Genomic DNA, 214089 nt, shown 5'->3' with positions numbered 1-214089 from the left:
CCAACATACCCAATCTCAAAGGCAAAGCCTTCTTAAATTACCCACATACCCAATCACCAAGGCAAAGCCTTCCTCAATACCCATGAACCCAACCACAAAACCTCAAAACACAGGAAGCAAAAACTAACGGAGTTAATGCCAAAGGCTCACCTCCGTGCTGGTAAGTGGAGATCAGGCATTTCTCTGTCAGCAACAAATAGAACAAGTAAACAAAAACAATCAGTAATCATTGGTAATAATAGAACTCTGGCACGCTGCTAGAGGGAAGAAAAAAATGGTATATCCACTGCAGAAGATGCTTGGCGTGTAACCTAACAATTCTGATTCTAAATACTTGTGAAAAGCTAGAACAGACCAATGGGGGGGGTTGCCTTCATGTATGTATGCGTACCATGTTGATGCCTGGTATCCAAGGAGGCTAGGAGAGGGCATCTGATTCCCTGTAATTGAAGTTACTGATGGCTCTGAGATTCTATGTGGATTCTGGGAACTGAAGCCAGGTCCTCTGGAAGAGCAGCTCTTAACTACTGAGCCATCTCTCCAGCATTCCTCTTTTTTTTTTTAATTATGAAAGATTTTAAAGCAGTTGCTTTTGGGCCAGTGAGATAGTCCAGCAGGTAAGATGTTTGTTGCCAAACCTGACAACCTGAGTTTAATCCCAGACCCCACAGGGCTGAAGGGGGAAATCAATATCTATAAGTTGTGGCATGTGCGAATGCGTGTACACACAACACACAAAATCAGGAAACGTGGGAAAAGGTTTTATTAATTTCTTCTTAAATTATAATCATAACAGAGTGGAAATAGCCCAGATGTCTTCAACAGGTGACTGGATAAACTGTAGTGGAGTACAATGCAGAAATAAAAATCTGTGAACTAATTATTTTCATAGCCGGGTTATTGGATCAACCTGAGCAAAAAAAAAAAAAAAGAAAAAAGAAAAATGTTAACCGAAACCATGCACTTGCAATTAATGACAAAAAAGGCCATGTGGTTTGAGGAAGAGGGACATGTATATAGGGGTGTCTGGAGGGAGGAAAGGAACTAGAGAAACATGTTAATTACATTACAATCTCAAAACTAAAAAGAAATTTAAACGAAGAAATGGCAGATGCCTGTAAACCACAGCGTGAAGCATTCTGGGAGTCATGAAATACGGAGAAGAGACTGGCTGTGTGATTGCCCAGTTGCTATTAAATGAAGTAAGCTGTTCTACACCGTGGGTCTGAGAGAAAGGCTCCCCAGAGGCTGCGTAACGAATCACTCTAAGACCATGAACGATGAAGCTGCACCAGCTTCCCTGTGAATGCGGCTGACTTGTTCCGTGGCATACATGTGTCAGTGCATGTGGCATTGTGTGTGTGCTAAATTCTATAACATACATCTCGAGGTCCGTTTTCCCTTTCCCCCCCTATGATAGTACATCCTTCCATAATTCCTGTAATCCCAGGACACCCTGGACTGCTCTGTCTCCCAAGAAACCCTACGGAAACCCAGCCTTCTGCTGAGTCCTCAGCTCCTTCTCAGGAAGCAGAAGCAGCCGCCCTCTTGTCTCTTTCCCAATAAATCTCTTGTGTGAGGTTTGTCGTATTTGTGTGAGGTGTGATTTTGTGGTATTCCTTGGCACCCGACTTCCAGGACACCTTTCTCTTCAAAGCTGTAACACTTGGAGGAAGAAAGGTTGTGTGTGTGTGTGTGTGTGTGTGTGTGTGTGTGTTTGTGTGTGTGTGTGTGTGTGTGTCACAACCTTGAAAGGACTTTAGTGAGTAGAGGTAAAAATACAGGGGATAAAATGGAACAACTAAAAATTCAGCAAATACCCGTGTCACAAAAAAAATTCCTTTGCAACATGAGGGATAGAGAAAAAAAAATCACTTCAGAGCCTCACAACCTAGTTTAAGTCATCCCCCAACTACTATAATTAAGAAAAACTGAGCTAACAGAAAGAGTATCTTCTGTTGTCTTCTCACAGACAATTTTCCAAGGAGACAAGTGTCAGCAAAGAATGACGTTAAATGAAAACACACCCTTAATTTCTCCTGGCCTGCCTAGCAGCCCAGGTACAGGCAGGCACCAGGCCCTGCCCACCTCCGAGTGGCCATCCCTCTGAAGGCAATTTATAAGTGGCCTTTCTGACCCAGCTGCCTGGGGAAGGGGGGAGAGAACACCCAAACTCTTTGGGACTTTAGTCCCTATGCAAGAGGTTGAAGCTTCTAACGACACCGGGGGGGGGGCAATGGGACATTTTAGAATTGGTCAGAAGTGCTCAGAGAGTTAGTTCAGAATCTTCACAAGAAAAAGGACTGGGGTGGCAGGGGGATGAAGGGATGGCAGGGGCGGGGTGGGGGGTGATAGGAGGACATGAAGAAACATAAGTGAGCAACTTCATGTTATCCTTACCATCAGACAATGACTTTCATCTATTTGTCTAGACATACAATCCAATCAGGCAAGGGCCTAAGGTTTGACAAAAGAGAATTTGAGTTTAGTGCTAGTCCTGTTTGCAAAAGTCAGTCAACAAGGAAGGGAACAAGAGATCTGCAAGGAACACTAGGGCGTGTAGGGACCTGTACCTAGAAAAACGTGCTGGAAACAAAGTAGCATGCACTCTGTTGCTGGTGACCCTGGTAAACGTGGGGGTGTTGGCCCATTTCGGACAGCACACCCTGTTGGGAAGGGGCTCCCAAGAGTTCCTTATCATCCATCCTCCAAGGGCATAGAGCTAGCACCCCTTCGCTTCTGGAACAAACTCTTTGGTGCATTTTGCTCATCTCAAGTCTTGCTCTCTGGGAGCCCTCTCAGGGATGGTACACACGGTGCCCCCTCGTGGTCCAGTGTGGAAAACTGGAGAGGCCTCTCAGGGATGCTGCACACAGTGCCCCCTTGTGGTCTGATGAGAAAATAGAGAAGCCGAGGTGGGGTGGGTTATAACCAATTCTTCAACCAACCAGCCTGTGAAATAGGGATGCTCATGAAGGCTTGGCTCAATGCTAGAAAAACAAGATTTTAGAATAATTTTAAAATTCTTCTGAAACACATAAAACGCTATTATTTTTCTGGCAGAAACATCGATATATATATATCTGTATCTAAGGCATCTTGGACCATGAATTCATCTCTGCCTTAGATGTTCACACAGGAGTTCCTTCCATGTCTGTTGACTGGCTAATCAAATGAATGATCCCACCTCCTTATGTGTCTTCCCCCTACCATATGTGCGCACATAAACACACACACACACACACACACACACACACACACACACACACACACACACCAATCCCACATTGGAAGAGACTTTTTAAAAAGCAAATAGGACTTCGCAGAATCTTTAAATATATTTAATATATATCTTTAAATACATTTATTTTCTTTCATATTATGTGTGTGTGTGAGAGAGAGAGACAGAGAGAGAGAGAGACAGAGAGAGACAGAGAGAGACAGAGAGAGAGAGAAGCCAGAATGGGGAGTCTGATCCCCTGGAATTAGAATTACAGGTGTTTGTGAGTCACCCCGTGTGAGTGCCAGGAAGATCCTTAAACGTAATAAATAAAAGCAAAAATCCCTTCAGAGGACAGGATGCCCGTAAGCTATTGCTGTATCTTTTCCCTCTGTGGGAGTGTATTGCCATGACGTGTTGGTTATTTTTACATCGCTGTGAGCAATACCGAACAGAAACAACTTAAGTGAGGAATGCTTAGTTGAAGACCATGGTTTCAGAGAGTCGCAACCCATCACGGAAAGCAAGACCTGGAGAAGTCCAAGGCAGAAGACCAGGAAATAGAAGAAGTTAGAATAGACCCAAGGCACAAGGTCAAAGGCTCACTGGGACAGTCAGGCTCCCTACCCTTCCAAACAGCGCCCACGCTGCCACTGAGCTTCCAAAAGATGGGTCTACAGAGGGCTTTCAGGTTGACAGCCGACAGTGGGGTGCCTCTCCTGTAGCTGGGTAACTGTAGTCTCCATGTGGGGTGTGTGAGAGCTAAAGTTAACCTGGAAGCCCCACCTGCACAAGGACAGATAACTTCATGAACAAGGTGTTTGCCTCAACCGCACAGGATGTGCTTGGTCACATATATGTGGGAGGTACATACTTTGTATTGTGTCACGATGTATGCTTGCTCCTGACTGAACGATGACAGGAAGTCCCTACCTTGTGGGTTCTGCCTTTATGAGCACCCAACCAATCCAGTTCAGTGCAATTTTCTGGGACTCCTGGGTATGAACCTGGCCACTGTCCATTGTCCTGGCCAGTATTGAATAAACAGTCGTGGATTTGGTCTTTCTTCTCACAATTTTCAGGTTTAACTGTATCCGCGGCTCCTGGTGGACTCTATGTATTGCTTGGCAAAGAGCGCATACGCAGAGGAAGCTACCTCTGGATTTTTAGTTTTCATGCGAGTCTGATGTTAACCACCCCAGGCGCCGTCTCAGCACGGCCAGTCCATTTGTTACCCACTTGATTTCAGGGCGTCTCTGCACCGCACACTTTGACCCAGGATACCCACAGGTAAAGTGATTAGACAGAGAACCAACGGAAGGCTAGCCAGAGGAACAGATCTGTTACCCACAAGCAAACTATAAGCACATATATGTATATTCATGTTTTGTTTCTCCTAAGAAATTGATATGCCTTTTCTCATTTTTAAACTATTTTTTTCCTATAGAAATTAAATGTCTGTAGCTAACGGGTCATGTTTTCCATTTTTTTCTAATTTGTTATCTAGGTCAAAGGCAGTGACGCTCAGTGTGATGGCTATTCCCATAGTTCGCACATCTCATTTCTAACTTTTCTCTTTATTTCTACCTGAATTATTCTTTGTACTTTCTCTTTAGGTAATGCCCTCCCCTTGAGTCACACATGATTACACACATGGGCGTGGCTTCTACCTACACAGAAGCAAAATGTTCAGTGCTAGCCTGGACAGGACTGGGTTGGGCTGGGCTTGCAACTCATAGCCAATTCTCCTCAATATATATCCACCCCAAGAGTACTGGGCGGAATACCTCCTTCTCTCTCAGCTTCCTTTTTTTCTTTCTTCCCCGACTCCACACTTTGGCTGATACCTGGGATTGAACCTGTGACCTCCTGCATGATGCTCAAACACTGAGGTACCCTGCACTACAATGCACTTATCTTGTTGTTTGCACACACCCCATCAGCTGCCCTGTAGCTTCCTCCAGACTCTAATGTAAGCCCAGCCAGACTTCATTCTTTCTTACTATGTTAGCCTTCAGTGAGGTACTGCCCTTTCCTTAAGTCTGACCACCGATATCTTTTGGTAGAGTTTGCCCTCAAAGATGGCCACAGAGGTGGGCTCCACTCCTTTTTTCCCTTCAGGACATGCCTTGGCCACCTTATAATTTCACAAATGGAAGCTTGAGTCACCAGAACCTGCAAACATCTGGGTGCAAACGCTCTGGCTGGATCTAAGGGTTAACTAAATGCTTGTGGCATGGGTCAGCCTGAGTCCCTGCAGCAGACTCTTTGGCTGAAGGTTGAGAGAGAGTGTGGTGGGCCTTGTCACCTTAAGAGCAAGTGCTTTCAGCCCTCACAGGTACCAAACAGAAAACGTGCAGGCTATGGCCCAAGTTCAGCGAGGGTGTGAAACAGTACAGGAAATGACAGCTGGATCATTTTATAAGACACATCTGGGGATGGGTACCCCAAGTCGTTTACCTGGAACTTACATTGGATGGAATAGAATAAGTGGAGAAAGCTTTGGGGTGGGAGAGCAGCTCATCTAGATTAGTACATGACACTTCTACACCGATGAGGGGAAGAGCCTAAAAGTTCACAGGTAAATGTGGTTCTCAATACGTGGGTCATGACCTCTTTAGGCTCGAATGGTAGATATCCCACATAGCAGATATTTACAGTTCTAAGCAGCAGCAAAATTACAGTCATGAAGTAACAATGAAATCATTTTATGATTGGGGGTGACTACTACATGAGAAACTGTAAAAGAGGGTCGCAGCATTGAGAAGGTTGAGAACCACTGAGATAGGGTATAACAGCCCTAGTGGACATGATGCCATGTGATTTAAGTCACTCCACACATCCAACTTTTTTTATTTCTTTCCCCTTCCATCTTCCAGCCTTTCCAATTAGGCTGAAGACATATCAGAAGCCATTATTATCGTTGTTGTTGTTGTTGTTGTTGTTGTTTTGTTGTTGATCACCCCATGTATCTCACCTCTCCATGACTAGAAAGAAACACAAACACACTCCTAGCTCCTATAGGCTATTGTTTGGTTGGTCCTCAGCCCACTGAGGCTGTCACCATTAGCCTCATGAATATGGAGCAAAAACACCATGGCCTCAGAAAGGAGGCCCTGAGATGGTCGCAAGTCATCTTGAACAGACAAAGACAACAACATGAAATGTGTGTTCTAGTTTTCAAAGGCAGAGGAAACATGTTGTGCAAAGGGGGCATGGTTACAAAAGATGACGAGAGGTCACGGAGATGTTTCCAATTACAGCAGGCAGAGAGATGAGGCAGCTGGGCACAAAAGCCCGGCCCTAAGCTGCATCCGATCTCAGAGGATATAATCAAGGGCATTGTTGGGTCAGCTGTCAACATGGAAATACAGATGGTAAATTAGGCAAATTGAATCAGCATTCAATGTATTCAAGTCGATAAATACTCTGATGTTCTCTGAGGAAAAACCAAGATGTAGTCCAGTGTCGCCCAGTGTTCTAAGACAAAGCAACATGTTACACATGTTACAAACACGTTTCAGTAAGACAACATGTTACAAGCATGTGTCTCAGCAAGGCGATTTTATACATGTTAACAGTAAGGGGACCTCTGTAAACTGTACATGCTACTGTTATCCCCTACAGCTTTCCTGAAATGTAGGATAGTTTATTTTGATTTTTGCAGTATGCAAGACTGAACCCAAGGTCCTGTGCATGCAAACCAAGCAGTCTCCTACTGAGCCATGTCTCCACCTCCTGGGAATTATTTATAAATGAAAAGGAAAAACAACGCTTTATTAGTCTTAGCTCAAGGGTTCAGTTTTCAGTCTCGCCTCTATTAGCTCTGTGACCTGGAGTTCCTTATCTCCCTACAAGCTGTAATACGTCACAGTAACAAGACTAAGGTAACAGTGACTAAATCAAAGGCTGGAGAGATGGTGTGCAGGCACATAATACTGATAATAAAAATTAAAAGTATCTAAATCAGAAGCATGTTAAAAGACTGCAAACTATAAACTAATATTGGTAAGGCATTTACCAATGTCACCATGCAAACATTTTAGTATTTAGGGTTTCCTGATTCTTGTAAGTTGACTCAATTGTACAACTTGTACATGTTGTCATTGTCTATCCAAGATGACTTGCGACCATCTCAGGGTCTCCCTTCTGAGGGAGGCCCATGGTGTCTTTGCTCCATATTCATGAGGCTAAAGTTAATAGCCTCAGTTGGCCGAGGGCTTGGCTGATTTCTCCACCGTGTGATTGAGTTTTGGCTTCTTTTTTCTTTATTTCTTGCAACCAAATGGTAGCCTATAGGAGATAGGAGTGTGTTTATACAATTTGTATGGTGTACAGAGATGTAGTTTATGAAAACAATGTGTAATAATTAAATCAAACTCAATAGCACCCATCACCCCAGAGAATATTTGTAATTCATCTTTAGCTATTTTGAAACGTTCGACTCTCTATCATCAATTATATTGTTATATTATTATTACATTGTATAATGTAATAAAAAATTCTTCCTTCCTAATAGAGACTTCTAGACCTTTGATCATCATCTCTCAATGTCCCCAGCCCCCTTATATACATATTTGATAACTATATCGCTCCAATTCTGAAATTACACACAAAGCAGGCACATGAAATGTTTGCTGAATCTAAAAATCCCCCATTGGGATTCCCCGGGCTGATGACAATATTACCGGTCAACGTTTCACAGACTTAACATGAACTGATTAGATTGTTGTGGTGCCTATTGAAGTCACACAGGGTTAGAAATGTGGGCAAACCTACCACTTCAAAAGCAAGGAGATAAATTGCTGGCCAGACACTGAGCTTCTGGGAAATAAGAAGCAGGGAATGTGACACAACCCTCCAGGGCTCACCTCTGGACACAAGGCTACTGAAAACTCAGACAGCATCTTCTTACAGTCATGATCCCTGCTCCAAACCCTACAGGACAGTGTCGTAGGACATACCAGACACCTTATAAAGAGCCAGTTAAGAGTTGCTCTCTTCAGCCCCTATACTTTAATTTTCCCTGGAAAAGAGCAGAGCTGGACCAACCAAGAATCAGTTTTATGAAAATCTCTTGCTTGAAAAACCCTTACCTCAGCATGGTCCTAGGGTCCTGTAGCCCACCACCGAGTTGACTCTGCCTCCCATCCCACCCTAACTACTTTGGGTCACTGTACCAGGAAGGTAGTGATGAAAAATGCTTTAAAGTTTCCCTGAGGATGTAGAGACCACCCATCCCTCTAGCTACTCGAAACTCGACACTGATCTGTCCAACCATCAAGGAAGCCTAGAACGGACCACCTTGATCTCCGGATCTCAGAATTGTTCTTACTGATTGGATACCCTAGCCCAGTCCTTGACAGATGTACAAGGAACACCCTTCACCTCTGTTCACATTTCTGCTACATTACAATTTTCAGAAAGAAGTTCATTTAAGTAAGAACAGTAAGAACAGAACTGAGATCCGGAGGTCAAGGTGGTCTGTTCCAGGCATAGCTGACGGCTGGATAGATACTGAGGTGTTTAGAATACGAAGCTGGAGGAATGGGTGGTCTCTACATCCTCGGGGAAACTTTAAAGCGTATTCTGTCATCACTGTCTTCATGGTGCATTGACCCAAGGTGAGGGGTGGGGGCGTCAACCTGGTTCTGGAAGTTTGCTGACCACCTAGTCTGCATAAGCAGCTATGAAAGAGCAACACTGAAACCCTGTCTCAAGCGAGGTGAAGGGCAGGAGTACTGACTGATACCTGATATGCTCCTCTGACCTACACAGTGGCACCGCTGCGCACGCGCATACCTGCATTCCCTTACACGCATGCCCCCAAATAAATTAATGAATGGATTTCATAAACAAACAGTAGCACAGTAGGTCTGGCCAAACATGCCAGTTTTTATGTGTAGGAGGAAGGAAGGGGATAAAGAAGTCACGAGTGCCAGTCAGACGGTGTTAGCGACACAGATACTCAGCATCACACCCAAGGATGCACCCTCCGGGTTCCGGTAAAATGCAACACGTCATTTGCTTCGCTCGCCCGTCTTCAGTACCGCCTCTCATTGATTATCTGCCCATGAAATTGGAATTTTCTCCGCCTCGGTGGAGAGCTCTGGCCCTCCCCACGACGCTTCATTCACTTCCTGTGCGCTCTGCTTCGAAAACAGGAAAATCCTGCCCTATATCTTCCTTCCTGGTCCTGACTCTTTTCTGAATCTTTTTTTTTTTTTATGGAGTTATAATAGGACAAATCAAAAATGTTGTGTTTTGTGGAGTGGCGCATGATGTTTTGATACACATCTGCGTCGTGGAATGATTATAGGGCTGAGTGTCTGCTTGGTTTGTTGGGGTGCTCTAACACCAGGGATAAGCCGCTCGGGGGAGGCAGAACATAGTCCATAATTGGGGGGTCCTCAGTCTGTGTTTTCCCAGGTGGAAAACAGCAGAGTCAGGGCCAATTGCTATGGTCCCCAGTCTCCTGTGTACCCAGACTTTGCCTGCATAGGACTGGGAGTTGGGAACAGGGGGCGGGAGGAGTCTGAGAAGTGTGCCTCCCATTAGGGTGTTTACAAGTTAGGCAGGAATGGGAAGGCAGAGGCCAGGACCACGGAAGAACCCAGTTTGGTTCCACGTGAGTGCTGAGAGTACGGAGGGGCTGGAAGAGAGGAGGCCTTCTCCTGGAGATTTAGGTACGATTCTTTACAACGAACCCCCCTCCCCTTTTCCTCCCCACCGACTCTCCTTGATGGAAGAAGACAGCCCTTGCTTGTCCAAACTGTTTTATGTAATGGTGGATGTGAATGAATACACCTTACTCAGGGTGAACCAGGATTCCTTTTTATTTATACCCTGGGAAGGGGTGCCCAGGAAGGGAAACTTGTTCTCCCCATTAGCATGGAGAACTCCAGGTTTTTATGATATGTGACCGATTGTCATGGTCCTCTAAGTGGGATGTCTTGGTTACATGTTCCAAACCAGGGAATTAGGCAGGGAACTAGATCCACTCCTGCCATCCTCAATTCTGAGATTCCCTGAATCTGAGCCTGCTCAACCTTACCAGTTCTTCAGTCTGGTGGCATAGTCCACTTGCCCCAACTTAATGAAGGTATAATTTGGCAGATCAATATCAAGTGATGGGGGGGGGAACCATGTGGTTGTGAAACATATGATCATGTTTGGATGCACACATGCACTGTGAAATGATTATGTCGTAGTCTAAAAATTAACATATGCATCATCTCATTTAGTTAGTGCTTGTGTCTGCACATAGAGGATATCCAAGGGCTATTTTCTTAGCAAAATTCAAGCACAGTCTGTGGTTTTATTAATGGTCATCTTTAAGCTACATCGCAGGAGAACTCACTCACCCGGCATCACAGGCATCCACAGAAGGAACCTCAGTGTTTGTGACCAACATCTCCCTTCTACCTTACTCTCCATTTTCATTGGATATTGCACCAAATTAAGTGAGACCTGGAAACTCTCCATTCACACATAATAGGTAGTGACAGGGAGGGCTAGGAGGGACCAAGAAAGGGGGGCCATGTTGGACAATGGAGCAGGCATGACATTTCTATACAAGTGTTCTGCTATATGTGAATGTCCCTGTATAAGGACCCCTGAGACATTTCTCTACAACCTGGAAAAGCTACTCTTCACAAAATATGGATGTCCATCGGTGGATAAATGAATAAAGAAAGGGTGGTGTCTACACAAAATGGAAGGCAGAAATGGTGGATTGACACTGTAATTTCACCACTCAGGAGGCCAGAGAAGAATAATTGTGAGTCTCAGGTCACCCTGGGCTACGTGGTAAGACTTTGGGTCAGGAAACTTCCACCGAATAAATAAAAACTGGAAAATACTCAGTACAATACAGTCACTAAAAAGAATGAAGTCTTGTCATTTACTGAAACGTGGATGAAACTGAAGGACACAGTGAATAAAGGAGGCATAACAGCCAAATACAAATATGCATGTTCTTACTTCCTGGTCGAAACTGACGAAGGTTAATCTCACAGAGAAAAGGTTAGTGATACCCACCTTAACAGCGATCTGCATCCAAGCTAACATCCTTTTAAGTATCAGGTAAATCCTCTGGGATGTGTTAACTTAGCAGGCCACCAACCTTCACCAACCTACAGTCTAAGAATGTCACCTGGGTAGCATTGGAAACCTACAGCACAGAGTCACTGGCTGCTATAGCCTACCTACCTGGTGTCCCCACCAGTGTTTTTGGTGACTTCCTTTTGACCTATCGCTTTAGCTGCTTCCATGGTGGAACACGGCGATCAGTACCAACTCACTCAGAGTTCCCAGGCCAAGGTCACTCATATTTGGCTTCTTCCACGGGGCACAAGCTGCCACTTCCGGCTCTAACCTTCTCCTTCATCAGGGCTCATGAATCACCTCACACTTCCGTCTGGCTCTCGGACCCGAGGGTCTTGGACTTTGTGCGTGCTCTCCCTGGCATGGGAGCACCTAATTCCCACTTCCTCGCCAGCTATGGAAGAAGTCGTTTCTCCCCTCCCCGGGTTCCCACAGCCACTGAGTTCTTTGCTCAATTGTCTTCAGGGTGGAAGGTCATCTTCCCATCCCCATCCCCCACCACCTCCTTTTCTATGGAAATATTAAAAGGCACAGAACTTCTCCAAACCCGAAAGTAAAACCCGAGTAACATAAACAGATACCACAACATAAGTTATGGGTGCCAGGCACAAAAGGACGTATAAATAATCTAAACTAGTACAGAAGCGCCCTGCTGGGTCGCTCTGTTCTACAAGTATCCACACACCAGGGCCGAGTCACAGAAGAACAATGGAGAATGGTCCTTCAGTTGCCCAGTAGGAGCTGTGAACGCTAAGGTCACAGACCGAAGTTCATGGCCTCCGTTTTCAGTAGCTTTTGAAGAATTAACCTTTCTATCCAAAGTGTTCTTTGTCTAAGCTTAAATTTCCTTCTGGAAACTCCGGGGCCAGCTCTCTCCAATTAAAATGAATCATGTTTCCACATTATGAAAAAAAAAAAAAAACTTAACTGCTTCTCTGAGCGGAGTTGGTGGAACTCGGGAAAGCAGCTGGTCAAAGGGGAATAGGGGCTGTCGTGTCGGTTTTAGTAAGAAAGATTAGGGGACGTACAATGAGGCTTGTGAAAAACGCTCCAAGGGGGCCACGTGCTTCTTTGGAATGAGAAGTTTTAGAAAATGGAATCTGAATGATCCTACACTCAAGTGGGAATAACAGAAATGCAGTCCTCTGCATTCCCAGCCTCCATGGAAAGTCACCTAGTTTCTACAAGCAGCTACAGTTTTTCTTCCCCTGAGATTTTGATGTGAATTCTCTCAGACTCGTTCCTTAAACAGAATAACACGATTAGCCCCTGCAATGATGCTTTCGGGTCTCTTCAAAGGGCATCTATCTTCATAATCATATTTAAATAAATGTAGGAAACATCTCCCGGAAGGCAAATGGATAGTAAGGAAGTAAACTAAATAATTTTCACTCAAAAAGAATCAAAGATAAAGCAAAGAATTCATTAATAGAAACGGAAGCAGAAAATGAATTCAAGATTTTTTTTTAATCTAATTTATGGGCCAGGTAAAATGGCTCAGCAGGGTGTGGCTCCTGCTGCTGAGAATGGTGACTGTGTGAGAGCTGGGACGCATGGTGGACAAAGAGAACTGACTCTGGAAAAGTCAGTTTCTGACCTCCATAGGTACACGGTAGCGTATGTCTTCCCCTCCCCCCAAAAGATATAGAAGTAAATGACTGTCTAAAGTAAATGACTTTCTGAAGTGGAACTCTGCCTGATGCCGAGGCTTTTGTGTCTAAACGTGTTGCAAAATGAAAATGCCTAACAGGTATGTGCAGGGAAAAGATTAAAACTTGAGTCCCTGGCATTAGGATGAGATCTACGTACAGGCAGAGAGCGATGGCTGCACGCGACTGTAGATCAACGTGTTTCAGACTCTGGCTAAAGAAGACCCGTTCCCAACAACAGTAACTGTCAGGGAAAATAAAAAAGTAATAGGAGGGGTTGGGGATTTAGCTCAGTGGTAGAGCGCTTGCCTAGGAAGCGCAAGGCCCTGGGTTCGGTCCCCAGCTCCGGAAAAAAAAAAAAAAAAAAGAACCAAAAAAAAAAAAAAAAAATAATAGGAACTTACAGTGAAAATAATCCCTAGAAGGGAAAAATGAACATTTTCAAAGAATTACCCTCAAGCAAGATTCAGATGAATTTTAGAGTTCATGAAACCAAAGACCTAGTCAGGATATAAATATGTCCTAATATTCCAGAATAAAGAAAAACATGAAGAGCTTCTATTTAAAATCTGAAAGGATTGCAGGATTTTGATACCGCAATAAGACCAAAAAAAAAAAATTTAATCCAATGAGACAGATGCAAAAGTTCTGAACATGCCTATGAATTAAAAGAATAATATATATTCTGTGCCTTAAAAGAATTAAATACCCTAGCAGCGTAATGTTTATCCCTGTTAGGATGGCTAATAACAAAAGGGACTCTGTTAGCATGAATTACCACAAAAATAAGTTGAAGCAAAATAAATCCATATGACGATCTCACGTTTTACTCAAAAGATTTTCCAAATAATTCCACGTCCAACCATAACATACAGATGTTTTTCCTATACTATGATAGAGAGGCAATTCCATAATCTGGAACTTAAAGCAACCATCATGAATACTGATGAAGTAATGACGTCACTTCCACGAAGCTGAAACGCAATTGTTCTAAGTCAGCCCACCATAATCATGAAAGAAAGCATTGATTTGGGTTTAAAACAAAATATTTAAAACAATAAGAAAAGGAAGTGAGAGTGAATTTCTTACGAAGATTAAAAAAAGAAGAATAGGAAACAGGTGGGCCTTATAAGGAACTAAAACCAGAAATTACCAGGGAACGGGGCATCGTACGCGTACTACGATCTCAAAGTCTCTGCTTCTGTCCTTTTGTGAGCAGCAAGATCCCGAATTTGATTCATTCTCCTCTAGGAATCTGTGAACTCATGCTTGTCCATGTCATAACGTAAACTAATCCGAAATCACACTCAGCCCTCAAGGATAGACATAGCCTTTTGGGCCTGTTGACTGACACTCTCTTGGAATACCTCTATGGCCCATTTTAACTCCTGTCTGTTCTTTCTGTGTACCCAGTTAATTTGTATCAGAAGACTTTCATGTGATATGTATCTCTTTCTTCCTCAGGTACCCCGGTATCTTTTTGTCTATTTGCACTTCTCCTAACTTACTGTTCAGTTTGCTGATTGTTTCTTCAGCTGTGTCTAATCTGCTATGGTAAATTATTCTTTGCCCTTATTTTATTTTCCAACTCCATAGTTTTAAGTTAGATCTTTGTGGATTTGAAAAATACAGCTTTATTAGTCTCTAACTGAAATTATTTCGGGTTTTTAATGTGTGATGGCTAATTCCACTTTTCAGTTTACTTTAATTAGCCATAATTATTCCACAATCAATAGCTTTCCCCCATCAGTCATTCTGTTGCCAGAATTGCCATGGGGAAGAAAAATTCGTTCCAGAGTAATAGCTGATGCTCCCAAAACAAATCATGAGAGGAATCTAAAATGCTTTTCTTTGTAGCATTCTAAAATTTAAAGACAATTTTATTGAGACATACTACATGTACCTTAATGTTCACCACTTAAACTGCAACATTCCAAAATTATTCATGCGTTATCAGAATTATGCAACCACTTTCTGGCTGTGGTAGCTCATGCTTATAACCCTAGTATTTGGAAGGCTGAAGCAAGAGGAACATCGCAAGTTCAAGGCCAGCCTGGACTGAAGAATGAGTCTCTATGCAGTAAATAAGTGAATAAGAGAAAGAAAGAAGGAAAGGAAGGAAGGAAGGAAGGAAGGAAGGAAGGAAGGAAGGAAGGAAGGAAGAGAGAGAGAGAAAGAAAGAGAGAGAGAGAGAGAAAGAAAGAAAGAAAGAAAGAGAGAGAGAAATCAAAGCACAAAAGAATTATGTCATTATCATCATGAACAGTACTGTGGAAGTGTAAGCCAAATGAACCCTTCCCTCCTCCGCTTGCTTTTAGTCACGGTGTGACCTTAACTAGGATACCCTCCATGACGGGTTGTATTCTGGAGCTATATGTCAAGGCAAAGCCTTCCTTCCTTCCTTAAGCTGCTACAGTCATGGTATGTTACCACAGCAACTGGAAAAGGAACTGATGGGTGACTGTACCTTATTGTCATACTAAGAAAGTGTTGCACAATACAAGAGTATAAAGACACTTGTGACTGTGTATTCCTTTGTGGGTTTACAGATTTGTCTTTTCCATATAAGTCTATGATCCATTCTAGGACCGTTACTATGTATCGTGTGTTTAGGGGATTAAAAACTAAGAGTTTTTGCACATAGTATTCATTTCTTCTGGTTCTATTTGTTGGGGGAGAACTATCATTTTTTTTGCACTGAAATTCTTTGGTTACTTTGTTAAGAATAAGTTGTTCATAACTGTACAGATTGATTTCTTGAGTCTCAATTCCAGTTCATGTTTCTCTTGTGCGAGTGCCCCCACTGTCTTAGTCACTAGTTTTGCAGCATGTGTAGAAGTCCGGGAGCTGAATGCACCCACCTTGCCTTTTCAGCAATGGGTTATCCTGGGGTCCTTGAATATTCACGAGTGCTGAGAGGGATTGGGTAGAATCATAGATGAGCTGGAACCATTTCTATCGAGATAACAATCTTCTGGTGCATTATCAAGGAATACACTCACATTATTTAAAGTTCTCCCTATTCTTTCCGATACTGCTTTTGTAGTTTCTAATGTATAAGACATCTTTTATTTAGTCTCGACTTCTTAAATCGGAGTGAGAAATCTGCACTAGGGTTAGAGATGGAGATGCGCCTGTGTTTTCTCCTCTCTGTGCAGCAAGTGCATACTCGTGTGCACGTTCACATGTGCATGAGTGTGTGTGTGCGTGTGTGTGTGTGTGTGTGTGTGTGTGTGTGTGCGCGCATGCGCGCGCGTGCGTGCAGTTGTACATGCACATATATGCAAGGGCATATGGAGACCGGTCTGTTATAGAAGTTTTTAATCCCAGTCCAGGGTTTCTACCTGGTCTTGGTCATTCAGTTCCCAGATAAAAGACACACACACACACCTCTCTCTGTTTACAATAAATCTTAAATGTGATGAGAGCTGGGCAGATCTCTACCCTCTATGCTATTAAAATCTATTTTCCTATAGATAGCCCTGAGTTATTACTTACTATTTACCATGTTTCATCTGGCCAGCCCTCAGGGCTACGTTTTCATGAACTCACCTAATCCATGGTGGCATTCGTTCCTCTACACCTTCTGTTCTCCTCATGGTTCTGCTCTGCCCCTAAGCTAGGGAACCCTAAATCCTACCTCTGTCTCTTCTGCCAAGCTATTGGCTGTTGGCATCTTTATTTACCAATCAGAAATAACTTGGGGGCAGGGTCACATAACATCCCAAGGGTCTACATGCAGACTCCAGGTCTTGGGGACCCACCCTTAGCATTGCAATAGATAGAAGACGAAACCTCAACGTATGTCATTCCTTGGGTACCATTCATCCTGTTTTTTGAGACAGGGCATCTCACTGATCTAGGACACATCAATTAAACTAGGCCAGCTTGCACCGGAAGGGGGTCTGGCACTTCCTCTTCCAACAAGTACACTTCCTGTGTCTATCACTTTACTGAGTTAGCTAACATTCTAAAGCAACCTGACAGGACTGGAGAAACGGTAGCCATACTTGTTTCGATCCTCCTTTGGGAGCAAGACCCTGCATAGCATGTCTGACATGTGAAGGTTAAGAATGAGACTGGCGGGTTGGGGATTTGGCTCAGTGGTAGAGCGCTTGCCTAGCAAGCGCAAGGCCCTGGGTTCGGTCCCCAGCTCGAAAAAAAAAAAAAAGAAAAAAGAAAAAAAAAAAAGAAGAATGAGACTGGCTACACACACACACACACACACACACACACACACACACTTCATTAGGTTTAAGAAAAACTGGTGTGCCATTTTCCAATTGCATGCAATACTACATATTGGCCTTTGAAAATTATTTATAGAAATAACGTGAGACCTAGGATCTCAGGTCTTGCTCCAAGTAAGTTTTCGTGCTGTTCGTGCCACAATTATTACGATCCTTTCAGCAATCCAGACTCCCCATACTGTTTTTCGAATTTGGCATTCCAGACCTGATGAATCAATCGAAGAGAGGCTGTGATCCATATGTATTCCATTCAGTTCTCATCCGTCATTTTTTCTGCAGGCAGCTCCTTGGAATTCCAATCCCAAATTGTAAATACAGGTAGGACCTGTTGGACCACAGCTTTTGCACCCAAGCCTCAAGGCACTTTTAGAAGCACAGCTCTAACTTCTAGTCCCTTGTTTAAGACCTGAAAATGTTTATTAAGGAGTAAGTTTGCTCTCTGGATCTTGTGACTTCCAAGATTGCAACCTGTAAACTCTCATTACATTCCTAGTTTTGCACGAGCTCTCACCCCTACTCCTTCCGACCAGTGACTCTGAGTCTCTCATGCTAACAACCTCTAGTTGACCTCTGAATGCCCCTGAACACAGACGACACTATGGAGCCTTCCCACAGTCCTATAGCCCCTTTGCTAAATGATTGGCACCCCTATTGGACACAAAGCAGTGTTTTTTATTGTCCTAATCACATTTCCCTTCCTTCCAGCCTGAATTCCTCATTGGCCGAGTTCTTCAGGGACAATCTTCCCAGTGTCTAGAACTGTGCCCTTCCCAGATCCCCCATCCTGTTGTTTGTGGATTCAAAGCTTTATCTAATTTATATCCTGGGGCTTGAGAGTTCCTTCTTTTCTGGCCCTGGGTTCAGCCACATATTGTACTATCTGTAGCTTTTCAACTGTAGGGTGAAGAGAGAGTCCCTAAAAGCAGGAGCAGGCTGCCTGACAGAGAGGACAAAGACCTAATAACTCCTACCTCTCTGTGATCCTCTGACCTCTTCTGACTCTCTTTCAAATTCATGATATCTTTTTAAATTAATTCCTGTTACATGCATATATGTATATGCCTATACATTCCTAAATAGTCTGCTTGGTCTGTATAATGTTACTTGTATATGTCTGTTCAGAGCTGAGCGTTTGGAATTGGATAGTCAGTTGGTGCGCTCTTCCCTGAGGAAGATCATTTCTCCCACCCTCAGCATCTCTTAGTTGCCTATAGTTCTTTCTGCAGAGTTTGAGTCCTCATTCCCTGTCTGCTTTGGTTTGTCTATTGTTGTCGTCCTTGTTTAGCTTACATTTTGTCAGTCGTGATGGTGAGACATTATGGGCGTAGCTTCGGATGTTTCTAGGAGACATAGTCTCACAGTAAACTCCCAGATCCTCTGGCTCTTAGAATCTTTCTGCACTTCTTCTACAGTGTTCCCTAAGCCATATTCAGGAGTCGATTTGTGGAGGTATCCACTGGGACTGGCTCTCCAACTCTACATTTTATTGATTGTATTTTCCTGTAATGGTCTCTGTCTGTCACAAGAAGTTTCCTTAGTGAGAGGTGAACATTACACTTAGCTATGGGAATAAAAATAAATATGTTGAATGTGGTTAAGGATTCTGCTGACATAATAAAGTGGTGATCATAGGTGCTCCTCCAAGATCTATGACTTCACTAGCCCTGGGAAGCGAGGTAGATTTCCAGTGCCTCTTACTGAGCAGGTCTTAGTCAAACTAGAGGGCTGTTGGTTACCACCAATGTATGTGAACCACTACTGTACCCTTGGGGTTATCATGCCATTCTGGTCATTACTGGGATTCATAAGCCTAGAGCTGGGTAGAACTGTTGGTTTCCTCCCTCCTTTGCAAGCTTGCATGGTGCCTTCTGGTACCATAAGCGCTAGTCCTCAGGGAGGAGGCTTCCATGTCAGCTCCAGATCAGGAGCCTCTGGGCCCTGCGTCTGACGTATATACGTGGTGTCTTCAGCAAAGTGGACTTAACTTCATCTCTAGGAGCAACCAAGAACAATAGTGATGGTCTGTACTGTTTTGGGAGTCTCTCGAAAAACTCTGAACGACAACTCAAAGGGGGGCTTCTCGTGCCTGGTATTAGTTTTGTTTGGTTGTCTTTGGCTCCTGGAGAAAGCACTGCCAGACAAGATGAGCAAATTTCTGTATATTTATATGAAGATTTACTCTATGATTAATGAACTCTAGAGGTACCACATACTGAAAATGACCATAGTGACTTATTTCTAACAAGAGTAACCAGTGTAGAGAGCAGAGGGTGCAGACACAAGTAAAGGGGGTCTGAAAATACTGACCAGGCCCAGTAGACATGGATGATGAGGATCAGTCACATTCCTGGACTCCAAAGTCTCATGATCTGGTTAATTTAACCTTTAATCCCTTCAACTTAGGTCCTAATGGGCACCAGTAGAGGAGTGCACAACTTGGAAGATGCTTCTGTTTGCTGCAATCATTTTTATTTTTTTAATTGTGTGTCGTCTGTCTGTATCTAGGGGCACACATTCGTCAGAGTATACGGTGGAGTTCAGAGGACAGCTTACGGGAATTCTGTCTGTCCTTCTATCATGTGGGTACCAGAGCTCCAACTCAGGTTTGACAGGTTTGGAGGCAAATTCCTTTGTTCACTAAAATATCTGCCTGGTATTGGTCGTGATTCTGACTTGGAGTGTGTAACAAAGTGGATGGCAGAGAGTCAATAATGAATGGCAAGCATCTTGTCTGCCCACTCAGTTGTAGCAACCAGTGTGCTATAATATGATTAATCCTCTCCTCCTCCTCCTCCTCCTCCTCCTCCTCCTCCTCCTCCATCTCCTCCTCTTTCCTCTTCCTCTTCTTCCTTCTCCTCCTCCTCCCTCCCTTCCTCCTCCTCCTCTCCTCTTCCTCCTCCTCTCCTCCTCCCCTCCTCCTCCTCCTCCTCCTCCTCCTCCTCCTCCTCCCCTCCTCTTTTCTCAAACCAGACCCACCTCTACACCATTCAGCAGCACCTTTTCTGATCACCTGGAACTCTTGTTAGCCCAAGTAGTCACCCTCAGCATGGTTGGATCGAACCCTCCGTTGACACACTCTGTGTGCCTCAACTTGCCTTTAGGAAGGCAAAGAAAGGAAAGCCTGCTTTCTAAAGGAAGACAACTTGTACCTTTCAAACGTTCTCATTGCCAACCACAGGAGCCAGAAGACAATGGAAGACTAACTACAGGAAATGGCTATTATCTAAGATTCTACATCTGTAGGGGAAGGCAAGGTAAGACGGGCTTAACTAAAGAATAAAAGTGGGCCAAGCCAGTCCACCTGCCATGTTGGCTGAAGGACATGGTCTCTCCTAGTGTTGGTATCGGGTTATGTTTTCCTTTATGCGGGATGACACAAAGTGACCTGGAAGCTTCTAAAACAGAAAATATTTACCTAAGCAACAAGACAGGAGCCCAGGGGTTTGGTGCTTAACCGTGACATCTTCCGTCAAGCTATTTCACCTCCTGGGACCTCGTGAGGATAATATCTTCCCTGCCTTCTATGCTTACTGCAAAGCTATGAGGTTCCATGAAAACAACCTAGGGAAAAGAATCTTTTTCCAATTGAAGGCCAACAGGAAGCATTGCTCCCACACTCCCAGAAGGGCCTATCGGTCAATCAACCTTTCTTGCTCATCTTCTGGAATCCTCTACTTTCACCGGAAGAAGAATCTTAAATCTTTGACTCGTCTTTTCCTCATATTTCAGCCCTTCACCAATGGGAACCTCAGGGACTAGAACTACAGCTTCCTGACTCACCTTTGCTCTAGATGGGGAGGGCAGCTGACCTGCTGTCCGGGCCCAAAGAGCTGTGCCCCTCTCCCCTTGACTCTGTTCTACTTTAAGCAATGACTTACACATTCATCCTCACTGCTGTATGCCTGATCAAACCCTACAGCCATGGCTCCGAACAGGATGCTATAGACTACTGGACTTCCATCCACGACACTTTTACAGCTTACTCTCCTAACACCCCTGAAAAGAAGCAATACTCGAGCCAAAGTCTTAAAGACTGTCGCCACCTTGTGGTCAGATGCTGCTATTGGACAGGATCTTTTGACCTTTTCCTAAGGGAGTAAAATGGACAAGTGGAACCAGGGGCTGGCGAAATGAACATCTCGTTAACATACTCCGATGGTTGTTGGCGACAGAAAGCAGCAAGGTTATAGTTGCTGAGGCAGGATCGAGCGGCATGAAATTTAGGCTCGGATTCCAACGAGACTGGATACAGCAGTGGGCAAGCTGAAGTGTTATTTGGATATAAGCCCTAAAATGATTAAAATATTATTAGTTCATCATAGGATGGTGGTATTTAGCTAAATAAACCCACCAACAGACGTTGACTCCTCACCTGCAATCAGACCACAAAAGGAAAGGAAGTCGGTTCTCTGAGAATAAATAACAGACGAATGGTCTAGAAAGGGTGATGGACGCTCAGAAGATCCTTCCCTAGAGTGTGAGTTACGAGTTAAAACAGGGAGAGCCACCCAAAGGTGGGGAGTGGGGAGGCAAGTGTCTACTGCCTGTGGGAGGAGGACCATGCATTGGTGTAACCGAGGTGTCTCCCACGACTGTAGAAATAGAAACAAGGGTAGAATCTAATTCTAGAAGGGCTCATCCATGCAATCAGGTTAAAAAGCACAGAGCACATTCGGGATTTCAATCTTTCTTTTCTTCTCCTCCCATAAGCCAAGAGGAACCCATTCGCATGTTACAAGCAAGGGGGCAGCAAGGTTTCAGAAAAGTCCTTCTTGTGGCAGTGAGGAGAAACTACCAGAGACAGACCATAAGGACCCAATACACTATTAACATAGTCTCCGTGAGCAGGGCAATGGTAGGAAAATGCAGGGCGCGATAAACACATCATCTGCGTCGTGTAATCCCTGCAAAACCACATGAAACATACTGATCCTTACAAAATCCGTCTTACAGATGAAAGATGAAGGCTACAGGAAGCTAATTCCAGAGACGACACCTGTAACCACCATTCTACAAGCACTTGCTATAGGGCGGTAGGTGACCGTGACACGGGGAGAAGTGTATGGAACTGTTTTGGAAGGAAACTCAACCACGCCCACAGAAGTTGGATGTACGACATGAGGGAAGGAAAGTGGGACCACACTGTGGCTGCTGCTGAGCAATTATTTAGGGGCCCTGAAAGAACCCCAGGTTAGAGGCGATCATACATGGATTTGTTGTCGAGTTAGACCTGTGTGTGTGTGTGTGTGTGTGAGTGTCTGTGTGTGTGTATGTGTGTGTGTGTGTATGTGAGTGTCTGTGTCTGAGTGTGTGTGTATGTGTGTGTGTATGAGTGTGTGTGCGTGAGAGTGTGTGTGTGTATGTGTGTGTGTGTGTATGTGTGTGTGTATGTTATGTGTGCTTGGGGTATACATGTGTTTGTGTGGATGTGTGCACATACATATGTGTGGAGGTATGTGCATGTACATGTATGGAGGTCAGAGGTCAGAGCTGAGTGTCTCTGTCACTTTACTCTTTTTTTTTTTTCTTTTCTTTTTTTTTCGGAGCTGGGGACCGAACCCAGGGCCTTGCGCTTGCTAGGCAATCGCTCTACCACTGAGCTAAATCCCCAACCCTGTCACTTTACTTTTAATTAACACAAAGCCACACCTTTCTTCCTTCCTTTCTTTCTTTCTTTCTTTCTTTCTTTCTTCCTTTTCTTCTTTCTTTCTTTTTTTAAACAATGTCTCTCCCTGAACCTGAGGTTCACTGATTTGGCTAACACCAATGAGGTCAAGGAATCCCCTGGTCTCTGTCCCCAGGACATTAGGGCTATGCATACTTGTCCATTTGTACACCTCCCCCACCATTCAGACTTCCCAAGACCCCAGCCTGGGTACTAGAAATCTGAACCCAGGTTCTCGTGCTTTTGCAGCATTCGCACAAACCAACCACCTTGCTAGCCCCTTCATCAGTATCTAAGACAGCCAAATAGAGACACTAAGATTGCTGGCTCAGTCCCAATGCTGCAGGGACATTTGAGGCCACAAGTACAATGGCCCAGAGAAAGAGCACAGGGTAAGAACAGAGCTAGAACTAAGGCTTGTGAGCTGTGTGTTTCAGCTTCAAGCTATGCGTGGGATAGGGGTGGGGCCAAATGAGCAGACACACAATCCAGGATTTATGCCATACAAGCCAAGAAAAAGTATATTGGAAGAAAGGAAGGAGCAAGTGTCCAAGTCAACCTGAGGACTGAAAACTGTCCCTTGGATTGTGCCAGTGATGTCACAGAGGCAGCTACTGAGTAGGGTCTAGCACAAAGAGGTGTTGGACCCCCGCTGTCTATTATGTCTGGACTGAGCTCAGTGCAAAATGGAGGATACCATTTTCTTAGCTGGGCTTCCTCTTCTCCGCCTGATCTTGGGAGCCTGACCCCCACATCTTCTACAAGAGGAATGTCACATAGTCTTCCGCAAAATTACAGGCTCAACTTCCTCTCTCCAGATAAGAACCTGATGATCATGGAGCACCTGGGATTCCTGGAATGCCTCTTCATGCAAATGAAGCATTCTTGGTAATTAAGCTCCAGCCAATGATATATATTCACCTTGAAAAAGCCTTCCCACTCTCCAAGGTTCATATATAGCCCCTGTTCGCCCTGAATAAAGTGTATGTGCACAAGCTGTTTCATCAGAGACGTCTGAGAGCTGTGTGTAAAACTAAAATCCTCTGAGAAAGCCTTCTCCCTGCCAGCACTCACAGATGCACCAAGATCCTGCACACACTGGTCCTGGGCTGTGGTTCATCCTCCCAATCTGGTGGGCGCCTGAACAGTGCAAGAGAGGAAACGGAAGCCGGAACCGTAGCTGGCATCCATGCCGAGCCAACAGGGCTTTCAGGTGCTGGGGGTGAGTGTCCCTGGCCCTGAGCACACACCTCCACCCCCAACCCCCAACCTTGGGCATCACCCCAAAGGCCCAAGCCTCCACACTCTGAGGGATGGCACCCACAAAGAAGTCTTTCCGTCATTCTTTCAAGGCAGAAAATGCTTGGTGAATATTTGTATTGAAGGGACTGATTCACTTGATAGGGTTCGAGAAGTCACTGGTAGTGTCAATTGGCAGGAAATGAGGGAGGGAGAGAGGGAAGGAGGGACACACATCTGGACAGGCAGGGGGTCTATCCTGCATCAGGAAGGAAGACAAGGCAGGGGTAGACACAAAATGTGACAGACCCCAGGCGAAGGTTCCCACTGGCTTCTAAACAAGACGCCCAAGTCCCTCCTAAGTAGGACAGAGGCTCAGTCTATGCTCACAGATCTGTTCTCACTAACGAGTTTCATGTTTAATGAAACTGGTTCCCAAACATGAATGTGTATACTCCCCTTACCTCTTATAGTGGCTATTCCTGGTTGTCAGTTTGACTGTATCTGGAATGAACTGCAATCCAGAATTAGAAGGCTCACCTTTGATCCTGATCTTGAGGCTGGGAGATACAAGTTTCTGACCTGGATCTTGGTATGGAGATCTTGAGGCAAAGTGGCTATGAATCCCAGGAGCTTAAGGCGAGGAGATCTCTGAGTTCAAGATCACCTGAGATAAAGTAAATCCCAGATCTAGGCAAGGTGGTACACACCTTTAATCTGAGACACGCCTTTAATCTGGGACACGACTTTAATCTGGGACAGGACTTTAATCTGGGACACAACTTTAATCTGAGCCACATCTTCTGCTGGCGATTTACATAAGGACATTGGCTTCTTCCTTCTAGAAGAGTCTCTTTTTTCTTTTCTTTCTTTCCTTCTTTTTGCCTGCCTGTCTGCCTGCCTCGTGGGACTGAGCCACTGCTAGATCCTTGGACTTCCATTCACAGCTGCTGCTGATCATTCTTGGGAGTTGGACTACAGACTGCAAGTCATCAACCGATTCTCTTACTATATAGAGACGACCCATAAGTTCTGCGACTCTAGAGAACCCTGACTAAGACACCTCTGATATTGTAATCATACGCTTTTAACTAGCAACCACAGCCAATGTGAAGAGAGAGGCGATGTTCCTATGGAAACTTGTTTGAATGTGCTGGGAAAATTTCAGAACAGCAAGATGCTAAAACTCCTGTCCGTCTAAGCAGTTAAATTTCAAACATACAAGCTGAGCCTCCCATTTCTAACCCAGCTCTAGGGAGGCAGAGGCTAGCCTGATTATACACTGAGTCCCGGAGCATTACAGGACAGAGTGAGTGCAAAACCTCTCTGCGAAGCTCTGTTCCTATTTGAGAAAACAAGACTGAATCACAGAATTATATTTGACCTTGCGAAGGCAAGATGAAACTCAAATAGATCTGCAATACGTCAGGTTTAACAGAGAAGGAGGGGAATTGGTTTAGTCTCAGACATAATGAATGTATGTTCTGTGACTTCCTCTTAACTGACTTTTTAAATGAATTGAGCAACTCCTGGACCAAGCTGTCCTTAAGATTTCTACAGTTGCAAAGTTAAGTGAATAGCCAGGCAGTCGCTGGTTGTTTACACATTAATATACTTAGTGAAGTCTTTTAAAATAGCAATCATATCTCCCCCATTTAATAAACCCAGAAACAGGCTAGACAAACTGTCAAGGAAAAAGTTAAAGAATTTGGATCAGATCCCAGTTCTCCTAACTTTTAACCTAGGATCCAGATTGGCCATTTTTAATTATTGTCACATGGTCTGGTCTCACTCTCAATCTGTCCCTTCCAACATGTTCCATCCAAGCATCCTCCAGCAGCAAACCACCGTCTCATCTGTGTTCTTCACCTGTCATATCCTGTCATGGACCCTGTCATCAACTCTCACAGAAAGCTCTTCTGACTGTTCCTCTCCAGGCTACATCTTAGGCATGGACACTGCACTAGCTTCCCGCTACCAATTCCTGATAATCTGACTAAACGCCATCCTCACACCAACCCACGTTCCTCCTGCCCTTTGTTTTGCTTCCAGCACATCTTCTCTAAACTCTCCTGTAGGTGTGCTCCTGTTCTGTCTGCCCTCAGCATCCTAATGGACTTTTTGAAAATGTCTGACATAGTGATGTTCTTCAGGGACCTGCTTCTGTTGCTGTCACCACAGAACCCACTCAACTGGATGATTTATAAAGAATGGATTTCTCACAGTTCTGAAACTGAAAACCCACGATCAAGACGCTGGTGGAGCCATGTCTAATTCCAAGGTGATGACCCTTTGCTATGTCCTCACTCGGTCTAAGAGAAGAAAAGAGAACAAGCCCGCCCCTTCGAGCTGTCTTTCCAGGGGCATTAATCCTTCATGAAGGCAGAATCAGCTGGATCCAAACCCCATTCCCCACAGGCCTCATCATCCAACACTCTGGAAGGCTTGACACAAACTGTCAAAGAGGCAAAACCAGCCAAACCATTGAAGTGCCATGTTGTTGTTTCGTCCAGTTCTTTCCTGCATGGGGTGGTAAGGGTGCCCTATCTTTTTGCTTATTGCTCCAACTGTATCCACGTACTCCAAGCCACTGGGTGACAACTCTCCTGCTTCCTGATAGTATTACACCTGGTTCATTATCTATCCCAAAATGCCAAAACGCACCTCCCAAATCCAGTTAGAAGCTTTAACTTCCACCTTCTGATACTCAAGCTCCAATCTATCCCTACATGAATTGCTCAGTGTTATCTACTACAAATCTAAAATGTTGACATTCTCATCCAACCCCCTCCTTGCCTTCAGAAGCCAATCTCATTCTTTAACCTCAAAGGTCATAGTGATTACTCCTGTCCAGCTGGCCAGTGTCTCTGTACAAACCGGTGAAAGCGGTGAATCTGTCCTCACATGTAACATGATCTAAGCCACCTGCACCCACTCCAGGCACCTAGGAGAATGGCCATTCAGTATCTTAAGAAAATCTGTACTCTCGTCTTTAAAACAATCCAAGCCTGGTGTGGTTGTGCAGGACTTAAATACCTGGGACTCAGTGCCTTGAGGTCAGCCTAGGCTATATGCAAGGAGCAGCTATGTCAAAAATATTTCAATGTTATCACATGTGGCTTGAATGTCAGAGCCTGTGTTGTTACATACAAGGTCCTTTGTGGTCTAGTTCTTTCAAATATCCCTACCCTCGAACCATTTGCATTCTTGATTCCAGAAACATTTATACATGGCTCTATAAGCAAGAACTCACCTGTTCTTATGTATGCTTTTCATGTGTAAGAGATACTTAATATTTGTATATATTAACTAATGCGGGAAATTAGTACAAGGTTAGTTACTCCTTGACCAGTTAGTTCCCCAAATAATCAGAGAGCTTTTATTTTAAAGCTTGGGCTTTAGCTGGGCAGACTTTCATTAGCTCATCCAAGTTAACCTGACCACCTAGCTCCATCCAGCAACGGGGCAAGCTGTATCTCCCAGGCACTTAATCAGGTCCATCTCCTCTGATATCCCTGGTGAAAGGATTTACCTACTTCTTTCCAGAGTTCCTTTTCCCCTCCCAGCAAGTCCTGCCTTCCTCTCTCTACTGCCCAATCACAGGTGCTAGCCTTCTATTGACCAACTAACTTGGGGAACAAGGTTGGCATAACCAAAGCTGGTGTGGTGAGAATTTGCTCTCCTTGGGGCAACCAGATCTTGGGGTACAGAATTTAGCATTTGGAGACGAAGCAGCACCAGGCCAACCCCAGCATTCATGTGAGATCCTCTTCTTGTATACAACCTGGAAAACTCCTACTGAAGCTTTTACTGGTGCCCCTCTTCAAGTTCTCCATAAAGAACACCATCTTTATATCAGCATGGTGGACCACAGCAGGTGGGGGCATTCTCATAGCTCCTTCATTCTGTAAACGCCTTTCTCTTTTTTAAGTGCTACCCACCATCCTTGGCACCAGAAGTGAATCTCCTAACCAGCCCAGATCCCAGCCCAACCCCCAGCAATCCCTACCTTCAGAGCCAAGGCCTGGCAAAGTCTATTTTTCTACTCTATGTTCCTGGCATCTGAGCACTGAAGAAAACCCCTGGCTCCAGACTGGAATCCATGGTTCTCCAACAGATTCTCACAGCCCCATGCATCTTCTCACTTGGTAGTGTTCAGTCCCCTTGGACTTCCTGGCAGTCAGTGTTAACAAAGGTGAAACGAGGTCTAGGCTAAGTAAATTAGCAAGCTCTTGAGGTGGGGATGGCAGGAGATTAGGTGTGATTAAGCCCACCAGAGGGGCTGTGCTATTGTCTTTTAGGTTCTGTGTTGATTAACTTCTTAGCATGACGGACGTTACAGTTGTCCTCCCAATCCTTAGACTTTTAGAGCTGGTGAAGTGGAGTGCTGAAGGCTGGTTTTAAAATCCCATCACGCCCAAAGCAGCGATCACAGCCAGTATCCTTAATCACTGAGACACACATGTGCTTGTTTTCATTTTCATTTATTCTGTGCAGTTTAAAGAGGAAGTTAAAACATACACATCATGGAAGCTGTAGCTATTCTAAGACAGGAACACCATTCATTTGCACACCCCTCATCCATATTTTACATCTTGTTATGCACAGGTACTATTAACACACACAATTCTGATTCCTCACAAAGCATCTGTCGAGCGGCAAGATGAGAATGCACCACAGCACAGGACGGAGAGGCTCCTGTCAGAAACCAGAGCAGCGGTATCTGGCGAGCGGTTATGCATAGAACTGGCGAAGAGGTCAATGCTAGACATAGAACTGGGGAAGAAGTCAATGCCAGACAGTCCGCAACAGATACCGTGTGCGCTAACACACAAATGAAGATGCAGCTTCTACTGAGACAGGATAATATGGAACCTGTTAGACGTTTCAAACTCTGGGACACTTGGACAGAAGACAGTACAAGGTTCCTTAATTCTATATTCTATAACCCAACACCATTCCACAGTCACCTGAGCACCTCTATGCTCTCAAGACGGTTTAGTGGCTTTATGAAGTCAACTTCAAATATAAAAGCACTTAGTTTACCAGCGGAGATCTGCCTTACACTGGTTACCAGTCACAGTCAGACACCTTCTGAGAAAACTGACTGTAAAAAAGACTACACTGTGGACTCACAAATTATTCCTCTGAACAGGAAACGTGGGCTACTTTGCATTGTGTTTTAGGTGTCAGTACATACTTATCCTAAACTTTTAGCAAAACACCACTTTGAAATGGTTTTTAAGCCTAATCCAAAGAAAGGGGTCAAGATGTCAACGAAATGGCCAACCAGTATCTACTCCCACTCTGGGAATCCATTCAGTTCAAATGTTTTCCTCAGGCATGTGCTAAATGCCTCAGCTGTCATACAAATCTTTAGCATATTTGGCATTTAAATCTGAGCCATGCTACCACATGGGCAATTTGAAAACACGCGCACACACACGCGCATGCACGCACACGCACACACCCTTAGGAAGGAGGGTTGGCAGAGGAACTACAGCAATCGACCTGAGTCCTCACGTATCTGATCGCTCCTCGGAGATGATAGCATTATTTTTGGAAGGGTGCAGGCATGACTCTCGTATCTGTATATTATATCTTTAAACTTTCAAGTTTAAGTACACCCTTGCACCAAGAGCCTGAGAATACAGGTATGACCGTTATAACAGCTATAAACGTCCTAAAACAAAACAGGAAACAGGGCAGAAATCTACTGCACATGAGGAACCCTGAAGGGACAACGCTTTCTCTTCCCTCTCTTGGTCGGGTAAGGGAGGTCCAAGAAACCAATCTTACACAAAGGACTATGCCTTAGACTCTTCATACTGGCATCTAAACCGTTTTTACTTAAGTTAAAACATACCAAGTATGGACTATTACACCATAAGGTATTACTTCCTGGGCCAAGCACAGTATTACAGTTTTATAAGATATGCTGGAACATAAATACCAATAAATAATGCCCTTTATGTAGTTTACAGGAATTAGTTTGGGCCTTGTTATAGATTGGAGGGGGGCAGTTACATCAGCCATCATTCTTTAATACTGATACAACAGAGAGCTCACCTGCCACTTAAAGTTTTTCCTATTGGCATCTAACCCTTAGATATCCACCACAAAACATTAGCAACAATGAAAATTTGAAGCTCAAAACATTAGATTATGAAACAATCTAATGTAAACATCCTCCCAGTACCAAGATGATTTGGGGCATCTTGACTGGCTTAAAAATATTTAATTAGTATAAGAAATACTAAATGCTAAAAGATCAATGCTAGGAACAATCATCACTGCTTTGTGCCTTCTCGTCATGCCCCATAAAGAAGACAGAATGAATGCACCCCACTCAAGCTACTGGGGAATCTTCCCCAGAAAATGTATAGCTGTCTCCTGTAACTTCCCTGCCAGTGTACTCACAGGGCTGCGAGGCCTACACTTAGGAACTCACCGTGGGCAGTGCCAGCAGACAATACATAGCATCTGCCAGAGCGCAGGGTGAGGTAACACGTGAGACTGAGCACGGCTGTGAACAACAAGAAGGAGGAAGGAACTTGGCCTTGCAGCTCATTTCCCTACGGAGCGGACAACACTAGAAGGCTCATCAATCCATCACTCTTTTCTAGTAAACAGTCCGAAGTTCAGTTAGAACAAACATGGACTCCCGGCAAGAGGCACTGTACAGTCAGACAGGTACTTTCTCAAGCCCTAGTGCTCTTGAGGTCTTGTGGCTGAACTGCTGTCGTGAAGCACTTTCTCTAGGACACGAGCCCAGAACTTAAGTCCCCATATAAAGGAGGGACTGGTCTCATTCTCCATAAAGGAGAAGACAGCTCTGAGATTCCTAACACTAAAATCCCCAATAGGTTTACCCTAAAAGCATTTCATAAAAAATAACTGTTAACACTGTAAGATTTAAACTTAAATTCTCCAATAAATAACTGCTGTCTTGAAAAGTAAATTTACATGTTGTCATTCTACTTAATCTAAGTGGCCACCTATTAGCACGCACAGGATCTATCTCTAAGAAGAAAGCTTTGCCCATTAAGCTATGGCATGTACCTGGTATCACAGACACATGTTTTATTTTGCATTTATCCCAGGTTCTAAAATATTTTATCACATAAATCTTGTGTCTATGTAACAAACTGTGAAATAAACTGGGTAAGCTGTAACTGTAACTTCCTATTCCGCGTACCCACTTCCAAATCATTTCTCAGATTACTTGTAGGAATCTGTACTTTCCCACCCACGGCAAGAGCACTGGCCACGCAGCATTCCCAGGGCTGCTCACCACTGCCTCTGTCTAACACCAGCAGGCAGCTTTGGATAAAACTTGGATGTCTCAATGGCGGTCCTCTCCGTGAATTCTCCCTCTGCTTTAAATTTTGTCAGATCAATTCTGAGGAGTCTGGCGATTTCTCCTGCCTCTGACTGATCGCTTGGCATGAAGAAAGGCAATTGTTTTCTAAGTGCCTTGCTGACAAAAGACAGCACAGTTTCGTCAACTTGTGGGTCTCTTCCTTTCTTAAGTCCTGTAAAGCACTTTGCTGTTTCTTTGCGAGAAAATATAGAATTGTGATCATTTCTCCAGCCACAGACGTTGGCATCATTAATATAAAAAAATGTTCCAATGCCGTTTCCATGGTTTTCCACACACAATAACCTTTCATTTCAGTGCTGAGTCACAGTGCTGTCTTAAAAACACTTTTAAAATGCCAATTAAACCTGAAATGTTTGATAACAACAATATACACATCAGCTGAGGTAATGACACTGTAACAAGCTGCAAAGTCACATATGCATGAGTTAGGATAGTGACAAGATATTACCTGGTTGACAGTAATGAGATATGTCCCAATTTCTGACAAGTTAAAATGTCAAGAAAAGGGTACATTTTAATGACTAGTAACATGTTTTTTTAAAGCCTGAAATGTTTACAGATTTATACCAGTGCAATTAAAAAAAAGAAGAAGAAAGAAAGAAAGGAAGGAAGGAAGGAAGGAAGAAGGGTGGGTGGGTGAGTCCAGGAGCCAGCGAGTAAGTGTATTAAGGAGACCTAGTGAAGCAAAACATCCAAGACGAAATCTGCGATGGCCCAATTTGGTTTAAATTCCCTTTTATTTCTATATGGCTTACGTGTAAATCTTTTGTTTAACTGGATATAAATCCAATTGCAAATGTTCCTTGGTCACTTAGTAACTTTCGAAGCTAGGTCACTAAGGACGGAGCTCATAACTGCCTCAGACCACGCTCGGAAGCTGCGGCTCACTCTCCACTCAGTGGCCATCGTCAACCGGCGGCCTTCGCTGACGAGCAGATCTCAACTTGAGTGGAGAAGCCGAAGGGTCTTCTTCTGCTTCAGACCCCGAAGGCTGCTCATTATCTCCTTCCTGGGATCCTGTGTCTCCCACCAGCTCCCGCAGAAACTTGAATTTAGATAAAAACAGATGCCATACAAAATACCAACCTGGAGAAACACAAAACATTAAGACAAATTACCAGTGTTTTCAACTCAGAGCCCTGCAGTCTTTTGAACCGTCTACTATAACCACACAGTATACAGTAGGCATTCACACATCGAACATAAGGACTTAGGATGTGAAAGGCATGAGGAGAATCTCTAGAGTATACAGGAGAACAACTTCCTGCGTTCATGGAATTTAGAATCCAGCATTAACATTATAATGGTGTGGGGGATGGCGCCACATACTCTTGGGGGGCTGAGGCAGGTAGATGCCAAGTTCAAGGCTGGCCTGAGCTACATGGTAAGATTCCATCTCCAATGCCAGCCCTCTGAGTAGTAAGTAAGACTACTCACTGTACTAAGAGCAGTCGTGAGGAGACTGCTTCTGTAGAAGAGAGGCATGTGACTAACGAGCTCTGCTCAAGGTAGGGCAGACTGGAAGGACGTCAGACAGCACGAGGCAACTGTGCCACAGTGAAAAGGGCACAGCTGACACCACATTTGCAGCGGTGCTTCTCAGCCTTCCCAGCGCTGCGACCCTGCAATGCAGTTCCTCATGTTGTGGTGACATTCTCCTTACTACTTTTCAACTGTAATTTTGCTACTGTAAATTGTAATGTAACTGTTTTTGGAGACTGAGGTTTGCCAAAGGTGACTGCTGGGAGCATAAAGCAGAGCAGCTAAAAAATCACCACTTCATGCCCCAAGCTTAGAACACATGCAAAATCAGGCCAGTCAGCCTCGGCACCAGTGTTCCCTTCCCACCACTGATTCAAAGAGGCCAGCAGGCCATAGCATTTTCTGATGACACAGACTTCATGAAACAGAAGTGTTAACTACCAGCATGCTAAGCTAGGCTGCCATACACACGTAGTGTCCACTTTGTCTTATCTCTTGCAGCCATTTATGAAAGAGAGCTCAACATTCATTCGCTCTTTACTACCAAAAGGCCAACCAATGAGACTTAGCCCATTTCTTGGGTTTTGCCTTCTTTTAAGCCTGAATTCTGCATGTTAACCAGAGAAGACCCTCAGTATTTTGGGTCAACTATATGCATAAATGCCCCAGCTTTGTAAAATAATATTTTGATATTTCCAATTAACATGCTCTGTTTTCACCCAAAATTCCCTGCGGCATCAGCGGAGCGATTAGAGGAAAGACATCAGACTGGGGGAACCCTGCTTCCGACCCAAGACACATGAAGCTGCACTCTGGGGACTGGAGGAAGAAACATCCAAAGAGTTTAGGTGCCTGTCGCTGACAAGGGTCCTACAAACCCCTCACCTGACATGAATTCAAAGGCTAACAGGACAGGAAAATCTGTTTCTTCAAATTCTATTTTTTTAGATGATTCACATATCAAATTTATCCTTTTGAAGCATACAATTTAATGGCTTCTGAAATATTCATAAGGTTGTATGATCAACACTCCTGAATTCCAGGGCAAGCACACCAACCTTAAAAGAATCCCCAAGCCATCCATGGCTGAGGAAGGACCTCTGCTGACAGAGAGCTTGTGTAGCTATAAAGCCCTGGGTTCAATCCCCAGAACCACATAAAACCAGGTGTGCACGCCTAAAATCTCAACATGTGCGGGTGGAAGCAGAGAGATCAGAGGTTGACAATGTAGTGAGTCTGAGGTAGCCTGGGCTCTACACCAGTGTACATAAAATAAAAATAAGTAAATGAAAAAATAAAGAATGAGGGAAGAGATAGATAACACAAAGTCCCTGACAGAAAAGCACTAACAATCCCTAAGACAGTGGCAGTCCCCTGTGGGACAGTCAAGAGAAGGCAGTGCCTGGGACAGAAACCTACAAAAGGACGGCAGCAGTCCAGAAGTTTGGGACATGAAAACGCACTCTTGAATCAGACTCGCTTCCTCTCAACTTGAACAAAACTGAGATTCGATCCCGGTGGTTAGGGGTGGGCTGAGATTTAGTAGAAGGTAGAATCCCAAAGGCTATGGTTGCTATGGTTACCATGGTTACCATGGCTGCTGCATCTATACTCTCCATTTCCCAAAGTGTCCTGCTAACCCACCCAACCACTGACACTCCTGCCCCACATCTAGACAAACTCACAAAACATGCCTCTGTCTCCCTCCGAGTGGTAGAGGGTGAGCATGGGATGGCAGGAAGGACTCAGAGAGTGACAGTGCTTCCCACGGAACGACTGAGAGGAAAATCCTGTACCGTGAACACAAAGCTCTCACGCCGGCAGCCAGAGAGGATGGACACTCACTGTGCAGTGGCTGTGACGGGGTAGGAAGTGCAAGTGAAAAGCAAACAGACGACTGGAAGAGAATGGAGTTGTCTGTAAATCTGTAAAACAGTTTGTCGAAAAATTTCAACAGTCTAAGCTAAGACACCACTACAGAGCTGTTAGTTAAACAGGAAAAGAAACCACTAAAAAAAAAAAAAAAAAAAAAAAAAAAAAAAGGGGGCTGGAGAGATGGCTCAGCGGTTAAGAGCTAGCTCTGACTGCTCTTCCAGAGGTCCTGAGTTCAATTCTCAGCAACCACATGGTGGCTCACAACCATCTGTAATGAGATCCAATGCCCTCTTCTGGTGTACTTATATATAATAAATGAATAAATCTTTAAAAAAAAAAAAAAGAAAGAAACCACTAATTTTTCTTTTTAACTTTGGGGACAAGTACTCTAAGGAAAAGCTTCGTACATATCAGCTACCAGCCAAAGTGTCACTTGATTTAAACTGTCCTGTCACACTGTCAGAAGCAACAGGGCTCTGACTGAGGAACCCTAGCATCTCGTCTGTCCTGACCTTACAACAAAAAATCCCTAAGCAGAGCACTGTGTAGCTCGCCTAGTTCAGTAAGGCCAGTGGTTTCAGTAACAGAGGCTCTAAGACCAAAGCGGGGTGTTTCTTAAAGCTTACAAGGGTATCTGAGAGCCCCCCTGGTGGTTAGCTGGTTGTTAGTTAACTTGGTTATTCCTCATGAACTAGTCATTCTCTTGGTTTGGTCTGTTTTTCCCTGTGTGTTTACCACAGCACTCCTGAGAAGGAACAGATAGATTTAGAAATCTGAGGAGAATTGGTAGATTAGCTTAGAGAGAGCCTTGGCAAATGCCTCTTTATTGGGCAAGACTCCCAGGGCAGTCTCCACTACAGAAGCTGCTCAGTCCACCCAGGCAGGTTTTGTTGGCTTGCTTTTTGAGATAAGGTCTCCCTTTGTAGCCTAGGCTGGCCTGGAATTTGAGGTGTAGTCTAGGCTGCCCTTACACTGATGTACAAGCCTCCCACGTCAGGCACACACCATCACACCCATCCAGCTCACAGACAAATCTACTAGCTGAAGTTGATCTAAAAAGCTGGACTTAGTGGTTATCCCTGGGAAGTGAGCTGGAGGAAGGAAGATAATGAGTTCCAGGCTAGCCTGGGCTATAGCAAGGCCCTGCATCAAAAAACAAAGTAACAAAACCTTTCCAGATTCCTTTAAAAGGTTACCTATTAGTGATTGTCTACACTGCATGAGTCTCCAACCTACAGAGCACAACAATTACTTGGTGTAGGGGCCAAAGTCAGCCCCCAGAGGAGGATGAAGGAAGGGCATAGTTTTCCTGAGGTATAAGGTTCACTGTAAACATGAAACATAGTCAAAAAGGGCCCAGTGTAATGACCCTACTTAAAGACTCCCAATTGCAGCAGTTCCTAGATGGTAAGACTCAAACTGAGCACTTTCCCCATCCTTGACTAGGGGCTCTGAGAAACTAGCCTTGAGGGATCATCCCACAGACCTTCCATCCCATAATGCCACAGCAAGGGCTCACTGGGTATTAGGACCATGATCCTCCACAACTACACACCAAATAACAACTGTCCTTCATGATTTACCTAGTGTGCGGGATTCTACTGTAACAGCAGAAAATAGAGTAGCAGATTGTCAGTTAGACACAAAGCTTGATTACGCTCTAGTTGAAGTTGTGTTGTGAGAATATGTTGAGAGCTCACTCTCCTGCACACTTTGAATGTAGAAAAAGACAAGTGCGAAGTTACACAATATAAAGTGAAGCTTCAGGGGTTGGGGATTTGGCTCAGTGGTAGAGCACTTGCCTAGCAAGCACAAGGCCCTGGGTTCGGTCCCCAGTTCTGAAAAAAAGAAAAAAAAAAAATAAAGTGAAGCTTCACCTTACAGATATTGTTACATATGCAAACACACCAAATGGGACGGAGGTGTGTGGGCTGCAAAGCAGGAGCCACCACAGACACAAAGGACAGCATTGCCAGATCAGATTCACAGCGTCAACTTCACCTCAGAGTAGAATGGATCAGTCTGGACTCCAGGCTCTAGGATAAGGTGTGTTGTGTGCATTGGGAACGGGAGGATGGAAGAAGAAAGCACACTGAGACCCAGATGACCTTTACCCCCTTAGAGCCTGCAGCATGGGCTAGTTTTCAGAAGCACAGCTCGCTCACCAGATCCTTCACAGATGACGAACTTCTTGCTTACTCTTGTTCTACGGACATGGGTATTGTACCATGTCCTGGGATTTAGAAAGAAAAACAGGAAGGAGAGAAAGGGGAGGAGAGAGAGAAATTCTATTCACCTCCTATTTACACCAAGGCTGACTGCTAAGATGAGTTCTTCACAGCTTTTTAAAAGGTAGGTTTGGATCCTGCTCCAGCCTTAGACTGATAACCAGTGTAAGGCTGAAAAACTGGCTGCCAGAGGCCCTGGGTTCTGGGATAATGAAAGATGACTCACTCGTGTACTGTAAATCTCAGCAGCTGCTGGGAGGAAGGACACAGAAAAAGGGGAAGAAAGTCATGCCCAAGGAAGAGAGTTCGGCAGTGGAGGTCAGCAGGAAACTGCACTAGGAGGAAGGGGAGCAGGAGGAGCAGGAGGAGGAGCAGGGGGAGCAGGAGCAGGAGGAGGAGCAGGGGAGCAGGGGGAGCAGGAGGAATGTCCAGAGTTATGAGCACGTATGCCTAAGATCTCGGCCTATTAATAGCTAAAGAGTGGAGAGGGGGCAAGAGGACGTTACCTTTTGAGTAAGAACTCAGAAAAGCAGCCTTACACGTAAAGATCTGTAAGTCACTGGGGTTGGTTGCTACCTCCCATCCCCTTTGAAGACAGGATCTTGCTACAGTAGCCCAGACTGGCCTTAAACTTTAAGCTCCTCCTGCCTCAACCTCCCAAATTCTGGGATTGTATGTACAAGTTCCAGCTATTAAAGAAAGCCAGCAAGCTAACTGCAGAGAGAACCTCTTGTGTACTGTACGGATGCAGCACCTATCAATAAAATGTTGACTGACTTATAAGCTTAAGCAGGAAATAGAAGGTGGGACATCCAGTAGGGAGACTGGATATTGGCATGGGGATGGACAGAACATGGGAGGTGGACAGAAGCATGATGGGAACTGAGTAGAAGCAATCAACCACCTGGCAGAACTAAGATTAGAATAAATGGGACATTAAGTTATAGTCTAACTGGGGAACCTGGCCAAGTGTTTGTAAACATATTTTAAGTCTCAGAGTCATTATTCTGGGAACTTGGGGCCAGAAGGAAAGACACACATTTTACAGCTAACTTAGGACACAACAATGAACTTAAGTGCATCAAGTTCTTGGGTTTTTGTGGCAGAAGTATGACAAGGCACTGTTTCCGGGACAAAGCATGATCAAATTCACTGCACACACTACAACACAGTCCAACCTCCTAGGACCTATGTAGCCATGAATTCTGAATCAGCCCTAAAGCTTCAAACTGCACGTGCTTGTCACTGCCACAAAGCAGAGAGAAGCATCAAGTGATGGTTTGTCTATGCTCAGCCCAGGGAGTGGCACTATTAGAAGGTGTGGCCATGCTGGAGTGGGTGCATCACTGTGGGAGTGGGCTTTAAGACCCTCACCCTAGCTGCCTGGAAGTCAGTATTCTCCTAGCAGCCTTCAGATGATGACGTAGGACTCTCAGCTCCTCCTTCACCATGCCTGACTGGATGCTGCCATGCTCCCACCTTGACGATAATGAACTGGACTTCTGAACCTGTAAGCCAGCCCCAATTAAATCTTGTCCTTATAAGAGTTGCCTTGGTCATGGTGTATGGTCACAGCAGGAAACCCTAACTGAGACAGGCCACCACTGTTGCCGAGCCAACTGCAACCTCAAAGCTCCGGTCGTCCAACTCTATGATTGTCTCCTCAGCCCAACATACACCATCCAACTGGTTTCCTGTCTCTTCAAGCTACTGCTCTACAAGCCTGGAGAATCTTGACATTCCCATGAAACCCCTTGGTGCCTGTATCTGTGCAGGTATCTTGATGCCCCCTGCATCATCCACCCATCACCTCACCCCAGCTAAGGGGCTGAAAACTGATTCATTGATTTGCTCTTTTAAACATCTGTCAGGGCCCACTGTGATCCAAGCACAGTCGGTACTGCAGGATGTTCGTCCAATGACAATGAGATCTGTGGTGAAGAGCAGAGGACTGGGAGGGCCCTCCCAGTGCATAACAGAGAGGGTCCTGTCTCCAGACAGGCTAGAGAGCCTCGCTGGCAACTGAGAGGAGAAAGATGTCAAGGAGCTGGAGAAACAAAGCCTGGAGTGTGGTCTCAGATGTGCTACATTTGAAAATGCTAGTCGTACTCACGGATTAGCAGTGTGGATGACTCAGGCTCTGTGTCTCCCTGCACCCTCTGGAAGTCAGGCAGAGGGGCTCAAACTCCCCGCTTTACATGCTTGATGTTTTTGGTGACCAGTGCTCATCCTAAAGTAACCTAGGGACCCGAAGGACACTTCCTGGGCATAAACCCTGTGAGAGGCTTTGAGAGGGTCCTGATAGCATACAGCTCTATCACATAGGCTAGTCTAAGGGTCTCAAGGGCTTTGTGCCAAATCTATTTTTCATGACAGTGCAGAGATAAACTCAGAGAGGGGGATCTGTTTGAAAGGAGAATGATAAAAGCAAAAACATTCATGCCATCTGTGAGCAGACCATACCCACATTAAAGGACCTCTTCAGATACCTGAAGTGTCTTTAAATGACTAAGCTGGATCCCTGTCTGTGTTGTGGCTTAAAGACAGAACCAGATTGTGGTTATCTTTGTACCTCAGAAATCACGTCAGATATTTAGGTGAATAGGTATGACCTAGCCCAGTGGGCAGGAAATAAGGAAGATAAACCCATCCTGCAGGGTCTGTGGGAAAAGAGAAGTGTGATTTAGGTGAAGACTCAGAGGTGGTGAGGCGGTCAGGGAACCAGTGTTTGACATAATTAAGATTCTGCCATGCATGGTGGTCTGAGCCTTTCATCCAAACATACTGAGGGCAGAGGCAGGTGGGTACCTGAGAACTCCAGGGCAGCCAGGGCTACACAGTGAGAGCCTGTCTTAATCAATAACAATAAAATTGGTCCAGGTAGATAAGACAGCAAGACATCTCTGGTTTAGTAGGGATAGCTACTGAGAGAGAGAAGCTGAGCTAGGAGCTCCAACAGTCACTCAGAGAACAAAGGAAATCCTTGCTTTTTACAGACATTTAAAGGAGAGGGATCTGAGTCTGCAACCTAGTGAAGGTATAAGATAAAACAAGGCAACCTCTCTGTTCAGAGGCCGTGTCTATAACCCATGACCTATGACCTAAAGCCTTGGTGTTACTAGTGACCTGCAGTTTGTCTTCCCAGCTGAAGGATGGCATCCGTGGGGACACAGATGGTGCTCTGTTAATTTGGATACCCATGACCACCCTCTCCTAAGAATCTAATTAAGTATATTTCACTGAACAAGAGTTAGCAGTTTGACGCAATCCTGGTTTATACCACACTTAGCAATTATAACTGGGATTCAATGGTTAGAGAGGGATTTTCCTTCATCCTTCAAATGAGGACCTGCTATACTATGTGTCAGCCATTACCCTAGGTTCTGCACAGTGAGCAAAGCAACTTAAGCCTCCGACATCACAGTGCTTACACTCTAACTGCAAGTGTTAAATAGTAACCAGACTGCCATTGTCCCTCTGAACAAAGCAGACCGAGTCAGACACTGTTGCCTAAGCTGCATGTCCTGAGGATGAAGGTAAACTATTTACCTGACCTTTCTCAAGAAGTCAGGAGTGAAGAGATGGCAAGAAATCAGAATTAGAGAGCAGCCCAGTCTCCAACAGGCCGGTTTCATTTTGACAACATAATCAAGTACTTTCTGCCTTAATCCTTAGACAGACACACATACACACAGAGAGAGACACACGTGCACACGCACTCCTGCCCACCACTTGAGTAAGCTGCGATTAACCAGTTGTTTCCCAAGTGTTCCTTTCAAGGTAATTACAATCTGCTGTTTGTACTTCCTGTCTAGAAAAAAAAAATCAACATCTGCTAAAGTCATTGTAACACATACTTTGTGGAATAAATACCTGATTCTAGAACAAAAAGTAACGTTTACAACAGAACACACACACACACCGCATTGCTTGCTAGGAACAGAACTGAACTCCATTCTTCCAGCCCCCTGCTAAGTCTTTCTAAGGGAGCCACACTGTTTCTGTGGACAAGTCAGTCAGGAAGCTACCCCATAGCCATGCTTTAGAAACTGAAACATACCAGAAAAATCACAATTGTCACTTCACTGTATCACAATTCCCCTAGTCTCCAGGTGGAGTCTCTGGAGGTGAGGGACTTAGCCAGAGATGCAAACAGGGGAAAGAATCACGTGGGGCCACCTTGGTGAAGCTTCCGGGTGAAAATGCACGAGTGACTGTCATGGGCTCCTGAGACTAAGCATACGGTTCCCAACATCTCAGGCAAGGCTGTTCTCCTAAATCCACCCTTAATAAACTATCAGTTGTTTTTTAAAATCTAATAAAAAAAAAAACCTTCTATGGATAGAGAGAGATAAGGAAGCTTCCTAAGCCAGCAGATGTGGACTGGAGCCAACAAAGACTATCCCCTGTGCAGGAAGCGGGTCAGACCCTAGGCTAAAGCCCTGCAGCCAGCTGTTCATATGCACACTGACTGAACGTCTAGCTTCAGACAACCCAGGATACTTCTTATGGACGACCCTCCTAGTCGGAAACGTAGGTTCTTTGTGATTCCCAACCTCATGGCTCTGACCACCTTCAGAGCTGCTGTTCCGGAACTGATCTTGGCTCTCAGATCCAACTGCCATGGGACCTGTGGTAGCTGCAGAGCTGTCCCAGGACTCGGTGTTCTCAGGATGGACTGTCTAATTGGCCATGAAGCCTTCCTACTTCAGAGAATCTCCACTCAACATTGGTCTAATCTCACTAGAAACTTAACAGCAGAGAGGGATACCAGTTAGACACAAAACACATTCAAGAACCAGAAAAGGGCGGGGAGGAGAAAAAGCAACCGACTAAAGTCTATTCATACAGGCAGATACATTTATAATATCCAAATAGGAAATAATAGAATTCTTCTCCGGGAAAAAACAAACAAACGAATGCTGATACTCTCAGAAGAATTGATCTCTACATTAACAGCAGAGGGTGTGTGTCAAATACACACTAAGTTATCACCAAATCACCGTGTGTGGATAAGCCTACAGCCAACAGAGAACCCATGGGTCTGGTATGTCTTGTTGCTTTCTTGAGTTGTTTGTTTGCTTGAGACAAGGTCTCTCTGTGTGTAGTTCTATCTATCCTGAAACTCACTTTGTAGATCAGGCTGGCCTCGAACTCAGAGATCCACCTGCCTCTTCCTCCAAAGTGCTGGGATTAACGTGTGCACCTCCACATAGCCAGGTAAGAACCTATTGTTTTGTTTTAATTACCTCGCCCTTAAATATGAACATAGCAAAGACATCTAGAGCAGAACTCTCTCTAGATGTCCAAGAAAAGAGTCCAGGTACAGGTAAGAATAGGAAATTAGGAAATGATCATTTATCTAAAAGAAAATATTCCTGAAGTGAAGGGGGTTCTCAGTTGCGTGTGTCCAGAAAAAAAATGAATGAACGAAGAGTGAAGCAAGGCCTGCCTTGACATTTCAGTACACCAGGGCAAGGAGGCGATGGAAAAAGGCATCTGTGAGCAAGAAACCAAAAGAAGAGGGAAACCAAGTCACCAAGGGGGGAGCACTGAATTTCTAAAATCAGCCCTAGAAGCTAGGGGGGAAAAAAGAAATAATTTTAAAACTCTAGCTTAAAGTAATTTGCAACCTCAGATCAGCATTGATCAGGGCTGAAAATCAACACTTTTTAAGCTTGCAGCCCAAAACACTGTTTCTCATGCACCTTTTCTTAGAAAGCTTTCACCTACAAAGGAAGAAAGTGTGAGAAAGACAAGGGGAAGAGACCGTGGACAGGCCGGCAGGGAAAGCACAGCTTAGTGTGTGAGACCCACAGCTGCTAAGAAGGAAACAGGGCTTTGGAAGGGGTGGGACAAGCAACGGACTGAACATATGGGGACTATTTCTGGACTGTGTAGATTGGGAGGTACACACAGGGAAGGTGATACTAGGGGCTTGGGGATGCAGCTCACGGTTAGGTCACTTGCCTGTGCAAGAACCTGGGTTACAGACCCAACTAATCAAGTGTCACAATTACAGACTCAGTTGTAGTAATGAAAGTTATCAAGACATGCACAAGTAAATAAGTGTAGAGTAAAAATAAAACATAGGTCAAAGGAACTATGGTGTTTAAAATGGTTTCTTTGGTTAAAAAGCGGAACAAAATAAAATATCCAGGTTTTATTAAAATAATCTGACTAGCTGGAGGTAGAGGTACACTCCTTTAATCCCAGCACTTGGAAGGCAGAATCCAGTGGATCTCTGTGAGTCTGAGGCCAACTTGGCCTACAGTTCTAGGACAGCCTGGGCTACAGTGAGACCTTGACTTGGGGGTGGGGCTGGGGCTAGGGGTGGGGTGGAAAAGATGTCAGCCACTGTAGAAGGAAAATACCACAGTGTATGTAAGCCCAGAGTGCTTCTCGGTCAGAAACCTCAATAAGAAAAAAATATCAAGTGAGTGAACATTCATTCAGTAACATGGAAGCCATTCATGACCCACCTCAACAAAAGGCAGCTTCAGTGAATGGTACAGGCAGAAAACACTTTAAAATGAAGTTAAAAGAAAAAATGAAAAAGAAGCCAATATATACAGAAGGAAAACCTCCCTAGGAAGTTTGAAATTTAGAATTCACTGTGTGAAATAGCTTATCAGCATTCTCCAGCAAACTCAACTTTGATTCCTTGGGGCCAACTTGGTGATGGATTACGATCCAGTGTCCAGTGGGCACTAACCAGAAGGGTGACAGAATCGGATGAGCTCAGAAAACAGGAGACCTGGCCCAATGGGCAGAGGCTGCTAAGCCGAATTCTCTCCATTGGTTTAACAAAATCTGATAAATAAGACCAAAAGAAAAAGGTGTTGGTAAGAAAGAAAAATGTGTTCATAGAGTTTTTTTTTTCCTTGAAATTTTTTCAAAGCATTAAGTAGGCTCTCGAACGGGTTGATGATCACAAGAAAGCTAAGAATTCTTTTAAGGGCATATGCCTAAACCACTGAGCTACACCCTGCCCTCCAACATGTGTTACATGTCCTAATTCCCAATGTGACTGTCTGGAAAGGAAACAAGGTCACAGCCAGGGCCCCAACCCAGAGACTGGCATCAGGTACTGCAGTGGGGAGACCCTATGAAAAGACCAGGAGATGTCAGCCATCTACACGCCAAGGGGAGATGCCCTCAAGCATTCCCGCCTCCAGCACCGTGAGAGTAATGAGGCAGTCTGTGGTATTCTGCAACGTAGCCCCAGCAAACTAACACTGCACCCCCAGGTCGCAAGTCTGGTCTGCCCCTTCCCTCTTCTCTTCAACCTCCAACCACCTTCTACTCAGAACAAAAGGCTGCACTACCCTGCCATTAGGTTCCCAGAAAGGAACAGTATTTGGACTACGTGATAAATTGTTAGTTCCTGAAACTAATGGCAGGAGGCATGCTTGGAAAACCTAGTCAAACTATGCAGCCAGGGGCCAGTGAAAGGTAAGAAAGCGATCGGGATTAGAATGCCTCAGAGCAAGTTTGACAGGCGTTCTGTCCACGGTGTAGCATGGCTTATGTCACATTCCCACTCCAAGTAGAAAGGGTGGGACACACCTTCATCCTTCCATGTGTCCAACTAATGCTCAAGGATCTGTTTATGCTTATTTCAAGAACCTTGAGCTTGGGGGCAGATTGCCTAGCCTGCCAGGAGCTTGCAAATCAATCTTAGCATTGACTAAACTGGGTGAAGCATTCTAGGGATCATCCTCCACCACATAGCAAGTTCAAAGCCAACCCTGTCTACCTGTACCCACCACCTCCCCTCAAAAAACAAACAAACAAACAAACAAACAAACAAAAAACCCAGAAAAACAATCTTAAACAACAATTAATGAAATCATCTCGTTCACACATTAGAAAATTGGGAGGTGTTATTTAATTTTTTTTATGTCATTAAAAAAAGAAAAACTGGCAACTTTAATCCTAGCACTTGGGAGGTGAGGCAGTTGGACCTTTGAGTTCAAGACCAGCCTGGTCCCTATGAACTCCAGGCCAGCCAAGGCTACACTACATAGTGAGACACTGTTTAAAAGGAATTTTTTTTAGATCTAGAGTCATTAGAAGTAGCCAAAAATTTTAGGGTTGGGGATTAGCTCAGTAAGTCAACATGTGCTTAGCATATGTGAGGCCCTTGACTCCATCAGCATTACTGACAAAAATTAAAAACACGTATAGGTATCTTAATATGTATGTACATATCTTTCCCAAGCACAGCCACTGGACTGAGCACTAACTATATTAATAAGCTCTACGGTATTTATAAAAAATTTTAACCCAATGCTCCATCACTTCAAACCCATACTTTGGTCTTGTAAACGCTCATTGCCATTTATTTGAAATACTTTCCAAATTCTCTCAATTGTTCATCCTCCTCACTGAGACCTGTGGTTATCAGCTATGTGCATAACGAATTAAGAGGGGATCGAAAACACCCCTTGAGAACAGTTTAACGTCCCCTCGTTCCGAGAAGGGAAATACACACAGCAAATCAAACAGCATCATTACAGCAGAAACCAAGAATTAGGTTACCTGACCCTGGAAGTTTATTACAGCCGGCGTGTTGTAGGCTCTGCCTATTATCACGTAAGCTCGGAATTTGGTTAAAGCCTGAACTTGAAGTAAACAAACAACTTCACGTGCGCTGGAAACCCAAAAGGTGATGAAATCTCTCACTAGGTTCAGAACATCCAAATAAAATAAAAAGATGAAACCGATCACTTCTCCTTCGAATACAGGCCACGGTGAAATATCTTGGTAGACTGTGGAATTATGGCAACCAAGGACAAACCTCCGGGGGAAGTAGAAACGTGCTTCTACCTGGAGTCAGGATGCCAGCCCTAAAGGTTCGCTGAGCTTTCCTCGGTGATGCCGGGGCGACCTGCCCTGAGCAGGAGGCATGACTCCTTTGAACTCGATCTTGGGAGGCCACCGAGACCACCGAGGTAACCACCGTGGACACTTGTCCACGCAAGCTTTCCCGACCACCCACCCCCAACGCCGTGGCGTTGCCCCCACTCACCGCACACCATCAGCAACAGGACGATCAGCAGCGTGGCCACGAACACCAGCAGAGTCAGCCCCACGTTGTGCCACATTTTGAGTGCTTGGGGGTGGGCGCAGGCTCAGCGGCGGGAGGCAGAGTGGCTCGGCAGCATGGGCTGCGGGTGCCCGAGGGCAGCGCCCCCAGGGGGCGGGACTGGGCGGTGCGGGGGCGGGCCGCGGCGTGTCCGGCCCGCAGACCTGCCCCCGGCCGGGGCGACCGAGTCGCTGGACGAGCGGGCCGCGGGGTGCCACTACCGCCTCATCGCTCCGGGGAGCCGGAGCCACGGCGAGCGGAGAAGCCGGCGACGGACGGACGCGCTGCCATGGCGGACGTCGAGGGGGAAAGCGTCAGCTGGAGGTGGCGCGGCGAACGCCAGGCCCTGGCCGCGACTCACGCGAGGTCCCTACGGCCCTCCGAGACGCCAGAAGTCAACCACTCCCCAAGGCCACCGCAGCTGCTCCTCTGCTCCCGCCCCCTCCCCCCGCAGCAGCTCATCACCAAGCACCCACTCCGCAGCGACTCAGCCGCTGCGCCGGGCCTGCTGGGAAATGTAGTTCAAAGTTCGGCCCGAGCTGCAGGTCTCTGCCTAACAACGAACTACCACTCCCAGTAGTCAACGCTGCTCAGGGCTTCTCCTCGCTCTCCGTTCCCGTCCCTTGTGCCTTTGGTGTTCTTGAGCCGCCACCTCCGACTTATACACTGCTGACTCTTGTTCTCCAAGTCTGTGCGTTGGACTGTCTCCCTTACTAGACTTTATTGAGGCGCCAGTTACATTTCAGCCGTTGATTCAAATAGAAAATTGTTTTTAGTGAGCAAGAGGGAAAAGGGGACGGCTGTTTCCTGAAAAACAGGTTGTACTTGAACCCAACCTATTGCCGCCGGCGAAGGTTAGATACTTGTGAAGAAATAAGTCCCCTGACCGAAAGACATCAGAATCTGGAAAGCCTTTTCCCCTTCATCCAGAAGCAGATGTTGTGTTATGTTTTCACAGATAATATACTTCAGAAGTAACTCGTGAGTGACGTAGGGACATCTGTGCCCTTAATTCACCTATCTGTTTAGCAAGTTTTGTTCAGTTGTTTGCTTTAATTCAAGCAACATATGAGCAATAGCTGAAGGTTTTGCCACATTTGCTTGAACTAACTTCTGAAAAACAAGGTATTTATCTCAAGTCCTTTTTTTCTATTTGAAATTAAAACTCCCCAGTTCTGCCATATCTGTTAATGCAAGAGGTGCTCCAACAGAAAAAGGGGATCAGCGCTTTCCTCCATGAGAATTCAAGGCTTTCACTGCAAATCTGTGATAGCCTTTCCCAGATGCCCTACTGTGTAAACTGCTTTCCAACTAAGAAACAGCATTTTGGATAAATGCTGCATATAAAAATACAACAAGGCATTACTTTCTTTGCACAAGATTTAATATACAGCTCCTGTGGAGAGAGTTGAGCTCAATGCAATAAATTTAGAAATCAACTTATTCATTTTTAGTGGATGAACCAATTCACTTGCATAACAGAGCACATTTGATTACAGTCTGATCGAAAGGAACACACTTGAATAGATCTAGTTCAAAAGGAATCAGGAAAAATCCTAAGTTTCCAACCTTCTCTTTCATTTGCATATAACAAACACCTCTGTGTGCCATGGACTTCTTTGAGGTGCCAAAGATAGAGCCATGTGATTAAAATGGTGCCTGAGCCCAAGACACTCACAATGTCCATAGAAGATACAGACAATAACATAAATGGGGTGTATACGAATTGCAAATCTCTAATGAAAATAAGTAACAGAGGGGTGTTGAGATTGGGGACATCAAGGAAGAACTAACTACCTGAGGAAGTGACATATAATCCGATTCCTGAGTAAAATTCCAGCTATGGAAAGACCTACAGGAAGAGCTTCTTCGTAGGGAGAACAGTGTGTGCAAAACCCCCAAGAACCAGGCAAGCTTGACCTTCCTTCCAACCCCTGACGGTGTTTCTCAAGTCTGATTCACATTTGGACTTACCAAAAGAGACTTAAACTATAAATGCCCATCTGTTATCCCCACACTAAATGAATTCCAGTCTCTTGGGCAAGGAGCAGACAAAATGTTTTTTGTTTGTTTGTTTGTTTGTTTGTTTGTTTTAAGCTCCCAAGTGATTGTAATGTATCCTCTGTTGCTCTCAAAGAATAATTTCAGATGTGCGGGATGTTCTGGACACGTGTCAGAACTACCCTGGAACTATTGAATGAAAATCACTGTGGAAATCTAAGTAAAAGGTTCGAATGAGGACAGTGATCTCTGGCTTGGTGAAAAGTGGTCAAGTCTAGGACACATTAAATCATTAGGATTAGTGGATGAATTAGACGTAAAGATGAAGAAAACAGAAATCTAAATTGACTTGAAAGGCCTGGATCCGTGGCATATGCCATTATTAGTAGCACTTGGAAGTTGGGCACAGGAAGATCAGAAATTCAGGGCAAGCCCTGGCTACATAGTGAAGTCAAGACTAGCTTGGACTATATAAGACCATATCTCATATAAAAAAAGGAAACGAAGACAAAGAGAGAAAGAAAGAAAGAAAGAAAGAAAGAAAGAAGGAAAGAAAGAAAGAAAGAAAGGAAAGAAGGCTAGTGGAAAAGGAACCCTTGCCCACTAATGAAAATGTAAATTTATACAGTGATTATGGAAAACCACATGTAGGCTCCTCAAAATACTAAAATTAGATATACAACATGATCCAGTAATTTTATTGCTGGGTATATATCCAAAGGAAATGAAATCAATATTCCAAAGGGACATCTGTGCCACCGTCTTCATTAAAGCAATAGTTGACAGTAGCCAAGATGGAGGGCCAAACTAATGTCCCACTAAGAGAGTGAATGAAGAAACTGTGGCTGAGTAGAGCATGGAGCATCCTACTTGGCAATAAAGAACAAAATCCAATAATTTGCAAAATAGAGGTGAACTTAGAGGATATTATATTTAGTGAAATAAATCAGTCAGCCAGATACAGCATGATTTCATTCTAAAAATGTTGATCTCGTAGGAGAGAATTGAACCCACCCTCTTCCTCTTTCAAAGAAGCTGGGGGGATACAGGGAACAGGGAGATGAGGGGTATTGGTCAAAAGTGAGATATTACAGTTAGGTAAGTTTAAGATATGTTATTGTGGATGGTGCACACCATAACAATGCATTATTTTTTTAAAAATGGGGAAGATAGTGGATTTTAACTAGGATAACTCTGGGCCTAGAGAGACAAAAACATGCTTAAAAACAAATTCACAGAGGAACCTTTTGCAGAGGACCCAAATTCAGTTCCCAGCACCGACGTCTAATGTCAGCTCCAGAGCATCTGTGCCCTCTTCCGGTCCCCATGGACCCTGCACTCATGTTCACAAATCCACACACAGACACAAATGTCTACACCTATTTTTTTTGCATCTTTAAAAACTATTGTGAAGCAAAGCATATTTTTATTACACACACATAAAACAAGTAAGTCAAAACCTCAAGTTGTACACATTAAATGACACAGTATCACCTGTCATTTAAAACCCCCAAGTTTCTAACCCAGGACCCCGCGTGAATGACAGCACAGTTTCCTGCCATAGAATGCTCTAAGAACCCTATCTTCACAGCTGTGATGCTCCCAACTGTAATCCCAGACCATGGAAAGTGAAGTAGGAGGGACCAAGAATTCAAGGACAGGCTTGGACAACAAAACCTGAAGAAACCCTCCACCCTAAAACCAGAGCCATAGGCTTCTATAAACTCGTAGAATTCGAGAAACAAGCCTGCGGCCTCGAAGAGGTGTAGAAGTTTCTAGGATGGGCTAGGAAAGATGAGGGAGAGAAGCGGGCTCTGTCTGTGCATCCGGGTGAGAGTCAGAATCCACGCTAGATTAGACTTTCTGCTGTGGCTGTTTTAAGGCCACCCGCATTCCTGCCCTTAACGTCTCCTCTCATTGTTCTGTAAGCAAGCCTAATAAACTCACTGATTCCCCAGAGTAGACTCCATGGACCGGTTCCTCAGTTTGCTGGTTTGGTGGCGGAGGAAGAGATGTTATTTATGTCTCTCTCAGGGAAGAAAGCTTAGCAGCAGGCGCGATCACACTTGATCTCACTTGTACTTAGAACCTAAAATGGTCAATCGCATAGAAATTAGGAGTAGAAGAGATGTTACCAGAGACTGGGGATTGATCCTATTTACAAGTTGACAGCCTTGTTTCTTCACCTGCATATACCGCATCTCCAAACAATGCAGGTAACAACCTCAGACCTTCCTCATACGCCTACCTGCATCAAACTATACACACCCCTCTGTGTAAGCTTTTACACCCTTAAAAAACAATCAGATTTGGATCATTTCTATTTGCGGATATTCCCAATGTATCGGGGGAGAAATAGTAAAAAGGCTGATCCGGTTTGAACTGTTTTGGGGTGCATGTCCAGTAAGGCAAAACTGTTTCAACAAGTGAACTTTTAGGGAGTTTCTCCTATTTGCTATTTTGTGCTTATGTATAATTAATTAGGTGTGCATATAATTAAAATCAGATACATTATGGGAAAGGACATGCTCGGGAGGAAAAGAAATGTTACCTGTCAATCAAACCAGAAGCACCCTCACCACCCTCTTTAATAACTAAATATCTCTTGAACCCTATAAAAAGAAAGCCCCAGACAGTAATTAAAGCCTTATGTGTCCTCAATCATGTGGCCTTCTGTCAAACAAGATAGGGTGTCCCTCTTTAACATGTATTATTATACAGCTTCAGAAAAAGTTATCTTACTACTTTGCAATTGGAGTGGGTCCTTCTTTTCAGTTCTCTGCACAAAAGGCCAGGAACCCGGAAACAAGTTCCCTCTAAGTGTACTGTGACTGGGCTTTTGATAAAGGTAAGCAATTCAAATAAAGGCCATCCTCTAGGTGGATACAATTTAAAAATAAAAGTAAATCTCCCTGCCAACATCAAACAAACAATAAGATAAGGAGGAACGGCTGGGCCATGACTGGGAAGAAGATAGAAATAGAAAAGGAAGAACTGCTCTGGGCGGGGGAGGGGGGACCTGTGCATGCTGACCCGTGCTGTGCACAGCTCCTCCGTGTGGAGACAAAGTAGACATCTGGGCTAGGGCATTGGAGACTGGCAGGCACACGGGGCTGAGACAGCAGAGGGCAGTGGTACAGGAAGAAAGAAACCAAAAATAACCCTGCAACCTGGGTCAGCTTTGTCTGATCCTGTGACCTAGAAACATTCACACTCTGAAACTGGATTAAGGAAATCCTGGATTAGTAGAACCCTGAGGCCTGGGAGACATAAACCAAGAAGCAGTTGTCCTAGACCTCAGATTCCTTCTGTAAATAACTTCCAACATGATTTCCTGCACACTCAAACTTGGGCTGTGTGCATGTGCTTGGGTGTGTGAGTGTGCGTTTATTTAAAGACAGGGTGTTATGTAGCACACTGAAACAACACTTTAAACGCAAGATTCTACTACTCTGCTCCTGAGGAACCAATCCAAAGTGGGTCCCCCCCCCCAAAATGGCAATACTGGTGACAATGTCCTGAACAGAAGAACTCTGGCCCAGTAAACAGGATTGTTACTGGGTAAGCAGATGCCTAAATTTAGCATTTGTCAGGAATCTCATAAGGTGGGTTTCTGTTTCCCAGTACCCCTTATAATCGACTACCTCAGGCAGGGCATCTAATTCCCATATTTAGCCAAACAGCCTATATCAGCTCAAAGACCCCTACGCCAATGACTTATGTCTGCTTACTTTCCAGTCATTTTGCTTCTCTCTGCCCCACCCCCACCTGAGAGATAGCTTTGGCAGTTTCATCCCCAATAACTCTTTCTTTCTACCCAAGGAGTGGTCTAGTTTGGTGGTTTCATTGCACTCTTGCTTACAATGACTGCTGGGATTGTAGGCACATATCACTAGGTGCAGCTTCATATATTTTTTTTTTTTTTTTTGTTCTTTTTTTCGGAGCTGGGGACCGAACCCAGGGCCTTGCGCTTCCTAGGTAAGCGCTCTACCGCTGAGCTAAATCCCCAGCCCCATATATTTTTTAAAAATGAAATGTAAACAGTACATAAATGTGTTGGTTTGAATATGCCTGGCCCTGGGAGAGGCACTGTTTGGAGGTGTGGCCATGTTGAGGTAGGTGTGGCTTTTGGAGAAAATGTGTCACTGTGGGGGGTGGGCTTTAAGACCCTTATCCTAACTGCCTGGAAGCCTGTCTTCTGCTGTTTGCCTTCAGAACAAGCTCCTTCAGTGTCATGCCTGCCTGGATGCTGCCATGCTCCCACCTTTATGATACTGGACTGAATCTCTGCACCTGTAAGCCAGCCCCAATTAAATGTTGTTCTTTATAAGAGTTGCCTTGGTCATGGTGTCTGTTCACAGCAGTGGGAACCCTAACCTTAGGGTTTCTATGTCTTCTCTCCATAAAATTCCAGTGTAGTGGCTATTTATTCCTGGTTGTCAACCTGACTGTATCTGGAATGAACTGCAATCCAGAATTGGAAGGCTCACCTGTGATCCTGGTCTTGAGGCTGGGAGATACAAGTTTCTGAACTGGATCTTGATGTGGAGATCTTGAGGCATAGTGGCTATGAATCCCAGGAGACTAAGGCAAGGAGATCTCTGAGTTCAAGGTCCTCTGGGATAAAGCAAATCCCAGATCTAGGCAAGGTGGTACACACCTTTAATCTTTAATTCTCTCTGCTCTGCCTGCTTGCCTTGTGGGATTGAACAACTGTTAGGTCCTTGGACTTCCATTCACAGCTGCTGCTGACCATTGTTGGAGAATTGGACTACAGACTGTAAGTCATCAACAAATCCCCTTACTGTACAGAGACTACCCATGAGTTCTGTGACTCTAGAGAACCCTGACTAATATAACCAATCATACAAGATTCAACAAGCCCACTTTCCTAAGACCTCACCTCGACTGAACTAGTAATGTCTGCAATATCCCTAATTCAAAATCAGATCACTCTATGATACTAAGAATGGTCTTTGATCTTAGAAAATTAAAAATAAACTTTATAATAATTATCGATCATGCCTATGTTATAAAACCTGTATAAACATCCCTGAGATATTGGTTGCTGAAGATACCTGGATGGCAGGAGTGTGGCATTCACAACCCCATGTCGACAGGAGCTTATTTGAGTGGGACTCCTGTGGACCATGTTCTATGTGGCCCTTCACTTGTGTGGCTCTTTGTAACCTTCCTCCCAGTGTGGTGGCTGATCTTGTCACTGAATGAACTGAGAAACACCTCCATCAGTAAAGCTTACCTTCGGGGCAGCAGTTGTGGGGTCAGGGGAATGGGGGTACACGTCTTCAAGGATGTTCCCAGAGAAATCTCCAGAAAGGCCTTGTGAATGCTTGATGCTTTCACAGATTCAGGCTATGGCAGGTGGGAAACTGTCAGGTGGGTTCTGGTTGGAGGAAGTAGATCCCTTGGAATGTGTCTCAGAAGAACCCTGGCCCTGCCTCTTCCTGTCTTTGCTCTGCTTCCTGGCTGTTGTGAGGCGAAGAGTTCTGACTCCTCTGAAATAGGGAGCGGAAATAAACCCTCCTCCTTTAAATTGGTCCTGTCAGGTGTTTTGCAATTTATTTATTTATTTATTTATTTCTTCCTTTTCTCTTTCTATCTTCCTATCATTTATCTATCTATATTCTATCAGCTTTCCTTTTTTCTTTCTATCATCTTTATAGCTTTGTTTCTTTCTACCATCTATCTTTCTATCGATCTTTCTATTTATCTATCTTTTCATCATCTATCTTTCTATCTACCTATCTATCTTTCTGTCATCTATCTGTCTTTCTACCTAACTTTCTATCTTTCTATCATCTATCATCTATTTTTCTGTATGTCTGTGTCTGTCTGTCTATCTACATCTTTTGTAATAACCAATAGATGAAAGTAGAAAGCATCCCCATGTTCCATGAAATGATCTAACAAATCAGCGCTTCCCAATGTTCCTAATACTGAAGCCATTTAATACAATTCCTCATGTTGTGGTGACCCCCAAACCATAAAACCATTTTCATTACTACTTCTGTAATTTTGTTACTGTTATGAATCATAAGGTAAATATCTGATATGCAGGATATCTCACATATGACCCAAAGAGGTTATTACCTACAGGTTACAAATTGCCACATGATAATCATGGGACTGAATAGGAGATTATGGGAACCTCCAGTTTACAGCCAATTGTTTACAAGAGGTTCAGACTAGCCACTGAAGTGGAAACAATTTCATGGAAGGGGGACTTTAATAGGTGTAGTCTGCACCCACTGGTGTCTAAATACTAACACACACATATATGGACATGCGCGCACACACACACACACACACACATATGCACTAACACAAAAAACACATAGGGTCTGGGAGCAATATTGTCAATAAATGAGAAAGTTGTTTCAGAAAGAAATTTGGAGAGAAGGCTGGGTATGGTAGTGTGGGGGTTTAATCGCAACATTCAGTAGGCAAAGGCAGGTCTCTGTGCGTTAAAGCCCAGCCTGATTTACACGGTACGTTCCAAGTTAGCCAGGACTATGCACATATATTTACAGTGTTTTCAAAAACTACAAAGTCGTGTCACCTCCGAGACAAACTGGTGTCAAGCAGGGACACAGAATTGCTTTCCCTGTTTAAGGTTCCCCAACAGTTTCTGTGGGCTTTTACGCTATTTATAAAACAATAAAAATACACCATTTCCCAATCAGTGCTGAAGAAGAACCAATTAACACCAGACAGATGGAAATTTACTAGCTGAATTTTAACAACAACAACAACAACAACAACAACAACAACAACAGAATCTTTATATAATTAAGTATACCACATAGGAAATTTTTTTTTCTTTTTTAAAAACAATCTCATTCTCCAGCCCAGACTGACATCACACCCACAGTGCCTCTTCACCTTGGTCCCCCCAGTGCTGGGTTCCTGGCATGAACCAGCACACTCAGCTCACAATGTAGAAGGCTGAGGGTTTGGCTTGGTGGTACAGCACTAGCCTAGTGATGTGGTCCTGGGTCCTATGCTGCTTTCACTTGCACCTGTTTGAGCTGGAGAAAGAAACTCTCCTCACCACACCATTGCCAGGTACCGCCTTCTCCTGCTCAGAGACGGCAACCAGTAAAAATGTTAACATGGAGATCATAGCTATCTATATATCTTCCTATGAACCCGTGAGCCAAATTAAGCCCCTTCATTTTTTTTAAATACTTATTTATTATATATATATGAGTACACTGTCGCTGTCTTCAGACACACCAGAAGAGGGCATCAGATTTCATTACAGATGGTTGTGAGCCACCATGTGGTTGCTGGGAATTGAACTCAGGACCTCTGGAAGAGCAGTCAGTGCTCTTAACCGCTGAGCCATCTCTCCAGCCCCATAAGCCCCTTTAAAAAGATGATATCTTTTGTACTTTGTCATGGCGATGGAAGGCTAATACAGACCTTGCCTGGACACATACCATGATGTCAAATAATCTGTCCCCTTACTTCCTTTCTGACCCCATGGAAACCCATGGGAAGTTCCCGGGGTTCCGTTATTAGAAGTGTTTTGACCAAGTTGTTAGTAGGCTGTGATCACATCAGCTTCTCTGTGGCAATAAACAGCTTACAGATTGGGTATCCCCTAGCTAAAGTGCCCAGGTTTGGGGTTGTTTGGACTTGGGGAGATTTGTAGTCACACAGGAATACATGTTAGAGGTGCATGGGACCCAAGTCAAAACACAAATCAAATTTACATTTCATACCTACCTTATACTCACAGCCTGAAGATAATTTTATACAGCCTTTTAGCAAACTTGGGTTTGTATTAATCAGTAGATTCTCAGGTATGGTCAGATATGGAGTTTTCTCTTTGTAGTGTCACGACAATGCTTGAACGTTTAGATTTCGGAGCAGCGGGACTTTGTGTTTTCCAGGGGCACTCAGCCTCCAATAGATGTTTACCTATTTTTTCAGTTACCTTTGCTATTGTTGGGACCAATTAACTGACAACAATCAACTGAAGAGACGAAGAAGGATTTGAAGAAGGATTTATTCTGGCTCTCAGTGTGAAAGCTGTCATTCGTGGCAGGGAAGGCGTGGCGGCAGGAAAGGCGTGGTGTAGGGAAGGTGTGGCCGTAGGGAAGGCGTGGCCGTAGGGAAGGCGTGGCCGTAGGGAAGGCGTGGCGGTAGGAGCAGCTTGCAGCTTCAGCAGCAGGAAGGAGGCCGATTGCTTGGTAGAGAAGGCAGAGAGGGGCAGGCAGCGGGATTGGCCTGTAAACCTCAGCGTCTATTGTCCCAACAGCCCAGGTTCTCCATTTAGGCTCTACCTTCTAAAGATGCCACAGCCTCTCACAAATGTCCGTGCCTGGTTGCCGGACGGGGAGGGGACAGAGAAAGTGTTAGATTTTCTGCAACTGGAGTTACAAGAGCACAGGACAGACAAAACTCTGAAACGCATAAAATAATAACAGTAAATTTTTAAACGGTTGAAAGGAAAGTTGCAATACTCCATCATCACTGGGGACCCATGAACAATGGTAAAAAGTCCTTCCACAGGCTCATCTGGTGTGAGCACGTTGGTTCCCGGTTGGTGACACTGTTCTGAGAGCTTATGGGATGTTTGGGGCTTTTCTTGTCCCCATTTCTCTTCCCACTTCCTTTCTTTCTCCTCTCTTTCCTCCACTTCCCTTCTCCTTGCTTCTTTGCTTGCTGATCCAGAATCTTTTTGTGTAACCCAGCAACTCACTATATATCCTAAGAGGACATTGCACTTGGTGTCTTCCTTCCCCAGTGTCCCAAGTTCTGGTGTCTGAACCACCAAGCTTGCTGGTCCTGGTCACATCTTCACACGGAGGCCTTCCTTACACACCTCATGGTCAGACACTTCTTGATTTCTCTCCTGCCTCCCTGGAAGTTTGTGGGCTTCCTGAAGATAGGCAGGATACCTCTGCTGATAAAAATGGATTTCCCATCACTCACAGTGTGTCTGAAACCTGGCTTTCTGAGTGAATAAAGAGGGCCGACTGGCAGAATCTAGACCGAGTGAGATTTGGCCAATAAGTTGGAAGGCATTGCAGCCTGGTGGTTGTGTATATTTCTTTGCCTCAGGTGTTCGTGAGGGAGAAAGACATCATATTATGCTGTTCTCACTCCCACTGTGTTTTAGGTTTTTAAATGTGTCAACTAGGTATCTGTTTGTGACGATGTATGTACCTAAATTTCATTTCCTTCCAGATCTGCAAAAGCCAAATACCGTTTGTACATGGATAGACACACCATAGAGCCTTTGTTTAAATGATGGGTTTTTTAAAATGTAGATTCTAGATAAAATCTTCTTCAGAGCTTGCATTTAAGAGGTACAAGACCAAAACAAAAAAACAAGCAAACAAAAACAAACAAAAAACCCCTGTATTTATCTGAGCTATACCTCATTCTTCCAGCAGAGGGCGCTCAAACATAACTTCAGCACAATGACGTTCCACCTATCTTTGCTGAATACTAGAGATGGCAATTCAGCCTCGTCGGGTTCCTAAAGCAAACATATGAGCCAACCTTGAAAAATATAAGGCATAGGAGGTCATTGATTCAAAGTTGTTTTTTTTTAATTTATCTGTCTCTTTTACATGAGTGCTGGAGATCAACTCAGACACTCAACTTTATCCACTGAGCCTTCTCCCACTTTCCTGACAGCCCCTACATTACACTCTGTTTGAGACAGGATCTCATTTACCCAAGGCTAGCCCAGAATTTGCTATGTAGCAGAGGATGGTCTTGAACTCTGAATTCACCTCTCCTGTGCTGGGATTACAGCATGCCTGGTTTATGTGGTACTGGAGGTCAAACCCGGGGCCTCAGCTATGCTAGTTAAGCACTCTACCAACAGAGCTGTACCCCACTCCCGGGTGTCCTAAGCAAATTACACAACCACCCGTGCTTCAGAGCTTCAGAATTGCAATGGTACTGTGCTTCTGGGAGGAGACCCAGGGGCACCTGAAGAATCATACTGGAAACCACCACATACTCTGCACTAATCATGAGAAACAGTGCTGACTGAGCTCAGGTGAGTTGAGCCTGGTGGCAGGGGCTCGAGGAAGCTGGCCTGAGGGTGAGAGCATGGGAGAGCTACCCTGCCACTTGTCTGCTGTGTGGGCAAGGAAGAGATGACACCCCCTGCCCCCAGCCCCTTGCCACCTACAGCAGGCAGAAGACCTCCCCCACACCTCCACCCCGGGTCATCACAAAGGGAAAGCCGGTCTCCCCACCTCACCTGGGCAGCCACTAGAACTGACTCTGGTAGAGGGGGGCTTGCTGGTAAGCCAGGGGGAAGGCCATGAGAATGGAAAGATGATGATAGGCTGACCAGCTCAGACACCTTTCAGGCCCAGATTCAGGGCTTTGAGTTAGCCCACGCCATGTCTATCCCATCAATGAACTGCTGAAGAGGCCAGTCCTGTCAATCCAAACTGCAGGATCTCCATGCCACGGGGCAACAACAGCATATCTGAGAGGCGTCTCGGTAAGGTTCCAGTATCGGTAGAGTAGCAGAAGCCAGAGGCCTCGTACCAGACTAAGTCATTGCAATGCATGAACTCTTGCAAGCAAAGAAGTGTAGACAAAATGGTCCAGTGTGACACTCTACGGCTTCCACAGTGAGGATTTTTTTTTTCTCTGTTGGGGGAGAGTGGAGAGTGGATATAAGGGAACGAGAGATGAGAGGGATTGGGGTGCATGATGTGAAATTCACAAAGAACCAATTTAAAAGAAAAACAGTGCTGAAATTTTTAAAGTGTCTCCAGAGGCAGAAGGGCACACCTGGCTTTGAAGTCATCCTAGAACCTTCCAAATGAGCGCCTGTGGGCTCTACTTACTAAATCCACATTGCTGCCGGACAGTGAGATCTGGTAACGTGGATGGTGAGTAGATCTGGGTTTTGGCTTTTGAATCTGTTGCTGGTTATAATCCATGGGCTGGGATAGGTGTTAGATTATTTTTCAGTTTAGGAGGGTCTCTAGTTCAGTGCTTCTCAACCTGTGGGTCTCAACCCCTTAGAAGTCTAATGCCCCTTTCACAGCGATCGCATATCAGATGTCCTGCAGGACATCAAATGTTTTCATTACAATTCATAACACTAGCAGCAAGAATAACGTTATGGTGCTGGAGAGATGGCTCAGTGGTTAGGAGCACTGACTGCTCTTCCAGAGGTCCTGAGTTCAAATCCCAGCAACCACATGGTGGCTCACAGAGATCTGATGCCCTTTTCAGGTGTGTCTAATGACAGCTACACTGTCCTTTTATATAGTAAATAAATAAATCTCTTTTTTAAAAAAAAGAATAATGTTATGGCTGGAGGCAGTTCACCATGACTTAAGGAAATATATTAAAGGATTGCAGCATTGGGAAGGTTGGAAACCCACTGCTCTAATTCATGTTCAAAGCTCTTTGAGTAAGAATACTAAGAATACTGCCATTGCTAAGTGTGGGAGAAAGCAAAGAACACTGGACTTGGAGCCAATAACCCTGGGGATGAGCTTCTGATGCAGACCGGGGCCAAGAAGGGATGAAAATGTCAGGGTTCCGCAGACACTTCTTGCTTAGTGTCATGAGTCCAGAGTAGTGAGTGTCTCTGGTGAAGAGGTGAAAGACAGTAGTGCTTTCTCCCAAGGTCTGGAAAAGAGAATATGATCTCTACCACAGCAGACATGAGAGGACTCTCGGATGGGTCTGTTGCTAAGCATGGGCTATGGCCTCCTGTTATGTACTTCCTGCCAGCCCAGGGCAACTCTAACCACTGTAGTCAGAGAGGCTCCCTCCAGACTGGTCCTCTCAGGAACCTAGAATCTTCTGCCAAGACAGAACAGGCAAGTGTCTGACCAGAACAAAGCTGAAAGATGTGTTCTATCAGCATGTTAGGGACACAGACAGCAACAGGAGTCAAAGGGACCATAGCTACTACCAACTCAAAGACAAGCCTGGGGTTTCAGCAAAAGCCTTAGCAAAGAGACCGGCAGTCCCCGTGAATGGGCAATGTGCCGGGGTTCTCACAGGAAAGGACTGGGCTCCCATCTGCGTACATAGCGTGTCATTGGGTTGCAGTGAGTGTGCAGTGCCTTTCCACACAAGCACTGGGAGGACCAGAGCTTCATCAGCGGTTGGTCCTCATCGCCTCATCTTTGTTTGCTTATATCCCTCTCACCTTGTCTGAGCAGAAGAGCCTGCTGCCTGCCATAACCAGAGATACCTTCTCTCAGCTCCGCTCTCCTTCACAGAATCCCTGAGGCCCTCCTACTTCCTCCTCTTTCTCTGAATGAACGTGTCTGTCTGTCTTCAGTCTCTGGGTGGTGAGCGGAAGGGAAACAGCCCTCACCCAGCTTACCTGCTGACCTTTCCCCAGCGCCCACCTAGTTCCATCGACCTGTTGATCTTCTCTGTTGGCTCGGCTTGGCTAGGTGGCTGTTTTAAGATAACATCCGGTTTCCTTTGTTAACGTAAAAAAACACTTCTGAAATACCCATGAAATACCAAAAATAACATAGCACCACATTAAATTTTCAGGCTACGTTTACTCAGGTGTTGAAGCTCCAGGTTAAGGACATGGACTTTGGAACAGGGATGACGTGGTCTCCCTGCTCGGTTTCTTATTAACGTTCCCAGGAAAATCACGTCCCCTCTTTAACCCTTGGCTTTCTGTCCGTAAGATGACACTGGCAATCAGCTCAGTGGGTCATGCTCAGGAGTGAGTGAGACGGGAGAAGGTGAGTGTGAGCTCAATGGTAAAGCGCATGTTTAGTAAGCAGGAAGCCCCGGGTTCAAATCCCCAGCCTTGGAAGAAAAATTAGGTAAGGTGAGATAATAGGCAGAGTGCTTCCAAAAGTGCCTGGCTTGCACAAATACCTCAAAACAGTCACGATTGTAACATATTTAAATTCATAAGACTGAGACCTAAAGTGCAATATTAATTAAAGTGAAAGGCATATTGCATAAAAACCATCTAATTGGGGAGAAAGGGACAGAAACTATACAGCAAAAGAAGATGAAAAGACATTCCAGTCCCTTGAGTTGAATGGAATTTTATTAGATCCTGATTTAAACTAATTAAGGTTCAGTGGATGGTATAAGAAATTATGGCCAACTTATATTGAATCATACAGAGATTTTTTTTTTTTAAAGAAATTTGTGGGGTCTGAGGATGAGCTCTTACCTAGCATGTATAGGACCCCAGGTTCCATACCTAGCACTACTAAATAATTAATTGATTGCTCAATTGATTAATTAAAATCACCCTGGGGGCTAGAGAGACGGATCAGTGGTTAAGAACACTTGCTGCTCTCGCAGAGAATCAAAGCTCAATTCCCTGCACCTGTCGCTCACAACCCCTGCAACTCCATTTCCAGAGGTTTTGACACCTTCTTCTGTTCTCCATGGGTACCTTCATGCATGTACCCTTAAGCAGGCATGCACATGTGCGAGCACACACAAACAAAAAGAAAAGAGTTTTTTGTTGTTTTGTTTTGTTTTGTTTTGTTTCTAAAAAGCAAGCAGGGATCAAACTCGGGCTGTCAATCTTGTGCATCGAGGGCCCTTCCTACTACACAGATTCTATATGAACCCTGACCATGTGTTTCCTCAAAGAGTTGGTAAGTATTGATGAGGGGAGAAACCAGCTGATATGTCCACAGATTAAAAATTGTAACACGTGGGATTTGCTCTAAACTAATACAGGACAGAGAAGGGAACCTGCCGGGTTGTTTCAGTAACTCAAGACTGGCCAGCAAGTTGGTATTCAGCCCCTTTGTGCTCCTATAATAAAACACGACAGGAGAGACTTATGAACAACAGAAGTATCTGCCTAGATTCCGGAAGCTAAGAAGTCTTAAACTTGAAGTACTCGTGAGTTGTTATGTCATGGGGTCTCCCTTTCCAATCCAGAGACCTCATTGCCTTTTATCTTTTAAAAATGTATTTATTATTACTGTATATATGTAGTGTGTGTACAGTATATGTATAGAGTATGTTGTATGTAGTGTGTGTATATGTATATATATAAATGTAAGGGGTTGGGGATTTAGCTCAGTGGTAGAGCGCTTGCCTAGCAAGCGCAAGGCCCTGGGTTCGGTCCCCAGCTCCGAAAAAAAAAAGAAAAGAATAAATGTATATGCGCAGTATCTATATAGTGTGTTGTGTGTAAACAGTGTGTATATATATTGTGTGTATATATATTTATATATTGTATGTATATGTATGTGTGTAATACAGTGTGTGTATAGTGTGTTGTGTGTAAATAGTGTGTGTGTGTATATATATAGTGTGGTGTGTGTGTGTGTGTGTGTGTGTGTGTGTGTGTCCCTACACCATGGAACTTGTGGGAAGGTAAGGAAACGACCTTTGGGATTCAGCTCTCTCCTTCCCACATGGGTCCTAGGGATTGGACTCAGGTTGTCCTGCATGTATGACGCGCCGTTTTCTCTGAGGAATCACCTCACTGGCGCAGTAGCCACATCGCTTTGCTGTATCTTCTCAGGCAGAAGGATCAGGGGAATCTCTGGGCTCTGGTTGTACAAACGCTGACCTCGGAGGTAATGCAGAGTTCTTGTGGTGGTTTCTCTTCACCGTCAGCTGGGTTGGCTTTGGAATCACTGAGGAGATACACGCTGGACATGTCTGTACGGCTGTGTCCAAGACATCTCCAAGAGGGGAGACCCATCCTAATGTCCATGGCTCCACCGCGTAGCTTGGGGTCCAGGTCTGGATGAGGAGGGGAAGGAGGAGGCCAACATCCATCTCCCTGCTTCCTGGCTGCAGATGCAGTGTCATCAGCTGTCACATGGCTGTCATGGCTGTTCTACCTTTCAACTTGTTGGCCAAACTAAACTCGGCCTTCATCGTGAGCTTTCGTTGAGCATTCTGTCACCTCAGAGTGGAATCTAAGCGAGCTCGACTTAGCACCCCTTCAGCTCCCAAAGAGACCACTTAATCCCACCACCTTGTAAGATTAATTTAAACACATGGGCTTGGGAGGGGCACACCCAATCAGATATATTTAATGTGGGTTGGTTTTCTTTGGGCAGCAAATGAAAAATAAGTGCTGTAAGGGACAAAATATCTCTCTCTCTCTCTCTCTCTCTCTCTCTCTCTCTCTCTTTCCTCCCTCCCTCCTCCTTTTCTCTATATTTGTGTATGGGAGAGAAAGGGGGAAGAAAAGAGAGAGAAGGAGAGGAGAGAGGGGGAGGGGGAGGAAAAGAGAGAGAGAGAGAGAGAGAGAGAGTATAGGGAGAATCTAGGAAGAGAGAGGGGAGGAGAGAGAGAGAGAGAGAGAGAGAGAGAGAGAGAGAAGAGAATTGAGAGAGAGAGAGAGAAATTAAGAGAGAGAGAGAGAGAGAGAGAGAGAGAGAGAGAGAGAGAGAGGTTGAGAGACACACTGGACATTGGAACTGGAACCAGTCCACTTCCTGGAGAGCCATCAGAACTAGGGCAAGGGAGCTGGCTGACACTTTTCACTTTCCCCGGAGCATGTGGGGACAATGTCAGCCAAGGAGCAGTGAGGTCTAGATGGAGGCTTTGCTTCCTCCAGGTCAAACACACCTGGTGCTCTGAAGTCGAGACTTACAGAAATGGGGGCGTGTGGTGATGATAAATAGTGCTGAATATTGTTGAGTGGCAAGAACCCAGATGTTTAGATCCCTTTAACAAGGATGGGCTGAAGCAGGACTTTTTGCTGTCTTTGTGTGCATGTGTTTGTGCCGGTATGCATGTGGGCACGAAGGCTAGAGATCAACATCGGTGGTGTCTACTTTGCTCTTATAAAGCAAAGTCTCTCTCGGCCTGGAGCTCACCAATTGGGCTCAGATGGCTAGCCAGGGAGCTCTGGGGATCTTCATCTCCATCTCACCAGCGCTGGAATCACAGGCATGCACCGCCGTGTAATTCTGGGAGTTTTCTACACAACCCCCTTGTTCCAAAATAAATGTCACAGAGACCTTATAGTTCTTAACACGCTGCAAGACCAAGCAGGACAGGGTCTGAGCTCTTCTAACCCGGCTATGCTGGCCTGGCCTCCTTTCTAGCCACGTGGCATTACCCGCCACTTTGGTTTCCCTCTGGTACCTCCTTTTTCATCTGTATCCTCGTGGCTGCTCTCTCATTGCTACCTCACGGTTCACGTGGGTTCAAGGGACGGAACGCGGTCTTCATGCCCGTACAGCAAGCACTTTACTGACTGAGTCATTGCCTCAGCCCCAGCAGGCACTTGGGTTTTTTGCATATTTAAGGAAGTCACCTTTTTTTTTTTTGCTAGTCAATCTACCGGTTATTACTGGTATCACAACAAGAATGGGTTTCTGAGATTCTACAAATGGCTATCAGTGAGGGGCGTGTGTGCTCAAGGGCTTCCTCAGGTTGTGCTGGGATTTGGATCGCGAGTGTCCCTCAAAGGCTCATGTATCAGGGACTTTATCTTCAGTTTTCTGGGGAAGTGGTGGGGCCTTTAAAAGGTGGGGCCTAACAGGAGGTTTCAGGTCATTGGAGGCGGACCCCATCTCTTCTCACTTCCTGGCTGGAGGTGATAGCTGGACTCCATCATGGTCGACTGGTAGGATGTCCCTCCCAACAAATCCAAAAGCAACAGAGCCAACCCGCCACGGACTGAACCACGATGGGCTTTGTTTGTTGTTTGTTTGTTTTTTGTTTTTTCACAGCAACGGAAAACTGATTAGCAGAACTTGTTAATGAGTAATTTGCTCTTTAAACCATCTTTGAGAGGAAGCACGGAGAAGTAAATAAAAGATTCCTTGATATCCACATTAATTAACACATCCAGTTTTGCTTCCTCTTATCTCTCACTGGCAGGCTGCCCATTCCATCACACAAGAAAGTCTTGGCTTGCCGAGCCCAGAGCCGTCTGTGTGCATCTCCAGAGGGAGGCGTACAGCCAAAAGGCGGTGATTCAGTTTCAGCCCAGGCTATGGTATTCGTTCCCGTCTGCCACAGCGCACCGTGACTTTAACATTTTGAATGGGGGGAAAAGTAAATTTTGTTTATTCAATAAAAATGTGTGTAGATTCTGAGTATCTGAAGTCTTGGCAGGAGTACCCAAGGCAAAGATATTTCATGAAACTCTGTCAATCAAATGCACATTGAAAAATTACTATTTTTAGTAATTTTTGACTTCTAGATATGGAATAACCCTGGATTGATGTTAAACAGTAAAACTAATCTCATATCGTTTTAAACTTTTAAATCTTTGTTAGTTATTTTTTTCATAGTTATGATGAAAATGCCCTGCCAAAGAACTTTATTTTAGCTCTCAGCTTTAGAGTGTTCAGTTCTGTTATCTGAAGCGTTACCATGGAGGTCAGGAAACAGAGTGTGGGAATGCCTGCCTTCTGCTGTTTGTCTCCTTTTCCCTCTACTCTCTAGGACTCTGGCCCATGGGATGGTACCCCTCAGGGTGAATCTTCATCTGTTACTTAGCCCTCCTAGGAAGTGACCTTATAAATGGCCAGACATATGCCCTACTGATCTCCTAAACCCAGCCAAGCTGACAATGGAAATTAAGCACCACTTGCTCCCACTTCCACCCACCTACGCCCACCTCAACGCCCTGGCATTCTTCTACATTGGCGAAATGAGCCTTCACAGGACCAAGGGCCTCTCCTCCCACTGATGTCTGACAAGGCCATCCTCTGCTACATATAAGACAGGAGCCATGCCCTGCCCCCAAACCCGTGTGTACTCTTCAGTTGGTGGTTTAGTCCCTGGGAGCTCTAAGGGGTCTGGTTGGTTGGCTGTTGTTCTTCCTATGAGGTTGCAAACCCCTTTAGCTCCTTCAGTGCTTTCTCTAACTCTCCATTGGGGTCCCTGTGTTCAGTTCGATGGTTGGCTGCAAGCATCCTCATCTATATCAGGAAGGCTCTGGTAGAGCCTCTCAGGAGATAGCCATATCAGGCTCCTGTCAGCAAGCACTTCTTGGCATCAGCAATAGTGACTGGGTTTGGTGGCTGCATTTGGGATGGATCTCCAAGTGGGACCATCTCTGGGTGTCCTTCAGTCTCTGCTTCGTTCTTTGTCCCTGTATTTCCTCCTGTGATTATTTTGTTCTCCCTTCTAAGAAGGACTGAAGCATCCACATTTTGGTCTTCCTTCTTCTTGAGCTTCATGTGGTCTGTGAATTGTATCTTGGGTATTCTGAGCTTTTGGGCTAACCCACTGGCATATCACTGGAGGGGAACTCAGCTGTATTGACTCTAGAGCAAGGGGCAATTGTCTGGAAGATATCTTATAATGCATTAGATATTTTAACTGATTTTTTTTCACTGTGACAAGAGCAAGAATTTTGGCAGGGGGTTCACTGGGCCATACTTCCGCTCTTCAGGGAACCAGCTAAGGTCACTGTTACAACTGAATTAGTAGGTTCATGGGCTGGAATGCAAAGTCCAAGAAGGTCTTGCTCAAATGTCTTCCATTTGCTCCTCCTTCTCACTGGCTTTTCTCTTCCCACACTATGTTTCGTAATTCAACTTGACTTGAACGCAAGGTGTCTGACTTCCTCAAGCGAAAGCAGAAGCTTCTGGAACCCTGAAGCCTAGACACAGCGCTGATGAGTGTATGGGGACCTCTGCCCCATTTGTTGATCGTATCGAACCACGAGATCAGAGCAGGCTTAAGGAGAAGAAAAGTAGATGCTACTTCCTGGTGTGCTTAAGAAAGAAATTGACACCATGCATCTTCAGAGACGTATCTGCCTCAAGTAATTTTTTCAAAATCTTCACACACATGTGGGACAAACAAGTTACAGAATTCACCACCGGAAGACTTGTGCCAAAAGAAATCATCAAGGAAATTTTTCTCACCAGAAAATATGGCAGTAGGTGGAGAGTTAGATCTTCACAAATAAATAAAGCTAACTAGTTAACCTGTAAGGACAAAATCAGAGGCATTTTCATCTACCAGTTCTAAAAGTTCATTGATTTTCTAAGGCAAAAATAAGATCAGTGACTTATAGAATGGCAGAATATGCCACAGTAAATAAAATACACACCAACAATAACAATGAGGAAAAAGGAAACCCTGCAGTGGGATATACTGTTATACAGGGTTTTGTTTGCTTCTTGAATTGGCTGTTTGCTTTGTTTTGAAACAGGGTCTCATGTGATCCAGGCTGGCTTTGAACCCTTTTCTCCTCTGACTTCTACTTCCAAATCACTAGCATGTTAGGCATGTACTATGTGGCCATTTTGTTTTTCGGTGACATGGTTTCCTATACAGTCCAAATTGTTCCCTCCTTCACACTCATCCTGCCTCACTTTCCTAAGTGCCAGAATAGTAATTAGCCCCACTCCCTCACAACTGGCTTTTAGTGTTCTCTTACTAATTAAGAAGTAGTTTCATATTATTTGAGGGTCGATTGCAATTAATAATAGGTTAGGGCAATACAAGTAGGTAGAAGACCTACCACTATAAACAAAGTGACTTGAGGTAAAGTGGATAAAATAAATACCTAACTCAAAGGGAACAATATGTATTCTTTTTACACAGACATAGATTGATCACCGTAAAGGTGTGCACTTGGCGAGCAGTAAGTGTGGAGGTCAGAGAGCAAACTTGGGCTCTGACACTTGCTTTCTCCCTTGTTTTGGATAAGGTCTGTGCTTCCCTGGTCATACTCCAGGTTAATTGGCCTGAGAGCTTACAAGGGCTCTCTCTCTTCTCAGCCCACCCCTCCTTGAGAGTGCTTACATTATAGATGCTCACTACTGCGTCTGACTCTTCATGGGTTCTGGCATCGAACTTGAATCCCCACACATGTGCCGCGAGTGTTTACCCACTGAGCGCCATCTCGCCAGCCTCCTCTCCCACTTCTTTAGAGACTCGGCATCATATATATCCCAGGGTGTCTTTATCTTGTTATGTAGGCAAGGTTAGCCTTGAGTTCCTGGTCTAACCTCCTCTGTCTCTCCGGTGCTGAGATTATTAGCACGCACCACCACACCTGGCTGGTTTTTCTTCATGTTTAACTTTTAATTTGCAACTTACTTTCTGGAAAAAAAATAAAGCTATAAACTACTCTCATTAAAATGCACGTGGATACCAGACTGGTGGCTCCCACCTATAATTCTGATTTGGGAGGCTGAGGTAGGAGGATTGCTACAAGCTTAAGGCCAAGCTGGGCTACACAGGAAGTGCCAGGTCATCTCTCAGTGCACAGCAAGACTGGTTCAAAACAAAGCAAAGCCTGAGCAATAATTAATAATAACAATAACAATAATAATAATAATAATAATAATAATAATAATAATAATAATAACAACCACCACCACCACCACCACCATCATCATCATCATCAGTGGTTTGCTTAAAAAAAAACTTGGCTTTTTACTTGAATAAGAACTGTTGTCCTATTGCTTGGAGGATTTAAGTTAGTGTCTAACTGTATACAGAATCCAGAATATGGCTAGACATTTGCATTTATGAGTATGTTGTCTCTTCTGAGAAATGTTGTAGGAGGTCGTGTCAGGCTACCGAGTACAGCTTAAGGTGGGAGATAAAATTGTGTACAGCATCAGGCGTTCACTTAGCAAAGTCCAAAACTAAGCAATGTTTGCTAGGGAGATAGTAGGTGGGAGGAGGATTAGGTGAACTGGGTGAGTTCAAAGTTGCATAACAAGAGACAACGTTCTAAATGCTGGGCTGGTAAAGACCTCTGTAAATCAAAGGTCAGTGTTTACTGACTTCGGATCCTTAGGAATGATGGACTACAGGTTCCGTTAACTTTGAAGCGGCAAGCATCAATCTAAAAAAAAGTGGATGAGCACAAATTCAACTGGAAACATCCCCAGGCTTCACCCAGTTTTACCTCAGGGAAAATGATTGAGACAGAAACCTAGGATGTGTGTCTCCATTGAAAGGCAAGCAACAGAGTAGTAGCCCCACCATTGCTAGCGAACCTTAATGTGTGAGCTTCCTAGAAATGAGACCCCAGCTCAGTGAATTACTTATTTATTAATTATTGTTAGACCTGGACAGATCCTCTAGGCACCAGGGGGCACTGTGGTTTCCTCACTGCTGCTGCTACATTTGGGAAAAAGCTCAACCCTAGAAAACAGAAACTTCAAACGTGCTTCGTGACTGGGATGGTCATTTTTGCCTTTTTGGTTTTGTGTGACTTGACTGTAGTTTTTTTTTTTTTCCCCATGCCCTATGTCTTATCTCTGATAAATGGAGCCGGGCATCCATTTTTTTCCCTGCAAATGTGTTGTGCAGACCTTGAAGGAATTACTCCTTCATTTCATTACTCCACATTTATCTTATATCATCTGTGTAAACAGCATCGTGAAGTTAGCTTTTATTTGGGGATTATAGTTCATATATTTGGAATAAATAAAACTAGTATACTTTTGGAAGATCTCTGAGCCCAATTTTCAGACTGCCACAGAAACCTTGGGTGGCATGGAAGGAAAAGAAACGAAAAAGACCAGTCTGCCTCCAATCTGAACTGAACGTCTGAGACAGTTGGAAGTTTACATTTTCAGGGCTGTATTTTATTCCAGGAATTCTATCGTCTGCCTACCTTCGAAAGGCAGCTGCACACGATTTTATTAAAAACTAAAATAAATAAAACCGTCTTCACGACTCACCCCCCGCCCCCCGCCGTGCCTTCTGATCGCTGTTTTTAAAAGTCACCAATCACAGCAAAATCTGGGTTCTTACTCCAATGAAGCTTTCTTTGAGAGAGTCACTCTGTTTCCAGAATGGACAGAAACGAAGCACAAACAAGTTGAGCAACGGCAGCTGACGTGGCAGTGTGGGCACAGGCAGACGTTTCCAAACACTATTTATTCTTTCTAGTGTTTTTTTTTTTTTTGAGACACAGTCTTGCCGTGCAGCCACCAGCTGGCCCCACACCCCTCGGCTGGTGGGATAACAGGCATGTGTCCCCATCCTAAGCTAGGATAAATACTCTTTATCCTTGACCTGTCTTCGTGGCTCAGGTTTGGGCTTGCTGTGAGTGTTTTTGGCACTGTGGGTGAATCTGCTTTTCAGCTTACCTCGTTTTCCTACATAAATTGTATCCCTAGGGTAACTGAAGAGTCAATGAGAGGGTGTTTTCTTTTCCTGCAGGAAAAAAAAGTGTAAGGCTTCTAGAATACTTCAACCATAGCACTAACGAAGTCACTGGGTGTAAGCATTTACTGTCACTTAAACATCATAAGAAGAGTGACCATCTGTTTTTTGTTTGGTTTTTGCGGGTTTCCCCCCTGATTTGAGGGGGGGGACAGCATCCCATTAAGTATTCCTGTCAAGAAATTCTAAGCTAAATCCAATCAAACTTTAGTTATAGACATCAGAGCACAAGTGCACAGAGCTCAGAAGCTCATGTGAGTGGGATGCTGGCCATGGAATCCACACAGCTGGAAATCCTCCAGTCCGTATGAATAAATAAACAATTTATTCACTTAGAAGAAAATGAAACGATGGATGAGGAGAAAGGAGATTTAAAGAGACTCGGAGACATAAGAATGAAACACTGTTAGAAAGGGGACATAAAATAATTGGGAAGTTGTGCGTCCCTTGTCTATGTTTAGACGGTAAGACAGTATGGCCAGTTGTCAAGGTGTCCCATTGTATTATGTAAAAAAATAATTCTGTCTTCTGGGACACAGTAAAATACTTACGGTAAGATATTATATCCAGGTTTTGCTTCAAGATCATAGAAGGTAAGTAGATGATCGAAATGCAGATGAAAACAGATTGGTCCCACATTGCCAGTCCTTGAAGACGGAGGTAGATGAAGCCCTGGGATTCATGATGACTCTGTCTGAGTGTCCCACCTTGGGATTTTGTTTTGCTCTCATTGTGTTTTGAGACACGGTCTCATGGTACAGCTTGGGCTCGCCCGGAAATATCCTCCCACCTCCACTTCCGAGTGCGAGATCACAAGAAAGCGCCACCAGGCTAGGGGTTTCTGTCTGTTCTTAAAGAGTTCTGTAATGAGGGGAAAGAAAATCACCTGAAGTCACACACTCCGGGGTTTCTTCTAGCAATGCTCACAGCTGGAGTGGGACAGTGACATGAGCTGAAGTTTAACAGTCCCCCTCTATCGACCAAGTCAGCGAAGAGCATAGGAGCTTATATTTTGGACCTTGGGCAATCATGTGGAATTTCCACTTTGATATGACTACAGAATTAATCTGGAGCTCTGTCACTGTCGTCTCTAAGCTATGTAGGTAGAGTTGTCCATTTTACTTCAACCCAACCCTTGGAGCAATGCTGGGAGACCCTAGAGTCACTGGGGCTGAGCATCGTAGAAGCAATTGCCAATGAGTAGATGAGCAAATGATCTTTGGAAAAGGATTTGATCTGCCAAATTGGTAAGGTGTGGTGTGTGTGTGTGTGTGTGTGTGTGTGTGTGTGTGTTGTGTATGTGTGTGTGTGGTGATATGTGGTGTGTGTGTGTGTGTGTGTGTGTGTGTGTGGTGTGTTTGTGTTGGTGGGGGTGGTGTGGGGGTGTGTGGTGTGGTGTGTGTGTGTGGGGGGTGTGAGTGTGTGTGTGTGTGTGTGTGTGTGTGTGTATGTGTGTGTGTGTGTGGGTGTGTGTGTGGGTGGTGTGTGTGTGTGTATGTGTGTATGTGTGGGGTGTGTGTGTGGTGTGGTGTGTGTGGTGTGTGGTGGTCTGTGGTGTGTGTGTGGTGTGTGGTGTGTGTGGTATGTGGTGTGTGTGTGTGTGTGTGTGTGTGTGTGTGTGTGTGTGTGTGTGTGTGTGTGTGTGTGTGGTGTGTGTGTGTGTGTGTGTGTGTGTGTGTGTGTGTGTGTGTGAGACAGTGGTGGGTGTTGAGTAGCCCCCTCAATCCCCTCTTTACCTTATTTAAAGACAAGGTTGCTCACTGAACCCAAAGTATGCTCTTTCAGTTAGACTGACTGACCAGTGAGTCCTCAGTAACATCCTATGTCTATGTCCACCCCTGAGTGTAGGGTTAGAGAAACACATGGCCACACTTGACTTTTACTTGGGTCATAGAGATATCGAGCACATTAATCACTAAGCCATCTTCGCAACCCCTATTCTTAGAGATAAGATCACTCAGGATAGCATGGCATTGTGAAAAGGACCCAACATGCCTATGGGTGAATCCTGGGTTCCCCAATATTTAACAGTCTGTGTGACCCAAACCTCAGTTTGACCTTCCCAAACCTCAGTTTCCTTATCTGTACCATGGGGCTGTGGGATCATCATGGTCCAGGACTACAGAAGAAGGGTTGAGGAAACCTTCAACCCTGGATATTTCAAATGAGGACAACAGGAGTTGGCTCCTTCCCCCATCCCAACTTGGTGCCATACATCGGCTGCCCCACCATCAACCCCGGTAAAATTTATTACCCTGACATTTATCGGGCTTCATTTCTTGTATAACCTTATAAGGTTCCCCACCAGTCACCCTATAGCCCCTGAGTATGCAGATGAAGCGTCTTCCAACACCCCTGTCCTGGCCAATTGTACACAGCCACACAAACCTTGCCCCAGAGACCCTAGCTACCTCCCCAGGGTCATAAACACCCCCTCTCCCATTAAACTGAACCAGCTCTCTGAAGCTGTTTCCAGGTGTGTATTCTTAACCAACAGACTCACCACCAACCAAGATCCTGCCTGCATCCTCCTTACCCCCAGCTGCTAAGGTTCCCTCAGACCAGTTTAGCAATGGGTCTGGCTACCCAACGGGACAAGTGGACCCAGACCAGCATGGGAGTAGTGCTACTAAACTGCTGAAAGTCACTAGCATGGTTGGGACTTACACACCTCTGATAACTCAATAGTTACCAGAAAACATCACATTTAACCTGAAAAAAATGAGGGTGGGGCTCTCCGCTATGACTTTGTGTTAACTTTTGGATCCCTGTGTGTCCCGTTTCTCTGGCATTGACTCTGAGGTCTCTCAGGTTGTAGTCATGTACGGTTGAACCCTGTGCTGAGGAAAAGGCCCTTTACACTTTTTTAAAAAAAATGTTTTTGATAATTTAACTCATGCATACAATGTACGTTGATTCTAGTCTTCTCTTCCCACTAACCTCCATCACCCACCCCCCACTCTCCTGACTGTTTTCCAACATGGCAACTCCTACTTGCGTGTCTTTATTTTAGTGACCCACTGAGGGTCAGTGGTTCAATGGGTACAAGTGTAGGATTTTCTACTAAAACCTGATCTTATCCATAACTGTACCTTTAAAGAGAAAAATGTCTCCCATCACCCCAGCAGCCTTAAACTACCAGCAACTTTTCAGCCAGGGATGGGGCCTCAGGAGCCCCTCCCCAGTGTGTGTGTAGAAGGGCTCGATATTGTGCTTTTGTTCATGTCTTGTGCAGGTAACAGTAGCTGTTGTAGTTCATGAGTCTAACAGTTGTGGCATATCTAGAAGATGCCATTTCATGGGTCTCCTCTCAATTCTCCAGTGCTCACTTTCTTGCTGACCCCATTTCTGTGATGTTCCCTGGGCGTTGGGTGGATTGTGGGTAGGAGTGATACCGATGTCACTTTTAGGGCCGGGTACTCAGTAGTCACCTTTCTCAACCTCTTTTGAGCCTCGATGAATCTCTGCGCTAACCGTTGACCCCGCCAAAAGAAGTTTCCCCAATGCTCTGGTTACTTCTTATAGCGTCGCTTGGGAAGACGGAACCTCGGCTGAAGAATTGCCTGTGGCCACATCTGTGAAAATTGTCTTGATTGGCGATCGATGTTAGAGGGAGAAGCTCACATTGGGTGGCTGGGTCTGGGATGCTTAAGAAAGCTGAGCGAGCTGGAGAGCCGGCCAGCCAGCAGCCACCCCTCCACAGTTTCACCTCAGTTCCTAGTCTGATTCTCCTCGGTGATGGCCTGTGGCCTGGAAATGTAGGTCCAATAGACTCTTCCCCAAGTTGATTTCAGTCGGAGTATTATATCACAGAAACAGAAAGCAAACTAGAACACCGGCCAAGGCTGAATGTAGCTCCGATACGTGGATGCAAATACGTGAAATACATTCAGAAAAACAATACCAGCATATTCTCCCCTAGGGCCTATAACCTCCCGTCATATTGGCTTTTGACAAGATTTACGATGAATTCATATAACAGTATGGATTTGTTCCCACAGAAGAAGCCTTAAATCAAATCAGGAAGTCATTAGTTATGCCTCATGACAGTCATGGTCACTTGTCTTAGTTTGGGTTCTATTGCCGTGAAGAGACACCATGGCCAAGGCAACTCTTAACAAAAGAAAACATTTCTTTGGGGCTGCCTTACAGGTTCAGAGGTTTAGTCTATTATGATCATGGCAGGAGACATGGCAGTGTGCCCGCAGACATGGTGCTGGAGGGGCTGAGAGTTCTACCTCTTGATCTTCAGGCAGCAGGAGACTGCCATTCTAGGCCTAACTTGAGCATCTATGAGACCTCAAAGTCTGCTTCCACAGTGACACACTTTCTCCAACAAGGCCACACCCCCTAAGAATGCCACTCCCTATGGGACAAGCATTTGGACATGTGAGTCTACGGACACTACTATTGCACCAGTGGTCACCTTTAGCCTGGAAGTTCAGTACTGTCGTACCCAGGTCCACTTCTGGGTAAGATCATAAAGGCATGTCCCAGCCTTTGCAGCACATTCTAGACCCGTGAAAGCTAGCCATCAAGGCGGAAGCTTCCAGTTCACTTCCAGCTTGATTTCTTCCTGTCCTGCAACCCAAGCTTGTGACGTCTTCAGCAATGGGGTCTTACGATCTAGGTCTAATAGGCAACCAACAAGGCTCGTCACATCGTTGAAGGCCACTAGGTTTTGCATCTCTCGTTGGACGATAAAAACATTTACATACTCTGAGACAAATCTTGTTTACCTCTGGGCTGGCTACTTTTATATCAACGTCGCTTAGCGTCGTTTGGGAAGAAAACCCCTCAACGGGGAACATGTCCCCAGCAGGTTATACTGTGGGCTAGCCTGTGGGGACACGTTCTTGGTTGATGATTGTTGTGAGGACACCCAGATCACGTGGGGTAGATTCCCTGGGCTGGTGGTCCTGAGTACTCTACAGAAGCAGGCTAAGGGAGCCTGAGAGGAGCAAGACAGACTTTGACATGGAAGTAGAAGGGAAATAAACTTTTCCTCCCCAAGTTGGTAATGATCGTGGCAATTTATCCAAGCAGTAGAAATCCTAAGACAGGAACCAGAGGATTATTTTGGCTTGCATTTCCAAGGTCTGGTCCTGGTGGTAAAATCATGGTAGCAAGATTGTGAGGCAGTCAATCTCACCGTGTCCACAGTTAAGATGGCTTTGCCGACATTTAGAGTTTGTTTTTTCCACCTCGTCTGAAACTCTCTGGAAACCTCTTCACAGACGTGTCCAGGGGTGTGTCTCCTAGGTGATTCTAAAACCTATTGACAGGAAAGACAAAATCCATCACAGAAGGAGTCAAAGGAAGTGATGCTTCAGATGAAAACCATGCAAAAAAGGCCATCAGCTAGTGCCTTTACTTCCAGGGTAGCCGTTTTGATGATGGTGGGTAGCCATGGAGATAAAGTGAATCCTGGTTCTGGATTGCAGGAGTTTGTGGCTTAGGACGGTCTCCTATTAGCTCTTGGTCCTCTCTAAGTTCTATCAGACACACTGTCCGGGTGTGAAATACAAGCTATGCAAAGAAAGAGAGAAGGTCTTTATTTCCATGCTTTTTTTTTTTTAAATCATTCTTATCTCTTTGTCCATAGAAGGTACCTAACACCTGTGTGTGTTGCAAAAACCACGTTAGCCATTTAAGAAAAATAGGCGCTCATTCTGAAGGCAATATGAAAAGCAGTCATTTGACACACAAAGGCCTGGGATCTAGTGCTGTACACTGTTAATGACGCATTGAATAAGCCATCGGATCCCATGACACTCTCTGGAAGTAAGCCCTGAAAAAGTCTAGACTGAATATTAGTGCTCACATGCTTCCGGTGGCACCCAGAATAAATACAACTAATCGTTTGCTTACTTATTTACTTATTTGAAGCAGGCTCTCACAAAGCTCAGGTTGGCGCTGAACTCCCTAAGAAGCCAAGGCTGACCTTGAACTCCCCTATTCCTCCTGGCTCTGATCACCCAAGTGCTGGGATTTCAGGTGTGCACCCTCGCAAACCCAGCCTAACCCTTGGACATCCCCGCAAACCGGCGTGCCCAATTTAAATAAATCATCTGGTGCTGGCCCAGCCACTCCCCAGGACTAGCGGAGGAGCCACAGGTGACTTCTCCAGGAGCCTGGTGTGACAGACGCGTACAAACGGCGCCTGCTGAACTTGCAAATCCCAGCGCGGCCGGCAGGGGGCGCCGCGCGGGCGCCAGCGGGGGCGCGCGCGGAGCGGGGACGCGCAGGCCTCTGGGGCCACGGTCTCGCGGCCGGCGTCGGAGCTCCTCCCCTCCGTGGTCTCCCCCGCCCCCCTGAGGGCCAGGGGCGCGGGCGGGGAAACGGCCCGGAGCGGGCAGGGGCGGCGCGCGCCCGAGGGGGCGGGAGGCGGGCGGCGCGCGAGGGCGGGGGGCGGGGCGAGTGACTAGCGCGGGCAGCGCGGGCGCGGCGCAGAGGAAGGCGGCTACCCTGGACAGCGCATCGCGGCCGCGCGGCCATGGTGAGTGAGTGGGGCCGCGCGCCTCGTCCCGGAGGGCGGCGGACGTTGGGGCCGGGACGTGCGGGCGCAGGGCCGGGGTGCCGGCGGGTAACCGGGCGCGGGGGCGTGTCGGCGCTGCAGCCGGGGCCCAACGCTCTCCCCCGAGCGGCTCGCCGAGGGACCCCCGCGAAGCCAGGCGTCTGGGGACAAAGGCGGAGACTGTGTGCTGCTGAGCTCGCAGGGAGCCTGCCGGTCCTGGGCGGGCAGCGGTCCCAGCCCTAAGGGAGCTGAGGCAGGAGGATTGCCGAGAGTTCGAGGCCAGCCTGGGCCACGGTGAGACACCCTGTCTCAAAAAACCACCTCCCCGTTAAAGAAATCCGCAAATCCTGCGTTCGTCTTCAGGTCCGCATTTGTCTTCATTGGTCTTTGTCCTTTTGCCTCCTCTTCAGGGCTTGCTAAATATGTGAAGGGCATGACCCTTTCCTTGTCCCACCTGACACCAGGCAGCCCTAGATTGTCACTCTTCTTCCCACACTGTTTTCAGATCACCGCCTCTTCTTGGTTGGATATTGTTTTAGCACTAAAATTCCAGCCCACCCCCTTCTTATTCTCCCTCCCTCCCTCCCTCATTTTGTTTTCTCTATTTAAGCATGCTTTAATATGGTTTTTTAGTGTATTGAATGGCTCCCTCACCAAAATGCAAGTTTTGGCGAACAGTCTTTGTCAACAGTGCTGGCACACGTCATTTATTTAAAAAAAAAAAAAAAAAAAGAAAGGAAAGTACTTTTATGCTATGCTAAGCAGGAGACAGAAGTCTCTTTGAAGTGAACCACTACAAGAATTGTCCACTTAATAGGAGCGATGAGAATCTAGATTGCAGCGTGGGAGGAGAGACACACTCTTCTCCTGGAGAGGAAGGACACGCTGATCAGAATGTTGGCGGCAGCTTTATGTTTTCTCAGCCACTTGAGTCTCCTGGCACCTTCTGAGTGGACAGAGCATTTTCAGCGCTAACTGGCTCTCTAGGTTCTGAATCTTGGGTCCACCGTAGACAGAGATTGTAGTTAGGGAAAACTTCCAAGAATGCTTCAACTCAATGAGAGTCGGTGGGCATTAACCTGAAACAGCCAAGGGCAAGCCTTAGAATCTTTATCTTATATCACGGTGAGCTCAGTAAGCATTTTCAAATCTGGGTCCAAATCAAGTGATACCACTTTTGAGAAATGGGGCAGAGAGGGAGAAAGGGGTGTGTGTGTGTTGAGCTGGAAAGTGGGTCAGGTGGTACACACTTCTACACCCATGCTAACTAGTCTTATTGCAAAAAAAAAAAAATACTATTTAAGCTTCCCTTTTCCTCCACTTGCATGTGTAAACGTGTGTTTGTGGTTTGTGATTGGTGAAGGGAAGTGTGTATGCTCAGAGACGAAGTGCCTGAAGGGCATTTACATGAGAAATTTTGAAGATGATAGAGTTAGGACTGTACATCCTGATGGTCCTCAGCTAGTCTCGTCCAGATAGGTAGTAGAAATGAAAGCTTTGTTTTTGAAATTAAGACCAATGAACTAAACACAAGTTAGTGGTGCTTAATATTGTATTTGAGTTCATATTTGCAGAAGATTTTACTGTTAGGATTCTAGCAAAAAGAAAGAAGTTTGTTTATTTATTTATTTATTGATTGATTGATTGATTGATTGATTGAGACAGACTCATAGTTCAGGCTGGCTTCAAACTCTCAATCCTTCTAGCTCCACGCTGGGATTACAGGAGCGACCCACAGTACAGGCACAGTGTATTCTTAAATTATCCAACTAGGTGAGCTCAACATTTTGGTTCTTCAGTGAAGGGTTGAGGGAAATGCATTTTACCTGGAGAAGTTTAGATGCTGTGGTGTGAAAACCTGCTGGAAATGTGTTAAGTGTGCCTGTGTGGTATATCCAGTCACATTCAGAAATCAGGGCCCTTCTCTTCAGGGTTGTGTCAATGATGTTTTTTTTTTTTTTTTTCTGCTGGACAGTTAGATAGGGGCATTTGACTTGGGGAGAGGTGGAGTTCCCAGGGCAATGGAGACTTGGCTAGCCCACGAGAGTGAAACCGTGTGAACATCATCAGTAGTTCTTCATACCTCAGGAGTCACATGTAACATCTACCTGTTTTGGTTTTCAATTCCGAATAATAAGATTAGGCTGTCACAAACTCTGACAAAGAACCATTCTAATGAATTGATACTTCCACCATTTAAATGGTAACCGCCTAGTAACTTGAGAGGGTGGCTTGTTTCAAAGTTGATGTGATCTAGTGTCATTCCTGGGTTTGAATCTCAGCCCCATATTTAACTATGTGATTTATAGACCTGGGTATTTTCTCCCATAAAAGGTGATACTAAAGCGGAAATTGAAGTGCATGGAAATCTTGTCTGTGGGAAGCTGATGTAGGAGGGTCTAGGGATTGAGATCAGCCTGGGTTTTTCATATGAGTTCAAGACCAGACAGAGTAGCAGTGACTATCTCAGGAGACAATAGTATAAGGTTTAGAGGTTGAATGATTAAGACCATGTGTTCTATGAGTCCACTATACCTAATAGAAATAGAACAGAAAGCATGTATGTGACTTTCAATTTCTGGTAGGTACATTTGAAAGAGTAGAGACTCAAAATACATTTTAACGTATAACTCTCTCTGGACAAGTGTCACTCCCACATGCAACAATACAAAAAGTTAAGAAATTTTACACAACTGTTTTTTTTCATACAAAATCTTCAAAACCATGCCCTGGGCATGGTGGTTCATGCTTGTAATCCCAGCACTAAGGAGACTGAGGAATTGTGAGTTCAGGGCTTCCCTAGGCTAGAAAGGTGGATGCTATCTAAAACAAAGACCCCCCCTCCCAATTTTTTTTTCAAAATTCTGGTGTGTTTATACTCATAGCACATCCCGGGTCAGAGTGGCTGCCTTTTGATTACTCATAGGCAAGTGCTCTGGAGGTCACTATATTGGACAGATAGATCTTAGTAGCATACACATCCAAATTTATCTCTTATCTCTGAGACCCTTTCCACTCATGAGAACCTGGCTGCCACCTTAGACCTAGCACTAGGCAAACGAAGTTGATCACCTTTCAGCCTCCACCCCCCCCACCCCCCACCCCCCGCTGCTGGTAATTCCACCGGCTGTCTAGGTTACTGTGTCAGAAATCCGATTCTTGGTCCACTTTTTTCCTTTCTTTTTTTTTTTTTTTTTTGTGTGTGTGGGGGTTCAGTATTCTCAGTATTCTCTGGTTTTGTTAGAAAATGGGTTTTTTTGTTTGTTTTGTTTTTTGTTTTGCTCTTTGCCTTTCTCACCTCTACTCCAGCTCTCTTTCTTCCACACTTTCCCTTCCTGCAGGTTTCTACGTTTTTGATCTCTTTGACTTTTAACTTCTTTCCTCTGCTGAGAAATGCTGTTCTCCGAATCACTGAGCCCCATGTCTCCCTCTTGTTCCCTCTATCCTTTCTCTGTTAATTCATAATGGCTTTCTGTTTTATAGCTCACTTCTAATATTCAGAGAATAATCATTGCTTTAAATGACAGCCTTGTATTAAGATGATCCACCCAAGAAAAGAAAAAAAAAATAAGATACAGAAAAAAAAATGAAATTGACCTCAGAACTTTAAAGACATTAATGAATGTGAGCTTTATCTCATCTTTGAAGAGACATCAGTGGCATCAACTAATGATAATTACAAGGACAGTTGTGACCTCTCACTGATACCTTGTGAGAAATAAAATGCTCTCCTCTGTGCTGGTGACCAAAGCGTACAAAGAAGCAAGATACTCGACAGGTGGTGAAAGCCCAGCTTTCGGTGCTGGCTGGATTACCCACAAGTTCCGTGCCCCCAGTCAGGTCACTCTGACACACTGTTCACCCACTTTCTAAGTGGGGTTAATCTTTTGCCTAAGATTATTTTGTAAGCATCAGATGGGACTCAGTCCTGTAGTTGTGGATCCCCCAGCAGGGCTCTGGCCTAGAGATTCATGTATCTATTGTCTTACGGTGTCTGTGGTTAGGCCTCCTGTAACCATGCTAATGAAAACTGGAGCCGTACCTTCTCCACACACACCAGACCCTCTCTCATCTCAGCACGGCTACCTAATCATCCGCTCAAGCACTCTTGGCCCCTTCTAATCCTGTACTTGTTAGTGGTGTCTTTTGTCTTTGCACATCTTACTGAGTAGAGACTTGGTGAGGACAGGCTTTGTCTGTGTCATTCAGTAATGTATCTCAATATCAGGTGATCATCATAAGAACAAGGCTGGCACATCATAAGCACTAAACACTATTGCATGTCGGGAGTCTGAAGGTCCTGATTCCCATACACCGTTCTCTCTCTCCTTATCTGTGAGGGTGTATTAAGGGATACTCGTTCTTTTTGCAAAAACACAGAATACTCCTCCAGCCGGTGGCATGCCTTAGCACTCAGAAACATTTGATTTAGCACAGTGCAGCCAGGCCTGCACCCGTGTTATATTTAATAAGTAACCTGTGTTTTTATCAGGAACCTGTGTTTTATCACGAAGCTGCATTCACATTTCACATTTGTGGTTATATTATTACTTTAAAAAAACCAAAATCTATAATTTAATCATAAGTTCTTACAGAAAGCAAAGCATGTATTTCTGTAAATGTGTCTAATAATGTAATTTGCAGAAGAGACCAGGTTACATTCTTGTTTCTACATAATCAAATTTATAGTGCTACTCTCTAACTGAGATTAAAAATGAGTGTTTCTTGTAATATAGGCAAAGCCATGATCCATGGCTTTCCTGGGTAGCTTTTCACTTTATATTATTTTATGGTAGTTGGCCATTTAATTAACTTTAATACGCTGTAGGCTGGGGAGATGGCTAGTCAGTAAAGGCTGTGCAAACCTGAGGACCTGAATTTAGACTGACACCACATAAAAGCAAACAAATGAAAAGCTAGTTCAACGGGGCTGAGCACTGCAACCCCAGTACTGTGCGGGCAGAGAGAAGAACAACCCGGGGCTGGCCAGCCAACCTGACTGTGTTAGAAAGATTCAGATTCAGTGAGAGACCCTGTTTCTAAACATGGGGGTGAGGGACAATTTCGGAAGAGCACTGACATGGGCCCCCGTCCCTTCTGCAAGTATGGCAATACTATTTTGTATTAGTGAATATTTTATATTTGAACGCATATAAACATAATTAGGCATTAATATCATTAAAACATCAGCTGTCTTTCATCGCATAACTATTTTGAAGTTTCGAAGTGTACAGATAACTGTTTTAAGGGAAGGTAAATTCTACAGCACTAAGCCTATGTCATAGGTTGAGTTGAAAGAAGAGAAATGCTTTGTTCAAGGTCACTAGAGAGATCTGAACTTTTCAATCCCAGTGCACCTTTCTCACTCCTCCACTGCCTTATCCACCAGCCGGCTTGCATGTGCTTTCTGACATGATTATGAAAGGTCAACATTTATGGCAAAACAAGCAAGTTTCCTATGTAGTTTCTGTCCCATGAGTTACATGTGTGAATAGATATGGACGCACACACGGATACAGATGCAGGTTGAACAATCATTCTCCAAAACGCTTCATAGTACAAGTTCCTTGGATTTAGGAGTCTTTCTTTTTGTTTTCAGAAGTTTTTGAAGTATCTGCAAACACATATCCTAGCAGGATGATATATCTCAAGGGTGGTAATTCCAAACACAGAATTTGTCTATTTTTTATAGCAAACCTTGTACACAGCCTGAGGGTCATTTTACACATATTTTTGCAAATAGGTTTCAACTATTACATGGGGTCAAGTGTGGAATATTCTATTGTGGCATTTTGTAGCACTCAAAATGTTTTAGATAGTCAACCCGATTATTTATATATTGATATGTTATTATTTATAGATTATTTACATATATACACACATTTAAATAATAAGTAAGCATTCAAGTTTCATTCTGTATACACAGAACTGGAACACACAAGTGTTATTGTGTAGCAGGAGCAGCCATAGAGTAGACAAATAGCTTTCAAGTGAAATCAGGCAGTCACCGGTTTGATTAGAGTGGCTGTAATATTAAGACTTCCAGAAAGGACAACGGTAGTTTGCATGTGTTTCATGTCTTAAGAGTTTATCACTTGGTTTTAATTCCAGTACTTTAAAGATGTAAATATGTTGAGTTTTTCATGTGATTAAGCAGAACTTAGTGAGGTATTAGGACTACTTATTTACTTGACAGGATCAGAACATTACTAGCCACTACACTAAGGCGTTAGATTTAAATTAACCCATGCCTTAAAGAGATGAATGTCTGTAATGCAGACACATTGTTTATTTGACTTTGCCCTGTTTGTTTTTGAGGTGGTCTCAGTTTACAAGTCTGGCTGGCCTGGAACTTGCCTCTCTACCTCAGCCTCCAGAGTGCTGGGATGACGGGTGTGCACACCGATAGCTGACGAGTGGTTTCCCTGTTCACTTGAGCTGACTTTCCTCTCTGTGTCTGGAGGAAGAAGCAGCTTGTGCTGGAACCCCTTTGCCCCCGTTTTTTAGGGCCTTCCTTAGACTGCCTCAGGGAAGCTGTCCCTACACCCACAGTTTCCCTTAGCCCTTGGTAGGTCAGTGGCAATGCTGAGGGCACTTTCGGCACTGGAGAAACGTCTCTAGGGCGGCCCATCCAGATCTTCCCTGGCCTTTCACAGCCTACTCTGGAAGCAGAGCAGTTGTCATTCCTTTTATTGGCAGGACGTTCAGGTTCCTTTCTGGCCTTATTGGGTTCTGACTCCTAAAAAGAAATGGCATTCATCACAAGTCACTTTGCGATTCACAAGCTGCAGTCAGTTTCAAATGCAGGAGCACAGCAGCAGTGGCAGCACGCTTTGGACACCAGCCCCTGAAAGCCCCGCCCCTACTGCTAGCACCAAGTCTACAGCTCCTAAGTGTCTCTTTCCTCTCACAGTCAACAGTGGACACGTCCCTCTGTCAGGACTTTCTGCAGAGAACTCTAATCTTTTCAGCATTTGCCTCCCACAGGCTGGAATGGTCCCCTGTCCTCAATGCAGACTTTGGAGTGAATGGTTTGCTTTTGCTCTTCTTTTGAAGGAATGAAGTACACTCTCTGTAACTGAGTGACTGATTTTTTCAAGCTGCTTTCAGCGAAACATACACATATCTTGTCTCCTGAGGAAAGAGCCTAGGGTCTGCCTGCCAGGAATTCAGGCACTAAAATTTGGCGCTCTGGAGCTCAAACACTAAGGGGTACTTTTTGTAACCATGTTCACGGTGTGTTTCAAGGGGTGGGGATCCATCCTGGATCATGACTGGGTCAGTTTGGATGTGTGGGAAAAGGCATTAATGTAGCTGTGATAGGAACCTCATAGGTAGAAGAAATAACCAGCTAAGACTGAAAGAGTTTGTGAGACATTGTCGTGGGAACCCTTTGTGGACAAGGCTGTGTCTGTCTACACAGAGCCTAGCTCATGCTAGTTCAGCGAGGTCTTTAATGTGGACCTTGTGGGCTTCATGACAGGGACAGGTGAATCAGGCCAGACATAGACAAGTGCTAGCCTTTTAAGAGTAAGGTGCTCTGTTGGATTTTGAAGGAGGTGGCGAATGGGCATGCGCTGAGGAGGGTATTTAGAGAGGTTAACCTCATTACCACACTGTGTGAGTGAGCATCAGGAGGGGTCGTGTAGAGGCTGAGCTAATAGGTTGGTTCTTTTCACTTCTTTTCATGATTCAGTTTTTTGGAATTCTCTGTTCAGTTGTACACTCTTCGGTTCACTTCCTTGGTCTCCATGTCTCCCAAGTTGTTTAGCCACATGAAACTCGGCATTCTCCTTTCTAAAATGTCACACAGAGGAAGAGTGGACCAGATAAGGCGGTGAATGTACAGCCCTTCTGAGTAGGAAGTCGGCAGTCGTCCACTGCAGCTAAGGCATGTCCATCTTTAGAGCTGAGACATCAGGTATGCATGAGCCAGACATGTTTTCAACTGTCTTGATTATCTAAAGACATGTACATGTTTAAAATGCTCTATCCCTATGAAGGTGATGTTACATTTAATATTCAGGAATTCCCCCCCAACAAGAATGAATATGTGGAAAGGTTTCATTGTCTCCTCTTCAGATCCCCCAGGCTCCAAGAACTCTTTTAAAGTAACTGGTGCAGAAGGAAAACCTGGAACACAGTTCGCTCACATGTGCGGCTTCAAAACCATCTCCTTCCGGAGTGGTTCTCCCAGCGAGGCACTCATGCCATAGCCTCCTGTAATCAGACTAAGCCTCAGCTCTTTGCTCACCCACCCACATCACATTGCCTGACTTGAGCCGCTTAATGGTGCTTAGCCTGAGGCCTTAGCCCTAAAAACAGCCTTCTAGAAAATGTTTTTCCTGTTCTCTGCCTTTCCCACTGCACTCTCGCTCTCTCGGTTGCTAAATCTAAGCAGAGCAGATCACTGGATTTGTGTGTTAGGGAGAGAGAGCGTGTTGCTTCTCTTGTCAGTCGGTATAGAGGTAATGCCCTTAGGGGAGACACTTAAGGTGTGAGGGAGCAAAAGAAGTCGAGAGGAGAGACTTTTATCTTGGAGGGATTGTAGGGAATGTATTCTCAGAGCCTAGCTGAGCAGCCTGCCTGGAGTGAAACTACTGTATAAGGACTGGTGGAAGACAAGGTTGGGAGGACTTTGAACCACGTAGCATGGAGTCTCTGGGTCTCTGGACAAAGTCCGTGCTGCCCTCCAGGATAACGAGTCACTGCTTACGTGTCCAATATTCTAATGGACTTGCAAAAAGAAAAATAAACGTTTTCATAGAAGGATTTTATTGGTACTTTTTATTCTTTCCAGAAGTTAATCTGAGTACTTTTCCTGCATGCTGTAAAACTCTTCCTAAACAAAATGCTAAACTAGGCCAGCTTGCTAGCAGCGGGGGTATCTTGAAAACTTTGTACCTTGTAATCACGTGTAGGATTTTTATGTCTTGTGAATATATATGGTATTTGAAGATCCTGAGACTTGATGTATGCAGAAAAATACAGGTTAGCACCGGATTTTTGTGCCACTGTACAAACCCAATGCAGTCTCTTCATTTTTCAATACTTTGGAAATAACTTTATCCAGGTTGTGTAGAGGTATGAAAATTAGTTTGTATAGACATTTGTGATTTTAATGGGTTGGTAGGGAACTTTTCTTTGGACCTTCAGGTGCCTTCATGGCTCAGACCTCTTTTTAGGAACAGGTGGGCAAATGTATACATCTGCCCATGGGCGAGCCAAAGCCCAGGAACGGGGCATGTCTAGCCCATTGACAAATAGGACTCAACTTGAGGTCATGATTGGTTTTGCTGTAGCAGCATGGACAAGTCTCAATAGACAATCAGATGAGGCGGGCAGAGGGGAAAGGGTGGTCAGGTGTCTATTCCAGTGAGAGAAGTGTGGTGTCACAGAGGAACATGGAACTGCACGGAGGCAATCAGCTCTCCACTGACAGTATGTAAACTCCAGACCATTAAATAGGCTAAAGAGAAAAAGGAATGTTATAACCGTTAGAAATAGAGGGTGTGGAATGGGTAATTGCTTGACACAAACTATAACATGCGATGTTTAGGCTGGGACTGTAGCTCAGGGGGAGTGTGCTGGGCATGGTGAGAAGATGCCAAGCTTCTAGACAATGAGGATGATGGGAAGGAATTGCAGTGACATAACAAAGAGGTAGCAGCAGACTGAGACGCACGGGAGACCGTCATGGGAATGACAGCTCACTGAAGCTTTTGTAGTATGCTAATAAATATGTAAGGACATGCACGAGTCCCACAGGAAGGTGGAAATGCAAACATCACACCCATGAACTTAAGATTAAGACTTGACAGTAGCAAATTGCATAAATATTTTAGAGCAATATGGTCATTTTCACAGAAAAAAAGTTAAATGCATTTCCTAAACAGACTAGCAACACACATCTAGATTTTCCCCCAGGGAAACCTTTACTTAGGAATATTGGAGATTTTACATAAAGCAGGAATTTTGGTAATAACAGAAAGTTGGAAACAACCTAGAATACCCATCAGGAAATATGTGCTTGATTCCTGTGGTAAAATGCAGCCCGAGAATAAATGGACTGCATGGCAAGTTTCACCATGAGCGGATCCCATCAGATACTGAGTGACAGAACATGCTGTAGAGACACGGATGGTGAGCTGCGACAGAGCGTGTGGAGCCTCCACACAGCTGCTCGCTTTGACTGTCACATCGGGTCTGTCACAGGCTGAGGAGTGGAGCAAAGGAACGAACGGCAACTTTACTGCTTGTGCTATTCATCCTTAGCTGATCAGAGACTCAAACAGTTGCTGAATTAATTTTAAAAGATTTGAAGTAAATGTGACAGAATTTAAGCACGTGTATGAGATATATGTGTGAGTATTCATGTGTGAAGGCCAGAGGACAACCTCTGGTTGTTCCTCAGGAGCTGTCTATCTTGGTCTCTGAGACAAGGTCTCTTACCGGCCTGGAATACACCAAGCAGGTCATCCTGGCTGGCCAGCAAGCAGCAAGTTCCAGGGATCTGGCTGGCCCACCTCCCCAGTGCTGGCATTTCAAGTGGGCACTGCCACCGCCGGCCACCTTAGTGTCTGAACTAGCTCCCTAACCATTTGCATCTTTCTGCAAAGTTGAACATAGGTTTACATTTTGGCTACATGTATGTCTGAGGTCCAAGGTCTGTCCTGGGTGAGCATATCTGAGAAGGAGGAGCCACGACCATGAGGCTGCCTTTCGTCTCCGTGGACTCTATTCTGGCCTCTTGGCTGAATCAGTGCCTAAAGGGAAGTTTTAGGAAACTGAACAACATGGCTGACATGCTGATTGTCCCCTACATGGAAAGAGAGTGACCAGATACACAAGCAACTAATCTCATCTTAGCCATAAGAACTGACTGTGGGCACTCACTCCCACAACATCTGGAAGTTGGTTACCAAGAGGGAAGCCAAGGTAAGCTGCAGAAAGGACGTCACGGAACAAGGAGGACGTTTGCGCTCAAATTGCAGGCGCTTTACAACTTCGAACTCATATTTTGTGTCTTGAGCTGTCATAGCTGGTTTTAAAACTCTAGCTGTTCTTTGAGGATGGGTGGTGAGCAGAATCGACATTCCCGCAGACCGCCGCTGCTCACGGCTGTGAAGGAGCAGGGTAGGCTCCCTCACTTGTCAAGGAGGAGCAGTGATGCCTGTCTGACAGAGAGCGGAACTGACCACAGTGGTGGCCTGTGCTGGCGTCAGTGCTTCACGTGAATACACCATGGACTCTTTCATGTTTGATATCAGTCATATATGTGTCTTATAACTCTGAAACCTCATCTCAAACTGAGCAAAGTATAGGAAGTGGGCTCGTGACGGCTGTAAGTAGCTAATATAGGAGAATTAATCGCTCTTTATTCACCAGTGAGAATGTGAAAAGGAAGGAAAGGAAATTCTACAGCCGTCAGCGCATGGCAGAGCAGCCCAACCCATCCAACGGAGATGGCGGCTATGGCTGGAGATGTTCAGTCATGGACCCATGCCTGCTTCTAGCCAACAGTAAGCAGAAGGGTCAGAGAAAGGGGGTGTGGCTGTCTTGGCTGCCATGGCAGATGTGGGTATATTTTTCTAGGGTAGCATCTACTATGGAGGTAAAACGCTGCATCTAGTTACAAATCTAGGACCAGATACCCAGGAACAAACATCCTCTAGGAGAAGCAACAGCTACCGAGGAACTCCGCAGTCACCATTGGCTTGGTAGATATGAGCAAAATCCGTTTATAACCCAACCCTGCACCTAATCCTAATTAGGCCCATTTGAAGGAAGAATGTTAGGGGACCAGTTTTAGGTTCAGGCAAAGGAATTGGTTCTATCCGTAAAAATGTGGTACTTAGAAAAAGGAAGTTGACAGTTCTACCCTGCTCTGAAAGCGTTTGCTTAGCCTGGTGACAAGTAGAATGTATCCAGAAGAGAACGCGGTAACACTTGTCCATAGTCCCAGAACTCTGGAGGTAGAGGCAGGAGGATCTCCTCGAGTTTGAGGCCAGCCTGGACTACATAGTGAGACCCTGTCTCAAAAATCAAAACAAATAAACAAAAAACCAGAAGGGAATGCTCTAGACCAGTGGCTCTCAACCTTCCTACTGCCGCAACCCTTTAACACAGTTCCTAGTGTTATTGTGAGCCCGACCATAAAGTTATTTCATTGCTATTTCATAACTGTGATTTTACTACTTTTGTGGATTGTAATGTAAATATATATATTTTTTTCTTTTTTTCGGAGCTGGGGACCGAACCCAGGGCCTTGCACTTGCTAGGCAAGCGCTCTACCACTGAGCTAAATCCCCAACCCTGTAATGTAAATATATGATATGCAGGACATCTACTGTGCAACCCCATAAAGGGGTCGTGACCCGCAGGTTGAGAACCACTGGGGTAGAAGTTGAGGCAGTCTAGAGAGCACTACGTAGGTAGGCATGTGCCTGAAATTTTATACTCAATATATCTCTACCTCTGTGGAAGAAGGAAGAAAAGAAGGAAGGAAGGAAGGAAGGAAGGAAGGAAGGAAGGAAGGAAGGAAGGAAGGAAGGAGGAGGGAAGGTAGGAAGGAAGGGAAGGAAGGAAGGAAGGAAGGAAGGGGAGGAAGGAAGGAAGGAAGGATCAGACCACTGACAAGGTAGAGGGTGGGGAAAGGACTTCCTGAGCTGATTGGCTGGGAAGGCAGGGGCCAAGCCAAAGGCCTCCTCTTCAAATAGCCCAAGAGCCTCCACGGGCTGGCTGTGTGTGACTCCAGGCCGGGAGCCGTGGGTTGGACAAGTGATGGCTGGAAGGGGAGGAGAAGAGAATAAGGCTCTCAGTGAACCAGGAGCCCTGCAATCAGAATGTGTGCCTGGGGTTTCCTCCCAAGTTAGGGCATCGCCATCAGATGTGTAGATTGTTACTGTCCGTATGCAGCTTCCATTTTCATCTAGAGATTTTCACAAGGTCACTTCAGGCCAGTGAGGTGGCTCTGCAGGTACTGGCACTTGTTGCCATGACAACCTGAGTTGGACCCTGCAAGGTGTCCTCTGACCCTCACATGCATACGACCTGAGTCAATGTACAAAATTACTGGTAAGTCACTCCTTCATGAATTCATTTCTCCTCACAACCAAACTATATGTTTCACAGTTACTTCTTAGGCTGTTATAGACTTGTGTAAGAAAGGAAAGTCTAACCATCAAAATTGACATTTTCATATTTTTTAAAGCTACATTTTTTTGAAAGGCAAATTTAAGAAATGATAAATATTAGTACCCAAACTTTCTCAATACTGGCTTATCACAGACAAATGTTTTTTTGTTGGTTAAAAGGTGAGAAAATTAATTTAAACTGTAGAAACTTAAGAGATTACCATATAGCACGTTTATTGTAGTTAATGATTATCTACTTGGAAATTGCTAAAATATTGATTTCTTTAGGTGTTTTGAGCACAAAAAAGTGGTAATGGAATGTATAAGTTGTTTTGACTTGACCATTTCAAAAATGTATATATATTTCAAAACATGTTGTATACTATTAACATGCAATTTTTATTTATCAATTATAAGTTATTTCAAAATATAAATCTGAATATAAGGATGGTTTAATCTTTAGCTAGAGTGGTAATACTATATGTAAAGTTCACATGTAATCGGACTACTGTCTGCAGACTAGCGATAATCGCATCCTCTGTTTCCATTGCTGGACACTGGTTAAGATAGAGGTCATCTTCTGACTCCAGCGGCCATGTTAGAAGCACGTGTGAAGGATAGCACAGAAGTGCACTGTCTTAGTGACTCCAGGGTAGAGCTAGAAGTTCCAGGAACTCTTAATAAAAAGCCCTGTTCCATGTGAGAAATGCTTTAGCAGCACCCACTTCCACTGTGGTGGGGAGGAGGCAGAGAAGAGATAACTGAAGTCCAAGGCCACACAGCTTTCTCCCTGAGTCCAGAGGAGAACCTGGATCTGTTGATCCCTACACCGGTCCCTTGTCACAGGGAGGCTCGTCAGTGTCACAGTGAAACGTTCGTTTCTAAGGTTCCTGTGGAATTATGAGAAGTGATGTGATTACGTAGGATTTTATTTAATATGTGAGACGTTGCACCCCTCTGTATCCTGGCTTCCCATTAAATGTGTGCAGGCTGAGAGTCTTAGGGGCTTAACAGAAATAGCCTCACTCCAATGGGGTTCTCTAGGTACAAGTAGGCGCTGTGGCGTGGGCAAGTGGCTTTCTTTAAAGTTATTAGGAGTCTGAAGACCGGAGAAGAGCAGACTAAAATGAACAATTTGGTGAGGAGCAACTGTGTGGTGAGCTCCATGAAGCCCTTTTCTCCCTAGGTCTTTTAGAGGCCCTGTACCAGTGAGACTGTGGGCACGGGAACAGTGTGGTGGCCAGCTGCATCCTCCCCACACGGCCTGCTTGTCAGGAGCAGCAAAGGAGACTACTTAAAGTCAGTTTCCAGATATGTGTGGTGGGCATGCAGCCCTGACCAAGCTTCCCTTGTAGGTGGGATTGCTCCTGCACTTCCTGTGCGTCACAGAGGGCGCCTGCCCTGGCAGCTCACCCGCCCAGCCTGACCTCTCTCAGGCTTTCTGCTGGCTGCCACAGCCAGCTACGTTGCAACCCGGGGCTGTTTCATTAAAGCTACGCCAACGAGTTGGACTTTCTCTCTCTACACCAGCAACAGTTTGAGAAAACATTCAGTCTCGCATTGTTTTCTTTGACTTTTCTAATATATCTAACCCCAACACGTTTTCTTTACCCACTCAGATGGAAACTTCAAGTCCCTGCTTCTCCAGAGACGAATTTTGACCCCATTTGAGAAACAACTAGAACACTGATTGGGCCAAGATAGCATTAAAAAAGCACCCTGTCCTGAAAACATTTCTGCTGAAGGGAGAGCCAGGCAGGGTTCTCCATCCTCCCTCTCCTGTCCCTGCCACTGTTGATGCTCTGGATTGATGCCTTCTCTTTTCCAAGGTAGAAGAAAAACACTACAGAGCTCTTAGAGCTGCCTTGACTACAACGGTGACATGCTCTAAATGACACAAAAGTATATCTTTAAAGAGAGTTGAAAACCGAGTTGAAGAATTCAGTGTAGACAATATCTTAAAACCATAAAGTCATGACGTGCCAATTAGTGTACTTGTGTGTTTGTTTTGAGCAATCAGGTAGATTCCAGTGGTTGCTCTAGGGAACAGATTGAGGCTAAAGGAGGGGGTTTGGTTATGCTCTCCTATACATATGGCTTTGAACAGCTGGGCTTTTTCCTTTTTTAATTTTTATGTTGCATTTATAACTTTGAGATAGGGTGGGGTGGGCTTGAAGCTGTTTTTACTTAACACTTTAATTAGAGCGTACACACTCCCTTCTGAACAGTGGTGGGATTCGTGCAGGCCACTAAAGGCCCTGTGAGGCCGTCCATTGTTGCTGCTGTGGTACACATCACTGCTGATAAGACTGCAGAAGCATTCTCTTGCTGAGGGGGAAGGCCCTCTCTTCTCTCTGCATCTTCTAAAACATAGAGAGCAGAAACAGAGAGAGACTGTACATTGATTTCTCTGGAATATCTAGGGGGGAAATGGAAACATTGCCTGCGGGATTTGGGAACAAACTTATCAGGCATTTCGTGTGAACAGACCTCTTCTCCACATACCCTGTTCATTAGATCAAGGTTCCTTTTGTGAGTTGTGTGTGTTTGTTTCAAAGTCTGTGATAATTTTGCGTTTGCTGATTCTTGGTCAGCAATATCTCAGGGTCAGTTCTTTTTGGAGGAATCTGGCGCTCCTCCCACCAGCTTTGAGATTGGGGGAGAAGGAAGAACGAGAGGATGGGAGAACAAACACTTGTTAGTTTGTCTCTAAAACTGTGGGCCGGAAAGGGCCTCAGAGATCACATAATCACCCTGAATAACTTCTGTACTGTAATTTTAAAAAGTAGCCTCCAGAGGCTGAATAAAAGACAGACGATGATTATGTTTAATTAGGATCATTTCGTACTACACGGTGCTTCCTAGTACCTAATGAATAGAATATTTATGGTAAGAGGAGGGTAGTCATAGTCATTAGCATGCTTATTTAGAAGGCGTCTGACAGTAGCCAAGAGAAAGCCTAAGACAGGATGTCTGATGTTGCTCATTTCTGAAAACGGGCATCAAAGTCTTGCATTTATATTATTTTGACAATATTTCGGCAAAGACATTGGCTTTGTCCTGTGTGTGTAGCTCATAGTAATTTCATCTTCTGTTCCCGACATCTACAGACAGACACTTGCCACCGCCTTCTTCTCGCCCATAGAGGCCCCATCTGTTGTCCACTGCCTTATGAGCCCTTAGTGATGGACAATGAGACATGGCCTGTTAGTGTCCTTATGATGCTGAGGTGCCAGTACCTACAGTTGGCTTGCAGTGCCCTGTCTCAGAGGCCAAGAGAATGAGCTTCCCGGTCTCATACCCACAGCCCATCTTCATCCCGCCTTTTGGCAATGACCACTAACGATGATCACTTGACATTGTCTCCACAGAAAAGCCAAGGGGAAGTCTTCTAGGGAAGACTAAAAAAGGGGAGGGGGTGGAGAGATGGCTCAGTGGTTAAGAGCACTGACTGCTCTTCCAGAGGTCCTGAGTTCAATTCCCAGCACCCACATGGTGGCTCACAACCATCTGTAATGAGATCTGATGCCCTCTTCCGGTGTGTCTGAAGACAGCCACAGTGTACTCATATACAATAAATAAATAAATTAAAAAATAAAAACGACTTCATTTAAAAAATCATCTTTTTTACTTCATCAAAAATATATTGGAATGCTGTAGATATCTTTGTAATATATAGCTCTGCCTAGAAATAACGCAGAGATGCCCTTTGCTTGGAAAACTAGGAATAAAATCTGACCCACACTTTCCCATGAAATCATGAGAAACCTTGCTTTGTTTCCTATTCAAAGGGATAGCACTTGTCCCTGAGAAGCGCCGGCTGCTTCTCTCTGCTCAGCACTTGACAACCAGAGCACATGCGGACACAATTTCCTTTCATCGCTGCTGCTGCTGGTGAAAGAGCCTCATTCTTCCCGCGTCCCTATGTTCTGAACCTGGCTCTGTTCTGGCTTTTCTGAGTATGGAAATCTGGCTTTGGCTTAATCTCCAAGGAGTGTTCTATTAGCTGCCCACTTCCTGTGGAAGCAGAGGTTGTAATGGTTATGGCAAAGATCTTGACCTAGTAGAATTGCTTGTTGTGAAGCTGGACTCCTTGTTCAATGTGTAGTGGGTTTTGTTTTACTCAGTTAATATTAACTGTTTGGTATCTATTAATAAGACCAAAATGTTATAAGAAAAAAGTTTGCATTTTATTTCCATTCTTAAAAAAATTATTTAAATTAATTTCATCATTTGTATTTAGTGCATACAGTACTATGTTACATGAGGGCGCACACATCATACGCTGAGCATGTCCCGTTCATCCTCCCCACTTCTCTTCTCATCCATCTCCTCCTCCTCTTGATTGACTTTCTTCTAGAATTCCCCGTTTGCTCATCATAGATGTACAGACAGTTTTGCATATCTGTGTAAGATCTACCAACCACAATGAGTTTGCTTAATATGATTATCTCCAGTTATATCCCTTTTCTTGCAAACAACTTAGTTTTCCATTATTGCTGGGAAAAAATTCATCCTGTACATATCTGATGTGTTTTTTTCACTCTTCCGTTGTTGGGCAGCAAGGCAGTTCTGTTACTTAGCTATGTAAGTAGTGCTTCTGTAAACATGGATGAGCCTGGGTCTCTGGGATTGTTGACTGAGAGTCCAGGAAGTCGCCCAGTTCCAGAAGCTGGGATCTATGACGGATCTAGTTCTTTGATTGAGGAATGCCCATGCTGACTCCCATGGTGTCTGGGCGAGATCTCACTCCATCATTAGTGTCCTCACTAATATTTGCTGTTTTCTTAAAGACCAGTCTGGCTTGGGTGAGGTGGAGTCACAGTATACTTTTCATTTGCATTTCTTTGATATTCAGTGAAGAACCGTGACTTCTAAATTGACTAGAAAGAAATTAATTTAGTATACTAATTTTTATGAAATATACTTAATGAAATATATTTAATAAAATACCTTTAACCACTGAGTTAATACATAGATCATTTAAGCTTTGTGAATATATTTTCAAGTCTGCTTTTGGCTAGGGCAATTGCTCAGTTGTACAGTGCTTACCCACTATGTCACCAGTGTGGCAGTAAATGAGTTAGTAAGCTCTACTTTTGAGATGTGTCTCTGATATCCACGCACCATGCTGTGCTCCGTGGATGCCCGCTGACGTGACCTTGTGACATCGTTGTGTGCATGTGTAATTCATGTCTCACCTGTTCTTAGCACCAGCTTTAAAAATCCCCTTAAGTACCCAGTGCCGAGAGGCACATGTACCAGATCAGGTCTTTTCAGGGAGCCACCAGGGTTAGTCCTGACTGACTTTGGCCTGCTGCTTTGAGACATCTGTGGGGGTTGTCTTCACTTGCTCCGACACCCTTTGTTGGGCAAGCGCTCCATCTGTGGCTGCTGATGGGTTGTTGCACTCTGCTGTGTGGCCATACCGTTGCCCTGCGTTTCCTTCTACGTTCTCTGGAAAGTCGAGGAGAAAGCCTGCCTCTTTTTTTGTTCTTAGATTATGAAACACGCTTATCTTGCAAACTCAGAGTCTTCGCAAATAAAAGTAAATCATTTCTTTTCTTTTCCTTCTTTGAGTGGGGTCTCGGTACTCAACACAGGCTGGCCTTAAACTCCATCCTCCTTCCCTGGTCTCTCGAGCATGGGACAGGGAGGGAGGGGAGGTGGGAGTCTGGGGCAGGGGTCTGGGGGCGGGGCCTGGGGGCGGGGGCGGGGGCGGTGTTGCAGGCTTGCTCCACTGCATCAGTTCTTTCTGAGCACAGTTGTCTTTCTGCCTGTGTTCCCTGAGGAACAGCCATGGGGAATCCTGGGAAACAGACCTTTGCTATCTTTGACATCACCCCTTTTGTGTCCTGTATTCTGCACTCAGAGGGCAGTGTCTGGCCACTCCGCCACTCCCCCTCTTTGGGCTGAATTGATTTCAGAACATTGGGTTCTTGTGCAGGGTGGATTGTGCAGCAGTTCGCAGAGGATGCTGAGAGGCGAGGGAGAGCCAGTCCTCCCACTGTAGCACATGCAGATAGAGCAGATAGACACTCATGCCTGTCACACTCCAGAAAATTAACTGTTCTTTAAAGCCCATTACTGAAATTACACTGGGCATTCCTGGCTATAAAACCTAGAATAGGAAAGACTGGGAGCTGCGACACCGTTGAGCAGCAGAGGGCTTGCCAAGAATCGAGAAACCTTGGGTTCCGTTCCTAGTTTGTTTAGAGCTTGCCTAGTTAGGGTTTCATTAGACATGGTGCCTACGATTTCAGCATCACTATAATGCTTGCTGGAGGTTTCCCGGCATCCCTCTCCTCTCTGATTCATTCTTCACTCGCCAAAGACAAATTCCTAGTGCCCAGTCCTTATCCTGTCAAACCTGCCAAGAAGCGTGTTGTCACCAGGGAGAGAGGTCAGGAGTAGAGCCCCACAGTGTGCTAGCCCCAGCCCTAGGGTGACTGGGGAATTCATTCATTCAGAGAGCCATTGTACAAGTGCTGTGGAACCCCTAATGAGTGTCACACAAAGAGGCTTTTGCACAGCTTGGGAGGAGGGAAATACCGAGAAAAGAAAATTCACTTAAGAGCATCCAGGCATCAGCAAGCTGATTCCACGCGGTGGCTCGGAAGCATGTGATGCCATCGGATCACTAATAATCAGACATACCTGGGGCAGAGTGCACAGAGGGACATGGATACAGGGGAGCAGGGAAACAGACAGAGGCCACTGGACTCTAGTCCAGCCAGCCAAAGGAGGTAATAACAATTGATTTTCCCAAATTTCCAGATTTTATGCCAAGTAAGAATGCCAGTTCCCAGGCCAAGTGTGGCAGTCCATGCCTTTAATTCCAAATCTCAGGGCACTGAGGCGAGGGATCTACAGGTTCCAGGTCAGCCTGGGCTGCATAGCAGGGTACCAACAAAGCAAGTTCCTCGTGAAGTGGCCAGTTAGATGCCAAGGAGTTGGGCATTTGCATAGGCTATCCCTTGGTTTGCCCTACTGCAGTTCACTGACTGAATAATCCCAGGAGTTGGCCAGCAGGCTCAGCGCTCAGTCATCTGAGCACAAGGTAAAGATCTCATTTTCTATAGTTCCTCGTCCCTGAGGGGACACATTTCCTCCTGAGTCCCCTACGACTCAGCTCTGGCCTGAGGCTCCTGGGATGTTTCTGGCACTGGAGTCACGCCCTATTTCCTGACTTACGGTCACCCAACTCTAAAGCATCGCTGTACTTGGAAATGGATAAAAGGAGAAGTAAAGATTTTTACATTTTTACACTCAAATGTAATCCTCTGTTTTGTGGTCTTGATGCGCTTGTTTTGAAAAGCAGTGAACTTCTGGTGAAATTGCCTATTCTGTCTTTAAACTGTTCTCCAAAACCAGCTGATAAGACGGAAGAGACACCAAGATCCTGAGTCACTTTTTAAAGTAAAATATAAAGCTCCCATAAACAGACTCAAGTCTGCGAAGCAGGACCAGTGAGACGGCTCAGCAGTAAGGGTGCTTGCTACCAAGCCTGACAGCCTGAGTGTGAGCATGTTCACAGCTGTAAAATGCTGGGGGGCGGGGCTGGTTTGACTTGACCTCCAATTGGGGCAGTTAGGGGTGGGTGGGCATCCAGTCAGCACTGTGGTGACAGAAAGCTGAGTTCACTCTTTCTGGTCTCAGGTTCCTCAAGCGCTTGCAGAAGCCAGCGGTTAGGGTGAGGGTATATCTCGAGCAAGCTGCTGAGGTCTCTGTAGTCTGCCGTGGAGCTGCAGAGTGGGACACCAGTCCTCCTGATGGGCTTCATACCTAGGGGAGGAGTAGGAGCAAGCGGGTCTTAGCCAGTGCTGCCTCTAGCTGGTTAAGGTGGAAGGAAGAGTTAGCACAGGGAGTACCATGTTAATAGTGGACACAATTAGGTGGGGAGCCCAGCTTGCTTAGAGTGTGCAGAACTATGGCTTCTCAGTGCTTATGATGCTCGTGGCTTTCTTTAACCGCCGCCCTCCATATGGCATCATTTTCCTTTTGCTTGAAGACATCTTCAGCATACTCTGAAGTGCAGTCCCGCTGGCTACAGACGCTCCCTTATGTGTATGTGCAAGTGTCCTTATTTAACCCATCGTTTTGAAGTATATTCTCCCCACCCCCACCCCCCCCCCCCCCCCCCCCCCCCCCCCCCCCCCCCCCACCCCCACCCCCTTTTACACGCCCATGGTCCTCAGGCAAACACTGCTCTGCTCTCTGCTGCCACACTTGTCTTTCCTAGTGTTGTCTGCATTCCGACCGTCTGAGCCACTGTAGACCCTGGTCATCAGAGGTTCCCTGACGAACTGTACCTCCATGTGTTTGCATCTGTGGCTTCTGAATGCCTCTCCCTTTGACACAATACCCAGAGGTTCAGAAATCAGCAGGAGCCTCACCTCTTCCTAGTGTGTCTCAAGGATATTTAAGTTAAAAATGCTGCCCTGTTCTAGTACAGTTCTGAGGAGCCTCATAATACTGTTTTTGCCCTGGAGTTCTGAATTACTCTCTAGACCAAGAAGTCCAGGAAGATGAGGACCATGTACCCTGACTTTGCACTTGGCGTCTAACCTGGCACTGGCATCAGTGTTCGGTAACTTGTCAGTGGATAACAAAGAATGAAAGACAAGGCCCCTTTTATCCTTTTCCCTCTCAGCTCTCTCTTCCTGTCTTCTTCTGTTTCTTTCCACATTGTAAGTAAATTTCTGCAAATTTACAGCAGCAACGAGTTCGTATCCTACTAATTCCAGCTTTCTTAGCTCCGTAAATTTTGGAAAATGGACTTTGAACCCTAGCAAACAAACTGAAAAGGTTTAAACATTTGTGAATGGTGTGGCAACTGCCAGGAGTTATCTGTGAGGTTAATACCCTGATCTGTTGAAGAACGAGAGGTCCAACCAGACCTGCACATCGCTAGCTGCACAACTGGGATTCGCCCCCCAAGATGCAACGTCACTGCCCTTTCTCAGACCTGTAGTTATCCTAAGATGCTCCACGTAGAAGCCGAAGATGAAAAAAGGTGTCTACAAAGTTCAGGGATGTTTTGACCGAAACACTTTCTATAGAGAGATTATGAAGTAAGAAAGACTCTAACTCACTGACTCCATGGCAATCAGTGTTGTCCACTTCACAGCCTCCCTCCCACGCTTCCTCATGTCCTGAAGACCTTTTATTTTTTTCTTGAAATTTTAGGATCAAAAAGCAAATAGAACTAGGTCCCAAACACACAGTCATAAACACACAGGTCCTGTCCTCAGATGACGGTGCTTCAGCCCTCTTCTCTCAGCCTGGCCTGTGAGTGTCCGGGCGGGAGGTGCTTGGGGTCATGGCTGCATTCCACTTTGAATCCAGAGCTCATTCCATACAAGACAGTTCTGAGGCTGTCACACCCAACTGCTACCAAAGTCCACCCGAAATTCCTTCTCAGAACCCTGGATCTCAGTCTTCATCTCCATTGCTTGAAGGGAAGTTCCAGGCCTTTATGATAGGGGAGGGAGATTTGAGCATCCATTGCTGACTTGAGCAGACAGCAACAGTAGACCAGGGTGGTGGTAGCCAAGTGTCACCTTTAGATGCTTAGCAACTGCATAGCCCAGTCTGAATCTGAATGACAAGAATTAATCCAACACCGCAGGTGACATTCTTTACTGAAATGTTAATTAGTGCTGATGTGCAAACACAGTGATAGAAAACTAGCTCTAATGCTCAGTTTCTTTCTGGACTGGAAAAGCACACATCCTTTAAGGGGTTGGCTCTGTGAAGCCTGGAGTTGCTGAATCCCTGGTGGAAACTATGACACCCCATTCCCTACAGCAGCTTTCAGTGTAGCCATAAAAGCTGCTTATGGAAGAGCTTTGCCTGTAAGCATTTTAGAGGTAAATGAAATTGAGGGAGTGGCCCCAAGTGTCCAAGTCCACCCTCTGTTTTGGGACTCTTGTTACTGAGAAAATACAAGAGGGTCGTTCTCTCTTCAGTCTTTGCAAGTTGGCTACAGCAAGGCTGTGCTTCCTGTCCACTCTCAAGTCTGCAGCCCCAGACCTTGAAGCTGAAGCACTCACAGAGTCGGGAGCTACAGGTTGGTCATGTCGAGCGGTTACAAAAGAGAAGGCTACTTACTTTCCCCTCTCTTTCAGGAGCAGCTGAAGGCCTTTGATAATGAAGTCAATGCTTTCTTGGACAACATGTTTGGACCACGAGGTGAGTAAGCAGCTTGGGAACGCGCCGGAAGAATGCTATTTGCATGTGGGAAAGCACCATAATCGGGTTCTGAGAAGACTGCAACAGCTTTCCTTTTCTTTATTGGATATTTTATGCATTTATGTTTCAAATGTTATTTCCCTTTCCCCCCCTCCCATACCCCTCCCCCTGCTCCTATGAGGATGCTCCCCGTCCCACCCACCCACTCCCACCTCAACACCCTGACATTCCCCTACACTTGGGAAATGAGCCTTCACAGGACCAAGGGCTTCTCCTATTGATGCCAAACAATGCCATCCTCTGCTACATATACAGCTGGAGCCATGGGTCTGTCCATGTGTACTCTTGGGATGGTGTACCCTGGGAGCTCTTGGGGATCTGGTTGGTTGATATTGTTGTTCTTCCTATGGGGTTGCAAACCCCTTCAGCTCCTTCAGTCCTTTCTCTAACTCCCCGTGCTCAGTCCGATGATTAGCTGCAAGCATCCTTATCTGTATCAGTAAGGCTCTGGCAGAGGCAGAGCCTCTCAGGAGACATCCATATCAGGCTCCTGTCAGCAAACACTTCTTGGCATCCTTAGTACCAGCAATAGTGCCTGGGTTGGTGGCTGCATATGGGGAGGCGAGCTTTCCTTCTTCTCACAGCTTGGAGATCATTTGGACCATTCCCCAGTTTCCGATGAGGTTCTGCAACTATTCTAAGTGAATGGTGATTTTACCGAAACTGTGCAGTTTGAAGGGATGTTCCATTCTTTCTCCTTGAGGGCCCTTTGTGCTGGGCCAACCGGCTGCAACCTCTGCTCTCTCTGCTTACAGTTATAGCTCCCTGGGGGAGGAACCGTCCAGAGTAGAGGGCATAGCCTCTTGCTTAGGCCGGAGGCTACAGGAACTATGCATTCTTAGGGACCACAGCTTTCTGTTTGATTCTCTGAATAGAGAGTTAAACATTGATCTCTCTGAGCTAAGTTCACACTGAACTTTGCTGTCAGTAGATTGGTGGGAGCTGGCGTTAATACAGACTTGGGGTCAGTTGAAAAAAGAGTCGCAGGGCCTTACTCTGCTTCATTGCAGGGAGATTGTAAGATTTGCAACTTGATCACTGAATTGGGTTACTACAGTCACATCAAGAATCCCTGTCCCTTCCTAAAGATGACTGCCCCTCCCAGCCACTTCGAAGGCACCCTCAGCTTTTTCTGATCTTGTGCACACCACATCCGTGGTACTGCGGGATATGCCAGACACAAAGAGTAGCACTACTCAAATCCCCGCCCCCCAAAGCCACAACGGACACTTGCTGCCATGTTTTAGCTGCACAGGTGTGATCACCATTCACTGTGCACATGGATAGCAGCATGGCAGACGCAGGAAAGACTTTCAGCTGCCAGACAGTGTACTTTACACAACTCTCCTCCTGACACTACGCATGTAAGTCCAGGTGAGACGAGAGGGAGATAGTTCTCTGCAGAGCACAGGTGAAGCTTGAGGAGGAAAACCTAGCACAGGGAACAGTCAGGATGCAGCCTACACACTAGGCCACAAGTATGCACTCCCTAGGACTGGGGGCTTTGAAGGTGACAGAAACACATTCCTGCAGTTCTGAAGTCAAGGCAGGGCTCACGTTGTCCCCATGACATCTGGTGCTGTTCTCCCAGTGTCGGGTTGATGGCAGGCTGGTGTCCTCAGCCTCTAGATGCATCACTGTCTTCAAATAGTATTCCTTATTTCTTCTGTCCCTGTCTTGTAAGACATTGCTGACTGGGTTAGGGCCTACCCTCATCAGTATGATGCACCACGATTACAGCTGCAGGGACCCTGGTTCTGAGGGAAGCCACGTGTGTAGCAGCAGGAGTTGAGCATGTCTCGGAGGGACACAGTTCAGAGGCAGCACCATAGCTTGGGTAGGGGAGCTGACTGTGAGCTTTTTGCCCTCTGTGGCTCTATGCTGGGGTTCTCGAGGGACCCCAGGAATGGCCATGTCGTTTACCTGAAAGGACTGCTTTGAGAACGCTGTCAGTTCACAGGAGGCTTTAGATGGTGCCTGGCATGGAGAAAGTCTTCACAGTAGCTATGGCAGGATAGCCGAATAAGAAATCAAAGTTGCCGCCATCTTGTTAAGCAGAAGAAGCTGTGGTTGTGAAAGGGAGTGAGAAATGGCTCCCTTTAGAACGTAGGGCTGCACGTAGGCATGAGAGGATGAGCAGGAAGGCACTTAGCACACGTGCTTCCAGAGGAGCGTGAGCTGTCAGAAAGGCCGTGGTGGACCTGACCTCGGAGCTCCCATCTTTATCCTTCTCACCAAGGGAGCTGTCTGTCCAATTCTCCCTGGCACAGCAGCGGTGCTCACAATGGCACTCTCCACGTTAGTGTAGTATGTGAGGGTGACAGGAAATGGTCAGAGTAGAAAAGGTCAGAACAGACAGTGTAGGGCATTCCAGCAAGAACCAGCAAGGTCAAGAAAGGCTCACAGCTGTGGAACTACGCTATCTGTGTAGGACACAAACGGCACACACACGTGATTCCAGCCAACCTTTAAACAAAGGAGGCTAATGAGCAAACCCCACTCATGCCTACAGGCCACGCCCAGGGGTTACCTTGTGACAGAGCTTGAGCTCTTTATTCTCTGGAGGAAGGGCTCTTGGCGAATCTTCGCTCTTGTCCCTGCTTATAGACACTTCTAGTCCTGACACAACTCTGTATCTGCAGCTTTGTAGGAGGCTGTCCTCAGCCAGCCACTCCAGGGCTGTGCCATTTTGTCCTCAGTGCCACCAGAGCCACGTGCTCCCCACTGTGGATGCCACCGCCCAGTGAACTCAGCCGGGTTTGCTGCAGTGAACCTGCATGGATCGTGGGCATTACGGATTAAGAGTCAGTGTCAGTGTGCCCTCTTCCCCTGATCCTTCCCATGGGAGGTGCCAGGAAGGCACCTGGGTGGCGGTGGTGGCTGTAACTCAGGACAGACACTGCTGCCACCCACCCTATTGCCTTCTGTCTGTCTGTTTTCATCTGTAGGAAGTGTCAGCACGAACAAAGGCAGTGATGGAAGTGAACCACCCAGGAGTTTCCTCTCAGCTTTCTCTCAGTGTCCAACTGGAGCTATTTGTTCCATGAAAGCTTTGTAAATTTAAAGATGTGTGTGTGTGTGTGTGTGTGTGTGTGTGTGTGTGTGTGTTGTCTGTTTGTCTGTCTGTCTTTCTCTGTATGTGTGTCTATCTGTGTGTGTTTGTGTGTCTGTCTGTCTGTCTCTGTATGTGTGTCTGTATCTGTGTGTGTGTGTGTGTGTGTGTGTGTGTGTGTTACCCTTATCTGAAGCTTTGTTCTGTACTTCGTTACACACAATTTACTACCATAAAATTTAATGGAAAATTTCAGAAGAAACAATCTGTATGTTGAAAACCACCTGTTTTAAGTAGCATGTCCTTTCTGGAAACTGAATTATCCTATTTGTCCAGTATATCCTGGTTGAGACTGCAGTAACCCAGGGCTGGTATTAGCATCTGTTTTGGCGAAGCTAGCCATTTGGCTGACACAGAGAAAAACATAAACTGCATTCTTTAAGTGAAAAGATGCAAGGTCCCAACTTATTAAGAAGAATTCCAAAGCCGAGGTTGCGGAGAAAGAATCAGGGTGTCTGTGAGTCTGTCCAGGGGAAAGCAACTTGACCTGGTTACGTGAGTTCCACTCAAACACTGAGTGCTCAGTGAGGATGGGACTTGTGCTCACTGGACACCGTGGGACGAGCCCCATCCATGGGGGCGCCGGTTGCACAGATGAATACGTGTGTCAGGCTTGCTAACCACGGGCAAGTCGCACCTCGGGTTCCTTACCATAAACATTTCTTTGCAGATTCTCGAGTTCGAGGGTGGTTCCTGCTGGACTCTTACCTCCCCACCTTCACCCTCACCATCATGTATCTGCTCTCAATATGGCTGGGTAACAAGTACATGAAGAACAGGCCTGCTCTTTCTCTCAGGGGAATCCTCACCTTGTATAACCTCGGAATCACACTTCTTTCTGCATATATGCTGGTGGAGGTAAGTGTGTGTGGCCCGCACTCTGGCCTGCTTAACTCAGCAAGTATCTGCGTTTGAGAGCCAGTTAGTGTACCTTCCAGAGCAGTGCCGTCAGTGTTTTACCACCATGTCAGAACGCGAGAAAGTTGAAGTTGTTCTTGCACTGAGACTCTGCCTATCCAAAGAGTCAGAAGCCCTCGCTTCTAACTTGAGTTGAGGCCTGCTTTTGTGTTCCTTAGCCAAATTAAAACTAGAATCATGGCCTGGCTTGAAAGGGCTTTGGAAAGTCACATCTTTTACTTTTCTTCCCTTATATATTCTATGACTCGAAGGCTTAGCAGAGTTACTCTGTATGTAAAAGTCAAGTTTCACATGCAGTCAGTGTTCAGGTCCGGGTACAGAGATGCTGGTGTTCCTGTGGAGAGTCCTACCCAGTCTTCGGAATGTGCTGGCAGGCCTAGCTTGATGCTAGTGGGCTCTAACTGCCTACCAAGCCTCCGCCCTTTAGCTCCTTCTCACCTGCAAAGCATCAAGCCAAAGGCAGAAGTAATGGTCTCTTTGCCTAATGCCAGGAGAAATCTAAGCTATTCAACTTGTTCTAGCAAAAATTAAAAGGAGAAAGGGGACAAAAATAGTAGTTTTTAAGGAAAAATTAGGATAAAGCTATCCATAAAGGTTATAAATGCCCAGAAATGATGCAAGTCAGACTTTTCCATCAGCCATGAATTTTAAAAGGTGGTAATGCTTGTCTTAAAATGCAGGTCTGTCACCGTGACTTTATTTTGCGCACTAGCTAACGTGCACCATTTTAATAGTAGCCATTAGCTGTTGCCATAGTGACCAAAATGAAGCACTGGTGGGTGGAATTTGGGAGAGGAAAGCTGTGTAAACAGTCTCCGTATCTCATCGCAGGAGGACCATGAAGTCTGCTGACACAGAGACAGTTTTATGTTCTTTATTAAAGTGTATTAAGCATGGTAGATGTAAGTCGGTCAGATAAAGCGATGGATTTAGTTTGGTTTTCTTGACACGGACTTTTTCTTTTTTTTTTTTTTTTTGGTTTTTTTTTTGGATCTGGGGACCGAACCCAGGGCGTTTCCCTTCCTAGGTAAGCGCCCTACCACTGTGCTAAATCCCCACCCCGACACGGACTTTTTCTATGTAGCTCTGGCTGTCCTGGATCTCACTATGTAAACCAGGTTGGCCTTGAACTCAGAGATTCATCTTCCTCTGCCTCCTGAGTGCTGGGAATAAAAGTGTGTGTCACCATGCCGACTCAGTTTCTTTACATGGCTGAAGGGAGAGAGACCCTCCCTTGGTCAGGAGCCGGAAGCACACAGCATGGCAGGCTGCAGCCGCACGTGTTTGGATTAAGGTGGAAAGGAAGGGCTGGGGCCAAGAGACTGACTTAGGTGAGGTCTGGAGTTACTGAGTCCACACCGGCTAAGCTTACTCTTCTTTGACAAGCTTGTTTAGTTCCTTCAGTACAAAGGTTAGATTAGATAGCTCTGGTACACAACCCAGCTAGAGGATTGTGAATAGCCCAGGAGGCAGCTTCCTAAGTGGTTAGAAAGGCAGAACAGGCTTGGCGAAAGCCTGACAAACAGAATACCCCTGTCCACACTAAGGGTCACGCCCACCGCACTGGTAGTATAGAAAACGTACACTTAACCCTTCAGCTGCAGCTTTCATCCTGGGGGTTTCAAACATCCGTGTTCGATGTAGCTTGCCCAGTCTGAAAACTGCAGCGGCACTCGCAGAGAAAGCACTAACCCTTACTTATTCTTCCTGGCATCCTGGGTGTCCAGCCTGCTGCAGGTAGGCATCGGGGACATGAGCATAAAGCCCAGGAGGGACCTGATTCATACTAGAGCGCCTTGGGAAACCTGGCGTTTCTGGCCTTACCTGTCCTCAGAACCACATTACCCAAAGGTGCTGCTGTTAGAAGAGAGATAGGCCAACTTCCTCACTGCAGTGAAGAGACCAAGGCTCCAAACATCCATCACTTAGACATCAGTAGCGTTAAGGCAGAAGGAAATTCTAGGCCTCGTCCTGGAAAGTTTCATACTCTAGAATTTAAAATTGTTGCAGGGGGAATGCTGCTTTTGTAGAATTTTCAATGAGGAATTTAATGTCTGTTTTCTCATGTCATAGAAAGAACAGAAGGGAGTGAGTTAGGATGTCTGAGTCGCAATGATGTGCCCGCCACTCTGTGGCTGTGCCCTGAGCTCATCGATCATCACTGCCTCACTGTCTCCAGGAATGGGGCAAGGAAGGCTAGATGGCAGGCTTTTTCTTTTAAAGATGTATTTATTATATATGAGTACTGTCTTCAGACACAGCAGAAGAGGGCATCAGATCCCATTACAGATGGTTGTGAGCCACCATGTGGTTGCTGGGATTTGAACTCAGGACCTCTGGAAGAGCAGTCAGTGCTCTCAACCACTGAGCCATCTCTCCAGCCCCATGGCAGACTTTCTTAAAAGGCAACTTTTTATTAGAGAATAGTGGGATGGGCTAGGTGTCAGTCACACAAATTATTTGATTATCAAGTAGCACAGACACAGTGAAGAAATGCTTCTGTAAAATTAATGCACATCTTATAGAATTATTGAAACAAACCTGAGGAAACTACACTGGGTTGTAGAGACAACTAAATGATTCTTACCAAAGCGATGGGTCCTCTCACTTCTGAGTGGCCTGAACGGGTACATTAAGGAGAAGCAGCACATGCTGGGATCCGTTCACCAGTGAGCGGTGATCCCTTGCTTCACATACTGGGATCTGTTCACCAGTGAGCAGTAATCGCTTGCTTGAGGACAAAACTGGGTCTGATTCTGGACCGCTTCTGCCCGGATTACGAGGTGACGTTAGTTGGGATGTGTCACTCGGGATGGCCGCATCGTTGCCTTGACGGCTTTCCCTTTCTTGACGCCTTGGCAGCTCGTTCTCTCCAGCTGGGAAGGAGGCTACAACTTGCAGTGTCAGAATCTGGACAGCGCAGGAGAAGGCGATATCCGGGTGAGTCCCGAGATGATGTCCTGTCCACAGTAGGAAGCTGGGATGGTATCGAGAGGTTCTAGCTCTGATGGAAAGACTTAGAGACGCATGCCTGAGAAATGACCAGGCGAGGGGCTGACCGAGCCATCACTGTAATGGCTGCTGTCCCAGACGCAGTGAGGATAGATAGCCCCAGAACCGCCACTGCTGCCTCAGGAAATACTTAAGTGAAAACTGGCCCGGTGCAGGCTCTGCTCATCAGGAATGCCTTCTGTGAGAAAGCGTTTGTGTCTACTCTCATTTTAAAAGGAGAAATGGAGGCAGAAGAAACCAGAAGCTAGTTAATGGCCTTCTCTATGGAAGCAGCAGACAAGGGGATAAGATGGGAACCACACTGCCTCAGCGCACCTGGTGCTGTGTCTGATTTTAGAATCATTCTCTTGGGCAAAACAAGATTAAGTTTTAAAAGGAAACAAGGCAAGTCTCTTCCCCCAAATGTTAGACTCAGTAGGGTAAATAAACTCACACGCACAGTAAGGTACCTGACAGAAATTCCTACATGGAGAGGATAGCCCATGGGCAGTGTCTTCACAAAATCCGAAGTCCTTGTGGATATGATTAAGAACAATGCATTGCGGGGTTGGGGATTTAGCTCAGCGGTAGAGCGCTTGCCTAGCAAGCGCAAGGCCCTGGGTTCAGTCCCCAGCTCCGAAAAAAAGAAAAGAAAAGAAAAAAAAAAAAGAACAATGCATTGCTGCCTTCGGATGCCGAGTGACCCTGAAGGATAAATATATAATAAACTAACAAGTGCTGGCTGGTACCTGACAAGAGAGGCTATTTTTTTAAAGTAGTGAAAATTAAACACAGCAATCAAAGATGCAAACTGGAAATTCATAGTTGACCTCACAGAAGAGAATAGATTTCATAGTTTTATCTGCAGAAAAGGCCTCTGTAGTCTGTGACAGTCCGAAGCACTCAGCTTGACATTACAAAGTTGCTACCTAGCACACGGGATAAGGGTCAGGAACTGTAAGATGACTCTAGGACATCCTGTGACCTCAGCAAAGGACTACACATGGCTATCGGGGCCATGTGTGGTTACAGGAACATTTTGAAAGACCTCTCTCCCGCCATTGGCTATCAAGGACAGTCGAAGTATCAGGAAAAACACTGCCTGTAATGAGCTGAAACACACTGGGTGCAGGCTTTAAATGAAGACAGGACTGTCACTGTCACCTCTTAAAGTTGGTATGACACCACATCATTGCAGGAAAATGTTAAGGTAAAGAATTAAACAAACCTCTCATCGTTATATGTGATTTTCCAAATACACAAAGGGAGAAATGTTAGCAAGGAAATGCCTAAGTCACAGTGGAATCAGAACATCACTTTGTAAGAACGTTTATCATCTGAAGGAGAGGGCGTCCCCTCGGGTGACGTGAAGCCCACTGGTGGACTCAGCACAGCACTGCACTTTCTGAGCTGACGACAGAGTACAGTTAAGGCAGCCTGGGACCGAGAAGGACTCAGCACAGCACTGCACTTTCTGAGCTGACTACAGAGTACAGTTAAGGCAGCCTGGGACCGAGAAGGACTCAGCACAGCACTGCACTTTCTGAGCTGACGACAGAGTACAGTTAAGGCAGCCTGGGACCGAGAAGGACTCAGCACAGCACTGCACTTTCTGAGCTGACTACAGAGTACAGTTAAAGCAGCCTGGGACTGAAAAGGACTCAGCACAGCACTGCACTTTCTGAGCTGACGACAGAGTACAGTTAAGGCAGCCTGGGACCGAGAAGGACTCAGCACAGCACTGCACTTTCTGAGCTGACGACAGAGTACAGTTAAGGCAGCCTGGGACTGAAAAGGTTCTGAGGAAAAGGACAGAGGTAGCTAGCTGGGGAAGGCTTCTGAGAGAAGGTGTCTGCTAAGGGGAAGGTTAGTGAAGAGTGGCTAAGAGTGGCTAAAATGTATGAGATGAGTGGGGAACAGCGATTCAGGCGATGAGACCACGTGCAGGGTCCACAGAAGCCTTGCAGGAGGCTGGTGGAGGGCCCTTCCTTAGGTGGGAACCACGAATGAGCAGCTTGTGGGTGTGGAGGAGTGGCTTGACTAGATGAATGTTTGGGAAAGACCCCTTCCTTTGTAGAGAGAGCAGGAGTGCACGGAGGAGGAGGAAACTGAGGGAAAGACAGCAGATGAGTGGTGTTCTCCGAGGGCTGGGGAAACCCGGGCAGAGCGCTGGCAATGGGCAGGGCTTCGGCACACGGTCGGTCACCTGTCTCTCCCCTTGAACTTGCTATAGGTAGCCAAGGTCTTGTGGTGGTACTACTTCTCCAAACTGGTGGAGTTCCTGGACACGATCTTCTTTGTCCTTCGGAAAAAGACCAGTCAGATCACCTTCCTTCACGTCTATCACCATGCGTCCATGTTTAACATCTGGTGGTGTGTTTTGAACTGGATACCTTGTGGTCAAAGTAAGTTGTGGTGGTAACTCTTGGTTCTGTGGAATGAGCCTCACACGGCCACTAGCTCACCTTCATGTGCTGACTCGGAGAGATGGGAGCCCTGAGTCGTTCACCACGGGTAGCTGCCTGGTGTCTGGATTTCCATGTTGGCAAGAGCTCAGCAAGACCTTAAGTTTACGAAGTTGTTTCTGCACCAGGCACCCATTGTGAGGTGGGCGTGGAGACGAAGGCCTCAGCCAGAGCCACCCAACTCCACAGAAAACACCCTGTGCCAGTTCAGGCAACCCCTGCCACAGCACCCCCTCACTGGGACACGCATTAATCATTTGAGCTCTTACGGATTCTTGGCCTCACAGCCTGAAAAACTAAGACATCTCTGTGTGGCCCACTAAAGCACTAGCTTCCAATTTAAAACAAATGGGAACCACAATAGGAAATGGGTGTTAAGCCGGATGTGGTGATGCCTACAACCCTGGCCCTGGGGAAGGGGGAGCTGCAACCTCTCAAGACCCTGTCTGAGAACACACGTCCATGCCTACCTACACACACACACACACACACACACACACACACACACACACACACACACACACACACACACACACACATATATGGGTCATCTGATAAATCAGTGTGCTCACTCACATCACAAACCTGGCGTGAAGCAAGGGCTTCATGAGGTAGCACTGACCCTGGCCCTACACGGCACACTATGTCTCTGGCTTTAACCCTGTTCTGCATTCACTGTAACCACTTGATGACGTCTCCCTATGTAGGCTTCTTCATGGCTCCCAGAGAGAGGGGTGGGGTGCTCACTTAAGACCCAACTAAAGACAACGGTACTTTTTCATTCAAATCATTACGTTCCCATGAGTTTGAAAATATTCGATGAAAAATTAGATGGGACAAAACGTAATAAAAAAGTTAATTTAGAGGGCTGAGTATCAATAGAGCTCTTGCTTAGAATGAACAAGGACACTCTATCACCAGGACCACACACACACAAATCAAATTATGAGTGATGGCTTTGAATCTGTATTAGATAGCTATGGTAGGACACACCTGTGTTCTTCCTTAGGCGTCAGGGTCTTGCCTCGATGATAGAAACTGCCAAGGACAGGTGGGACGCAGATACCCTGCGACCTGTCAGGGTCAAACCTGACCAACCCACTGTGAACTGACGGCACCATATGTTAGCACCGCAAGCCCACTGAGCGCCCCCAGCACCGCCACAGCACAGAGCCCACCTCCGTGCTCTCCTCTCCTGCTTGCAGCGTGGAATGAGCTACAGGCATTTCCTTCACTCGGCACCCAGAAAGAGCATGAGACCACCATCGCTAACATGCGGGTCAACGGGCAAAGCTCACATTGTGCTTTCTGCCGAATCTGCATCCTTTTGATCCTGGCATTAAGTTGAAAGATCATTAACAGTGCCACCATGAAGTTGCATGATATCCTGGCTGTCATGGTGCAAATGAAAACTCCAGTGCAGGCATTGAAAGTGCACGAAAACAATGGCCGTCCCCCCTCAGATGGCGGACTCACAGTGAAAAGGAATAGTGCCACAACTGAGGTTTTTTTCGGTTTTTAACGGTCTCGTTAGGCATTTAACAGTCACACTGCGCTGTGCAGAGGTGGTCCTGTGACTATCCGTATACTGTATCTCCAAGATGATTACAAAACTGTTAAGTGTGGAGCTACTCAGAAATGAGAACCCAGACAGGCAAATGAATATCACTCACCTTGCCCTGCTGTGTACTCCCACAGTGTTTGTTTCCATAGAAACCCAAGCGTATTTCCTGAGAACTTATTATGGGTATCCCGCTGTTCCTTTCCTTTTTGGTTATCTGGGTTGCTAATGTAGGGTGAGAAACGGAGGCTAGAGTTTAAACTGACCAATTAAGTAGCAGTACAGTATGCAGTGCTCTTTAATTCATGCAACACGATAGGCTCTCAAGCCCATCACAGCCTTGAGTAGGTTCAAGATGAGAAAATAGCTTACAAGAGCTCGTAACTAATCACTAGGCCACACGGCCCCTCTTCAGCCACAAGGGGCTCAGCCATCAATGCTCTGCAGCCAGACTTAAGCTCACCTTTCTCTGTCTCCCTGATTAGTTGGTAAGAATGATCACCATAGAGAAAGTAAGCCCTTTGCAGATACTGAGCGGCCATTCATTTGGCTGACCACCCTCTCCCCCTGTTCACACCTCTCCCAGTTCACACCTCTTGTCCAGGAGGTTTTATGAAGCCCGGAGAGATGGCAGCAGTTGGGGGTGTGTCCATCCACGTGAATGCTGCTGCATGATTGTCTAAATCTGTCAGCACTTTTCAGTCAGGATGCGGAGCCCATCACAGAGGGAGGCAGGAGGGGTGCCCCGCTTCTGAGAATGCTAACTCTCTCACTGCACTGCCACAGGCTTCTTCGGACCAACCCTGAACAGCTTTATCCACATCCTCATGTACTCCTACTATGGGCTGTCTGTGTTCCCGTCCATGCACAGGTACCTTTGGTGGAAGAAATACCTCACGCAGGCCCAGCTGGTACGTTGTCTTCTTTGCTTCCCCGTGTGGCCCACAGACGGAATGAATAGCAGCTCTGGCTTCCCTGGCGAGGCTGCCTGTTTGTCTCTGTCGTGGCCTTGAGGAATCATATTAGCCATTATAGTATCTTCGGTCGGTTTTTTACCCCGGAGCTGAGGACCAAACCCAGGGCCTTGTGCTTGCTAGGCAAGCGCTCTACCACTGAGCTAAATCCCCAACCCCTATAGCATCTTCTGTGTGCACCATAGCTTCTAATGGAAATTTCCCTCTTTGAAGAATATATGAATACTTTAAATTAATGTAGAACTTAGATCATTTTTCATCAAAATAATCTCAACTGCTCCTTTTCTGTGATAAAATAGACAAAATGTACTTACGTACTTTCAAATAAAGTTTCTGAGCAGGGCAGTGGGCCAGTAAGACGTTTTCTTTGATTTGCTTCTACAGAATACAGCAAGTGACAGTAGTTGCATGTAGACCACTAGAGCCCCCGCCACAGGGCCTGCCACTCACTGACAGCCTCTCTTGCCTTCTAGGTACAGTTTGTACTGACCATCACGCACACGCTGAGTGCCGTGGTGAAGCCCTGCGGCTTCCCCTTTGGCTGTCTCATCTTCCAGTCTTCCTACATGATGACACTGGTTATCCTGTTCTTAAACTTCTATATTCAGGTATGTTAGACGTAAGTGTTCAGGGGCAGCATTCACAGCCCATTGCACTGTGTGTTTAAGATAACTGTGCACAGAGGAGGGAGAGCACCTCCACAGTGTGCACGGGAGGAGGGAGAGCGCCTCCACAGTGTGCACGGGAGGAGGGAGAGCGCCTCCACAGTGTGCACAGAGGAGGGAGAGCGCCTCCACAGTGTGCACAGAGGAGGGAAAGCACCTCCACAGTGTGCATGGGAGGAGGGAGAGCGCCTCCACAGTGTGCACAGAGGAGGGAGAGCACCTTTATAGTGTGCACGGGAGGAGGGAGAGCACCTCCACAGTGTGCACAGAGGAGGGAGAGCGCCTCCACAGTGTGCACGGGAGGAGGGAGAGCGCCTCCACAGTGTGCACAGAGGAGGGAGAGCACCTCCACAGTGTGCACAGAGGAGGGAGAGCGCCTCCACAGTGTGCACGGGAGGAGGGAGAGCGCCTCCACAGTGTGCACAGAGGAGGGAGAGCGCCTCCACAGAGCGCCTCCACAGTGTGCACAGAGGAGGGAGAGCGCCTCCACAGTGTGCACGGGAGGAGGGAGAGCACCTCCACAGTGTGCACGGGAGGAGGGAGAGCACCTCCACAGTGTGCACGGGAGGAGGGAGAGCGCCTCCACAGTGTGCACAGAGGAGGGAGAGCGCCTCCACAGTGTGCACGGGAGGAGGGAGAGCACCTCCACAGTGTGCACGGGAGGAGGGAGAGCGCCTCCACAGTGTGCACAGAGGAGGGAGAGCACCTCCACAGTGTGCACAGAGGAGGGAGAGCGCCTCCACAGTGTGCACAGAGGAGGGAGAGCGCCTCCACAGTGTGCACAGAGGAGGGAGAGCGCCTCCACAGTGTGCACAGAGGAGGGAGAGGAGGGAGAGCGCCTCCACAGTGTGCACAGAGGAGGGAGAGCGCCTCCACAGTGTGCACGGGAGGAGGGAGAGCGCCTCCACAGTGTGCACGGGAGGAGGGAGAGCGCCTCCACAGTGTGCACAGAGGAGGGAGAGCGCCTCCACAGTGTGCACGGGAGGAGGGAGAGCGCCTCCACAGTGTGCACAGAGGAGGGAGGGCGCCTCCAAAGTGTGCCCGGGGGGGGGGGGGCGCCTTCCACGTTTTGCAGGGAGGAGGGAGAGCGCCTCCACAGTGTGCACGGGAGGAGGGAGAGCGCCTCCACAGTGTGCACAGAGGAGGGAGAGCGCCTCCACAGTGTGCACGGGAGGAGGGAGAGCGCCTCCACAGTGTGCACAGAGGAGGGAGAGCACCTCCACAGTGTGCACAGAGGAGGGAGAGTGCCTCCTAACTCCATTTCTCACATCCTCCTGCTCCAAGAACAGCCCAGTTGGCCTTTGTTAGTAACTTGTTCAGAAAGACTGTCATGCCTACTTGTGCATTTGCATCATGGCACCAAATGTGACATCTGAAGGCTGAACAGGTATAGTGACACCGAGCCAGGTAGCCAGGACAAAGGCTTGGGAACAATGGCGTTTAATAGTCCTTCAGCCTTCATTGCTGCTCTGAGGTGTAGAGGCAGTGTTTGGGAAGATTCCTCTAAGGCAAATCGGCATGGAAAGGGCATGCTGGCTCTTTGTCTGGTGACATTTTCTTTTCCATTAGCAATTTGAATGAGAGAGCCCCTCAGCGTGACTGTGTTATGTAAGAGGCCGTGTGGGCTGTGGCAGGAAAGGCCTTAGGTAGCTATGGATGTTAAATTGCTGGGCTAGAGGAATGGAAAGGCTGCTTCAAACAAAACTACATAGTTTGTATGAAAACAGTCCTTCTGAAGTTCCATTCAACCAGACAGTTACTCTTACTTTTTAGTTTTTGTTTTATAGTGGTTTTATATGAAGGACCTCTGTGGGAACTGGGCCTTTGACAGCTTTTCAGATTTTGTTTTTCTGACCTGGACTGGCTGGCTTTTGCCTCTTGTAACAAATAAGTTTCCTTTGAGGACGAGTAAAGAAAGAAGCTTCAGTGGGACCAACAGACCGACCCACACATGCGCACCAGAACACCAAAGGGACAGTAAGGCTCCCCACGGCCCCCTAGTGGTAGGCAATGGCTGCAAAAACACACACACTGGTTCAACTGAATCTTAGTTCTGACTTTACAGCATTCCAGTCTTGACGCTTGCTAAAAAGTAAAAACGCTGTTATCCTAGCACCAAGCATGTAGAGGCAGGAGATCAAGGTAACCGTCTGTTACGTAGCACATTGGAGACCAGCCTGGGCTGCATGAGACCTTGTCTCCATAAACAAACAGACAGACAAACATGAGAGGACAGATCAATCAGGTATTTCCCCAGAATGACAGAGAGGGATATCCGAGGCTGGCAGAGTTCTGTGACCATTGACGCACTTAACATGCGTGAGACCCTACCTTCCAGCTAAAGCCCTGCTAGAGTCAGGAGCTGTAATCAAATTGCAACCTCAAAATAAAAAAAAAAACAAAACGACAACTCCTTTTATCTTGAATTTTAAAGGAAGTTACGTTTTTCCAGGTGAACAGCTAACTTGATTCGAACACTAGCAAATTATGACGTCACAGAGATACGGCGGAATAGCCTTGCCTGACACAAATGCATCTGTGTTGGTTTTCACCTGAGCTCTCAGCAGAGGCTTAAAAATGGACACAGCGTCTTGTTAGACGGTCCAGTGCCAAGGAAAACTGAGCAGTACTTTAATTACCTGCTGTGTCAGAGGTTGGAGACAAGGTCTTATTAAAACGTCTCCCCTGCTTTTTCTCCTGTCTACCATCTGACAGACATACCGAAAAAAGCCGGGGAAGAAGGAGATGCAAGAAGGAGCCGCAGGGAAAGAAGTGAAGAACGGTTTCCCCAAAGCCCACTCCATCGCAGCTAACGGCGTGATGGACAAGAAGGTGCAATGAGGTGAAGTGCCGGGAAGCACAGCCTGAGGCGACAGAGGCGAACAGATGAGCTTGTTTTAAAGCAAAGACTGAATTGAAAGTTGTATGTTTTAGCATAAACTAATTCCTTTTGAGTTTGTAAATCATTTGTACCAGAATGTATTATACTATATTGCTATTAGGTTACTCTATTCACTGGAGCGATGCCGACCGCAACAAACCTCGGAAGAGGCGCACAGCTCCTCTCCTGAGCTCTTCGTAACGCCTTATTCATGTAGAAAACCGGGAGACTCAGGCTTTTTCATGGCAAGTCTTCAGAGTTAATTTTCTTTAGATTAAACATGTAAAACTGTTAATTGTATTGTACATGTCAGGGTCTGTTCTAGTCTATGTCAGGCAATAACTGTCAGTGCAGAAATCGATTAGTCCACTATGGCGTAAGGCATCAGCCCCAGGAAGCATTTAAATGGGATCCTTAGCAAGACAGAATCTAGCAAAACCCCTTCTTCTCTCAAGCCAGGAGTCTCATCTGCTACATTTTTTTTAACCACCTCTGATTTTAAACTTAGTGACATGGTAATGAAATTTGTCCATCTTCCACATAATTTGAAGGTTAGCCATTCTAGGAAGGAATAGCTTCTTGAGCTGGTTGTAGTGGCACCCATGTGTGACTCCAGCATTTGGGTCTCGAGACAGCCTGGGGTATGCAGGCACAAGACCCTGTCTCAACCAGAAAAAAAAAATTGTTTGCCAAATCATCATTACTCAGGGGCTTTGGACAGGAGCTGTCTCTCAGTTTCAATTGGCTTCCTAATTCACCCATTCCTGTCTACCTCCCTGGTTAGTCTGGATTCATGGAGCTCCGCCCCCCATGTCCAGACCCAGTGCTGACACACAGCTGCCACGCCCTTTCTGAACGAAGGCTGGAGTCCAATTGCAGTTCTCCTTGGCACAGAAATGCAACTGGAATACTTACGAGTCATAGTCCACAGAGACCCAGGGCATACACAGACCACATCCTAGTGTCAACTGTTACCACTGGGCCTGCTCGTGAACGTCATTATTGCAAGTAGTTGCTGTCGATCTGCAGGAGTTAAATTTAGGTTTCGGAAAGGAGAACAGGATGTAGTAGTTTGGAAAGATCCCTTGGGGTGGGAATAAGCCAAAATGATGTGACTGGCCCCAGAAGCAATGCTTTCCCTGCTCAGAACTGTGGTCTCTGTGGAGAAGCTAGTACAGAGGCAGACCAAGGCACTGGACTACTTCCTTTTCCTCAAACGGAGGAAACCACTATTAAGCTCTACCAAGCATGGAAAAGTGCATTTTTCAAAAACGTACACAAAACGTAACTTACTTAGACTCTTTCCCTCCATTTTAGCAAATATGTTCTTGGTTCATGGCACTGGCATCCAGCACACAGGCACCGGGTGGGCGTTCCTCAAGTGCCAACAGTGGGGCCTGCCCAACCCTCTTCCCTTTCTGGGCAAGCTTCCGTTTTAACTTTTCCCTGTTAAAAATTGTACTGATGTTTTAAACTCGTAAGTATACCACCCTTCTCGCTGGTGTATTTTAAAAATACCACAGTCCGATGTCTTGTGCCATTTCTCCTTGTCATTCCTACTGAACAGACTTCTGTCTGGTGACCACCTATGCTTCAATGCGTTTTCTAAACAATTTTCTCCAACTGATCTGCTCCTAGGTGCTTTATCACCACCACCTCTGGTGACTTAGACTCAAGTTGGTGTCTTATTCTCTCCCAAGAATTCATTTTAAACGTTAGCTTTGAGTAAGTTATTGTCCTTCTATGACAAGACCAAAGGGACAAACTCCTTGGTGCACTTGGAGTTCAGCTTTAGTTTTCAAACACGATCTGAAATCTGTTACTAAAATGAATTTTGGGTAAAACTGAGACTCAAGAGGCGTCACTGGGCACTGCACCAGATTATTCTTGCTTGCCCGTGAGAGCACCATACCTTCAGATTGGGATCTTCGCGTGACCTCCATCTTTGTGGCACAGAGATCGTTGCCTTCCTGTGGCAGATCAACAATGGCAGCTCAAAGTACCAGCCGTCTTTAGAGCTCCCAGAGCTCAGCTCAGTGCAGCACTAAGCCTTAAACCACCCGAGGGCTGACAAACCATGTCGAGCTATGAAATCTGCGCTGAAAAAAGCGGGAGCTGGTAAATATTTTAACCCATTCATTCTTAGTGTGAATTTTCTGAAATAGAAGTATAAAAAAAATTGTCTCTACAATCTGATTTTAAAACGTGTGTTTTCCCAAGTAAATCCCCCTTTATTCATGAGAACGAAAGTGCTTGGATACTATAAAACCTTAATTTCCCCAACTTTTAAAATAAAATGGAATTTTTGCTGAGTGAATTAAGCATAGAAAATGTCAACCCATCAGAATTATATTTATACATATTGGTGGATAAGTTCCTGTCTTCCCACATCAGAGAATTATTTTTTTTACCAAAATGGGCAGAATAGCATTTTGTATGTCAGACACCATTCTTTTCTAGTCCTTCCGAACATTCCTGTGTCATTTAAGAATGTTAGTAGAGGTCGCTTCTTTGGAAATTGGGGACTTTTTGTTTTCCTTTGAAAGTATGGCATCTGAAGAACACAGTATCATGACTCGGGGGGAAAGGGAGACAGAAGCCATTTTTCTTTTAGATGAAAAGCATTCTGTGTGATTGTTGTATAATAAATTGATTTTTACACTAAACCAAGTTGCAATTTTTCTTATTTGGCTCAAAGAAACTAAAATGTGGGCCTGTGTGGTATTCTAAGTGGCCTATTATTCAGAGGTTATATTTGCCGATAAAGGATATATTAGCAATTAATCTTAGATTCTTAATTCATTTCAACAAGCAGTGGGATGTTAAAGTAATATTATTAACGTAATATTTATATACCCAGTTAAACTATCAAAAGCTGGTTACTCATGAGGGAAATTTAATAACAATCAGATAAGCAGAGGCTGCAACTAGAAAAAACTACTTACTATAGAGTATAAAAATAGACCCTGCTCTTCTATATGTTCTATAGTTCTATAGTAGAGTAACTATTCCACAGCACGCTACACTATGCAATGGGAGCACACATGACATTGTTTACTGATATCCTGGGCACCTGCAGTGTCAGTGGCAATTTCTTCTCAGGAGCTGAAACAGGGCCACAGTCTGGTGTTTGTCAGCCCAGAGGCTACATTCTCCACCATGATGAAGATCCCAAGGCACCAGCTTAGAAGTAGCCTCAATAGTTATGCTCGAAGTCTGACCTCAAGTTACTTACATTCCAAGGTAGAAATGGTTAGGGCCAGGGAGTTAAGAAGGTAAGAGCGGGGAGGACAGAAGTACCTTGGAATGAGTGGGGACTAGAGTTTAGGGAGAGGGTGAACATTTTAAAGAGCCTCATTTCACTTCACTGTTTTAAGCTGTAGGCGGGATAACCTCATTAAAACTTTGTTTTTAAAACAAAAAGGCAAGGAAGGGGGACACATCCCTGAAATCCCAGCATAAAGAAAGCTGAGGCAGGAGGATGTCTCTGAGTTAAAGCCACTTTAGGCTAGGGTAGGTTGGTTCCTGGAAAATTTGGCTGTCTCAAAAAATATATACCCAATGTTTCTGTGATAAATTAGCTACTGCAAATTAAAAGACTTGTTTTATAATAAACACCTAATGTCTCTTTAACACTTCATTTAAAGAAAAGTTTCAGCATGCACTTGTATTGTTGAAGGCCTATTTCCAAGTCAGATGACCTTCACATATTTGAGCTCCTTTCTGAGACAGGTAGGGAAACATTCACGCTTACAGACCACAGTCACCTAAATGTTCCTTGGCCTCTAGTAAATGTGGCTTAGCCATGAGGTGGAGCAGTATAAGTCATTTCCAACAAGGCACAAGAGTCCACAACCTCCTTCAATTATGTCTTGAGCTGAGAACCAACTATTGGAACACATTAGCCTATGGGAGACATTGTACATCCAAGTCGTACCAAAGCCTTTATTTTTCAAAGCTAGTTTACAGATTTTTAGATTAACTCTGAAAATGTCATATTTAACATTTTTGTTAATAAAGTTTTCATCAAATCAATGTTGTACAGTGTTATGCATCGTAGCAGAGACACAAAATTATCCGGATGAATATGTGCTCTGTGGGTAAAGTTGAACAGGCATAGAGAGCCGAGTTCAGATCTCCAGAACCCTTTTAAAGTCATACACAGTAAGCAGTAACTAATTCTATAACCCTAGCACCGGGGATGCAGAAAGACCGACCTCAGGGGCTCACTGGCCAGTTCACTCCGTTGACTGTTTAGTTTGCTCTTCAGAAGCATCCTGATTTCATACTTGATGAGAGACACTACCTCAAACAGTGAAGTGTAGAAGTGGTAGAGGAAAGGCATCTCCACATCAGCCAGTGGCCTGCCTTGTGTCAGGATTCATCTGACCTGACTCACACAAGAACTCACTAGGAAAACCGAATCCATGGATTCCTGACTGGGCTGGCAATTCAATGCCATTGTTCACATTGTGTCTGAAGAGTGGGGGTAAGGACCAGGTAGGTTAGAGAGGAGGAAGCAAAGACAGGTCCAAGGCAGCTTTGGCTCCTGTTATCCCAGAAATCTCAAAACACACTCCCCTGTACAATCACTCTGCTCATTTATAGGCTCCAATCTTTGCACAGAGATTTCCCAAGAGCCCTGAGCCTTGGGAAGGGCTGTCTCCATTCTCTCCTAGCACGGAAAGGGGATGGTGCGGGATCTGGGGGTGGGAGGGTCCCAGAGAAGATAGGGTCCTCCAGGCTGAACTACTCGGCTTACATTTAGATGCTCAAAGCCAGGAGGAATGCCAAGCAGTGAGAAGGGTCGTTAGGACAGAGCGAATACAAAAGCTGATGCAGAAGATGGAAGGGCAGACAGCGAACGTGATGAGCTGTGAGTGTTTAATTCAATTGATCTCATCAGAACCGCATTCCCGTGCGGGCACAGCAATATCAACATTGTGCCTCCCACCAGGCTCAGAGCAGACTCGGTGGGATTTTACAAAGACATGGCCGCCAGTGCTCAAGCTCATTTTTTTTCCTTGGTCTCCTTTCATCTATGCAGCCTCTAAAACAGATCTTTCTCTCACCTACCATTGTCGCTCTTGTGTGTCTCCATTCCTCTCATGGGTTTAAGTCTCAAACACCCCCGCAGACCCATGTTTTAACACTTGTCTTCTGTCTGGTGGCATGATTTTAGGGCAGTGGTTCTCAACCTGTGGGTCATGACCCCTTGGGAGCTGAACAACTTTTTCACTGAGGTCGCCTAGGACCATTGGAAAACGCAGGTATTTACATTATGATTCATAAAAGTAGCAAAATTACAATTATAAAGAAGCAATGAGTGGTGAAGGTCACCACAGTATGAGGAACTTTAAAGAGTCACAGCATTGGGAAGGTCGAGAAGCACCATTTTATGGGACTGTGGTAACCTTGATGGAACCTATCTGATAGAAGCCACTAGACATGGGCCTTTGAAGGACCCCTCTGAGGGGCTCATAATCTAGATGCTGATTCCTCTCTTGTATACAATAAGAAGGGCAGATCTGCCACTGAACTCCCACCATGCTCTTCCACCAGGCTGAATCCTGTAACACTAGCTGAAGTCGGCCTGCCGTGTCTGTCGTGCACTTTGCTCGCAGCAATGGGAAAGTAGCTAGCATACTCAGAAAGCTCTTCGTCCTCAAAGCCTTCATCCTGGCAACAGCCTCTCCCAATATACTGGATTCCACTGCCTACGTTCTCGACTTCCTGAGCCACCAAGTTAACGTAACCATTCCCTACCAGATGTTCCCACCCAGAGAACCAGTCCTCCCGGTCATGTGAGTGGAGGAAGGTTAGTGTGGACCCAGACAAACTTCCTTCCCTAGAATACTCTGTAGACCGATGGCCTTGAGCAAATCAATTTTTCTGCTATGGTTTCTGTAACCACATTTCTCTCTCTGCATCCTAAGAAAGACCATTCCTTTATCCTGAAAGACCTACTTCAAAATAGCCTCTCTCCTCTAGAAAGCCGTTCCTGATTATCTAGTAATAATGACCACCCTTTCCTTGTGACTTTGCCAGGGCCAGTTATTCCTGAGAGTGTGGCACATGCAGGGTCACCTAGATGCCCTGTGTTCTCCTCAGATAAGTCCTTAGCATCTACAGTCTCATTACAGATTCTGGCTTCGTCCGTGTGAGCTAAACAAGGCTTTTCTAGAGAACAGTGCTCAAATGTGGGCTGCCTAGTTACAGAAGTCACATGTACTCCTTAGGTCATCAGGAACGGTGGTGAAGCCCACAAAATAGTGTCATCAGAAGGGGTGTGTCTACCCGAAGTGAGATCAATTAACCTCATTAACTATCCCCTTTGAAAGATTTTATTTTGAATTGTTTGTATGCTCTTACAAGCAAAACGTTATGGCAATGCACTGAATGCTATTTAAAAAACTAAATTCAACTAGGGTTACATATGTTTGTATTAGGGAGAAAACTACAAAACTAATATGCTAGCTATAACAGCTCACTGTGTTATAACGAGAACACACTGCTCAATGCACAGTCTCTACAAATCCAACCATATGCCGTCTGACTTTGTAAGGGCACTTAAATTATACAGACTTTAATTTCTCTAAAATGAATCCAAATGCCCCAGTGTATACGCAGCCCTCTGCAGACAAACATAGTAGCGATTTCGGGAGAAATATTTCTCCTCAGCTGAGCATGCACTTTGGGTAGAGGTCTGGAGAAATGGAGGTATCTGAAGAGCAAAGGTACCTCCCCCATTAGAACTTCATGCCCAGTGGTTTTCATCCATTTTCAGATTACTTTTCCTTTGTGGGGGTTTATGAAATAATTTCTGTGCCAGTGCTGCTGAATTTTTGGTTCCTACAAAACCTGAAGGCGTTCCTCAAATAAAATAAAGCTTACTTTAAAAACTGTATGAAAAGTAAGCTACTCGGAATTGCTAAGCATCCTGGATTTTTCTATTACTGGACCAAATTTGAAGAGGAAGGTTAGTTTCTTCGAACAGCGGGAGAGCTGCGAACCCTCTTTATCCTGTCCTAGCTCAGCAGCTCCGAAGGGCTGTTTGCTGCCGAGTGTAGTTCCGAAGGACAGTTCTTGGGCCCCAGCACCCCAGACTCCATCTCCATCTTCCTCCTCAGGCTGCTGCCCCTGGTGGAAAAGAAAATGGAAAAGAGCAAGAGTCAAGCTGCAGCCACCACACATCTTGGACCCTTGGGACTCATAGCCAGCAAGACCATCGCTTTTTGAGAGCTATGTCCGTGACTCTGATATAGTGGGGGATCACAGTCTTAAACACAGCCCTTCCATTCTATGCTAAGGCGTTAGTAAGGAAGCAGGGAGAATGGACACTGGTCACCATGCTTAGGTGAGCTGAGCTATGTATGAATACTCTCCATATGCTGTAACTTACCAGACTTAATGTACTTATCCAAACATGAAGTTACTTTGTAGATGGCCCCTTAATTACATAGATATTTTTATGTACGAGTGTTTTGCTTGATTGTGTGTCTGCACACCACATGTGTGCAGTGCCCAAGGAGTCCAGAAGAAGGAATCAGATCTGGAAGCTGGAGGTATTGATGGGTTGTGGGTGTTGGGAATTGAACCCGAGTCCTCTAGAAGAGCTCTTAACCACTGAGGTATCTTTCTTTTTTTTTTTTTTTTTTTATTAACTTGAGTATTTCTTATGTACATTTCAGTGTTATTCCTTTCCGGTTTCAGGGCAACATCCCCTTCCCTCCCCCTTCCTTATGGGTGTTCCTCCCAACCCCTCCCCCATTGCCGCCCCCCCCGACAGTCTAGTTCACTGGGGGTTCAGTCTTAAGCAGGACCCAGGGCTTCCCCCCTTCCACTGGTGCTCTTACTAGAATATTCATTTGCTACCTATGAGGTCAGAGTCCAGGGTCAGTCCATGTATAGTCTTTAGGTAGTGGCTTTAGTCCCTGGAAGCTCTGGTTGCTTGGCATTGTTGTACATATGGGGTCTCAAGCCCTTCAAGCTCTTCCAGTTCTTTCTCTGATTCCTTCAGCGGGGGTTCCGTTCTCAGTTCAGTGGTTTGCTGCTGGCATTCGCCTCTGTATTTGCTGTATTCTGGCTGTATCTCTCAGGATCGATCTACATCCGGCTCCTGTCAGTCTGCACTTCTTTGCTTCATCCATCTTGTCTAATTGGGTGGCTGTATTTGTATGGGCCACATGTGGGGCAGGCTCTGAATGGGTGTTCTGAGGTATCTTTCTAGTGCTGTCTAGTCTCAAGTTGTTATTGTCTTAAATTTCATGATTGTGTGTGTATATATGTGTATGTGTGTATATATAATTGTGTGTGTGAACAATTGTGTGTGTGTGTATGTGTGTGTGTATATAATTGTGTGTGTGTGTGTGTGTGTGTGTGTTTTAGGATTCTTTCCTTCCACCATGTGGATTCCAGGAACTGAACTCAGGTTTTCACTCTCAGTAAGCCATCGCCCCGCCTTAGGACTTCTCTTTTGATATGGTAGGACTATGTCTACATGCTGATCAGCCATTATGTCTCTGTGTTTAATGCAAGCACTCAATTATAAAAACTGAATGGCTGAACTCGGGGCCTAATCCTGAGTGTGGAGGATGCTCATAGCAGAAAGGTGACATAAAGCACGAGGGTTTTTCAGGGCTTGCCTCTTCCCAAGGACTGAACAATGTCAACATCTGTGCCTACCTGAGGGTGCCGTCATAAAGCCAAGCTCTGGCTTTTCTTATTAAAACGAGTTTGGTCAAACCTGGAAGAAATTGGTCCGTCACTTATTACATTCACATTAGGGACGTTGAAAACATGCAACTGTGTGCATATCGCAGAGTTAGTCTGCAGGCTGACAATGCCCAAGGAGGGTTTGCGGCAACCCAGGTTATCAACATAAAAGCATCATATATCTTCCACCCAAGTCTGTTGTAGGAATTGTCTCTATCAATACCACTAGTCCACACCCATGGGGCATTTTACAAGCACCCCTCAAAGCCTGGGATCCTTTACTCTTCAAAACTGTAGGCTAGAGGTGGAAGTAATCTCCTTTGAGGGTGTCCTAGGAAGAGAGAGAATGCCATTGTTGAGATGAGTACCTGACAGAGGAGCAGCCACTGGATACCTGTGTGATCTTGATTGAGCTAACTAACCTCTGACAGGGATACTAAACATTGAACCCTCAGTCTAGAGCAGGGAGCCCAGTCATCACTCGGTGGGATCTCAAAGCAGTATTCTTATCTGCCACTTGCAAGCCTGGAGGGAGGCAGGGGGTAGGGGAAGCAGTTTTCTTATGCCTCAGAAAGAAAAGAGAATAAAAGCAAAAAAAAAATCTCTTCTCAGCATCACCTGTCAATAAAAAAGCCGATGGCCAATGAGCTGAGGCAGGAAATAGGAGGTGGGGCACAGGCAGGAAGAGAGAGGATTCTGGGAAATAGCGAGAATAAAAGGGAGAGATGCCCAGGAAGTCAAGGGAGAGGCATGTAAACTAGCAGGCGGCTGATCTCAGGATAGAATGAAGAGGAGATTCGCCCCAGAGTTGGAGGCATGAAACTGAAGAAGAAGCGACTAACCAACTGGAAGACACGGAATGGTCTGAATGGGTTATGAGCTAGTCAGGGGCTGAGCCAAAGCTTGTGACCTAGGCATTTAGTAATAACTAATTAGTTTCCAAGTTGTTGCTGCTGGACACTAAGTGGCCTGGAGAAGAAACAGATTTATATTTTTACAGCCTAAGAACGTACATTTGGAAGAGAGAGAGATTCTAAATTCAGCAAGGAGCTGGATCCAAGGGAGATAAACGTAAAGAGTATTTCATAACCATCTTTGGCTATTTTGTGGGTTCCTTTTCTCTTCCTCCCTTTCAAACCCCTAATACTAGAGACGAAAGCACGGAGAGAAAGGGAAGAGATCTCTGAATAAAGTCAAGGGTTGGAAAGGGGTCCTTAGGCTACTTCCTGCTGATCAGAGGTGTTGAGTTCCTTGGGGCAAGTTTAATCTTTGCCGTCAGGATATCTAATCTCCTCTTGCGGTTGTTTCTTCTATGCACACAACCACTTAACATAGTGTGACCAATAACAACCAAATACCAACAACCAACAACCAACTCTTGGGGTCTTAGCATTTAGGTACCCTCTGAAAAGTCCCCAGAATTCCACACATTAAACAATCGCAGAAGCTGCCTGCAGCTGGGAAAACCATGTCCCCGCCAAAGCGTGAGGCAGCTCGTAGACAGCTGCTGTGGACAGTCTGAAGCAGCCCCATGTCTGACAGCTGGGATCCCAGTGAAAACACATCCCTCTAACACTTGTGTTTTTCAATGAAACCCAAACTCCGAATTCGTTGCTACAGCAATTACTGCCTAACAGTGTTAACTGAAGAAATGGTTGCCTAGACTGGGAACGGGAGTAATTAAAATAAATGAGGCTGTCATGTATTAGAAGCCTTCTCTGGGGCTTATAGCAGAGTTGCTTTTCATTGGCTGCTCTCAGAGTGTGGTCTGGGAAGTGTCGTAAGGAGTCAGAGGTCCCTGTGATAAAGTGGGAAGAACACGAACACATTGTTTGCCTTTTTCATTATTGCAACCTCTGTTTCCTAGCAGCTACAGGATGCAAAGACAGATACGAGAAGTGGGGAAAGACAGCTGGGAGCCACTGACCAGTGTCTGTGCTTCCGTGAACAACCTCCTCACCCTCGTTCCTGTCAGGAGACATGGAAGCAGCGGGAGACTAGATACGGGAGGGAGGGGACGAGCAGGAATGAGAGGCAGACAAGAGAAAATGTCCCAACAGGGGCGTGAGATGGTCCAGCAGGTAAGGATGCTTGCCCTGCAGCCCTGGCAACCTGAGTTTGATCCCCGCAACCCATTTAAAGGTGGGAGAACTGTCCTCAGGAAATTAGCCCTAACTCGGTGGTAGCACACAAACATACCCCCTATTAGAATACACACATAATAAATATTTTATATTTCTGAAAAGTTATAATGAGCCAGATAAGGTGACAATACACTTTGAGTCCCCAGCACGTCGGAGGCGGCAGTGGCAGATCTCTGTTTCTTTGGGGCCAGCTTGGAATACAAAGTGAGTTCCGGGACCGCCGGGGCTCCATATTGAAACCGGTCTCAAACAAAGAAACATCAAGGCAACAACAAAAGATACTTCTTAAAAGAACAGTTTTATAGTACCTCCACACTTGCTGGTCACAAAAGGATTGCAAGTCGGCCGACTGTCTCTCCCAAAACTCCTGGAATGAAACAAGAGGTTTTGACTAAACAATCCATGCTTTTTGGCCTAGAAGAGGTCCTCTCTTTCATCCCGGGGACAGCACAAACAATAAACTTGCCAGAGCATCCTTCTCCAGGCACTCCAGTGTCTGAAGATCCTTCTCCAAGCTGCCCAGCTCCTGAAGGACAGAGCTGTGAAACCCCTCCAGCTTGTCCTGTCTGCCAAACAGGAAAACAGCCAACTTCAGTGGGACCGATTGTGTGTGACAGAATGGTCCCCAAGAGAACCAGACAGTCTTTCCTTACAAACATGTTGGTACCTTCCTTCTCTTCCCACCTTTTCGTGTTCAGTGATCCCCAATCCCAGAAACTCAGTGACCTTTCATTTAGTCCCTGACAGCAACCCAGAGCCAGCCACTAGGTCATCGATAACTTCACCACACAGGACAGATGGCTCCAGGAAAGGAGGCCTGGTACTCCTTCCTCCCTTCTACCTCTGTTCTCCATCCTCTCTCTGGCCTTGCCCTGCTGTGAGAGCTATGGTTGGGTAGGTTCACATTCGCCTTTCCTACCTCTGCGTTTTAGTTTCAGATTTTCCACCAGTCATCACACTGTGTCTGGTGTCATTCTGTGCTATATAAATGGCTTACCTGCCTCTCTTCTCCTTTAGGTTCAATGTTCCATATAAACAAAAGCAACTGTGGGTTTCTGCTTCCTTGCATGTAGAATGTTAAAATCTTTCTTCGAGAGCAGTACTGTTGGAAAGTGATGGGGGTGGGGCCTAGTGGAGGTGCGAGATCTGGGACTCTTTTATTTCAATTTCCTCTCAGTTGAGCCGTTTCCTCTACTTCCTGTTCTTGCCACGATACCTTCCCTCTTCCATAGAGCCCAGAGAAACAGGGCCAATTAATCACAGACTAAATCCCCCCAAAACATATGTGTGCACACATACATGAGTACCTAGTTTTATTGCAACAGGGTCCTCGTCTACAATCTCAGCCTGATCCAAAACTCATTACGTATCCTAGACTGGCCCGAAATCATGGCTACTTTCCTGCCTCAGGTTCTAACAGCGCATGGAATTACACGCCTGGCTACCTCAGGTATCTATTTATAATCAGAGTGCTCTCTCACACTGAGCACAGAGCAAGCCCCTGGAATTATTAGTCAGTGTGTTTTAGCTGAGTGGATTCATGGCTGAGGGTAGAGCCCTTCAGATACAGTAAGAATTTGTCAAATCCGGCCTTCCATGGTTTTGTCTGGCCATTGCATATGTACGAAAACTTTTTTTATAACTTTTACTCAAATAATGCATTCTAACCTCAAGAAGTTTAGCTAAGCAAAAATTCCTTCCCTCACCTCCACTTCGAGTCATTCTCTCCAGTACAGAGCAATCTCTCCAGTCTTCTCCATGCCACTGGAATCTTTGTTTCTAAGATCTCAAAGAACCTTCCATAGCAGCTGTTCTGAACTGACTCTAACCTCACAGAAACCTGTCTCTCACTTCTGCTTCCTTCACATCTCTGAAATGTAGGCACCTGGTACTCCCTGCTGAAATAGTCATGAGGGCGCTCTGTGTACCGTATCTTCTCCTCTCAATATAACATAAACATTTCCCTTCTAACCATGGTTAAGAGGACAAGCTCTGCGCATATTTATGGTGGTCTATCACCTCACAGCTACTCAACCTTCAAGGTTTCCCATCACGAGAGATGCCTATTAAATAATTAACAGTCAACACCTCCCCCCATAGCCTCTGTGATGTTTTCTGTCTCTAGAAATTTCTACTCACTCCAGTAGGCTCCTCGTTTAAGTGGACTCATGCAATATTTACCCTCTAAGAGCCTGGCTTTTTACTTGTAGAATAATGTTTTCAATGCTCATCCATTTTTAGTGCATGTATTGTTATGTTCAAGTACACAACAATCAATCAATCAATCTCTCTCTCTCTCTTTGTGTGTGTGTGTGTGTGTGTGTGTGTGTGTGTGTAACTTATTGTTCCAAGAGAAAGAGACTAGTGGTTTGGTTTGAGAGAGGGGTGACATGGAAGGCCTTGCAGGGAGAGTATTTGGGAGGGGCTTAAGATCAGAAAAGGGGGGGGGACGTGGTGTAATTATATTTTAACTAAAAGCAAATGTCTTCCCACGGCTGGGTGACAGTGGGCTGGATATACCACACTTCACCTCGTCTGTTTTCCCAGCTCCACAGGTTTGCCCCAACTTTGCAAATGGGTTCTCATTCAATGAGCATCGTTTAGCATCGTTCACAGGTAGTCCATTAAGAAACTGAAGGAGAGAGCTGAGTTCCGGATTCCATCTTATAGGTGGAGAACCAGACTCCATAAAGGTTCAGAGATACAGGAAGCCTCACATCTCCTCACACCATCTCCTCGACCTCAAGGTCATGGTCACAGGTGCTGCTTCACCCCATGGTTTGCTTTTCGAGTAGTTACCTGCATGTGTGTATCTGGTTCCAAAGCCTGATTAGGCAAGCTGGCACTTCCTTTGCCTTTTCTGAAGAGAGGGGAATCTCCCTCTGCTTGAGCCTGAGCTATTAACACAGAAACAAAATGAGAGCATTTGTGGTAAACATGACACATAAGTGTTTATTCAAAAGACACCACCCCCACCCGCACTCGGTGATGCTCACAGGAAGCATTCCTGCTGAGAGACCAGTAGGGCATCACCCTGTGTACACTTCAGGCATTGCCTCTGGCTTAGTATTATAAAGGGTGGGAGAAGCCAGAAAACCCTATATTCATGCTATTGATAGCAATGCACCAAGAAGTAGGGACACATGTCCATTATGCATTGGTTTATTGCCCAAAGCAAGACTCTGGAGGTCTCTTGAGTTACAGAGATGTGGGCTGGGTGTGATATTTCTCTTGAATGAGTTGATACAGAACAGAAGTCATTAGGGACTTTCCAACAATAGGACAAAATCAGAGAAACCTGACGTTGCTCTCATGTGCAGCCCAGAGATAAGATGGAGATGACTTGCACACCCAGTGTCTCAAAGATCTGCTGTTATTAAACAGATACCGCCCCATGTCCCCTCCCACTGAGCCTTAGAGTCTGCTCTCCTGCAAGGTCCTCTCCTTCCTCATCTAGTTGCCTGGCACTGTGGTCCAACCATGGTCTTCCCAGAATGCCACCAGTGGGTCTGAGCCAAGAACATTTGGTCCCACTGGCAAGAACAGACAGGGAGTAGTCTCATCCATTCAATATTGCCAACAGAATGGCAATAAAGTCAGTGACCACAGCCAGGATGAAGGCACCCCTCATGCTTAGGGGACCGTCATACACGAAGGACAGCGTACTATTCGAGAATGAAAGGAACGTGGCAAAGTCAGAATGAGCCGGGTTCTCTTTCTGTTGCATTTTGCCCAGCTCTGTTGAGAGATACAGTTGACAAAGTAGAAATATGGGAACTAGAGAGATTTCTCAGTCCGTTTCTGTCCCTTCCCAGCCTCTCCCTGGCCTCTGGTAACCACCCCAATGCTCTTCCTTCTACTTCCGCTCTCTTAGATCCCACCTATAAAGGTGACATCATGCAGCGTCTGGCTGGCTTGCTCCACATTTCCTGCATTAGTGGACTGGTACCTCAAATTTTCTTTTCAGATCTCTGGTGAAGTTTTCAAAGGCCATTTTTAAAGCAGAACCATTTGTGTTTTCTGGCACTTCTTCTTGAGATGGAGTAGAAATGTCTGATAAACAAAAATAAAATATTAACAATAACTAAAAAAAAATACGCTCAAGTAGACATGTTTGGTCTCTTCTTGCCAGAGGATACAACAACTTGTCAGAAGCACAAATGTAAACCACGGACTCCCCCAACTAGCTATCTGCATCGGATTCTGCATCATGGCTGACCCTGACCCTGACCATACTAGCTCATACTGAATCAGTAAGGTAGGCACCTCATGCTACCTCCCAGCAAACCCTTCCCCCTGTCAAGTGTTCATTTCATCCAAACTTTCTCAGCACCTCAAATCAGATCAATTGATTACATGTCTAAGAAGGCAGCTTGGATGTTACGGAAGTTGTTAGGAACCCACAACACGAAAGACAGTGTAATGACTCAGTGGGTAAGAGTGGTTGTCATCATGCCTGATGACCTAAGTTCAATCTTTGGATCCTATATAAGGAGAGAACTGACACCAGAAAGTTGTCTTCCAACCTTCTTGCGTGCATGACATGCACATGTGTGTACATAAGTAAATAACAGAGGATATAACAGCTTATGTCAGGGAGGATGGCCTGCCATAGAATCCCAGACTTACCTAGCTAGGCATATAAGGTCTGTGTTTTAAAGGATTTCTCTCACCAACTTGTTTATTCCTTACAGAAAACCATAGTAGGTGCTTCTAGGATTCTCATGAAACATTGACACTGCCTGACTTCTGCAAGCACCCAGCAGCAGCTCCAGAATAGAACTCAGGTTACCTCAAATCATGACTAACCCAGGTTATCTCAAATCATGACTAACCCAGGTTATAATAAATCATGACTATCTTGTGCCTCTGGGCTTCCCAGTTTGCCTTCTTGGAGCCCTTCATTTCAAAATCTATGGTACTGTTCATCCAGAAATCTAGCCAAGCTCACATAGACATGATCTATCACTTGCTTCAATTATAAATTATGTGTGCACACAAATGTAATAACTACCAGCTAAGCAGAAGCTCTAGTTTTAGAACCTGCTGGTCTTGAAGAAGAGCTACAGAGCAGAAATCAAAGTTCTAGAGGAGGCTGGTGCTTGCTTTTATCCACAATTTGTGCAACAATTTGTTTATCTCAGAAAGAACAAAACGCTTAGCCCATAGGCTGACTGCAGCCCCGGTGATCTTAAAATGTAGCTCTTGTAATTCTCATTAGTACATTGAGAACAGACACACCCATCACACCCGAGTGTATGGAATTACCTGCCACAATGGGGGATCCTGGAGCATCTTCTAATCTTGACTGCTTTAGGGCAACAGCACTCCCATCGGGTGTCTCTAAACGTAAACAGCAGTGTCACGAACCATTTGTGTGTGTACTTCTTTCCTGTCCCATGTATCTTGTCCTCTTTTTGTCTGTGGACCTCACATGTATGTCCACCATGTCTGCGCCCTATGTTGATGTAGGTCTTTCCACATCCCTCTCCCCAGCCAGATATTCTTGCACTTCCCAACACACCCCCTCTTGCACTCATAAACTCTACAGACAGACAGAGACAGACAGAGAGACAGAGAGAGGAAGAGAGACATACACATAGAGACAGATACACAAACACACATGCACACATGACAGATACACACAGAGACAGACATATTCACATGGACACGCATACACACATACAAACACACACACAGAAAAACACACAGACAGACACACACACAGAAAGACACACAGACAGACACATACACAGAGAGAGACATAGAGACAGAGACAGATACACAAACACACATGCACACATGACAGACACACAGAGACAGACACATTCACATGTGCACGCATACACACATACAAATACACAGAAAGACACAGACAAACAGACAGACAGACAGACAGACACACACACACACACACACACACACACACACACACACACACACCAGCACATCCTACTAAGTCCAGTTAGTGTTACATTTGCTTTCCTGCCTTTGGGGCTAACTCCTTGGGTTTGGGGTCTCATCACTGAAGTGTTTCTCCCTCCCTCAGCAGCAGTTCTTCACCCAGCGTGGACCATGTAAAGGTTCCCTGCACCTCTGCTGGGTGTCAGTTGGTGTGTTCTTTGCAGGTTTTGTTCAGACAGCCATGATGTGAAAGTTCACGGGAGCAATGTCTCTGCCCTGTCCTGAAGAAACTGTTACACAATGTTAGTCCCAGCCCTTGGGCTCTTAGACACATTTCCAGCTCCAATTCCGTCAGGTTGCCTTGTCTTAGATGTAGGGGTTGCCTTGTAGCTGGCACATTTTGGGGCAGGTACCCCTGCAACCATTTGTTTTATGTGCTTCCCTGGCCCAGGGCCTCTTTTTGCCAGTTAGTGACCCTGACACAGCCCGGATGCACCTCATCTTCTCGTTACTAATTAGCAACTGTTGGCAGGTGGATGGAGCACGGCCTAAGATCAAAGCGCTGCTGTCCACTGACGCCTGAAGGAAGACGTGGCCACAGGCATCGTTTGATGCGCTCAGTCACATTTAGGAATTCTCTGCTTCACGAGGTACAGACTCGTTAGACAGTGTTCTAAATAGAGCCAGAGCAGTGGACAGCAAAAATACCCCCAGATGGCTGGAGCTCTGGGTTTGTTCAGGATTCCTCTATTCCTTTGGCCTCTATGGTTGTTTGTTTGTTGTGTGTGTGTTTGGTTGGTTGTTTGGAGAGTTGGTTGGTTAGGTTTTTGTACCGGTACCGTGCTGTTTTGTTACTGTGTGGAGTTATTTGAAGCCAGGCACTGTGGTGCCTTCAGCTTTCCTCCTCCTCCTGCGTGGCTTTGCTTCTGTGGTTTAAGTCTTCTGTGCATCCTTATGACATCCTTATGAGCTCTCCTCCATTTCTCTGGAGAGTGTCACTGAAGTGTGATGGGGACTGCCTGAATCATTGCACATCGCTTTTTGGTACCTACTTCAACACTTGGTGCTAGGGGGTGGGGACACACAGAGAAGAATGAAACCGGATCCTTAAATGTCACTCTACAAACGTTAACGTGAAATGTGTGAAAAGTGTCACTCTAGGATCTGAAATATTAAGACTGCTCAAGGAAAACACGGGGGAAAGGAAGCATTTCAAGAAATAGGATTGGGCAAGAATTCTATAAAGGACTCTCTCTGTAAAGAAGTCTGTGAGTTGCCTACAAAGTGATAGTGAGCATTGATATATGAGATCACATAAAATGTAAAGGCTTTTGCGTGGCAGAGGGAACCAGTAGCGGAATGGAGGGACAGCCTATATAATGAGAGAATATCTCTTTCAGTCCTCTATCCAACAGAGGACAAGTGTTTAGAAAAAATAAACAACTCCAAAATATATGCAAATAATCTAGTCAATTAGTAAATTAGCAAAGAATTGGACAGATGGTTTTCAAAAATTAAGCATGTATGGTCAATAAATATATTGGAAAAAAACATGTGACAGCTTTAGTTATGGAAGAAATGCAAATTAAAAAACACACTGAAATTCTGCCTCACCTCAGTCACCAAGCAAACAGCATATACTGTGAGGACAGGATCGTGACCTTATACACTGTTAGTCGGACTATAAATGTGTACAGCCACTGTGGAAATCAGTATGAAGATCCCTCCAAACACTAAGACCAGAGCTACCAGATGACACAGCTGTACCATTCCTGGGACCGTGTCCAAAGGAACCCAAGTCCAGAGACACCTGGCTACCCATTTGAGGCACCGTTCAAAATAACCAAGTCACAGAATGAGCCTACACGCTCATCAGCAAATGAATTAACTAAAAAACAAACATGGTAGTCAGCCCCTATGCAACCCTGCCCAAGCCCATCCAGAATTGGACAAGAGTGTAAACCAGCTGAATAAGTTTGCCAGACCACCTCTCCTCTCTGTCAGGCCCACTGACAGCCTCACGGCAGTGCGAGCTATCCAGGCAAGTTCCCCGATCCCCCACACAGGACTCTCTGGAGTCACACAGTAGAGATGCTACCAGATGAGCCTCTCAGATGCTTGCCCTCAGCACCCCAACCCTCCTAGACAGAGCGGCAGCAGCATCTACCTTTGCAACCGCCAGGCATGTCATCTGGCCTCACCAGAAAGAGCCTCTCACATGCTCTGCCATACATGACAGTAGGCTCTGGATCTCGCACCCGTATCACTCTTCTGTGTTCAGACCCAGTTTAGAGCCACGCTCGCTTGCTTTTTGGTTGCCAGTGAATTTAATCAACCCTGTCAAAAGTCAGTGCCAAATACCCCGAGGATTGACTTACAACTCTTCAGGCCTGATCTGAAGCCAACCAGTCTTGGACACGAACAAAAACTTGCCCTCAGCACAGGCTGGTCAGGTGCACAACCAGCGATACAAGTCCACACACACAAACCATGAAATGCCAAGACACGCCTCTCCCCAAATACCACGAATTATAGAAATGTCTACCAAGGAGAATTATCTAGATGAATCCAATGGCAAGGAACTTTAAAATATATATATCTATAGATATCGATATCGATAGATAAATAGATATCTCTAGAGATATCTATCTATAGATAAATAGATAGATAGATATCTCTAGAGATATCTATCTATAGATAAATAGATAGATAGATATCTCTAGAGATATCTATCTATAGATAAATAGATAGATATATCTATAGATATACATATATATATCAACCTGATCAAAGAATTCAAGAAGTTTAAAGAGGGTGGGAACAAACGTGAACGAACTTAGAGAGGGAGGAAGAAACTCCTGCTGGAAACCCAAGAAAATACAAACGCATGCTGAAGGAGGTGACAAGGACAGTTCAGAATCCATGAGTGACTTCGATAAAAAGATAGAAATACTGAAGAAAATTCAAGTGGAAATGAAGTTGGCATTGAAAAAAATCAACTACCCAAACAGAAATCTCAGAGTGAATAGCGATTGGGTAGGTGGAATCAAGCAGAAGAGAAAATACTGGGACCGGAAGACAACGTAGGGAAGCTAGACCACGCCAATCAAAGAATAGGATTACTTTTTTAAAACATGCATGAAAGGAACATGTATGCACAGTGATTTTTTTTTTAAATCTGGAATAATCTGAAAAATGGCCCAGATTAATTACACTTTTTTTTTCTGTTAAAGAAAACAGAATTACTCAAGTACCTCTGTGTTCCAAGCTTTCTAGCTTGTGCTTGGAGCTACGGTTCCCCATGAATGGTTCGAAGTTCACAATCTAGAACACAAAATACAGACATACGTAATTACAGCCTGTGGAATGTACACAGTTAAAAAACAAGGCAGTGGTGTTGTACTGCCCTCTTAAAAGAATAAGCAATTGCTTTGTGCAAGTGTGATTTTTAAGTCTGGAAAATTGAATGACTAATAAGTAGTACCTGGGGTTCATTTTCCTCTACTTCCGGGAGCTCCAAGGAAGACGGACTGCTGGACGAATGAGGACTTTGGAATTCTGAGTATTAGAGAAAACAATTCCCACTGAGCAAACAGATCAAGAGACTAATTCACATAGCACTCTGTGGTGGTTCTCTGTATCGGATCTCCTCGTTAAAGGAGAGGGGACGGTCCTAAACAAAAGTGTCATCTCTCTCAGGGCATGCATGCTTGTTGGGTTTCTGTGTCCGTAGATAAATGAACGGCCAGTGCCCCCAGCAGCCTCCCTGGCTCACATCTGTCTGTGCATCCGTTCTACGCATCCATTCTGCGCATCTGTGATTCTCTCTCCTCAGATTTAAGTTGCCTCCTTATTTCCTTTCCCTTTCCTGTATGTAACGACTTGATACAGTCACACATCATTCACCAATTATCACAAATTAATCTGACTCCGCCTATCATTCACCACCTACCAAACTTGTTCACCCAAAAATGTAAGGTCCCCATGCTTTGATGGACATCTTCATTTCCCCACCCACATGTAAACATTTTATTTTCTGCTTCTGTGATTTTGAATTTTGTAGTTTCTACGTGTTTGGGGAAAAGATCATACAGTGGCTCTCGACTTGGTTCATGTCATAATGAAACATCCTATAGGTCCATCCTCTCCACAAAAGGCAAAACTTCCTTTTCATAGAACATGGGATGGAGTCCTGTGCCCACCGCAGTTTTTGTCAACCACCCAACTTATTAATACGCACTTATGTTGTTCCACCAACTTACTATGGGTTAGGTTAATGACAATGAACACCTTCTCATAGATTTGGTGGACATCTGAGCATTTTGTCCATTTTTAATTCTTCTTCATGCTGAAACTGAGAGCTCCTTACAGGTTTTAACTATCAACACCTAACCAGTTCTATGCAAACTTCTGCTCTGTCAGTTGTCAGGCACGCCCTGCAGTATAGCAGTGCGTCGATGGGGTTCTTGCTTACGTCTACGTCATATCTAAAAGGTCATTGCCAAGGTCAGTGTCAGGGAGCTGGTTCCCTATGCTGAGATTGCTTGCCTACTTGTCCCCTTTGTCCCCTTTGTCCCCTTTGGTCCTCAGACAGATTTGCTTCTATTTTCATGTCATATGTATGTATAATTTTATGTATCTATAATGTCTAGGACCCACAAATAAGGAAAAACATTTAGGGCCTGGAGAGATGGCTCGGTAATTAAGAGCACCGGCAGCTCTTCCAGAGACCCCCGTTTGATTGCCAGCACCCCCATGGCAGCTCACAATCATGGTTTATTTCCCTTGCAGGGATTTTGACACCCACTTCTGGCCTTCATGGGGACCAGGCACACACATGCTGCACATGTATACATGCAGCAAAAACACCCAGACACATAAAAATAAAAATTTGATATTTGTTGCAGACTCATTTTAATCTGATTAGCTCCAATTGCATCCATTGCCAGAAAATGACAGGTAATTCTTCATAATTAAGCACATTTCTTTGTATATGTACATTTTTTAAAAAATATTTTTTACATCCCAATTGCTGACCCATCTCCCCTTCACAGGGACCCTCTCAGGGTCCCTCCCCTTCTCCTCTGAGAGGGTAGGGTCCCCCTGGGTATCCCCCTACCCTGGCAATATCAAGTCTTTACAGACGTACCACATTTTTTAAAAAAGATCTACTTGATGCATATGGGTGTTTGGTCGGCATGTATGTCCACACACCAGAAGAGAGCATTGGAGTTCCTGGAACTGCTGTTGCAGAAGTTGTGAGCCACACTGTGAGTTGTGGGGATTGAATCCAGAATCCCTGGAAGAGCACTCAGTGATCTTAGCAGCTGAGTCATTTTTGTGGCCCCTGCCACATTTTCTGTCCCCCTGTGGGACAACTAGATTAGCTCTGTAATATGGCTATTGTGATTCATGCTGCAATCGTTTCTAATGCGATATTCAGTCCATTTTGACTTTTGTTCACAGGTTTAAACCAAAGGTCTTAATTCTTTTGCATGTGGATATCTACTTTCCCTCAAACCACTCTTTAAGCACACTTTCTTCCTTATCATTTACTTTACAATCCTTGGCAAAGATCAGTCGATCACATGTGCGCTGTTTGTATTTGAACCAACCGGCCTTTATTTTTTTATATACCAACTTTAATTTCTATGCAGTTGTAACATATTGAAATGAGGGAGGTTTGTCCCAAGACTCTGAGCTCAGCTCTTTCCCACTATGGTAGTTTGAGATCTTCCAGGCTTCATACAAATTCTAGAATTTTTCTTTTACGGTGAAGAATGCATTTGGAATGTTGATAAAGACTTCATATAAACTATTTGTTCCCTTGGGAGCTGTGATATCCTTAGACTATATCAGCTCTTCCAGTCCAGGGGATGAAAGGGCTCTCCGTGTATTCATACCTTCTTCTGTTAGTGTCTGTTTGCCCCTTCAGTGTGCAAAGCTTTCACTTCCTTAGTCTGCCCCCGTTGTTTATCCCGTCATAAACTAGATCGTTCTCTCACATCTTCCTTCAGGTAGTTCTTGGCTACAGTAGAAGCGGTGACAGATTTTTAAATGAACATGAATTGCACATCTTAGTGGAGAGTGGCATTTTTATACATCAGAATTGTGTGGGTTGATTAGAGCCAACCACCTCTGTCAAGCCTCTCCAGCCCTACAGTCCTTCCCCAACTTCTAGCGGCCTCACTTCTACTGTCAAGAAGAATTTAGTTTCTACAGATGAGAAAGGACGTGCTATTTGGTCTGTGTTTGACTCACTTCACACGAATCCTCTCAGGTTCCATCCATTTTGACGAAAAAGGCGACAAGCCATTCTTCTGTGGCTCAACGGTAGGCTTCACACATGTGCTACATTTCTGCCACCTGAGCATCTTTCTGTGCAGGGCTCCCTGGACTGGTTCCATTTTTAGCAACTGTGTGGCACATACACCTCATCCTGAAGGTCCATCTCTTTGGTGCCCTGATTTATCCCCTTGGGTTACATGCACAGCCGTGGGGCAGTTATGCCGTAAGGTAAGGCTAGTGTTTGTAATCGGTCTCTGTAAGAGCTGCTCTAGTTTGCACAAACACCAATGGTATTAAGAGTCCCATTGGCCACATCCTTGCCAAAAGTATCTTTAAATACGTCATCATAAATAGAGTGAGTGGATTCTTGTTATAGCTAGCTTTGGTTTGGTTTGGTTTGCTGTGTGCTAAAGATCAACCCAACATGTCATTCAAGTGCTCTCTCATTGGTCAGTAGCCCCTGCCACTCACTATAGGCCTGACACTGATTTCCTTAGTGGCTAATTCTATTGCACATTTCCCCCCTCTGAATCACCCCTGCGTCTTGCATCCCTAGGATGAAAACAACTTTTTCATCCTAGGGATGCAAGTTGTTTCCCTTTGATAAATAAAATTATCAAAATTAATATATTAATTATCAAACTAATATATTAATAAAAATATTTGATATATTGAATTAACTTGATTTATTACCATATTAAGCATTCATGTATATCATTGAGCATTCTGCCCTGCAGATTGTTGTGTCCTTAAAGTTTGGTAACAGAGCAGTGCTGTTACCAATGCAGGTAACAGGTCGCAATGGTGACTCAGTGAGTTAAAAATGCTTGCTGTGACATGGTTACATATCAATGTCTACTTAGTAATATGCATTTTTCTTTCTCTCTCAGTCTCTAAATCAATCATTCCTCTAGACACTAATCCATCTTCTTTTCATGTAATAAAATAATTATGGGTGTTGAAAAACAATGCTTGCTGTGCAAGCCTGAAGATGTGGATTCCTAGACCCCACGTAAAGAGCAGATGTAGCACAAACATCTGTAAATGTGCTACTGTGCCCATAAGAGATATAGGAGGGAGACACGGGCAGGAGAGTCTCCCAAAACTTGGGGCCAGCTTAGCCCGGTTTCTGCACCAGTCACAATGAGAGGGCAAGACCTGACACCAGCTATCTGAATGCAGCCTGTATGAATGCAAATTAAGGTAAAAAGCAATTGAAAAGGATACTGGATGTCAACTGCTGACCTACACATGCAAGAATGCACACATGAACACACACACCACACATATATGCACACACACGCACACAAACACCTGTACACATGCATTACACACACACACACACACACACACACACACACACCATTTTTAAAAGGAATTAGAAGGGGTTGGGGAAAAAATTCCTAGCAAGCGCAAGGCCCTGGGTTGGGTCCCCAGCTCCAAAAAAAAAAAAAAAAAAAAAAAAAAAAGGAATTTTCCATTTTTTAGCTTTATAAAATAGTTTGAGGACTTATAGTTCTTATAAAATTCGGTAAAATCCAAGAGTAGAGTTATCCGAGGCTTTAGAAGGAAACAGTTTATTATTGCTTCAATCCCTGTGCTTGCTACATATGGATCAATTTTGGTAGAAAGCTGTCCAGAGATTGGCCTGCTTCTTTTAAGCCTCTAACTTGTTGATAGTTTTTTACATGCGTATATGTAATAATCTGTATTTCTGTGGTATTGGTTATTATGCATACATCACAGATTGCGTGAGTTATCCTCTTCTGTTGATTAGCATAGCTGTTTTTATCTTTCTAAAATACTAATTTCACTGCCTTTTATCTTTTTGTTCCTATTTTAGATATCTGTCCATTGTGAGCTCGGTTTTCTTACGACCTTGATTGAGAGGCAATGTGGGGCTATTTTAAACATTTTTTTAAAAAAACAGGCACTAATTGCTGTAGACTTTCCTCCTTTTAAAAAAAGAGTTTTTGTAAAGAAACAGTTTAGACAGAAAGCCATTGAAGAAAACTCTTAGAATTGTGGTAAGGGGGGCTAGAGAGTTGCCTCGGTGGTTAAGAGCCCTGGCAGCTCTTCCAGAGGACCTGGGTTCAATTCCCAGCAACCACATGGCAGTTCACACTTCCAGGGGATCTGACATCCTCACACAGACAGACATGCAGGCCAAACCCCAATGCACATAAAATAAAAATAAATATTATTTTATAGTTGTGATAAGGATGCTGAAGTGTGTAGGTCTTCACGGTTGGTGACCTCTGGCAGGGGTGGGGTAGGGAAAGGACTTAAGTTTCTTTAAGAGGCTGGTCATTAGAAGTTTGACCCCGCTCCAATGAGTATATGGGCGACATGAATAGGATCTAGTTTTTGTTCTGGAGGAGGTGGCGGGCACTGGGGTAGAGAGCTTGAAAGGACTGGAATCAGGTAGCATTATGTGGAATTTCCAAATAATCAATAAAAACATTAAGTTAAAAAAAGAAAACGGCAGAAAAGATTTTTATGACCATGAAAATGTCTTATGTGTCCTTCACCTTTATTGAATAAATCAATTATTAAAAGAAAAAAATTCTTTTGCCTGTCTGTATGTGGATGACTGATTCCCACAGAGGCCAGAAGAGTGCGCCAGAATCCTTGAAACTGAAGTTAAAGGACGGCTGTGAGCCACCGTGTGGGTGTTGGGAATGACCCTGGGTCTTCCTCAGAACTCCAAGAGTGTCCTCAACTGCAGAGACAGCCCCTGCCCCACAGCTCCCTCTCTCCTGCATCCCACATGCTGTTTTGACATGTTAGTTTCTGCTTTAGTTTCTTTCAATATTTAATTTTCTTTCTCATGGTTTAGGGTGCCTTCAAAAAGTCTGTTGTGGGGTTGGGGATTTAGCTCAGTGGTAGAGCACTTGCCTAGCAAGCGCAAGGCCCTGGGTTCTGTCCCCAGCTCCGGGGGGAAAAAAAAAAGTCTGTTGTTAAGACACAACCAGCACACACGAGCCATTCCCATCTGAGAGGCTCCCTGTAAGGGAACCAGAACCTACAGAGATCACTGCTGTGTCTGCAAGAGAACGTCAGAGTCTTGCTCTTTAAAAGATAATGACGACGACGGTTGAGTACAAGAATTAAACAGACATATAAGGAAAATTTATCCAAGTCTTAACTAGACTGTCTCCAAACTGAATCTATCAGTGATTGAGAAATCAAAATTCAAAACAGAGAGGAAAATTTAGCAAAGTGACTGCAACTTTGAAACACAAACAGAAAGGCTTAATATGGCCAATTAAATAATGATCCCAAGAGGTAGATCTCTAGCAGGGGCATGGATCAAGACGATGCCTGAGATGGGTTATGGCGTGAACTACATGCAGGGCTCTCCCGCTGTGGTCCTTGTGCTCTCCTGACAGCGGTGCATGGTTAGATGGTGGCAGCACAGAATCTGGGCATAGGTAGCAGAAACACTGGTGATCGATCTTCCTTCCTGGAGCCTCTGGGCCCAGCAGTGAGACTACCGTGAAAGAGAGTCAAAATTCCTTTTGAAACCCCTCCCTGCATATTCACCCAGAGGCGGGGCTTTTAGCTGGAATGGATGGAGTTATTTAAGAATCCTCCAGAAACTCCTGAAGATGTGGCAGCAGGGGAAACAAGGTGTCCTCTCCCTACCCTGTCAGTAGCAGGTGCCTGGGCTCAGCACAAGATGGAGAGGAGACAGCAGCTATTCCACTGTCTGGGCACAAGCCTACATACAGCTGGCAGCACCCTTTATCCTCGAGCACACTGATCTCCCAGCCCAGAGGCAGTCGGTCTCTTGGCCCCGCCATGAAGCTCACCTCTCCAGTGTAGACCATCTGTCTCTCCTGTCTTCTTTGTGGAGGAGCTGGGTTCTGAGCCCCTACGTTCAGGCATCTCGAATCTTAAGACACCAGGGAAAGACCCGATTCTTTTTTGTATATTCGTTTTAATTTTAATGAATTGGTTTGTTCCAACGGTTTTAGGTAACATTCTGGGGTTTCTCTTTGTATAAAGTGATATTTCAACCACACCTTTTATTTCTGTCTTGCTGATTGCTCTGGCAAGGGCTTCTGGGACTATACTGAATCGAACGGCACAGTAGACACCTTGCCAAGTTCTTCTGGATTCTGACGAAACCTTTTCATCCCTTTATGTGGCATGAGATCTAAGCTTCTCACTCATAGCCTTTAATAGCAGAGGCATAGCCCATATATATTTAATTTTTGAGAGTTTTTTAATCTTAAAAGGATGTAGACTTTCTCCAATATCTTCTGAATCTACTGCAATTATGAATTTTATGCCCATTCTGTTATTGTAGTCACTACAATGCCACTTAGCAATTTTCATAAGTTGAATCATCCTTGCATTCTGGGGGTGGGGAGGAATCTCACAATTACGACACATGATGTGCTGCTGAAGTCAGTATAACAGTTGTCTTGCTCTTTTTATTGCTATCATTCAGCACCATGACTGAGAGCAGCTTGGAGAGGAAAGGGCTACACATCACATGTGTGTCATCAAAGGGAAGTCAAGGCAGGCAGAGAATCAGGGCGGAAACCCAAGTCAGGAGCCTGGCGGTATTAACTGAAGGAGGAGCTGTGTAGGAACACTGCTTGGTTTGTCTGTCCCTTGTGGCTCATACACCCTGCTCTCCTACGCTATTCAGGACTACCTGCCCAGGGCTTGCACCACCCACAGGGATCTGGGGCCCTCTCACACAACCATTAATTAAGAAGCAGCCCTGTAGACTTACAGAGAATCTGATGGAGGCATTTTCTTAACTGAGGTCCCCCTTCCTAGACGACTGTAGCCTGTGTCAAGCTGACACAAAAACTAGCCAGCACACCAGTGGAGTATCACCATGTATGTTCTTTAGGGGTCATCATCTGTATTTTCTTTTCTTTCTTTTTTTTTTTTTTTTTTTTTTTTTTTTTTTCGGAGCTGGGGACCGAACCCAGGGCCTTTTATGCGCTTCCTAGGCAAGCGCTCTACCACTGAGCTAAATCCCCAACCTGTATTTTTTTTTTAAAAAAGCATTCCCCTATCTAGCTTGGATATTGAAGAGCTTTTGGGCTCACGAGATGTGTTCTGTAGTGTTATCTCCTCTTCAGTTTTTGGAGCTTGGGAAATTCTGTTATAAATTCTTTAACTGCCAGGTACAGTTCACACAGAGACCCATCGAGTCCTGTGCTTCTCTCGTTGGGAACTCCGATTACTGCTTCTAATTTGTGGCTGACTTTGTTCTGTGACTACAAAAAAAATTGAGTGGTTGAAACAAAAGCACGGGTCAGAAAGCAAGACTACCATCAACCAGTTCTTTTAGAAGTTTACGATCCTTTCTGTTGGTCGTCATTTGTGTTTCCCTGTCTTGGAGAGGAGTGTCAGACTCTCATGGACAAGCCGAGCTCAAGCATCAGCACAAAGAATTCAGCATCACCCATGGTCTGCGAGTGGAAACATTAAACAGAGAAAGCATTGCAACGTTGCTCATTCAAAGATTTCTACGTTTTCCTCAGAGCCAGGATGTAGCTTAATGAATGACGGTGACAAGATTGATGGCTTGAGTTCAGTCCCCAGAACCCATATGAAAAGAGAAAACCAATTCCTGCCGGTCGTCCTCTGATCTCCATAAGGATGCTGTCATACAAAGCACCCCCCCACACACACACACATACACACGTGTACACACACATGTACACACGTGTACACATACACACACAAATAATTTCTAAAATCAAAACGCAGTTTCTTTCATAGACCATACCCCAAAATACATTTTTTATACTATAAACTAACAGAAAACCAAGTACCTATTTTCTGTGTAGATGCCTCAGGGGTTAACAGCACAGAACTGTCTTGTAGTTTTGTCTCAGAAATGTTTAGACGAGTGGAATCGTTTCTCCTGGGGATGCCTTTCCACAGTGGTGTTAGCTCGGCCTAAGACGTAACAGTCTTATTAAATATTAATATTCACAACACTCAGCCATAATGGCAAAAGCTCCCACGATATTTTCAACAGCCTTTAAGAAGACTAAGCATTGGGTTTGCTGGATTAAAGAACAAACACTAGGACCCCGACATCCCCCAAACTGGAAGAACACTAAAGTAAAATCTTAACTGGTAGCTACAGCCGGGGGCCTCCAAAGTGAGGTGCAGGTCAGAGCAACAGTGACAGAGGAACTCAACAGAGAAGCAAATGCTCAACTCCCACCTACAAGCCACCCAATCAGAAAGGCAAACAAACAAGCAAATTTACCTGGAGAATCGTAGCAAATATTTAGAAGTCTTGGATCTTCTACAGTGCATGCCAGGAGACCCTGATCTGTTACTCACAGTCCAGAAGAAAGTGATGAAGTTTGACCCACCCATAATGCCCCGGGGCAACCAATAAAGTGCACTTACTTCATCTTTCTCAGGAACACGGCCACTTCTGATGGGGGAGAGTGGTAGGACTGGAAGTGAGCACACAGTGAGCACATTTCCATGTGAGACACAGATACGCCCATCCCTCTTGCCGTCACACACGTGCACACTACCAGTAATTCCTGTCCTGCCTGGGGGTCTGCGCTCAGGCTTTCCTCCTCATTCATCCTCGATCCCTGCTTGCCCCCCACCCCACCCTCACCAGCACCCTCATACTCTGTCACTGAACAATAAAGGACTCTTCTCAGCTTATCAGATCCTACTCAAGGGTTAGCTCAAGACCCACTCACTTCTTACACAAGATGGTTCCAGCCTATGCCAGATTCCTCCTCACCACCCTTTTTCTATATCTCATATTTCAACTGTAGGCTGATCCCAAGACCACGTTATTTCCTTGGTATCTTCCTTCCCCATCATATACGGAAACATAAATATCTGCTGACTGACTGAGAAGTAGCCCAAAAGCATGAGCAAATGCTGCTTACTCCGTAGAGAGCTGACTCTCGGCTTCCTCCTCTGGGAGTAAGTTCTTAGGGATTTCCTTTTGTGGTTCTGGGTCCAGGATCGTTCACTGGTATTTGAACTTGAACCTTCGTTACTCTCCAAGATGTAGTGTTTCCTATCATTAAACTTTTCCGAAAACAGATGACAAATGAGAACACCGAAAGCGGGGATTAGCGCCATCCGTATACAAATAAACAGGCGCGCATGCGCACTCACACACCAAACACCGATTCAGTTCGGAAGACACAACTCCTGATACAAAACTAGCTTCTCTTCCACCGAGAGAGAGAAAGAGAGAGAGAGAGAGAGAGAGAGAGAGAGAGAGACAGAGACAGAGACAGAGACAGAGACAGAGACAGAGACAGAGAGGGACAGAGAGACAGAGAATGAGGGGGAAGAAAGGAGGGGCGTTCATTCCATGAATCAGTTCCCACAAGAGGTGCCCTTCAAAGGATGACAAACTCTCTCTAGTCAAGTGTTTGGAACTGAAAGGAGATTGGTAAGTGTCCCGAAGCAGTGGCACCCCAATACTACACCACCTCCACCACTTCAAGCGCAGGCTGACACGACAAAACCAAGTTAAAATGCTCTCCTCAGTGGCTGGGTTGTATCTCCTTGGTCAAGAGCTTCCCTAACACATAAGCCCCTGAGTTTTACCTACAGTGAGGCAAAGGGAGGCAGAGGGGTGGCTTTGCAAAACAGGTGTAGCGAATAGGAGGGAATTTACTCCGATTACTCATCGCTAGCTGTTGGTATTCAATTAAATGCGTAAACCATCCTTAGATGCCTCTCTGGAAAAACACGGTCTTGCCACATGTGGCGCATCCTTGTGATTGTTTACAGCCTGAGCTCATGAGACCTTTACTCCGGTGACCTCGCTTAACCCTCAGCATAAATTGTCCGAGGCTCTGAATTAAGTCGGCCACTGCCCGAGACTTCAGTCTGCCTGGTTTATCAGCTCCATTCTCCCAGCCCGGGGCGGTGGCCGTGAACCAGGGAGACCTTCTTTTCTTGCAGCAGATTCCTTCCATTTGTCACAGCAACAGAAACCCGACAAACACTGGTCTTAAAGCAAATCAAGGGAAAACAGTGCTTGGCTGTGCATTGATGGGGTCAAGACTCCCAGACTTCCATATTGTCTGCAGACCCCAGATGGGAAAACTCGAGTCTCAGGGACTGAGGCTAAGAATGGCTCAGGACACGTTGCTGGCAGCTCATAATCCCGAGTTTTAGAAAATCCTTTGTGTGTGTGTGTGTGTTCTTTTTTAAAGTGCTTTTGTTTTTGTTTTGAAATACACTGAAATGCAGGCTTAGGGCATTGTGCTTCGTCCTGTGAGGCCACTAGTGAGGTTTGCTGATCGAGTGTCATTAGGTTCACAAAGACAGAAAGTCACATCTTTAAACACTACCTCAGAAGCATTTTATTTTGTTGGGTTTTTTTTTTTTTTTCTTGTTTGTTTTGAGACTGTCTTGCTCTATACCCCAAGCTGGCTTTGAACTCATGGAAATCCCCCTGCCTCGGTGTGCCATGCGCTGGATTACAGGTGTGAGACGTCATACCGGGTTCGTTTCAATTCTTTTAACAAGTCAAAACCCTCTAATGGTTAAGTGGTGCGCGTACCGTTGAGTCTTTCAGCCATTTTCTCTTTTTCTTTTTTTAAAGCAAGAGCAAACTTTGGGCTCTAGGACCAATTTAACTTAACAGGGTTAGGGGGTCGAAGTAGAGCCCCACATCTGCCCTTCTGATAGATTTCTTTGGCTTTAATGTGTTAGCCACCATAGCAATGCCCATTTTTACCCAGTGTGCCTCTTGGGCCCCCGAGGAAGGACCCCTCATGTACCATGTGGCAAGGAGGCTTCTTTTGAGGTTTGTGAATACATACTACTGTACAAAATTGACAGAAGGGGGCTGGTTTTAAGTCCTCTGTGATCCAGTTACCAGCAAATGGGATTTAATATGAAATTCACCCCTCCCCCTTCTATTTTTGTTGATTGATCTCATTCACCTAAGTGGGGGAGGCGGCTATTGCAGATTTACCTCTCCACAGTTAGTAGCCCATAAAATCTACATCACGGAATGAATGAGAAAGCAAGAACATAAGTAAATGTGTAGACGAAAAGATTAGTATTGCCATTTTCTATTGTCTGGCTTGGAGTGGGGGAGTCTGCCTACTATTAGAAATGACTCTGATTTTACATTTGACATTGCAATAATTCCTATCACTGTCTATAGCTGTAGACATCAGGGAGTAGAGTTAGGGAAGTTTGGAAAATGGTGAACATTTATGGAAGTGCTACCTTAAACCAATAGAAATTCCTACATTACCGACATCCTTCTGCCCTGTTCTCTGTCCCTCGCAAAGGCAGACTCTTCCCTAAAATAAAATATATCAAGTGAACAGGGTAGGTCTGACCTCAGTCACCCTCTCCCTCCCCACAAAGGTCTGGCTTCTTGATCATAGGCTGAGTCTGTGGGATGCACACCGTTCTGCACACAAATGTTATCTTACAATCTGTTTCCACATAGACACTCTGGGAGGAGATACTGTTATAGAATGAGCCTCTGTGGAGTCCTTCATCCCTCACACACAAAGAGAGGAGGGGGCAGGTTAGGGTCACAGGTAGTCTGCCAGCACAGTTGATGCTCAAAACATGGGCTCTCCCAACTCCAGCCCTGCCCAGGATCCATCTGGGGTGCTTTAGAAAAAAAGTTGTCTCCAAAGTTTGGTGATGCTGTCACCTTGTCACTTGTCTTCTGTGAAGAAGCACTGTCTGCTCTTCAACTGGGTTGCTCTACTGAGTTCCACAAGTTCCTCATCTATGCCTAGCAGTAAGTACCCACCGCTCACCAATCGGGTGTCTGGGACTTGTGTGTGCTGTTGAAGAACAGCTCTATGGGAAATAGCATGATCCAGCAGGGGAAAAAAAAATTAAAGAGAGAACCAATATGGTTTTCCAATCTAGCTTTTGGGCTTGTAACCAAGGGAATTGAAAGAAATCTGATATTGGTAGGTCCAAATCTAAAGTTCCCAACCAAATACTAAAGTCCAAACCATCTGAGTGTGAAGGTGATGATACAGTGGAAGCCCATGCCTGTCTTATGTGAGCGGCCAGTGGAACTGCAGGCACACCAAAACACTGTGACATCGCCATCAGCCCATGGGCATCAGGCATGTAAAGGACAAAAGGAATTGATGTTTGGATTCAGGTCTTACTCCCAAGATATGAGATCTATATATCATATGTATATATGTGTTATATAGGTTGTATATATCATATATGTGTATATATGTATTAAATCATACCTATAATACATATACACAGCATATACATATATGTGTGTGTGTGTATATATATATACACACACATATACATATATATATATGCCTTGTCCTAGGCATTTGATTGGGGACATTCATCCTGTACTAAAAATCCATTCACCCCACTGATGATCATTTGAATTGTTTCTATTTGATGGTTTTCCTAAACAAAGCTATTGTAAATATCCGCACACATTCTCTTTGTGGACCTATGTTGACAGACATCTTGAAAAATACCAAATATGGGAAGAATGGACCAGAGGGTTGGTATCCTCACTTTAAGAAGCTACCAGCAGTCGTGAGGGCACCGTTGTCTCCATCCTGTCATGAACGTGACAAACACACAGCAGTTCTGACGCATACCCCCATGGTGTGGACAGAACGGCTCTCGTGCGCTCATCCACCACCTGTAAATGTCTTCTCAGGGCAAAACTTCCTTACGTCTTTTCCCTGTAGCTTCATTGGTTTGCATCTTTACCACTGAGATTTTCAACCACAGGCCCAGAAGCAAATATTTACAAATGTTTTCAACAAGGCCGTGGCTGGTCTTTTCTTCCATACTATGACTTCTTTTCAAAGAGCAGAAGGGCGTGGGTGAAGTCTAGTTTATCGGTTCACTGGGGTTTTCTTGTTTGTTCATTTGTTTGGTGTTTTTTCAGGCTGGTTTTGGTTTGATACCTTCAAAACTGACCCCTGCAAAATCACGTATTTGTTCCAAGTATGTTTTATGTGTAAGTCTATAACCCAAGCTTAGTTCATTTTAATACAATGAAAAGATCTGAAGATCATTTCGAGGGCGTTGCTGGGGTTTTTTTTGGGGGGGTGTCATAAGGATATCCCGTCATTCACATACTATTTCAGTTAATTTCACATCAGTTATAGGAGACCCCACCTTTCTCTACTGAGCGGCCTCTGTATTTCCATCAGCCACCAACAGCCCACATCCCTGAAGAATCTTTGCTCGCTTCCTGCTTTTATTTAGCTATCTTTATAGCAACACCACTCTCTCAGCTTCCAGTAAGTCTGCAGAGCAGGCAGGGTGGAAGGTCCTGTCTCTTTGCTCCGTCTTGAAAACCTTATTAAGGTCCCACGAGGAATTGAGAAATGGCGCACCAGTTTCTTTTTAAGCCTACCGATACTCAAACCGGGAGTTATGGTAAATACTTAGATCTATTTGCACAGAATTGAGATCTTGCGCTGTCCCTCTCATGAGCACACTATCTCTCCACCTACTTAAATCTTCTCTTCTCTCTCACCATGTTCTGTAGGAACCCCTGTATGTTGTGTCCTAAAGCTACCCTGCATTGTAATGCCATTACAAATGCTCCTGCTTTGTCATTCTTTAAGAAGGAAACTGAGTTCCATACACCCGTCTTGTGTTCAATCTAAAATGCAGCAGGAAAATACACCTCCGCAAGGCAACTCTAAAGGTTTGCTACAACTCAAATTGTTCTACCCAAAACTTCACGTGGAGTTTGATGAGAATGGCTAGGTTAGAGGAAACTCTAAACTGTCAGCATGTGGTACTCAAAGGAGAGTCAACCGTGTAACTTTGTAGTCTTACAATAGCCTAAATGCTCACCGGAAAAAAAAACAAAAAAACAAAAAAACACAGATATGAAAACATGATACACATGCACAGTGCTATATACTGCTCAGCCACCAAGGATGAAATCCTGAAATTCTCAACATGGGTGACACCGGAGGAAATGCCACTAAGTGAAATAAACCACGTGACCTGCCGTGTGGGATTGAACAGTCCAACCCAGAGAAGGGAGATGACCTGGTGGTCACCAGAAGCCCGGTGAAAGGGTGCGATGGGCCCTATTGGTCCACAGTTACAGCTAGACCTGAGAATGGTTTCAGTGTTGCCTTCACATCAAGGGGGCTACCCCTGGCCATCAGCAACACTGTGGAATCCGTTTTAGAATAGCAAAGGAGGCGGCCGAGAGCTCTCACTAGGTGGAGGTGATGGCTATTTCAGATGAATATGCCAAGAACTGTTCATTGATCATTGCACAATTGCACTTATATTTAAAAAAAAAATCCTGTCTCCCACAAGCAGGGCAGTTACCTTGCAGATACATGTATGGATGTATCACAATGTCTCCATGAACATGGGACTTACTATAGACGCAGGTAAGCTTGGAAGTATCGATGTGTACAGTTACCACGAAATTTAAAAAAAAAAAAATATGTTGAAAATGAAAATCACTTACTTTGTATTATTTAATGTGGAAGCCTGATTTTGAATTGACAGTTCTTGCACATCCGCAGGATACTCATATTCTGAAGTAACTAGTTAAAAATGAAATAATGGTAGTAAGCAGCTTGGTCAAACATTTAACTGGACCACTCAGAGATAGTGGGGAAAACTCACCGCACCTTGTTCGGGCTCATCTGGCTTTGAGTTTTCAGGTGAACAGTCCTCAGATTTTGTTTGCTGGAAAAAAAAAGAAAGAAGGAAGGAAGGAGAGGGATGGGAGGGGGTAGCAGAGGGGGGAGAGGAGGAGGAGGAAGAGGGGGAGGAGGAGAAGGAGAAGAAGACGACGAGGACGGGGAGGAGGGAGAGGAGGAGGGAGGAGGAGGTTGTTGTTGTTACTATGGTAACAGGAAAGCGTCAGTGCCCAGTCTTTGAGACCATGCTGCCACTGAAGCACAGCTGAACACCACTTGGCTCCCAATGACTCTGTTGTTACAAAATTTTCACTTCCAAGTCACAAGCAAGGACCTGTCACTATCAAAGATGGCCACGGTATTATCGGGTCCAGAGGAAGTGCTACAAAAATGTTTCCAGGAACCTTAGCACTAGGAGCCAGGGTTCAACTTCTCAAGACACCTAAATGGTGACATTAAAAGGAGATAGCTTATCTGAAAAGACTCATCTCTGGCTGTTAAATGTAAAAGCCCTGACACCATTATCAGTCATACCTCCACGCCGCGTGTTTACGGAACAAATGGCTAAATAAGCCGCACAGGGACTCTTCTTACATTACTTAATTTTTAAGCTTGAACATCAGAGTGCATATGTGTGATGTCACACATTAGGCTTTGCTTCCTGTCTGCATTGGGAAAAGTCTGATAAGTCAAGCTAAATGTATGTACGCCCTCGAACACTTACTGCTTTAGAGTGAAAACATCCCAAACCCTTTCTACCAGCATCGTTAATACCCACAGCCATCCTGCTGAGAAATAACATGCCAGCCCTTCTTGCCTGAGCCAGTCGATAACTGCCAAGTGTGCATGTTTAAACCCAAGAAGGCCAGCCGGAAGAACTTGAGTCACTTCCTGGGCTGCAATAGTTTTATATCAAGTCAACATAAGCTAGAGTCATCAGTGAGGAGGGAACCTCAATTGAGAAAATGCCTCCATAAGATGAGGTGGGCATTTTCTTAATTAGTGGTTGATGGGGGAGAGCGCAGACCACTATGGATGGGACCACCCCTGGGTTGATGGTCCTAGGTTCTATATAAAAGCAGGCTGAGCAAGCCAGTAAGCAGCACCCTTCCATGGCCTCTGCATCAGCTCCTGCCTCCAGGTTCCTGCCCTGCTTTAGTTCCTGTCCTGAATTCCTTCAGTGATAAACGGTGGTGTAAAAGAGTAATCCTAATAAAACTGTTCCTCCCCAAGTCCCTTTGATCAGGTCATAGGATTTCTTGACAGCAATAGAACCCCTAAGTAGGACACTTCTGTTGATTGATACTAAGCCCTGAGAACAGCATTATTAGTCAATGTATCCACATATCCCCAGGTAGAGAGGGAAACCTCATCTAACCCTCAGGTTCCTTCCCTACATTAATCTGTAGTCATCTTCCTCCAGATACCAAATAAAGGGACAAGACAGAGAGCAGTCTAGCCAGGTATTTCACGGGAGAGCCATGTTCAATGTACAGAGAGAATACATCAGCTTGGGACATGGGTTCAATCTGAAGACGACAAATTACTGGCTGACCGCTGTGGAAGAGAAAACTGGGCTAGCATTCAGGAGAGGAGACATGCGCTTGTCTCTCCCGCAGACCACAAACCTCCTGGCTCCCTTTACTCCCAGCGGGCACCGACTGGACGTTAAAGCGGCGAGTTATTAGGCACTGGTCAACTTCAGCATCCACGAACTCTGGCAGGACTGTGGATTCTTCTGCATCCTCTACATTCAGTAAGAAAGGAACAAAGAAAGCAATAACCTCCTTAAGGCAAGCTGGCACTCTGTCCCTACTCTCCAAAGCAAACAGGGCTCCAGTACACCGCCACCTAGTGGTAAGAGCTGGTGGAAGGTTGTGCCTCGACTCTCAAATCCAAAACTAAGCCCTTGAACTCAAAATTCAAGAGAAGACAGCCCTGCAGAGTTGCGTCTCCTGACACCCCCAGCATCTGTTCTTCTTGGACACTTCCAAATGTCCCCAAAGAGGGACATTAGCAGAATGAGAAGGAGCTTCAAGGGTACGATCAGGTCTTCATGGGATGCCGTTGTGTGACCAGCTCAGGGTGTACAGGACTTCTTACAAGGTACCCTCCTCGTGCTTCTACAGAGAATTTAGAGTCAGAATTCTGCCACCTCCCAGAATTCATACCTGTTTCTCCTTCGAGGCTACTAGGAATCTCACCATCTTCTTTTTCAAAGCCAGAGGAGACTTTTATCAAAACAGAAGCCTGAAATGAATGAATGGGCCTTTTTAAAAAAAAAAAAAAAGCTCTAAAGCTTTTTATCCCACAGCAAGTTGATGAATTAGGGGAGAGGAGTCTCTGCTATGTTCAGCCACCCCCTCCCCTCAACCACCACCTTCTAGGATCAGCCCCGATTGTGCAGTCACTCTCCCATGGTCTTTCGTCATCTGTCATGGCTTGAATGCACTCTCCAATTCTGGCATGTTAGAAGCCATATTCCCAGCGCAGTAGCTCTGAGAGTGGAGGTGTTCAGGAGGCAGGGCTGTAAGACCTTTGCTTCTGAGTCCTGGCCTTCAGAGGCTGGACAGATGTCAGGACATGGTCAACGGTGGCTCCAGACTCCAATGCTAAATAAACTCTGTCTCTTTATCAGTGACCCAGCCTGTTGATGATGTGTAACAAAATATAGATGACAGAAGTAGGAGGGAGATAAGAGGGGGGAGGAGAAGGTGGAGGAGGGAGGAGAAGGGAAAGGGAGGAGAGAGGAAGAGAAGGGAGAGGGAGGAGGAGGGAGAGGGAGGAGAAAGGAGAGGGAGGAGAGGGGAGGAGAAGGTGGAGGGAGGAGAGGGGAGAGGGGAGGAGAAGGGAGGGGAAGAAAGAAAGAAAGAAAAAGAAAGAGAAGAAAAGAAAAGGAAAAAAAACCTGGCATCCAGATTCTTCTGGCTTATGCTGATCTAAGGCCTCCAGTGACTTTTCATCCCCTCTTCCTTGGCTTGTGGCTCTCTCAGTGTGAGTCTGCAGTGAGCACCCAGTAATGATCCCCCAATCCCTACCCTTTTCTTACAGGAGCTTCCTTCTCCAGGAGCCGTGGCTTCCTCCAGTGTAGACTCTAGTCCTCCACACCAAAGCCAGTTTGGGAAGTGTGGGAATATGGGAATTTAATGGTCCTCACAGGTAAAGGCAAACTGAGCACAGAGGGTCACTTTGTCATGCAACATAACAGAGGAGATTTTTTTTTCTGTAAGCGGCTAGTACTCCTTCGTCTCTCACCCTCATCCTCCGTGTAGGACCTTAAGAACTCTATCTGTAGAGCGCTTTATCACCTACAAGATGCTTTAATGTATAACTCAAAACAAACAAAAAAGGCCAGCCGAGACTCCTTCCCACACCTTACTCCTTCCCTTCCCGTGGTCTTTCCATTCAGTCTCTTTGTCTGTTGTTGGGAGTCCCTTTACCACAAATCTCATTGCCTTGCCTACTGTCTGTGATGGGAAAATGCCCCTGTGTGTGCATAGGAAGAAGCTGAATCAAGTGGGGAGACCACAGAATCCCAAGGTACAGGACATTTCTACCAGGAAAGACCTGTACAGTATTGGGGAACTCCCTGCTGATTCCTGACAGGACCAGGAAGAAAGGTCAAGAAGCAATACTGTCTCTGTGGGAGTATGGAAGGGGAGCAGTAATACCTCGCCCAAGCTGCACTGTCCACAGTGCGTGCAATGAAGCCTCTGACGGCGGAAAAGGCCTTTGTGCCTGCATATTTAAGATAATGTCACCAGAGGAAGAGTTCAGACCAAAACCTAGAATTCTCAAGTCTTCTGCTTGGCTAAAGGCTACATCAAAACCCAAGAGATTGAAAATACATTTTCAAATAATCAAAGGAAATGAAGCCAGGCATGGTAGCACTGGCCTTTAATCCCAGCACTAGCAAGGCAGAGGCAAGTGGGTCTCTGTGTTCAAGGCCAGCCTGGTCTACAGAGTGAGTTTCAGGGCTATAGAGAGAATCCCTATTTTAAAAAGAAAAAAGAAATGAAGAAAGAAAGAAAGGAAGGAAGGAAGAAACTACAGAGAGTGGGGGTATGAGGTAAGAGGGGGAGAGATAAGATGATAGACAGACAGACAGACAGACAGACAGACAGACAGACCACCTGTTCGTCTTCTCCCAAAGCTTGAATGGAAGCTTGTGATATGTCAAGTTGCCTATCGAAGTAGATTTCTATTTTCTTTGCTTCTCTCTTGCTGATAACAATTGGCTGCTTCAGGTAAACAATGAACAGCTTTATGCTTTCGTTTTCTAACAACAAAAAAGTATGTGTCATATCAGGTATGTCAGTGTAACGAAAGCTCTTGTCAACTGTTTATAATTTTCTGCAACGGTAATATGAAGTCATACTAAATATAAACGACTTTGAAATTTTTATTTGTGCGCACACACACACACACACACACACACACACAGACTTAGAGGCCTATTGAAGGACCTTGCTTTATGAGTAAAGAAATAAGTATCCTCTTGTATGGCACCATTCCATGTCTCTCTAAAAGAATTCTTGTTATACAACAGGTATTTTAGTTTCAAATATCCTAAGCAATATTCTCTTCTCTTCCTCTCCCCCGTCCTCTGAAATCCTACAGTTCTAAAATTCAGTTTACAACATGCCAATATCCATGTCAGTAGTCATCTCTTTAAGAGAAGTGAAGTATCTATGGAGATGTCTGGGTCTCAGACGACAGCCCCTTCCGTGATACTGTTGTGACAAATGAACACTCAGTTTCAAGACTGATATTTTCAGTCTTGATCAAAATTGGATCAAAATTAAAATTCAGTCTCCAGGGGGGAAAAAAGCCACAGTAAGTACAGGCTAGACAGATGCTAGATCCAGTGGGAAGGTCATGAAAGATCAGACAAAGCTAAAAGCCAAGTACCCACCATGATAGAAAGAAAAGGAAGAGAAAGGGAGACACATAGGTCTTCACTTGGGTGGTCCAAGATGGCAATCCCCTTGAAACCATTGGCTAATAAAACTACCATGATCTGCCAGTATAAAACCACGGCAGACTGTAAAGATTTAACACAGATAAGAACAGACAACAGCACAACCATCTTTATCTTCATTACAAGTTAGTATCTTTCAAAGAGTCAGTTAAACAGTGAATTGAAACCAACCCACTCTTTGATTTAGAGTATATTTCAAATATTCCCTGGTTGTCTAGTGGTCAAGGACTTGGCACGCTCACTACCTCAGGCTGAGTTCAATTCCCATTCAGAGAAGCCTCTCTTCTAAGTCTGGAGAGATGGCTCAAAGGGCAACAGGTCATTCTATCCTTCCAAAGGACCCAAGTTCAGTTCTCGGCACCCACATCAGGTGCCACACAGACACCTCTTACATCAGCTCAAGGAGATCCGACACCCTCTTTTGGCCTCTGAAGACATTCACCCACAAGCAAGTACTTCTGGACAGAGACAGACACAAACATATAAACAAAATAAATCTTTTAAAATGAGAGAGAGACTCCAAGTAAGAACGCATGGTCAAAATCTGCTCTCGAGTTAACTAAACATAACATCAACAGAAGCAACAGTTGACGCTCTACGGGAAGGTGTTTACATCTTACCAATAATGAAGAATTTGGTCACAGCTTCCTTCAAAAGTTGTACTGGCTCCCACAGAGCACTCTTGAGGGGAAAAAATGGGGGGAAGTTATGAATGTATAAATGTATTTACACAAAGAATTCCTAAATGCTTAGGCCTGCTGGGGAAACTTCATTACCTCTGCGTTATCTATGTAAAAAGTCACACTCTGGCTTCCTAGGTTGAAATCGATCCAAAATTCCTCTAATTTTTCATCTGCTGGTTTTCTCATCTGTGGGAGAATTTCAGCAAACGTTATTCGGGAACCTCATGGCCAAGGGTCCAGTTTAAATTACTCACTAACAATAGCCCATGCTCCTAGGACAGAGCTACCCTCTGCTCTTAGTACCAAAATCCCATGTAAACCGGAAGTGGGTCTCAGTCTGGTCCTCCAAGCCCTTTCCAGGAAGATCCGACTGTCCTCGGAATATCTAACAGACACTTAAATGTGTTACATGACTCCACCCACACAGGTTTTTCCCTTGGTGGAAATCATGAAGGTAGAGTGAACCCGCTGAGAGTTGAATCCATAGTAAACCATGAAGAGTGATGGAAACTTCTAGCAAGGAAGATTTTTGTGAGTGGTGATTTGATGTTGAGCTTACTACCTGTCAGGGAACAACTTGAGCTCAGATTGCTTTTATCAGTACAAAGTACACACTCTAGTAAAAATCAAGATTCCAGCAATGTGGTGTTCTAGAAAGAGTAAACATCTTTTCTGTCCAACTTCCCATAGGCATCTGCCCAGAGGCTCCTCCTGCAATGCCTTTATCCTCCCTAGAGGCCTTCTAGACAGATGTCAGGAGTCCAGGCTGAGCACCACTCATCTGAAATCTTAGACCAGAGTAGTTCTGACTATGGAACGTCTGCATGTATATGACAGGAAGGGGGTCTGGCAAAGGGACTCGTTCATACCACAAATGGACACTCATCTCCTAAGGGAAATTTATACAGCACTTTATACATACGTGTATTCCCCTTGGGCCTTGCATGAAGAAGGGCATGGGACATTTTATGGTTTCTCTACATCTTATTTACTGTGTGTTTGCATTCACATGAGTGCATGTCACGGCATACACGTGAAGGTTGAGAGGACAACTTGCAGGAGCCAGTTCACTCCTCCCACGCATCTCTCAGGGACCGAATTCAGGTCACTGGGCTTGGCAAAAGCACCTTTATCTGATGAGCCATCTCCATGGGCCGTGTGGCTTTCCCCCCTTTGAGTGCATCATGTGTGTTTGTGTGTGTGTCCATAGGTGTTGAACCTCAAGTAGCATCTAACTTTCTACATGTATGCACCTGCACACAAGAACATATATGCACATGCATGTACGTATGCGCGCGCGCACACACACACACACACACACACACACACACACACACACACACAAGTAAGTAAATGGCCCCTCAGAGTACTGACAGCAAAAGTCTGACCTAACTGTGTAAACCTAATAGTGTTTCTTTTCACACCACCCTGATGGAGAGAGAGAGAGAGGGAGTAGGGCATACACGCCTACCTCCTGAGTGTCGGCAAAAGCAGCCAGGCATGGGAACGAGCAGACCCTGCAAAACACCTCACAGTTAGAAATCGAAATGACCTGGAGCTGTCTTATCGTTTTCATAACTGTGGCATGCTGGGAAGTCTCTGATACACAGGGCTTGTGAGGGGCTTCAACTCTGCAAATAAAGGTCTCCTGTGGTAAGATTTCACCTCCAGCACACAGCTCATAAGTCAGGGTTATCAGCATTCATTCCAGAAAAATCACTTGGTCCTAATGCCTAAAGAGCAGAGTGAATTTAGCAAATATTGTCTCATCAAGGAGTTACCTGTCCACCATATGCCTATCCTCGGCACCTTTAGCCTTTTCAAAATTACTCAAGAGATCCAGGAACTCTCAGGATAGGAAGGCGGTTGACAGCACTTGTTGGGTTCAGTTCCCAACACCCACACGGGAGCTCACAACTGTCTTCTAAGTCCAGTTCCAGGAGATTCCATACCCTTCAGACACACACCTTGTATATCTACACAGAGGTCAAACACTCATACACATAGAAAAAATACATTTGAAACAAAACAAATCTAACCAAAAGACCCACCCACTTCAGCCTCCCAGGTACGAGGATTACGGTTGTGATCCACCATACCAGGCTCTTCCTAGATTTCCAACCAATTAACCTATCAGTAAAATGCTGATCCTATTGCTCTTCAAAATTAAAAAGATCCTAGATAGTCTTAAAATATTAGACAATATCATATTTACAATTATCCGATAAAAGAACCCCAAAGACACATTACCTTCTCTGGTCGCCGAGTCTGTTATTGAGGAAATTGAGAAACTGCCGACAGTCCTAAGACAAATGATATGAGGCTTAGATTTAGAAGCACGCTATCTTGACTACCATGCTGGCCAACCCTGGGATTCACAGCTTTGTGGCAGCAATGTTTTGTGCCCAGAGAGAAGGTTGTAGGTAAGCTGCCTCCTCATACCCTCAACGTTACCTACTCAGCTGGAGAATGCTTAGTGCTCAAAAGCCAACGCATGATGGGTGGATTCATTTGGGCGAAAGAGTGAGCAAGAAAATTAGACCTCCCTTAGAGCCCAGTATTTGACGAACTCCTCTACCACACACTTCCCTGACACCTGTTCAATAAACGTCAGACAACCTATCAACTTTGGGTGAATTCACGTGGACATATTCCCCACGTCTGTCCTTTGTAGATCATCTATGCCATATACTCCAAGAACAAGGACAACCTCTAGAATTCTCCTAAACAACAGCCATCAAGGCAGTGACTATGTCGCCCTGACATCCTAAGGACAAAGAGACACATGAGTCCAGATTTGTCTTCATTTTATGTTTCCAAGGACTGGCTGTTGTCATCAAACGTTTCTCACACTTCAAATCTGTATTTGGTTCTCAACAGATATGACCAACGTAAGACTTTAATCTAAAACCAATTCAATAGAGAAGCTGGTAGACTGGGAGGTTGTTGGAGAGATGATTTTTGGGAATGAGGTAATTTCTCTATTCACATCATCTGTAGAGACAGATAAGTAGTGTCTGGTTGACCATGACACCCCAGACACTCTGGTCGGTTGGTCTGTCTGTCTCTGTCTCTGTCTCTGTCTCTGTCTCTGTCTCTCTCTCTCTCATGCTCTCTCTCTCCCTCTCTCCCTCCTTCCCTCCCTCCTCCCCCTCTCTCACTCACTCATTCTCCTTGTGCTAGCTACTTTTATGTGAAGTTGACACAAGCGGGAGTCATTTTAGATGAGGGAACCTTCATAAAAGCCATCACATTCCCAATTTGTCTCCTGGCTTGGTTCCCTCTAAAGAAGTTCCATTTTTATCTTCCCATGTGCCCCCTATATATTTTGTATACAAGCCTGGGGGGCATTTTCTTAGTCATTGATGTGGGAGGACCAGCCCATTTTGGGTGGTGCTACCCCCTGGGATGACGGTACTAGGTGATGTAAGATCAGTGAGTAAGCCAGGAGGAGCAAGCCAGTGAGCAGCACCCCTCCATGGCCTTTGCATCAGCTTCTGTCTCCAGGTTCCTGCCTAGTTTGGCTCCCATCAATATCCCATCAGGATATAAAAGCCAAATAAACCCTCTCTTTCTTGCCCAAGTTGCTTTTGCTCATGGTGTTTTGTAATAGCAATAGTAACCCTACCTAAGAAACTCCTCCTTTTAAGGTAGGATTCATTCCCGCTTTGCGGATGAAATAGTAAGACTTCACCAGTTCGTGACCTTACCTAAGTTTATGCAAACCTCACCTAAGTCAGGCTGGTTGGACTCTAACTTGAGGTAAAACTCAAAGCCAAAAAGTCCCTGGGATCATGACCTTAGAACATACGGCAGCCCTGGAGTCTAAGACATACAATATAAAGGTTTAAACTTAGTACAGTGTAAATCGTATGATAATCCTGATTGCACAGTGGTGTTGAGTAGAAGGCTTCATTAGAAGGAGCACCCAATATGAATGTCACCCTTTCCTGAGGCTCTAGCCCTGATTTAAAGGTATTTGCGAATGAATAAAAGAAATGCAGTAGCAACTGAAGGAGGAAGGTAGATACACAACAAAGCCAAGAGCTGTTCTTGTGCTCGATGAAATAACCCTAGTAAGCTTATTGCAAAAAACCAACCAAACGCCCAACCACCAAAAATCCCTGCACCGTTACACCGCAGCGGCTGGACCCTCTGTGGTCTCACCACTCGAGTGCGATTACCAAGGCCAGCCCCCTGTCATGTCACAGAGTCCCTCCCCACAACTCTAAGTCTTTTTCTCTTTATTCTTCAATTGTATTCCTACTCTTTTGGGGGGAAATCAAAATCAAAATCTCTACCTGCTCCCAAATGTTTTCCTTGCCTGAACCCATCAGATTCACAGTTTCCCTCCTGGATGGATTCCTCTGAAGAGCCCTGTATGTATCTCCTCATGTGTCCCACAAGTATTTTGCTTATGCGCCTTCAAATTGTTTCACTGACAAGGGTAAACAGAACATCAAGGATCGCAATCTGATCGTATATTAAGCAGCGAGGGGCTGGAGAGATGGCTCAACAGTTAGGACATATTTTGCTTTTGTAGATAACCCTAGTGTGGTTCTCCGGTATCTATGTCAGACAATTGCCTGTAACTCCACATCCCGGGAGTGCAGCACACGCAACGGGCATGCACTCACACGCATATTCCTCCTTACATACACACACACAATGAAAAAAATTTTTTTTCACCTTTAAGAAAATTAAATCTTCTCCCGAGCCAAAAAGCCAGGAAAATCTAAAAGGATCCTCAGTAAAAGCTGATTGGGCAGATGGCCAGGATTCTCACCGTCTCAAACTCCCGATTCTTAACTTCTTTGAAAGCTTCAGCCAGGACGGTATCCTCAAACCACTGAGTAGCAAGTTCATTCCTTTGTGATCCAACAGCCATTCGACACAGCGCCTCAGAGAGCGCGACCTGCTGGCTATAATCTAGAGATTCAAACCACAGAAGGCCTAGGTGGATTCTTGTTGCTGAGCAACAGAAAACAAGATATTTTAAAGTCAGCATTGGGTCTAGAGTTAAGCCCGTGGTGAAAAGCAGCGAGACACATTCAGAGTCATTACGGCATCCAGAGCCTACTTAAGGATTGCTAGGGGGGAAATCTGAATAGGTTTCATAGATAACATCTTTAAAAATACTATCTCCAAGGGTTGGTAATATTGTTCAGTTAGTAGAATGTTTGCCTACTACGTATAAGATGCTGAGCTCAACCCCTAGTTAGTACCGTGAAAAAAAAAATATATATATATATAATACAGATGTAACAGATACTTTTTAGATTTTATATTTAAGGCACATTAAAATACCAAGTCAGATCAAATAGCCTTAAGATATTTCTACAGCAAAAACAAAATCTCATTAAAGTTAGGATATTTTACTGCAGTTACATTATATGCTCAAATGTCAAAGAATTCTGTTTAAAAAGCAGGGTCTCATTGTAGCTCAGGATGGACTCAGATTCACTCTATAGCCAAGGAAAACCATGAACTCCTGATTCTCCTCCCTCCGTCCCCCACATGTCCCCACACCAGGTCTAGGGGAGTCAGGGCTCGAACCCAGGGTTTTGTGCGTGTTAAGCAAGCACTCTACAGCCACAGTCCAAACCTCAAATAATTGTACAGGCAAGAAGAGGGGTGTAATCAGATGGACTGACAAGGCAGTAGTCACAGAAGGTTTTGAAAATCTATAAAATCATCATGTAATTATTATTCAGATTAAATGTAATTATTATGCAGATTAAGAAGCATAAAGATTATGTTTGGGAATCAAAAGGTATCTGAGTCAAAGACAGGAAGGAGGGACACAGAGATAGAGGGCTTTATTCACAACTGTGCTGTCTTTTATTTACAAGAATTTTAGTTGAAGCACGTGTGACAACATACTAGAATGTGACAATACTGGCCAGTAGGTGTCTGTTAGCTTTATGATTTTTCAGCAGGCCAGAACCTCTTGGAAGTAAGAAAACAAAATTGTAATTTCCTGACTTCAAACAGAGCATAATTTATTCCTCATACTTCAACATCTTCATACATCTCTCCTAGTGCCCAATATTCTACACATTTAAAATTCTAAACACTTCTTACCGCCCACGGTCAAGATCGTTCTTGCCAATTCTTTCCTGAAACATTTACACAAATTCTGTTTTACTGAGATGAACAGCAAGAGGTAAACCCTTACCAAATTAATAAGTTTAAAACCAAGAGATATATTTTTGAAATCAGTATCAGAATTTTCACCAAGTGTAATGCCTTTTAATAGAAAAATTTTCAAGATGGCACATTGATGATCAATATGCATTTTTAAATGTTTTTTTAAAAAATAATTTATTTAATTTTATGTGCACTGGTGTTTTTCCTATATGTATGTCTCCAGATACCTTGAACAGGAGCTATAGACACTGTGAACCACCATGTGGGTGCCGGGAATTGAACCTAAGTCCTCTCAAAGAACAACCAGTGCTCTTAAACACAGAGCCCCACATGCGTTTTTGTTTGTCTGTTTTTCAAGACAGGGTTTCTCTGTGTAGCCCTGGCTGTCCTAGAACTCATTTTGTAGACCAGGTTGGACTTGAACTCAGAGATCTGCCTGCCTCTGCCTCCAGTGAAGGGATTAAAGGCGTGTGCACCGCTGGTTGGCCTGATAGACATTTTTTAAAAGCTAGAAACTGCTGTATTTTTGAGGTTCTACCTTCCACTTCGTGAAGCGAATTTAACTTCCTAAACTATGAGGGCCCAGTGAATGATCTCTTTCTGATGTTGGTGGTTTCTTACGGTTTCTTGAAGATTTGGTAGAGAGATTTTTTTTTCCCCCAAATCAAGGTCTAACTGTAGCTCAGGCTAACCTTGAACTCATAGCAATCTGCCTCTGCTCTTACAGGCATGAGCCACTTCTAATTGCTCTCTTTTCACCAATCGCCAGCCTGTGAAGTACACGTTTTGCATATAATTTGACACCCGATGAAGATGAAGCTGAGACCTTTGGTCCTGTGCCTCCCTCTGTGACAAGCTTGACGATATTTTCAACTGATAAGCTTAATTTAGGGATATAACGAGAGTAGACTATTACAGTTAACATTACTGATACACTGTAATCTTCTCTGGTGTGCATCCATCCATGCTGGTGTGTCCACCAAATAGTAAAACACATGCTGTTTATTTTTCCTTAATGTCTGAAAATCATTTATCATTTGGCTGGCGGGGGGTTGGGTGGAGGGACACCGAGGATCCGGAACTTCATTCAGGTCCATCCATAGCTCTTCCTGTTTTTGAATCCATTCCACTATTTAAGCCCAAACTGGCCTTAACTTGTCTCTGCCTGAGTGAGTGGGAAGGCAGTGGGAACATCACCATACTTGGCAAAAACTCTCCTTTTAAAGAATAAAGAAGTCTTGTGGATTGGGAAGATCGCTTAAGCAGTAAACAGCATAGCTTGCCAGCCTGCGTACCTGAGTTCTAGCTATAGAAGCCACACTAAAAATGCCAGACATCCACATCCTCCTCCAAGGTCTACCCTGGCATGTTTCCCATACTTTTTGCGAAATTCACCATATCTAGTTAGGGTCCCACAGCAGCCAACCTCTAGGCTTCCACAAGGTCCCACACTCCAAGCCCCACTGACACCTTGTGCTGTGCAGCCAACTCTATGTTCCCACTGGGACCAGCCTTACCCACACAGGACCCTTTGACCTGCCTCCATCAACCACTTCTATACCCAAACTTCCCATGTCCCTCCTTCCTGGGTCTAGCTTGATGAATAGCTCTCACCTCATCATCCATGTCTTTCCCACAATCTACCAGGGTTAGTCGAGGTTCTACAACCCACCAGCCTAGTCTGACCTTGTCTGCCTGCTTTACGGAAGGGCTCTGGGCTTGGGCTAGTAGCCTCACTACCAATCCATCAAACCATGGGGCTTTTCCATGCCAAAGCTAACTTTTTCACTCAGACATCTACCCCATCCCACCCTGGACTTGGCACAAGCCACTTCCAACCTGACCCAGCCCTACCCCTGCCCCCTCCATAATCAACTCAGATTTATCAAAGAAATCCCACGAGCCCAGATCTCATCACAGAAATACCAACAATATGAAAGATCAAGCCAGCATCTTCTCTCTAAAACCTAGAAATACCTGCCAATGAAAATCGCCTAGATAAAATCCAGGACACAGAAATTAAAGAACAAAACAAAACAAAAAAGAAACTATAAACCTCAAAGAAGTCAAGGAGTTTGAAGAAGACCCAGAGAAACAGCTCGATGAAATCAAAGAAAAAAACATTTAAGGAGAGCAAACATTTGAGCAATGCCCAAGAAAACACTAACAGGAGGCTCACAGAGATGAGGACGATCCAAGACTTCAGAACGGAATTCAGTCAGGAGAGAGAAACATTGACGAGGACTCAGGCTGACAAGAAGACAGAATTGGAAAAACAAACAAGCAAATAAATAGCCCAGGTAGAAAAAACTCAGAGGGAAGCCTCTCGATGAGGACAAATGTAGCAGATGACAGAACATTGGGTCTTAACGACAAAACAGAGACTCTAGACGAAACAGGCAAGGAACACGAGCTTTATAAACACAAGAAAGGAGCACACGGAAAATGTGGTGCTGCAGGATATTGGAGCACAGAGTGAACCCCAAGACTGGAAAAACTTGGTGGTGGTGACTCAGCCCTAGACACACCATTATAGCTTTCGGTAAACAAGAGCTAAATAAAGTCAATGATAGGTCAAGGGGCTGCGCAGTCAGCCAGTTGACAGGGACCTAGGAGAGAGAAAGGAGGGACTGTTGAGTTGAAGGACAAGTAAGACAGTGGGAGGAAGAGGCGCTTTTTCCTTCTGGGACGTCAGCTTAGTGGGAAGGTCATCTGGGTCAGCAGAGTTAGCAGGTTTCACCACAGCTTCTGGCTCCTGAACCTTCATTGTAAAATTGAACGTTTGGGATTTTGTTTTCTAAAAAACAACTATGTGGAACCCAATGGGAAAAAAACAAAACAAACAAACAAAAAAAAAAAAAAACTTTCAATAGGCATCGATAAAGGAGAAGAGTCCAGATCAATGGCATAGAGCAGATCTTCAACAAGAACACAAGAGATTTTGTTTATCTCCCCAAACTAAGGGGAGACACACTCATGCAGATACAAGGAGCGGCACGCAGCACACCAAGTAGACAAGGCCAGAAAAGAAAATCCCTACAGCAAATGATAGTAAAAACACCCAAGTATCCAGAACAAAGAACGAGTATTAAAAGTTGCAAGAGAACTCACTGATAAGCGGAGATTAACCCAAAAGCTCAAATTACCCAAGATGCAATCCACAGACCACAGGAAGCTCAAGAAGGATGACCAAAATGCAGATGCTCCCACTCCTTCTTGAAAGAGAAAAAAAAAAATATCCATAGGAGGAGATACTGAAGCAAAGTTTAGAGCAACGACTGAAGGAATGGTCATTCAGAGCCTGCCCCATATGTGGCCCATATATATACAGCCACCAAGACCAGATAAGAGGGATGAAGCTAAAAAGTACATGTTGAAAGGGACCGGATATAGATCTCTCCTGAGAGACATACCCAGAGCATGCGCAATACAGAGGTCAATGCTAGCAGCAAATCATGGAACTGAGAACAGGACCCCGTTTAGGGGAATTAGAGGAAGGATTGAAAGAGCTGAAGAGACTTGCAACCCCATAAGAACAACAATGCAAACCATCCAGAGCTTCCAGGGACTAAACTACTACCATGGACTGACCCAGGGCTCAAACTGCATATGTAGCAGAGAATAGCCTTGTTGGGGCACCAGGGGAAGGGGAAGCCCTTGGTCCTGCCAAGGTTGAACCCCCAGTGCAGGGGAATGTTGGGGGAGGGGAGATAAAGGAGGTGGAGGAGGGGAACACTGGTATGGGGGAGAGGGTAGGGATGTGAGCTTATGGATAGGAAACCGGGAAAGGGAATACCATTTGAAATGTAAGTAAAGAAATATACCTAATAAAAAAATTTAAAAAAAAAAAACTGCAAGAGAAAAGAACCTGCAAGTCACACATAAAAGAAATGCATCAGATTAACACTCGTTTCTCATTGTAAACTAAGATTCAGAAGAGCAATGCATCCCAAGTCCTAAAGATGATAACAGCCAATGCAAGAGAATAGACAGCCAGCAAAACAGCCTGTCGTGACTGAAGGAGGAATGGCCGATAAAATAGTTACAATGAGAGTGCACACGCGTCAACAGGATTATTCCGCAGGCCAGGCTGGCTCTATCACTGAAATGCAAGAGGGTTGAACAACTGAAGGGTTCCAGTCTCCTTAAGATTAGTGATTTTTACCAGTGGAGACAAGATTTCTTTTTTAATGAATACCTCGAAGTCACACCATTCATAGACTAGCACAGTGAATCATAGCAAACCCCTGCCCAGCAAACAGTACTTCTAGGTTCTGCAGATGGTACTCTCCTCATGACATGTCACAGGAACGGTCGCTGTCACCAAGAAGTCCTCCTTGCTGGCTAGCTGTCCTCACAGACGTGTGTTTTTTTAAGTCCAAATTTCAAAACAGGAATATGTTTGCAATTCACTCCATCTTGTATTAAAACCCTATCTTCCAATGTCAACTTCGGAAACTCTGTGTAAAACCTTCTCTCCAAATGTTTAAATGTAACATTTTAAGGTCTAAGGTCTATGTAGCCATTTTAAGGTCTATGTAGCCACAACTGGGTCACTAAAATTGTGTGTGTGTGTGTGTGTGTGTGTGTGTGTGTGTGTGTGTGCGTGTGTTCGTGCAACGTACATGAGACATACTTCTATAAGTCAACATTGTAGTTCATATTTACAGAGTTAGTTGAGAGAGCATTTTAACTCGCAATTTCAATGCAAAAGACAACAAGCAAACAAAAAAAACACTCCCCACCCCACACTGTTAAAAGTAGAGCCAGGCAAAGTCTGTCCTTCGGTCTTCAGTCCTTCCCAGCCACACACCCAGTGTCCTCGAAAGACTCACACTGTACGGAAGGACTGAAGTAGGCAGGAGTGCAGAACACACAGGATCTCACAGACTTGGTGCTTACACCATCACCTAAGTGTGAGTTCACTTACATAAGACAGCGTGCGCCTTCTGTCGAAGAGAGCTTTCTTCTCTCTTCCCGGGGTGCAGCGTTCAAAATGCAGTTCACGGTCTTCAGAGCCTGCTCAGAATGGGATCGGGGATTCATGGCAAAGAAGCAAAATGAAACCTCACGCGCGGCTTCTGAGTTTTCCAGAGCAACCGTTCATTGGTTAGTTCCAACTCACCTCCTGCTGAATGTAGGGCTTCACGGAGCCTTCTGTCACCAGGAATCCTAAACGAAGTATGAAGGAATCCAGCATCTGGATTGTCCCTGGAAGCACAATTGTAAAAGCATCAGACGGATGCCGGAAAGAGCCAGGATTAACTCCAATGTGGCAGGAAGAAGTGTAAGCTTGGAGCAGTATACAGTGAAGGAACGACAGTGTAAGCAAAGGACAGGTTACAGCCATCTTCAAGTCCCCGCAGCCCCAGACTACAGGACATTTGCTTTCATGAATGTCCACAAAGGACCGTAGCCGAGCCAAGTGTGGGTGACTTCACCGTCACTGCTGCCATCTGAGCAAAGCCACTCTATTGGCAGTGAGCAATGTTCTAAGTGCAGGCACGTGGGCTGGGCTGTTAACGTGGTTTGCATGAATCTGTATTATGTGACTGTACAAATATTATACACAATGCACAAATAAAATGCATGATAGAGAAGCAGAAACTGTCAAATGGGTTGGTCTTCATTCATGTAACACAGAAGCTTCCACGGCTATCTACACATGAGGAAAAGGAAATACGACTGAGATGCTATTTAATACATAGCTAAACACACCACCTTTTACAGTGATGTTTGTGAACTTACATATTAAGGTAGCATGTGCAAACACTGGTGAACGCCATGAAAAAGTAATGCCAGGGTCGGAGTCTGATTCTGATAGGTTCGGATCATCTCAATGTGCAAGTAATTTATCACAGAGTATATACTTTTTACCCCAGTATAACTCACACAATTGGAGAAAAGCAAACAGAAGAATAAAAGTACTGTCTTCAATGCAAACGAGCCATGCTAGCTAGCACGGCTGGACAGGCAGAGAGAAACAGAACTCGGCTGGACCTGGCGTCCACCAGAGGAGACTCAAAGGTTCTAAGAAAGCCCAGCTAGCCAGCGAGACTCCTGGGGGCGTCTGTACATGCCCTGCTAGCTGGCAAGCACCACACGCCATGTTTCCATTTTGAGAGGAGCTAGAGGAAATGACAGAATATGGCCCTGTGACACAAAAGAAGGGAGCTTGGGTGACAGGGGTGACAGGACAGTAACTTCTGAGAAGTATGTCAAGACACTTTGTCAAAAAGCAAAAAAGCAGTTGGTTCATTGTCCTGGGACTAACACCACAAAATGTGAAATGAGTTTGAGAGAAAACTTGTATGGGAATGCACCAGGCAGAAATAAAAAATAGACACACACAAAAACAAAAGAGAAAATAAAACTTAAAGTCGTTGTAGATATTTGAATCTGACGGGGTGAAAATCTCTAGAAAGACAGGAGAGAGGTGAGAAGGCAAGGTGGGGACAGTGGGGCAGCCCCTAGATTGCATCATCAGGAAACCACTGCCCCCCAACCTGCCCACTTCCTAGCACTGAGGGGCCTAAGAAGAAAGAAGTCAAGGCGAGCACTATGGCTTGGACATAAAATATTCCCAAAGGTTCCCATCTGGCGGTGGTGGTGGTATGTGAGTGATCATAAGGGTACCGACCCTATGGCTGCATTAACCTCACTAGTGAGGTCATAGCTCAGTGGGCCACTTAGGGGTAGCAGGGTGAGCTGGAGAGATGGCTCAGCCGTTAAGAGCATTGGCTGCTCTTCCAGAGGTCCCGAGTTCAACTCCCAGCAACCACATGGTGGCTCACAACCATCTGTATTAAGATCCCATGGTCTCTTCTGGTATGTCTGAAGTATAGAGATGGGGGGGGAGGAAAACAAGGAGAGGAGGAGAGGAGGAGAGAAGAGAGAAGGGCAAGGAGCCCTGGTTGGAGAAAACAAGTTTCTGATGGGTGTTCCTTTGAGGGCTTGTGTTGTCCCCAGTCTCTTTTTTTCTCTCCTTCCTGGCCACTGTGAAACAGCCTCCAGACCACATTCCTCTAATATCCTGCCTCACCTCAGACCTAAACAGTGGGACTGGCTGAGCACAGAAAGTTCTGAAACCACGGGCCAAAGTAAACTTCTCTCTTTACATTGACTCTCTCAGGCATTCTGTCACAGCTACAAAGAAGAAAAGGAAGAACTCACAATCATCTTACAAAAGTTACAACCAAATTCGGGCATGAGGCACTGGAACAATGAAGATACTTCAAGAGGTAGCAGCCCAACAGAGGGGGAAGGAAAAATCCTATCTGTTCCCTCTTCCCCTAGTTTTCCTGGATGAAATCAAACCGTCTACCGGTTGGAGAGATGACCGTGAAAAACCGCACTTCACAATACCAAGGAGAGAGTGGAGGGCAGACCCGAGAGCAGAGGTACCTCTGCCATCCACAGGCTCTGGAGGGAACAGGTTATGCTTGCAGAACTGTGGTCCAGGAGAGAAGCACGAGAGAAACAAAGCAATGCCTCCCGAGAAAAGCTTGAAAACTCTCTAAATACACCTAGTGCTGGGGAAGACATGAGCAAGTGGGTAGTGTCAGAAATGAGAAACAGGCCTGACACTGATGGGGAGATGGGGATTGAGGGAGGGAGGGAGGGTGGTGGTGAAACACATTGTGTGAGCATGCACATCAGGAGAGGAGGAGAGACGGGATAGCATCATGCTGGTGTTGATTAGAACTCCAAGAATAACTCTAGACGTAGGGTACTCTAATGACTAGAGAAGGGCAGAGTGTTCAAACAGAACCCCTGCAGTGACACACAGAGCAAAGGAATCCCCAAAATGGAACATGAAGGATAAGATTATATAAATCTTGGCTAAATAACAGAGAGATTAATCCTACAATGGCTGGAGATGGTGGGAAGGTGGCCAGTAGAAACATCTTTCAATTTAACAGGGCTCTCCTGCACAAACTCACCAAGTTATGACTATTGACTCAACTGACGCCTCCTGTGGGTCTCCGGTCTATGCTGTTACCATAAGCTATGTTCTACAATGTTACAAAAGTTACAGAGGAAGGTGCAGGCCTGTATTTTATCAACCATCTTTAAAGATGCTATTGCTAATGAAATTCATAAAAAAGAAAAGAAAATGTTTAGATCCACTAAGACACCGAGGACTATGATGGCCTCTTTTCACAGTTTATTTGGGGTCAATAAAACCCCTGGGTGTGTCGGGGAGGGGGTCTGCAGACATAGTTAGATCATGAGGGCTTTGGCCTAGTGACTGGTATATGTATCGATGAGCTCCAAATGTGAGAGGTCTATTAGGAAACGGAGGAAGGCAGGACACCATTAAAGGAAGTAGCTCACTGGTTCCAGGGAGGGGCTGGGTTTGAACCTTTCTCTGCTCCCCGCCAACAACTCTTGCCTACCACATACTCCCAGCTATCATGATGTCCTGCCCAACTCTTATAGACCGAGCAACTCTGAAACCATGAGCCTGGATAAATGGCTTTTTAAGGTTATTTAATTTAGGCATCTTGTATATCAACAAGAAGCTAACTGATATAAAGGACTTGTCCCCCAGGCATGAGGCAGCTCCCGGGCACACCAAAGCTCCTGGTGCCATTCCCTTAACCACCATCCATTGTGGAACATGGCCTCAGCTCATTAGCATCTCCTTAAAGCCAAGTCTAGCATCCCAGGAAAAGGACGTTTTCCTATCGTGATGGCCATGTGTTATGGGATGCTCAAACATCCCAAGTACATCTTTGCTTTCAAGATAAAATAATCCAAAATATCAAACTACCCTTTATCCAGAACTGCATAGAATAAAACTTCTTTTCAGAATTTTACCTTGTATACTCTGGAGAGACAAATCTATCTTCATTGGCTCTGATCTAAATCAATAGTTAAACTGATTTACCCCAAGGGTAATCAATTGAAGTTAAACCAATAGTAGCCAAACTTTGGCTGGTGTGTCTCTTCGGTAACTCTCTGTTGCTATAACCAGATACTTGAAGCTGGGTCCACTTAACACAGAAAAGAGGATAATTTAGCTCGCAGTTCTGGAAGCTGGAGGGTACAGCAGCATAATCTGTGACTTCTGGAGAGGAACTCACAGTGGATAGAGTCACAGCGTGAGGAACACAGTGTGGGAGAGGTCACATGGGAAGCAGAAATCAGGAAAGTAAAGGCAACAGCCAAACTCTCTGTACTAAGTACCTACAACTAAGTAACTCGTTCCCATCCTCATGGGAACTCGTCCAGTCCCTCACCTGATTAACCTCGTCACAGAGCTGTCAACAATGATCTGCCTACCTCAGGCGATGCTGACAGCAGGACCAAGCCTCTAGCACATGAACCTAGGCAGAATCCAACCGGGAGAGCTAAGCTCCAGCCACTTTGGATACAAAATGGCTTTTCCTTATCTGAACAGAGGAAAGTTGGCTACGTCAGTGACAACGGTCACTAAGCAAAATATATTGCAGAAAACTAAGGAGTCCTTACAACAAAATGCCTGCTAACAGCACAGCGAGACCATGTAAAGTAGTGGATAGATTCAGATGGGTAAAACTTCACCCTTGCCTGTCACTTAAACCATCTGTGCCAAACTGTTCTCTTGAAAAATGCACAATTGGTGGCTGGTCATATACTTACCTGTCCTGCTATGCCTGGAAACGATCTGATAAAAGGGAAGAAAAGAAGTACAACTTGTTATTTGGAAGCATCACAGGTTCTGACGCTAATGCATGGATACTGACTGACAGAAACTCAGGAGACAAAAGAAAAACTCCATTAGGAAAAACAAGAGCCCGTTAGAATCACAGTCACTTCATTAAAAGGAGCACATTCCCTACGGCCAAACAAATAACGTATTTGAATATGTCAAATAAATGACTTTTAGTTTCCTGAGTCATTGGTTGCTTCCATTAAATGTCAATCTTTCAGACAATGACTTGATCATAAAAATGTGACAGCCTTTTTAAATTCACATCTTATAAAAAGCCAGCTGCCAAAAAGACTTTTTAAGAAAAATCCAAATATCAAACAGAAGGAGGCTGTTTGAATCCCATAGACTCCTGCCCCTCGCTGGTGATATCGTCCCTTGAAGCTCTTCCACCCTTACCAGTGCTGTGTCGAGGAAGTCTTCCACGGCGCTGGTCAGCAGTGCCTCCGAGGCCAGCACTTCGGTCATCAGAAATCCTGTCATCGTTTCAAACCAGGAAACCATGTGCACAGAAGAGACATCGATGGAACCACATGGGTCTGAGTGAGGGACCGCCTACTCCACAAGATTGACAAGATCATCTCCCACCAAGGGAAAGCAGCCGCAGACCTTCTCCCACATGTAATATAGGCTTCCCATCCATCAAGAGCAAGTCAGAAAGGACACAAACGGTCCAGTGTTATAGAGGGAAGCTCGCACACATCAGTAAGATAGGACACTGGATGAGGATCGGTGCCCTCATACCCACAGTGGAGGCTGCAGAAGAGTTCAAGGTTAGGCGAGCCTGTGCAGCACAGGGCAATCAGTGTGGCTTTGAGAGGCAAGCTTCAAATGCAAACGATCAAAAAACACAAATGTGCTGGATGTGGTGGAGCAGAACTTGAGAGGATGAGGCAGGAGGACCGCTGAGAGTTCGAGACCAACCTACACAGCGAGATCATATCATAAAACCAACTTAAACAAGATGAACAAACAGCTTGGACATTGCTGCAAAAGCCTTGGAAGCTATAGGAAATACACCTCAAGCATATCTGAGCCTTTGGCTCATTGGATTTCCCCCCATAGGAATGGTTGCCCAATTGCACACCATTCTGCTGTGCTTGGGATGGTTGGAACTGACTTCCGTGACATCTTGAAATAGATGTACTCATCAAAGTGTGGGTCATCTTTGGGGCCACTTTTGCTGAGACAAGCTGCTCATAAAAAAGGAAACAAGTCTGAAGATATAACTTAGTGGTAGAGCACCTACTTGGCATGCAGTCTCTAGTGAGACACAGACAGACAGACAGACAGACAGACAGACAGACAGACAGAGAAGGGGGTAAGAAAATGCATGTATATGTATAAAGTCAATCAGTTGAACACAGCATTGGTGACATGAGCTGGTGATGGGCAGCTCTTGACGAGAGTTGGAAAGGGGAGTGCCGCTGCAGAGCTGATCAATGCTTAGTAATAGGAAGTACCCCCTAAGCCCTTTCATGTGCCCCAATGGCACATCATCTACCAGATGCTCAAACTCCTCACAAGACAAGAGCAACGGCTTAAGGATGTGGTGCTGAGTCCTTTTGGATCTTAGGGACAGGGCTAGATATGGGCTTCCTGCAGAGAATTCTTGCTCTTTGAAGTAGAATTAATTCTTAAGCACGTTGTATGCTGAGCCTATGATTGGTCTTCCAATACAGAACCAAATATCCCTTTCTTCTCCACAAGAAACTTGCATGGTCAAATCATACAAGTAATAAATATGCCCTCAGAAGGTGCCTGAGGTAGTTGTGACAAGAATTTCCATGGAAACATAAAAGAGAGGGAGATGCATACACACAGAAACACACCTCTGATGTGTCTGTGAGGGGAGTTTCAGGAGGGTGACCCAGGTATGGAAGATCCACCATGAATGTGGATGGCACGGTCTTACAGCCTGGGGTCCTAGACTCGATAAAAACAGAGATCTGAGTACTAGCTCTCAATTTTTTGGCTTTCTGACTGTGGGTACAAGGTGACCAGCTGCTTCATGCTGCTCCCGTGGGAATTCCCAAGCTGTGAGCCACTATTTGCTTAAGGCGTTTTTGCCTTAAATGACATTAATGGAGTTTCTAATATAGCCTTTAAGACTAAATAGAAAAACCAGGCGGGGGCATATTCCAAATCACAACCCCCAGCCAATCAGCTTAGGTTCCAAAGTGCCTGTAGGACATCCCTGCTCTGTTTCCTCTGAAGCTAGGGCATCCGGGAGCCAAGGACCATCACATACACAACTGACTCATGTCTTTCGTGTGTTAGTGGTACCAGGTATTGGGCCTCATCCAGGCTAAGACGAGTGCTCTCCAGTTGAACTATATCCCTAGTTCTCCTTTTCTCCCATTGTTTTATTTTACTGTTGGAAAAAGAAAAATATAGATTGGGGGAGAGCGATAAAGACATTCCAAGAGTAGGAGAAGCCCCGTGAGGGGAATATTCTTTACTTTTTATTTCGAGACGATGTCTAAGCTGCCCACACCACGCTTGAACTTGTCCTGCAACCCAGAGTCACTTTGCGCTTAGACTTTTCCTGCATTAGAATCTCAAATAGCTAGGATTCCAGGCCGGAGCCACCAGACCTGACTAAAGCGTAGTCTTTAATGTCCTCTGCAGAGTCCCAGAGAGGAACTGGGCAAGGAGTCCAAGCAGGTAACGTGCTTTGGGTTTGATTACCAGAATCCATGGAGGTAAGAGAGAGCTGACACTCAAAAAAGTTGTCTTTCACACACACACAGATAGACAGACAGACACACACACATGTAGACGAACACATAGAGGTTGCATATACAGAGACAGACACAGAGACAGATACACAGAAATACAGAGAGAGACAGACAGACACACAGACACATACACCCCATGAACACACACATACATGCAGTTGCACACATAGATGTCACACACACATACACACAGGCAGACACACAGAAACATGCATCCCATGGACACACACGCAGTTGTCACATACTCATGCACGCATACACACTGTGGCACACATGCGTGCACCCACATTCACACACGCTACACACTCAATGATATCAAATAAAACGAAAACCCTAGAGAAGAGTTTGGGAAAACCTATAGCTTACTGTTCTCCCTGGAAGGGGAAGCCCCAGGAAGAATAGCGGTTTATATTAAAATGGTGGCACCTTCTTGGCCCAATCAGGTCTTAGTAAACCCTAAGAGCGAGATACTCCCAGGTGGGAGAGCAGAGACGTATTGCTCTCCCAATTGCCTTCAGCAACTGCATGCTTTCCCCCCGACCTTCTCTCCAATAAACAGCGAAGCAGATGCCTCACTGTGTAGAGAAAAGAGTTGCACTAGGAGGTTTGCAAAGTGCATGGCTTCCAGCTGCAACTAATACCATAATTAATACACGATTATTACCTGGCTAATACCATATAATTAATACACCATTATTACCTGGCTAATACTATATAATTAATATACCATTATTACCTGGCTAATTTTTAAAAGCAGTAAAATGTTGTCACTCGTGTGACTATTGGATAAACAAACAATATATTGCTTGCTCTTTCTTTTCTTCCTTTCTTTCCTCTTTTTAGATTGAGGTCTTAGAATGAATGAATCATGAGGTGTATTAAGAGCAAAGGGAGGGGGTTGGGGATTTGGCTCAGTGGTAGAGCGCTTGCCTAGTAAGCGCAAGGCCCTGGGTTCGGTCCCCAGCTCCGAAAAAAAAAGAAAAGAAAAACAAAAGAAAAGAAAAGAGCAAAGGGAGGTGTTTGATGAGCTGGGTAAGTCTGATCGTGTTCGGGAAGGAAGTCTACTCAAGCAGAAAGCCAGCTCCCTGCTCGCCACGTCCTCCCCAAAGTCTCTGAAACGATTGTTAGCATTGCTATTACGCGCTGGGCTTAGGAGTGCACAACACATACTGCAAGCCCAGAGTGTGAGACGCTGAAGCCAGAAGCCTGCTATGGCTTTGTAACCAGCCTGACGCTATATAGCAAGGGCCCTGGTACGGAGAGAGAACTAAGAGGGTTGTAGAGATGGCTCAGAAGAGAACAATTGTTCTTGCAGAGGACCAGAGTTTGGTTCCCATCAACCATATCTTGCATCTCGCAACCTCCTACAAACTCCAGTTCCAGGGAATCTGGTACCTCTGGATGCCACAGGCACCTGCACCCACACACAAAATTAAAAGAACAAAAATAGTGGCTTGGGAGGTAACTTGTGGCATCATGCAGAAAGCCCCAGGTTTTATGCCCAGAACTCAGGAGTTACCGGCTGGGAGAGCGGAAGTTGAAGGTCACCCTTGCAGCAAGTTTGAGATCAGCCCAGCCTACAGCAGCCCCCGTTCCCTCCCCTCCCGTAAAATGCCATCACCACACAGGCCTTCGAAGAACGGGAGTTAATTATTACACAACCGTGTAATTCCGTATATCTTCCAATGCTCTGCCTGAGGGCTACGTTTGTGGCTCAATATCAGGCATTTACCTAGCGTGTCTAAGGTCTGGGTTCAGTCCTCCAGAGCTTTAGAAGTAATGACCGAGCTCTGCCCAACAGGAATTTACGAGACAGAAGCAACAAGTATGGACTCCCATTTCTATCAAATTTGATTTCAAAGGAAGAAAAAATAACTATCCAATTAAATTAGTACTAGGCTTTTTGTTTTGTTTCTTGGAGCCAGGGTCTCTCTGTGTAGCCCCGGCTGTCCTGGAACTCACTCTGTAGACCAGGCTGGCCTCAAGCTCAGAGATCTGCCCGCCTCTGCCTCCAAGAGTTAAATAAGAAGCACGCACCACCCTGGGCCCTGGCATAACAGTTTTTATTTTACCCCTTCCCCCAAACCCGTGGCTCATTACCTTAGGCAGGTGCTGTCCCCTCAGCTCCTCCCAGACACTGCTTCTCTGAGCTGCCCCATGCCTCCCAGCTGTGAAGCCCACTTATCTTTGGGATCAGTCCCTGCTGGATAAGCAAAGACTCCTCCTGGCCTGGGTCCTCTTTGAAGAATCTCTGGATACATTTCAGCAGCAGGGAACAATTCTGGAACTCGTTTTTATCCAGCTCCTGGGCATTGGAACACACAGACTTCAAAGCTCCGCCCGGTGTTACCCACATTGGCGTTCTAATCCCCCAAACAAAACGTCCACTTGCCTCATTCATCAATCTGTCAAGATGGTGTAGGAGAAGACGGGTATATTTCTGAGGCCCTTGGCTCTCTCTCTGCTGAAGATGTTCTTCAATTGTGTGAAATCCTTTGCCGTGAAATGCATCAGCAACGAGAGACTGAAGCTGGAAAGGAGAGAGCTTGTGGAGGACTAAGTTTCAAAACACATTTATTTCATACCAACACTTCAAACTGACGGTGTGCTCCACAAGAACAACAACAACAATCTGTGAGAGCTGGGGATGTAGCTCAGTGAGAGAGCTCTCACTTAGCACAGGCAAGGACCTGGGTTCGAGACCTAGCACCACCAAAGAAATGAACAACTATAATTTTGTGCCTGTGGATGTGGTCCAGTGGCAGAACACTCGTCTAACATGGGAAAGCACCCTGTGCCAGCATTCACCATTACAAATAATCATAATTAAGAGTGAAATAACACAGAGCAAAAATACAATAAAGACACCGGTCTCCAACTGTAGAACATGTCCGTGGACAATCACTCAAAAAAAAGAGTTTGCATTAGCTTTAGACAAAAGGGCTACATGTGGGGACTACACAAAGAGTAAAATATGTCCACTGACAATTACTTATCTAGGATTGGGAGCTGCCAGACAAAAGTTCTAGGTGAGAGGTTTGTGGGTCTCCTGCATCTCCCTCCTTGGGAGTTCAGACTCCCCATTGACCCTGTGCGAGTTTGACGACCATGGACTGGCAGAAAACTACACAGTTGTGGGGAAGCCGTGAAAGCACTCAGGAGCATTGCACAGTCTAAGCCCAAACTATCCAAGCCCAGGCTCACCCACTGAGGGTCAGGAGAGCAACAGAGGAGAGAAAGCAAAAGGTAATATCCTAAAGTAAGGCAAAGTCGTCCTCACCGCTAGTCTTGGCTGTAATGTCTGGACTCCTGAGCCTAACCACTGTCCCTTCACTAAAACCGATTCCCCCAGGAGTGGGTTGAATACCAACCTACAGGCGGGGCCTCCGGGACCGCCTTCAACATCGCAGCACCCACAATGATTCTGCTCTACAACTCTGCTCTATTAGGTCTGGGCACCTGTGGTTTGGCTCTCTGCTTGTCCTAAGTTCCCTGAAGGTAGGCATTGCGTGTGTTTTATTCCATGCTGGCTACCTCTACCTGGAAGAAGAATGCTAGTGGTCGGATAATTTACAGTGTGGCTCTGAAGGGCTAGTTGGAGTGAAGTCAAACAGACATGGTTGTAACAGGGCCTCACAACAGAGAAAGCCAAGATTTCTCTGCTCTGGGCTTAAGGACCAGTGGTGCAGAAGAGCCTCCTGGAACTCCTAACTGTAACACATGCAGAATAGAAAATAATTATCGTTACCCAGAAAGCACCTTGGGCCTGGCCAGTTTCAGCATCTTTCATAATGGACCGCAGAGGATATTCATGCTTCTGTGTGCAATAAAAAGATGTTCTTTTAAAAATAAAGGCTGAAACCCACATTTCAAGTTCCAAAAATAGAAGAAAAGTTTATGCTGCTTTTTTGGACATGTTTTGTTTTGGTTTTGCTCTTTGTATATAACCTTAATCCTAGGTTTAAATAAGATGGTGTTTTTTCCCACCACAATATTCTTACTATTTGGGAATTTCATACAATGCACCCCATCATGCTGACTTCCCATTACTTCTGGGCTTACACCCTACCCCCCTTGTTCCCTCCCCAGAAAACAAACAAACAAACAAACAAACATACCAAAGCCCAGTTTGTGTTGCCCATACACTCACTGGAGCGTGGCCAAACTCCCAGTAAAGAAAACTGAGTCCTCCCCACCCGTAAGCCATCAACACTGAAGAGCTACACTTCAGCATACAAGATCGTTTTAAATCAAACAAACCCCCCCCCATGTTACCTTCTTTGACATGGTCTGTGTAAACAAAATACCATCTCACAAGAAGGAGAGAAAGCATCTGAATGAACGTCCAGACAAAATAAACTCTATCGAGAGTGCTTTAAAATAAAAAGGGACACTGTGTTAATAAAATTCATGTTTAAATTCAAACCCATATCCAAAATGTATATTACAAGTGGTAATTAGAAATTAGATTCAAAGGGTCCTCATACTTGTGACATAAAGTTTAACGTTAGGGCTCATACAGTGAAAGTTCAAGGTACAAACATCCACAGCCCACGAAAGGGGTTTCCAAACGGTGTGGGTGAGCTGGTGAATTTCATCTTCGTTTGCCCCGGAAATTTTCATGGGAAAGTGCAGTGTACACAAAACAAATCTCTGTCCAGTGGCTCTTTTTAGGTCAACGGGCTGTGGTGGGTACCGCCTGTAATCACAGCACTTGACAAGTCCATCAAAAGTTCAAAATTATCCTCAGCTACGTGGAGAATCTACGCTGGTCTATGCAAATGAGACCCAATCTCACGCATGGCAAAACAAACAAACCTACTTTAGGTTAACAGGTTTCGAGGAACTGAATCAAAGTCCCTAATGTTGGTGTTATTTCGCAATTCTTTTATCGTCCTTTACTAGAACTAGAAGACCCATTCCATGGGCTTATGCTTTTTCAACAGCCCGCAAGTAACTGGGAGCTGAAAAGCAGGCACTCAGGAGTAACTAGGACCCCTAGCTGTCACCAAGCCTGCCCTTTCCTTGCTGCTCCCTGGGTCACCATGACAGAAAAGCAGTAAGGAGGTCTGTAGGAGCCAGTCTGGAAAAGCGGTCATAGAAAGCTGCGGAGCACCAGTCCTCCATTTCCCCTCCCCGGGGGTGTTTTGAGCAGAGGATCAGGATCCCCATTCCGTCAGACAACCCCATGCAAACCCAAAAGATTGGTGCGCCCCAAGATATCCCGGTGCCCCAAGAACTCGTCTGCCACTCCCTGGGGGGCGGGGGGCGCAGCCTAGGCTGAGCGTCACTGAAGAGAGTGCGGCTCTCTCTGCCCAGACCCTGGAAGGAAGGCCGGGCTGCTCTCCTGAGGTCACTCACCGCTGGCGTCCTGAGGCTTCAAGGGACCCACTTCATCCACAGCCCTTGCGCATGCCTAGCTGCGCAGCTCCCGCTGAGAGCCTCACTGAGCTCAAAGCCAGGATCAGAGTCGCAGGTGACTCATGGATTTCAGTTTTCTCCGAGAAACTCCAATTGGATGAACCTGCTCCTGAGTTCAACTGGCCTCCGGTGTTTGAGATTCCAGAAAGCGAGCGAGTGGCGGGGTCAGACTGCCTGCCCCGGGGCTCGCACACCTGCAGAGGAAGGCTCAGCTGCTTACACACCTTCAGGAGCCGAACTGTTCTGAGCTCGCACCCTTGTCGCTGAAACCAGTGAAGTTTACTGGTCTCCGGAAACTGACCAAGTTCCTAGCTTGCATCACTTGAGAATGGTGGTTTGGACTTAGTTTGGTTTCTGGGTCTCTCATTCTGCACCCAGGACTGACACGGAACTTATTCTGTAGCCCAGAAAGTTTAGAAAGAGTGAACCACCAGACCAAGATCCCAGCTGCCTCTTGACCAAACAAAAGTGCCCTGTTCAGGAATTCATGTTCAGAAGGAGGTGTGGTCCTTGGACACGGAATTACTAATACAACCCCAATACCATAAAATAAAGAGTTATATAGTACCTTAGTCAGAAGGAAAGGGGTCGTAATTATTTTCTTGTGTCTCTGCACGCAGCCCAGGCTGAGCTCTTGCCTCAGTCTCCCGTGGTGCTGATTTCAGACTTGAGCTACCTAAGAGAACGATTATTTTTTTAATAGCTTGGTTTCCAAACACTTCATCTAACCTAGGTGTGTGTGCGCGCTAGGGGCAGGCTGCTTTTTGTAGAGAGACCAAGTATGTGAGCCTCATGAAAAAAATAAGTTGTATTCTGGTTTTCTTTGTAAGCAATCATTGGAGAGGTGGCTCAGCCTGCGGTAAAACCTGGGGTCCTGAGCTAGCGATGCATCGTAATTCATTTACCTACTTTAACTTAAATCTTGCTAATTCGGAGGCTCGCTCCTTCCTCAACTTAACAGATGCTTCCATATTAAATAGCGATCAAGACTATGGCAGTCGTGAATGCAAAGTATCTTAAGTCAGTGCAGATAGTGACTCAGGAAAGCGCAACCTCTAAAAAGTGGTGAGCAAAAGCACATTCCACTTTGAAAAATAAAATATTTAATAATTAATATTTAATTATTTTAAATAATTATTATTTGAATAAATATTTAAATAAAATAATTAATTTAAAAATATTAGCAAGGAGACATCACTTTCAGAATTCAGGAGAAATTATATACTTCCAAACCTTATAGTGGCAATGGGTTCCAACCTTCAGAAGGTATTAGAAGCAACAAGACAGAAATCAACTTATTTGTATTTTCATAACTTATTTGTATTTTCATAACTTATTTGTATTTTCATAACTTATTTGTATTTTCACTGATTAACTTCTTTTACTAACATATTTTACCCACACTCAATTTAGGACAACCTGAAGCCTAAAATTAAAATTATAATTTTAGTTCTTCATAAACTAAAAACCTTCTTGTTGCTTCATTTCGCTTGGCTTTGTCGAGACCAGGTCTCACGTAGCCTGGAGCCTTTGGTTCTCCTCCATCCTCCTCCCAATTCCTGGGGTCACAGGCTGGCACCAGTGCCCTGGTTGAGTATGCTGACTGGGTTGCTTCCTCCCCCCTCCCAAACAAATTATTCTGCATTCAACATCATTTTCTGTTTGTGTGGTGGAGGTTACAACACCAACGTCTGTCTGTCCAGGAGTCTGTTCCCTCCATTTTCTAAGCGCTTCCACTCAGATCTTTAGGCTGGTTCATCATTGGTTTTTGAAACATCAGCTTTAGAAATCTTTCCAAAGCCTAGGGATGAGGAACATTCCTAACAGGGTTTGCAGTGTGACCAGAAATGTATACATTTCCAGAAGTCATGTTAAACGGCTGGCTTTAAAGTCATATTTTTAACACTTTCAAAAAGCATAAATTGTCTTTGTTGCTTTTAATGAGGTTTAAATTTATTTATTTTTTTGAACGGTCAATAGTTCTAACTTAAATTTTGAGGGACAAACAAACCAAACAAAGCAACCGAATGGCAGAAGCCCCTGGACCTTGGCAGTCAGCAACATGAGGGCCCAATGGGAAATGCAGACACACATTTGTCCACAACTACACTTCAGGAATGGCCCTGAGTGAGCGATTTTTAGAAAGGAACTTTAGAGAGACGTTCCGAAGATTAGCAACTCACGTTCATCTGCTAAGAGTTTTCATATTTAGACTAAGAATCGATCCAGCTTTGAGCTACAGGGAGAAAGCCCAGGAGCTGCTCCCAACTGGTCCCCTCCCCCACCGCCTTCTCTTCTCACTCCGGGGTCCTAACAGGGCTGTGGTGAAAGCAGACTTTCTGTTGAGCTGACTTTCTCAAGCAAGCCCTTGAGTGGGAGGTAGAGCCCTGGAGCGTGCAGGATCCGATCCCTCCTTCCTGAAGTGGTGCACGGAAACCCTGGCAGTAACGCGCCCCAGCTCTTGCTGGGTTTACACAGAAGCTGGCATACCCGCAGAAGGCGCTGCTGGCACTACTCAAGCAAAGCCGGACCCACGCTCCCCTGCTGGGTCTAAGATGTCAGGGAGTGTGCCAAAAAAGACTCCAGTCGGGAACACTTCCTCTAACAGTGACCTGCGCTATGGGATCTACTCGCTTACTTTTCTTTCTTTCTTTATTGCCTTATTTATTGACTTATGTATTTATTTACTTCAGCTAAGGCTGACAAAGGAATAGTGCCAGGTGCAAGGCAAGCGTGCGGGAAAGAGATTCTGGAAGCCTACCTTTGCTCATGGTTCAGGATCCTGCACTGCAGTCAGCAGAGAGATGCTTGAGGCTTTTCTCATATTGAACGTCCCCAGTGCCAGAGCTGTCAAAGAGAGGCAGATGAAAGAGAAAGGAGGTCGCCCCAGTTGTGGATGCTCTCAGCCTTCTCAGCAGGGTTCTCTGGTTTCTGAGGAGAAAGGTAACTTAGGAATAGAAGCAACACCAGCAATACATTCTGCTTTGACGTGGGTGTTCTTCTGAGTGGTTAATGAGAGCTCACAAAAATCCTGGTCTCATTTTCTTTAGCTATGGAGGGTGAGGGAGAGGGAGAGGGTGAGGGTGAGGGAGAGGGAGAGAAAGGGGGAGGGAGAGAGGAGGGGAGGAGGAGGAGAAGGAGGAGAAGGAGGAGGAGGAGGAAGAAGAAGAAGAAGAAGAAGAAAGAAGAGGAGGAGGAGGAGAAAGAAGAGGGGAGGGGAGGAGAGGGAGGAGAGGGAGGGAGAGGAGAGAGGAGGAGAGGAGAGGAGAGGAGAGGAGAGGAGAGGAGAGGAGAGAGAGGAGAGGAGAGGGAGGAGAGGAGAGGAGAGAGAGAGGGAGAGCACAAAGAGGGAGGCAGTTCTTTTGGACTATAGCTCCAGGTACCGTTTAAGTTCTCTCTCCCTCTCCATCTATCTCAGGGTCATCTGGCCCGATCCTCCAGATTTACTTCCCAGGACTTTTCTCGGTGATCAGGTATGTCCCAAGCTATGGTGCGTTTAGGCTTGAGAACTTACTGGAATGCTAGGCTTATTCTCTGACCAAACCACAGAGCATGGACTTGGGAACAGAGTAACAACGACTGCAGGAACCAAGAGAATGAGGAGGCACCACCTAGGCTGGAGGTGCCTGCTGCTGGCTCTCCAGTTTTCCTCAGTCTTCCCATCTAGCACTAACTCTGAGGAGACTGCTGGAAAACTTTGCTTCCAGAGCCTCAACCTAAGCCCTCTGGAGAACCAACAGAGGTTGACAATTGGGTTTGGTTTTCACATAAATGAAACGGTCCTACTCACTCCCCACTGACGACTGCTTAACTTCAATTCCCCTTTACTCAGTGACTTACTTTAAGTGCCCCCCACACACACATTCCAGGCTTCTGCTAGGTCTCGAAGCCTGCTGGCAACTGGAGGCTGGTGCAAGAGAGGTAGCCCGACAGAAGCAGAGATTCCGGGTGTGTCTGTACAAACCTGCTTAAAGATGTTTCTGTTCAGAGGGATACATTTCAGCACCTCAGCCAATGAGAGGGTCTCTCTCTCTCTCTCTCTCTCTCTCTCTCTCTCTCTCTCTCTCCCCTCTCCCTCCCCGCTCCCTCCCTTCTTTCTGTCTCTCTCTGGGCGACACCCACTGAGACAGGCAACGCATCATGTCTTTGTCTTATTCTGTTTCTGTGTGTGTGTGTGTGTGTGTGTATGTGTGTGTGTGTATGTCTTTCTCTCTGTTTCCTTCTCTGTCTCTGTCTCTGTGTGTGGGTGGTGTGTCAGTGTGTATCCGTGTCTGTCTGTCTATCTCTTTCTCTCTCTGTCTCCCTAACTCCATCTTTGCATCTCTCTGTTTCTCTCTGTGTCTGTGTGTCTCTCTTTCTGTCTCCCTCTGTCTCTGTCTCCTCCCTCCTTCCCCTCTCTTCCTTCCTCCCTCCTCCCTCCTCCCTCTCTCCTCCCTTCTCTTCCTCCTCCTCCTTTCACTCACCTCTCTCGCCCTACATCTCATTTGGGAAAAAGTCACCCTGTGCGCTCCTTGCTTTTATTTCTCTTTCAGGACCCTGGTGAGAGAGAACTACAGGCCCCTCCAGATGCCAGCAGAGGGCATGCAGGACCCAGATCCTGTGCTTTCCTACGGGATGAAACTCACATGGGACATCAATGACCCGCAGATGCCTCAGGTGAGGAAGACACTTTGGGTAAAATGTGGCACTGTCCAGCCAAAGGGGAAACCACAAGACAACTCATGCTGAGACCACACACACACACACACACACACACACACACACACACACACACGCACACTCTCACACACAGATCTTTGGATACATAGGGAAGTTGGACTCTAGAGAGAGCAGAGTTCAGTTTATTGGTGTGTCTTCTTAGAGTGATTTACCTGCGATTCTCTGAAACACGCTGATAGCAACAGCAATACAGACTTAGGTTCCCAAGTCGTCAGCCAGACTCTCTATTCTCTTAATCAAGGCAGAAACTGAGTCAGTCTCTCTCTCTCTCTCTCTCTCTCTCTCTCTCTCTCTCTCTCTCTCTCTCTCTCTCCCTCTCTCTCTCTCTGGAGACTTGGGATCGGTACAAATTCAAGGCCAGTCAGAGCTACTTAGCAAAGCCTCATTTAAAACAGAGCAACAAAAAACCTCACTCCTTACTCACTCAAAGTTCAAAAGAAAGTTTTGGAGAAATGTAAATACCACTAATTCTCACATGGCCAAGCCAGGCACTGGGAGGTGACTGGAATCTAAAACACATGTCCAGCCTGAAAGTCCAGCACCTGCTTGAGAAGATCCCAGTCCGGCTGCCGAAGCCACCTTGCTCCACTCGCAGGTCCCTAGCAGTGGAAGGGTTGTCCTTTCGGGGTAAAGTTGTTTTTCCATTGTCAGAGCCAAGTACAATGAACCCGGCAATTTATGTTTAGATCAAGACTAATGATGGAAAAGTTTGTGTGTGTGAGTGTGTGTGTGTGTGTGTGTGTGTGTGTGTGTATGGGTGTGTATGGGTGTATATGGGTGTGGGTATGGTATATGTGGGATGTGTAGATGTGGTATATGTGTGTATGTTGTGTTGTGTAGTATGTGTGTGGTGTGGGTAGTGTGTATATGTGTGTAGTATGGTGTGTATGTGTGTGGTGTGTATGTGGATGGTTGTATGTGGGACGTATGTGTGGTATATGTGGGATGTGTGTATGGTGTATGTGGTATGTGTGTGTGTGATGTGTGGTGTGGTGTGTGTGTGGTGTTAGGCAAATGCATACATGAACGTAGTGTTGGAGAAGAACTGCTTTCCTAGCATTTGTAAAGTGGGCTTCCAGGAAAGTCCTTTGACATTTTTTTTGAAGGGTTTGAAACTTGACATTTATTTGGCCTCTGTGCTGTGTCAGATAATACTCAGAGATGAGAGATCTGTGGCAGGATATGGCGCCTCTGGCAGAGGTCAGCGTTTTTTTAGTGCACGTGTGTGTACGGAGCTTGACTCACTTGCTCGTGTTCAGCCCATCTCCTTCACCATCTTCCAGAACGACTGCTCTGAAAAGAGATCCCAGTACGCATGTCTCATTACCGCTGACTTTTGCCACTGTAGATCTCAGAGGAAACAACCCAATCTTGTACTTTGAGAAAGAATCAGATCCAAACGATACAATAAAGACATGGCCTCAAAGATGTGTAGACTTCCTGATAAACAGAAATTAGTTTTCCTTTGGGGGGCAATCTACTTTTATTTATTTTTATTGTGCATATACTATGTGTGCACATATGTGTAGAGGCATGTGCATGCCATGAGGCATGGGTGGAGGTCACAGGATAGCTTTCATGAGTCCGTTCTCTCTTTCAGCCACAGAATTTGAGATTTAACTCAGATGGTCTAGTTTGCAAGGCCATGCCTTTACCTGCTAAGCAGTAATGAGGAATATATCTAACACATGAGAAAGGACAGGAGCAGAGACATAAACAGCAAGAACAAAACTATCTATCTCGTGCGCTCTCTCTCTCTCTCTCTCTCTCTCTCTCTCTCTCTCGTGTGTGTGTGTGTGTGTGTGTGTGTGTGTGTGTGTGATGTCAACACATGAGAGCAAATGAAACATCCTTTCAGGTATGCATACGACACACACACACACACACACACACACACACACACACTCACTCACTGGAGAAACTTATTCTAGCTAGCCCTTGTAACTAACTGGGCGAGTGAGGTAAACTGGCTATGTGTCCTTGTGAGTGTCCTTGAACCTTTGTTAGTCTTGGGCTGCTGTCCTATCATCAAACGATAAACCTAGATAACGATCTCAAATTTACCTCAGATATACTGTCATCTCGTAATGTGTGAGCATGTGTACGCATGGCTGCATTCATGTATGTGTGCGTGCACACGTGTGCACGTGTGTGTGTGTATGTGTGTGTGTGTGTGTGTGTGTGTGTGTGCAAGCCTGTGGCTGCCAACATGCATTCTGCCAACACATTAGAGAGAGCAAATAAAGCCTCATTTCAGGTATGCATACCACATGCAGATGCACACACACAATTAGGAACAAGCATAAAAGAAATCTTTCAACTGCTAAATGGAAGCAGAGTTGACTGATTTTATTTATTTATTTATTTATTTATTTATTTATTTATTTATTTATTGTAGCACATTGACCTTTGAATCTATTGGCTCGCAAGCATAGAATGCTTTTATTTTTAGGGCAGCTGGTCAATTGTAAGTTTTTGCCTCCCTTTACATGATCGGCAGTTAGGCGAATGAGAAAAACATCCCTGAATTTCATTCAACTCAATGCACTGGGAGAAAAATGTAAAAGGTGTTACTCCAGCCTCATTGCTTAGCTCACCTTTATAATGTGCTCTGAGTCCATATTTTTCATAAATGAGATTAACCAGATCCACTCTCTCCGTCTTGGAGATTTGGGTTATCAATGTAAACCCTGACTTGTTTAGAAAGAGCGGACATCTGTCTGTAAATCCGAAGGATAGCTGGCCCATAAAACAGAATGTTTGTTTTATATTGTGACACCATTTATTTGCCTTGTGGTGACCTTAGTGCTGAGCTGGGAAATTCGGAGACTAAAATGTGCTTTAATCTCCCAGTGCTTGGTAAAAACCAGGGGGTGCTAGAGCACACTCACACCCATAATCCTAACACCCAAAATATAAAAGATGAAGGACCACGAAGCAGGCAGATGTCAGTGAGTGAGGCCAGCCTGGTCTACAGAGTGAGTCCCAGGATAGCCAGGGCTACATGGAGAAACCCTCACTCACAAACAACAATAACAACAAGGGTAACAAAATTAGCATACAAGAGTAGCTTGTAAATAGAAGACGCTCAGTAAAGGGTCATGTACATCAAAATTATATAGAAAAGGACAATTATTATGTTTTAAACAAAGCATGAGGCAAGAACCACCAGATACGGGTGCTAAGTTGAGGCTCAATACCTCAGCTATGACACATTATTCCAAGCTATGGTTCTTTGTGGAAGAGCGCGGGATCCCATGTTGCTGAGGTGAGGGCAGGTAGTCCAGGTTCAGGCATGGTCTCCAGTCCCCCAAGGCTCACAATTTGTACGTTTTGAAGCTTGCCGTGCTAAGGCAGGGGTGCAGAGGGAAACTTACTGTCTCGGACCTTTATTGTGGGGAGGAGAGTGGGGAAGGGGCTCGTCATGGCCTGTACAACCGGCAGGTTTAGAACAGAGTGCCAGGAGGTTTGGGAGAAAAAGGGCTGACCTGAAGACATTTGCTGAACATCAGTGGGAAAGCATTCTGATCGCTGTTAGCCCCAGCACTCTGAGGACTTGATAATGTTTAAATAGAACGTCCGCCACAAAAAGCCCATGCTCTGGAATCAACTATAGGTCAAACACAGCCTGCAGCCGGGCCCTGGTAGTTGTGTGAACTTGGACAACAAGTGATCTCTCTGATCTCCAGGACCTATTTTATAAAATGGGCCCGATAATTGTCCCTGCTGCCCACACATAGCGGAAGGGCTAGGTATATTAATATGTGTATGCCACTTAGAAACCTTATAAATGTCAGTACCTTATACACACATTATGTAGGATTTGTCAGGCATGCAGCTGGAGATTGATACTGTATACTAAAATAATCTGGAAGTATAAACATTTCTAGAGCTACAAAAAAAAATCCTGCGGAAAAAGTTAACGGAAAAAGTTAAAGGCCGTGTGTGTGTGTGTGTGTGTGTGTGTGTGTGTGTGTGTGTGTGTGTGTGTGTGTGTGTGTGCGCATGTGTGACCATGCGTGTGCGTGCGCGTACCTGTGCTTCGGCTTGCTTAATGTAAAGTCCTATCTTTTCCCAGGAACCAGCTCACTTCGACCACTTCCGGGAATGGCCTGATGGCTACGTGCGCTTCATCTACAGCAGTCAGGAGAAGAAAGCTCAGCGCCACCTGAGCGGCTGGGCCATGCGCAATACCAACAACCACAATGGCCACATCCTCAAAAAGTCTTGCCTGGGCGTGGTGGTGTGCGCACGCGCCTGCGCCCTGAAGGATGGCTCGCACCTGCAGCTGAGGCCAGCCATCTGCGACAAGGCTCGTCTGAAGCAACAAAGTGAGGGCAGGACAGCCCAGGAAGGGTGGTTTTGGAGCCCTGGGATCTCTGTTCCTAGCTGGTGTCCCTCTACCTTCCTTCAGAAGGTTCTGGGCTGCGGATTGAAGTTAACATTTCTCCCACTGGGGTTTGCAGAGAAAGCTTGCCCCAACTGTCATTCAGCTTTGGAGCTGGTCCCTTGCCGAGGACACAGTGGATACCCTGTCACCAACTTCTGGAGACTTGATGGCAATGCAATATTTTTTCAGGTAAGTGGGGTCGGAACATCATCTGTACTAAGTATTTCTATCATTCAGCGTAACGAACTGCCTCCCTGGAGATTAAATCAGATACCCTGTGAGCTCACTGGTGCCTAGGAATCACCGGACAGGCTGTTGAGTAGATTTTGTTGTTTCCCAGACAAGAGAGGCTGCACAATCCAGTCTGGAACTTGCTAGGTAGCCCAGGCTCTGGCCTTGAACTCGTGATCTGCCTACTTTAGCCTGCTGAGTTCTGATACCGCAGCTGTGTGGCACCTTGGATGGCTCAGTGTGATCTTTAAGGAAGAGATGTGTAAATCCAGATATATTTGTTTGGGGGAATATTTGAGTTGCAAATTACCTTTTAAGATATCTGTTGTCCTCGTTGGTTTTTTTTTTCCTTTGAGAAACAGGGTTCTAATATATAGTCCAGGATGGCCTGGAACTCACTATGAAGCCTAGGATGGCCTCATAGATACTGTGACCCTCCCGCCTCACCCAGTTCCAATGTCTGCTATTGATACTGTTTACTTTGAATAACACTTAAGTCATTTTTGATGAAAAGTATAAAAATAAATGACAAGCAGGGAGAGGCAAAATCCAGTTTGGACCAGCTCCCCACACGGTCACTTTTTTCTAGAAAAACTAATAGACAATTTAATGTCTTCACTCACCCAGGCCAAAGGAGTTCATGATCACCCCAGACCAGAGAGCAAGTCAGAGACAGAAGGCAGAAGAAGTGCCCTCAAGAGACAGATGGCCTCTTTCTACCAACCCCAGAAAAGGAGACCAGAGGAGCCTGAGGTAATGGGCTAACACCACCCAAAGTCTGTGTTCGCTGACAGCTAGTTGTAGGATGAATGCCGGGTATCAGTTGCAGAGGTTGGGTTTCTTATGAAAACTACACACCTCTAGCAAACATGGTTAAATCAACCCTTGACTCGGGGCTCTAATCCCTTCTTTATAATAGGTAAGGGATCCCTAGAGGCTGATGGCGTTAAGATGTTTGCTGACTTTTACAGGGCAGCTGCCCAAGAGTACAATGCACTGAGAGAGAAGCGTGTTCCATGCTTGTTACTGTTTATTACAGCTAAAGTGGCAGTAGGAAGGGACGGACAAGGTTTCCTCAGGCAACTTGATCAAATTGCGTTCCCCACCAAAACATGCCAAGCGGACAGAGAGCAGGAGCAGAGCAGCCCCTGACGTTGTTCAAGCCCTTGCACCTGCCAAGCGCTGACTTATGCATTCCAGGGTTACAGAAACCCTGGGGAGAGCTAGCCACAAGGAAACCTGTACTTAAAATGCTCGCCCATGGCCCAGACAAAGGAAAGCACCTGTTCAGTTGGTAGGAACGGGGCAGGACTTAAAGACAGATCCGAGTGGCTCCTGGACCTCCGCTATTAGGAGAACACAGATGAGAACAGGTCTATTAGCTGTTCAGACCCCATTCTGCCTGGCTACTGGGGACCTTCCTCATTCGGGGCATCCATCAGCAACCTCTGGACCCCAACTGTGAACCTTAACACAGGGCGTGGTTCACTACACAGAGATGTGTTTTATTTATGTGGTTGGTTGTTGCTACGGGTGAAGATGTTCATGTCATTTACAGATGATACATTATGGTATGCATTATGTAGGCTATGTCTGTATTTGTGCCTTTTTTTTTTTTTTTAGGCAGGAAGCACTCAGGACACCAGGGGACACCCCAATAGCACGCCTGTCCCGGAACCCTCAGAACTGTTTGCTATGCCTGCTGACACCAGCTTCCCTATTTCAGGGCATTCTTCCCCTTCCTTTCCAAACTCTGATGTCCACAGAGTTACCTGTGACCTGCCCACCTTTCCAGGAGATGTAATACTGCCCTTTCAGAAATATTCAAATCCAAGCATTTATTTCCCTGGGCCACCTTGGAGCTATGAATTGGCAAGTTCTGGGGTTACGGGTTCAAGTCCATATCCCACCTTGTATAAAGACCCCTCCATTGTCCCTGATGACCCTGACTGGATCCATCTAAACTCACTACAATATAATGTGAGTTCATATGGCAGCTATGAGAGAAGCTTGGATCTCACAGCTAGATATCATGGCTGGAAACCTACACATGGGAAAGCCGGCCTTGAGGAGAAGGTTGACTGTAGGCCATGCCAGGCTGTGCCCACATCACCTTATTACAACCTAGAGCTGCCCTGCAGGTACCTGCCAATGGCCCCGGCAGGTACCCAGGCCCTGCAGACAGTGATCACCACCACAGTGGCTTATCAGGCTTACCAGCACCCTGCTCTGAAACACGGCGACAGCGTGCAGGAGGTTAGCAGCCTTGCCAGCTGCACCTACGCTTCTGAAAACCTCCCAATGCCCATCTATCCGCAAGCCTTAGACCCTCAAGAGGGAGCCAACCAGGCAGCCTCCCCTTCAGGGAGAACCCCTGGGATAGTCCCTGGAGATTGCCAGGCAGCCAGACCTACTCTGGCTTTCCCTCAGGAAACAGATCCCTCCAGGACAGCTGGAGCAGATGTGTGGGATGTGTGTCTGTCTGGGGTGGGCTCTGTGATGGCTTATTTGGATAGGACAGGGCAACCCTTTAACCTCGACAATGAGGACTTTTAGGAGGGTCCCAGGATACACACACCATAACAATGAAGAACATGCTAGATAACCCATGCCAAGGGGCAACAACTTGCTTGGGTGGTTCATACACACACAAGACTGGAGTTGAGTGTAAAGGCACCCTGGGGAGTTATAAGTTTTGAAACCTGCCACACCGCACAGGCTAGTAGCAGTGCGAGCATCCCAGATGAACAAATAAAGGAGCGGGAGGGACCTGCAATGCCCTGGCCTGCCCTTCCTTAGCTTGCCTGCTAAGGATGCTATTTCCATTCTTAACCTTTGCCTTTTAGACTTTTAGGGAATTTCACACAGCCGTGAATAGCATCAAGAGGCTGTGTAAGCAGCATCGGTGTGGAAGCCTGGAGAGAAACATATGAAACGTATGAAACGTAGCAAGTGTTTTATTGCCCTGCAGGCTTTTCCATTCATCAGCTGAAAATTCTGTAAGCCAAGAGGAACCCTACATAACTTGGGGTGCTATGACATCTGTGAACTGTGAATTTCTGTGATGTTGAGAGCTGGAATGTTGCAGGTCTGAGGCCAGATCTGTGACTTTAACCCTTTAATAGCCATGTCTCACCTATTAAGTGATTAAGTGGATCCCTTTGGGTTGCACAAACAAACCCCAAGTTTCTACTTCCCCCAAAGGCTAAAAATGTCATCAAGTAGCATCTTAGGCTACTATATGGAAAAAGAAAAAAAATGTATATATATATATATATATATAATCCTGTCTTCCTGGTTTTACCACTAATGAATTTTTCACATACCTTGATTTATGAGTTCCTTTGTTCTATTACTATAAAAACGTCATGAACTTGCTCCCTCCATGTTTGAACACGTTTTCAAATCTATGTTCCCTACTCCGTGATCAACTAATGTTCAGCTCCATAATAAAATCTCTCGTTTCCTTTGAGGTAAGAGCTATGGTTCTTGTGTCCACACACCTCAGTAATCCCAGCACTCTGAAGGCTGAGGCAGGAGGATTTGCCTATGGCACTTGCTGTAGATGGCTTTTCAAATATCAATTTCTACCAGACAGTTTCTGTGTCTCGTGAGTCACTGAGAACAGTTCAGGCCTGTAACTTGCTGGTGAGACACAACTCAGTATATGAACACTTTAAAACTGTCACCAATTTAGACACAATTTAACTAACCTAGCCTTACTGGTTTCTATGCTGACAAAACTGAACTTAATCTATATTTTATGTTTGTTTGTTTTTTTTTAACTTTTTATAATATATTTCTTTACTTACATTTCAAAGGTTACTCCCCTTCCTGGTTTCCTGTCCATAAGCTCCCATTCCCTTCCCTTCCCCTCCCCCTCCCCCATACAGGTTTTCCCCCTGTACATCCCCCTTATTGCCCTCCCCCATATATTCCCTTGCACTGGAGATCCAACCTTGGCAAGACCAAGGGCTTTCCCTTCCACTAGTGCCCAATAAGGCTATTCTCTGCTACATATGCAGTTGGAGCCCTGGGTCAATCAATAGTCTTTCAGTAGTGGTTTAGTCCCTGGAAGCTCTGATTGGTTGGCATTGTTGTTTTCTATATTTTAATAAAAGACAATTGGTATTGTTCTGTGGAAGTTAATCTACGGAAGAGTTTGTGTTTACCAACAATCTGGTGGGTTAGTAGTTCTTAAACTCAGTTGCTGGTTATTCAATGGCTAACCATCTGCTACGGCTGGGACACCCAGAGATCCGGTTCTCTGAGGGGCACAAGTTGCCTTGAGTCTGTGAAATGCTACACCAGGCATTCACTGAACCAAGGGAGTAGCAAGTGATGACAGAACAGTCAATGTTCCCAGTGACCTGTGACGATTTGTGCAGATGTCAGGAAAATCACTTCAAGGTGATTCTCAGGAACTTGTCGTAGATTATAGATCAAAAGTGCTTACTGGCCGATAACACCTTACAGTATGACTTGAGTATTTCTTGGGCTAGACATGTATATTCCAAATTGTTCTCAAGCAGGGGAATATATCCAGCATGGGTAAACATGTCCAAAAAATATCCAAAGGAGAAATAATCCAACAAAGGTCAGATGCAAACAACTTGAACCCCCACAGTTACCGATGACTTTCTGAATGTTTCCCAGGGGAAAGTCTAAATTAAGTACGAAACCCATTCTAATAATGTATCTAGTCGCGGATACGAAGGGCAAATTCTCCAGTTTTGATTGGACATCTGCCATGGTGGGCTATCCCACTGCAAAGGGTAACTCAACAGTCAATCAAGAGACCATGGCCAAACACCTCCCATGATCAAACACCTCGAGTAATACTTTCTGGCATGCAGCTCTGCCCTAAGCAATTCTGGCATCTGACCCTTCAGAGCCTGCCCCCTCTACCACTTAGTGAACTGTGAAATTCTGGACAGTTCAGGCCAGAAAGCACAGCATTCAGGAAGGCTCCATATTGCCAGGTGTTCTCTAGAGAAAAAAGAAACAATAGGAGATGTGTGTGGTGGCACACTCACACATATGCGTATACACACACACACACACACACACACACACACGCACACACACACGATAGTTCCCAACTTATAGGTTTTTCTCTGTACAGTGGGGTGCAAACAATGGCGTTCAGTATGAGTCAGAGTTCTGATTCTGAACTCGTTCTTTTCCTGCACCCCTGATATGCCCTCAAACCAGTTTTGGTTGCTGTGGTGTGGTGGCTTGACTATGCTTGGCCCATGGGCACTGACACTATTAAGAGGTGTGGCCTTATTGGAGGAAGCGCTGTTGGAGGAAGTCACTGTTGGGATGAGCTTTGAGGGCCTGTGCTGGAACTCCACCTGGGGCAGAAGAGAAACCCTCCTTCTGGTTGCCTTCAGAAGGTAGTCTCCTCTTGGGTGTCTTTGAATCGAGACATAGAGTTCTCAGGTCCTTCTCTAGCACCGTGTCTGCCTGCACACTGCCGTGCTTCCTGCCATGACTGTAACAGACGGACCTCTGAAACTGTAAGCCGGTCCCAATGAAACGTTTTCCTTTATAAGAGTTGTTTTGGTCATGGTGTCTCTTCACAGCACTAAAACCCAAACTAAGTCATGCGGGAAGCTACCTGCGCTTTAGCTTCTGGTAAAGCCACCTGAGGGTGGTTTGCTGTCCTCTAGTGTGGTGCTAACCTAGGGCCCTCAGGGAGGGCGTTGTCAACCTATTTACACATAAAATGGTGGCTATTGAGGAATAAGTCCATCAAAAGGTGAGCACATAAACACACACATATATGCACATGTGTATGTCTTATGTTTATGTGTGAATAACACAAACACAGACAAGGGATTTTTTTTTTTTTTGGTATTGTTTTTAAGCCATCAGCTAACATGACTATGAGGCTCACAAGACTGAAATCCACAGGGCAGGCTAGCAGACAAAAAACACTCAAGATCTGCTGCCGCAGTCTGGGGACAGAGTCTCTTGGAAACCTCAATATTTGCTCTTCAGTCCTTAAAATGGTTGGCTACAGCTCTCCCACGTTCCCAACTATAACTTACATAAGGCCAGCTACGTTGCAAATGCCTATCACATTGTATTGATTATTTTTCATGTAGTAACTAAGTGTTGTGGTTTGCCCTGGAGTTATCTGTATTTTGATGCTAATTCCACTGCCTCAAGGACAGCTGCCTAGTCACATACTCAGGACTCAGGTGACTTCACCAGAGCCTTCTCCCCATTGAATTTGTAAAATACAGGTGAGGGGCAGGCACAGGACAGAAGGAGGCCTGTCATTGGAGGAGAAGGAAGGATGGGTAGGAGAGAAGTTTGAAGGAAGAGGAGGAGACTGGAACGGAAAGGAGAAGAGACAGGAGGGAGAGGGCGAGACAACATGGAAAGTGAACCTTTACAGATGCTGTACCTTTACAGGTTGTTATCAATGTTCTTAAGGGGTGGATGGTACTGGGCTTTTTATGTTTAGGTGGGCAATTATATCTTATCAATTGGGTCAAAGATTATCGTGTAGTGTGCTACGTGATGGTTTGAGTGTAGGAAAGTGTGCGGCGGCAGGAGACACAGGGCTGCCTCGGAGTTGGGATATCTAACAGATATCTTGGGTCACTGCAGTGCTGGACCTAGGGGGATAATGGACAACCATACTTTTTTTTATTTTTTATATTTTTACAACAACAACCAAGTACCTGATAAAAAGCAATTTAAGTTGTTAGACTTCTGGGTGTGGTGGTACATGACTTTAATCCCTACACTACAGAGGCAGAGGCAGGAGGATCTCTGTGAGTGCCAAGCCAACCAGGGCTATATAGTGAGGCCGTGCCTCAAATAAATAATCAACAACAAGAGTGTAGGTCTGGGGAGACGGCTCAATCAATCAAGTGCTTGCCACACAGCATGAGAACCTAAGTTTGGATCTTTAACACCGGGGTAAAACCTAGGCGTGGCGGCAGGCATCGGGGGTGTGCAGAGGGTCAGACACAGCTGGTCTGTGGAGTTCCTGAATGAGCTCTAGGGTCAACGAGAGAGTGTGCCTCAAAATGAAGGTGAGGAGTGGTTAAGGAAGACATCTGATACCAACCTCCAGCTTCACATGCACAAGCACACACATTTGTACACACCCACATGAACACATATATACAGCACACACAGAGAGAAAGATAAAGACACGTAACAAGAATTGGTAAGAGTAATGCACAAAGGGGCTAATTTTGTATTAGTGACTTAGCCAAATCTGAAATATACAAAATCAATCCACTTGGACACCCTCCTCTAGGTGGTATCTGTGGTTGTTTTCCAGACCGGAGATGACGGAGGGTACACTTGGCTCTGGAGTACTGGAATGGAGTGCTGCAGACATCTTGGCACCCAGAATCGTGGATTTTGGGTTTAATTATTGTCTTTGAGGTTGACTACGTGACCGAGATTGTCTTGTAATCACCCTGTGTGCGGTTTCTCCATCAGCGGAACGATGGCAGTGAGCACAGAACTGTTACAGGATCAAATATGGAAATGTTTGTCGAAGCCCCATCACCTTGCTAGTGCCGTGTGAGCTACATCTTCAACGCCTTTTCTATCTATCTATCTATCTATCTATCTATCTATCTATCTATCTCTATTACCAATCATAAATCATCTATCTGCTATCTATCTATCCTTTGATCCATTCATTTATTTATTTATATATCCTCTATCTCCATCAACAGGGTCTCATTATGTAGCCCCAACTGGCCTGAAACTGACTCTGTGGACCTGGCTAGGCCTCAAACTTACAGAGATCCTCCTGCCTCTGCATCCCAAGTGCTGGGATTAAAGGGATGTGCCACCATCCCCTGGCTCATTATGGTTTTGATACAGGTCTGACTAAATTACCAAGGCTGGCCTTGAACTCCCCACCTAGCGCAAGGTGGCCTGAAATTCTAAGCTTCCTGTTTCAGCATCCTTAGCAGCTGGAATTACACAATCGGATACCAGGTCCCACTTGAAAGTGCTTTGTATAGTTAATCCAACCATGTGTCAGGAGCCTCTACATCACGCGAGGACATCTTCCAGTGCTAGAACTTTACAGCAAGGGAGCAGATCCAAATCCTGCCCTTGGCTGAGCTGACGTTCTGTCTGTGAAGACTGGCCATGCAGCAAGCAATTATCAACAAGAAGATACAAAGATGGCTCGCAGAGATGAATGTTAGGGAGGAAAGTGAGGCAAAAAGACGCTGCAGCTTGAGTATGACCCCTAGTGTGCTAATGCTGGGAGAAGAACCGTCTATGGACAGATCAGATTCTGAGGGCTGTGCTTCCGGACTGACTTCCTGTTCATATCTCTACAGCGGATTTGCTTTCTACCACAGCAAGAAGGCCGGTGCCAGCTGCCAGCGACTTGGTACGGAACTTTCCGAGCACCAGAACCACGAGAAAACATTTTCTTTTTAGACATTATCCAGCCTGCAGTATTCTTTCGTAGCAATACAAAACAGTCCAAGAAGTCAGGCGTCCACACGGAGAAGGATCTTCTCAATGAGTTCAAGGTAAACCTTGGTACACAGTGAATTTTAGGCTAGCCAGGGCTATGCAGTGAGAACCTGCCTTTAAAAACAAACAAACAAACAGGGGGTGGGAAGTTGGCACTGGCTGCTCTTCTAGACGGACCAGGTTTGTTCAATTCCTAGCACCCACATGGCAGCTTAAAACTGTAACTCTGAGATTCAACACCTTCATGCAAACAAAGCGCCAGTGCGCATAAAATAATATTTTTAATTATTAAGAGCAAACAACTGGGGAAAGGGAATTAGAAGCCTGGACGGCGAGAGGAAGCACAGAGATCTGAGCATGTGGCTATACAGGATAAGGTCGCCCCAGGCAGAGAGGACAGTGAGTATGCGCATGTGCGGGCTGGGACTCTGCTCTAGCTGAATAGTTGGGGAGAGAAGTAAAACAGGAAGTGGGGATGGTCATCACTTTTCTGGTGCTGGGACAAATACCATGATCAAAACAACATAAGAGTTTTGCAATTCACGAGGAATACATAAAGACAGGGAAGGAAGGCACTGCAGAGGAACCAGGAGCCGAAGTTTAATTCACAATATTCTGGCCTTTGCCAGAATTATCAGTCGGAAGTTCGGAGAAGGACACGTGACGATATCCTCTTCAGGATTGCTTATCTTTGATGAGATTATAAAGGTGCTGTCTCCAGGAAGCAAGGACTGCGAGGTCAAGCCCTGAATGGGTAGTCACCGTGTCCCGAGGATGTCCTGCCTATCTTTGATAAGAAAGATGCTGATACTTTCAAAACAGGCTATTGAACACTCTGCCCTGTGAAGAAGAATTGAAAAAAAAAAAAACCTCTGTGAAGATTTAAGTACTGACTGTACCAAGGGTAATGGCTCAGGCTGTGATCTCAGCACACGGACACAGAGGTAAAGTGGATCCCTGAAAGTTTCAGGCCAGCCTGATCTATTCAGACGAAGTTAGGCAAACCATAGTTATAGAGCAAGACCTATCCCAAAGCAAAACAAAACGGAATTAATGACTGAAAATGTGATTATTTGAGAAGGACATAGACCCATTTGCCTATTCTTCTATTTTGTTTGTGCTTTAAGGGTCTTAAAAAAAAAAAAAAAACCAACATTGCCCAATACGACATCTGATTTTGGTTTGGACATTTTAAAGAGCTTATACAAAGAGATGAATGAATGCATCTGAAGAACAGTGCGAGATGCACAGAAAATGGCTGCTGAGATTGAGCTTGTGTGGAGGGTGTGGATCACCTGAGTTCCCTGGATCACAGGTTTGAACCTAGCCTGCATTACATGATGAGATCTTACCTCAAGACAAAACGATTGTAACAAACACCGTGAGTTGAGTGAAAACGAGTGCTTAAAACAAAAATCTGCTTTCCAGGAGAGATGGAGCGTGGGCTCAGGCTCAGCCGTGGAGCACTTACCCGCCCAGCCTGTGTGAGGTCCAGAGTTCAGTTCCAGTCTAGATGGGGTGGGGGCGTAAAAGAGACTTTGATGAGTGTAGAGGGCGCATATGCAAAACACTTCTAGACATGCAAGTGAGTAAGAAAATAGCTGAAGGTTACGAGAAAAAGTTGCCAATAGAAAATCATCCCAAGATGTTACAGATGTGGAGAGTAACAACAAGAACTTTGCAACAACTGTTAAAAATACTCAAGGACTGAGAAAACACCACAGCAACTAAAGACACAGGGACTTCAGTGGGACGCTCTCTGAAACCGAAGTTCTTTCAAAGGTCCGAACTAAGCAAGAAGTCACCACAGGGAAGGTGTTTTGTAAACAAGTAGCAAAGAGCAGAGGCAGACAGAGGGAATTGCACTAAATTAGCCGGAGGCTATCCCTCTGACAAGGGAGTGACCTCCAGAATCCCCTAAGCACTCTGACAGCTCATCAGAGGAGGAGGATAGAAGCCGAAAAGGATATGGATAAACACTTCTCAAAAGAGGATATAAATGTGGCCGATGTGCAAACAGCAACAGCAACAAATGATCCGCATCAGAAAAAGAACTGAAGACGACATTGAGATTTCATCCCACCCTGGGTGGAATGGCTGTAGGTAAAGTCAGCAGCGACAGCGACAAGAAGAAATGTGAGCGAGATGCACAGAAAAGAGAAGTCATATGCTTATATGGAATGGAATGGTATATGTCGTGCTATGTATATCACTATTAAATACTATATATGTATCATTACAATATAATATATGTATGTATTATATATGCATTTGTTGTAAGATATTATGTATAACTATCATTGTATACTTATATAAATATAATATTTATAATTATATTATAATTTATAATATATGCATTATAGTTTTTCATTCTATAGATAGATATAGATAGATAGGTAGGTAGATAGATAGATAGATAGATAGATAGATAGATAGATAGATAGATAGATAGATGTAAGTTATCATGACCCTTATGGGAAACAGTGTAGAGAATCCTTAAGAAGCTTAATATAATAAAAATCACTATTATAACATAATGGCCACAGGATATATCCACGGTAAACAAAATTAATGTCAGAAAGACCTGTACCTCTCTTTGCTGCTCTGCTGCTCACATTAACTAAAATGAAGCATCAAGCTGAGGTGGCCATTGTTAGAGAAATAGATCTTGAAAATGTGATAGCATGCACTTGAAGTATCACTCAGCCACTGAAGGATAAAATCATTTGTCCCAACCTGGATAGAATGAGGTGGCATTACGCTGAGCGACGTAAGACACGGAAAGACAAAAGGACACCATGAGCTTATGGGTAGAAACGTCAAACACCGGTTTCGTAGAAATAGAGATTATAGTCTCTAGAGGCTAAGGACGGAAGGGAAGAGAAAAACATAAACAAAATCTGGTACTTACAGCGCTTACGGTACTGTATGTTCTCTAGAGGAACGGCTCTAGTGCTGGACAGCAGGGCAGGGCAGGCACACTGAGCAGCAATTTAAAATACACTTTGCAAGAACGACAAAGGGAACCCAATGGCTCCCAGCACGAGGAACGGCCAGCGATGGAGGACCTGGGTGTACCGATTATCCCGACTTGCTATTACACGGTGTGTAAGTGAGTCCAACTGTCAAGCTTTACCCCCTAAATACATACAACCAAAACGCCAAAACGAAGATGGCGAGAGCCGAAAATTAAACATCTGAAATTAAAACAGGCAAAAACCAAACCCCACCACAGATTGGAGCAGGTCAACTGCAGATTGGAAGAAGTTTTATGAAAAGTTAAAAATAATAATTATGTTAGTTTGTCCATTAAGTTATGTATACGCAGGGCAAGTCTTATTGATCACCAGGAAGATGTAATTAAACAGAGGTTTTTATAGCTAGTAGAATGGCCAATTCATTGTAATGGACAATGATTAATGTTGGCAAAATCAAGAAGGGTTTGAAGTCCCAAGCACAGCAGACAGAGTCTCCCACAACGCAGCTCCTGTCTGAAGCAAACCATTCAACCCCTACCCATTATGACCCAGATATTCTGCAGACACCCCAAACAGTTAAAAATATATTTCCACAAAATGCACAAGGGATCATCACCATGGCAGTGTCGTACTAACCAAACACAGGCCAACAAGAGTCTGAGTGAAGGCTGGCAATTTGACCCATGCTTCATATGATCAATGATTTCAAGGGTGAGCCATGGCGATGCAGGTGAACTTCCAAAATTGTATGTTGAGGAAAAGCCATAAGCCATAAAAAAGCACAGACTCCGTGAGTCGGGTTTCGTGAGATTATACAGAGGGTTACTTTGGATAGAAGGTAAGTACCTGGCTGCTCTTGGCTCCAAGGACGTCAGGGGACTGTGAACAATCTGCAGGCTGAGCCAGATTGTGGTGACGGGTGCACAATTATAAAAACACACAAAGTCTGCACACAAGATATGGTGTCTCATTATACTTTTTTATTTCAATTTTTAAAATGTGAATTCTTTGGGTTTCTTGGAATAAAACAAGACAGAGTATGAATAGACCTCTGTCACTTAATTGAGTCTAGAGAGGTGGAACATCTAAAATCCTTCAACTCTATTTTGCGTGTGTTCATGAGAATTTCTATCTGCATGATGAGTTAAATTTTAATGTATATAACTGGTAAAGTTAATGCCATAAACTTTCTTCTCTAAAGGACTAGAAATGTACTTAAATATCAGAGACCTGTAAAACCTCAGAGTGCTGTCCTACAAAAGCCATGCCTGGAAGGTTATGCAAAGACTACTTTTAATATATGAAGGCCAGAGTTATTGTTCATGCTTAAAAAGAGATGCATAGATTTCTGGAGTTGTTTCATTAAAACATACCCCACAAAATCCCATTGTGACCTAGTTAGAGAATTCTTCATTTTAAGAAATCAAAGAGGCTAGAGATGCGAAGTACATTTTTATCCAGCTCTAGTTTCTTTGTGTCCCTTGAGTAGATTTTAAATCGTATTTCAGGGCCCTTGAACTTCATTTGGGGCAGTGACTGAATATCATGTTACTGTAAAAATTTCTAAGTCAACAAACAAAACTATAAACAAAATCAGTGGCCCTAGAGACATATTGATAGCGATCAGTTCCACACGGTCGTTTTGACAGAAGCAGCATACCTGAGGTGATATAATTTATTACTTCCTCCCAAGCAGGACAAACTCAGGACTGATCAGTGGAAGGAATGAGGTGAGTTGGACAGCCGCGCACCTGCTGCTGACAGGTCAGGTCTCTGGTTCCCAGCCCTCCCCTGGGACCTTTGAGATCCCAGAAGTGTCCTCTAGAGATGTTTTGTCTGTTCTAATCTGGTGTTTGGGGTTTGCTGTCTTTTGATCTTCTAAATAAGGACCCTATCTGACTACAACCCCTTCCTGGGAACAGCATGGGCTAGGTGTGGAAGGACCCAGGTCTTCGATGCCATTCAGCCCAGATGCTGTTAACTGACATTCCTGATCCTGTAAAAATCAGCAAGCATGAACGCCAGTAAAAGATCAACATGTTGTAGCTACAGTGTAAACCCTTCTTAGAGGGGGAAATGAAAGGACTTCTTTAGAAGTAAAGAAGTCCTTTGGGAAAGGTTTGCAAACAGTTTTTGAAACTTTGTAACTACCAAACGTGAACTCCTTATCCCCCAGGGCCCTTTTAGCCTTGGCACCCTCCTCCTTCTTTTTCTTCTATGGCGTTTTAGAGGCATCGCCATAGTGGCATCTCCTGGTACCTTCTCCTGTGGCTGCTTTACTTCATCAGGAGTCCTCTGTGTAGAGCATGCAGCTAGATTTTCTTTTATAAGGCTGAAAAAGTGTTTCCCTGTCTGTCTGTCTGTCTGTCTGTCCTGCCAATTCCCTGTAGACAGTCAGATAATCAGGATGATGTGAAGAACACTGCAGAGAATGTCCCCAGGAAGCCATGTAAAATTGTGATCAAGTGTCTTAAATATGCAAAAAAAATTAAAGTTACGAGAGCAAGTGCTATCTCTATTTTAAATATCCTGAAGAATTTGCACACACAACATCTCAATATAATGCATGCTCTTTCTTCTCTCCCACAGCTGAGATTTTACTGGTCGAGGAGCAAAGTACACAGACATTTCCATTCTTAACACACATACCCAGACTCTGAAGGGTCACATTGTGTTTACTTACAGGAATGTTTCTCTTTAACTTACTCCAGTGATGTTCCAGTCGCCGATTTGGCAAGTTTCTGTCAGATCTCACATAACAACCAAATGCTCATAATCCTCAATTCCACTGATTCGAAATTTTATTCCACTTGTAGAACATACTCAAAATTTCCATCGTTCTCAGCACATTATTAGCATGCAACAGTTAGGAAAAGGGACTGCCATGACCAGGGATGCTATAGTTCTGACAGGGCAAGGACCAAAGACTGGTTTTCTTAGGAAACGGGTCTACTAGAAATACGAGACCAGATGTAACTGAAAATACACAAATACACAACTGAGACTCCAAATTGCCATTTAGTATGCTTTGTTTCATAGGATATAAAACTAGCCCTCTGTATGGAATGCTATGGTGACCCCCGAGACAGTCACTGACTCTCCTAATTCAGTATCCTGCTATTTTCTGGTTATATGAAAAGATAAAGAACCAGCAAATGATTTAACTTCTTTAAAAATAGATTTTTTTTACACTTTAAAAAAAATGGGATGTAGTGGGATTCCCTCACATTTTAAAAATGTTTCTAGAACTACTAAAAAAAAACTCACAGTTACAAAATAGTTGATTAAAAAAAATTTCCTTTGGATTGTACAAGGGAAACTGGGACCTCTGACAGATGTAATAATGCTTTGTCGGACTTGGCTTCTTTCTCTTCTTTAGAGGCTGGACTCTGGTTTTCCGTCTCCATTTTCCAGAGGCAGATGGGTGGTTTGCTGGTCAGCCACTTCCGCCTGTCTGCCCTTTGAAGCTCTAGTCCCCTTTGTTTGCAGTTTTGGTCTGAGGATTTATCCTTTCACGCGGCCTTTTCCGGCTTCACATCCATCTTAGCAGGGGCAGGCTTGGCCGACAGCCTCCGGAGTTGAGCAGAGCTTGGGCTCCACTTTCGCTGCTCCGTCTGCTCTAACCTTCTCTTAGGCATCATGGCGGCTTGGATGAGAGACGCAGGCGACTCCAAATCTGTCATGGAGGTGTACTGCATAACTGCCATCACATGAACTGCTGCATCCCGTCATGGGAGCGGTAGGAGAACCCATTCATATTTTTGATGAGATCCGGACCACAAAAGAACATAAGATAAACACTCTGGGCTTTAGTTTGAGCCACCAAGATGCCACCATGTCAGATGATTGGCGTCGAGTCTGATGATTAGACTCAGGATGGAATGACAGAACTGACCCTCAAATGTCACTCTCTAACCTTCACAAGCACACCACCCTTAGCCCTGCACAATAAACGCATAAAAGGTTTCCTGTTTGTTCTAAGAAACAAAAGAAAGAAAATACGTGGCGGGCCAGAGAGCTCAGCAGTAAAGGTGTTTGCCACCAAGATTGATGACCCGAGTTCCGTCCTTGAGATCCAAAGAGTAGAGAGTACCAACTCCTGTATATTGTCCTCTGACATCCAAACACACGTGGAACACACGCACGCATGCGTGCACCCACGAACACATGCACACACGCACACAAAAATAAATGTAAAAAAAAAAAAAGAGAAGAGAAAGAAATGACGGTCTTTAATGTTGATGTACCAATATTAATTAATTAGCCCTGACAGGTGTGCTACAGAAATGTTAAGATATTCACAATAGCACACCGTTTTGGCAATTCTCTGTAAATCTAAAACTTCTCTTAAGATTTAAGGTTTACTTAGAATTTTAAAATGAGCACAGAAACTCTTGAGTGCTACAAGCGTTAAATACAGAATAAGTGTTTGAGGTGATTCCAAAGTCAAAGTCCCTTGGCTAGTCGTTACACATACAATTTGTATGCCGAATTGTGAGCAGGCTGTGGTGGTGGGTGCCCGTAATCTCGGCTCCTGGAAGGTAGAGTGAGAGGATACTGAGAACTAGACAGCCCTGCCTACATAGTGATATGTTCACCAAAATAATCGATTAACAAAAAAAAAAAATCACACTGTACCTTATAAATATGTAACAATCACTATTGTCAATTTACAGTATCCGCATTGGGAAGTACAGGATGATCAGCCTGCACAAGGTTCAATTTCCAACATTGCAAAAAAGAAATAAAATAAAACAACACCAAACGTGTTCGTTAGAACACGTGACTCAGATGATCTGACCTGGATTTAACCTGAAAAGCCTTCTTCCTGTGGTCTATGATAAGGAGACCACAATCTCCATAATACCAGAGAGCCCTGCCCTGCTTCGATGTCTATGGACTACAACAACGGCCAGCATGGTAAGCAATAGTGGCATACATATCTTGGTGGTAACCAATAGCTGCGTGATTGGACTTAAGACTTACTTAGTGTGATGGTTTGTATATGCTTGGTCTTGGGGGGGAGGGGCATTATTAGGAGGTGTGGCCTTGTTGGAGTAGGTGTGTCACTGTGGGTGTTAGCTTAAGACCCTCCCTCATTGTAGCTGCCCGGAAGTCAGTCTTCCACTAGCAATCTTCAGATGAAGATGTAGAACTCTCAGCTCTGCGTGCACCATGCCTGCCTGATGCTGCCATGCTCCTGCCTTGATGATAATGGACTGAACCTCTGAACCTATAAGCCAGCCCCAATGAAATGTTGTCCTTATAAGAGTTGCCTTGGTCAGGGTGTCTGTTCACAGCAGTAAAACCTTCACTAAGACACTTAGCAGAAGGGAAATCTAGCCAAGGATCTGGTGCTCGTGAGGTTGTAGAACTTAGAAGAGAACCTCTCTATTAAAGTGCCATAATTTCTAACTGCACTCTAAACACATCCTTTCAAGTATAGAACTCACCCTTCTGTTTCTGTGTATAGAAAACAGAGACCATAACAGAAAACCACAACTGGTCATAGTGTAGAGATGAATGGCTTGTGGGGAGTGCAGCCCCAGTGGATACATCTACAATGCAACTCCTACACCTAAGGCTCAGGGAACATCCTAGAAAAGGGATAAAAAGATTGTAAGAGCCAGGGACTCTAAATTGTTCCTCCTGTAAATGAGAGGGAAACTACTTTCACAACTCCTCAATGACGTGGCTGCCTAAACAAGACCTCAAGATGACAACACCAACAGACATGTTGACAAGGAACGGGAAAAAAATCTCAGGACTTTACATTCATAGACAAGAACTACAGGCAGCCAATGGCTGCAGAGAGGAAGAATTAGCCTGTCCTCCAGATGAACCACCAAATTGATTTTCCATTACAAAGTGGTCAACTCTAAAATCATATATACATAAGATACAGACTCAGCTGGCTATATTTATATATATATGAACCTACATATAATCATACATACATATATACGTGTGTGTGTGTGTGTGTGTGTGTGTGTGTGTGTGTGTGTAATAACCTAAAAATGTGGCCAGAAATTTAAGAGAATGTAGGGGTTAAGGAAGGGTTAAAGGGGGGAAACAGAAATGGGTAAAGTGATGTTATATAAATATATATAATATATATTTATATATATAATAAATATATATATAATAAAATAAATAAAAATAATATATATAATAAATATATATAAATATATATATAATTATAATTCAATTTTAAGAAAGGTTAACTTAAAAAAGAAAAATCTTAATGATACCAAAATGAGCTGTAGGGAGATACATAGTTTACTTGACTTTCTTACATTCTATGGTTATATATGGTTTATAAAGTGAAACAGATTAATAGAAAAGTCACCCACTGGATGTTAATAGTTTCATATCTACTTAATCATTCTTTATTACATTTATTGCAAATGATTAATTATCAATAAGAATCTGAGGGAAACCCATTCCTGATCAGGGAAACCGTAACATGTTACGGTTAGAAAATCATGTTAGAACATTGATTTTCTTAAGAAGACAGGTGATTATTGCAAATGGTTTTCGGAAAAGAATTTCACCACTCCTGCCAGAGAAGCAGGAAGGCTAAAGGCAGACTTCACCTCTCCCTCCGTTCTTCCAAATCCATTCCCTTAGTGTCATCCCCAGCTCTATAGCAGACCACCTGCTGTGGTCTCTGTCACTCCGCCCCTATTCCCAGGAGACTAAGCAGATCCTGGTGAAATGCTCTGCTTTCCTCCTTCCTGTGGACCCCCGGAGCCTCCCTCCAAGACCACTCCCACTCCTAAATGTCAGCTCTCAAAACCTAGAAACACATTTTACCTACTGGTCACAGCTGGCAGGATCCTGGAATTTCCTACCAGGCAACACACAGCCACATGCTCTCCTAAGAACTAGAGAATTTGACAGAAACCAAACAACAAGACACCCACAACCAAGATGAGACCAGATATCAGCACCTAGAATTAAAATTGTCCCAGTCTCAGACGCCTCGATGTCAGGATAAAGACACAATCAGTGTCAGCCAGGATGATCTCTCTTCACTACAGCCCAGCAACCCCACCACAGCGCAACCTGAGAATTGCAGCATAGCTAAGGCACGAGACAGAGACTTTACAATAGCCATTCTGGATACAGTAGAGTTACTTACAGAGGAGATGAATAAATTTCTTAAAGAAATCAATGAAGCCACAAACTAGCAGTGGAAGGAAATGATGAACAGTTCAACACCTGAAGGTGGAAATTCAATCAATAAGGAAAACCCAAACTGAGGGAAGTTTGGAAATGAAAAGTTTAAGAACTCAACACAGGAACCTGAGAGGCAAGCTCCACCAAAAGACTACAAGAAATGGAAGAGAGATCATCTCAGCCATTGAAAACACGATAGGAGAAATGGTTAACTTAGCCAAAGAAGATGTTAAAATCTAAAAATTTCTGGCACAAAACATCCAGGAAATCTGGGATACTATGAAAAAAACCAAATCAACAGGAAGAAGAGGCCCAGATCAAAGGCACAGAAAATAGTTTCAAAAAAAAAAAAAAGTCACAGAAGAAATTTCCCTAACCTAAAGAAGGAGGTGCCCATCAAGGTACATGAAGCATACAGGGAACACCAAATAGATGGAACCAGAAAAGAAGGTCCCCTCCTAACATAATAATTAAAACACTAAATGTACAGAACAAAGAAAGAGGGTTAAAAGCTGCAAGGGGGAAAAACTAAGCAATGTATAAATGCAGACCTACTAGGCATGATTCTAGTAGATCTTTTCAATGGAGACTCCAAAAGCCAGCAGGGCCTGGACAGTTGGAGATGCCATCTCAGACTTCTATACCCAGCAAAACTTTCAATCACAAAACATGAAAATAAAAGACACTCCATGATAAAAACCAAATTTAAGCAATAACTATCAATAAATCCAGCCCTATAGAAAGCGCTAGCAGGAAAAGTCCAGCCTAAAGAGGCTAAACCACACTCTAGAATAAATAATCCCAGACTGGCCAATCAAAAGAGGGGAAACTTGCGCGCATGCATGCACGCATGTACAGTCCCACAACAACAACAGAATATCAAGAATCAACAAACACTGTTCATTAATATCTCTTCGTATCAATGGTCTCAATTCCAAACTAAAAAGACACAGACTAACAGAATGGATGTAAAAACAGAATCCATCCTTCTGCAGCATCCAAGAAACACACTTTTACTTCAAGGATAGACATTACCTCGGGGTAAAAGGATGGAAAAGGATTTTCCAGTAAAATCCTGAGAAGCAAGCTAGAGTAGCCGTTTTAATATCTGACAAAATAGACTGCAAACCAAAACTAATCAGAAGAGACAGGGAAGAACACTACATACTCATCAAAGGAAACTTCACCAAGAGGACATTGCAATTCTTAACATCTATGACCAAACACAAGGGCTCCCAAATGCATAAAAGAAACACTACTACAGCTTAAATGTCATATTGACCGTCACACACTAACAGTGGGAGACTGCAGTACTCCATTCTTACCAACAGACAGGTCATCCAGGGGGCTGGAGAGATGGCTAGGTGGTTAAGACAGGTCATTCAGGCAAACACTAAACGGAGGAATGCTGGAGCCCTCTGATCCCATAAACCCAAATGGACTGACTAGATATTTACAGACTATTTCATCTGAACACAAAAGCATATGTCTTCTTCTCAGGACCTCATGAAACTTTCTCCCAAATACCACATACTTAGACCAAAGCAAATCTCCTTGATTACAAGAAAACTGAAATACACCCTGGATCTTACCTGACCAACACAGATTAAAACTGGATTTCAGCCACAGAAACCACAGAACGCTTATAATTTATGCAAATGAAAAACTCACTAATAAATGAAAAAATGGGTCACAACAAAAATTAAGAAAGAAATTTAAAGCTGTGTAGAATTGAATGAATATAAATACACAACATACTCAAACTTATGGGACACATTGAAAGCAGTTCTAAAAGGCACGTTCATAGTACTAAGTGCCTACATTAAAAAGTTGGGGAATCTCATATTAGCAACTTAACACCGCACCAAAAACTCTAGAACAATAACAAAGAAAGAAAGAAAGAAAGAAAGAAAGAAAGAAAGAAAGAAAGAAAGAAATCATACCCAAAAGGAGGAGATGACAAAAATAATCAAACTCAGGGCTGAAATTAATAAAATAGAAACAAAACACAATGCAAAGAATCAATAAAACAAAGAGTTGGGTTTTTTCTTTGAGAAAATCAAATTATTATTCAAATTAACTAAAAGGCAGTGAGGAAAGTATCCAAATTAACAAAATGAAAAATGAGAAGGGGACTAACGGTGGGGAAATTCGGAGAATCATAGGACATATTTTAAAAACCTACACTTCACTGAATTGGAAACTCTAAAAGAAATGGATATTTTTCTCAATATATGCCATTTATCAAGATCAGATAAGCAAACCTATAGCCCCTAGTAAGATATAGGCAGTCATTAAATGGGAAGAAAACAAACAAAACCAAAACAAAGGCCAGGGCCATAAGGTTTCGGCACTAAATTGTACCAAAGAAGAGTTAATGCCAATACTCCTCAAATTATTCCACAAAATAAGACAGAAGGAACATTGCCCATTTCATTTTATGAGGCCACAGTTACCCTGATACATGAACCACATGCAGATCCTACAGAGAAAGAATTACAGGACACTTTTCCTTAGGAACATAGATGCAGAAATTCTCATAAAATACTTGCAAAACGCATCCAAGAACATCTAAGAGGTCATCCACTACGATCACATAGGCTTCATCTCAGGGATGCAGGGATGGTTCAACATATGAAAATCCATCAATGTAATCCACCACATAAACAAAATGAAAGCCAAAAACCACGTGAGGCAGAAAAGGCCTTTGACAAAATTCAACACCCCTTCGTGATGAAAGTTCTGGAGAGACTAGGGATACAATGGACACACCTCAACATAATGAAGGCAGTTTACAGGGAGCCCATAGCATCAACTTAAATGGAGAGAAACTCAAAGCAATTCCACTAAAATCTGGACTGAGACAAGGTTGTCCAATCTCTCCAACCCTATTCAGTATAGCACTTGAAGTCTTAGCTATGGCAATAGACAACGGGCTGGAGGAGATCAGGGGGTACAAATTGGAAGGGAAGAACTCTAAGTATCTTTGTTTGCAAGTGATATGCTAGTATGTATAAGTGACCCTAACAATTCCACCAGGAAACTCCCACAGCTGACCAAGAACCTAGACTTGATAGCTCCAGGACCTAGGGTAACCAAAACACTACTGATCTATTAAAAGGAAGCATCAACAAAATGACTTCTAATGACACTCTGCTATACTCAGGTCGCTGTCTTGCTCAGCCATCGTCAGAGAATCTCCCTCCTGCAGCAGGCAGGACCAAATACAGAGAACCACAGCCAGATAATGTGCATAGACTGACAGACCTCAGAACCCTTCGTGCTATATGGGTGTCTCCACCAAATCTCTCCCCTCGGGACTCTGGAAACCCTGAGGAAGAGGAGGCAGAGAGAGTGTAAACTCTAGAGGGCAGGGAGGACACAAAGAAAACAAGACTCTCTAAATCAACTGAGCAAAGCTCATCTGAACTCACAGAGGGAGACAGAGCGTTCACAGGTCTGCACGAGGTCCTCTGCATGGACATTATGGCGTTCAGTTGGGTGTTTTTGTGGGATTCCTGATTGAGTTTCAGATTCTTATGTCTTCTCGGGTTCCTTTTCTTGTATCCCTTTGTTTTGTCCAATTCTGATGTGTTAGTGTTTGGCTTATCTTGCTATATTATATTTTATTTTACCTTATTTTGTTATTATCCCTTAGAGCCCTGTTTGTTTCTAATGAGAGACAGAAAGAGAGTGGATCTGGATGGAAGGGGGGAAATGTGAAGAACAGAGGAAGGGAAGCTGTAATCAGGGTGTATTATGTGAAAAAACCCTCCACTTCCAATTAAAGAAGAAACAAAAAGCAAATACCTAACCAGGCACGGCGGCTCACACGAGTAATCCTAGCACTCTGGAAACTAAGGCAGATAGATCGCTGTGATTTGAAACTGTCTTGGGCTATTTGGTGAGCTCTAGCCCAGCATGGATTACAAAGTGAGATCCTGTATCAAAATATATATAATAAGAATAATTGTAGAAAAGGAGGTCATAAATTCAAGAGAAGTTTAGGAGAGTACAAGGCAGTAATTTGAGGAAGGAGGGGGTATGCAAACAATGTAAATATAGTGTACTCATATATGAAGTATTCAGTAAATCAAAAACGAATGAAAAAAAGCAAAACTTCTCCACAAATAGATTTGTGTAACTTCCCCATTGAAAGAGAGAGAGAGAGAGAGAGAGAGAGAGAGAGAGAGAGAGAGAGAGAGAGGAGAGGCCTAGAAAGAAAGGAATCAAGGAAAGATGGATGGATGGATGAATGGAAGAGAAGGAGGGAGAGGGAGAGGAGCTTGTAGAACAGTGCCACCTTGTGGCTACTTCTGATATAGCATGTAAATAAGATTGCCCAGTTTTCTTAAAACTGACATCTTTGTGACAAGAATATGTAGCTTAAACAAAAATTAAAAAGGATAGCAATAGCCTTGGTACTCTACGTAATTGTAGTTGGGATGAACATCCTTTCCCAGGGAAGATGGTGCGTGCGTGGAGTAAGCCCAGTTGAAAAATTGCGATCAAGTACTACAGTTTGGGTCTCCAGTGTTTCTCTGTTAAAGGTTTGGACCCTGTAGAGGCTGAGGAGACAGCTCAGGGAGACAGCGGTTGCCGTTAAAGCGCCAGGAACCTAACTCAAATCCCTAGAATCCACATCAAATGTGTGTGTGACCCCAGTGCTGTGGGGAGCGGAGACAGAAGGATTGTTGGCCCACAGCCTAACTCCAGGTTCAGTGACAGACAGTGACTAAAGGAAGTAACGTCAGAGACCGATAGAGGGGGGGCCTGGTGTGTTCGCCTTTGACCTCTGAGTGGGAGTGGGGATGTGCACCTGCACATATAAGCACACACACGCACACACACACACATACAGAGAGAGAAAGAGGGGAGGAGGGGGAGAAGGAGGGGGTGGGGGGAGGAGGGGGGAAGGGGGAGGGGAGGGGAGGGGAGGAGGAGGGGAGAAATATTTAAGCCCAGTATGTGTGTCACTAGG

General features: G+C 45.0%; 5 protein-coding genes across 6 annotated transcripts; 3 read left to right on the top strand and 2 right to left on the bottom strand.

The window, feature by feature from the left end:
• Positions 1 to 32218: 32218 nt before the first annotated feature.
• On the bottom strand, positions 32219 to 46381 carry Smim13 (small integral membrane protein 13). Its single transcript, XM_032884555.1, has 2 exons — positions 46133 to 46381; positions 32219 to 32599 (listed from the first exon to the last, which is right to left on the bottom strand). Exons 1-2 carry the CDS (start codon positions 46206 to 46208, stop codon positions 32409 to 32411), a joined length of 267 nt encoding a protein of 88 aa, XP_032740446.1. The 5' UTR covers positions 46209 to 46381; the 3' UTR covers positions 32219 to 32408.
• Positions 46267 to 46781, top strand: LOC116883237. Its single transcript, XM_032884245.1, has 2 exons — positions 46267 to 46277; positions 46352 to 46781. The coding sequence occupies exons 1-2, from the start codon at positions 46267 to 46269 to the stop codon at positions 46767 to 46769; spliced, it is 429 nt and encodes a 142-aa protein (XP_032740136.1). The 3' UTR covers positions 46770 to 46781.
• A 29957-nt stretch (positions 46782 to 76738) lies between these two features.
• Positions 76739 to 118431, top strand: Elovl2 (ELOVL fatty acid elongase 2). Of its 2 annotated transcripts, none has more exons than XM_032884607.1 (8): positions 76739 to 76790; positions 100075 to 100138; positions 103981 to 104168; positions 107091 to 107168; positions 109453 to 109624; positions 112032 to 112156; positions 112693 to 112827; positions 115600 to 118431. In XM_032884607.1, the coding sequence occupies exons 1-8, from the start codon at positions 76788 to 76790 to the stop codon at positions 115723 to 115725; spliced, it is 891 nt and encodes a 296-aa protein (XP_032740498.1). In that variant the 5' UTR covers positions 76739 to 76787; the 3' UTR covers positions 115726 to 118431. The 2 variants fall into 2 exon arrangements, with proteins under 2 accessions (XP_032740498.1, XP_032740499.1); XM_032884608.1 differs by lacking the exon at positions 76739 to 76790 and adding an exon at positions 77148 to 77171.
• Positions 118432 to 127057: 8626 nt separating this feature from the next.
• Sycp2l (synaptonemal complex protein 2 like) lies at positions 127058 to 180052 on the bottom strand. Its single transcript, XM_032884244.1, is given in 30 exon segments — positions 127058 to 127190; positions 129424 to 129521; positions 130574 to 130677; positions 131893 to 131967; positions 135783 to 135852; positions 136013 to 136086; positions 142632 to 142714; positions 144617 to 144750; positions 145216 to 145265; positions 145722 to 145866; positions 148067 to 148115; positions 151280 to 151358; positions 151446 to 151503; positions 153086 to 153204; positions 153629 to 153726; positions 155580 to 155736; positions 157059 to 157119; positions 157215 to 157307; positions 158593 to 158638; positions 159372 to 159424; positions 161908 to 162050; positions 163206 to 163240; positions 168202 to 168290; positions 168397 to 168482; positions 172899 to 172923; positions 173368 to 173472; positions 177895 to 178014; positions 178102 to 178239; positions 179458 to 179526; positions 179985 to 180052. Coding segments are annotated over 30 exon segments (2601 nt in total). The 5' UTR covers positions 179997 to 180052.
• A 5644-nt stretch (positions 180053 to 185696) lies between these two features.
• Positions 185697 to 193026, top strand: Gcm2 (glial cells missing transcription factor 2). Its single transcript, XM_032919593.1, has 5 exons — positions 185697 to 185786; positions 189928 to 190180; positions 190316 to 190428; positions 191098 to 191223; positions 192094 to 193026. Exons 1-5 carry the CDS (start codon positions 185697 to 185699, stop codon positions 193024 to 193026), a joined length of 1515 nt encoding a protein of 504 aa, XP_032775484.1.
• Positions 193027 to 214089: the final 21063 nt, after the last annotated feature.

Source organism: Rattus rattus, chromosome 14 (assembly GCF_011064425.1).
Source record: "Rattus rattus isolate New Zealand chromosome 14, Rrattus_CSIRO_v1, whole genome shotgun sequence".
Taxonomy (NCBI): Eukaryota; Metazoa; Chordata; class Mammalia; order Rodentia; family Muridae; genus Rattus; species Rattus rattus.
Note: the sequence above shows the minus strand (reverse complement) of the source record. Positions and strands in the feature narration are given on the sequence as shown.

Coding starts and splice junctions, on each gene's coding strand:
- Smim13 (XM_032884555.1), bottom strand. CDS start 46,208: ATGTGGCACAACGTGGGGCTGACTCTGCTGGTGTTCGTGGCCACGCTG. Junction 32,600..46,132: donor CCTGTTGCTGATGGTGTGCG/GTGAGTGGGGGC, acceptor GTGTTTCTCCAG/GTTGGTATTTTGTATGGCAT.
- Gcm2 (XM_032919593.1), top strand. CDS start 185,697: ATGCCAGCAGAGGGCATGCAGGACCCAGATCCTGTGCTTTCCTACGGG. Junction 190,181..190,315: donor GGCTCGTCTGAAGCAACAAA/GTGAGGGCAGGA, acceptor TGGGGTTTGCAG/AGAAAGCTTGCCCCAACTGT. Junction 190,429..191,097: donor GCAATGCAATATTTTTTCAG/GTAAGTGGGGTC, acceptor TCACTCACCCAG/GCCAAAGGAGTTCATGATCA.
- Elovl2 (XM_032884607.1), top strand. Junction 107,169..109,452: donor CAGGAGAAGGCGATATCCGG/GTGAGTCCCGAG, acceptor AACTTGCTATAG/GTAGCCAAGGTCTTGTGGTG. Junction 112,157..112,692: donor ACCTCACGCAGGCCCAGCTG/GTACGTTGTCTT, acceptor CTTGCCTTCTAG/GTACAGTTTGTACTGACCAT.